The 288,358-nt window shown below is 38.2% G+C and overlaps 2 protein-coding genes and 1 pseudogene across 2 annotated transcripts; 1 reads left to right on the top strand and 2 right to left on the bottom strand.

Annotated features, from left to right (window-relative positions):
- Positions 1–49,995: 49,995 nt before the first annotated feature.
- Luzp2 (leucine zipper protein 2) lies at positions 49,996–256,217 on the top strand. The gene is made up of 11 exons (XM_038313970.1): positions 49,996–50,106; positions 55,279–55,349; positions 60,557–60,638; positions 74,963–75,025; positions 149,118–149,180; positions 154,903–154,965; positions 183,867–183,941; positions 189,301–189,465; positions 243,639–243,731; positions 255,158–255,235; positions 256,113–256,217. Exons 2-11 carry the CDS (start codon positions 55,309–55,311, stop codon positions 256,215–256,217), a joined length of 828 nt encoding a protein of 275 aa, XP_038169898.1. The 5' UTR covers positions 49,996–50,106; positions 55,279–55,308.
- LOC119802826 (60S ribosomal protein L7a-like) lies at positions 186,895–187,740 on the bottom strand. The gene has a single exon (XM_038313971.1). It carries the CDS (start codon positions 187,732–187,734, stop codon positions 186,934–186,936), a length of 801 nt encoding a protein of 266 aa, XP_038169899.1. The 5' UTR covers positions 187,735–187,740; the 3' UTR covers positions 186,895–186,933.
- On the bottom strand, positions 242,316–242,415 carry LOC119803171 (annotated as a pseudogene).
- Positions 256,218–288,358: the final 32,141 nt, after the last annotated feature.

The raw sequence follows: 288,358 nt of genomic DNA, 5'->3' as shown, positions 1-288,358 counted from the left end.
CATTCAGGAAACTCCTGGCCTGGTTGTATTTCTGAATCCCAGATTCTGTGTCTATAAATATGAATTTGGATGCAGCAGCTTCAGTGTGGTGCAGGCCTGATGATATAGCAAATCTCTAAAGCATGTCTGGCTCCTCGTAAGCTGCTAATGAATGCTGCTTCCTGTGTTTATTTTCACAAAACTGAAAGTCACTGCACTGAAGTATGCATACTTTTCAAAAATGCAAATGTTGGGGGCCAGAGTTAAGGCTCAGTGGTGAAAAGAACATATGGTTCTTTCAGGGGACCTGAGTTCTTCTCCCAGAACCCATATCCCTTTGTTCACTACTCTCTGCAACTCCAGCTCCAGTGAAGCCAATGCTTCTGGCTTCCATAAGCAATTGTACTCACATGCATACATATCCACACAGACATGTACATGTAATGAAAAATAAAGATAAAGAGTTATAAGATTTATAGCAATCATATTAATGGTTTTAATATGTAAGCTTTCTTTTAAATATACACAAAAAATTTAAACTGTGATATCTTAACACTTAGGGTTTGAATTAGACAAGAAGTCTGGGTATGTACTGTAGGACCAAAGCAGCTTCCACCTCAGTGCTTGGCCACTTTGAATTCTGACCTTGCCTTCGTAGTTTGCAGTCTCATCATTGCAAGCTGACTTCTTGCTGCTTCTGTGGAACCACCATATCCCAGGCACTTTCAAAGGCTGACTTTGAAGGACCAGTAGCTTTGGTTTTCCTTTGGTCAGCAGAACAAATGACTCCCCCTAAAACCATCAGAGATTTTTTGGGATCTGTCTGGCTATATTTGGATCCAATAGTCCCTAAAAGTCCAGGAGAGGTGGGAAACTACACATTCAGCTGGGAACTAAGCTCTCCAAAACATTATCAAGGCTGTGCAAGCAAGAAAGGAAGATAAATGAGATCATAAGAGCAGCTTTTAGTTCATGTAAGAGCTAATATCATGGAAATAAAATCATGTCTCTAAGACTTAAATATATGCACCTTTGTTTATTTGTTACTTTAGTGGTCAAGAATAATAAGGAAGAAGCACTCTTCCTTTTCATGTGCTGGGACTCAGAAGTTTAATTTCACTTTTCATTAAAGGCGTTGTTGATTCTGAAATCACAATTTGTCTTAGACAGTTGTGCATATATGTATGCTTCTCTTTTACCTTGGAAAATGAAGGCAGATATCTATCTATCATCTATCTATCTATCTATCTATCTATCTATCATCTATCTATCATAATGTGAAATGTATCGATTGATCAATCGATAGATAGATATAGATAGATATATCTATATAGATATAGATAGATAGATGATGGATGACAGATGGATAGATTGATAGAGACAGATATATATAGAGAGATACAGATATATAAATACATAGATATTAAGAACAAGAAAGGAATGGAAGAAGGGTGAGAGTAAAGAAAAAAGCAGGGAAAGGAGACTAGAAAAAGAAGGAAAACTATTAAAATTGCTTTTCCAAGAAGTATGCGCCTAACTAATACATGACAGTCCCAGTGAGGTTTGACTTTTCTCTCTTGGAACATAGAGTCTTTCCATCCTAATGAAATAATGTGAAATGTAATTATACAATGCACATTTCACTAATTAGAAATCTCTCATATAGAGAGACACACATCATTGTTACTTTGGGTGGATGGAAATGCGATTACCTAACCTTCTTACAGTAAATTTTTTGGTTTGTTATAGCTACTCATTCTTATCATAGTTTTCTCCAATAATTGCTAATATACTTGGTTTTTGTTTTGAATTTTTCTTAACTGCTTAAATCTTTTTGTTGGCTTTTATTTTAACAAATGATCTCTTATTGGACTCACATTCCCCTCTTGAATACACTAAATACGTGGTTCTCAACCTGTGGGTCATGGCCCCCTTGGCAAGCCCTTGTCTCCAGAAACGTTCTTATTGCAGTTCATAAGAGAAACAAAATTATAGTTATGAAGTAGCAATGAAAACATTTTATGGTTGAGCGTCACAGCATGTGGAATGTTGAGTTCATTCTCACTGTACTTCATACAATCACCAACAATTATTTTAATGACATGCACAGGAACCTGTCGGTCTCACAAACCCATCTGTGCTTATTCCACTGTTAATCAAGAAGGCTCGCTTCTGAATCTTCTTTCTAACTGGGGGATGCCAACCCCATTTCACTTTGAGAATCTGTTAGTTACCATCAAGTTTCCTCTGCATGAGTGAGGGCTTCACTTAGCTTCCCTCTTCCCCCATTTGCAGTACTCTGGATCAATCCAAAGACCTTGTGCATGCCAGGCAAGTGTTCTGCGACTGTGCTCTGTCCCTCCTCGTTCCTTTGAGGTAGAATCTCACTGTGTAGTTCAGGCTGGCTACTAACTTCCTATGTGGCCTGTCAAGACTACTCTTGGACAGTGGTTCCTCTGCCTCTGTCTCCCAAGTGCTAGGATCACAGGTGTGAGCCAGCATGCTTGATTTAGTACTTATGACTTCAAATCTATAAGGACACTGACATCTTCCTAAGTTTTAGGATTACATGCATTCAAGTGGAAATTCTATTTAACTATATTCTGTCTTTATTCAATATATCCAAAACTATTATCACCTGACTTTATGTGCCTTGGCTAGTGGAGTTCGTAAATAGCTACCTTCGTTATAGATATTTATATGATTACTCATGAGTACAATCTGGTAGTTGTATTTTCTTACACTTTTGACTCCTTGCTAATTAGTTGTTTTTAATTTCTTCCTTTTCTAATCATTGACTATTTAACCCTTCTTTTCCACACTTTCTCAACTTCTACCTTTCTCACTTTCTGCCCTGTTTAAATCACACTGCTTACTTAAGGTATTCATTGTAACTTTTGATGGTGTGGTGGCTATTCTTGTTTGTCAACTTGAATACTTCTGAAATTAACTAAAGCCCCAAAGATTACATATACCTCTGAGGGGTTATTTGAACCTTTCAAGGTGGGAAAGTCCATCTTCAATTTGGGACACCTCCTGGTGGCAGCTCTTTGCCTGCTTGCCCTCACTCTCACTGGCAGGTGCATTCTTTTCTGGTATTGGAGCCTACTTCTTCAGGATTCCAGCATACACTAAAGATCAGCTGAGATGTCCAGCCTCATAGACTGAACAACAACTGGATTCTTGGACTTTCCATCAGGAGACAGACATTGTTGGAATAGACTATAATCTGTAAGCCACTCTAATAAACCCTCTGTGTGTGTGTGTGTGTGTGTGTGTGTGTGTGTGTGTGTGTGTGTATGTGTGTGTGTGTGTGTGTGTTAGCAAGAGAGATGTTAGGTAGATAGATGATAAATCATAGATAGATGTTTGATTGATAGGTAATTGATAAATAGATAGATAGATAGATGATAGATAGATAGATAGATAGATAGATAGATAGATAGATAGATAGATAGATAGATTCAATCTATCAATTCTATTTTCCTAGAGAAACCTGAATAATACAGGCTGAAAGGCCATGTGGAGGTAGTGGTCTCTTTCTGATCCACACAGTAACACAGGGAACATGCCTAACTATCATGTAAAGCTAATGCATAAACTTTTTCATGCAAAACTTTGTTTTTATGAATTTATAAATCAATATGAGGTGGTGCAGAGATTCTAGAAGCTACTTTTAAAGTAGACCTCCATGCTTCTGGGGGTGTGGAGATGTGGCATGACAAAGGGCCAGAGGGTAGTGCCCACAGCAGAGACTATGGGTTAGTGGGGTAGTATGTCTTAGAACTGGGGAGATATTCGAAACACATTCTAGAGAGCATTGAAGTAAATTTTAAATGCCTATGTTATCAAATTCTATCCTGGAAAATTTGCTATTCTAGGAATATCTCAGTTGGTTTCCTATAATAAACTTCACTAAGAATTATTTTTTATCAAATCACTGAGGAATTGATTTTCAATGATAATTGTTTTCTTTCCAAAGAGGACCTCTTTCTGCTTGTGCTTTAAGCCTGTCAAAAATCTTGCCCAATACACTGAAGAATTAAGTCTGAACACTGGCCCTGAGGAAAGGCACATTCATTATGAGAACATTCATAGAATTTTCCATTATTATCCCCTTTGCAAAGAGTCCCTTTCAGCAAAGAAATATGTGTCTGTTCTCTGGACCTGCCCACTAATAAATGATGAACATGACTGGCAAGAACAAGGTTTCCATCAGAATCTGACCCTCAGACATACTAGACCCTGACCAAGTGTGTGATGTTTTCTCAGGAATCCTATGTATTGTGAATCTGAATCTTAGCTTTCATTCCTTACTACCCTGTGTAGGAACAATACTCTTTTAAAGAGTAAGTCCTGCTTGTGCTGGGTCAGTTCCACTTCACCTGGAGTAAATCTAGGTTTTGGCTAGGTCTCCTACATTACTAGTACTGTACATGGAACTTGACTTTTCTAATATGAATGAGCTCTTCATACACATCACACAATTTGAATCTTCAGATGGTAAATTTTCATAAGGTTCTTGATATTGAGGTATGATTTATAAACATCAGTTGACCTCAGAGTCTCCTCTCCTCATGAGTTCCTTGAGTCACTATTTTGATATCAGATCATTTCCACCTGTTCTGTATTTGAACATATGCTATGAGTATTACCTTCTACACAGAATTTCACTTCTACGAGGTCCAGATGGTAGAACTGAGATCTGATAAAAGATGACATTTCTCATAAGTAAAAAGGCTTCACCACAGTCTGGAATCAAGTTGCATGTAGCATTTTTTAAATTTGGGATAACAGGATTCTTACTAATTCCTATGTCATTTCAGAATATAACAAACATAACTTTTAGGATTTACAAAGTAATATGTTCTTTGTCATCACTTACATGCTGTATTATATGTACAGAATAAAAGTATGTAAGCTTAACATATGCATGCATAATATTTCTTTAAAATAATCATCTAGATAGCATTTTGCTGACTTCTTGTTTCTGCTAATCATCTTATACCAATTCTGGACTACTAATACCTTCTGGAGGAAAATTTAAAATTTCATCTTCACACAACCCTTACTGTTCTCTATGTGATAACGGTTTAGATGTGAAGTTGTTTCTGTCTGCAGTTATTAATGTCACACTTATTGTTGACTTCTTCAGACAACCTTTTTAAAAACAAGTTTATATATAATATAATAATTATTATATTTTGTTATTATATTAATAATTATTATAAATAATTATTATTTATATTATAAAATATATAATATTTTTATTGAGCTCTACATTTTTCTCTGTTCCCCTCCCTGCCTCTCTCCTCCCCTCCTCCCCTCCAACCATCTCCCAAGGTCCCCATGTTCCCTATTTATTTGGGAGATCTTCTTCAGACAACCTTTCTATGACCATAACTGTAACTCAAAAGTTTTATTTGTTTCACCTTTAATGTACTTTAATCAATTAAAATCCTATTTTAAAAGAATGTCTCATTATTATGGTATAGGAGATGTCTTACCTGAACCTGACAAAGTTCTTATAAGTTTACAGCATTCAGACAAATTTCATAGATTTGGGATTATCTAAGTACTACATACATACATACATAAAGAGAAAAGTGCATAGATGTGAGCAGAACAAAAGAGATAACTGTTTCACTAAACATTTTGAAGAATATTAGGAAGGCTTCAGAACACTATTGAGAGAGAGAGAGGGGGGGTCTGTAGCTCAAAGTTACCAAAACAACTGGTTCATTTCTATAGTCCTACTGCCCTGGAGACAGAGACATAAGGAATATGAATTCCAGGCAAGTCTGGTCTACATAATGAAAGTCCTCTTCTAAAGAAACAAATAAATATGGCTGGTGAGATGACTTATCAAATAAAAGTGCTTGCATCCTAAACCTGAAGAACTGTGATCTGTCTCTGCATCACATGGTATAAGAGACCTGTTTTCTAAATGTTGTCTTGCTGTCTTGTAACCTCCACAATTGAGCCATGACACATGTGCACTTGTGTTCTCTCTCTCTCTCTCTCTCTCTCTCTCTCTCTCTCTCTCTCTCTCTCCTCTCTCTGTCTCTCTCCCTCCCTCTCTCTCCCTCTCTCACACATACAAAATCACACATAAATAAATAAAAAGTAAGTATAATACAATTTTTTTTAAAAAAATAACAAGCCAAAAGTTTGAGGCTGCAGAGGATATCAGTGACAGAAATTCTACTTAAAAGTTCAGAACTAGCACAGTTCAAATGACCAAAACATATTCACCAAATTATCCCTTAGGAAGGCAAAAGTTAGGACCCACTAGCATTTTGTCTAGAATATATTATAATTCTCATACAACTATATAATCTAAAAAAGTTTCTTTCACCTCTTTCCATGAACATGTGTGCCTCTATACACACACACACACTATATATATATGCAAATTCCACATATAATTATATGTGTGTATAATATATTTCATATATAACACATATGCATATAATATATTTCACATACACATATTATATACGTATATATTATATTTTGCTTATATGTGCATATATGATTATATATAATTGAGTTGTATGAGGGAGCTCATTTGGAATAGAGAACTTCACAGAAGAGTCACCTTCTATAGACATGGGTAGATGTTCAGTGTTACAGATAGTGAAAATATAAACATTCCACTTGCAAGAGGATAGTAAGATAAGATCCTTATGAACTTTGAAGATATTCTCTAGGGACATATGCATGCATATTCTAGCAAAGTGAGCGAAAACCCACACAGTATTCTCAAAATGTTTTAGGAAAGAATACTGAAGAGTTTCATCATGTGATGAGGAGTTGAAGTCATGATCTTTCAGGAACAATGATTTCACAACTAAAAACATCTAAGTTTGTTAATCATCAGGTGTTCATATCGTGTGGATTTATGTTTGGGTCTTCATATCAGGCTTCTCTTTGGGGCCACCAACAAGCTCCCAAATCATGAAATGGAGACTTACTATTAGTTATGAATGCTCAGCCTTAGCTTAGGCTTGTGTCTTGCTAGCTCTTCTAACTTAACCTGTTTCTCTTCTTGTACATTTGCCTTGGGGCTTCTTACATTATTTTTCCTTCTGTATATCTTACTTTCACTGCTTCTCATGTCTGCTGGAGGATGCCTGCCTTCTAGCCCTGTGTGTGCCCTTCTCTCTCCTTCATCATCTTTTTCTCTCTTATCTTTCCAGACTCCTCTTATTTATTCTCTCTGCCAGACCTACCTATTCTTTTTCTGTCTAGCTATTGGCCGTTCACCTTTTTATTAGACCAATCAGGTGCCTTAGACAGGCTAGGTGAAACAAATGCAACACATCTTTGCATAGTTAAACAAGTACAGTACAAACAGATGTAACACATCCTTACATTGTTAAACAAATGCAGCATAGACAAGTGTAACACACCTTTACACAGTCAAAGTAGTATTCTGCTGTATAAACAGATGTTACGCATCTTTGCATAGTTAAGGAAATTTTCCACAACAGGCCTGCAATTCTGTTCCATTGATCCACCTGTCTGATTTGAGGCCAATTCCGTGTGGTTCTTATGATTATATCTCTTCAGTAGATCTTGAAATCAGCAATGGTGATACATCTGACAGCTCTTTTATTGTACAGGATTGTTGTAGGGTTCTTTGTTTTTCCTGAAATGTTGAGTATTCTTTGAAGGTCTATAAAGAATTGTGTTGGAATTTTAATAGGGATTGCATTGAATCTGGAGATTACTTTTGTTAAATTGGTCATTTTTACTATCTTAATCCTACCAATTTGTGAGCATAAATGATCTTTCCATATTCTGATATTTTCTCCAGTTTCTTTCTTTACAGATCTGAAGTTCTTGTCATAAAGGTCTTTCACTCGCTTGGTTAGAGTTATAATAAGATATTTTATATTATTTCAGGATATTGTAAAGAATGTTAATTCCCCAACTTTTTTCTCAGCTGGTTTATCATTTGTATACAAGAAGGCTACTGATGTTTTTGTTTTAATTAGTTTTGTATCCAGCCTCTTGACTAAAGCTGTTTATCAGCTGTATTAGTTCCTTGGTAGAATTTTAGGGGTCACTTATGTATACTATCATACAATCTGCAAATAATGGTATTTTTATTTCTTCCTTTCTGATTTGTATTCCCTTGATATTCTTTAGTTGTCTTATTGCTCTAGCTAGAACTGCCAGTACTATAATAAATAGACATAAAGAGAATGGACAACCTAGTCTTATTCCTGGGTTTAGTGGAATTGCTTTAAGTTTATTTCCATTTAATTTGATGTTGACTGTAGGCTTGCTGCATCTTCCTTTTATTATGTTTGGGTATGTCCTGATCTTGAGGCATTATTGTATTAGTTTTTTTTTTTTTTTTTTTTTTTTTTTTGGTTTTCTGAGACAGGGTTTCTCTGTAGCTTTGGTGCTGGAACTAGCTCTTGTAGACCAGGCTGGTCTCGAACTCACAGAGATCCACCTGCCTCTGCTCCCGAGTGCTGAGGTTAAAGGCGTGCGCCACCACCGCCCGGCTGTATTAGTGTTCTTATTAGAGATGTTTAGAGGCTGCCATCTGAGTAGTCCAATGATGGTTGTCTCCTAACAGAAAGGACAAGGATCTGGTAGTTGTTCAGTACTGGAGACTGAAGTCTCAGCAGTCACAATCTGGTACTGAATTCTTGGGAAGTCCTAGAATGATGCCAACTGTCAGTCTCTGTTGGAATCCCAACGCATTTATGTTCTAATATCAGCAAAAAATGCCTCAGGCTCAGGACTTGCCAGGGCAAGCAGGCAAAACCCAAAAGCTTCCTGCTTCCATGTCCTTTTTGTGAGCTGCCACCAGAGTATGGCTCAGATTTAGGATGGATCTTCACACATCAAATGAGCCTGATTTAGCATGGTTCTTCCACTTCAAGCAATCCAATCAAGATTACAATTAAACCCCTCGCAGCTGTACTCAGCTGTTTAGGATTTAGTTAACCACAGATATAGTCAAGATTAGCTATCAAATTACAATAATGAATTGCTGCACTGGCCTTTTTTTTCTCTTAACTTAAGTCTTTGACCTCATCCTCAGCTATCCTAAAAGTGATATTTCAATGTTTTAACTCAGCACATCTTTCTTAAATCCCTGATTGCCCCTTGAACTAATTTAGCTGAAAGATTTCCAGAAAATTAGAAGCTCAAAAATTGATTTCTAGTTTTGTTTTGGGAGGATAATTAGCTTGTGGTACCTATAATAGACAGGAAACAAGTCACATGGTTATGTAAACAAGTTATTTCTGTATTATTTAATTGTTTGAAAGACCATGTATAAAAATATAAAAATCAAAAACTCAGTCCTTTATTATGATGTGGTAACTTGCTAAAACCAGCATATAAGCTTTCATTTTAACATTTCTCCTCATAATCACATTAGAATAGTTAAGATATTGTATGTTTTGGGACTTGGATGGATTTTGGTAGAGGGTGAGATAAATACCTGTCTTTTGTTAAAGGGAAACAGGGGTATGTATCTCTTGTTTTTCATTTTATTATCTGAAGCATGAAAGACTTATGAAAGACACTTGGGACATGTCTGCCTGCATCTCTCCTAACTTCATAATAGACCTCAGGGCTATTGGAGTATATAGGCAAGGTTTATTTGGATTATAACATAAGGTATGTCCCTGCCTTGTTGAGAGATGATCATGTCATCCTTAACATTCAGGGAATAGATACCTAAAAGACTATAGTTGTGACTTTAATATTTATAAATTATGAGTTGACTATTATACCCAAAATCATTAAGGCCCAAAATCAACTTTGCAGGGTAAAATGATACACTGTTTAAGCTGCGTGGGTGAATGAAAATGTTCCTCTTTCTATATATGGTGGAGGAGAAGGGTTTTTATCAAAGCTATAGGGAAAAGAACAATCAGAGGCATCTGCAAGAGTCCAGACTGAACACAGCCAGCAGAACAGACAGGGCCATGAGAGGACATAGAGAGATAAACCGAGAGAGGAAGAGAGGAGAGAGAGAACTAGGACAGGGAGAAGAACTAAGAGAACACAGGGCCAAAATGGCTGTGTTATATAAGTAAAAAGAAGCTGGGGGAGGGAAGCAAAGCTCAGAAGGTGGAGAGATTTAGGGTATGGGACTGGGGTGGGGAGTAGAGAGGCCAGGACATGATGGAGGACTCTCATTGGTTAATAAAGAAACTGCCTTGGCCCATTTGATAGGCCATCCCTTAGGTGGGTGGAGTAGACAGAACAGAATGCTGGGGAAAAGGGAAGTGAGGCAGATGCCTCAGGCAGATGCCATGCTTCTCCTCTCTGAGTCAGATGCGATGGAGCCAGCCACCAGGTCAGACATGCTGAATCTTTCCTGGTAAGACACCACCCATGGTGTTAAACAGATTATTAAATATGGGTTAAATCAAGATGTGAGAATTAGACAATAAGAGGCTAGAACTAATGGGCCAGGCAGTGTTTAAATGAATACAGTTTGTGTGTTGTTATTTCGGGGCATAAGCTATCCATGCTGCTGGGAGCCAGGCAGGACAAAAAGCAGGCCTGCCCACAGCTTATCACTACAGAATGGCATCCAGATGTGGATAACTGAATCTACAGAAAGCCTGAGAAAGATTGGAAAAGAATAGAGTAAAGCATGTTTTCTTGGTAGCAGCAATTTCTCGGGTGTGCTCTGCTTGCTAGAGGCAAGAGAGTGCTTTCATTTAAAAGAGGCTTTCTGACTCAGCTTTAGCTGTAAAACCCTGTAACTCTTTTAAAAGGTCCTGCACTAAACACTTAAACGGTGTTGATGAAAAGCTGAACGCATGCTTTTCGGTTTTTAGCTGTAGCAGGAAAAAAGTTGTGCTGTTTTAAAATGCTGGCTTTCTGGGCCATCCTGCAGGGCAAACAAACTCTTTCAGGCAGGCTGTCCAAATAAGTGTGGTCTGTGAGCAGAATGCTGCAGCTTGCCTGCCGGCAGGAACCTTAAAACACCATAGAGTTGTAGCAATGAAAATGGCTACACCCGGTACCTCCGCCATGAGGCTGGAAAGCTAAGGAATGGGCTGGATCCAGCTGCCAAAGTCATGGCTTTAGTCCTACCGATATTGTTTCGTAAACTAAAGACTCATGTGGTCAGAAAAGGAGAGATATACAGTAAAGAGAGATTCAACTTTGAAGAAAACCTCTAAATGGTTTACAGTGTGTTAAAAATATATGCAGGCTAAGCAGGGCAGCGGTGGCACACGCCTTTAATCCCAGCACTCGGGAGGCAGAGGCAGGTGGATCTCTGAGTTTGAGGCCAGCCTGGTCTACAAGAGCTAGTTCCAGGACAGGCTCTAGAAACTACAGGGAAACCCTGTCTCGAGAAACCAAATATATATATATATATATATATATATATATATATATATATATATATGCAGGCTAAAGGTTAAAGTTCTTAAAATAAAAAAAAACAAACAAAGAAAAAAGAAAGAGAGAAGTTGGGGGTGGTGGTACACACCTTTAATCCCAACACTTGAGAGGCAGAGGTAGATTGACCTCTATGACTTCAAGGTGTGGCAGAACACACCTTTAATCCCAATGCCTTGGAGGCAGAGACAGATGGATCTCTGAGAGTTCAAGGACAGCCTGGTGTACAGAGTTATTCCAGGACAAAGATATACAGAGAACCTGTCTCAAAAAGTAAAAGTAAAAATAAAGGAAATAGCGGTTAAAACAAAGCTGCTCAAAGATGGAAAATCACTGAGAATCTTGATACTGTATGCTATTATGCTCTCTTTGAATTGTTTGAATGCTGAGGAAGGAGCAACAGCTGTTAAAAGATATTTGTTTACAAATGCTGCTGAACTAATCCAAGATAGATATTTTGAAAATACCTTGACTTCAGAATTTGGATCTATTGATACGATACTTTGGAAAAGAGATTCTTCTTTTGTTTTTACAGAAAATGTAACCCTGTGGATTCCTTCTATACCAATATGATATGATAGACCACACCCTCCTGAAAGGTTGCTGTGAACACCCTCAAGAAATTACTTTGCTCAACTGCCAACTGAGATGAATCTAGCACACAGGTTACACCATGAAAGACCTGATTAACAGCGCCCCCATACAGCAGGAAGCAGATTGGAGAGAAATAACTGAGCCCATATTCCCAAATATTGTTTATAAATGTTCTTTTACATTTAAAGGGGGATATGATATAGATATGAATAATTTGCATTGATATGGATTTTGCTTTGGTGATTTAAATTTGTCAATTTTGTAATATGTATATGTATTTCTGCTCTTGATTAAGGTATTGTGATTGTGTAGTTCATTTAAAAATGTAATATATAATTAGGAAATATAGGCTGTTAATGAATAGTCATTGATAATAGTCAAACTTGTAGTCATGTTAGTTAGATTTTCTAGATATATAGAGATATATTTCAGTTAGATAGGCATTCCTAATATCTTTCAAAGACTACAGAATATGGCATTTAAATGTTTTAATAACTTAGGGCTTTTAATGACAATGAGAAATATCTGCTCCTGGCAGCATCAGCTGCTTCAAGAGGAAGACGGGCATCGAAGAGGCTCCTTATGGAGTTTGATAGCCATTTGGGCAAGAAACTGCTCTTGTCTGGACTATTGCATAAACTGGACACAGAGAACCCTTAGAGAGAGGTCTGCTGAACTTGCTTAAAGGTGAGATGATCTTTTGGGGTTCCTGATTCATGAAAGAGTCTGCGAGACATTCTGCAGGATACAGCAGATACTGACTGAACTGCCTTTGAAATTTCCTGCTTCATTGAAATGTCTGCTGGAAACTATGGGCCTGTAGGCCGAAGATGGATGCCTCAACGGTACAGAGGAAATTTGGGTGACTGTCCAGGCAGCAAGATGTCTCTGTGATTTCTAGAGTTTTGTAAGTTGCTTACTTCTCATTTACTTAGGTAATATTATATCCTTCTGGAGTCTTTGATGGAGTTAAAGAATGGATAGATAGTTATAGTTGTTTTCCTTTGTTATGATAAAAGATAAAATAGTTATAAATATTGTAACTGTAATTCTTACTTGATAACTGTTTTATTATATGTAATTTTACTATGTTAAAGTTAAAGCCTTCCTTTTTGTTTAAACAGAAAAAGGGGAAATGATGGAGGACTCTCATTGGTTAATAAAGAAACTGCCTTGGCCCATTTGATAGGCCATCCCTTAGGTGGGTAGAGTAGACAGAACAGAATACTGGGAAAAGGGAAGTGAGGCAGATGCCTCAGGCAGATGCCATGCTTCTCCTCTCTGAGTCAGATGCGATGGAGCCAGCCGCCAGGTCAGACATGCTGAATCTTTCCTGGTAAGACACCACTCATGGTGTTAAACAGATTATTAAATATGGGTTAAATCAAGATGTGAGAATTAGGCAATAAGAGGCTAGAACTAATGGGCCAGGCAGTGTTTAGATGAATACAGTTTGTGTGTTGTTATTTTGGGGCATAAGCTATCCATGCTGCTGGGAGCCGGGCGGGAGGAAAAGCAGGCCTGCCAGCAGCTCCTCACTACAAGGACACTGTAATCAGTACTTGTGTTGCTCAAAGAGCCTGGCAGCCAGAGGTGGGCTTTGCTATGCTAAATAGGCAGCATGGTTGCCTTTTGTACTGAGTGTCTCTGGTGCCTCACAACCTGAGTGCTCAGGAGAAAAGAACTCAGTATAAAGTGCATTACTGACTAGCACACCCAATCCCCTGGAGTTCGCCATATCTTAAGGAATGCTTCTTACCACACCGTTTCTGGATGCCTTCCAGAGAGGAGAGATGAGCCCATGAAGTTGCTGAGGTCCTTTTGTTTCCTACGAGCATCTCATGGAAGATTATACTTGTTTTCCACATAAGGACTCTGATACTCTAAAGTCTTAAAGGATGCCCACTGCTGCAAAACTGATGAGAACCAAACAGGTTCTACTCAAACCATGGGTCGTCATCATCATCATCATCATCATCTCTTCCTCCTTCTCCTCCTTTTCTTTCTCCTCCTCCTCTTCCTCCTCCTCCTCCTCCTCCTCCTCCTCCTTCTTCCTCTTCTTCTTCTAGACATACTGAAGTACTTGCCATCATAACGTGAAAGTTTCTATTCAAATTGCAAAAAAGGTAAGATATTGAAATTGGGAATTTAAATATGTTAATATCAGATTCCTACTAATGCTCAGTAATATATTAAATTTCTAGGGCAAGCACGTGTTTGCTAACAATAAGATTATAAAAATACCAACTATAGTAATTTTCCTCTTGCTGTGTCATAAGTTATCACACATTTATAGTCTAACATAAGATAAAGACTCCTTACTACCAATGGTGAGGAACTAACAAGTTGGTAATTGCATTAGGAAAAGGAAGGCAGGTAAAGCTACCATATCTGTTAATATTTAGAAAGCCATGGCAGTGGTCAAGTTGAGAGGCACAGGAGGAGAAATCTGGAAAGAATAGCAGAATAATAGGGGTATTTAAATTTGAGGTAAGTTTCAAAGGAGAGCTGACAGGACAAAATAACCAACTGAATATGGAATATGAACAGAAGAAAAGATAAGAGGGCTCTTTTATGGGGCTCAGTGAATCAATGATGAGATGCTTTGGAATTAGAAAATTTAATCATACTTTGCGCTATTCATCCAGTTGGCAGCCTAACCAAACCAGCAGAGTGCTACTCAGAATGTCTTAAATACAGAATAGAAAGCATATAAGACAGACCCAGTTTTTGAAAGGAAGGCATCAAGATACATTTAAATGTGATACTGAAGATTAAGTGCTTTTTATGTTAGTGGTTTTGTAAAATAATAGGAAATCTCCTAAGGTCCCAAGATTCCTACCTTAGCCTATCCAGCCTCTCCCCCATTGTGAGAGCTAAGCCACAAAGGATGCTATTTCTGTGACCAGATGACTCTGTGGTAAAGGTAGGGAGATTGATTAGTTTTGTAATCATTTCAGTTTAATTAATTGAAGGGGTAGATGGCTCGAAGTGTGTTGTCTCTAGCTAGGCAAATCTTTCCAGAGACAAAGTGGCAGGGACACTCCCTTTGATAGCTTCGACAAAACTCCTGCATTTTCAACACAAATGAGACTGACTACAGACTCAGAAGTCACTAATCTCCCTGCCGGTCCTCTAGCCAGCACACTGTAGTTTTCTCTGAGCTCAGCTCATTAGTCAAGTCAAAAGCCTGTGCATTTCTTTCTTTTCTTCCTTCCTTCCTTCCTTCCTTCCTTCTTTCCTTCCTTCCTTCCTTCCCTCCTTCCTTCCTTCCTTCCTTCCTTCCTTTCTTTTTGTTTATTTTTCGATACAGGGTTTCTCTGCAGGTTTGGAGCCTAACTCACTCTGTAGATGAGGCTGGCCTCAAACTCACAGAGATTCCCTTATCTCTGCTTCCTGAGTGCCGGAATTAAAGGCGTGCACAACCACTGCTGGCAAGTCTGGTTTTCAGTAGCTAAGATCCAGTTTTACGTGTCCATAAGATCTGTAATCAGTCACAGCATTTCAAAAAGAGAGATTCTACAAATAAACTAAAGCACCATTATGAAGCCAAGATAGAGTGCATTTATGGATTTTTCCACACTGTTCTTGTGGCACCTGTATGAACTGGAATCGCAGTTGGGCAAGGGTCTGGGGATTAAAGAACATACAGAGACATGTTTCACTCTTGAAGCAATAATGCCAATTTTATTGCGTTCCATAGCAGCTTATATAGTGCTCGCCTTGATTAGTGGTCACTCCCTAACTCTCAGGATTTTCTACTGCAAGCCCATCAGAAACTACTTCCTTGTTATCAGGAACTCATGAGGGCTTTGTGCTCAGAGCAGCTGCAAGCACAGGAAAACAAATTGCTTACTCTGGCACATAATAAGTCATAGAAAGTTCAGGGTCTGAGGGTCTGCAGCCCCCTAACTTTTCTTAGAACTGTGAAATCCAGTCAAAATAATTATCCTTGAAGGTAAGCCAAATCAAGCCCTCCTCAGATACACACCGCAAAGGAGGATGGGGTAGCCTTCCTGATAAGAGATGTCAGTCTCCATAGTCTCTTTGCTGTTCCACAAGCATCTTGAGACTTCTCCTACAATTTCCAAATGAGGTTTATATAACAAGAAAACAATGCCTACAGGCAGTTAAACAGGAAGCTCAAATGCTAAAGTAAACAGAAACTCAACCCTCAGTGAAGGACTTGTGGGCAAACAACAGCAAATGCTGTAGGACAATAGAAAAGACATGACAAAAAATCAATAATTCGGAGCATAAATACTGAGAGGAATTAACAAGGAACTAGGAGTTCTGCATTCAGCTTCAGAGACAAGAAAAGGCCCCACACTCCCATAGTCAACTATGCTATGATAATGTACCCACATGCATTCTCTCCAAAGTTCAACATGTCTATTTAAACACTTGTAAAAGATATATTTAAAAGGCTTATGTTTAACTACCTAGATTTTAAAATAAATATTATAGATTCTGTTTTAAAAGTCCCTAAGGGGCTGAAGTAATTCAGCTTGAATCTAGGCTTACAAAAAGGAGTAAGTGACTGTTCTTTCTCTTAGAAATCAGATACAAAAGGAAATCATGTTTCATAGTGACATGAAACAAGAGCAATAGATTGGGGAATTAAAACATCAGTTATAACTTTTACTGGAGAGAAAACCAAGATAACTGAAGAAATAAAATATACAACTAGATAGTCTTTCAAGAAATCCCAGTAATGAACAAAGAGCCCCTCTTCGCAAAGGAAGAGTTTATATGCGGGGGTTAGTTGTGTGGGCACATAACTGTGATTCTAACACTGGGGAGATCTAGAAAAGCAGATCAGGAGTTCAAAGCTAGCCCAGACTTCATGAAAGCCTGATTCAAAATAGCAATAATAACAAACAACGAATAAAAAACCCAAACAAAACGACACCCTCCACAAAGTACTGTATTAAATCCATTCATCCAAATGTTAAATTCCTTTTACTAAGGCCACATTTAGAGCAGCACAAAAGAAGTACTTAACCTAAAACTATGCACCTACCACAGTATGATAGTATAAAAAATAAATTAAGCATTTGAATAAATGCCAATTTTGTTTGTTGCAATCTTTTTTTCTTTTCTTTTTTTAATTTATTTATTTTATTATTAAAAATTTCCACCTTCTCCCCACCTCCCATTTCCCTCCCCCTCCCTTAACTCCCCTCCCCCTCCCTTGCCAGTCCAAGGAGCAGTCAGGGTTCCCTGCTCTGCTGGAAGTCCAAGGTCCAACCCACTCCATCTAGGTCCAGGAAGGTGCACATCTAAACAGACGAGGCTCCCCAAAATCCAGTACAAGCTGTGGGATCAAAACCCAGTGCCACAGTTCTTGGCTTCTCAGTCAGCCCTCATTTTCTGCCATGTTCAGAGAATCCGGTTTGATCCCATGCTTTTTCAGTCCCAGTGGAGCTGGCCTTGGTGAGCTCCCCTTAGACCAGCCTCACAGTCTCAGTGGGTGGGCTCACTCCTCGAGGTCCTGACTTCCTTGCTCATGTTCTCCCTCCTTCAGCTCCTCATTTGGGCCTTGGGAGCTCAGTCCTGCACTCCAGTGTGGGTCTCTGTCTCTATCTCTATCCATTGCCAAATGAAGCTTCTATGGTGATATGCAATCTTGACGGAATGTTTTATCAAACAATTGTGAAAGAAAAAAATCTCTGGAAGAATTTTAAAAGTTTAAAGGTTCTAATATTATAAACAGAAAGAGTATGTTCGAATTATGGGATTGCAGCTGGATTCAAGAGCGCAAATAGGAATGGTGAGATTGATCAGCCAGTAAGGGCTCTTGCTGCCACGCCTGACAACCTGAGTTGAATCCCCAGTGCTCAGTGAGTAGAATAAGAGAACCAGCTCACAACAATTATAACCCTGACACCTCAGGTTGCGTGCACTCACGCACACACGCACGCACATTTTAATTTAATAAAAATACTTTTTAAAAATTGCTACTCAACTAAGCAAGATTGAATGGATGGTTACAATTTTGGCTGCAACTTCCCAGCTTTCAACATTAGAAAAGAAAAGAAAAGCCCACAATTTTCATTCAAAGGGAAAAGTTTAAGGCAAATATAAGTGACTAAGGAATGCAAATGCAGACTTTATTCAACCTAGATGTTTATCCAGTTGTCTCAAGGATGTTAGGTCACACACAGTAGGGGGCAACAAATGACTATTAAGGGGACTAAGCCAAAGAAAATTTGTCTCATGCTGGCAACAGTCTAGCTGTCCACATTCCTTGAAGTTTAAATCAATCAACTTTTTAGAAATTTTAATTAGATGCTCTTTTTTTTCCCCTTTGAACTTTAGTTTACAAGACAGAGATGGAGATGTCAAGTGTGATAGTCTTCAGCGGAGGGAGCCCAAGGAAGCAGTGTGTACTTGATTATGAGTGAGCCCTTCCTTTCTTGCCTTTTGCCTACCACCCCTGAACACAATATAGAAATCAAATTCAAGTTGGGTTTTTTGTTCCACCTCAATTTCTTCTTCCTCTTTCTTGCCCCACCCACCTTCTACTTATACTTTTAACTTTTCATATAAGACAGAACTAGTATTCTCCAAGATCATAACCCAAAGACAAAATTTTGATTTTAAAATATATGTTTTATAGAGCTTGAGGTAGTCTATTTTTCTTCCCTGTATATCAGGTGAAATATAAAATCATGCTATTCTATTTAACACCTAAACTCCATTTTACCTAGAAATATTGTTCCTCTGTAACACACCTTATGCCCTAAGTAGATTTTAGGCTGATTTCCAGAAAGGTGTCTGAGCTTTTGACCCTTGCCTCTTGCAGCTGGGAAATGTGATGGAGTCCTATCTTTACAGTAGAAACGACCTTAATGTTTGATTTTCTCCTCTGACCATGTTGAGAAAATTGGGCTGTAGCTCAGGTTCAAGATAAATCAATAAACACTTTAAAGTGGAATTGGGTTATCTGAACACTAATTTTATGCCCCGAACTGATGTCTCAGTGAAAAATAGATCCTGTTTTCTCTAGCAGACTTATAGAGTAAAACCCATTTGGCATTTCTGAAATTTGTAATGTCGGGCTACCAACACTGTTTGCTATTCAGAGAATGGAAAATATCTCCAGTTTTCTAATGACTTTAATGGCTGTTTTAAGGACCACAGATGATTTAGGTTATTATTACAAACCCATAAAGCAATCACAGATCAAACCTTCACACAGTTGTTGTAATCCAGAATTTTTCTCTTACATATAGCATGCCTGAAACACTGAGTGTTCAATGGCAGATTAGCTCACATGGAAGATTTTCAAAATAGAACTAATATGTATAAACAGAATGCCACTTCTTTGTCTAACATTCATTATCAGTGCCTTACATTTGAACAAAAATTACCGTGTTTTTTTTTTATAGCTAATTTTACCCATGTAGCTGTCAAAGTAAGGAGAATAGGGAACTGTTTTCAGTCTTTCATAGAGATGCCCCAAAACCATCTGAAGACATTGATGTATAAGTATCCCTCTTGCACAAATATTCTTATTTCCCATTACATATTTATTTTATTTATTAATATTATTTGTATATATGAATTGGGGTATTATGTGTGGGGGTGGCAATCACACCACAGTATTTCTGTAGAGTTGAATGTATCAGTGTGGGATACTGTGTAGTTAGGAGTAGCCATGCCACAGAATGCCAATGGAAGTGAGAGGACAATCAGTGGACTTCCTCCTCTCTGACCTTCTCTATGGGTCCCACTATTGGAACTCAGATGGCAGCATTTTAGCTGCATCCTCTGAATCATCTAATTGGTCTTTATTCTAAACCTTACTGCATACAAAAACCAATAAAGTGTTAGCAAGTTTTAACTTCCTGTATGCTTTATCCCAAATTCCCTAACATAATTGATAGAGATTAACAAAAAAAGTAATACTGATTCATCAAAGAAATTTTAAGAGATGCCGTTTTGTAGTTTTAAGAGATTACAAGGAAAAAAGGAGATTTTTTCCAAAAATGCAAATAGATCACTGCCATACTTAGGAATGTCTCATCAGTAACATATTCATGGTTTGTTGGAGATCTTTTCCTTCAGTCTTAGAGATTTGTTTTCAGATCCCTAAGTATCACCTATAATATAAGAACCTAAATGTTTCTGCTAATAATATGTGGTCCCTAAAATGGGAATTTAACAGCATATTCAAGGCAGTGATCCTAGCATACAGAAAGATGAATAAGGCTTGTTAATGTAATCAGGACCATGCAATTTTACATGAGGCTGTGTAGCTGCTCACTCAATTCTGGAAATAACAAGACCAGCGTAAAGATAAACAATTATATTTTTAATTGCTATAAGGGGGAAACTCACGCCACAAGAATGGGAAGTCTGAGTTTCGCTGTGTCCCGTGGGAATCACCCAGAGAGAGTGCGTAACTGGTTTATCCCAGTTTTTCTTCCTGGGCTCCAGGTAGCCACGCCTTAACTAGGTTCCACATCTTAAAGGTGATTGGGTAACAGAGCTTCCCCTATCACATCCCCTTTTGTCTAAATAAGATCGATCCAAACCCAATACAACTATATACAATAAGAACATATTCCAAATATAAAATTACAAACAATATATGCAATATTAAGCAAGGAACACCTAACAAAAGTTTTACTAAACATTTGATTTCAAGGAGTCTAAATCTTGCATCGGAATTAAGCTTGGCTAAATCATGAAAAAAGTAACTACAACTATCTAATCTTCAACCCCATTGAAGATTTGAGAAGGAAAATAATACTACTTGAGTAAGCAGGAAGTGCAATCAAGCAACTTCCAAAATGTGCAACAAATGACAGAGACAACTGGCTACGTAGGCAATCACACAGTCTTAATTGCAATGTTGAAGCAACCAACTGTCTAAAATCTAAAATGATTGACAGACCATTTTCAAAGGCAAGAAACCTTTTAAAACTATCTTACCCTGTCTTGGCAGGATTTGACAGTCCTGTTTTATTCATTTACGGATACTATGTATCTTTGACGGATACTATGTATCTTTGTCAGTGGTTGAGGTATGGGCGTTTCTTTGTCCAGAGGCCAGTTCTTCCAAGAAGAAAACAAGCTCCAGGTGGAGTGCGTCAGTGCTCAACATTCATTCAGGAAAAGATCGGTGCTTCCAGGAGCAATTATGTCTCACTTTAACAGAACTCTAAGTTATTTAAATGCCATTTTCTACAGTTTTTTGAAGTGGTTAACGATTATCTTTCTATGTAGAATATAATCTTTATGTATCTAAAGAACCTGATTAATCTAACTATAAGTATGACAAACATATATGACTATTGATCTATAATTCTTAATACCTATATAACTTAAAGATTAAGACAATAAACAACTGTGTAATAAATGAGGACAATGACCTCCAAAAGTAAACAATGTATAAGTATCTTGATCAGAGGTAAAAATGTACACTGTAATATTATAAGTATATAATAATATATAAGAATGTTTTAAAAAGAGGTAGAAGCATGCATGCACACAATATTTAATATTATTTTTCTTTGTATCAATATACAAGAATCTATACTAACTATAATAACTCACAAACCAATCTATTATCCCATCATCCAATTTTCCCTCTTTTTCTTTTTTTACTAAAAGATTCCTGAGCTTAGAAAATTTTCCCCCAATCCTCTATAGATGGAGCTGCAGGCCGCTTCCCTCTGCCCAGCTCCTGCAAGGCTAGCTTTGTACCCGAAATAATTACGCAGAAACTGTATTCATTTAAATAATGCTTGGCCCATTAGTTTCAACCTCTTATTAGCTAATTCTCACATCTTGATTAACCCATTTCTATTAATGTGTGTAGCACCACGAGGTGGTGGCTTATAGGGAAGGATCTTAGCCTACATCTGTCTCTGGTCGGAGAATCATGGCGACTGACTCACTTCCCTTCTTCCCAGCATTCTGTTCTGTCTACTCCACCCACCTATTTTCTGACCTGTCAGGCCAAGCGGTTTCTTTATTAATTAACCAATGAAAATAACACATAGACAGATGACCCTCATCTATCAATCCTCAATTGTACACCAATTATAATCATCCCCTAAATGATGTCCCTAATCCTGAGGACAAACTTCTTTGGGAGAGGGGACAGCATCTTCTAGAATTACTTCCAGCTGTCATGGGGGCAATGTTCTGTCTACAGGATCCTGTGAAAGTACAATTATGGTTAAGTTTCAAGATTAATGTCTGATAAGATTGCAAATAGTCTCTGAGTATTTTGTGGAGGTCTGGCCCAAATGCTGTAAAAGATGTGCACCATTTCAGCTAACCAAGTTGGAACCATCTTTTGTAGCTGGTACCCAAAACAGGTCTTGTAGTAGTGCTATCAATATCATGATATCATTTCAATCTTGTAGAGTTGTTGTGGGGCCCCATCTTCTTCCTGGAAACTTCAAAGATTACTGCAGAAAACTTCATTACTCATTGTGGAAAACTTAAGCATTATTTTTATAGATATACAGACATATATAGTCAATGAAATATGATAAAGACAGAAATAGACATGAAAAAAAGTAAAGATTTTTTCTAAATTTTTTTTTTTTTTGCACCATATCACGGCTCCTGACATGAGACAGAAATTCTGGATTTTTCTCTTAACAACAGGCTTGGAATTAGAGAGGGACCAAGCCAGTGTCCAACTCCAAAACCAGCTCTATATATTTATAAATATAAATACATGCATATATATATATATGTGTGTGTGTGTGTGTGTGTGTGTGTGTGTATGTGTGTGTGTGTGTGTGTGTGTGTTCTTGACATCCATACTTATGGAACATTTTTGGTTTTCTTGATGGTCCTTATTGGGTAGTTATTGTTTAACTGTAGTTGTCAAAAATCCAGGGTCCCTTGAATTCTTTGAAGATGAGTGTTTTCCTGCAAAGATAAGAACAGAACTCTGTCCCCATCCTATATGGTTTTCTTACCACCTGTATGTCATCTCAATTTTGATTTCTTCACAAATGGAGGTAAACACATTTTCCTCATGTTTTAACAATTTCTCAAGAAGCACAGGAGTAAAGGTCCTTATGAGTCATTACCACAGCTTTGATCATAGGTTTGTTTTCACCCATAACCATTTTTGTAGCTTATAAGATAATACACAGTCAAGAACTTGAGCTATTAGCCAGGTGGTAATGGTGCACACCTTTAATCCCAGCATTTGGGAGGCAGAGGCAGGCAGATCTCTGAGTTCAAAGGCAGCCTGGTCTACAGCATGAGTTCCAGGATGGTCAAGGCTAAACAGAGAGAGGCTGTCTCAGAAAAAAAAAAGGGAGGAGGAAGAGGAGAAACACGAAGAAAGATTAAAATGGGGCTGGCAAGCACAACGAAGCAGACAGGAAACAGGTCCTCCATTCAGCCCACCTCTGGTCTGCCCTTGTAACCCCTGCAGTCCAACCCTTACCACCTCTTGTCACGTAACAGTGTACTCAGAGGAAAGCTCATTACTTCCAGGTCTGGGCTGGACAACACTGCCTTCACACTGAGGAGGCTAGTCCAGGGCACTGTTCATTCTGCTTTGTGAAATCTCCACCTCGGGGCAATCCTTTAAAGAGATTTAAAACCCTTCTGACACGTTTGCCATTTAAGCAAGCCGAGTGCAGTTAAAGAGTCAGCATGGGACCTGGGAGCGACTTTAGGAAGTGTCAAAATAATGAGTCTTGTTCCTTTTCTGCAAGAAGGGCTTCAGCAAGCCTCTGTTCTTCTTTATGCATACCTGCAGGCAAGGTTTTATTGGACAGGGTTACTCTCTTTGGGTCTTTAAGTTCTTATATTTTCTATTCCCCTCTCCCTCTTTTTTATTTGCTTTTTTTACAATTTCTGTTTTTATTTTGGTTTTTCTTCTCTTCTTGTTGTCCTGTTACTAGTGAGGCAGTATGAACTGATGCCCTACTATTTGTGAATTATAAGAGGCCATATTGTCCCATGCTCTGAAATGCTCAGGGTCGTGTGGCAGGAAGACACTGTGTTCCAGTGCAGTTCTTCATCTCGGCAGGAATGCGCTTGGCACCATGCCTGTAACTGGGGATATGTGACTTCTCTCCTACACACATCATTTTCCCCTCAGTGGTACCCTCTATCCCTTCCCTCTCAGTATTGTTCGCTGTAGTTCCTGTCCTCCACTCTTTCAGTTCACCTCCTTTAAGAGGTGCTGTGTTGTACCAGGCTTTTTCTTATGGGCCACCAAGCAGCACCCAAATCATGACACGGAGACTTATTATTAGTTTTGAATGCTCAGCGTTAGTTTAGCTCTTTTCTGGCCAGCTCTTTTAACTTAAGCTGTTTCTCTACCTTCTGCCTCAGAGCTTATTACCTTTTTTACTTTCTTTCTGTACATCTTACTTTCAGTGCATCTCGTGTCTGGCTAGCAGCTGCCTAGCTTGTGGCCCAGTGTGTCTTTCATTCTCTCCTCCTCCTTCTCTCCTTCCTCCTCTCTGGAGCCTAGATTTCTCATCCTATTTATTCTTTCTACCTGGCAGCCCCACCTATCCTTTGTCTGCCTAGCTATTGGCCATTTGGCTGTTTATTAGATCAAGCATGTGCTTTAGTCAGGCAGGGTGAAACAGATGTGACACACCTTTATACAATTAAGTAATATTCTGCAGCATAAACAAATGTAGTGCATCTTTGCCTAGTTCAAATAGTATTCCACAACACTGTTGGCACAATCTCTCCTTTTCTTTGATGTCTAGAGGGACCACTGGCAAGCAAGGCAAAGCCTCATACAGAGCCAATGTTCTCTTCTTGGTTGTCTTTACTCAGTATGGAAGATCTTGGCCTGAGTTCACGCTCAGGGAGCCAGCCCCAAGAGTTATCATCTCTTGTCTTCCATCCCATATTCAAACATTAACCAAAGATTAGAGTTTATATCTACTATATTTTTCTCAGATTGTTTTTATCTCCTTGCAAAGAAAATTCTCAGAACTTTTTGGAAGATGTTATATGAAAATGTTAGAGTGATTTCACCAGTCTTTTCTCTTTCCTTACATTCCCTCCCTGATCCATAAAATCACCTTTCTGAATTTTATTTTCATCATTTTGCCAATTGCTTCTGTCTGTTGCTCCTAGATACATAAATGATAATATTTAACTATGTTAACACAGACTCCATCTTATTCTTTTCTAATCCTAGTTCATCTGGTCTTTTGACACTCTTCATAGAGTGCTCATAACTATGCTCCATATACTGCCTTTGCTTCTGCTTGACATGTTCTCTGTCCTAGAGAGTTCCCATCTGGTTTCCTTAGGCCATGTCAAATTTATATATTATGGATAATATTTTATTACTCAGCACTTGTAATGCCCTGAACACATACAGCATGATGGAACTATCAGGAAGCTGAGAATATAGGAGCAGCTGTTGCCAGCAAATAAGAGCCATGGTCTCTATATCCTTATAGGAAGACACTCCAATGTGTTCTTTGCTTTATCACAAAGGTCCCTGTATTGGCTAGTTTTATGTCAACTTGACACAATCTACAGTCATTTTGGAGGAAGGTACCTCAGTTGAAAACATAAGCCTACTAGTCTGGCCTGTGGGAAAGTTTGTATGCATTTTCTTGAAAAATGATTAATATAGGAGGGATAAGCTCGCAGTAAATGGTGCCACAGCCTAGCAGGCAATCAATCTGGGGGTGCTGAAAATAGGAAAGATGAATAAGGTTTTGAACCAAACTAGTAAGCAGTGTTCCTCCATGGCTTCTGCATCAGGTCCTGCCTCCAAAGTCTCGCCTTGATTTCCTGCCCTGATTTTCTTGGTAATGGAGTGTGACTTGAGTGTTGTTACATAAAATAAACCCTTCCTTTCCCAAGTTTTGCTCTGTCAGGTTGTTTTACCACAACAGAAACAATTATACACGACTAACCAGGTCTCACAGTGTCCATCTGCTCCTTAATTCAGGTCTAGAACTTCTTTTCCCACCTTCTGACAAACTCCACAGCTTGACTTCAAAGGATCAACATTCATGTGGACTGGTGGACAGACCTTGCTTCCTAAATCACAGAAAGCACAGTCATTCCTGAATATCTCCTTGAAGTGATGTTCACTGATTTTTTTGTAGCTAAAGGAGAGTCTCTTTGTTGGAGGAGGAGGCCACTTGTTAGTTTCTGGCTGCTCAACCCCAAAATAACCACACAGAAACTGCATTAATTGAATCACTGCTTGGCGCATTAGCTCTAGCTTCTTATTGGTTAACTTACATCAAATTTAACCCATTTCTATTAATCTGTGTATCGCCACGTGTCTGTGCCTTGTTGGCTAAGGTTCTGATGAGCATCTGCCTCCGGTGTCTCCATGGCGGCTCTCTCTCTCTGCCTTCTTTCTTCCATCATTCAGGCCAGTTTTCCCCAGGCCAGTTTTGCCCTATCAACAGTCCAAGTCAGTTTCTTTATTCGTTAACCAATAAAAGCAACACATAGACAGAAGAACCTCCCACACCATCCCTTATTTATTTAATCTATCTATCTATCTATCTATCTATCTATCTATCTATCTATCTATCTATCTATGTATCTATCTATCTATCTATCTATCTATCTATCTATCTATCTATCTATCTCTAAAATGTGTCATTCCTGATAAGGTTGTTTATTTTCTATTATATTTTGTTTGTTTGTTTTATTTTGTTTGAGAACTGGTCTGGCTGTGCAGCCCTAGCTGGCTTGACCTGTGGCAATCTTTCTTCCTCAGCTTGCTGGTGCTAGAACTTCAGTATGAACATCACACTTAGCCCAGGGCTGTTTCCTCATGGATGTGATATGCACCATGATCCTGTTTTCTAGTATCCCTCTGCCACACTCACTGTGTCTATAGTTGTCACATTTATTGAGGCTTTACTAGCAGGGTGAGTAATCTGATTTGTAAGTAACTACCTGAGATGTTTATTTTGTAGGTGTGAGATAACATGCCATGCCTGTTGACAATGATTTTGTTGTGAGGGAATTCACAGGAAGGCAGTGGCTTCTCAGATAATGACACTGTAGTCTTGGAGCAGTGTGTTTTTCAGTGCTGTGTTCAAATTGCCCTCATGCTCCAAACAGGTACATGGCCTCTACACTTATTTTTTCCTGTTTCTTTTGATGGGTGGCAGAGACATTCATTCTACTTTTGAAAGGCAAATTCCATATAGGTCTAGAGGAAAATGAACTTTTCAGTGCCTTTAGAATATTGAACACTTCCCCATCCTGGCTCCAGTTTCAACTAACTTTTCGGATTTTCATTTGCCTGCCTGATTTTACAGACACCAGCTTTATTCCATCTCTCTTTACATGAAGTTCTGTACAAGTAGCTCAATCTGCTAGCCTCTTTCAGGTTGAGCAGTTAGCTTGGCTCAGTTTCCCTAGGGGATGACTCCCATCCTGCATAGTTAATGGAGTACACACCCACTGCCCCCATGACTTCTGCTCCCTGGGGTTGCTTTTATCATGGGTGTCTTAATATTTCACTCAGACTAATTTCCATGAATGTAGAGTAGTCCACAGTAATCCCACACCCACACCTATGTTTCTAACAACTCTTGAAAATTATTCTTGCACCTCCTTAATATTGATTTCTACTTATGAAAATTGTATTCCCACTCTGTAATTGTTTATTTTCCTTTTATAACATTATTCCCTTAAAAATATCACTCCAACAAATAATCACACAGTTCAGAATGGAGGATTTTTTTGTGTGTGTGATGAGGACAGGGCAAGTGGTCAAAACAATCCACAATATAAACCCGTGTGACAAAGTGGAAACAACTCTTTTTTTTTTTTTTTTTTTTGTAACACAGGAAGGCCACTTGTTTGTCCCGGCTGCCCAGAACCAAAATAATTACACAGAAACCATATTCATTAAAAGAGTGCTTGGTCCATTACCTCTAACATTTTAATGGCTAACTCTTATATTAATTTAACCCATTTATATTAATCTGTTTATTGCCATGTGGCAGTGGTTTGCTGGCAAATATTTGGCATGTCTGACTCTGGCTCCTCCATGGTGTCTCTCCCTGAGTCTGCCCTTCCTCCTCCCAGCATTCAGTCCAGTACTCCCCACCTACCTAAGTTCTGCTCTATTAACAGGACAATACAGTTTCTTTATTCATTAATCAAAAAAAGCAACACACCAACAGAAGACCCTCTCACATCACTTTTTATTATTTCTTTATATGTTTATTTATTTTTAGCTTGCCATTTCTCTCATAATTTTGGCCTTTTGCCAAGAATATTTTCTAGGCTACATTTATGCCTTAAATTCACATATCTTTATCTTAATCCATTTTTCAAGAGCTATTGACATTGTAGAAAATGAATTTCCCTCACTTTCTTCAGCAAATATTTTGAACACTACTCACTGATGCTCTGGTACTCAAGTAATCCCTAGGGGAATCACACCTTAGCAATTGTTGCCTGTCCTGAAACATTCCATCTTGTAGGGAAGCTCACTGGAACTCAAAATACTAAAAGCTGGCTTGTTGAGACACAAGAGAAGCCATGAGATTTAGAAGGCTCTGAAACTTGCAAAACTCACAGAGTTCCCACTGCCCTAAGATGAATAAGCAGTTAGGACCACTGAGGAAAGGAGGCTCAATGTGCCAACGTCTACCCGTCTTCCAGGCAACTTCAAGGTTCCAGCATCTATGGCCACCAGAGCTGGGATATGCTTTCTGAGAGCTGCCTTTGATTTAACCAAACTCCTTGAATAACTATTTACTAATATTCTTGTTCATAATCTCAGTAAGCTGTCGGTTATTGGTTCCCTATCTGGAATGAGAAGAGTTTGTATGTCTCTCCCCAGTGTCACACAACACATGTCAAATTTGTCACATTGAAGACAAATGCCAAATGCTTGGGTCTTTATGGTCTAACACTCAGCTAATTGTTGCTTCTTTGCAACTTTTGGCTCTCTCTCATACCCTACTCACCTGCATTGGTCTAGCGCTAGGCTACTAGATGTACATCATTTACATCATTTCAGAGCTTTCTACACTATTCCTTGCTTATGAATTAGTAAACACAGTGTTAATTCTTAAGATTGAAGAATTGTTTCTTGTTCTTCTGTTTTAAATATGCACTGAAGGAGAAGAGGATATGTTATAAAATTTTACACTTAAGATTTCAGCAGCATTGAGAGGAAGAAGAGAACTGCAATATGAAATTTTGGCAGAGTTGTCTGCTTTGTCATTTGTGATCTGTGGTGGCTGTTTCTGGAACCAGATGACATTTCATCCCGGTCACATTTAGTTCCTGAGTCAGTTGGGCAACACAGCAGCGCTGAGCCTTCTTGCAGATGCTTCTGTGACAACTATGGAGTCTAATAAGAAAGGGACCTTTGCTGTGTCTTATAAAGATCTCCTTGTTGAAGCGATTCTGTTAAACACCACAGCAAATGTTCTTCTAAAGTATTTCCCCACACTGTTCTTTTTCTAAAGGTCTAAGCCCATTTGTCAAAAGATAAATTTCATGCAGCCCACTGACATTCACAGTATAAAATCCACTGTTTCGGGACCTCTGTCTCATAGGCTTACTTACAGATTTACTGTCAGTTTCCAGTGCTCATTATTTCGAAAATTTACCCATTCTTTAATTTTATTTCTTAAGAATTTGGCTAAGTTTCTGTCTTTTCTCTCACAACCAGAAATCATCAACTATTTATGATGAAGTCTTAAAACTCGTGCTGTTTCCTTGCCACTCCTTAGAGTTTTTAAGTAACTTAATATAAAAAAAATTAGGTTTAGCAACTTCTCCTAATGTCTTTGGGACCCAGTCACCTGTTCTTCATACTGGACCATAGTTAATTCTGCATGATCTGAGATTAGGACAAGAACATACAAGCATTGCACCATAAGATTTTTCATTCATGTGGATTTGGTCCACTTGAAGAACAGTCATTATATAGACAGCAGTTTTTCTTCTTATGTGTTTAGTTTCCTAAACTGTGGAGTGAAGTGTCATTATTTTCTGAAAGTGTGTTGATAAGAATAGCATCATTGGTGATTTACATGCTCAGTCACTGTGTGTGATGCTGTTGCAGTTTGCCCCCAGTACACATCGTAGACTTATGATGGCCTCATGAGGCCCATTTTGCATTGGCACATTGAGTCTAAGAGGTGGCACACTTAATCAGGAACACAAAAAGGCTGAGATACAGAAACTCACTCAGTGCTGATTGAGTTTTCCTCTGGTCTGAGATCATCTTATGTTAAATTTCAACATAAAGGCAGACTCCTTATATACTTCTCCCCTACCTGAGCTTGCTATGCCAGCTCAATCTTCTGATTTTCTATAATATATAACTCCTGGTGTGATGCACTCTTGCTACTGAGGCTCAGACACACTCTTCACTTACATATGTGTCACAAATAGTCTCTGAGACTCAGTGAATTCCAAGTATCTTCCCCAACTGACCTTAGGGCTTTAATGTATTTGACTCACTCAGGTAAATGCTAAATTATTAGAAACAGACATTACTAAATACCAGGGTGTTGGGAGCACAAAGGTCCTTGTACTCACAGATCTATAGGGAAAGCAGGAATGCTAAGTACACATTAGAGTCCACTCAATGGAATGGACACATAACCTGTTCTTCCATCCAGAAGATGGAAAGATTGGAGGTGATTAACAACCTGACAATCTGTGTTATCTGTTGGGGCAGGCTATATCAACCTCTGAAGCCACAACCAGGACCCAAAGTGGCTAGTAATCTAACTGACATTTACATTACCTGTACAGTTGGGGGCTTCCCCAAACTCCCCAAGCAGGCCCAGAAATGACTAATAGCCCAAATGACCCCTACAGAATGTATGACTGAGACCAGGTCAAATCCTTCCCTGGGCCTAGGATAGACAGAATATCTCGAGAACCCAGCTTCTGGGAAGAAATAGCACAAGCCTTGAATTAAGTTTCGATGTAATTATGCTTTCCTGTGCACTGGGGATTGTATTACACCAGGAAACTTCCGGATTGCATTGTGTTTAAACATACTGGCCATAAACTGCCTGGCATCAGACTCAACCTGAACTAAGTTTGCAGTCTCACCTTTTTGGGGTTCTTTCCCTGCCTGACACCTGCAGGAACACTCTCAGCTGGGGAACACTGACACCCTTTTAAAGAAAAGCTTCCTTATCTACACTCTCACCCTAAGCATGATGACTCTTTTCTTTCTCTCTGGAGCTTCAGGCTCATCTCAGAGAAAACATCCTCCTTACTATATGAGTGTCGATTGCATTCACTATTATTTTAAAATTTTAGAAATATTAATTTTGTAAGAACAATATTGATAGCTACAACTATCAACTATGCAACTTGTCACAGTCCCATTTATTTCTCTAAAATACCCATTCTTATTCCCTAGGAGAAATCTGTAAAACACAGATAGAGTTCAACACTCCTTGGATGTAGGTATGGGAAACTGCATTAAGAATTTGCTACTTCAGTATTGACTGTCGAAGAATCAAACCACAGAGAAAGGGTGGCATTTGTGTCCTGTTATTCTGTGCCTGTCCTAACAGTCTAATGATGGGATGTGGGCTGGAGAAGTGAGAATCTTCTGCTGTCCATCTTGACTTAGTAACTAGAGCCTCTCTTTTCTGAAATCCCTTGTCCTTTAAATTCATGCTTTGATTGATCTCTTGAGTTATATCCATTTCCAAGACAGAAATGAGTGCCGAGTGGCTAACAGTTTTCCCACTCCTTGCTTATTACCATTGTAGACCATCAAAGTCAGAAATCAATAAGATCACCTGAAAGTCAACTGCGCTTTGTTCTGGCTTCCATCTCTCATGCACCCTGATTTCTGGGGGCTATGTTCTGTTTGCTGAGCATCACAGCTAAGGTTGGCCATGCCATCTCAGTTCCTAATTTTCTCCATCAACAAGAGTATGCAGTCCAAGTTTCCAGCATTTGCTTACCTGATGTGATTCCACTGCAGTTAACGGTTCCAAGAATATTAACATCCAGATGCACAAATGACTAGAAACTCTGTTGTTCATTAGAACTGGATTGTGCTTCCAACACAAATTTTCTTTTTAGTTTACTTAGCTTTCCTTCTCCAACCCTCTTCCCCATACCATTTCTCTCCCTTTTCCCTTCTCCCCCAATATCCTTCCTCTTCACTTTTCCTCCATATCTTTCCTCTTTCCTTTCCTCCCCTTCCTCTTTCCTCTCCCTTAGCTTTCCTCTGGCCTAAGCTGCCTCCCCTGTCCTTTTCTTTCCCCTTTCTTCCCTCCCCCTTACTGTTCCAGATTTTTTCCTTTAGCTTCTAAACTAGTGTCTGAATGAAATAAATTCTCACAATATCTAAATCATACAATAGTTTTACCTCTGATCTTAGTAACTATAAAGATATGTATAACAAGGAATATTTCTCAACTGTTAGCAGGGATTCTAAGACGCTGGCCTGAAGGGAAAACCATGTGAGAAATCAATTCTTTTAGCTCTAGAATCACAGATTTTCCTCAATAGAATTACAACGCTTGATGTTGCTAAGTCTTCATTTCTATAGTGCTTAGATAACCATTTTGCTATAAATTAATAACTGCATCCCTTGTTAATTATTTATGGATATTAATTAAAATTCTGGTGACTTGCAACTTTCTTGAAAATAGGAGATTTTCATCAAACCTTCATGATCAGAGGACTTTTAGAACAGAGCCTTTGAAAAAATCCTTAAAAAAAAGCCCACTTCCAAAATTCTGGACTCATTTTTAAGCTTGTTTTAGATAAGTTATGAGCTGTTGAGCTTCCTAATTTTGTACAGTTCTAACTGCACAAATTCCTTCCCAAACCACTATAACAGACCTAACAATGTGCTCAAATAGCTTTGGATTTTTGCAACATTAGTGAAAGTTAAAGCTTATACCATTATTAGTCAAAGATTTCAATTTATTTCCTCTCTCATCTCCTTCAAAATTTCTTTCATTGATATCTACTTCTGTGCTATAATAAACTGTTTAGTCTATCACAAAGGAAAAGTAGAATAGGTACCAATATTCAACAAGGGCTTTATGAACTATTCATACGTGACTCTGTTCATTATATCATTCCATCTCGTGCAATGAAATTTCGATTATCAGTCTTCCAGATGTTGTTATATGAGGTACAAGGTTGGTGCAATCAGAAAATTATTGTGTTCTTCAGACCCCTACATCCCCATATAGTTGTAGAAAAGAGGCAAGACTTTAAATGTACAGAAGCATAAACTGGAGAATGGAAACTTCTTTAACTAAGTAGGTGGCAAGGAGAACATTCCAGTCTCACCCATATCCAATAATCCTCACACATACCAAAATGCTTTTCATTGTTTTTATCAGCCTGTGTTGCAGATCATGTCATACAGTTATACATGTCATACTTCTGAAAAGGTGAGGTGCTTCCTGGCCAAATGTCAAGAAAATGACGAGGAAAGACTGTTGCTCCCTCTAAAAGTGCATCAAAAGATTTATCTCTAAACCAATACTAATAACAAACTTGTATAATAAGAGATATTATCATAAAATTTATTTTGAAACTATAGAATAGGGGCAAAGTAACTAAAATCAAAGGAAGATTAGTATTCCACAGAAGTATAGAATTTTCCACTTGATAATATTTGACAGCCATTATTCCCTTCTGTTTTTAAGACTGAACTTTAAGTTTCTACCTGGTATATCTGATGCAAGAATATGTCCTAAAACATGACACATTCATACGTTTGACAACTGTGGTTCCATGTACAAGTGCCCTTATGATCTTTGTGACTTAAGACTACATACGTAATGTCAAGACAGCTTCATTTCATAGTGGTGGTAAGCATGAGGAATAAATCTCAGGGAGAAAGTAAACCGATAGTGAGAGATCAGGGACAGAAAAATAAAACTATGTGTATATAACATACCAGTGAGCAGCTTGAGATAGAGTTACAAAGTAAGGCTGGCTGTTTTCTAAGTAGATGCATATTGATGCTTGCTAACTTGATGTATACTATGTGCACTGATGTCTGCTAATTTAATCTATTTTATGTGGACTGATGTTTTCTGAGTCAATAAATACTATGGGGACTGACTGGGAACTTTTCTCTCCTAGTCTTGTTATTGATACTTTTTAACACTCAGTCATATATCATTTTCATTCATCCTAACCTAGTATTTTTTCAGTACCATAAAAACTGTTTACCTGTGAAGCACAAATTGTTTCTAGAGCTTTTGAAACGTTCAACTTCCTTCCTTACATTCATTCTGACATTATATATACAACCAGAAAGGTCTACGAAACAGAACATCCTTGTGTTTGGGTCAGAAGCACTTAGCGGTATTATTGTACATTTATCTCAGTTTCATCAGTGTAATTTTCTTAGCCTAAAAAACAAATCACAATTCTTTACCCAATTCATAGCATATTATTTGATTGTCTATTGAAAACAAATACATACATGATTTTCATATTTCTGTGGATAATTAAGTAAAATTAACTTTAGGAAGGTATTACTGTTAACTCCTCATTTAAGAGACTATTAGGCCACTTTCACCCGTACAATGAGGAAATACTGTGTATATTAAATATAAATGTGACTTTCCTAGGAAGTGACTAGACATAGAATGTCTACGTGAGTCTATGACAGCCATTCTGTTTTATATGATAATTCTCCACTTTCTAGAGTCAGACTATTTTGTGAAGTATTCTAGATTGTATGTTCTTTATAATAGTAAATAAAACCTGTTTTCCTTATTTAGTATGCCAGTACCTACCAAAGATCTGTACCAAGTCCTCTGCATCTATGTTATGGCTTCTACTCCAGATTTTTGTGGGATTCTGTAGTAGGAACGTTGGGCTGTGTCCCACCACCTGGCTAGCTTTACCCAAAATAATTACACGGAAACTATATTCATTTAAACACTGCTCGGCCCATTAGTTTTAGCCTCTTATTGGCTGACTCTCACATCTCAACTAACCCATATTTAGTAATTTGTGTAGCACCACAAGGTGGTTGCTTATGAGGAGAGATCTTAACCTGCATCCGACTCGGAGAAGAGAGGCATGTCAACTGCCTGAAGCATCTGCCTTCTCTCTCCCAGCATCCTGTTTAGTCTACTCCACCCACCTATGTTCTGACCTATTGGGCCAAGCAGTTTCTTTATTAATTAACCAATGAAAGTCCTCCATCAGGATTCCTAGTGTACAAATGAGTGACTCATGGGTTTCTTTGCCTTCTCTTAGACGAATACCCTCTTGTACCCTTTTGTTGATTTGTCTTGTATGACTTCAGTGTGATAGTTTTTGTTTTTTCTTGTTATATTTTATTTTGTTATATTTCTAGAATGAATAAGTGAACAGATGAATGAAAACCTATACTAGGGTAAAGGTTAATAACTGAACTTTCATTTATATGTGCTGGGAGGAGGAAAATCAGCTTCTTCCAATGGAGTGTCACTAGAGTTAACCATTCCAGGGCTGATTGGCCTCATGTTCAGGCATAATCAACACATAATAGACTCCATAGACTTTTTGTTTCTGTTTCTTTGTGTGTGTGTGTGTGTGTGTGTGCATTTGTGTGTATGTGTGTGTGTGTGTGTGTGTGTGTGTGTGTGTGCTTTTATGTGGTTAAAGTTTAGTATTGTGTTTTTTGTTGTTTTGTTGATTTTTGGTTTTGTTTTGGGTGATGTTTTATTTTGATTTCTTGGTTTGTAGGAGTTTGGTTGTTGTATTATGTTTTTGTTTGTTTCCTTGAGAAAGATCTTAAAGTTGAGTGGAAAAGGAAGGGAGGGGATCTGGAAGGATTTGGGGGAGGAGAATTATTCAAGCACTGCAATTGCATGTACAAAATCACAACAGACAGACAAATAATTAAAAACAATAACAAAAGAACAATATCTAAAAGTTCACATCTATGTCTCTTTATTCTCTCTTACTTGTCCTTTGTTCTAATTCTTCTGTCCTGACTATAATTTCTTAGCTTGAATTCTTTATCTCAATTTTAATTCCAGTTCTCTTCTTCTTCCTCTTCTTCTTCTTCTTCCTCTTCCTCTTCCTCTTCCTCTTCCTCTTCCTCTTCCTCTTCTCCTTCTCCCTCTCCCTCTCCTTCTCCTTCTTCCTCTTCCTCTTTCTCTTCCTCCTCCTATTAGTTGAGAGCCTGCCTCTACTTGGAAGGTTCTGGAAGATGAATTACATGCTACCCCTTGCTGTCTGTTCTGTTCCTTCCTTTTTGCAGTTCTCTTGTAACCGTGCCAGTTGCCATGGTGACCCTGCTGTCTTTGAATGCTTCCCAGAATATCTCTAACACTAGAAACTGGGCCCAGCAATGGAAATGTGTAGGCACAGCCCCAAAGTCCCTTCAAAATCCAACAGGTGTCCAGTAGCCCTGCTAAGCAGAATGAAGCTCTGCCTGCAGATGGTAATTTTTATTCATCTGGCTTGTTTGCTTAGTTCCTGGTTTCCACTGCTTTCTGGGCAGCACCTTTCTCCTCTTAAGCATCTTCCCACATCTCCTGTTCAAACATCCTCGCTTAATTAGAAAGAAATGAATGTCACAGAAGGTGTTCACAGTAAGAATGTAAAGGATCTCATCCTCACCAGTAATGCTTTAACATATCTCACTGGCACTCAGACATTGTTGAATACCTGTCCAGGGTGAGGAATCTTGCCCCCATGACCTGTGCACTTATGTCCTTCCCCACAAGAAAAGAAAGAAGGAAGTGTCTAATGTCTAGACAAACAAATAAATAAAGCATATATTGGATGAATAGAGAAATTTATTTGGCTACCTTGTATCTAAACATCTCTCTCGGAGAATGCAATAACAATGGTGATGGAGGCCATAGGTATGAAGCAGAGGGTGAAGGGATATGGGGAATGGTTTAAAGGGAGAAAGGAAGGAAGAAATGCTATAGTTCTATTATAATCTCAAAAATAAGGGAAGAGTAAGTGAAAATAACAGTGACACAGGGAAAGTAAATAATTCTTAGAGATGAAACAACACCGGAGTCCCATGTATGCCCTAAATCTTCTGTCTCCTTTTTTACAATGTTTAAAATCAGCATACAGTCAACAGAAGACCTAGTTGAGGTTTTGACTTCTGATTTTTAGAGGGCTGGTGAGATGCAGCATTGTGCTTGGAGATGCTGAATGGCTGCTAAGCCAGAAATACTAGGGTGAACCTCGGATGCTCTGCAGGGTACTTAGAGATGCTGAATAGAGAGTAAGCTAGAGATATCAGGATGAACCTGGTATGCTCAGAAGGGTACTTAAAAATGCTGAATAGATGGTGAGCCAGAGATACCAGGGTGAACCTCAGATGCTCTGAAGGGTACTTAAAGAGATGCTGAAGATCTGGTAAACCATAGTGAACCTCAGATGTTCTTCAAGGTATTTAGAGATTCTGAATAGCCTGTGAGCCATAAACACCAGAGAGAACCACAGATGCCCTATAGGCTACTGTGTTGCTAAGTTCCTAAGCCCTAACATTTAATTAGTCATGTAGATTGAAGTAACGAATGCATTCTCTTTGACAGGGTCTTCATGTAGCTCATAAGGCTGGCCTCAAGCTGTCAGTCCTCCTCCCAACATTCCTCAGGGCCTGGATTATAAGCGTTAACCACCAAGACTAGCTCTACATTAATTTTTATCTCGTAATACTTTCAACTTACTATGAGTATTTGGAGGACATAACTCCACAGAATATCAAAAAAGACACTTGTATAGAGACTTTGAAAAAACTGTTAGGGATAGGAAATGGGAGACGTATACATGTTTTGCTAATACACATACAATTCCAATAAAATACATTTTGTACACACAAACAGACACACACACACACATTTTGGTGGTTATGTACATGTTCTGTTCACCACAGATTTATTCATTAAGAGTTCATTTTAATTTTCCCAGGAGCCATTAGAACTCTTTCTAGATAGCCCTTCTTTGAAATAAAGTTTCAATAAATAATGCATAGTTTATAACCCGTTTCCTAAAATTTAGATACAATCATATATGTCTCTTTTGCTATTTTCTTCTCTTTGTCTGTGTCCTAACATTTATTTTAGTGCAACTGAAATGTGTCTAGAAATGATATGAACTGTAGGAGACTTTCACTAAAGAGGACTTCCTAGTCTCAGGATTACATCGTGGAGGGGAGTCTCTGGCTCAAATCCTTCTGGGATGTCTGTCTTCCTCTTTCAGCTGCTGTCTGCTCTCATCCTGAGACAAGAAGGTTTAAGTAAACCTGAGGCAGGCAGGATTCAGTCCTTTTATCCCCTTCTTCTCCTTTAGGAAACAGTTGCCAGTCACAAACCTCTCTGTTGCCATAGGGTTATGCCTTGCTGGAGTCAGACCCCTAATGGGCCACAGTCAAGGTCTTTAGGTGTGAAAATAAACGTGAATGGGTGGAATTTCTGAGCCACTGTGAAGTCTAGAAAAGAAAAACATGGATACAAATGAAAGGTGGTCATTTCATTATTCCAGGCTTGCCTTTGGAGCTGTTGTCTGTGTAGAATCGAATGAGCCACAAAGGCCTTGAAGCTCATTTTACGTCTGGCTTTAGAGTCTCCTCTCTCTCTCTCTCTCTCTCTCTCTCTCTCTCTCTCTCTCTCTCTCTCTCTCTCTCTCTCTCTCCCCCCCTCCCCCTTCCTCTCTCACTCTCTGACTAAACACCATCTTCAGAGGAGCTGAATCTAAAATGAGAAACTGGCTAAATCAATAAAGTTCCCACCCATAGCCAGGCAGAAGATTCATTTCACATATCAGACAGAATTTGAAGCCATGGCTTCTTCTATTTAGTGAGCAAGGTGTTTTAGCACAGATACACAGCATTAATAGAACAACTAGCACATCAATTCTGTGTCAACTGGGTTCTATTTCTCTGTGATGAATAGTCTGGTGATGCCATAAGCAAGTTCTTCTGAAAATATTTATTATTTTTCAAATATAGATAGATATTCTATCTCTTGTGTGGATTCTTTATTTTTTTAATAAAAATAAAGGATTTTAGTGATTTTAGTGGTTGATTTATTCATGAAGACCAATATTACCACAATCTACCCCCTGCCAGCACCTCTGAAGGAAATAGTTACATTTTCTTACAATTATGTATTTTATTTACCATATTTTCAACAAGCACTGAATTTAGGTATGATACATACTTTAGCTATGGCTACATATCAGTCATAGCTATAAAACTGATTTCAAAAGAATAAAGGAAAAGCAAGCATGAAGGGAGAAAAGAAGAGGAGCACATGTTTGCTTAACATACCTTCAAGAGGAAAAAACTCAAAATATTTTTTAAAGTATTGAGCATGTTGGATAGTTCCACAGCTATGGATAGCAAGCCAAAATCCTAGTTGTAGTCAAATATCTAGTGACTTCTCTTAATAGAGTTAGGTATCCGCTAAAGTCCACATTAGTCAGTAAGCAAAATGTCTCTGTGCTGTGATCTTTAGCTCCACCTGGGAAATGCCTCTCTTCACCTCACACCGTTAACGATCCATAAGGTGTCTTCTTCAGTCTGCCACTATAAAATATCTGCAAACATTTCTGGAAGGGATCCCTGAAATAGGCCAACAATAAACAAACAAATAGGCACACATAAATGTATACACACACACACACACACACACACACACACACACACCACTCATGCATACATAGATTCAGGTTCATACACACATATGCATGCATGCATGCACATACATATGCACACACATGTGCACAGATGCAAGCATGAGCACATACACCACACGCACACATACATGTATACAAGCATGTGCAAGCACTACTTAAGATCTCAAAGGACTTTTCCCAGCACAGGCGTTCTTATCAGGAAATAAATAAGTCTGTATTCAAGATATCCATTTCCTACAGTGAATTAAGTGTCCTGTGAAATTATGTAATTTTGTAAATATGAATGCAACTGGAAGTTTTTCTTGGTGTCTTGTATATTTTCACAAGTATCTCAAAGAGACTAAGTATGTCATTAAGTTTAATAAGCATCGTTTTCTTGTGAGCGGCTATAGAAAATAAAAATATTAAAATACCAAAGATAAATAGAAGACAAATTTCCCTCTAAATTTTTCCAAATCTTCCACACAGATGGAATGGCTTCCTCAATTGTTTTTGTAGACAGAGTTTTAATTTTTCTTTTTCTTCATACTTAATTTTTAAAATGTTACTTCTTCCATGTAAAGGCAGATACATTTATAGTCATGAGATTTGAACCAGCTGTTATTGGGCAGGGATATTGGTATAAACACTCTGCCTAGAACAGTTGTATTATAAAAAGACATTGTGAGTCTCATCTCACATTTACTTCTGGTATATGCTCAGTGAACAACATGTATAATTGCTAGCTACTGATGACTTTCTCTAACATGCTGTTTTTGCCATACTTCCAATGGTAACTGATTACATTTAAAATAAATCCTAGTAGCCCAATAGGAACACAAAAGCAAGGGAAAGGGCCATGACCCTGCCTCAAAGTGATGTGCCAGAATTTGTTGACTCCCCATGGGAAGCTTTACCATCTCTGAGGAGTGGATGGGTGGCGGTGGGATGGGGGAAGGTGAGGAAAGCCAGAAGGGGTGGTAGTGGGAACTGAGATTGGAATGCAAAATGAGAAAATATTGTTTTAAAAAAATAAATAAAATTTGAAAACCTATATGACTTGTCAAGATATGACAGTTTTTACATCTTTGTTGTTTTCATACATTATGTTTTATCTGCTCTGAATTGCATTTCTATTTCCTACTTAGTAATTATATGTGTCATTCAAGGTCCAACACATATCCTTAACTTTATTAACTGTCTGTGGTAGTTGCTTTGAAGTGATCTTTCCTCATCCTTTACTCCCATCAGGATTGTCCTGTGTCATCCTTGAGTCATTTCTGTGCATGTTCTGTGTTAGCTACATATTTTGAACAATTTGACCAATAATGATGCAAGTCTGATAAAATTTATTATTATAAAAATGCACACATATAGGGATATGATAGATAGATAGATAGATAGACATAGATAGATACATACATACATATAGATGATAGAGAGATAGAAAGAGAGAGAGATAGAGACAGAGACAGAGAGAGAGAGAAAGAGAGAGAGAGACAGAAAGGAGAGACAAACAACCTAGATAATCCTCTAGTTTACTGGTCACTTTTTACTCTAATCCTGACACAAACTAAAGTCACACAGCAAGAGATAACATCAACTGAAGAATTCCCTCCATCAGAATCACGTCTGGGATTTCTTTGGGGGCATTTTCTTGATTATAAAATAATGTGAGGGGGCCCAGTCACCATGGGTGGTGCCAAGCCTGAGCAGGTGGGGCCTTTCCTTTAAGCAAGGCTGCTAACTGTGAGCCTGAGTGCAAGCCAGCATGGTGTTCTTCCATGGCCTCTGCTGCAGTTCCCACCTCCAGGATCCTCACTTGAGATCCTGTCCTGGCTTCCTTCTATAAGGAACTGCTACAGGGAATGGTGAGCTCTTTCCTTCCCAAAGCCATTTCTGATCACTGTTTTATCAGAACAGCAAAAAGGTAACTAAAACCAATTTCTTTATTGTAGAGGTATTAACAAAAGATACCTACAATTGAAATCTTGTTTATTATCTATTTAAACATGCAATTTTTAAAAAATAATTAGATTTATAATTTATTATTTATAAAATAGCTATAATCCACTTATATTTCTAAGATAATTATAGACCAATGATATCTAACATATACCTGATACATTATATATATATATATATATATATATATATATATATATATATATGACATTTGTGGTTTAGATACAAAACTGATCTAAGTCTATGGTTCCCATGCTAAATGGCTTTTTAAATATAGTGGAAATGTTTCAAATTGAGTGAATAGAATTTTGCACTTCTGTAATTGTTGTCATTATTCTATTTCTCTGAGAAGAACAAAGCATTTTATATCTTATATATCTACCTAGAACTTTGGATTTTATTAATAGTAAATTCAAAGATATGTGACTAATCTTCATATATTTTTATTAGAAAGCAAAACAATCCAAATGAAATAAAATATTTAAAAAATGACCCAAAATTGAAAACATTAAAGAAAATTGGGAATAATTAGGGAGATTATCAATAGAATAAGAGAGCCTGCCTGGGGCAGCTACTGTTTTCCCAAAAAGAGACAATTTAAAACATCGAATTAAATTATCACTTTTAGGGAAAAAAGAAATTCATTGCATAAATTGCTTTCTAGTCATTCTTTCAAAATAGAAAATGTGGCCAGGTGATTGTGGTGCATGCCTTTAATCCCAGCACTTGAGGCAGAGGCAGGAGGCAGGAGGCATGAGGCAGGAGGCAGGATGCAGGAGGCAGGAGGCAGGAGAGGCAGAGGCAGAGGCAAAATCTCTGTGAGTTTGAGGACAGCCTGGTCTATAGAGCAAGTTCCAGTACAGTCAGGGCTAGACAGAAAAATATTGTTTCAGAAAACCAAATACATGTATGTATGTATGTATGTATGTATGTATGTATGTATGTATGTGCATATTCTAACAAATATTCACAAAATGTAGAAAATATATAGTATGCTTGCTTGGAAAAATAATACAGTCCATAAGTTAAAAGATAGAGTTTGTGAATTGACCACCCATATTTCAGGGCTTTAAGATGATGTTTCCATATGGCTTGAGAAACAGGCTGTAAATAAGGCTGCAAGACAGATGTCTGAATTCAAGAAAAGTATAAGTGATAATTCCTTCAGTTAGCCTGAAATTATTAGACATCTCACGATGTGATATCAAGTTGAAATATCTGCATTTTAATTTAAAATATTACCCAGATGCTATCACAGTAAGGAAAGCACTTCATCCTCAAATTTTTAGCATTTCAGAGTGAAGGCATAAAAGGTTTTCTTTATCATAAGAAAAGAACAAGAGCAGGCAAACCTCATGGTAGTGGGTTGGTGGGTTGGCAGGGATTCTAACCGACAGCTGAAGAGGAAATGTCTGTAACATCAACTGTCTGTAGCAAGGAAGGTTAAAGTACATATTCCATTGTTTGATTCAGATTTTGAAGCTGAAACACATAAATAAGTATTCTTTAAAGAATACCTGTAGTATTATAGAGTGCTTAAACATAATGTAAGAAAGCCTTCAGGGCCTCACAGAAAAATATAACCACACATAGTTTAACTATCAGTGTGTTTACCCTATTAGCATGCAGATATGCTTCCTTAATAATATTGTATATGTAATTCAATTGTTGTGAAATAACTTTTTATAATACATGATCAATAGTTCCATGATCCATAATGTACTTCACATACTTCTCAACCAGGATTACAATAAGTTTATCTAGTGAACAGGTAAATTTCTCAGGCAGAGAGGCTGTGAATGGAAAGTTTCAGAAACTCTAAGAGAATTTTTCTCATATGTCCGACAGCCTGTGAGAAATAGTAGAAACAGAGTGATCAAAAAATTGCATTCTAGTGACTCTGTGAACTACCCTTGCCTAGGAGCAGGGTGTGACCAGAGAATGGGGTGAGGCATGTAATCTGCTGTTACAGACAACTCAGCAAAGACAAAGAATGAGAGAATTATAAAGCAATAGCATCTACAAAATGGAAAACACAAACTGATACATCCAAACCCCATTAACAGCTACAACAAAATGATCAAAGAATCTAGGAACACATATTTTGCATTTCAGATAATTCAACCCCCATTAAAGTATAAAATAAAGGAAAAAAAGTTTATCACAAACATCTGTGCAAAGTAATGAAGCTCTCCTTTGCAATCCGGAAACAGCAAGATGATTATACAATAAATTCTATTATTTACTGAAGAATAGAGCATTGAGTTTAGGAATAATTTAAGGTAATAAAGAGAAATTATCATTATTTAAAATGTTATTGTTTCTTATGTAGTAAATTTAAGATACCTTTCAAATAAGTGCTTTAATAAATTTTTCACTAAGAACAAAATCATATATAAACATCTCATTCATATAGAATAGGTGGTTAAAGAGTTAATCTTGCTAACCACACTGGCATATTCTCAATATCTCCCAGCTGAATCTAAGTGGCAAAGAGCCATATCAGTGGTAAGGAACAATGACTTTTTCCCAATAAAATGTAACTGAGGAAACGTATTAAAGTATTTAGTAATACATGGACTACTTACAAAGAGTAAGTAAGCATCAACTAAAAATCTGCAATGAAAAACATTAGTATTGAAAAAAGCTAAAGGCTGTGGAGCATCCTGGAGCAGAAAATATATAAATGCCATTTCTGTAACTTGTTCAAATTATGAACCACATTGTATTGCACACTATGGCTAAAATGAGATGTTATTCAAAGCCACCTAACTTACAGAATTTAAACAATAACCTTGAAAATACCAGTAGAGATAAAAATAGGAAGTGACAAAAATTCTCTACCTTTCCTATAGTTAACTGACCTGTGTGGTTCGTTGGCCACGGTTACTGAACAAATGTATGACAAGGAAAATGTTCTCTGGAACACTTATTCCATTTATAGGCATTGAAATGTTTTCTGTTATGATTATATTCACATCTTAACAATACAAGCCACATGAAATATCCATTATTCATACCAGTCAAAAGTACTATTTATATACACACACATAGTAGAATTTGAAGCAAAGATTGCCAAAATATTATAAAGAATGAATATCAACAACCTGGTCATGATTCTTTGGGGGAAGTGAATGTGTTGGGGGAGTGAATCTGATGAATGGATGACTGTAAATTGATGTTTCTCCCATATTTTCAATTCTTTAAATATATGATGTATGCAGTGTTTAATGGATCGTGAATTCTTTACCTGGGATTATGTCTGTTTGTTTACTTTTCTGTGTGTATCCAGTAACACAAGAATATTCATACTTACAAATCTCTGTAGTCACGAATGAACCCAGCATAATACATATTTTGTAACGGATGAAGAAGGGCTTTTCTCATTTTCTCTTTACAACATCACAGCAAATTACCTCAAAGGGAGGAGTCACTGACTACATAGTGAAACCAATTATGTAAGTGGATAAAGTCACATGGCTCAAAGAAACATGGTTTCCCATGCAAATCAATTGAAAATCAAGATGGCTATAAATGGATGATACAGTGTCTGGAATAAAAGATCAATTTACAAAATTCATGGTTTCAGAAATAGGAGTATCTAATTGGCAATTAAATGGAAAAATATTTATAACAACAATAAGTTCAACAAAATGAGTTGTAATTGCATGTAATAATTCCATTGTGATACTGAAGTGTAAACTCAAGCTGGAATAATGTTTGAGACTATGTGTATTGCTAGGTAGTTATATGTCCAGATGTTGTCTATGTCCGTAATATAACTGAGTGAGTACAGTTTCCATTAAAATACCAGCAGGTGTCTATAGAAAACTAACATTATAATTCTAAAATTCATTGAGAAGAATCAAAAAGCAAAAACTTGCTGGTAAGACAAGAGCAGTTGGAAGGAGCAAACTTTGGAAGAATAAGGATTAAACAAACTTTTAATGATTAAATCATTATATTTCTTTGAAATAGAACTTTTTATAAATAAATCAGGGTATAATACAAAAATACATTTGTCTCCTTTTCTTTTACTGTTCAAGGATTGATAAGTGGTTGATAGCTGATAGGTGATGATTGTGATAGATAAGTAGTAAATACATAAATTGGTAGATAGTAGATAAAATATCAATTGATAAATGGTAGATAAAGAGATGATAGATGTTTGGTTCTTCTATGATCCATAAGAGATAATGAATAGATACATAGGTAGATGATAGATAGATGATAGATAGATAGATAGATAGATAGATAGATAGATATTTTATACATAGAACAAGTATCAAAAACTATATTGAATAATGAGTTCAGAAATAGATTAGAAAGCTGTTGTGATTGGATTATCTTTCTATATATTTATACATTGATACTGTAACCTTTGATATATTAGAAGTAAACTCATTTGCAGATAGAATCTTTAAAAAAACTATAAAGTTAAAATATGTTTGTTATGATAGGGTGTAAATAGGATTAGATTCTTATAAAAAGAAAAAAAAATTGAACACAAAATCACAGAAAAAATGATGTGCACAAAATTGGGAGAAGAGAGTTCTCCACATTGTAAGAATATTCTGTCATAGTCTCTGAAGAAACCAAGCCTGAACCATCTTGAATTTTTAGCTCAAGACTCCTAAATTGTAACTCAAAACCGTATTTTCATCACTACACATTCTGTGTACTTTGTTGTGACTGTATTAACAAATGCGAGATCTAACCCTACTTAAAAGTGAGTAGAACGGATACAGAGAAATGAAAGCAAATTTTTATGAAAATGGAGCCATTATCCCACAGAATACCTGAGAAGTATTTTAGAAAGTAGCTGTAATTTCTGTGCTGACTAGTTTCTGTCAACCCAGCACATGCTAGAGCTATGCAGAAGAGAACGCCACCATTGCAGAGGAAATGCCTCTGTAAGGCTGGCCTGAAGACACACCTTTGGGGCCTTTCCTCAATTAGTGACTGGCATGGGAGGGTCCAGTTCTCAGTAAGCAGTGCTCCCCCAGTGTTAAGTCCTCGGTATCATCAGAAAGCAGCCATGGAGGTCAGGCAGTAACCAACACTCTTCCGTGACTTCTGCATTAGTTTTTGCTTCCTGGTCTCTGCCTTGAGTTTCTGCTGGCTTCCCTGAATGGTAGACTAAAAGCTGTAAGGAGAAAGGAACTCTTTACTCCCCAAATTGTGTTAGGTCACGGTCACTATCACAGAAACAGCAAAGTAACTAATACAGATTTCATTCCTGTGCCATTCACACACATTTTTTGGAAGGGTAAAACAGTGATCTCCTTACCTGAAAGTGTGGGAAAATATCAAATATAAACTAAAATATTTTAGAGAACTCAAGCTGACTAGTACATATTAAAGTAAACTCAATAGTTTTATTGTACTGTCTTTACCAATGAGAATAATGTATATCACAGAAGTAGTCAAAAAAGTATGTGTATGGCCACATATGCTGATTTTACTACTCTGTAAGAAAAAGAAGAGTGGTAAGATTGACTGAACTACACACAGAACAGAGTGCATCATAGCACCTGTCAGCAGGTAGGATCTTCAAGAGACACGCAGCCAATGGTAGAGCATGGGTGAAGGTGAGCCTTTATGGTTATGTCTCTAAAGAAAAGTTGTCGGAAGATAAACACTTCCTTCAAATAGAATAACATACTCTGTCCATCTCCACTCTGTAGAGTTATGATGTTTGAAACTAGAAGATGCTGATTAATTAAGGTTCTGGCTGTATTTCTCTAATTAATTGTATCCTGTTCATGATTACTGTTGTGTTAACTAAGCAATAGATTGTTTGAAGTCCTGAAGTGTGTTTTATCACAAAAGTTGGGAACGCTAAATATAATAATAAAATTAAAAATGATTGCAAACTATATGAAAAATAGCAAAAAATAAATAATATTTATATTTAATTTAATGAAAAATCAATGATGAGCAAAAGCAATAGTGAATATTGTTACATGTAATAAAGAAGGAAGAAGCAATCGATGATAAATTTTATGGAAAACACACTGGACATTTAGCTCCACACTCATAGCCAGGTCAGCGTTCTTGTTCTGATGTCAGTGTATTTTTAGAGCCATGGCTGAGACAGGGATCATGGAACTGACTGATAGACCACTTCTATAATAGCATCTTGCCGTTGGAAGTGATTTATTATCTTATTGACTTAGATATATCTACTGGAAAATAGAGTGACCAGGAGTGCTTACCTCCTGTAGTTCCTGTGAGTACAAAATGAGTTATATGATCTCTCATGCAAAACATGGCCAATGAGGTTTTTTTTCATCATTTTGATTTATAATGTATATGATATTCTGGGGACATGTTTATTATACAAGAGAAACCAAGAAATCACACTGTACTTTTGGGTGAGATAAAGATGAATCCTTATTATTATTATTTGTTATTTGATTTTGTCAGTGTGACCTATGAACTCCTGAGACAGTCTATTGATTATTGATTAATAATTAATAGATTATTGATTAATGATTATTGACTGATGGTTATTGATTAATCCTTGTTGGACTGGGCCTTCTGCTTCAGGGCCATTGTAGAATAGCGTACTTCCCAGTTACATACCATTCCCATTCCCTTCATGTAAGAAGACGCTAACGGGTGGCAAACACCTATACTTAGCAAAGAAATCACAAAATCAAATACAAAAAAAGTCACTGAAGCCTACTCTAAGTGAAATAAATTTATTAACCACTGATAAACTCCACAGTGCAAATTATTCTTCTATATTTCTGCAGAACGCCCATCAATTTCGCTAAGTTTCTCAGGAATAAAGATGCTACTCGTTTTGAAAACCTCATTATTAACATTGAGGTCAAAACTCTCTATAAAGTTACAATTTAACACAACAATGTGACCAAGACCAGTATCTCACATTTTATTTTGTTTTTTGCTTTTAAGAACTTTATTTTAATGTAACTATATGCATAAGAAATACACTCATATTGGTTAATAGAATGCAATTATGTTTAACTTATCCTACACAATCTTGAACAGAAACTTGGTACATGGTTTACAATAAAAAAAATGAAAACGGCAATCTGCTTTATTTCTATCTATTACAAATGTATAAAAGATCCTCCATCAAACGCTACTGAAGACAGCAGAACCTTGAGAAATACACCTTTGGTTTGCCGTAGAAAAGTAAAACATATTGCACTGTAAAGGTTTATAAAATTGGCGCAAAACATTGTTGTAATGGTACAATACCAGTTTTAGGAGTTCAGTAACTAATGGGAGCCTATAGGATACATGCAGAACTGTAAGAGCTATCTCACTTAAGTTTGGTGCCCTTTTCTACAAGCTTACAATGGAATCCAACCACCTTTCACTGTGCTCCGCTCTCTATTTTCTTGGTGAAGAGCTAATTAAAAGTTGCCGAAATCTTAAACATGGCAACATCACTAACCACTGTCTCTATCCAAAGAGCACACAAACACACAAATAATTTACAAAAAAAAAAAAAAAACAAAAAAAAAACGATTTCTTATTCATTTTATTTCTTGTGGTGGAAGAAAATTGATCACTGTGTTTTCCTGTCTCTCTCTCATCTAGAGCATTGTATGTTGGCTTCTGTGCCCATATTCTCCACATCTTCACGCTAAACCTTTAGAAAGGGAAAACATTCCAAACTTTCAATCTGGCCTTGTCTTTGCCCAACTAGAACATTTTCACTTCACTATTATTCTCCAAACAGGGTCCCAAGTCCTAAAAGGTCACTCAGAAGCCTGGCATGTCTCTTCCCCTCTTCCTACATTTTCTTGACAGCTACCAGATCTCCCACTCCTTCACTGGAGCTTCATGGCAGACATTTATTTGCTTAATAACTTTATTGACACTGGCAATTTACAAGTGCTTTCTCCCTTTGTCTAGCTAATTCATATTTACCTTCAAAATGTTTTCTTTCTTGTCCCAGTCCCACATCTCAAGCTCACGTATACACACAGGCAAACACACATTTACTGCAGGCTGAGCTTTTCCTTAAATGTCAACTTCATCTTTCTGTTCAAGTTCGCTGGAATTGTTGTATGCATTGACGGCCTTTCAGAGTGTTTGTCCTTTCTCCCACCTGCTTTTAAAACCAATAGTGGTTCTGCAACATAAGTAAAAGGGGACTGATTTCTCATTGGGTTTTCTTCTCTGTGGACTGAAGATGAAAACACTACCCCTGCTTTTTCTTTGGCTCTACCACAAGTGTATTTTCCAAAAGAAAAGCCTACCTAAGCTTTTGGGATATTTCTCAAAAGCCTGTCTCTTGCAACAGATATTGAAATGCCTAGAAAAATATAGTGCTGTTATAGAAATCATCTACTTTCCCAACTATACTGGGTAGACTACATTCGTATGTAGAAATTGTTCCGTGTTGGGGACTCTCAGTCTGCCTATTTCTCTCTGTAAGGAAAGTATTTCACAAGGCAGAGTGTGTGCGGGGCTCTCATGGCTTTCTTCTGTGTTAGACAGGACTACGAAGAGCTAGAGAAGCAGCTGAAGGAAGTGTTTAAGGAGCGCAGCACAGTCCTGCGGCAGCTGACAAAGACGTCCCGAGAACTGGATGGGATCAAAGTCAACCTTCAGGTGAGCTGGAAACTGATTTTGTCACCCACTGGACGGATATACATTTTTAAACAATTTTCTCTACATCTCTTGGCTTTACCATTCCAGTTAATATTTATTATTGTTCTAGCTTTGAAATAAAATGTCTTTTGATATGCTCTAGAGACCTGCAGTTTTCAAACAACAAAAGGAGTAAACTGTGTACTTGGCAAAGCCATCAGTTGCTCCCAGCTTTCAAAATCAATTTGGTCCCTGTGTTCTTGACAATACAAAATGAAGGAGAGGAATTAAACTGAGAGCCAAAAAATGTAGGAAGGATATTTAGAAGAGAAATTTAGATTTTTTTCCCTAGGCTAGTTCTAAAGATCCTTTAAGCAACTTTTTTTATAGAAATGGATAAATGTTTTATAAAAAAGACTATCATGTTTAAAACATGAGAAAGTAAAAGCAAGATACATTTCAGATAAAAAACTTTCTAAAAAATCTAGTAGTACTTTATTTTTTCTTATGAAAGTACTTTTTATCTTAGTTAAAATAGAAACTCTTTTCATACATTATGTTCTAATTATGATTTCTCCTCCCCTGATTCCTCCAGGTTCTCCCCACCTTCCTTCCCACTAGGATCTACCCCTTTTCTGCCTCCTGTGAGAAAACAAACAGCATCTAACGCATAATAATATAATATAATAGTATAAAACAATCAAAATAGGACAAAACAACAAACAGAAAGAAAAGAGCCAAAGAAAAAGCACAGCAAACACATAAAGACACAGAAACACCATGTTCACCCACAGGAAACCCTTCGAAAACATAAAATCAGAAGACATAACATATACACAAAGTACTGTAAGGTGAAAAACTTTATGGGACACACATTGTGAGACAAAGAATGGTACTTTTTGATGTCTGACTTTGCACATTGCCTTCACTGAGTACCTACTGTGCACTAAAGTCTTTAGTGCCATTGCATGACTTAATTCATTTGAATAAGTAGAGGAAATGGTACTTTGATTGTGATATTTTCTATATGCATAAGTAATATAAAGGCAGTAGTTCTGAAAGTCAGTAAAGACTCCAGAGCTTAAATGTAAGCTAGTTTGCTCCAGAGACTTTTCACATGACACAGAACTGAGGCTGTCTATATGTTGTCTTGGGCCTCAAGGTTGGTAAGTTACTCTGTTGCCATGATGACACTATGGGGTGTGATGGGGAACCTCCTTCAGCTAATGGCCTTTGGGAGGCTGGACTAGGTTGGGGCTTGACCTTTGGGTTCCTGAAAAGCTCCTATCGCACTCAGCTCTTTCTCTGCTTCCTGCACTCCATACCTTTAGGTTGGACCCCTGATTCTGTTCCGTGAGTTTTCCCCTTTAATAAAGAAAGGCATTAAAATACACCACTTTGGAGTCAGTTTTGGATTATTTGACACGTGTTCCTGTTCACTTTTACAGTTCAGCTTCAATGGTGGTGATGCATTGACTTTGGTCCAACTCACATGCCGGGTTATCTTTCCATAACTCTTAATTAATTTCCACATGAAAACTTTATTGTAGTTACTAATCTTCCTTTACAGCTGCAAATACAAAGTTTAGAAAGAGCACACAGGTAAGCAATGAATGGGACTGGCATTTGAATTTATTGTTTGAGCTCTCATGCAAGTTGTGCTATGCATTGAGAGAGTAAAGCGAACCCCCACCCTCCAGGAGTGGGAGGCACGTAGAAGGATTAGGAGGTGCCTGAAGAACAGCGCTGTGCATCTGGGCATCAGATTCTGAAGAGAGAAGAGGAGGATTCATGAGGCTACACATTGATCTGGTTTTATTGGGGAAAGCCTGGGCAGAGATTACTGAGAACATTAGCAGGTAAACAAGCGTGGGAGGAATACTCACGATATCTGCCTGTCCTCACCGGGAAGGGACACCTGGTACAGGAGCATGTCATCAGCAGATGACGAAATGCCCTGGAGCGATCAGTGATTAGTGTGTTTCCACGACACTCTTGTTTCCTTAGTCAAGGTGTCTCCTTATACACCAGAATGTTGTTTTAAGAAAAATGATCATGGAGCTATGATTTTTAAAGGGGAAAATTGTCCCTGAAATATTGTTACAAGTTTGAGAATGGCATTTTGTTTTGTGGCACATAATAGACAAAATGTTTTGTTGTTGTTGTTGTTGTTGTTGTTGTTGTTTTAATCTTAAAAAAATCCTCTTAGCAAATTTTCCACAAAATTAGAATGGCATTATGTTCATTACAAAGTGAAGAGTAGAGACTTTAGCTCACTGGATGTGGGTAAGTCATTCACATTAGAAAAATGTGAGATCAGATTTCTAAATAAAGAAAATACATATATACACATTATGGGACTTTCCCTGACAAAACATGAACAAAATGACCATTCATCCCAAATAGGGAACTAGCGACACCTCACAGGAACTATCCCACCTATGTTCAGCCTGTTGAACTGGTGACTTTACTAGGAGTTTGTTAGGAAGAATGAGGGAGCTGAGGCTTGGGCCCCAAGTAGCTCCCCCTTCTCACCCACCTCCGGCAACCTCTGCTGGGACACGCCGTGCTTCATCTGTTCGCTTCAAGACAGGCCCCGTATCCACACTTGTCTTCAGCTTACTTTGTAGGCAATGATGAACATGCACATCTGGTCTTCTTTCCTCCACTTCTTTAGTATCAGGACTACACACGCCTCCTGCTATGCCCACTTCTTTATATAGTACCGGACTGTGTCCTGGAGCTCTCCACATGCTAGGCAATCACTCTATCTGCTGCTGAGCTGCATTGAAAAACCTATCCCATCTTCAATAAGGTGATAATATTGGGCCCAGTATGGGGAAAATCAGTTAGAAGTAATCAGTCACTCTGATTTCAAAATAACTGGCATGTCCTGACTAGAGGTTTTCTTATCTATTTAGTTCACTATTTTATTTAAAAATACTTCTCTTTCTAATTTTTTAGTTTCTTCCTTATTTCTTAAAATTGTTTATTTATGTATCTGTATTCATTTCATGTGAACAAATGTTTTGCCTGTATGTGTACCATCTGCATGCAGTTTACGTGCAGGCCAGGAGGGTGCTAGATCCCTTGAACCTGGAGTTACAGATAGGCAGTACACATGCAGGCAAGAAGGGTGCTAGATCCCTTGAAACTGGAGTTACAGACATGCAGTGTGGATTCCAGGAGAGTGTTAGATCCCTCAAACCAGGAGTTACAGACATGCAGTACACGTGCAGGCCAGGAGGTTACTAGATCCTTTGAATCTGAAGTTACAGACAAGCAGTAATTGTGGAGGTCAGGAGGGTACTAGATCCCTTGAACCTGGAGTTACAGATAGTTGTGAGCCTCCATGTGGGTGTTTGGAACCAAACCTGTTTTCATTCCTCAAACTGCCCTCTTGTCTGTTACGGGTAGCTATTTTTCCTAAATACACAGAGCACTACTTACTGAATTCTTCCTACAGGGAGTTTCAGTTAACCTTTTTTTTTCCAGTTTATTTATTTTTTATTAAAAATTGCCATCTCCTCCCCTCCTCCTCTCCCTTCCCTCCCCTCCCCTCCACCCACACCCCCGTTCCCTCCCTCTTGAGGCCAAACAGCCATCAGGGTTCTCTACACTATGTTGAGTCCAAGGTCCTCCCAACTTCCCCCAGGTCCAGGAAGGTGAGCAACCAAACTGACAAGGCTCACACAGAGCCTGTCCATGTCGTAGAGACCAAGCCCATCGCCATTGTCCTTGGCTCCTCGGTCAGCCTCCACCATCAGCCACCCTCAGAGAGTCCGATTTGGTCGCATGTTCCATCAGTCCCATTCCAAGTGGACTTGGTGGTGTCCCATTAGTTCTGTCCTGCCGTCTCAGTGGGTGAACGCACCCCTCATGTACTCACTCATAATTGGGTTCTAGCCATAAATAAAGGACATCGAGCCTATAATTCGTAAAAATCCTAGAGAAGCTATATAAGAAGGTGAACCCAAAGAAAAACATATAGTTATCCTCCTGGATACTGGAAGTAGACAAGATTGCCGGACAAAAAATCAGTTAACCTTTGTCAGCCTCTAGGTACCTGTGGTAAAGCTAACAATGTATTATTCTCTGTTGAATACAGGGATGAAACTGTTCCAGCAGCACCATGCTTTACAAGTCATAACTCAGGCTAGGTGTCTGTTAAATAAACATTAAGGAACACTCACGGGTAGACTGCCATCATTCTCTACCTTCACAGCTACTCTGTAGAAACTGTTATTGCTATCTAAACTTTTAATATCAAGTATAAATGTTACTCTATTAAACAGTTTACTGAGTATTAATAAGGATGTTATTAAGAAACGTTTTATATGACAGATCCGTGTAGAAGAACAATTTGGGAGGGGGGCTTCTCTGTTTTAACTGATGGCGTCTGAATCCTGAATTTGCAAGTATATAAGTAATGACTAGAGTGGCATATGTTAATTTCTTAATGCCTGTGTATAGTGACAAGGAATAAAATTACCTGGCCCTCTGTCTTTTTGTATCCTAACACATTACTTTGAAATAACACAAACATGAACGAAGAAGCTTTCAGCTCCTATCAGGTTATTCCCTGAACTCTGCAGGTAAGCTTTCTATGAGCCCTTCCATTCTCTGGAACTACACAAGAGCTAATTCAAAATACCTTCTGTGGACACACTTTAAAGGAATGGGAGAAGGTATTTTTAAATTTATTTGTGAAGAGACTGAGAAGCACATGAGATATCTCAGTGAGTGAAGGTGCTGTCCAGGTGAGCCCGGTAGCTGGAGTTTCATGCTTGGGACACACGTAAATCTGAAATAGAAGGATTAACTCCTCAAAGCTGTCCTTTGACCTGCATATCTGCCTGATGACATGTTTGACAACATATATATCACATGTATATATATACACACAGACACACATACACATACCAAAATAAAAATGTTTAAGATTTTTTTGAAAGAAAATGAGGTACTTGTACGCTCTTTTGGTGAGCCTCCGCCCAAAGCCGTTCTTGTATTAAGAGTTCAGTAGGTCCTATTGTGTATTGTGAACCCTGTGTGTGTCCTTGGCACCATCAGTAGCTAATTTTTATATCTTTGTCCAATAAACCAAGTGCCTTAAAACCTGGCACTAAATATAGATAATAAAGTGAATGACAGGGTTTTATCTAAGACTCCTTTCCCTCATTTCTCTTTCAGTCTTTGAAAAATGATGAACAGTCTTCCAAAATGGATGTTCAGAAGCTTCTGGAGTTAGGCCAGAAGCAAAGGTAAGACTGGAGTTCTATATTCCTTTCTAATCTTTCTTTCAGTTTAAGATTTCCTCCTCACCCCTATTTTTGCAATACTGTTAAAGTACAGCCAAGGAGTTTATCAAAATCCATGTACTATAATGTGTGAACTTATCTTCTTGTGGACACTTGCCTGTATATGAAATTTATCCAGTGCTGTATGTGAAGTTTCTCTCATTCAGGAGCTCTGGATGGGATGTGAGATTTGCATTTCAGGCAGTGACTTGTTAAAGGTTAGTTACACTCAAAGCAATCAAGTGAATTGCTGAGACCTATATCCTTGGTGTTTGAATGTTTTTTTTAAATGGTAAAATTTAAAGTTCATATCATTCCATGTGGACTGTTTGATCCACAGGCAAAATACTGTTAAAGAATATTACACATCTCAGGTAACAGAATGACGTGCTTGTTAATCATGAGTCCTGTTGTCAGCCTGGGTCTCCACTGATGACCTTACAGACTGTCTCTGAAAACTGTCATTGACATGCTTTCACGTGAGGTCACACTGTGGTTAAAACATCTGTGTCATGCATTGCTCTTCCTTGTTTGCAGTGATAAGTATTGTTTATTAGCTATTAGATGTTAATCTTAAAATAATTTTATAGTTCTTTGTTTATTGCCTTTTTCGTGATTTATTTTAGCAACAGCAGTGGGCTACAGGCATGACAGCCCCTTAGCCATCTACGGTCTGGTTAATATTTAAACCCATTTTTTTGCTTTTGTTTAACCTCTGTGTTTTTTGGGTTCCTCATTTGCAAAGTAAAACTAATTATCTTAATGATTATAAAAAGGCACATTTGAAGGAATCTAAAGACTTTGACCTCTTAAAAGTGGGAGTTTCATAGTCTCTCTACTGGGTCACTTGAAGTGTTGGAGTTAATAGAAATTAATAAAAAAGATTTTATTTAAAATGGAAAATTTGGAATATCTATTGAGCAATACAGTAACAATTTAACAAAATATATTTTTCTAAGAAAATATATGAACAAAAAGAATGATTATCAGCCAAAATAAACTAAGATTTGCTGAAATTACTTCTTTAACAAAGGATTTCATATCAATCAAGGCAAATGAATAAAAAAACATAATAGGAAAGAAACACAAAAATAGTATCTGCAAGACTCAAGTCAGTTGTCAGGGATTAAAGAGGCTGGAGGAACTGTGTCTGAGGCCAAACCTTTGAAGGGATGTCCCAGAAGGGAGGGCCTTCAGTGTCCAGCATTGAGACCTCACAGTCTGTAGCTATGCAGAGAATGGAGCAGTTTGTTTTAGGAGAATTGTTATGCTGACTCTGTTTAGGAGGAAAAGGAGAATAGGCAGTTGGGAACCCATGGTTTAAAGAGGAGAGGAATGTCTATGGGAGGAAGACACATTTTTCTTAGAATCATGTGGCTTCAGAAAGTTCAGCCTCCCTTATAAGAAAGCACAGATGTGGGGCTTGGGGTGTGACAAAGACGAAGACAAGTCCATGCCTTTGTTTTTACTATACATTCTCAGGCCCCTGTGTATGTTTTTAACAATGCAGAAAGCATTTAGGCCACTCAGATAAACAGCATGAAGTCTGTAAAATATGTTTAAGTAATCATCTACACCTCTGCTTCATACACAAGTTCTCAGAGGACTGAACAACTGTTCCACCAAGGTGAAAGAAAGCAAATGTGTTGGCCCCAAAATGTCAGACTTTTATACAAAATTCAAAAACTTGTTGAATATAAATAACTCATTTTATGTGTGCCATTAAAATCAGCATAAAAATCTCAGTAAATTGTAGCCATGGATGTAGGTAACTTTTTCAAAACAAAACTGTCTGACCTAGAGGTGTAGAAATAACAGATTATAAATAGCTGATAAGCACCTGATAATCGCATTAATAGATAGATGATAAGTGATCCATGGTGCCTTATTTTGACTATTAAATAGAACATGTTCATAATATATAGCTGCCTGGATAATATTCACAGAAGTTGGTAGAGAGACATTAAACTACATAATGTCAGTATGAAAGAGCTGTAAACAGAGAAATGAGAATGGGAGTGTCCTTGAGTGTCTTAAGAGTAAATGAGAATGCATACTTTGTTCTCTCTGGTGACTTGGTAGAGGACCCAGAGCACTATGAGACTACTGACCACTGACGTGCTTTCTGGGAGCCAGAAGGAAGCTGGGGAGAGTGACAAGCTTTTACTCTGTAAATTACTGATTGACACAGCAGGCATCACCATCTGAAATTCATGCCTTTCTGAGAGGAAAATAGAGATTAAAATCAAGATGAAAAAGCTGCCCAATGCTTGTAATATGAGAATCTATGCTAAGATAAGCAAATGTGTGAGCAATCTCACCCTGTCACTGGAGCTACCCAGTCTAAGAACTAGAGAGTTACTTCAGCATCAAAGAGGCTCCAAGGCAGCCAGGCCTAACTGTCTGGTCAAATCTTCCTGAGGTGGGATGTGATTTTGAAGCACAGAAGCCTAGAATCATCTCACTTAGCATAAAACTTGAGTCTGGGAGTCCGGCTCCAGAAGATGGAGAACAGTGAGCTGGTTAAAAAATATACATTAGATAAAAATATATTAATGAGTTAGACACTAAGATGTAAAGAGATACGAAACATCTGTAACCAGTTAGTTATTCAGTGTATTTTGTTTCTATTGACTGTATCTTAAGTCTTTCAAAGTTGTGATGCAAGAATTAATAAAGGACAGTTTTGATACCAGCCAAAAAAAATATATATATATATACATTAGAAAGGAAGACAGAAGAAAGTGTGCTGAGAGCTGGTTGGTAGATGTAAGGCCAAGCTATCTATCACACAGTAGCTCTGCTTGACATGGAGATGCGCAAAACTCTCTGCTTCCACCATCTAAAAATATTGGATACACTTATATTTATATTTGTGTATTTTATTTTATTGCAACGGGTTTTGCTGATCATATGTATGTGTGCCACATGCCTGCCTGGTTCCCACAGAAGTCAGAACAGGGCAGCTGGTCCCCTGGAACTTGGTTATGGTGCTCAGAATTGAATCTGGGTCCTCCTACAAGAACAAATGCTTTTAACTACTGACTCCCTCCAGGCCCTTTGTCCAATTTTTACTAACATATTACTACTTGTTTTTTTCTTGTTTCTTGTTTTCCTTTATATATCATGATATGGTTTTTTTTATTCCCTTGTATTTTATAAAATAATTTTATTAGATTATTAATCATTGTTTAAAACTAGCAATAGGTAGTCTAAATACAAAATCTAGAATGAGAAGTAGTGGCTACTATAAAATGATCTTGACGTTTTTGTTGACTCTATAACTCATATTCTAACCTGTTCTTGAAGAAGACTGTTTTTCTGTCCTCCCCAGCACTCTTCCTTCCTTTTTCCCTTCAATAGAAACAGTGTAATGCCTGTCTGCAGGCATTACACTGTATGCTACCTGTATGCTGTGCACACCTGCTACTGTCCCTGTGGACCTCAGTTTTCTGTCACTCACAGATATCATATTTTGATGTGATAGGTAACATGTGTACCTATTGCATATGATCATATTTTATATTATATTGCATTTCATATTTGCATATCATACCAATATTTAATTATTATATCACAAAAGTTCTTTTGTTAAAAATCTGACACTTCAGATATAAATCTCCATATATGAAAATCTCTTGTGAAAGCTGAAATTTAGCTTTAAACCATGGATTATGGATTTGCCCTGGACTACAATAATTCCAAAATTTATTCTCCCTCTCCTACCTCCCTTTTTCTGTCTCCCCTAAAAATTAAATTTGGGTGGTGGCAGTACCTAAAGTTGAGATCTAGAAGGCACAGAGTGTTCCTGCTAGAGGAAAGAGCTTGTCATCTTGATCAAAGAGTATACTTACGGCCTCTATGAGGTTGTTTTTTTTTTTTTTAATGATTGTAGAAAGTAATTTCCTTTTCTAAACTCTCTGTTAAACACTCTGTTTATTGTGTCATTTAAACCTTGCCACAAGCCTGCAAAGTATTTTTATTATTGTGCCCAGTTTTAAATGAGGAAATTTACAAGGAGGGAATTTTACCACTTGCCCAAATTACCAGAGCTAGATTCCCAGCAACTGATGGCCAAATTTAAACCAGTTTTGACTCTCATGGAATAGAACAATACTCTGCTTGGTTGTTGTTGCTCTTAGACAACTTTTCTAGGCACAATCACATATCATATATGTGTTCTCTATTACACACGCATGTGCTCATACACACACACCCTAACTTTAAAATCTAATATTTTTGAGGTGATAGTTTGGGTGACAAAAATCAAGTCAAAGCAAGTCAATATCATTAATCCGATATGCACAAATTCTAAATCTTTAAGAGGATAAATTAATAACATAAATTAATGGCTTTCATCATGACAGTCACACACACACAGGCACACACACATGCACATACATACATACATACATACATACATACATACATACATAAACACACACACACACACACAGTCTCCGCATGGTTATTATTTGCTCACTCCCCTAACCCTTACACTGAAAACTTCTCTTGACTTCCGTTTTGTCTGTAAGAGACAATGTGATATTTATCTTTCTCCATTCTGCCATCAAAAGAAAACATAGTCTGTGCATATTAATGATCTTGGGACACAATTTTAATGCATTTATGGTCATATTTTCTTTCCTGTGCCCATTAAGCAATAGTTAGAATTAAATCAATTTTCCTTATGTTTTCATGAAAAATTCTCAGGTCTTATAAATTATAGCTAAACCACAATACTGCAAAATTAAGAACTTAATGAAGATCAGAAGGTTACAATAATTTCTTTCAGAAGTTTATCATGTCTTTTAACCCAACATGTTCATGCTCTACATGTCATCAGTGAAATTAGCTTTCCAAATTGAGTTGGTATATTGAGCTGATTGAACACATTCATTGTTCAAAGTGTTTCACACTGTGGGATTCTTATAAAACATAATAACAAGGCAATTTTACTTAAATATCACCTGCTTTATGTGTGAGCAAGGAAGGAAAGCCCTTTGTATCAGGATATTTAGACGTAGCCTTTTGTTTTGCTGTGGATTTTCATAATCGTAGTTAGCTGTTCCTTAAATGTAGATAGATAGACAAACTTCTTTTTGTAAAGTTCTTGGAAAATAGTGGAATCATGTGGTATCTCTTCTTTGTTCCTTTTTCCACTAACCTAGGGAAGAAATGAAGTCTCTCCAGGAGGCCCTGCAGAATCAGCTTAAAGAGACATCTGAAAAAGCAGAGAAACATCAGGCTACAGTGAGTGTGTTTGTGTCTCTTTGTGTAATAGCTTTGGGGTTGAGAATTTATTTCTTCCTTTTCTCCAATCACAATGGAAAAATACACCGTAAAAAGAAAAAAAATGAAGTCTCCACAACAGAAGCTTCAGTCATTTTGATGACCATAATACTTTGCCACAATTTCCTATAAGAAAAGGGTGAACGTTGTGTTTAATTTGGCAATCTTCTAGCTCCTTACTGAAGAGGCAGACCAGGCAGGGAACTGGCTCAGGCTCCTTTTAGTGGTGCCTGGATGGGGTGGAAGCTGAACTGAAAGCCAGTTAACCTATGCAGATCCTTAAGCTGTCCCAGACAACCATGGCATGGGAATCACTCAGGGACAGGGCCATGCTCTCTACTTGGTCATCCGTCCTACAGATTATTCGTAGGGTAAAACCTACAGTTTCAGGATCCAACTGCCTCCCAGATCTTTGCAAGATGATGTCCTTTTAACACTTGCACTGTGGCTCTTATCAGTGATATTCACCAGAGACAGGAAAATTGGCTCCTGATGCAATGCTGGGATATCAGTCTCAAATTTATTTCTCATACTCATTTTTGTAGCTCGTGCAAAGATAAGACTTCTATATAGTATCTAGTGCCTGAGTCTCCTTTAAAAAATAAAATATATAATACCAAACTCTGTTTGCTAGAGATCAATAGATTTGAATGTATTACTGAGAAGACTAATGGTAGGTTTTACCCAGGGCCCCCAAGGGGAAGGCTAATGCTGTCCAGAGAGAACTGGACAGTAGATCCCATTATGGCCACCAGAGAGAACTGAACAATAGATCCCTTTATGATTTGAGAGATAGTGCAATGCTGAGACAGCTAAAGAGGCTCAGGATGGGCAGTGTGAACAACTGCAGTAACCCTGGGACATAGGAGCTTCCAACACATTGTGGGTATCCGCCGCTAAGGTCACTAGGGCAGGTCTGAAGTGGTTTGGAGGGGCACTAGAGGGTGTTATTCTTCAGCTGATTGATTGTTATTTGAAAGTATGGTCCTGAGAGTACATGACCTATTGTGGCTCCAGGGAAGGAGTCAGAAAGAGAGAGAAGGGGATTTCAAGCACATTATCAGGGTATTGAGAAAGAAGCTGGTCCAGCACATGGTTCTTGAATCAGACTCCTTCTAGAGTGTCAATAAAATACAACCTCAGTTTTATTTATTTTTTTTTAATTTTTTTTCCTTTTTTTTTCTCATGGTTTATTTTTTTTTATATTTAAAAATTTCCATCTCCTTCCCTCCTCCTCCCCCTCCCTCCGCTCCTCCTCCCCCTTCCCGCCCCTCCTTCTCCCCCTTCCCTCCCCTTCCCTCCACCCATACCTCCCCTCCCTCCCTCTCAAGGCCAAGGAGCCATCAGGGTTCCCCACTCTATGCTAAGTCCAAGGTCCTCCCAACTCCCCCCAGGTCCAGGAAGGTGATCGACCAAGCTGAGAAGGCTCCCACAGAGCCCGTCCATGCAGAAGAATCAGAGCCCAGCGCCAATGTCCTTTGCTTCTCAGTCAGCCCCCGCTGTTGGCCACATTCAGAGAGACGGGTTTGGTCGCATGATCCATCAGTCCCATTCCAACTGGAGTTGGTGATCTCCCTTTAGTTCTGTCCCACCGTCTCCATGAGTGAATGCACCCCTCTCGTTCCTGACTTTCTCCCTCATGTTCTCGCTCCTTCTGCTCCTCATCAGGACCTTGGGAGCTCAGTCCAGTGCTCCAATGTGGGGCTCAGTCACCTTCCCCATCTGTCGCCAGCTGGAGGTTCCCTCACGGTCCTGACTTTCTTTCTCATGTTCTCCCTCCTTCTGCTCCTCATCAGGACCTTGGGAGCTCAGTCCGGTGCTCCAATGTGGGGCTCTGTCATTTTCTTCATCTATCGTCAGGTGGAGGTTCTATGGTGATATGCGAGAAATTCATCAGTATGGCTATAGGAACTGGCCTTTTCAGGCTCCCTCTCCTCATCTGCCCAAGGAACTAACTGGGGGCGTCTCCCTGGAAACCTGGGAACCCCTCTAGGGTCAAGTCTCTTGACAACCCTCAGGTAGCTCCTTAAAGGTCAGACTCTGGCCTCCAGGCAGGTCTGAGGATTCCTGCGGAGGGGTGCGGGCTCCTTCAGATTGTGCTGCCAGGTTCGCTGTGTGGTATTCCATCCCGCCCTGCCCCCACCTTGGCCCTTTTGTCTGGGCTGCGACCCTGGGCTGCCTGGAACCCCTGATCCTGTGCCCTGACATTCCATCTGAACTGGTGAGTGAATGCGGACCCTGGGGCAACCTGCCCTGGAAGAGAGCACAGACCCCCTACCCCCACTTCCCTCTGCAGGCTTGTGTCGGTTCTCCGGTCCCTGTGTCTCCCAAGTTTTCCCTAGTGTTCTCAGGTGTCCTGCTCCTGTTCTAAGGCCATCCACCCAAAGGGGTCAGACTCTGGCCTCCAGGCAGGTCTGAGGATTCCTGCAAGGGAGTGCGGGCTTCTTCAGATTGTGACTCAAGGAATAGGTCCTCCTCTGGCACTGGGGAGATCCAACCAGTTTCAGTCACAGCAAAGAGTGGTCTAGGACACCAAACGCCTCCGGGCTCCTTTTGAAGGAAGAGATGGGCAGGCGCCAAGGCAGGAGCTCCTCCAACAACATGAAAGGCAACATGACATCACCACAAGCCAGACATCCCGAAACAACAAGAATTGAACACCCTACCCTAGAAGATATAGAAGAAACCGACCTTAAACAGTACTTTATGAAAATAATAGAGGACCTTAAACAGGAGGTAAAAAACTGCCATAAGGAAATGGAGATGACAAACAAAAAGGTAGACGAAATAAATAAATCGCTCAAAGATACCCAAGGAAAACAAGAAAAACAAGAAAAAGCAATCAAACAGGTAAGGGAAACAGTACAAGACCTGATAAATGAAATGGAGGTATTGAAGAAAACACAATCTGAGGGACGACTGGAAATGGAAACTCTGAGTAAACGAACAGAAACTTCAGAGACAAGTATTTCCAACCGAATACAAGAGATGGAAGAAAGAATCTCGGACTCTGAAGATACTATAGAGGAAATAAACTCACAGATTAAAGAACTAAACAAATCTAACAAATTCTTAACACAAAACATTCAGGAAATCTGGGACACCATGAAAAGACCAAACGTAAGAATAATTGGGGTAGAAGAAGGAGAAGAATTACAACTCAAAGGCCCAGAAAACATATTCAACAAAATTATAGAAGAAAACTTCCCCAACCTAAAGAAGGATGTTCCTATGAAGGTACAAGAAGCCTACAGAACACCAAATAGACTGGATCAAAAGAAAGCATCCCCACGCCATATAATAATCAAAACACAAAACATACAGAATAAAGAACAGATATTAAGAGCTGCAAAGGAAAAAGGTCAAGTAACATACAAAGGAAAACCTATCAGAATTACACCTGATTTCTCAATGGAAACCATGAAAGCCAGAAGAGCTTGGATAGATGTGCTACAGACACTAAGGGAACATGGATACAAGCCTAGACTATTATACCCAGCAAAGCTTGCATTCACCATTGATGGAGAAAACAAGATATTCCAGGACAAGAACAGATTTAAACAATACGCAGCCACAAATCCAGCCTTGCAGAAAGTAATAGAAGGAAAATCACAAACCAAGGAGTCCAACAATGCCCACAATAACGCAGGCATCTAGCGACCCTTCACCAGCACAACTAGAAGAAGGGAAACACACAAACTCTACTACTAAAAATGACTGAAGTTAACAACCACTGGTCATTAATATCACTTAATATCAATGGACTCAATTCACCTATAAAAAGGCACAGGCTAAAAGACTGGATACGAAAACAGAATCCAACATTTTGCTTTTACAAGAAACACAACCTCAGTTTTAGAAACCAAAAACAAGATTAATGCAGGTATCCATCTTGCTCAATTACTGGAAGCCCACGCTCTCTAGAAACTCTGGTGAGCCTTTTATGTGCAAAGCTTCTGTAAACTTTGGTTGGAGTGTGGAGTTTTGATAATGAACCTCAGTTCAGTTTGTCACACAGGACTGCTGAGTCCTAAGGGCTATCTTTCGACCTGCTTTGCAGTCTTAGGAATGTTTCCTGTTAGGGCATGCTTAGACAAAATTAAAACACTAAGTGATTTTATGTAAGATGTCATAGTGCTTGGCTATCTGGGAACCAAACCTTTTGTAAAAGAATGGACAGGTTTTAATGTCTTCCTGGTCAATATTTTCCTCAATATGGACTTAGAATGTTGGATGGCTCTGTCTGTGACCTCATTTGTGCTTTGCCCAATCAGACTTCATTTGAATTTATCTTGGGGAATTTAATCTGATAAAGTGGTGTATTCACTATTTTCTCAGACCCTTGTCATAAAGCCATATCGTTTTATCGACTGATTTCTAAGAAGCTGTAGCTCACAGGAAGTAAACTTGTGACTCACTTTACATTGCTAGTGGGCAGACCAACCAAGGCACACACCACAGCAATAACCACACTATATACAGACGAGGTCCAAGAAGAACACTGTCACTCTTGAAATGGCAGAGGTCCAAGATAGAATATCCAGGTGTGAAAATGCCATAGAGTATGACCCCTGTGTGCCACCCAGCATGCTCTCCGTACCTTTTTTGTGGATTTCCCTCAGAGCTGTGACACACCTATCCCCACTTCCCTCACATTTCTCCTAAGCCTAAACCTGCTTGTGGGGACTGATTTAGCATTCCGTTCTGAGGATAATTCCTAGCAGAACAGGATTCTGTGGACTTGATCAGGTTCTGATAGTTTGGTTTTTTATCAAATTAAGACAGTGTATTACATTAAAGTAATAAAAGCTGTTATTATTATTAAAATAACAATAATATACTATTAAAATATATTATATAGAAATAAAATAATATTATCATAATTGAAGGTGTAATTATATCTGGCTTATAGGCTATAGTAGACAAGAAAGTGATATTCTGTCCTTCTCTGCTCACCATTTTTATTAAAAATTCATATGTGGTCATTTCATTTCCCTCAGGCTCTCCTATTGACTACTTACAAAGCTCTTCATTGGTGATTATGATTCTGTGCACACAAGGTACTAAGCAGAAGGGATGATGAATTGTAACTAACTTCAAAATTGTAGACTATCATTGCCACTACCACCCACTAATGTCACAGTAAGCATTATCAATGATGACATAGGATTAATGTCTGACAAGGGGAGACTCACATAATGTAGTCTGCTCTGAATCATTAGGGATGTTCTAACGTTTCTATGCTAAGTCATTGCTAATCAGAACCATTTAGTTACACAATCAGGACAGTATCATTGGTCTCCAGCAGTTCTTCCTACAGGTTGACAATGAGCTGTGTGAGATTGATCTGAAGTTCAGAATCACTAAGGTTTCTGTCACAGACATGAGCTGTATCACCAATCTGAAAATAATCTCTGACTAAACACCTGAGACGTCATTCTATTTAGTAATTGCAAGACAACTCAATTTTGGTAATGGTTTGTATTTTCTTACCTGCAGATATGCTATCATTGTTATTTAATATAATTGTTTTAAATATTTTTAAAGTCACATGTGTGCCAATATTTAGACATATGTAGGCATAAACAAAAGTGTATGTAGACACATGGTGCTGTTTCAGAATGACTGTGTGTTGGGAAACAAAGAATTATGAAAGTAAACATGAATTATGAATTATGAAATTAAACATATATCCTTTATTCATTATATGTGTTGGAAGATTATAATGAAGAAAAGCAATTTTCAACCTAAGCTATCATCATTTTTTAATATTGCTAGTTGTAAACCAGTGGGAAGATGTGAAGAAGCACCATAAGATTTGCTTCATTCCTGTACTGAAGTTAAAAAACTCATCACATCACACAACATGTCAGCAAAAATCATAAAATGTATGCATTACAAAGAGAGCAGCTCATAGAATAAAGCAAATATTTCAAGTGACCAACTTCAAAGAAAGCCTCTCCTGAGGTGACTCCAGGTGTGGAAAAGGAAGGACTCTTTTCGTTTTCTTTGATTTTCCCTGCAAAGAGCTAAGATGATGATGAAAGCTAAGAAGGAGATGAAAGGAAATGGTGGGGATAACAGCAAGTATAATTCAGTAATGTTCAGTGCAGACATTGGATTTCCATAGTGGGAACTCTTTATGTGACAAAACTTTCACGGGCATGGACGTCTTGGAACATCCAGGGACAGGGCATGATCAAATATCTACGTGAGTTGTGTTAGTCCCACACACACATAACAGCAGAACTAGAAGACTACTAAATACAAGAAGAAAAGCAAGCAAGCTTCCAAAGTAACAAAACTCCTGATGTATTAGAAATCACAGTGAATTCAAATAGTTTAACTATATTAACACAAAATCTTAAAATTGGACATAATAAAACTAAAAATATTGGAAAATATGTATAAAGATGCTAAATTTAAAAATTGAAACTTCTACATCATGAACAACTTAGGAAAACGAACACAAAATAACATTTAAGAAAAACAGCTGCCAAGATACTAATGTTTTCTAAGGAAAAATCTTTACAGAACAAAGGTGTTACTAGCAATGGCTTTGCAAACCCCAGGAAAAACTGAAATTATCACACTGTGCTCTGCCCTAAGCAGTAAAACTTCACACACACAGCTTCAAGCCTATAAGTAAGAGCAAGGCAGAGCAAGTGACCAAATATTGTTAAAACAACATCAATAGTGTAAACTATTACAAATATCTGAGAAATCTCCAATAAGGTTATTTTAAAAAGTAAATAAATCATGACAATGGAATTTTTACAAATGTGCCTGCCAAGGCCACATAATGGCATCAAGAGCAAATGGCAAGCAATTATCTTCACGAACAATATTGCAGTTACATTAAACAAAATGATATCAAACTTGTTAAATCAGTTATAGAAAAGATTATTATGGAGAAGTGAATTCATAACAAAGAATTCAAGGATGGTTCAAATATTCGTATTAATAAGGGAAGCATTCTATATCAATAATATAAAGATAAAGAATACATGATCAACAGATGCATGAAAGACACTTGATAAAATGCAATCACTTCATGAAAAAATGAACGAATTAGGAAACAAAGGTCTATATCTTAATGCACAGATCCTTTACAGACTCAAAAAGCTAATATTATAGTCAATATTGAAAGTTTGAAAGCTTTATCACACTTAGAGCAAGAAAAAAAAGCTAATTTGTCATGACTTTTAGACTTCCAAATTGGGAAAGAGAAATTCATATCATCACTTCTGCAGCTGCTATGATCAAATATATCAAAACCCAAAAAACGTTACCAGAAAGATCTTTTAGATCACAATTGAATTCCTCAGTGCTTAAGGGTACAAAACTCATAAATGTGAATAGTGTTCTCAAGTCCTGATAGTGAAGTAGCTAATATAGATACAGGTTCAATATGCTTTACAATTGCTACAGATTAACAGGAATGCATTTAACAGAATAGAGGAAATACGCCTATCATAAGCAATAAGCATGAACTCTACAGCATGGATGGGCTCACTGTGAGCCTTGTCAGTTTGGTTGCTCACCTTCCTGGACTTAGGGGGAGCTGGGAGGACCTTGGACTTAACATAGTGAAGGGAACACTGATGGCTCTTTGTCTTGGAGAGGGGTGGAGTGGAGGTATGGGTGGAAGGGAGGGGAGGGAAGGGGGAGGATGAGGGGAGGAGATGGAAATTTTTAATAAAAAAATGAGAAAAAAATTATAATAGCATTACTTTGATAATTAAAGAAGCACACACCACACAACCACACATACCACATACACACACACACCACACATGTACATCACATAAACACACACAACACACACATAACACATACAAACAGAACACATATACCACACACATACACTGCATACATACTCCATACACACATGTTGCAAGGAGGAGCTACTTGTCTATCTTGGCTGCCTGGCTAGCTTAGCCACGAAATAGCCACACAGAAACTGTAATAATTAAACCACTGCTTGACCCATTAGTTCTAGTTTCTTATTGGCTAATTCTTACATCTTAATTTAATCCATTTCTATTAATCTGTGTATTGCCATGTGGCAGTGGCTTACCGGGTAAAATTCCCATCATCTGTCTCCAGTGGATGCATGCATTGACTCTGCTTTCTTCCTCCCATAATTCAGTTCTGTCTTCTCTGCCTACCTAAGTTCTGCCTTATCAGGCCAAGGCAGATTCTTTATTCATTAACTAATACAAGCAACACACAGAGAGGACTCCCCCCACACATAACACAAGCACATACCATATACACCATACACACACATACTACATATACATCACACACCACACACACCGCACACAGATACCATATACAAACACTGCACATACACGCAATACACACACACCACACACACCATATACACACTACAAACACACTGCATGCACACATCACACCACATACACACCACACACACATCAAACACACCACACACACACCACACACACCATACATGCACACCACATACACACCACACACACACACTATACACACACGCACACCATGCACACATTATATACATACAAACATACAACATATACACACTGAACGCATATACCACACACACACACAATACACATACTACATATACACACACCAAACACACACCACACACACACCACATACATGCCACACACATACCACATGCGCACACCACATACACATAATACCCATACACCACATACACCACACATACCACATACACACACCAAACACACCACTTACACCACACACACCATGCACCATACACACCACACAGCACACACACACACTACACGCCACACACACCACAACACACACACATACAAACACACACACACACACACACACACACACATTGGAATGTCTCCCATGTTCATGGAGGGAGACTCCAAGGTATGAAAACTTTTCCACTGCCCAATAAGAACTACAGATCCAATGAGATCTCTACCAAAAATCATCTTCAATGATCTACAAAAAAATTACATAAATGACATTGAAAAAGAAAATTCCCTGGCTACACTTATCTAGATTAAAAAACAAAACAACTAGTAATCTTCCTGCTTCTGCCTCCTTCAACAAATCCTACCAGAGGGGAAACCATAATCAGAAAATTTTGTATGAAAACATATCTTCAATAAAATATAAAAGTAGCAATAAAAAACACACCAAACTGGAAGCATTATATCTTTTTTAATTTTATTGATTTTTTATTGAGCTCTACATTTTTCTCTCCTCCCCTCCCCTTCAACCCTCTCTTAAGGTCCCCATGCTCCCTATTTACTCAGGAGATCTTGTCCTTTTCTATTTTCCATGTAGATTAGATCTATGTATTTCTCTCTTAGCATTATATCTTAGTATAGACTATTCTCCAGTGATGTCATGTCAAAGCAGTATGATATTGACATAAATTTGTAATCAAAGACCAATGAAGTGCTTAAACTGGGCCTTGGCTTCTCCAGACAGCTACTCATTTCTTTGTATCATAAAGATAGTTGTGCATTTTTCTGGGAATATGAGTCAGTAGAAATCTTGGAAAGCCTCTTGAAACTTCCTTCCAAGAAAAGAGATATTACATATGTCCACCAGTCCTTACACTGAGAACTTTTCTTGTTGATGTTTCAATATATCTAATTAAAAGCACTTTAAATAAAGAAGACAACCCCAAGAGAGACATACATGGGTCTAATGTGTATGGGAAGTAGAAAAAGACAAGATCTCCTGAGTAAATTGGGAGCATGGGGACCTTGGGAGAGGGTTGAAGGGGAGGGGAGAGGCAATGAGGGGAGCAGAGAAAAATGTAGAGCTCAATATAATAAATAAATAAGAAGGGGATGATGATGAACAGTAGAAAAAGTCCATCCATTATGGCACTTAGAACTGAGGGAACCTTGAGATACGGTAACAGGATCAAGACGAACCTGGTCACAGTGTTATCTGCACTCAGCAAGCACAGAAATGTCTTTCCTGGTTCTTAGTTTGTCTTCTTGGTTTCTTTTTATTTTCACTGAAAATAGATACTTTTTAATACAGTATATTATGGTTCTCCTCTCCCAACTGGTCCCATGTCCTTCCCACTTCCTCACCCACCCAAATCTATATATACCCTTTTCTTTCTCTCTCCCAGTAGAATACAAAGAGGCATCCAGAAACATAATAAAAATAAAACTAGATAAAAAAATGAACAAAGCAGAATAGGACAGAAACACAAACAAAAACAAACAAAAGAACTAAAAAGTTCAAGAAAAATATCAACACAGAGGCAAGCACGTATTTTTCACATGCAAAAATTACATAAAGACACAAAACCAAAACAAAAATAAAATAAAAACAAAAAGTAGAAAAACAAAGTATAATATATGTATGTATGTATGTGTGTATGTGTGTGTATGTATGTATGTATATATGTACTAAAGACACTTATGGTTAAAACCAAGAAAACAACAGAGCCCTGACAAAGCATTATGGGTAATGAGCCTCCAAAAGTGCCACTGAGTTCATTTTGTGTTGGTCATCTACCGGTGGGCATTGGGCCTGGCCTTAAGAGTGGTTTGCATATGCAGTGAGACTCAGTTGGAGGAAACTAATTTTCCCATTTATTAGTGGTTATCATTTGGAGATAGCTCCTGGGCTAACGATGTGGTCTTATGTCCACATCCCCTCTCATCATGGGACCCCCATCTGGCCCAGACCTGTGCATGCTACCACAGTCTCTGTGGCTTCGTATTTGCACCATCCTGCTGTCATTTAGTTCCTTGGTATCCTTCATCCGTTCTGCCTCCTCCATGGGTTTCCCTGAGCCCTGAAAGAGAGGAATTAATGGAGACATCCCATTTAGGATAGTCTTTCCACAGCTTGTCCAGCAGTAGGGTCTCTGTGTTTATTTGCATCTACTGTAGTAAAAACCTTCTCTGTTGATGTCTGAGGATGAGCGTGAACTGAGGAGTCACTGTACTCTCATGTCACTTCAGCAGAACTTCAGTATTTCATTTTCCTTTCGGGTCTCTGGCCTGTTTTGTCTTAGGTACTTGACCGCACCAGCAGCGTCAGGCATAGGTTCCATTTCATGAAGTGGTCCTTAAATTTAATCAGCTATTGGTTGGTGACTCCCAAAAGCTTTGTGCTGCTACTGCGCTAGCACATCTTGCAGGGAGGACACCATTGTTTATCTAAGGTATTGTAGCTGGATTAATGTTTACCTTTCTCATTTGGAAGTGTGCAGAGTAACTTTGAGTATCATGAACACTGTTCAGTAGGAATAAATGGTTTACACAGGCACCAGTTTGACTTCACCATATTTAATGATTGTGTGTAGGCTGTTTCTAATTTCCGGCTATTATGAATAGAGCAGAAATGAACAATGGTAAGCAATTGTCTCAGCAGTAGGATGTAGAGTCCTTTGGGTATAATCCCAAAAGTGATATTGCTCAGCCTTGAGGTAGATCAGTTCCCATCTTCCTGAGGAACCATTGTACTGATTGCCATAATGGGTGTACAAGTTTTCACTCCCCCAGCGATGCATGTCTCTTACTGCATACCTTGCTGTCATTAGCTGTTATTAGCTGTCATTTTTTTTTTTTTTTTTGGTCTTGGCCATTCTGACTGGTGTAAGAAAAAATCTCAGTGTAATTTTGATTTACATTTCCCTGAAGACTAAGGATTTTAATATTTCTTTAAGTACATTTCAGTTATTTGTGTTTTATTTCTTCTTTAGTCATCTAACCCCTGGTGTGGTGCAATCCACCTTCAGGTTGGCTCTTGCCTTCTCAATAAAACCTCTCTGGAAACTCCTTCACAGATAGGTTTATAAGTGTATCCCCTGGATTATTTAAATATAATCAAGCTGGAAATGAACATTAACCAGCCCAGAAAGCATGCTAAGAAAATGAAAACCTTATGTCAAAGAGCTTTCCTCATTCTTGTGTTCCCTGAAGGCCTATCAAAGAAGCCCATGCGAGTATCCTGGTGTTTATAAACAGACCAATAAAGAAAATCTGGGACAAACATGCAATACAAACTTTTAATCTTTTAAGTGAATGAAATTTTACTTTTTACTCATTTGGGAAGACATTGTAAGTGCAGTTGATGAACCTTGAACAGAACAGCTTGGGATTTTTCTTTCTACACCCTATGCTAATCATTTAAAGGAAATTTAAAGGAAAGATACTTTTATGGTGACCTTGATTGAATTTTGAATTGTGACTTTTTTATCCAAATTAAAGATTGTACAATTCTTCTAAAAAAAAGTTACAAAAAGTAAAGTTTTTTTCCAGGTTCAAAATAAAATTCTGTGAAATACAATAACAAACTTGTTTATTAAGTCATAAAATGTGAAAAAAATATATTTTTAAAAATTTGTATTATGTGAACAGTCGATGCTCCTTGAAATGATCATGTTCCAACACACTTTTTAAGAAGACGGAAAGATTTGTTTTTATCTATGCATGGATGTTGCAGTGAGAAATCATTCAGCTTTGGGTCTGCCTTGCCAAAGCCTGGCAGACAGAAGGGATAAAAGGCTAGCAGGTGTGATGATGATAATTAAAGATATTAATGGTGTTTGGATGCATTTCATGACTCCTGTTAACTTTTATAGCTCAACTTGTCCTGGATGAGACATAATTCTAAAGCAAGACTTGCTTCAGAGCTTCTAGCCTCATCAAGCATAAAGAAGTTCTTTTCTTCCATGCTTCACCCACAGCAAATACTTGCTATTCTTGTCTTTGAAAACCGTTATTGAAGTCAATACTAGGAATACTTATTCTGTAGGGAAGTTAAATCCTACTGGGATTCCAAGCAGGTGATCTCAAAATGCTAATATTTTAAAATATTCTGAATACATTTGAGTTTCATATTCTCATATGGCTGTGTGGAGTATTTAAAGAATTACAGGCCTGATACTGAAATCTATTTCAGTATATTCCTAATAAATGTGAATATGAGCAATGCAAGCATACTGAATCTATCAATAAATAAAGGTTTGGCATCAGAATAAATTATGTATGAAACTAAGATTGCTTCAACTATTTCACAATGTAAAGATTTGTTACCAATAAAATACTTATGTATGGAACTAGCTATGAAATTCGTCTATCAGAAAGCATGCCCTGGTTCTGCAGATATATAAATTTTAAATAACATCTTGCCATTACAGGTAATTATTTTGAATTACCAATGGTCTTGAATTCCCCCATGTAATGGGACAGTGATTGTGTTTAGTGGTAGTTCCTTGACATAAGCATACCCATAGTTTAAATTTGCCTCAAGAATTAATGATCGAAACAATAGACCTGGTAGTTCTTAAGCATTTTGTTTTATATATGTCATCACTATCAAATGATTTGGTTTGAGTTTTCAGTGACAGATGAAGCTATTTTGTTCATGGATTCTCTAAGGACAGGGTGCTTACAGGTTACATAAGGCTTCAGCAGCCCTTTATGGAAAGCAAAGATCAGGAGTCAGGTGCTAGAGTCTTCTAGAAAGTAGTACAGCAGTTTCAGCTCTCGAAGACAAACTCCATCTGGAGTCATTCTTATACCTCTCTACCTATATGACTCGGACACCTGCGTATACTGGTTTCATTCCATCTCTCTGCAACCTGCTATTTTCTTCTTGCTAATTATCTGATCATGTCATTTGACTTTCTCCACCCAAAATGGTGTCAACTACACCTTCTACCCATGTGAGCTACAGAACAGCTGGTTCTCTCTGGGTGCCTTAGCTGAAATACCACAGAAGAGACAATAGATGCTTCTATAGTTTAGAGTCAAAATATCGGGTATCTTTTACTGGGTTTCTCATGCATATTACCTGAGAAATAGTCATAATGGAAGCTGCCATAAAAGGATAGATGTAGATGGTGGAACTGAATGCTGGCCTTCTGCTTCTCAGCAAAAGAACCAAAATTATTTAATTCACTATATTTGGAGTTATATCAGTTACTGTGATCTTTACCACCTTGATTAAGTTTTTGATATCAGTAACCCTAATTTAATCAGTTCCATAATTAGTTGAAAACAAATGTAGATTAGCTGGTATTAAAAAGAACATAAATACATTTCACTATTATAAAATTGTGCCTTTGAAAACTTACATAAGCTTTAATGTAATAAAATTGAATAAAGATCTAGGAAATTAAGGTTTTAGTTAATGAAAACTTTGATCCTTTCTTTTTGAATGTTTATATTAAAACTGTAATAATTTCAGGATACCTCAAAATAATATAAAGTAAAAAACATTAATATATTGAGAAAGTATATGCATACTATTCTTTTTTTCAGATTAATTTTTTGAAGACTGAAGTGGAAAGAAAGAGCAAAATGATCCGTGACCTACAGAATGAGGTAATTTTCATGTTACAGGAAAATTGTACACTAATCAAAGAATACACAAAGAAAATGCAGTAAACTTTTAACCAGAAGTTTGGAGAATTTGAGTGCTCAGCTGAGCTGCAGCAACATAACCACGGAGAACAAAAGTATTGCAAAGAATTACTATCTCACAGCTGCAATGGGCTTAGGAAGTAGAAAGGACTTTATTCCATTTATTTTTATTTTTCATGATGATTGAATCAAGGCTGGAAGTGTCTGTTAGAAGAGGCTTTACAGTAAAGCTAAAGTGATTGAAATGGCCAAAGTGAAATACACAGAAAAATAAATATTAAAATGGCCTCTATCGTATATGGCTTTAGCAAAGAACTTTCTATTCAGCAAGGGAATTTTGACTTGGCATTTCAGAGGTAATGCTCGCTCATTGTAGAGATACTCATTCTCTCAGGAGAGTTGATGGCCTGCTTAGACACCCCTTCATTTCAAGTTTTGAGCAACTAATTCTACTATGTAAATTATTATTGAAAATACTGGTGAGCTACTTACATTTGTGGAAGTTTAGAATCAGTCAAATTGGGAGTTCATTCATGTTCACAGCCATATTGGCACCATTTTTTTCTTACCTGATGGAAGATTATGCCTGTAATTCTTCATAAAAAAGTAAATGTGAATATTGGTTTTGTGTCGTTTGTTAAAGTCACTCTACCATTTATCTACTTTGAATTGTTGGCATTTTAGAACATGTAAAAACAATACACATTAGACACTTGAAACTTGTTTAAACCCCAACAATGGTAAGCAATTACAATCATCACCATTATTAAATTTTGAGATGATTAACTCATTAATCTGTATGCTTTGCATAAGTATTTTTTTAGTAATGGCTTAAGCAAACAAAACTTGACAAACAAAAATACCAAAGTATACTTGGCCTCTGTCCTGTACTCACAGACATCATAGATATCCTCATAGTTTCTCTGCAAAGTAAACGAAAGCCCCAACCATTCACTTCACACACATTCCATCATAAGAACAGGGAATAGTGATAATTTTCTTGGCTTGTTTTAACAGAAATTGCCAGAGAAGATTCTAAATTACTGGCATGCTTACAGCAATCATTACAGCCATGGAAACAGGAAGTTTAGTTAGTCATGTCTTCATACTTCTGTCCTTAGGTTGTGTAGGCTTTATTCAATTGAAATCAGATAGATTTCCCTTGAGAAAGGAGGGTTCACTAGAGAAGAAGATAAGATACAAGAGCAATAAAAGAAAATATATCTTGGAACACACTGACATTTCTATTACCTCCTGACTTCCAAACTCTTTCCTATGGTTAGCTCCAAACCATAGAGAGTAAATCACAGTTTAATAATTTGTGAAGCCCAAGGCAAGCCAAATATACTGAAGTACTGTGACTCTCCCAGAGTTGCTCCTTCATCTAGACTTCCTCCTCATTCCAAATATGTTAGGAGTCTACAATCTTCCTGTTGTATGTATCTTTAATGTGTTTATCATCTCCACATCAATGGTGACAGAAAGCATCTTCTCACATAAAAGAGGCAAACAATGTCCTCCACGTCTGTGTCTTGAGAGAAATAGAGAGCTGCTTTCATTTCAGTCTTTCTGGGTTCATTACTCCATGACCCTTGTTTCCCATCTCCCCAGCTCTATGCACCCCAGAAACAGCATCATTGCTGTTCTATGGGCCCACATAGCTTTTGAGTGTCAGCTTGTTATGGTTTCTCCCTCTTAGTAGAACCTTACATAGTCGTCACTCAAACACATGACTGCACACAGGACAGTTAAGAAGTTACAAATTATTAGAAATTTAAGAAAAGGATATTTATGTGAAATTCCATTGCAGAAAACCTAGGAAACTAAGAAGAGTGCTTCTCGCATGAGAGGGCAGATGAATGAACCTCAGTTGTGAAATGTTAGAGGAAGAAGGTAAAAATTCAAAATATAAAAATATTACTTAGAGCAACCAAAGTGGAAACCAGAGTCCCCCAAAGGTCATTATTTCAATGTCATAAAAATAATTCCTCTGTACTATACCTAAATAAAAAGCCATGAACCTCCCTTTTAAGACCATTTGTAGCCTCATAAAATTAATGCATAACGGAAATCTTCACATCTTACTCTTCAACCCTTCCTAGCATTTAATGTTTCTGGATTGGATTACATAGCCACTAATCTACTTCTCATTCTCACTCTGCACTTTCCAGTAGTAAAAGGCATGGTGCATAAAATCTGCCTGTTAATATATAATAAGTGTGTAGTGCAGTTATGTTAACAACAAAAACATTGATTATTTTTTTAATTACAAGAATGAAGACTAACTTTTCAGTATTATATCCTCCATGCATTTTCTTGACCATGTGAGACTTTTGATCAATGCTTGTTAAGTAAAAATAAATAATCCATGAGCAAAGAAGTCAAGACCATAATGGGGTCACCCACTGAAACAGTCTACCCGAGCTAATGGGATCTCATCAACATCAGCCAAACAGGGAAAAAACCAACAGAAGACAAAATTAGTCCCTCTGAATGTAGGTGATAGTTGTATGGCTGGGGCAGACTGTGGGGCCACTGGTAGTGGCACCAGTATTTATCCCTACTGCTTGTACTGGCTTTTGGGGAACTTATTCTCTTTGGATGGATACCTTGCTCAGTATAGATATAGTAGGAAGGGCCTTCGACCTTCCCCAAAGCAATAAGCCTTAACCTCTATGAGGAGTGGATACAGCGTGGGATGGGGGAGGGAATGGGAGGAGGGGAAGGAGTGGAAACTGGGATTAGTATGTAAAATTAAAAAGATAGCTTGTTTTAATAAATAAATATGTCTTAACTAGTCTGTATTTTTCACAATTTGAGTAGAATGGGCAACTTTCAATATCACATAATAATGAAAATATGGAATTATGAGGACTATTTCTTTTCACATTTTTCATATTCATGTATGTTACTTACACATGCACATACAAGTAAATAAATAATAAAATACATTTCATATAGAGAGAGAGTAGCTCAAAATAATGAATATATGGAGTAGCTCAAAATCATGACTGATCAGCAAGATGCATGTTAATCAGTGCTGCTAAAATGTACTTCTGGTTTGTTTTTCTTTAGCAAAGAGAGTCAGATCTTATATCAGTTACTGATTTACTTCGTTGATAAATCAAAAAATAAAAACACTAGAATTAAGGGATGGAAGAGAGGGAAGGAGAAAATAAACAGGGAAAGATAAAAAAGCATGATCTGTTCCCACTCCCATTTTGATTGGGGTAACTCAGACCCAGAAAGACAATTATATGTACTCACACATAAGTGGTTTTTAAACATAAAGCAAAGAAAACCAGTCCACAAATTACAATCCCAGAGAACATAGACAATAATGAGGACCTAAGAGAGACATAAATAGATTTAATCTACATGGGAAGTAGAAAAAGACAAGATCTCCTGAGTAAATTGGGAGCATGGGGAACTTGGGAGAAGGTAGAAGGGGAGGGGAGAGGAAGGGAAGGGAGCAAAGAAAAATGTAGACCTCAATAAAAATGAATAAAAAGAAAAAGGAAAAGAAAGAAAAAAGTAAAAACAAAACAAAAAAACTTGATGTGGGTTGAGATTCAAAAAAAGAGAATTCCTTTAAAGATTTATTTTTATTTGTGTGTGGGAGTGTGTGTGTGGTGTGTATGTGTGTGTATATGTGTCTGGTATGTATGTGTGCATGTGACCATGTGGTATACATGTACGGATGTTTGTATGCATGTGTGAGTGTGTCTGTGTGTGCTGTGTGTGCATGTGTGAGCATGTGTGAGCATCTGATATATATGTATGGGTATATGTGCATGTGTGGGTGGGTGTGCATGTTTGTGTGGGGTGTTTGTGTGTGTCTGTGTGTCGTGTCTGGTGTGTATGTGTGCATGTGAGCATGTGGTATGCTTGTACAGCTGTTTGTGTGCATGTGTGAGTGTGTATATGTGTGTGCTGTGTGTGTATGTGGTATGTGTGTATGGGTATATGTGCATGTGTGTGTGTGTATATGTGTGTGTGTGTGTGTGTGTGTTTGTGTCTGTGTGACATAAATAAAGGTATCCATGGAGGCGAGAAGGTTTCAGATGCCTAGAAGCTGGAGTTACAGGTGGTTGTAAGCCACTCGCTGTGGGTGCTAGGAAAAGAATACATTGTCTGCTAAGGCACATCTCCAAGTCAGGAGAGAATTTTGCTAACATTAGTGATGTAGTTACTTTCACCTGTGAATTTCACTAGTAATATAAGGAATTTGGATTTTAAGATCCTGATGATTATTTAAATTTCAGCTGTCAGAGCCAGTAATTTTAGACATTTTGTTTATAGAAACAAGCATATGTAACTCAGTGGGTGACCCTGAGTGCAAACAATCTCAGTAAGAATCTATTGAAGTGACCGTAGGTGTAACAGCAGTTGCCTGGCTTACTTTAGATTGTGTTTTGATTTACCTGGAACATTTCTGAATATTCAAGAAATGTTTCTGTTTCCTTGTATTTTTATAAAACAACGGTCAAGGTTTCCTGCCATGTCCTTTGTACATATCTTAGAAAGATGGACCATCTTTAGTTATCAAGGTCATTAGGTCATCAACCAAGCTACTTTATTTATTTATTTATTTATTTTCTCTTTTTTTTTTTTTTTTTTTTTTTTTTTTTTGGTTTTTCGAGACAGGGTTTCTCTGCGGCTTTGGAGCCTGTCCTGGAACTAGCTCTTGTAGACCAGGCTGGTCTCGAACTCACAGAGATCCGCCTGCCTCTGCCTCCCGAGTGCTGGGATTAAAGGCGTGCGCCACCACCGCCCGGCTCTCATTTTTTTATTAAAGATTTCCATCTCCTCCCCTCCTCCTCCCCCTTCCCTCCCCTCCCTTCCACCCATAACCCCACTCCACCCCTCTCCAAAGACAAAGAGCCATCAGGGTTTCCTTCACTATGTTAAGTCCAAGGTCCTCCCAGCTCCCCCTAAGTCCAGGAAGGTGAGCAACCAAACTGACAAGGCTCACAGTGAGCCCGTCCATACTGTAGAGTTCATGTGCATTGCCATTGTCCTTCAACCAAGCTACTTTTATAATTCCATCATTGAACATACATTTATGGCACTAAAACATTAATTTTTAAAAATATTCACAGTTTTTTGATTTATCTCCAATTAGTATACAATATTGGAAATGTTTTAAAATAATTACTTAAAATTATAAACTCTATGTTCCTTCTTCAAGATATTGTGAACTATCAGTATTTGGAAGGGGAACCAGGCCTGAACTTATGAATAGGAAGACATAGTAGTTCTATCTACTTATCATTGATCTGTCTGTCCATCTATCTACCTTTCTACATGTATCATCAATCTATGTAACATTTCTCACCATCTGCCATCCTAATTGTTTATACTCTAATATATCTGTTTCGGTTTTAGTAATTAAATGTTGTTTAAACATAGACATTAATGGCAGTCACAAAGTTCTTTTGAGGGTAAAATTGTACAGTTATAAGGACAGCAACTTCCTTTTTCTTTCCTAATTAATGTAAAATGTGATTGCACAGATTTCTACATATTAACAATTATGTTACCAATTACACACTGTTTAATTAAAACTGCCTTAATAATACACAGATTTGCCTGAAACATATACCAAAACCATATGCCACAGTTAGATTTAAACATATTTATTTGTGTGATAATTAAGAATTTTAAGATGATGAGTTATCCTGAATGACAATGAGAATGACTTAAATCACTCACAAATGTCTTTATGATAAAGAAACAAAAGGTCTATAAGATAACTATAAATAAAAGGACCTTCATGCTTGATGATTTGAGTTCTCTCTATGGACCCTCAATGTTGAAAGGGAAGCACCCCACTAAAGAGTTGTTTCCTGAGATACCCAAGTAAGCCATGGCATGTGAGCACCCCTGCACATACACACACACAAAATGAACAGGGCAGGAGAGAGAGATATGACTCATGCACAGGGTAAAGGCAATATGAAGAGGAAGCAAGAGAGACTGGGAGATAGAAAGACAGAAAAACTTCAGCTAGAGCCAAGGAATGCCAACAGTACAAAAGAGGCACCTTGGGAAGCTCTGGAGGAAACTCACCCCTTGGAAGAGGAAAGGGACAGATTCACCCTGGGATCTCTGGGGAGAATCAAAAACTCTATGATTTTGCCCAAATGATTTCTAAATTTTGTCTTGTTTCTTTCTAGGACTACAGAATGCAGTTCTATTGTTAGCCCCACTGTCTAAATTGCTATTTCATTGCTGTAAAAAGACACTATGACCAAAGCAACTCTTATTAGAAAAAAAGAGCATTTAGCTGAGGATTGCTTACAGTTGCAGAGTTTTACACCATTATCATTTTGGTAGGAAGCATGGCAACATTCAGGCAGATATGGTCCTGGAGAAGTAGCTGGGAGTTACACCCAGTTCTATAGGCTACGGAAAGAAAAAGCTAGGCACTGGCCTGGCTGGGGGTTTTGAAACTTCAGTTGGTACTAGGAAGCTGGGTATTCCTGTAATAGTCTGACCATGGTTCTTGTTGCAGAGCGTGGATTTTGGGACTCTGGACTAAGAAAGCAGTTGACTTTGTTTCAGAGAGAGGCTTAATGAGCCATATTAGTGGAAACATGGAAGACAGTAATGCTGGGAGCAATGTAGACATTGATGGCCCCGTTCAAGTTGTTGCAGAGGACAATACTAGTAAGTGGCCTAGAGAGCATCCTTGTAATATTTTGGTTTTCTCCCTTGGTCCTAAAAACTGTCTGAGGCTAAATTGAAGAGTTTTGGATGAATAACTTTGTCAGAAGAGATTGACTGGTATTGACTGTGTCGTACCGTTGTTAGTGGTCACTCTTATACATATCTAGAATGAAAAGGAGCAAGCTGAGCAAGTAAAAATGTAAAATGTACACTTGGAGGAGATAGGGAGTATAAGGAAATGTAATGAGCTAAGTCCAGTGCTCAAGAAGATAAAAAGTTTAAAGAAAAACCTGATGCAAAATAGAGTAAAAGGAGTGGTAACTTCAGGGCAGGACCCCACCCAGTTAAGCTTCCAACTTGTGAAAATAAATTAAAGAAAAGTGAACAGGTATTAAAGAAAGACAAAGACAAAGTAGAGGAAACCATAGAAAAGAGAAAGCTGATGAAAATGTATTTGAAAGAGGGGGCTTCATGGTTCTAGCTTTAGAGTCAAGGATACAAGACTGGGGATATAGAAACTAAAGAAAGCGACAGGCTAGGTATGTGTCAGTGATGACCCTACATACGGGTTCAGAGAGGCCACTTTGTGAAGCTATGAAAGGGAAGCCTGGATTTTGTTAGAAACTCTAAGATATTGGAGATGCCAGAGCCTTGGGAGACTTGCCAAGGAAAGCTGCTAACAGGGAGTAGAACCAGTCCAAGAGAAAGAAGTGTGTTGTATTGTAGTCAAAAGAGCTGAAAGGAGTTGGCAATCTGAAATGCATTTTGCCATCAGACATGGAGATGCAGAGTTTGGAGTTTGGCCAGCTGTTTTGCAGTCTTGTTTTAATCCAGTATTTCCTTGCTATACTCTCTTTCCTCCCTTTTAGAGTGATAATTCACTTTCTGTGCCAGTGTATGTTGAAAATATGTAATGTGAATTTTTATTTTGATTTTACAAGGGGTTACAATTAAGAAAGTCTTAAATCTCAGAAAAGACTTGAAATTTTAGTTTTGTTTGTTCATTTGTTGTTTTGGTTATGTTTTGTTCTTTAACATAATTTCTTAAATGAATCTTTGGGAATTTCACATCATTCACCCCAATTCTACTCACCTCTCAGTCCCTCCATGCTGTAGAAGGTCCTTCTGTCTATGTGCTGATTTTATTGGTTAATGAATAAAGAAAACTGGTTTGGCCTATAGCCTGGGAGGAGGAAGGCATAGTCAGGGAAAAGCCATGGATCCGCTGCCTGAGACTGACATGCTGAAACTTTGCTGTTAGGCCATGACTTCATGGTGATGCACAGCTCAATAGAAATGGGTTAAATTAAGATGTAAGAGTAGCCAATAATAAGCTAGAGTTAATGGGCTAAGCAGTGATTTAATTGATACAGTTTCTGTGAAATTATTTTGGGTCTACCCGAGTGCCTGGGAAGAACAAGCGACCTCCCTCCAACATCGTTGCATCCTCCCCTCACCCCTGCATCATCTACCCAAAAGAAAAATTTGAAAAAAATCAAACAAAATAAGCAAATAAAAAAATTTCAAAAGAAAAACAACAACAACAACAAACAAATCAAAAATCTAAGAGTCTCTTTTCTCTTCCATCTTTCCTGCCTCTCCAACACCTATTCATTTGTACTGGCTCTGGGTAAGGGAGAACTAATCCTGATGGCATGGGCATAGAGGAGCTAGCTCCACTCTTTCCCTGAATAGGGTCTCCCAGTGGCCTGAACTGACCAGCTTAACTACCGTCCATGCCCACAGCCAGGCCTGGGGTTGGTACACACTAACATCTACCCCATCTAGCACCTGCTGTGGATCAAAAAGGGACTGGTCCTATGGAACAATAACCTCCAGATCTTGATGACTCTGGATCTCCATGACTTGCGGTGGCCACAGGATATTTGAAAGGAGTTTCATTGAGGATCCAGTGATGATCGGGTACCAGAAACCAGAGGCCTTGAACCAGACTAACGACTCATTGCAGTGCAATAAACATTTGCAGGTAAAGCTTATTGGATAAAAGGTACACTGTGTGACACAGGCAGCTCCCAATACTGTCAGGACAAACTGGACTTTTGAGCAGTGTGAAGACTAAAGCAGACTATGGAGACTTCTGAAGTTGTACTGACTGTGTTTGTGCATTAAGACATGGCTACTAGCCTGTGGGGTCCATTAAGTAGAAAGTAGTGGTTTGAATAAGAATGCCCTCCATGGACTCATAGAGGAAGTGTTTCACTGGAGATGGGCTTTGGGATTTCAAAAACCAGAGTTAGCCCAGTGTCTCACTCTCTCTCTTCCTGCTGCTTTTGGTTCTGGATGTAGAACTCCCAGCTACTTCTCCAGCACCATGCCTGCCTTCAAGCTACCATGCTCTCTACCGTGATGACAATGAACTAATCCTCTGAAGCTGTAATCAAATTCCAATTAAATACTTTCCTTTATAAGAGTTGCCATGGATTTGGTGTCTCTTCACAACAGTAGAACCCTGACTTTGCCACCAATTTTGTTTATCTCATAAGTAGCAGGAGGAAAATCAGTAGGGAGGGATAGTATTGACATAATAACCAGGCTGTTGTTACTGCAAATAATTTAAGAGTGCTGTATGGTGCTGGAACATCGTGTTTCCAGGGGAATCTTTTCCAATTCACTCCAGTAAGACAGGAGAAGAGCAGGGAAAAGAAATGTTTCTGTTTAAATCCAGCTTGCGGAATCAGTGATTATATCTAGGTTGCTTCCACAACCATATGGGCAGGATTTGTGCATAGGAGAATTTGTAACTCAGGCAGATCAAAAAAGCCCAACCCAGCATGGGTAATGACTCACAACAGCCAGTGTTCCCTCACCAACACTGGGGACACTCCACTGAGTTTTCTTATTCTTCAGGAATTGCTTACTCTCTGTATGTTCATAATACCATGGCATGACACTTTCTTTGGCTTGTGAGTTTTATGAGCTCCCAAGTCTGCTGAGCTTTCTCCTCAGGAGGGACTTTCTTCAGTATAGAACAAAGAGCCACAAAGCAATGGCCAATTTTGTGTATTGTTATTATGAGACTGAGCAGAAATGCTAGCAAGCATTCCATTTTTCAGGATAAAACTTAAACATTTTGGTACAATACACATGTATTTTTCACAGTTTTCCAGGGTTTTGAGCACAAACCTATATAGGGAAGAAATAATATGAAAAGATTCCCCAAGCCCTCTCTGAAATCTTTATCTAGTGTGGGGAAAAAACCTCATAAAACTAGAAAACTAACATAGTAGCAGAATAGTGTGTAATAGGGGTCACATAGTTTATTCCTTGACCACACAAACACACACACACACACACACACACACAAACACACACACACATACACACAAATGCTGGAAAGTAAATTTGCTTATTCAGAACCCAGGACCATAGTCCACAGACCAAAGTGAAACAAAATCAATGTGGTCCCTCTGAGTTTCATCATCACAGATCAGTGACACACAGTCAGGAGGGTGTTCTGAGCTCCATCATCATAGATCAGTATACACAGTCAGGAGGGTGTTCTGAGCTCCATCATCACAGATCAGCGACACACAGTCAGGAGGTTGTTCTGAGCTCCATCATCATAGATCAGTACACACAGTCAGGAGGTTGTTCTGAGCTCCATCATCATAGATCAGTACACACAGTCAGGAGGGTGTTCTGAGCTCCATCATCACAGATCAGCGACACACAGTCAGGAGGTTGTTCTGAGCTCCATCATCATAGATCAGTACACACAGTCAGGAGGGTGTTCTGAGCTTCGTCATCACAGATCAGTGACACACAGTCAGGAGGTTGTTCTGAGCTCCATCATCACAGATCAGTACACACAGTCAGGAGGGTGTTCTGAGCTTCGTCATTACAGATCAGTGACACATAGTCAGGAGGTTATTCTGTGAGCTGGGTGTGTATATGTGCATGTGTGTGCATGTGTTTTGTATGAAAAGATGCAAAAGACACCACGAAAGAAAATAAACATTTCCATTTCCACTCTTGCTTCCCTATTTCCTTCCTAAAAGGTCTCTTATTACATTATGCTTTGTATTAATCATCTAAAATTGATATTAACCATCTTGAATGAGCTCTTTTATAGGAAGGACACTTTGTGCATGAAGAAAGCATTGTCTTTCCTCATGCCATGGGGGATTATACTTATCTCACTGTCTAGTGGGATGGTATAGCATTGCACCGACTTCAGGAAAATAGATGCACAACTTTCTTTGTCCAATAGCATGAAGTATGTTTTAACGTCATATTTCCCAAATGGGTATAAAATCTGACATATTCATTTAATTTTTTCCCTCTTGATTTAGTTCATAACTTTAGAATTCTTATCAATTTCCTTACTACAAACATTTATAATACCTGCTAATTCTTGCTTTATAAAGAGAGTCTTTGAAGCTTTCCTTTCTATCCTCAAGGCAGCGAGTATGAATTTCAGGACACCCCCATGCCTGTTTGCTTAATGCTCTTATACAGCTTAAATTTCTTTAAGCATCATTTTGTCCCATAATTTGTAAGCTTCCATTGACTCTGTCTCTCAAAGGTAAAGTGCTGGTGCTTTCATTTCAAAATCAAAAGGAATATATTATCCAGCAGTGATGAATGAGAATCTCTGTTAGGTTTATCCAATAGCAGAGCCTTTATCTCAAACCACAAAACCCAGTTCATAGTCACTGAAAGAACATTTCTCGCCGGGCGGTGGTGGCGCACGCCTTTAATCCCAGCACTCGGGAGGCAGAGGCAGGCGGATCTCTGTGAGTTCGAGGCCAGCCTGGTCTACAAGAGCTAGTTCCAGGACAGGCTCTAAAAAAAAAAAAGCTGCAGAGAAACCCTGTCTCGAAAAACCAAAAAAAAAAAAAAAAAAAAAAAAAAAAAAAAAAAAAAAAAAAAAGAACATTTCTCTAAAACAGCGACAGTGAACACTCTCATGTGGAGCAAGGCATCTTGCAGCCCATGCTGCTACCTCTAGAAGTGTGCACTCGGCAAAGTCCAGGGGTTTGTCTTTATTACTTATTTATGCAGTATTTCTGAAATATATGTGTGTGCCTGCACATATATTCTATGTACATACTTACATACACATGTGAATCCGATCTCCAGATGTTAGATAGAACTCCCTTGTAATCAGCCCTTGGGGAAACTGTTTAAACTCCCAGTTCTGTGTGAAAATGGAGAATCACCTCTGCTTTTCAGTCCTTCCTGTCTCACACTGACTTCCTCCTTGCTGTTTTCCACCCTTCAATTCTCTCTCCCCTTGAAATGCGTTGTGCTGCTGTCTAGCTCCTCTGGATCTTCCAAATGTCCACTTCAGACAAGGTCCACTCATTCCCTCCATATAAACCACCCATTACTATAGAATCTTTATTTCTTGTGCTACCAGGTAGGCCCTGCACCTCCTGCCCCTATAAGCCTCCTGACCTCACCTTTACAAACTCTTCTGCCTGAGCTGCCACTGGTAGGACAATGAGAAGGGGACAGCCACATCTGAAAGCAACAGAAGAGAAGATCAGCAAGAGGCATGCTAACTCTTGGATGGTGTTTGCTCATGCAGGTAATATAACAACACAAACAACTCAAAAAGAATACGGGCATGGTTCAAGAGAACAAAAGCCAAAAGCTGAATGACATGAGGAAGTTAATCTAAGATGTAAAAATAGAATATGACAAAGAGCATTACTAAAAAAACTCAAATTGAAATGGTGCTGAAAATTAAAAGCCAAATAGGCCAAGTTAAGATCTCAGTGGAAAATGTCACACTTAGAATAAAGCATATGAAAATCTCTCTCCAACTCTGTCTCTGTTTCTGTCTCTGTCTTTGTCTCTGTCTGTCTGTCTCTCCCTCTCCCTCTCTCTCTCTCTCTCTCTCTCTCTCTCTCTCTCTCTCTCTCTCTCTCTCTCTCTCTCTCTCTCTCTCTCTCTCTGTGTGTGTGTGTGTGTGTCTCCTAAGTCTAAGGGAAGGAAAGTTGTCTGCTCAGGCACAGGGAGTCTATAGAACACAAATTACTGGACCAGAAAAGAAACTTGTCATGACATATAATGTTTACCCTTTCCATGGTTTTATGTGTCTCCCTAAGTACAGATGTTGGAGAATTGTTCCCTGGAGCAGCAGTCTAGGGAACTGGGGGCCTGAGAGTATGGTCCATGTTCTGATGCCCTGCTTCATGAACATTGCTTGGCAGTTAGAAAAGAATTGAAGCTGTAATATCTTTTGTACTCTACTGTTTTTTTGGTCCCTCCCTCTCTTTTTTTCCTCCCTCCCTCGTTCCCTCCCTCCCTTCTTCTTTCTCTCTTTTCTCCTCTCTTTCTTCCTTATTTCCACAAGGGGAATTCACAGCATAGAAAATCTGGACAGATGTTATATTCTACCAACAGGCTATTGAAACTCTGACATGTTAGAACTCTGATCTATAAACTTTCTTTCTGATGTGGATGTTTCTTCCAGTGAAATTTTACAGCACCATTAAATGAGTCAAAGTCTCAGTTTCTGCAAAGCATGCATAGAAATTTGAAGATGCGAGTGGGCAAAGCCAGATATGGGTGGCAATTTCCACTCCCCCACTCCAAAAAAAAAAAAATAAGGAAAAGAAAAAGAGAGTCCTTAAGTTCCTACATATGCCAGTCGACCATTGTGTACGGAAACTGGGCCAGAGCTTAGGAGAGGTGACCTTGCCTGCCTAAGAAATGCTTTTATTTTTAATATTTCTTAGAAATAGTATACCAACTCAGAGGTATTGTGGCCTAATTTGAGATAAGAGAAAAAAATAATTGGTTTGCAGTCATTACATTCCCTCTAGAAAAATAGCCAAGTCAGATCCCTGTGGTAGAGAAAATAGAAATCTCCAAGGCATTGCAGAGCTGAACGAGGGCTGTAGGGCAGGCTTTCCACAGAAGGGCCTGTTTAGATGGAAGACCTATTACTCTCTCACATATAGGATGTCTGATTTTAAACTGTTTTCAAATAATGTCTCCAATATGAAAACCATACTGGAATAAACAGCTAAGTGAACACACAGAAATGAATGTGTTCTAGCTCGGGCAGTTTTATTTTATCCTCAGCTTCAAATGTCATGTGAGAAATGGCTGTTGAGCCTTGTAGAACCTCCACGCGAATGAACTGGTGTTTAATGGGGTGTCAGAAATGGCCACCGAGCTAATTTCCGTCTGGAACTGCCAGATGTGTTAGCATTTCATCTCACCTCGCCTAAGCCCTGCCACCAGCGATTCCAAAGACATTAGCTGCAGGGAGAAGTCACATATTTCCTAGGATGGTGAGTACTTCAGAATGTGAGAAAAATGCGGTGCAGCTTTTGAAGTGAGGTTGGAGAAAATGGATAGGGCCAGAGAGGCACCTACAGAATAGCACTGAGTTTTTAGTTTGTTTCCTGTTGTTTGAGACATGGTCTCACTATGTATCACAAGTTGCCCTGCAAATCAAAGCCACTTTCCCCAGCTTCCTTATTGATAGGATTACAAGGCTTGGGTCTTCAGGCCTGACTTCAGAAGTATTTTTGGAGAATGATGCCATTTTAATTATAATCCAAAATATATTTTAAACTAATACCCTTTTCCTAGTATAAAAATGAACTATATTTTTGACAGGTATATACTCATATTTGTGTGTATTATGTGTTTTATATAGAGAGTATATGTGTATATATGTGTGTTATATATGTATATATGGGAGTGGTTTAGTGTGCGTATGTTTGTGGTGCATGTATATTTTGGCATGTGTGTGATGTGTGTGTATAGTGTATATATGTTTATGGTGTTTATACATTTGTGTGCATATATGTTTGTGTCTGTGAGTGCTATGTGTGTTTATATGTGTGAGTATATATATGTGTGTGTATGGTATATATATGCTTTGTATACATTTGTCTGTCAATATGATATGTGTGGCATGTGTATGTGTGTGCAAATATGCTTGTGGCATGTGTGGGGTTGTTTGAGGGGGAATGAGTCTACATATATGTGGTTTTCTCTCTTTCTTTGAGTGAGTTTGTCTCTCTCTCTCTCTCTGTGTGTGTGTGTGTGTGTGTGTGTGTGTGTGTGTACATTTGCTTGTGCAACTCAGTGTGAAAATGATGCTGCTTAGGGAACCACCATGAGTGATTCACTTGGATACAAAATGCAAATAAAATGGCATTTAAAAAAATTGCCCAATGCATTATCTTGAACTTTCTCCTTATAATTTTACAGTGTGGAAACATGGCTTTAAATAACTGTCTTTTCTTTACTCTGCAAGATCACAGAGCAGTGAGGAAACATGCCTTCCCCACATAAGCATGGAGCTCCAGCAACTGACTGCGTGGAAATGCAGAGGGCAGCTGGGTTCACAGGCAGCTGTGTCCTGGATATGGGATGGATGTCCAAAACATAGCAGGTTAACAAAAGTGAGGTGGAAGCCATGAGCAGGTCTTCAGGAAACTGAAAACCGGGGTATGGTGCCCATGCTTCTACAACACAAGGCACAGTACCCATATGCACTGACATTTTCAGTGTTGGTTACAGCCAGATCTGTTGCCCCTGTATTTCCTCTTCCATCAGTTGTGAGCTGAGTTCCATGGCAGTCAGCACCATTCTCCCTACAGGAATAATCACATTGAAGTTAGAAGTGCTCAGACAAAGCTTGGTGACTTGCTCTGTCCACATCTTTTCCAGTTAGTGTTTATCAGCCTCATGTTTTTTTCTGGGGGTTCTACTTTGCCCTCACTAACCTTTGTTCCTTCCAGCTTTGCTTTTTTCCTACAGGCCTACTGTGGTTTTAGAATTAATGTCAGAGTCAAACTGGTCTTCATGACTCCATTCCTAGCTCATAATTCGGAACGTGTGAATCCCCAGAATACATTACATCTCCTGTATCACCTGCTCTGCCTTTCCCTGTTCGTTAATGGCTTGCACACAGATAAGAGGGCTTCATTAATTGCTGTTTGCATATTCCTAAATACAGCAGTATAACCTCCTCAATCCGTACATTACTTCTATGTATATTTCATGGGTGACCACTTGGAACTGAATAACCATTAGTGTGCCCTTCCCTAGGGAAGACTATTTCACATACTCTCAGAACTCCTTAGTTGCTTTTAGTTCTTTGTGTGGAGTTTGATTGAGAAAAAGGAAGAGGGAAACTATATAATCATAATTCAAAAAGTAAACAAAAGAAATTAAAGAGAGGTATTGCAGATGTAACACTTTTACATCTCATCCTGGATGTTTTCCAGCCCAGGCTTGCTATGCTCACATTGCTATGGAACTGTTAAAGACAACACTATCCCCTCTGTTGTTAACACATAATCATGTATTCATCTTAGATGGTTCTGTTTATATACACTGCATTCTGGTGTTCTAGAAACTCTGGTGGCTCAACGTAAGTCAGACACAAGAAAGATGGAAACAAAGAAGAAAGAACAAAGAGTGTAGAAGGACATTCAAGCAGACATGGAATCTAAAAATCTATGTTAACTAAACAAAGAAGACAGAAGGCAGAAAAACAATCTATCTCTATCTACCCAGAAGCTGAAGACTTATTTTACTAGCAAGATGGCTGTTCTAACTCCTCAGGGCACAGAGAAGATTCTGCAGTTGACACTGGCTTACTGGATTTGATGATATAACGTTATGACATATATTTTTTATTAAATTAGTCTGAATCATTTCTGAAGGAAATCTAAAGTTGTACAGTGACAATTCAAAGCATAGTGGGAAATCTTTTCTGTGAATTAAGAGAAAAACTTACTGCCTTGAAAATACCATCTTAAATTTCCTTTCTACTTTGAGCTCATTGTTTTGCTGGTAGACAAATGCATCAACTCTCTGGGCTCTTAAATGTCACAGACAGTTTGCCAGATGCAATTCCACACACAGAGCCAATGGTAGACACTCAGTTTCTATTTCTAGTTCCACAAATCAGCCACTTAGCCTCTCTTTACCCTTTAAACATATGCTTAATTTGTTTATTGGTAAATGCCATGAAAATAATGTTAATATTGGTAAGAAAACATCTGCAAAGCAATTAGAATGACTCACTAAAATGGTAGAATTAGATTCTTCCTGTGGGTCTGTATGAATCACCAGTGAAATCGTTCCTGTGTCTTATTTTGCCTGCCAAGTAACATCCACATTCAGAAAAATTTATATTGAATACATTGAGCTTTTGTCAAGATTAATGAGGTATATACATATGTTTAAACTGTTCACAAAACCAGTCATGATGAACTAACCTGAAACCTCAATACTCCAGAGACTGAAGGAGGAGAATCATGAGGTCAAAACTACATTGAACTATACATGTGACACTGACTCAAACGAATAGAAATAAATATACAGAATAAAGATCGAGTTCTTATTCGCTATAAACCTGAGGATATGGGCAGTGAGATAGCTCAGCAGGAAAAGGTGCTTGCTGTCAAGCCTTGCAATCCAAATTCAATTTCTGAGACCTACATAATGGAAGGAAAGAACCAATACCACAAAGCTTCCTCTGCTCTTTGATACCTAAACAAATACATGTCAAATGTGAGTAATACATTGATAGAGGATGATAGACAGTCAGACAGTCAGACAGACAGATAAATGATAGATAGATAGATAGATAGATAGATAGATAGGATAGGATAGATAGAGAGACAAACAAACTGGCATATGTAATAACAATAAGGCAATCCTGAGGGTGTGGCTTCTTGACAATCACTGCCGTGCTTTTACCCTTGTTCTGATAAGAAATTCCATACCATCACATATGAGCACTGAGCACTCACCACCTGTGGATGCTTTGATTCCACACATATTCCCTCTTTAAATCCTATCCTCCTTCCTTCTGAACATGTGGCAGTAATCCTGTCCTAGAAGCCATCCTCTCCCCTGCTGCCATTGCAGGTCCTTTCCCATCTCCTATCCTAGATTATTGTCTCTGCCACCTCTTTCTTTTCTCTTCCCTGTGGTTCTATTCTGCCTTCTCTGACTGAGACTTTGCCCAGATATGCTGAGTCACTCTGTATTTCAATGGGTCTCTGGGTTTTGAAAGGTTATTGTCTGAGACACTCATTGCTTCTACACTAGAGGCATTTTTGTGACGAGGTCAAGAGCAAAGGCTTTGTGCTGTGCCCAGGTCCTAGTTCAAGCCTTAAAGACATGGAAAGATCTTCTAGGCTTCTCCATTCTTCAGACAGCAGCACCTATATCAGTGCTTACTACGTGAAACAAAAGACAAGGTCAATACTGCAAAGCTCTTACTGTGTCAAGCATAATAAGTCAACTTCTATTCTTGGATAGTCTCATGTTTAGGCCAATTTGAAAGCATTCATTGTATAAATTGAAATTTGCAGACTTATTGCTGTTGAAATTTTCCTATTCTATTTTTCTCTTTATCCTCAGGAAATGAATTGCTTCTCCTTTTGCTATAACTTTAAATATTGCAGGTAGCCATCCTGCCACTTAATTGAAATATTTTTTTTAACTATCTGCCATGTTCACTGGTCAGTGAGGGCTTATTTCTGGACATTTGCTTCTTGGTGTCAATCTTGGAACAAAGGATATTTGTCACAAGCTTGCACAGAAGCAATGGATACCCATTAAGTGATGTTCGCAATTTAAAAACAAAAGAAAACACAAAAACAGCACTCAAGAGCAAAACATACAACACTGCCAAGCATGTTATGTCATTCCTACTCTTGCATGTGGCCAGAGAGGTAAACGGATGACACATGAGTTTGAGGCCAGACTGTTGTAGGTGCTGAAACATTATATTTAAAATATGCCTAGCTATAAGATGTCTCCTCTATCCCTAGAGAGAATATTTATAAACCTCTAACCTTTCATGAAAGAAATGGGATTTTTTTCTGATTCATGCAAATGACCTTCCTTTGCATTCTGAAATGATTTTTTCTGTGCAAAATTGGGATTTTCATTCAGCTCTGCCCCTGCAGAAGCCCTCTTCCAATTACAACTGATTTGTTTACTGACCCAAAAGCCATATTATCTTTTTGTGTTTAAAGTCTTTGATGGTTTATGTTAGGTGCAGCTTGGTATTTTTCAAGAGAGAAACTTAAATCCCAGAAAATTAAGCTTTCTAATAATTATTAAAGAATCTATTGGGAGAGCAAAATAATAAGTAGTTTTCAATTACATTTGGCAATCTTTCTTTGTTATTAAAATTACAGTCTTTAAACTAAAGTGGAAATGTGTTTAACTCTTCATAACTAAGTCCCTAACACATTTTTTTACAGAAAGACAACATATCAATTGCTTTATATCACTGTTTTAATAATTACAAGAACAATAGTACAAGTAGCACTCTGCAGTAGATGTAAAGGAATTCCATATTCATAACTCTTTTAGTACCAAATAAGGAAATTTTAAAAATGTGTTATAGTAACTCTGATGCCCATTAAAATACTCTGTAACATGATTCAGATATTAATGAGAAGTTTTATACACTCAGCCTCTGGATGTCTGGACCTGAGGCTCCTTTATAACACACACACCTGTTCCTTAGGTGGCTGAACCTAAACTTCCTTTAGCAAGCACACTCACCCCCTGGATGGCTAACTTACTTCTTTATCATTGGTTGTCAAGAATAAAAAACTCCATGTATTTCGATTATCAACATGTCCTTAGTGAACAGAGTGGGGAGATGTTAACTGGCATCATTTTTACAGGGCTCAAAAACTGAGAATGACAGGATTCCTCTTGCAAAAGAGCAGAGGTAGAGGTCCCCATTCAAGATGGGTGATTTGCAGTGGTGAATCTCTTTAATCTTTCCTTGTCTACTAATGACATTAGTCACGTTTATAATCCAGGCCATTGACATGCTATCAGGTGTGCATTGGTTTCTACTAATAACATTAGTCACATTTAGGATCCAGGTCATTGACATGCCATTGGCTGTGCATTGGCAGTACCTTAAGCTTCCCCAACTATCTATTTCCTTATATGAGAATATTCTACTTAAGTTTGTTGAGGGATAAAAACAGTTTCCTATCTTATTCCTAGTTTTATTTTACTACCATTACAATAAATTTATCCTAAATTATAGATGAAAATTCACACAAGCAGTATCCTCTTTAGAATCTTCCTTCCTGCACATAAAATAATTTACCATATTAACTCTATAATTTCAAATTCCCTCCTCCCCTGTCCTACACCTCCCTCTTCTCCCTCTTCTTTTCTTTCTCCTTCTCTTTATTCTGCTTCTTCTCTTCTTACTTCTTTTTTCCTCCTACTCTACCTCCTTCTTTTTCTTGCTGTTCACCCCAGCAATGAATTGTAAAACAAAGTAGAAAAGAATTCTTTTAAATCTCTTAGAGCTGATTAGAGAAATGTGAAAATTGATTATAGAAAACATACAGGAGACAAGATGTAAATAAATTGTATTTTCACTTTCAGAATTTTAATTCAAAAATATTTTTATTATTACCATTATATACAAATATATAAATGCTACATAATAGCTCATAAAACACCAAGAACCAAGACAATATCAGAAAACCAGCTTGACCCTGTCAAAGTTAAATTAGTATTTTTTAACCCATGTGTTGAAATTAAATGTCAACCTCAGAATTTGTCTTATCTTTTGGTAATATTTTAAATGGTTTAGAGACATTAATTATCCTATTTCTTAGTACAGGGGTCACTGTGACAGGTTAATTATCAATATTTCTACTTTATAATTAACAAGTAGCACATGCCTGACATTGCCTCACTTCCTGCCTTGAAGTTTGCATACCTGTATTTGTGATTCTTTCTATGTGTCTAAAATCTTTTGTGGTTACTTCCTGTCCAAAATTAAACCAGTATGTAAGAATTAATTTTAAAGAATGCTTTATTTGCTACAGTTCTTTTCACTTGTAAGTCTAGTCTTTGGGAGATAGAAGAAGGACAGTGAGGTATTCAAAGTCATTATATGCTGTTTAGGTATTTCAAGGCCAACCATAGTTGCTTGAAGTCCTGTTGCACACACACGCCAAAACAAAAGATAGTGAAAGAATGAATGAATGGTTGAACAAATAAATAAATAAATAAATAAATAACAGTTTTAAAGCATAAACCTGGGGCTAGAGAGATGGTTTGTGGTGAAAAACGCTTTCTACTCTTGCAAAAGACTTTATTTTTTTTTCAATAAATTCATGGTTTATTTTTTTTTATATTTAAAAATTTCCATCTCCTTCCCTCCTCCCCCCCCCCTCCCTCCCCTCCTCCTCCCCCTTTCCTCCCCTCCCCTCCCCTCCACCCATACCTCCCCTCCCTCCCTCTCAAGGCCAAGGAGCCATCAGGGTTCCCCACTCTATGCTAAGACCAATGTCCTCCCAACTCCCCCCAGGTCCAGGAAGGTGATCGATCAAGCTGAGAAGGCTCCCACAGAGCCCGTCCATGCAGAAGAATCAGAGCCCAGAGCCATTGTCCTTTGCTTCTCAGTCAGCCCCCGCTGTTGGCCACATTCAGAGAGACGGGTTTGGTCGCATGATCCATCAGTCCCATTCCAACTGGAGTTGGTGATCTCCCATTAGTTCTGTCCTACCGTCTCCATGAGTGAACGCACCCCTCTCGTTCCTGACTTTCTCCCTCAAGTTCTCGCTCCTACTGCTCCTCATCAGGACCTTGGGAGCTCAGTCCAGTGCTCCAATGTGGGGCTCAGTCACCTTCCCCATCTGTCGCCAGCTGGAGGTTCCCTCACGGTCCTGACTTTCTTTCTCATGTTCTCTCTCCTTCTGCTCCTCATCAGGACCTTGGGAGCTCAGTCCGGTGTTCCAATCCTCCTGGATATTGGAAGTAGACACGATCGCCAGGCAAAATTGGGAACTTGAGGGTTGGGCAAGACTGGGCCAAGGGAAGATGGGGAGAGAAAAGTGTGAAGGGGAGAACGGGGGGGGGAGCTTGGAGGAATGGGGTGCTTGGGATATAGGAAGGGTGGATATGGGAGCAGGGAAGCATATATCTTAATTTAAGGAGCTACCTGAGGGTTGTCAAGAGACTTGACCCTAGAGGGGTTCCCAGGTTTCCAGGGAGTTGCCCCCAGTTAGTTCCTTGGGCAGCTGAGGAGAGGGAGCCTGAAAAGACCAGTTCCTATAGCCATACTGATGAATTTCTTGCATATCACCATAGAACCTCCACCTGACGATAGATGAAGAAAATGGCAAAAGACTTTCAGTTCCTAGCACCCACGTCTCGAAGCTCACAAACACCTATAACTCCAGTTCTAGGGGATCTGATGTCTTGTTCTGGCCTCTGTAAGCAATCCCACATACTCACATACTTGCACATATGCATAACTGAAAAATAGAACAACCTTATAAAAATTGCATGGACCCCAGAATATGAATAAGAATAAATTTGTATAAAATCTCTTGAGAAAAATTTGTTCAGTGGTCATGGGATTTGAAATGATACATGTGCAAACAGAGTTTCTCTATTGTTCATGTTTTGGAGATTAAGTGTACTTTGGAGAGAACACCACCATTCTCTCTAAAAAGGGACTGATTGTGTGTTATCAATATTACTATAATAGCAATCCTATATGTATAAATTCATCACAGTGTGACATGCCATGTAGCAGTAGGAGGCAGAAATATTCTTGTGAAATGTTCATCTTCACATATGTTTTAAGAGTTTGCAAAGAGTATTATATTACTAATTCCATTGGTACACATATAAAGGTGTGTGATACATATAATTTTAAAATGGGGGACCCAGCTCAGAGAAACGCAACAGTCTAATGAAAACTATATAATTAGTGAAGAATTAGAAATGGAAATCAAAATTTCAAAATATCTTCAAGCACATTTTTTTTTCTAATTAAACCACAGAAACAGTGAATACAAACTTTTAAAGTATAGAAACAATCTCCAGGATTTGATCTGACAAGAAGAGCACCAGGTCCTCCTTATCTCTTCAGTCTAGGGCAGACACCATCCTCACAAAGACAAGTAGGGCAGATGTGTGCAATTTGGGGTGGGTAGTAAGGTATCACAACTCCTTTTACTATCACCTCTTCTGAGTTTTTGCTTGTCATCTATTAGCAAAACTTTCACATATTCTAGATAAATTCCTCAAATCAATTTTGCAATCGTGTGGGCAATGACATTCATTAGTTTGACTTTTTTCCCTCCAGACAGATTACATAAACTCAATGAATTTGCGCTCAGAAAAATGGCAGGCACATATGGCAACATGACCTAATAAAGATATTTAGACATGAGAAAGAAAACTTTTCAATCCCCTTCAGTGCCAGTAACTTAGACTCATAGCTCTCAGGATATTAGCTAAAGAGAGTTAGCAGGAACTGGGAACACTTTCAAAACAACTTGCCAAAGATGTCAAGATTGTCTGTCTTGTAGAAATGATATTGAGCTTTTGGTTTAATGATTTCAGTTGACAAAGATGAGTTCCTCTCAATGAAATTTCAAGGATAACACTTTCTTTGCTTTTAAAGAATTAAATATATTAGCACAGTTGAACACTTCAAGACATGTGTAGCTTCTACACCAGGTCTTAGATGAGATTTTAGTAATTGGCAGAATAATGGAACCTTGACACATCATGTATATTCCTACCATAGTAACTAGCCTAGTAGAGGGAGATGTTTTCTGTGGGTGGAGTCATGGAAACCGCATAATTCTACTCTAAATTAATTGTGGCAGAAGTTTATATTAAATGTTTAATAGAATAACTAGAGTCATCACAAATCCTATTTATTAAAAATATTTAGTCTTGTCTATTACATGGAAAGTTAAGTGTTTATTTTGTCTTTTAACTATTCAGTAAATATTATGCTGCTATTCCTAACATGATAAAATGAGGGGGGGGGTGAGAGACATTCATTCCATGTTTTCTTATGAGTTCAACATGAATTTCACTGTCACAAAATGATGTAGGTGGGTCTTCTGTTTTTTTTTTTTGTTGTTGTTGTTTGTTTGTTTTTAGAGACAGGGTTTCTCTGCAGCTTTAGAGCCTGTCCTGGAGCTAGCTCTTGTAGACCAGGCTGGTCTCGAATAGGTGGGTCTACTGTTTTGTGTTGATTTCATTGGTTAATAAAGAAACTGCCTTGGCACTTAGCTAGGTCAGAACATAGGTAGGCGGGGAAGACAGATTGAATGCTGGGAAGAATGGAAGTGGGTCAGGCTCCATGATTCTCCGAACTGAGACAGACTCCATGGAGCCAGCTGCCAGGTTAGACATTCTGAATCTTTCCCAGTAAGCCACCACCTCATGGTGCTACACAGATTATTAGAAATGGGTTAATCAAGATGTGAGAGTTAGCCAATAAGAGGCTAAAATTAATGGGCCAGGCAGTGTTTAAAAGAATACAGTTTCTGTGTAATTATTTCAGGGCATAAGCTAGCCAGGCATATGGGAGCTAGGTGGGAACACAGCCTGCCACTCCTTCTACAACAAAAATATCCTCCCTAACCCTTGTGCCTGGACTGACTCTCTGCAATGTATTTTTGTATATATTTCCTGATTCTTAACCACAAACTATGTGATTATTGATTATATGATGCCCATTTTCTCCCCGAATCTGTAAGCTTGTAAAACAAATATATAAAAGTGTAAAGAGCTTACCCAGGACTCAGATAAGATGTGTTTCTGGGAAGAAGTGAAGAGAAGAGAGACTGGGCAGTAAAAGGTTGCATCCCACCAAATTAGGATCAAGGAATGGGATTGAGTGGGGTGAAACATACCTAATATTACTTCTGAATATCCATGTTAATTAAAGCATTTTATTTTTAACTATGTTTTATTTTTAGTGTTTTATTGTGCTACATATTTTTTCTGATCCCCTCCCTTCCTCCCCACTCCTCTTCTACCTTCTCTCATGATCCCAATGTTTCCAATTTACTCAGGAGAATTTATCTTTTTCTACTTCCCTTGTAGAGTAGATTCATGTATGTCTCTCTTAGGGTCCTCGTTGTTATCTAGGTTCTCTGGGGTTGTGAGCTGTAGGGTTGTTTTTCTTTGCTTTATGTCTAAAAGCCACTTATGAGTGAGTAGGTGTGATATTAGTCTTTCTGGGTCTGGGTTAGCCCACTCACTATGCTGTTTTTTAGATTCATCCATTTGCCTGCAAATTTCAAGATGGCATTTTTTTCCATTGTGTTGTACTCACCTGTGTAAATGTACCACATCTTCTTTATCCATTCTCAGGCCAAAGGACATTTAGGTTGTTTCTAGGTTCTGGTTATAACAAATAATGCTGCTATAGACATAGTTGAGCATATATCCTTGTATGATTGAGCATCCTTTGGATATATACCCAAAAGTGGTGTTTCTGGGTCTTGAGGAAGGTTGATTCCCAGTTTTCTGAGAAATTGTCATACTGATTTTCAAAGTGGCTATAACAGTTTGAACTCCTACCAGCAATAGAGGAGTGTTCCCTTTATCCCATGTCCTCTCCAGCATCAGCTGCCATTAGAATTTTTGATCTTGGACATTGTAACAGGTGTAAGATGGAATTTCAGAGTTGTTTTAATTTGCATTTCTCTGATATGTCTTAAGTGTCTTTCAGCCATTTCAGATTCTTCTCTTGAGAGTTCTCTGTTTAGGCATACTCCATTTTATTAGATTATTTATTCTTTTGATGGCTAATTTTTTGAGTTCTTTATATATTTTGGAGATCAGAGGAAAAAATCTATAGATTGCCATTTTGCCTTGTTGACTGTGTCCTTTGATTTACAGAAGCTTCTTAGGTTCAGGAGGTCCTGTTTACTAATAGTTTCTCCCAGAGTCTGTGCTACTGGTATTATTTTTAGGAAGTGGTCTCCTGTGCCAATGCATTTAAGTGTACTTCCCACTTTCTCCTCAATGAGGTTCAAAGTGGTTGGTTTTATGTTGAGGTCTTTGATCTATTTGGACTTGAGTTTTGTGCATAGCAATAGATATTTCCCTTCTTCCTCAGATTGATATCCAGTTATACAAGCACCATTTGTTAAATATGCTTTCTTTTTTCATTTTATATATTTTGATTCTTTGTCAAAAATCAGATGTTTGTAGGTGTGTGGATTGAGAACTGGGTCTTCAATTTGGTTCCATTGTTCTGTCTTTATGCCAATAACAGGTTGTTTTTAGTACTGTAGCTCTGTAGTAGAGTTTGAAGTCAGGGATTGTGATGCCTCCAGAAGTTCTCTTATTGTACAGATTGCTCTGGATATTCTGGGTTTTGTGCTTTTTTATATGAAGTTAAGCATTGTTCTTCTGAGGTCTGCAAAAAATTTTGCTGGGATTTTGATGGGCATTGCATTGAATATGTAGAATGCTTTTGATCAGATTGTCAATTTTACTATGTTAATTCTACCTACCCAGGAGCATGGGAGATCTTTCCATTTTCTGATATCTTCATTTTTTTTTTCTTCAAAGATTTAACATTCTTGTAATACATGTCTCCCAATTGTTTGGTTAGAGTTATTCCAAGATATTTTGTTATTTCTGGTTATTGAGAAGGGTGATGTTTCTCCTATTTCTTTCACAGCCCTTTTATCACCTGTGGAAAGGAGGGTTACAAACTCACCAAGGAAAACTAGATGGCAGGAAATAATCAAATTGAGATCTGAAATCAATAAAATAAAAACAAAGAAAACAATGCAGAGAATAGATGATACAAAGAGTTGGTTCTTCGAGAAAATCAGCAAAATAGACAAACCTTTATCCAAACTAACCAAAAGTCAGAGAGAAAATATTCATAGATTTTTCTGAGACATTGAGTAGCTAGAAAAAGGCTTCAACACTCATCACCAGCATCTAGAATGAGAAACAAGGTGTAGATGAAATATTTATTTTTAAATGGCTTGTGGAAAATTTGTCTCCTATGTGAAAATCCTTCATCCTAGATATCCACACTGCTTTCTTTTAGAATAACTGCCTTGGTATTAAGAGCAGAGAGAATTTTGAATTTCAGATCATATGTGATGTTTCTGTTTGCGTGACATGTTTATCTGCATCAAGATATATCTTGTTATTTGTTTGAGGAGGAATAATTTGCACTGTGGGTAATTTTAGCATCTCTAATATTGTGCTCCTAATATTTTTTATTGTTTTCCTCACTATCATACAATAGTTATTCTAAAAGAATAAAATAATAAGAAATAAAATTGTATATCATATCATCTGTGTTATATCCTCATAGGGAACTATGAGTGGCAAAAATAATATTTCCAAATTAATTAAGTCAGCTGTGGTGGTACATGTCTGTTTACCAGCACTCAGGGGGTAGTGACAGGAGGATCAGGAGTTCAAGGGTTACCCTTGTCAACTTAAGGTATCCAGTATCATATTGCTGGTACTAAGTGGGGCCAAGATGGTTCGATCATATCCGTTTGACAGTCATAAACCCCAGTAACATTGTTCGGTACTTGTTTTATTGGGAAAAAATGATATTGCCATGAATACTTTGATAATTGCTCTTTTGTATAGGACTTAATAAGGTATAAATTGCTCATACCGCTGTTCTTACTATATTGCTACACTCTTGTCAGCAAGAAGGAGGTCACTTTACCGGCATGTGAACATTTTAGGGACTTTGTAAAAGTTTGGGACCAGTGAAATTCTGATAATGACAAAGGATTTAGATCTGTCTTCCAACAGTAGATCATGGAAGTTGCAATATTTTAGGAACAATGACATTTTGTAAATGCTGAAGAGCCTCCTCTTGAAGTTTTTAATATGCTAAAATATGAAAGCCTTTTATTCGCTTTCAGGCATTTTGAGTTTTCCACAAAGCGTGTGCTTTTATCCCAAATTAAAAACCACTTTCCTTTTCATGTACCTTTTGTGTTTGTAGTTCAGGACTTTTTTTCTTTATCTAGTATCTGATATTATCTTAATTACAGCCTTATGAAATCATAGAAATTGTAATTTCAGATAAGAGAAAATTATGCTATAGGTTATGTTCCAAGTGCCATTCTTTCTCCTAATTACAGCATCTGAGTTCCCATACAATTTTCTCTTTGTACATATTCTTCAAAATAATCAATTAACGGAATGCTCCAAGCCATGTGCTTGTCATCAAGCACCTGTGAAGTGGAGACAGGATGACCAGGAATTAAGACCACAGTTGGCTACACATACAGTTTGCTGCCACCCTGAGATATATTAATTCCTGCCTTGAGAGAAAGTAGAAACAGCAAAACTAAATTATAAAGTGAAGTTGAAGCAGACTCCAAGTAGTTCAGAATCAAGCCTTTCAGAATCCCATTGCGTGTGTTTCTACAGTAGGAAGAGCATTTCCTTAGTTACAAACACTATTTTCTTTTATTCCATTTTTCATTTACTGTTTATTTTTTTCAAAACGATATATCCATTAGTGACATTTTTGTTCTGCAGAAAGTAATGTTTTCTCAAGCCAATTCTCTTTTGGTCTTTGGATACAGGTCTTCCTGGCTGGCGACAAAACAGGGCTTTCAAGTGGGAGCCACTATGGCCTGCATCAAGCCAGTCCATCAAAAAGCTTGATCTATTACTTTACCTCAAGATTAATTCATTTAGAGTGGTAGTGTCTCTTGCAAGGTCTTATTTATAAGGTTCTCTAAAGGTTTTCAAAGTGCTTTGCTGTTATGTGTTAACCTGTATAATACCTATGAGAGTTGGGGAAATTACATTCTTTTAATAACACTAAGAATGAGTTGTTTTCATTCCTGCTGGGATGAGGGGACAAGCAGCTACAGAAAAAAAAATGATCACTATTTCACTCTTCTATTAGTTTGTTTCATGTTTGTCACGATTGGACTATGAACCTATACGGCAATAGAAGACACATCCTGTGTCAATGTAAATGTCACCTCCTCCGGCTCATCGAGACTGGACTATTTAGGAATCGCTCTAAGCTGGTTTTTGTTTTGTTTTGTTCTTCACTTGTGAACAACGGAATGGGAAATCACCAATTGTTTGCTTTAGAAAAGGCTGGTTTGTATTTACCTTGATATTTTCTCACACTCATTCCTACCACTGCAGTTAAAATCTAAGAAAGAGCCTCCTTGGAAACATGTTTTTCCCATTTTCAACAATGAGTTCCAGAGGCAGTAAGAGCCACAGGGCTTTGGGAGTGTCTCCGGGCAAAAGATAAAGGTTATAGCTAGTGGAAGTGGTAATTAGAGCCAATTACAACGTGACTTATCTGCTTTGTCATTAAAATGCCTGTCAGACCTCTCATTTTTTCTAAAGTAGAGGAAAAGAAAAGGTATAGCTTAGTGGGGGAGAGGGTTAGCTAAAGGGAAAAGGATTTCTAACACTGTTCTCAAACTCACCCTGTAACTTTAGACAAATACATAGCCTTTTTGGCTTCCCAGTGCTTTGCTCAGTTAGACTCTTAACTCTGGAAGCTAAAGGAACTTGGGAATCATTTGGTACAGTCTCTTGCCTTCTCGCAGGTATTATAGCCCAGTCCCCTTCCAAATGAGACATGAAAGACTCAAAAAGACTAACTAGAATCTTTCTTTCTTTTTTAATACACATAATTTTCAATCACTATTTTTGTTCTCTGGACAATATTCCATGCTTTCTTAATAGAAGGCTCCCATCAGTGGCTAAGCCACAATCTATTTTAGCAGCCAGAAATATTTAGTCTGTGCTGTGGATACTATTAAAATGGTTTCAAATAAACAAGTCAGTATATAAATCATTACTGTCCCAGATCACAGGCAATGCTGCTTTGTATGCGATGCCGTCCAATATTGATGATAACAGCAGTCTTAGTCTTCTAATCTCCATGGGTCTTTTGCCACCAATAAATGATCACTGCAAGGCTCCTAAAGGAAGCTTCATGACCTGTCTACTCATTAGCATCTTATCATTACAACAAAACTTCTTTAAAAGAATATGAATTCTTGTGAAAACAGCAAAGAGCATAAGATAGTGAAAACTCTGGGGTGCATTTGTGTGGCAGTCAAACTGTGTCTGTCTCCATCTTTCTGGTCTTTTCTGTTACAGATGAAAAAAACAAACTGAGAGTGAGTCAGAATAAAAATGAAAGGAAGGCTTCCTGCTTCTGCTCCTGATGACACAGTCAATTAATAAAATTAGAATATTTCTGGATGGAATCCATGCTCTGAATTTCTATATATAAACAAATTTCTATATATAAACTGTTGGCTCAAATATCATGCCATATATCCTGCCATATTTTATCACAGAAGGAGGAGAAAGGCAGCTCACTGCCCTACTTTTAAAAAGCCATAAAGAAAATGAAGATGGCAAACACTTCGAAAAGGGATGGCACCTTCAATCATGGTAGGAATAGCAACTGCTCCTTCTGCCAATACTGAAATACAAATTTATTTTTAATCCATCAGAAGCTAATAGCTCAAAATCAAAGACTGTGGGAATGTAATGATGTTTTTGAAACACTATTAATATTCTTTTCTCTTTAATTCTTTCTTCTTGCATCTATGCTGCTGCCTCATATGTTTCAAAAGGTACTTTTTAAAGGAAGAACTGAATTACAGGGCAACAAAAGATTACATACAAATACAGGACAGCATAGAATTACAGAGTTGGCTACATAGCCAGCTTCTACCACTTTGAGATGTATTATATGAAATTTTTCTCATAAAAAATAATCGACACCAAGATGATAAGGAGAAACACAAGTAGATACAAGTAGTTTAGGACAATTAAACAAAAAGTCCAGGTTTTCTTTGAAAGCAGTGGCCCTGTACAACTGTTCTGGAAAAAAAAGTCAATCAGGATATCAGACAATCTGTTTCAATAATTTCATTTTATTTCTGAAATAGCTATAAGTGGTTGGGAAATGTCATATAGTTTAAAATTGTTAATTGATTTATTTTCAAAGTTTGTCGAAGGACCAAATAAATGACATTAAGAAAACCCAAATTCTAGTAGCTTGTTATTTAGGTCAAGTCTTAACCTATATTCATTAAATACATAAATTCTTAACATAATTATATTTTTGAAGAACAATAAATTTACTAACCAAAATGTTAGTTTAAGGCTATCAAAAATTCAATATTCATTCAGACTAATCAGGGGTTTTACAGAACTCAAATTAAATTCAGTCATGAGTTGTTTATTCCAAAACTGTCATCAGATAGAATATGAGGCTCTTTGTATATTTATTTATTTGTTTTTTTTTTTTTTTGAGACAACGTTTCACTGTAGCTTTGGAGCCTGTCCTAGAACTAGCTCTTGTAGTAAAGGCTGGCCTCAAATTCACAGAGATCCACTTGCCTCTGTCTCCCGAGTGGTGGAATTAAAGACGTAAGCAATCACCACCAAGCTGCCACTCTTTATTGTTAATTTTGACTACAGCATGAATCAATTACTCTTAAGTGATACCTTCTGCTGCAGTGCTGTGTCCCAGAAATCACCATGTGTGACCCCAGCTTTAGTGGGATGGCATGGAAAATAAAGTCTTTCTGAAATAATTCAGTCTAACAAGGTCAGGAGTATAGAGATGCTAGACAATATCTGTTTTAATATGGGTTACTGTTGTGACAATGAATCACGAAGACCAAAACAACTTGGGGAGGAAAGAATCTGTTTGGTTTATACTTCTATATCACATTTCATCACTGAAGGAAGTCAGGACAGGAACTCAAACAGGACTAGAACTTGGAGGCAGGAGCTGATGTAGAGGCCATGAAGGGGTTCTTGTTTACTATCTTGCTCCTCATGATTGGTCAGCCTGATTTATTATAGAATCCAGGGCCATCAGCTTGGGGGTGGTATCTTAGGGTTTCTTTTATTGAAAATGGATTATTTTCTCATAAAATATACCGCTACCCTCTACCCCACCAGTCCCTCCCCACAAAACTTCCCCTCTGAATCTACTCCTTTTCTGTCTCTCATTAGAAAAGAACATGCTTCTAAGAGATTATAACCAACTTGATCCCATGCTTTTTCAGTGCCAGTCAAGCTGGTCTTGGTGAGCTCCCATTAGACCAGCCCCACAGTCTCAGTGGGTGGGTGCACTCCTCGGGGTCCTGACTTCCTTGCTCATGTTCTCCCTTCTTCAGCTCCTCATTTGGGCCTTGTGAGCTCAGTCCTGCACTCCAATGTGGGTCTCTGTCTCTATCTCCATCCATCGCCAGATGAAGCTTCTATGGTGACTGAAAAAGCATGTGATCAGACTGGATTCTCTGAACGTGGCGGACAATGAGGGTTGACTGAGAAGCCAAGAACAATGGCGCTGGGTTTTGATCCTACTGCATGTAATGGCTTTGGGGAAGCCTAGTCTGTTTAGATGCGCACCTTCCTGGACCTGGGTGGAGTGGGTTGGACCTTGGACTTCCCACAGGCAGGGAACCCTGACTGCTCCTTGGACTGGCAAGGGAGAGGGAGGGGAGTTAAGGGAAGGGGGAGGGAAATGGGAGGTGGGGAGGAGGCGGAAATTTTTAATAATAATAAATAAAAATTAAAAATAAATAACTAATATTATTAAAAAAGAGATTATAACCAAACATGAAAAAAATATAATATGATAAACTAAACTTTCCCATCATGGTTGGACACGGCAACCCAACAGAAGGAAGAGAAGCCCCAAGATCAGGCACAGGAATCTGAGACCCACTCATTCACACATTCAAGAGTACCATAAGATTACTAATCTGAAAGCTATAATACACACACAGAGGACCTGGTGCAGACCTGTGTAGGCCCTGTGCTTGCTGCTTCATATCTGAGTTCATATTGTCTTTTTTTCAGTTGTTTCAGAGGGACTTCCAGTGTCCTCCATACCCTCTTACCTTTTACACCATTTCTGCCTCCACTTCTGCAGGGCTCCCTGTGGTCAGAGGGCAGGGAATTGATGGAGATACCCCATTTAGAGATGTGTGTTCAAAAGACTCTCCCTCTGCATATTGTCTGGCAGTAGGTCTTTGCATCTCTTCCCATCTACTGCAGGAAGAAGTGTCTCTGAAAACAATTAGATAAGGCACTGATCCCTGAGTATAGCACAATGTCATTAAGAGATATTTTATTGATACTTTTTTTTTGACCTGTAGTATTTGGTTTTACCCTAGATTTCTGGGATATCTAGTGTTTGCTTCTTTGTCAACCAGGAAGTATTAGGGTTCCATCTCATAGAGTGAGCCTTAAGTCAAATCAAATGTTGAATGGTATTTCCACAAATTCCGTGCTACCTTTGCCCTGAATATTTGGCAGGAAGGAAAGATTGTAGGTTAAATGTTAAGTGGCTGGGTTGGTGTTTAAATTTCTCATTTGGTATCCTGCAGAGTACCTTCCTGCACTGAAGAATCTAGAACATCAGGTCAAAGACTCCATGTAGGTTCTAGCTCAACTTCTTCACAGTCCATGAATGGGAGTGTTGTCGTAGGCAATGGGACCCTGCTGTCAGTTTGCAGAGAAGAACCCATTGCCTTAGCAACAACCTGGGTTGTTTGGGAGATATCCATGGTACTACTTAGCCAACAAATCAATTGAATGTAACCCAGCCCTGGTACTGGAAGTCTCTTTTCATTGTTTTTGGTGACTCAAAGCACAAAATCTTTTAACTACTGTGTAAGTTGAATAGTGATAATAATTACTATTCTAAGCTTTTCTGATGATCTTGGCCAGCACATGAACTCTTGGTAAAAAATTAATAATGAGTATTTCTATTTGTGCTGCAGTCAGAAAGGGCATAAATTTGAATTCCACTTAGCGTGATTTTTCCATTTCATGGTCATTTGACTTGCTGGTGGCCATCTCCAGTCCTGGTTCCTCACAATTCATTGTGTCTTGTCTTAATGTTTCTTAAGTTTACATTCATAATACATTTAACATGTTCATGTATTGTTGATTAGATTCAGCAGTTTTGAACATTTAGCTCTATCAAGGTAAACCCTAATTCAAGCCTTTTGAACCCACCATATATGATTCTTTACTGTGGACCAGGTTGGAATCAATGGAGAAAGCAGCTCTCATCCTTGTTTCCAGGGGATAAACCAATGACTAGAAATTCATCCTAAAAATAAAAATTCACAACTCCTCATTAATCCTGTATTCAGATTGGCTTTGTCAACTCCTCTGAGGCTGCTTCTCAGTGATTGTTGTTAAGACTGCTCCTAGAGACTTTAAAAAAACACACACACACCCTTCAGGCTTCCTGAATTGAATGTTGCTATGTAAGCTTTGTCTCCTCCCAGAATAGAAAGACTAATTATATTTATGTCTTTCTTCTTTATCTTGATAAATCATAACAGTTATACTGAGGGATGCTGTCCAGTGTGAAAGATGAAACTGTTGTTTTCAAAGGGCATAATGGTTTCCCAGGTAACCAAATAACTAGAAATACTTATTTATTTTTTTCTCCTGGTTGAAAATCTGTGTAGTTGCCACCATAAAATTTAGAAAAGAACAAAATGTAGAGCAATATCATCTTTTCCTGTAGATGTAACTGAGCAGCAGCATTTGGAAAAATAAAAATGCTGTTGCCAGATATTTAAAAGAAAATCCCTTGAGAGCTAGAAAAGCCTGGCTGTTGGCTTGCCTCCTCAATGTTGACCTGGCTGACAGCAAAGGAGAGCTGATGTGGAAGCAGTCAAGCTACAAAGGAGAAGCCGGAAGACCTTGAAAGACCTGGGAGGGCACAACTAGGAGGAAACAAACACTTAACTCCAAAAACAACATTAGGAAACTTCCTTAACAGCCTTAAGCTGGTTTCTGCTTTTCTAATTTTTGGTAATTCTTTGACCTGTCTAATTCTGTTTACAATGCAAACTTTTATAACAATAGTTCATGTTAACAATTGTAATGACTAGACCTAATCTCTTCTTTGTGGTTTATTATAATGTATAGGGATCTCTGTATGCTAATCAGACAAGGTTGGAAGGATTAATCTTTCGATCACCCAGCACACCTACTTCACTTATGAACCATCTACAGTAAAGGATATTCTAACAGGATACAAAGATACATTAAGTTGCATTGATAGTATCTATATATGAATGAAGCTATGCTGATTTCAATGAATCACTCATTTTATTTAATTTTTAGAACCCTGACCATATACCATATACCCTTATCATTGATCTTAGACTATTTGGTCAGACAAAGCTAATTTTTCTGAATCCCTATCCTGTTCTCCCAGTCTTCCCACACACTGTTCAGCTTTTCATTTTTCCTATTCAATTAGCAAGGGGCCCTGGTACACTGTAGGTATTTCCTTTTTGAAGCTGTATATTGGGTAGATTTTGATTGGGGAAAAAGTGAGACAAGAGACTCACTTGTTTTTGAAAGTTTACAATTAAAATATACCAATTGTATTCTACAACAAAATACTTTAAATAAAATAATTTTATTATAGATTTTGGTGTATCCTAATATTTTAGAATTTGCATAGTCACATTTGAATAGTTGCAAACTATGGCTGTTTTGAGAAGTATAACTTTCAAGAGGTTTGCACAGTACTTACATGGATAGCTCCTTCTTTTGACACATGATGATTCATTATTCAGTAAACTCGAATTACACATCCATCCTCTGTGAGGACAGACATCCCACCTACAGTCTATACCAGTTCTAAAAGTTAAGCAAAATACAGCAGAGCTGTCAATATCAGTGCCAAAACTTGAAATACTTGGGAGAAAATACTGAGGAAACATTTTACAATACAACTAAATTTAAAAAGATAAAATTACCACTGTGAGCAAAACTGGAAAACTGGAGCCTTCATTCAACCACAGCGGAAAATTCAAACAATATATCAGACTGAAGATCACTTTGACCTTTCTTCAAAATGTTAAACTTGGAAACCAGGAGGCCCACTATTCTTCTCCAATATATATGTGCAGCAGTTACTGAAACACATGTATTTTATAGGACTGTACATCAATATTCATGCCAGCATTTAGTCCAAAATGTCAATAAACACAAGAAAGAGAACAAAATGTGGAATGCTTGTTAAATAAAATGATCTACAACAGAAATAAATTAATCACAGCAGGGGTGATCTCTTGGAGAACTTGGAGATTTTATTGCACCTACATTCTTATTGACAATGCATCTTGCGTTGAAAAACAAGTCATAGAATTCTAGAATCTAATAAATGATTAAGACAATACATCTGGTTTTACTTGGGTCTGGACATGCTTATCGGTGTTCTCACTGGAGCTAAGTTCCTCCTTCTCTGTTCCTGATTGTGCCTTTTGTCTGTGGTGACCTGTTTCAAACAGCCAGTGTCCTCACACTCTGGGCAGAGACAGTAGTGGCTACTCATGTCATTCAATGGTTCAATGGTAGTAGAAAAGAGTAAACAGCAACCTGAGAAGTCCCCAGATTCTCCCCAGGAGCTCTTTCTTATTTTTTCAAACCCTTCATTATAACTAGTCAATGTCATTATACTCAGACAACATAAAATAATAACTGGTTTAGACTGGCTTGTAGGTTTCACTCTTTAAGAGAGAGATAACTGAAAGTCATGAAAATGTGCATCTGTTCCAAAATTGGCGGTGTTTGCACAAAGAAAACAGACATGGGCAAAACAAACAAAATGTTCTCATCCTCCATTTCAAATGACCAAACTTCCCTCCAGGAAGAAACCATTCTGGAGTTGTATACCTGTATTAAGATATAATACTGCACCACCCAAAGAGATACAATCAATATGAGAGTTAAAATAAATTTAGAAATAAGAGGTAATATTAAAATAATCATAGATTTATTTAAAACCCCACATGGGGATGTTGACAGTACATTTCATAACTTTCCCTTCTGGCTTCTCTATGTCCCCTCACGTATGCTTACCCTGTAAGGAACAATGTATAGACACTGGAAACAGGATCATATCTTGTGTTAGTATCACTTAATAGTCTGTTTGAAGCAAGGGAGTAACAGCTAAAGTTCTGGGAGTCAGAACGAGCTCAACTACAGTAACTCCTTTGCAAATTCAAAAAGGATCCTACTACCTACCCCCTTTACATTTAAAAATGCTAAAAGATGACAAGCCTAATTTATTTCATTAGAAACCTGCCTTGTTTCTAATAAATATAGTTTGTTTTGTTAATGTTATTTATCATCTCTAAGTATTAGTTATTTTCATGTTATTACTAAATACCTGACTAAAGCAACACAAGGAAGGCGATGCTTATTTTGGCAGCTCACACCTCAAGGGTTCAGTTCAACATAGCAGGGAAGACCTTGTGGTAATACATGAGGCCACTTAGTCATATTGATTCCTCAGTCAAGGGGAGTCAAAGAGCCGTGAGATTGGTGCTCAGCTTGAGTCTCATTTGAGTCTAAGCTCCCAACCCAAAAGATGCTGCTGCCCACATTCAATATGATTCTTCATACCTCAGATAAGCTTCTCTGGATATATTCTCATATACACTTTGTCAACCTGACCATGGCAATCAACTAGGACACTTGGTGTTCACTTTCTGATACATGATTAATAAAAACCCAGAGAGAGAAATTGTGGTTCAACTTGAAGGTTAGAAAATCAAAACAGCCACTGGTTCTTAACTCTGCCTCAGTCCAAAATGGCTGTCTTTCTTCTAGGAATCCTCAGAATAAGACTGAGTCTGAGAGCTGTCTCCTCCAACTTTATATTCCTCTCTAGCTCTGGGATTAAAGGCATTTACCACTATTGCCCTTTTTTATGGCAAACTTTTATGGCTACTGGGATTAAAAGTGTGTGTCACCACTGCCTAGTCGGTAAGGATGACCAGTGGGCCTGTTTTACTCTCTGATCTTCAGGCAAGTTTTATTTATTAAACTACAAATGAAATATCACTACAACTTTCAAAGTAGAATAACTTAACATTACTTAAACATTTGTTTAGGAGTGTAAATAACTGTAAGCAGACAAACACCTGGCCTGGTAAATTTGTTCATGATGAGTACTTAATAAACAATGATTTAGAAGTAGTATATAGAGGAGATCGGGTCACTGCACCTTCTCTTGTAGCTCCAATAACTGTTCCTGATGTGTTCATCCAGAGAGCAGTGTGGAAATTGAAGGGAAAAGAAGGACCATTCTCCATGGTCTTCCAAAGTTAGACACTGTTGTATCAACTATTTCCTGTTTATTTCCTCAATGGCCCTTGACAGGTTTTTTCTGTTCATCTAAATGTCTATTTTCTTCCTCTTCTTCTTCTTCTTCTTCTTCTTCTTCTTCTTCTTCTTCTTCTTCTTCTTCTTCTTCTTCTTCTTCTTCTTCTTCTTCTTCTTCTTTTCTCCCTCCCTCCCTCCCTTTCCCCTCGTGATATATATATATATATATATATATATACATATATATATATATACATACTTAACATTCTAATCTAAAAACCCCAAGTTTCATGTACCCTGAAATCTGACAGACTGTTTGAGATTTAGGGATTTGGGGGATTAGAGACATCTATCCAGTAAATAAAAGTATTCTAAACTCCAAAGTACACAATGTACAGATGAATAAACTTAAATGCAAAATTTGCTCCTTTTTTTGCCTCAGTTAGACTGCCTACCAGTTCTGCATGGCAGCTCATTAAATTTCAGTGTAAGCAGGAACCTTAAGTGATTCTTTCACAACAATCCATCCCTAAGGAGGACAGTGCAGACACCAGATGCCCCTATGTGAATGTGCAACGTCCTCCTTCCCACTAAGCTTGCCTCATGACCCTTTTCCACAGTGCTGTCTTACTGCCCTCCTCCTAGACCTCTGATTCCACCATCACAATCTAAAAAAATAAACAATGTAGATTACAACACTATGCCAGTTGAATCCAGCTGTAGGGAGCCTCCACTGGGGTTTAAGAATAGCAACTTTAGTGCAAACTAGAGAACTGTTCACAAGGGATGTTTTGCTTTAATGTGCTTTGCTGCAGAACCCTTCACGTGCTTAAAAGTCAATGCTTCCAATTCCTGTGTGTGTGGACGAGCCTCTGTTCATTCACAGAGCCCTTCTCAAAGGCAAACTGTCAGCTGTTAGAACCAAGGTGTCTACCTAGTAAATCTTCCTCATATACATAGCCAGGTGTTCAGAAGAACTGCAAAATAGGGGTGGTTATATGAGAACAGTTAGCACACATTCCTTGACTTCCTTCTTGGGAGTGTTTGGAAATTGCTAGCCCTACAAATGGAAGAGATTTTCCTCTTTTCCTATGGGAGTTTCAGAGCTGATTGTCAATTTAGAACAGATATAAGATTAAAAAATTCCCAGCTTTGACATCCACTGACACATACCACTAAAGCAATGAAATGTCACTTCAGCTTGAGCAGGGTGATGTGTAGGGATGCTGGACAGAGGCAAACAACCCAAATTGGTCTAAGCAGAAGATGATATGTCTCTATATGAAATGTTAATGTCCTAACTTACTTCCAAGGAAACAGCCCAGCATGTTCTTTCTGTCTTGTCCAAAGTCGGGACTACACAAGTGATTCCACACCCTCATGTGTGCCACCTTCCTATGTTGGGGATCTATTAAAGACCATTTGTCTTCTAGGGTTGCCTCACAGTAGTTTTTTCTTTCTCTGATTCACTAGTCAAAGGCTGCATTTGCACATGGATCCTGTAGCCAGTCCCACATGCTGTGAAGATATGTCTAAATAGCAGCATTTCCTTGTAATTGGAGTATGCTTCTTCCTACCACTTCTGGGTGTGAGAGAGACAGAGAAAGGCAGCAGAAAGGAAGTCTCTACCTAGTGTGGAATCCTACATCCAACATCCCCACATCACAATATGAGTAGTATGACATTTTCAAATAATTCTCTGAGGAAACAGCATGTGTATCCATCTATACAACTTGCAGTCACAGGAAGTGCAGAGTCCAGTCTCAGTTCATATTCCTAGAAATAGGCACAATTACAGGTAGATTTAGGGATGTGTGGCTGCCCTGTGGCTTTCCCTACATCTGTCGTCTGTAGGAAACTTTTCTTCCTTTATGCGGCTTTTCATAAGGATTGTGGAAAGTTGTGCTGTGGGGAGGAATGGGGTGTCTTAAATAAGCTAAAGTCACCTCTGAAGAGATCTTCATAGGTTAGAGAAGAAGGAGAATGGCTTTGCCTCCTACAGATAATACGCCTTGGACTCAGCAACCTGTATTCCTATTGAGACAGCTAGACAAGGACTAGAACAATAATGCTAACACAAAAGGGTAAAAGTTAAAGAAAACCAGGTTCCATCTAGCATATAATAAAATCCTAAGAGGACCTGTCAGTCTGTTGTTGGAAACACAGGGCATACTTGCCTGATCTTGTTTGGTGTGTGTGTGTGTGTGTGTGTGTGTGTGTGTGTGTGTGTGTGTGTGTATGCACTTTAATCTCTTATATCACCTTTTAACCATCAGGGAGCTCCCTACTCTTTCAGTGATCTCCTTCATTTATTATGTATCATTTCCGGACTGTACACATTTTCTTCTATATAATGGACACTACCCTGCTCCATCCTTTTGTTCAGAGCTATTATATTTATTATATTTCTACATCAGCATAATTATGAGGTGCCACTGTTTCCTGTTCTTACACACAGTTTCTGGGAGCTCACCTGTGTCTCATTACTCATCCAATTCAGTAGTTTCTTTCTGAATGAGGGGTTTTCTCTCTGAACACTCAGTCACTAGCCAATGGGAAGGATATCTTACTGCATTTTCTTGCTCTGTTGCTGCAGCCTTGGCTCTATTCTCAGATCTAAGCACTTTGTTCTCAGCTCCACTTTTAATAACGCAAGAGTGCAACTATTAAACCCTTCAAGTGAATTAAAATGTTTGGAAGATTCAACAAACACACTTAACATGTTAATTGCCCATCACTTTTCAACAGTCCTTTTCTTCGGCCTTCTGTTAGTCCCCCATTTGATTCTCGCCAGAACAAAGAGTGACTAAGTATCTGGGAGAATCAGAAGCACACCAAAAATTTTAAACTCACAAGAGAACTTTGCATGTGAAGAGAAGCCTCATTCTCTGAGTTTTAGTTCCTAGTAGACGTCATTGCTGTATGATTATAGCAATAGGAAACTATGCCACATGGTTATACAACATGTAGGAAACTGCTTGTTCATAACACATTTTCACGGTCATTGTTTAAGAGACAGGCATGACAAAATTAGGAAATGAGGCTTGGGACTATCACAATAAACCAATGTTCTTGGTGATAGCTTGTGAACAGCCAGGCTATACCCAGAATACACCTTTGAGCTCTGTCCCATGGACTCTCCTCCCTTATGCCAACTTTAACTGTTAAGGATGCTATTGGAACAGTTTCTCTTGCTCTTTTTAAATTGATAAGATGTAGGTGCACAAGGCCTTGAAGATGGAAGTGCAATTAAGACAGATGTTGTGATGGACCATTTACAGACTTGTGCTCTCAGGCCCTGTAGTCAGTCTAAGAGCACAGATCTCAATAGGCACGCCTCACAAAAACCCAAAGGTGGGCACACAATGAAGCAGATTGAAAGGCCTCCCAAAATTCAAAAGCAAAATAGTACTTAGTAATTGCAACACTTACCGTCCACACTGAATACCTTACAGAGAAGATAATTTCCTTGTTTTGAAAACAACCGAGAAGCCATAAATATAAATGAAATTCATGGACCATTTAAAGATCATAAGCCTCACTCTCACAGAACACCAGTGCAAATGGAAAAGTAGTTAAGAGCTGGATCACTGAGCCTGTATACCGTTCAGTGGGCTCTCTCAGAGTGAGAGCTCAGCTGTGCCCTCCATCTTTCCTTCTTCCCCCAAAACAACAATTTGAGTACTGAATCGTCTCTCTGATCAGGAGACAAAGGGAGCCACTGAGGAAAGGTATGTTAAGATGAGCACCTACTGGTTCCAAGAAAAAGCTCATAATCCTGGAAATATCATTCATGAACTTATTACTATGTAGATGATTACAAGAAGACAAGAACACAGAGTCTGGAATCAGGTGTGAACTCACACACCATCTCTGCCCTTTATGAGTTTTATGCAAGGCTCTTCCACTTCTCTGAATGTCAGTTTGTCTGCTGTTGAATAGAAGTGCCATGCCTTTCTATACACCTCACTGGCAATAAAGAAGAATAACTCAGAAAATACAGAAAGTCTTGCGGAATCCTGTATCTTTTCTTCCTTTAGCAATTCAAGTCTGCTACCTGACAGACATAAAACTGTCAATATGCAGATATTGTAGAATGGCAGTGACCATGGGAAATAGAGGTAAGACTGAGAAACTCCTTCCAGATATATAGTTATTCTTTTTTTTTCTTTTATTTTTTTATTTTTTTCCAGTTTATTTATATTTTATTAAAAATTGCCATCTCCTCCTCTCCTCCTCCCTCTTCCCTCCCCTCCCCTCCACCCATACCCCCACTCCCTCCCTCTCCAGGCCAAAGAGCCATCAGGGTTCTCTACACTATGTTGAGTCCAAGGTCCTCCCAACTCCCTCCAGGTAAAGGAAGGTGAGCAACCAATCAGACAAGGCTCACACAGAGCCTGTCCATGTCGTAGAGACCAAGCCCATCGCCATTGTCCTTGGCTCCTCGGTCAGCCTCCACCATCAGCCACTTTCAGAGAGTCCGATTTGGTCGCATGTTCCATCAGTTCCATTCCAACTGGACTTGGTGGTCTCCCGTTAGATCTGTCCCACCGTCTCAATGGGTAAACGCACTCCTCACGGTCCTGACTTCCTTGCTCATGATCTACCTCCTTTTGCTCCTCATCGGGACCTTGGGAGCTCAGTCCGGTGCTCCTATGTGGGGCTCTGTCATTTTCTCCATCCAATGCCAGGTGAAGGTTCTATGGTGATATGCAAGATATTCATGAGTATGGCAATAGGATCTGGACATTTCTGGCACCCTCTCCTCAGCTGCCCAAGGACCTAGCTGGGGGCGTCCTCTGGACACCTGGGAAACCCTCTAGAGTCAAGTCTCTGCCAAACCTAGAATGGCTCCCTTAACTAAGATATATAATTCCTTGTTCCCATATCCACCCTTCCTATATCCCAACCATCCTATTTCCCCAAGCTCTTCCCATCCTCCATTTCACACTTTTCTCGCCCCATCCCCCCTCCCCCCCATCCCACCCCACCCCTATGTTCCCATTTTCTGTCCGGCAATCTTGTCTACTTCCAGTATCCAGGAGGATAACTATATGTTTTTCTTTGGGTTCACCTTCTTATATAGCTTCTCTAGGATTTTTACGAATTATAGGCTCGATGTCCTTTATTTATGGCTAGAACACAACTATGAGTGAGTACATCCCATGTTCATCTTTTTGGGCCTGGGTTACCTCACTCAGGATGGTGTTTTCTATTTCCCACCATTTGCATGCAAAATTCAAGATGTCATTGTTTTTTACCGCCGAGTAGTACTCTAATATGTATATATTCCACACTTTCTTCATCCATTCTTCTACTGAAGGGCATCTAGGTTGTTTCCAGGTTCTGGCTATTACAAATAATGCTGCTATAAACATAGTTGAACAGATGATTTTGTAATATGATTGGACATCTCTTGGGTAAATTCCCAAGAGTGGGATTGCTGGGTCCTGGGGTAGGTGGATCCCAAATTTCCCGAGAAACCTCCACACTGCTTTCCAAAGCGGTTGCACAAGTTTGCATTCCCACCAGCAATGGATGAGTGTACCCCTTACTCCACATCCTCTCCAGCAAAGGCTATCATTGGTGTTTTTGATTTTAGCCATTCTGACAGGTGTAAGATGGTATCTTAACGTTGTTTTGATTTGCATTTCCCTGATTGCTAAGGAGGTTGAGCATGCCCTTAAGTGTCTTTTGGCCATTTGTACTTCTTCTGTTGAGAATTCTCTGTTCAGTTCAGTGCCCCATTTTTTAATTGGGTTAGTTAGCATTTTAAAGTCTAGTCTCTTGAGTTCCTTATATATTTTGGAGATCAGACCTTTGTCTGTTGTGGGGTTGGTGAAGATCTTTTCCCAGTCAGTAGCCTGCCTTTTTGTCTTAGTGACAGTGTCCTTTGCTTTACAGAAGCTGCTCAGCTTCAGGAGGTCCCATTTATTCAATGTTGCCCTTAATGTCTGTGCTGCTGGGGTTATACGTAGGAAGCGGTCTCCTGTGCCCAAATGTTGTAGAGTACTTCCCACTTTCTCCTCTAACAGGTTCAGTGTGTTCAGATTGATATTGAGGTCTTTAATCCATTTGGACTTGAGTTTTGTGCATGGTGATAGACACGGATCTACTTTAATTCTTCTACAGGTCGACATGCAGTTATGCCAGCACCATTTGTTGAAGATGCTTTCTTTCTTCCATTGTGTGCTTTTAGCTCCTTTATCAAAAATCAGGTGTTCATAGGTTTGTGAGTTAAGATCTGGGTCTTCTATTCGATTCCATTGGTCGACTTCTCTATTTTTATGCCAATACCAAGCTGTTTTCAATACTGTAGCTCTGTAATAGAGTTTGAAGTCAGGGATGGTAATGCCTCCAGAAGTTCCTTTATTGTATAAGATTGTTTTGGCTATCCTGGGTTTCTTGTTCTTCCATATAAAGTTGATTATTGTCCTCTCAAGATCTGTGAAGAATTTTGATGGGATCTTTAAGGGGATTGCATTAAATCATTAGATTGCCTTTGGTAGTATTGCCATTTTTACTATGTTGATCCTCCCAATCCAAGAGCAAGGGAGATCATTCCATTTTCTGGTATCCTCTTCAATTTCTTTCTTCAAAGACTTAAAGTTCTTGTCAAATAGGTCTTTCACTTCCTTGGTTAGAGTTACCCCAAGATATTTTATGCTATTTGTGGCTATCGTGAAAGGTGAAGCTTCTCTGATTTCTTTCTCTGCTTCCTTATCCTTTGTATATAGGAGGGCGACTGATTTTTTGGAGTTGATCTTGTACCCTGCCACGATACTAAAGGAGTTTATCAGCTGTAGGAGTTCTTTGGTGGAGTTTTTCGGGTCGCTTATCTACACTATCATATCATCTGCAAATAATGAAAGTTTAACTTCTTCCTTTCCAATTCGAATCCCCTTGATCCCCTTGTTTTATCTTATTGCTATTGCTAGAACTTCAAGTACTATATTGAGGAGATAAGGAGAGAGTGGACAGCCTTGTCGCGTTCCTGAATTTAGTGGGATGGCCTTGAGTTTCTCTCCATTTAATTTGATGTTAGCTGTCGGCTTGCTGTAAATAGCCTTTATTATATTTAGGAATGACCCTTTTATCCCTAATCTATCCAAGACCTTTATCATAAAGGGGTGCTGAATTTTGTCAAATGCTTTTTCTGCATCTAATGAGATGATCATATGGTTTTTATCCTTCAGTTTATTTATATGATGGATTACATTGATAGATTTTCGTATGTTGAACCAGCCCTGCATCTCTGGGATGAAGCCTACTTGATCATAGTGGATAATTTTTCTTATGTGTTCTTGGATTCTGTTTGCCAGTATTTTATTGAGAATTTTTGCATCGATGTTCATGAGTGAGATTGGCCTGTAATTCTCTTTCTTGGTTAAGTCTTTGTGTGGTTTAGGTATCAGGGTAATTGTAGCTTCATAAAAGGAATTTGGCAATGACTGTTCTGTTTCTATATTATGAAATACCTTAAGGAGTATAGGTATTAGGTCTTCTTGGAAGTTCTGGTAGAATTCTGCATTGAACCCATCAGGTCCTGGGATCTTTTTGGTAGGGAGGTTTCTGATAACAGTTTCCAATTCTTCGCGACTAACAGGACTATTTAGAGCATTTCCCTGGTCCTGGTTTAACTTTGGTACATGGTACTTATCTAAAAAAGTGTCCATTTCTTTTACATTTTCCAATTTTGTGGCATACAGGCTTTTGTAGTAAGATCTAATGATTCTTTGAATTTCCTCTGTGTCTGTGGTTATGTCCCCTTTTTCATTTCTGATCTTATTAATTTGTGTGTTCTCTCTCTGCCGTTTGATTAGTTTGGCTAGGGGTTTGTCAATCTTGTTGATTTTCTCCAAGAACCAGCTTTTTGTTTCATTGATTCTTTGGATTGTTTTCTGTGTTTCTATTTTGTTGATTTCTGCCCTCAGTTTGATAATTTCCAGTCTTCTACTCCTCCTAGGTGAGTCTGCTTCTTTCTTTTCTAAAGCTTTCAGGTGTGCTGTTAAGTCTCCAATATGTGCTTTCTCCGTTTTTTTTAAGTGGGCACTTAGTGGTATGAATTTTCCTCTTAGCACTGCTTTCATAGTGTCCCATAAGTTTGAGTATGTTGTGTCTTTATTTTCATTAAATTCAAGAAAGACTTTAATTTCTTTCTTTATTTCTTCCTTGACCCAGCTGTGGTTCAGTAGTTGACTGTTCAGTTTCCATGAGTTTGTACGCTTTCTGGGGGTAGCATTGTTGTTGAATTCTAATTTTATTCCATGGTGATCCGATAAGATGCAGGTGGTTACTAATATGTTTTTGTAACTGTGGAAGTTTGCTTTGTTACCGAGTATGTGGTCAATTTTCGAAAAGGTTCCATGAGCCGTAGAGAAGAAGGTATATTCTTTCCTGTTTGGGTGGAATGTTCTATAGATGTCTGTTAAGTCCATTTGGTTCATTACCTCTATTAAGTCTCTTAATTCTCTGTTAGGTTTCTGTCGAATTAACCTGTCCATTGGTGAAAGAGGAGTGTTGAAGTCTCCCACTATCAGTGTGTTTGGTTTGATGGCTGTCTTGAGTTCTATTAATGTTTCTTTTATATAAGTGGGTGCTTTTGTATTAGGGGCATAGATATTCAGGATTGAGACTTCATTCTGATAGATTTTTCCTGTAATGTGTATAAAGTGTCCCTTTCCATCTCTTCTGATTGATTTTAGTTTGAAGTCAACTTTGTTAGAAATTAGTTTGGCCACACTGGCTTGTTTCTTAGGTCCATTTGCTTGATAAAGCTTTTCCCAACCCTTTACTCTGAGTAGATGTCTGCCTTTGTGGTTGAGGTGTGTTTCTTGAAAACAGCAGAATGTTGGATCCTGTTTTCGTATCCAATCTCTTAGCCTGTGCCTTTTTATAGGTGAATTGAGTCCATTGATATTTAGTGTTATTAATGACCAGTGGATGTTAACTCCGGCTGTCATTTTTTATTTGGTAGTAGAGATTGTGTTTCGTTTCTTTGCGATGTGCTGGTGAAGGGTCGCTAGATGTCTGAGTTATTTTGGGCCATGCTGGACTCCTTTGTTTGTGAATTTCCTTCTATTACTTTCTGTAAGGCTGGATTTGTGGCTATGTATTGTTTAAATTTGTTTTTATCCTGGAATATTTTGTTTTCTCCATTTATAGTGAATGAAAGCTTGGCTGGGTATAGTAATCTGGGCTTGCATCCATGGTCTCTTAGTTTCTGCAAAACATCTATCCAGGACCTTCTGGCTTTCATGGTTTCCATAGAGAAGTCAGGTGTTAGTCTGATAGGTTTACCTTTATATGTTACTTGACCTTTTTCCTTTGCAGTTCTTAATATTCTTTCTTTATTCCGTATGTTTTGATTATAATATGGTGAGGGGATGTTTTTTTTTTTTTTTTTTGATCCAGTCTATTTGATGTTCTGTAAGCTTCTTGAACCTTAATAGGTATATCTTTTTTTAGGTTTGGGAAGTTTTCTTCTATAATTTTATTAAATATATTTTCTGAACCATTGAGCTGTATTTCTTCTCCTTCTTCTACGCCTATTATTCTTAGGTTTGGTCTTTTTATTGTGTCCCAGATTTCCTGAATGTTTTGTGATGAGGATTTGTTGGATTTGCTGTTTTCTTTGATCAGTGCATTTATTTTCTCTATGGTATCTTCAGAATCTGAGATTCTTTCTTCCATCTCTTGTGTTCTGTTGGTTATGCTTGTTTCTGTAGTCTCTGTTCATTTACATAGATTTTCCAAATCCAGCTGGCCCTCGGGTTGTGTTTTCTTCCTTGCCTCCATTTCAGTTTTCAAGTCTTGCACTGTTTCTATTATCTGCTTGATTGTTTTTTCTTGGTTTCCTAGGATATCGTTTACGGATTTACTCAATTCTTCAAACTTTTTGTTATTCTTCTTGTCCATTTCCTTAAGGGAGTTTTTCACCTCCTGTTTAAGGGACTCTATTAGTTTCATAAAGTCAATTTTTTCTACTTCTTCTTGATTAGTGTGTTCAAGTCCTCCTGTTATAAGTTCGCTGGGTTCTGGTGCTTTCATGTTGTTTTTCAAATTGTTGGAGGAATTCTTACATTGGCGCCTGCCCATTTGTTCCTCTGAATAATCCCCTTTGGGTCTTCTTTTAGAAGTTCAATTCACCCCAATGAATTCAATTCACTCACCCCAATGAATGATGGATCCTCTGGCAGACTGTCAGGTCTCCTTGCAGGCCAAACAGCTCACTGACAAAGGGCCTACCTTGCTGCAGGCAGTCTAATGAAGGAGGGGACCTCCCACCGGCCTGGGTGCACTCAATTCCAGGTCCCCAGCGCCCAAACAGGCTGAGCTGTGGGATTTTGTGGCCCCAAAGATGGGAGGATGAGGGGGGGATTCTGGGTGCAAGCTGGGAGGGGACAGGAAGAGAGAGGCAGTATCCAGGGAGAATAACCCCTGCAGGAAGAGCAGGAAGTGTGCGGGTGGCGGGGGGAGTTGTGGAATGTTGGTGGTCCCTTTCCGGGCAGCTACTGCGGTTCGGGCACTCGCTCCTCACTCACCCCAAAGAATGATGGATCCTCTGGCAGACTGTCAGGTCCCCTTGCAGGCCAAGCAGCTCTCTGACAAATGCCTACCAGGCTAATGTAGGAGGGGACCTCTCACCGGCCTGGGTTCACTCAATTCCAGGTCCCCAGTGCCCTATAGTTATTCTTAATATTCTAGTGTATAAGAGGCTTTCTTGGGAGCCAAAATGAGATAGAGATCTTGGGACAGATAGAAAGAGTATGATTCAGCTAGTCAGGGCTAAAGTGTGAATTCTGTCTCATGGTTATCCATCCCAGACGACTCTGAGGACCCTTCCACCAGATCTTTCTTCTGTGTCACAGCAGCCTGTTCAGCAGGTGGATGATAAGTGTTTTGGGAAAAATAAAAAATTACTCCTCATAATAAATTTACTCCTGTAGACTTGCAGAGTGTGAGGAATGGTAGGGATGTATTCAGCTGAAGAGGTGCTTCTTATGTTCATTAGCTTAGTTAACTTTAGTACTGGTTACTTCCTACTTTGGGCTTTCTGGTTTCACAGTTAACTCCAGGCTATGAATTAGGATTACGATACAGCAATAGTGCCAAACCACAACAAAGAGCAATAGTTCTTCTCAAAGCCTGTTTTCTTCTCTTAGAAGACAAACTCTATTTTTTGTCTAGGGAAATGATCACTCAGAATTACTTCCTAGAATTCTATGCCTGACTTATGGCCACCAGTGTATCAAGAGAAGAAATGATGGCAACTTTAGTTTGCTTACAAAGAAACAACATTCATCCTTTTATTTTTCACCTTCCTTGGTGGTAAAGAGAACACTTAAAGATGAAACTTCACAGAAGAAGCAGCCAAGAGTCATGTCACAGAAGCAGCCAGGCATACAGGGTGAAGAGGTCAGCTTATGAATTCTACAATGAACATCCAAGGACCTCTAATTTCTATGACAAAATTATATGGTTTTAAGATTTGGGTGTTTGTGTCAAATCACACAATAAAAGTCTCAATTGAAGATGTAGGGTTTTGACTATGTGATACCATACTGTGCCACACAGAACACACTTACTTCACTTGCTAAATTAACTCACAGCAAAATGAGGCTGTGACAAGAGTCTCAGATAGGTGGTTGGTGAGATACCTACCTCCTACTTTGTATGTGAACCATTTTCTTTATGTTTTTTGCTACAAATGAATAATTTACAAAATAGTGTTTATTTCTCTAAGACTATGATAAAAACACCAAAGTAGCATAATTTTGAAGGAAAGGAGTATCCTCCACCTCTAGACTTCATGGGAACTTCTTCCTTAAAGACCTTGAGATAGATAAACATTTGCCAAGACTGTATATGACTTCAAGACCTTGATTTTTGCCTAAGAGCCATGAGAGGAGGACACGGGGACAAAACTATGTTCTAAGGCCCTTAAAAATATCAAGGGAATGTCTGTGCTGTAGACATTAGGAAAGAGAACCAGGCAACAAATTTATTATTCATGAAGAGTGCACAGCCAGCCTCCTGATAAAGGGTCTTTGAGTCATAGTCTCATCATCATGAGAAATAGCCCATCCCCATCACTGTACTGGAGATAGGAAGATTCATGAGTTGTGCGTTCTTGTCCTTGAGAGTCCTGCAGAGGAGTGATACTGGAGTTGAATAGAAAGTGAGTCTCATGGACCAATCAGATAATTTGTTTTATTTAAAAATCAAGCAAGGGAACAGTGAAGGTCTGGGAATTGTTAGTTTAAGAGATTTGCAAGTCATGTGAAGGGTTTACTTTAGCTAGGATCATAAAACCAGGCATGAAATGTTGATTGCATTCTGAAAGTATAGCCAGGGTTAGGTTTTAGTATCTGCTGTGAGCAATATTCCATATACTTAAGTGAAGAGGAGACTGAAAAATTAACCACAGCGCTTATTTTCTGACTCAGTACAGGCAAGTTGCTTTGAGCTCAATATTTTTTATTTGTAATGAATCTCCAGTTGAAATTGATACTACTGATCAAGAGACATTTTCAATCCATGGAATTTACAGGAAGTTCTTAAGTAAATTTGTCTGCTTTTTCATTGTCTTTGAATGTATGGTGTCCTATATTTAGACATTGGATTATATAATGTAGAGTGTAGTCTATGCCTTCTTTGGCCTATCTGTTGTTTTTACTCAGGGCAAGAACTACATAGGTCATTCAAACTTTTCTCTTTTGTCTTTGTAAATAAGTTCTTCTTCTCCTTCTTCTTCTCCTCCTCCTTTTTTTTCTTCCTCTTCCTCCTCCTCCTCCTCCTCTTCCTCGTCCTCCTCCTCCTCTTCCTCCTTTTCTTCTTCCTGGCACATAGTTCTAGATGAGAATGGGTCCTTTTGTATTCATCTGTGATGTAGAAAGTGTATTACAACCATCTGCATGGCAATACTGTGGCAGAGACAAGTACCCCTCCTCAAGAGTATGTTTAAGAACACTGGTGTCCCAGAGCCATGGTGACATGTGGACCCAAGCTGCTTCTGCTGGACATGTCTTACTATGGTCCTGCCTGTAATCCTTATCTGTGTTGATGTCTGTTGACCACGTTAACCACATGGGTTGAATCATGTGTTGAAGTACAAACACTGTGCTGATTTGGCCCTGCCCCTCACTTCCCTGGGGAAATCATCCCACCACACCAGAGAGCTGACCCTGACCTTCACTGGCCCTGAGATAATCGAGTCCAATGGGTTCCAGCAAAGGAGAATTGGCCCTATCACTAGAAGAAGAACTGCCTTTCCTCATCACAAACTTGACACTTGGGATAGCCGGCCCCACCTATTACCACAGGCATGGGAAAGCTGGCTCTGCTGCTCATCAGAAGGTGGTGGTCCCAGCAACCAGGTCGTACCAAGTCATTTACCACTCAGATACACATACAGGGCTTTGAGTTGGCACTCTCCAACATCTACCCTGTCTATGACCTATTAGAGCTCATGAATGAACTGTGGAGGGGTTTCAGTGAGGGTTCAGTATTGATGGTGTACCAGAAACCAGAGGCCTTGAACCTGACCAAGCAACACATTGCATAATGAACATTACAACTAAAACTACTTGGATAAAAGGGTCTACTGAATGATACACAGCAGTTCTCAAAGCAAATACAATGAATAAAAAGGCAATGGAGAGTCGGAAAAGACAGAGGAGTGAAGTGCTTTGCTTTGTGTGCTGTTTTGTTTTGGATTTAGTTGGGTTTTGTTTTGTTTGTTTGTTAATTAATATCTGTATTTTTAATTTTTGTTTTATTTTTATTTGGTGTGCGAGAATTGTCTGCATTCTGTCAATCATGTCTTAAATAAATGCTGATTGGCCAGGCAGGGAGTATAGTCAGGAAAACCAGACAGGAAGTAGAAATGTTGCAATGAGAACAGGAGAATTCTGGGAAGGGGGAAGTTGATTTTTCCCACTCCTGCACGGATCACCAAAGCAGCAGAATGTGGTCTGCCACTGAAAAAGGTAATGAGCCACATGGATAAAATAGATCAGAAAAATTGATTAATCAAGATGTGAGAGTTAGCCAGTAAGAGTCTAGAGCTAATGGGACAATCAGCTTTATAACTTATAGAGATCTCTGTGTTATTTCTTTGGGGCTTGCCAGCTGTGCGGTACCGGGTGGTACAGAAACCCCAACAAGCAGGCCCCGTTCATGTTACATTATTGAGAGGAGACATTACAAGGGTGAATTTGGAGGGATGGGGAAACAAGTAGGGTGGAGGTTTCTGATGTGAAATTCCCAAAGAACTAATAAAAATTATGTTAAAAAAGGAGAATGCCATGGGAGTCAAAGACAAGGATTGAAGGGATTGGATATTTGCCAATACTTGTATCTGAATCATTATTTTGTTTCAATTTTCAAGGTAGACTTGAAAGATTCCTTAATCATTGTATGTGTACTCTCCTTGAAATCTTACGAGCTCCATCACTTGAAGTAATCACAGGTTTTGAGCACACATTAAGCATAAATAGCTAAATAGTATTCTGTTAATCTTTATTGAGTGTTTCTATAGCAAACAACTAAAAGTAGATACATATGAAGCGTCTTTTTGTGATATACAAAGTAAAGACATTTAAATTCTTAGCCTAGTAGAGGTGGCATGATGACCCAATGAAATAATAAATTCTGTAAAACATTTTGTAAAATAGCAGCTACAAATAAATAAAAAGCACTAAACATGTTCATACAGAGACTCACACTCAAAAACCAGCAATCTTTTCCTGTTATTATTTAGTCGTGGCAGTAAAAGCTGATAGAGGACTTCTCTAGCATACTTCATCTCCAGTAATACATAGAGAAAAAGTATACACTGCTCAAACAAATGCCAAGTTTATTTTGTGTGGAGCTATGTATGGGTCTACTATTTTAAAAGCAGACTTAACCTTAAGATCAATTATCAATCATCTAAAACAAAGTGCCAAAATTTTCTATACTTTACCTTTCTTAAGATCAAAAACCTGATGTCCTTTTCATGTTCAGCACTCAGTATAACAATTCCAGGTTTATTATTTCAGGGACTCTCTAGCTTCTCCTCTCAAGTCTTTAACTAGTCCCCTGGACAGCTCCACTGTGTTTGCTTCCCTTTGGCACTTCCTATTGTTTGTCTAACTCCTGAACTCCTCTAAACACAGAGAAGGCTCACTGTCTCCACAGATCCATTTAGGAGGTGCTGACCTCCTAAATGACTTCATGAGCAGTGAAAAAAAAAAGGATTGTCATAACCCTTCCTGCAATATAGAAGTGTTTATGTTTCTTTTTCATTTCTGTTACAAAATATCTTAGAAGGCAAATTAAGGAAGGCAGGGTTTATTTCTGCTTAAAGTCTGTATAAGAAAAGTCCATCATGGAAGAAAGGCAAGGACATTTTGCATTTATAGCAAGGAAGCAGAAAGCAATCAATGTTAGTGCTCGTGTTTTCTCTTTAGTTCCCCGTTTTATTAACTGCCAAGTTTCAGCCCATGGGATAGTCCTGTCCACAATAAATTTGGGTCTTTCTTCTTTACTTAAACATTTCTACAGAAGTCCTCATTGACAAGCCCAGAAGTGTGTCTCGTAGGTGACTCTAAATCCGTTCAAGTTCACAGTAGATATAAACCTTCACATATACAGAAATTACACATATATAGACACAATCCAACACATCAAAACCAGAATTTCTTTGTAATGGAAATGAATTATTAATAACAGAAGCAGAATGTTCTGTCTTCAAAAAGATTTGCCTGGTTCAGAGGTTGAACAAAGGGAATTCATAGAAAATATGATTGAATTCAGTAGAGTTTTATACTAAACAAGTATTTAAACAGCAGAAAAATCCAGCGAGTCTTTGGTTCAAAGTACTCCTGAAATCTCCATAATGATAGCCTGTATAGATTCAGAACTGTCACCCAGAAGCCATTTAAGTTACTGCCCTGTTGATTCACCAAGATGACTCTGCATTTTCACAGATGAAGAACACATTAGTGTCATACAAAATTGAAAATGTATCATATGCTGATGCTGTGTTAGTCACTGAGCATGATTTACCTACTAAATACATTATCTGCAAAGTGGGTCATGCTATTTCCATTGTTTCATGAATTGTAAAAACAGAGAGAGAGAAAGGCAGAAATTTTAAGATTATTCTAAAGTTGTAGGTTATAAAAAGTAAGACTAATACAAATTTTATGACCAAAGAACAGAGCAACTATTTAATATTGCTTTTATAGTGTTACAAAGTGACCATGATGTGGGATGGAACTAATTACTGTAGCAAATATGTAATTCATGTACTCAGTATATTGAAACTTGTTAATAATTTTTCTTTCAGCAAGTCTTTAAGACATAAGCCTTTGTACTCACCCATGCTGAGTTCTGATATGTAGGCACTTCCAGAGATGACCTTGAAATTCCCATTGCTTCACACCTGTATATGCCATGGAATCCAGAGTCAGTTCATCTGTAAGAACTTCCAAAGTTTGTTTGGTACTAAAGCTAAATGCCATCACCTTGAAGCTCTCTTATGATATGGAACAAATCAAACCAAGTTTAGTGCACAACTTTCTTCCTAAAATAGTTTCAAGGAGAGAGCTTCATGTACTTCTAAAGTTTTGATGTATCAGTCAGCAGTTTAGAATTAAAGTTATTGAAGTCTACTTTGAACTGAGACATCTGCCCAGCTCTGGAGTTGGCATGGCCATGTTGTGATAGCCTTAATTTTATATTATTGAATGGAGCTGTTGCCAGATTTACTTAATTCTGAATCAGTCTGCAAAATTATGATCTCTTAAGTTAGCAATTAGTTATACAAAGACAAAACCATACCATTATATTCAAACATAGGAGTGACTATTGATACAATATTAACTGCTATAGTTTGGTTCCAATTAAGAATCCTTCCAAAAACATACTATGTTTTTCATTGAAACAATTTTTTATTCTGTTCTACCAAAGACATTTAAGTGTGTAGAGCTCTGATTCCATATTTCATAGTATTTTTGTGTTATTTTTCTTCATTGTCAACATGGAATAATTCTACAATTCCCTGAAGTCAAGTTTTCTTTTTCATGATCTAGAAATAAAACTTTTAAAAATATTCTGCATATATTTACCTTGGCATACAGGCAGTTGAGAATTCTAGATGTGAGCCAATATACTCCAATTTATTTACCATTTGCTTTAAATTTGCAGGAACTTTACAATGATATTCTTTAATGAAAAGGAACTGGGGTAATTGTTTCCCCTTATTTTGTAACTTTTTTGTGAATAGGAAAACAAAAAGATTAAAAATTCATAATGTAAACTAAATCCTTGTAGTAGGACGCCACTAGTTTGTTTCCCAGCTGCCCAGACTCCAGAAATAACCACACATAACTGTATTAATTAAATCACTGCTAGGCCTATTAGCTCTAACTTCTTATTGGATAGCTTTTACATCTTAATTTAACCCATTATTTTATATTTTTATATTTTATATTATTTCCATTATTTTATATTTTACCACAAGACTCGTGGCCAACCAAAAAGGTTCTAGAATGTCTGTCTCCAGAAGCTGCTCCCTGGCTTCTCTTCCTCTGCCTCCTTTCTCTTAGCATTCAGTTAAGTTTTCCCCACTTGGCTAAGCTCTGCCCTTCTATAGGTCTAAAGCTGTCCTTTATTAACCAATTGTATTCACAACATACAGAGGGGAACCCCACATCACATCCTGACTTCACAAACACTAGTAAATTGCCATACATTAATGGATTTTTGAGATAAACATACCTGGCTTAGATCTAAGCCTGGAATACCAAGGACTGTGTGATATTTGTTCAAGTTGGTAGGGCAGTGGTGTGCATGTTCATAAGGGGACACTTAATCTCTAATGCATCAGTGTTAGGAGATAATGGGTCCCTCAGGATGCTAAGAATGCAAACAGATTGTCAGAGCAGATATATCACCAGTGGTTCCTCATCAAGTGACGAGTAAGCTAAAATTTTGGTCTAAAATGTTCTAAACTCTAGAATCATTAATAAAATTGATTATGCATTGATTGTAAGTTGCCTTGTCTATGACATATCATGACATCATCCTAAGTTGATGCAGACACAGGACTTTTAAAATGTTGTATCTACCAGGGTTTGAGGAGGGAAGTGTTTGTGTTCACTTATTCACCTAAACATTCTGGCTTCTATGATGTGCAAGATTTCCATTTTAATATGACATATTTGAAAGAGCAAACCCATTTTGTAGCCATTAAAAAAAGAAAAAGTTCTAAGCAGAAAAAAAAATATGAGCCTATAGCCATTAAAGTTGCCTATCCATTCCCAGAGTTAAGGAGGCCCTAAAATAGAAGATTCTTTCCCCAGCAAGACACAGCAATGTCTAGGTTTATTTTGGATAAAGCACTGCAGGTGTTTTTCCTTAGTTTAGATTTAATTGTACTCAGTAGAAAATAATGTACAATTCTGCATATTTTCAACATCCTGGCCACAGTTGTATATTTCATTTTAATTGAAAAAGAAATGTGATTAATACATTTACATACATTTTTATTTGATGATATAAAGTTTGCTTAGCATCTAATTTTCATCATGAAAATTCACAGAAGCCCCATCATTCTACCTTGTAATTAATATACAGATTCACTGTCTTTCACTGGTTTCCATTGTTTCTGATTGTGCTTCTCATTTCAAGCCTATTTTTGTTAACTCTCTCTGGATTTCTGTCTATTATAGACTAATCCCTCCCTAAATTTTCACTTGTGAACTGTTTAATCATTATTGGTGGCCTTCATATCTGTTTTACAAGTCAGAGTGTGTACCTCTAAGCTACTCTGTGTGCTGTGCTGAAATCTCACCATCAAAGATGAAACCCAGATTTAATGGATTTTATTTGTTAAAAGTATGTGTGTGCCGGTCTGGAGAGATGCCTCGGTGGTTTCTACACAGTGGTTTCTATGCAGTAATTTGTTATAGAGACCCAAGTTCAGCTTACAGCATTCAGATGGTGACCAACGACCCCCTCTCATGCCAGTTCTTCAGGATCAGATACCGTTTTCCCATCTCTGCAGACACTGAATACAAATGATGCATTGACACATATTCAGACAATACACCCATAGACATGAAAATAGCAAGAACAGCATACACTATAGCATATTTGGACGTAAGCTTTAAAACACAGGTGGTGTGTATTATTAGAGAGCATCTGCAACCTGGATTGCAAAAAACTAGTGTAAGGATGCTTTTGTTCTTAAGCCACTCCACTTCTGAGCACCACCCAGTTGAGAGTCAATATCTAAACAAGCAACTCACAGGGTCTGATTTCTACTTCAGAGTCATACAGTGCAGTGGCTTCAGCCTAAAATCCAGGAACTTCACTTTTCATTTAGAAGAGCTGCAGACCAAGGTCATGATATTTACTAAATTCATTCTTGAGGATCTAGTCTACGCTGGCAAGTAAGGCTGTGGTAGATAACAGCACAAGAATCACAGATTTTGAACTTAAAACAGATGCCAGAAGCTGCTCGTGAGTAAAGTGGAAGTTATCAACTGTCCACATTCCTTGGCAGTAAATGATAATTTGTGAACATTGAATAACACGCTTGTAAATCATGGTCTTCCTGTCTCGCGATAAGAAAACGTTTATGTCCTAACTTATCGGATATTTATGCTATTACTTTTTTTCTATTCCCAAGACTTGTCACAGAAGATCACAGGAATGCTGTTTTGAGGATCTGTGTTTAGGATACTCAGCTGTGGTCCAACAAAGAAATAGGGCAGGCGTGCCACTTTTGATGATGGATATTCAGGGTTACCCTCTGCAATGTCACAGTCCTCACTAGCAAGTCTCCTCCACTCTTCTATCCATTCACATATTATTTTATGTAAAAGAATGCTGGAGGCTACTGTTCCTGGCATTGGAAGCATAAAAATATCAGGCACAGATTCAGTTTCAATTAAGCCTCAGAATACAAAACTGAATATAAACAACAAGGAAATGAAAAGCACAGAAATATAAAATAATGTTCTATCTTATAACAGTCAGAAAACTTTATAACCTTTGTGTCCACACACTTGCATGTGTGCACAGACTGTCCACAGCTCATGTCATGCTACTTTACATACTGAGATTCTTTCACTTGAACTGTATTTGGTTCTGAAAGATCTCAGTGAAATACTAAATACCATTAAAGAAACAATATAGATTCTGGAAACAGCACATAATCACATCATATAATCATATGAAGTATTCATTGCCTTTTAGATTTAAGTTCACACATATAAATTTTATCCAATTTAATTAAAAATTAATAGTTAATATCATTTCTGCATTTTTAGTTAATATTACATTAACAGTCAAAAGCCTTACAGGATTTGTCGTTTCCATGTACTCTTATGCAAGCACATGAAAATATACATATATGTATTCATACACGTGCATGGATTGTTGTCATTTTTTCTAAAATTTAGAGCAGAATTTTATATATTTCCTTTCAAATTTTATTTTCGACATAAGCAATATGAATATACATCACAGGGATGAGTTATGGATCTAAATTATTGTTTGTCAATGCCTATGTAATGAGCATTTGTATTTCATTCGTCTTTTAATCTCTTGTCTTCCCTAATTAGGAAAGTGGATAATTTATAAACATTTAGTATACAATTCATGTTTTCATTTCCAAGATGAAAAACAGAGCCTGAAAGACAAATGTGACTGCATAACTAAGAATGAACTTAACACCCATTAATAAGTGAAAAATTTAATATTAAAAAAACATATCTTTGTATTGATCACCTACTCCTGAGTGTGAGGTCTGTTTGGAAGTGTTCTTAAGATATTAAATGACATTCCATTGAAGAAAACTGCTTTTGCCTTTGACTACAGATGTCAACCGCAAATAGCTTCATGGTAGGGAAGGGACTTTATCAACTTCCCTCTCTCAGTACTGGAACCTATATTTCTGTTTTAATTTTGTTTGGTTTTGAAAGAGAAAGAGGGGGAAACATAAAATTGGTTGGGTAGGGAATCAGGAAGAATCTGGGAAGAGTGGGGGAGGGGAGGATAAAACTTGATCAAAATATATTCTAATAAAAATATTAAGATTTATTTTTCTTTTATTATTAAATTATAACATGATTAGAGCATTTCCTCCCTCTAAACCCTCCCATATACCCTTCCTTGCTCTCTTTCAAACTCATGGCCTCTTTCTTCATTAGTTGTTGTTACATGGGTATATGTATACATATATCCCTAAATAAAACATGCTCAGTCTGTATAGAGCTACTTGGATGTATGTTTTCAGTGCTGACCATTCATTATTGGCCAAGCAGCTGGTGTCCTCTCCCATAGGGAAAACTATTTCTCCTACTCTTAGCACCCCTTAGTCATCCATAGTTCGTTATGTAGGGTTGAGGTCCTGTGGTCTTTCTCCTGTCTACTTGGCAAGTCTATCATTGTTATCCTTGTTCAGCTCATGCTGTAGAAAGTCATGTTAATGAATCTTCATGGGCCTCGTAGATGGTATTAGAAGGCACAGTCTCGTAGCAAATTCTGTAATCCTCTGCTCACAATCCTTCCAGTCCTTCTTCCGTAATGTTCCCTGAGCACTGGGTGTAGGAATTATGAGCTAGCTGTAGCCACTGACACCAAGCTCCACAATTTGCCTTTACATTGGTTGTAGTTTTATGTAATAGTCTCTGTCTTTTGCAAAGAGAAGTTTCCTTGATGTGGAGTGATAACTACACTTATCTCTGGGTATAAGATGAAAATTTAGAAGGTAGTTAAGATCTTGCTGATCTAGCAAAGTCATAGCTGCATGTTCTCCTCCAGTATCTATAACTTCATAAAAGCCTTGGATAGTTGCCTAGGTTTTCAGTATCAGGCATGATGTGCCTCTTACTGACAAGGTCTTAAATCCAATTAGGGAGTTCTTGGTTATGGCCAAGGTATATGCTCCACCTCTGCATTCTTCATATTATTGTATTATGCTTGTTGTTCTTGTTCATAGGTGTCTCTCTCAGTCAATGTTCTGTTGCTTTGAAGAGACACCATGACCTCAGCATGTTTCCTTCTAAAGGAAAACATTTAAAGAGTGTACCTGCCACAGGACGAGCAATCAAAGTGAGAGTTCCGTCTCCTGTCCTGTTTTGTAAATAGCTCCTTGTTTTCCGAAGACAATCTCGTGTTTTATAACTTTTGTTGTGTGGGTCTGAGAATCACAATTGTAATGTGTGATATAATCTTAAGTACAATAATAATTACAACTTAAATTTCCAAATGAAAGAAATATACTGCTTCAGCATCTACAAAAAAAAAAAAAAAAAAAAAAAAAAAAAAAAAAAAAAAAAAAAAAAAAAAAAAAAAAAAAATTGGGACTTGCTTATTTTCAGAGGTTTCATCCATTATCATGATGGCAAAAACCATGGTGGTTCACAGGCAGACATGGTTCTGGAGAAGTAGCTGAGAGTTTTACATCCTGAACCTCGGGCAACAAGAAGAGTTATGAAGGCACTGAGGCCTGGCATGGATTTCTGAAACTTCAAAGCCCACCCCCAGTGACACACTTTCTTCTACAAAGCTACACCTACTCCCAGCAAGACCACACCTCCTAATCCTAAATTAACACTACTCGCTGATCTTCTGAGAGCTATTCTTATTCAAACCACCACAGTGTCCTAGCTGGTAGGACTGTTGGTTGACTCCCTCCATCGCAAGCTTGCATTATATACCCTCTAGTATCGTGAAGACTAGCCCTCATGGAAGAGCTAGTCATGGAAGCCTTCATGTCAGCTTCAGCCTAGAGTCCCCTGAGCCCTGTGTCTGAAGTGTATTTTTGTTTTCCGGAATAGGTACTTCCTTAGATTCTATCTCTCTGGTCAAAGTAAGGGCAATAGCAGTAGTCTTCATGGTTTAGGAATCTTGAACGACCCTGACCAACAACTCAAAAGAGGGAAGGCCATGCCTTGCCAACGTCAACACAGCTATTCAGCAACACAGAATCTGGAAAAGAGGATATTGGTAGGCAGACAACAAGACTTGGGGTTCACTTGAAAAATTTAGTAGTTTTTAATATTTTTTACTGTTTATACTGATTAACTTATATTAAATATATATGTTTATTATACATGCATATACACACATACATATATTTTTATACACACAATGGAAAGTATAGAAATATATTAAATTGAGGATTACATATTTAAATTGAGAAAAAATAATGAATTCTCTGTTAATTCTAAGAAGGTGTACCTTACTATAAGGTTAAGAGTCTAGATTAAAATATCATTTCACTAAATATTAATCCATTCATTTTTTTTCTTTGTTTTTTAACTCAACAAACATTCATTTACAATTTTCTGTATAATATATGTTGGACTAAGCTCTGCCGTTGCATGGAGAAGGAGAGCTCTGCTTCACAGCATCTGCATTCCAGTTCAAGAGCTTTTCTAATTGAAGTGTGGGATATTCTAGCCCTATGAAAGGTCTTTAGGAAAAATTATTCTAAGTTTAGGATGTCCCCATAAATTATTCTAACTTCATCACACCAACATCTGTTTTGTTTCATTATGTTTCCTTTATTGAAAATGTTTTTTTCCCTCACATAATATCCTGCTTACAGTTTCCCCTCTCTCTGCTCTTCCCAGTTTTTTGTGTCTCCCTCCCATCTCCCCTTCCTGTCTCTCTCCAGAAAAGAGGCTTCTAAAGGATAATGATAAAATAAAATAGATAAAACAAAAACTAACACATTGGAGGCAGACAAGAAAAATGAATGGGAGAGAACAAGAAACAAGAAAACAAGAAAAAAGGAACAAGAAACTGAGATCCACTCATTTACACGTTCAATAATCCCATAAAAATACTGAACTGGAAGCCATAATATACTTGCAGAGGATGCTGTAGACCAATGCAGGCACTGTACAGGCTGCCTCAGCCACACACCACTCCTCCCTGTCTGCGTTCGGTGCGCTGGCACCCAGTTCGCAAGATTTGGGCAAGGGCCTGGAGTTTAAAATACACAGACACAGACAGAGAGAGAGAGACAGCGACACTGGTCATCCATGAATTCCCCAAGAATGCCCCCTTTATTGTGTTCAGGCGCAGATTATATAGAGATAGCCATGCCCCAGCCAAACCCACCAGAAACCACTCTGCCATCAGGAACTCCTGAAGGTCTCATGCTCAGAGCAGCTGTAGGCACTCAGATCAGGGGATTACAAGAAATTCAGGATCTGGGGTCTCTCTGCTCCCAACATGCCTCAACTTCCATGTGTTCATATTAGCTTTGGTCATGCTGTTTTAGATGGCCTTATTTTCTTGGTGTCCTCTGTACACTCTAGCTTTTACACCCTTTCCTCTTCTTCTTCCAAGGGATTATCTGAGCCCTGAGGGGAGGAAATTGATAGAAACATCCTATTTAGAGCTGAGTGTTGCAAAGTCTGTCACTCTCTATATAATATCTGTCTGGGGATCTCTGTATTTGTTCCCATTTGATGCAAGAGGAAGCTTCTCTGGTGATGACTAAGGAAGGCATTGATTTATGAGTATAGCCAAGTGTCATTAGGAGTCATTATATATTATAATGGTATAATTTGGTTTTACCCTATGTCCTGGGCTGTCTAGTCTCTGGTTCTTGGTAACCCTACCAGTGTCAGTTATAAGTACCGTATCTTGGAATGAGCCTTAAGTTAAATCAGTTATTGGTTTATTACTCCAATCAGCTTTGTGCCTGTGCTACCATTGCCCTAAAATATCTTGCAGATAGGACACATCAGGGATTGTTTGTGGCTGGCTTGGTGTTTATGTCTGTCTTGTGGTAGATTTAAGGTGTTTTCCTGTACCAATGGCTATAGAACATAGAGATGAAAACTCTATGTAGGCACCAGCTCAACATCTGCATCTTCAGTGGGTGGTGTAGGTGTTACTTTCAGCAATGGGGCCTTGCCATCAGTTTGACCTCTTTAGACAATAACTCAACTATTCGTGACCCAATTGTGGAACTGGAAGCTTCATTTGGTGATAATTCAGGATGGCCAGTCAGAACTCTGTCTTCCCCACTATTTAGCAGTTTCATTTATATCACCTTCAGCCTCCATATACATATATATTTTAGGAAGCTTCTAATATATCAGCTTTTCATAGTCCTCCTCTTTAATTTCATTTGTCTCACACACATTCCTTCCCTTCTCCCACCTCCACTCCCTGTCCCCATTTGATGCCTCCATTCCCATCCCCCTTAATCATTCAATAATTCTTTATTACCCTTTCCTAACAAGTTTTCTCTGTACCTCCTAGTTGTTTGCTCCTCACCAAACCTCTATAATTGGATGAAGTGGAGATTGATTATTACTGGCTTAACTGCTAATATCCACATATAAAGAGATGCACACTATATTTGGCTTTCCAGATCAGAGAAACCTCACTCAGAATGATTTTTCCCAGTTCCATCCATTTATCTGTGAATGTAATGATTTCAGTTTTCTTAGGTGAGTAATACCCCATTGCATAACACATTTTATCTTTTCATTCATTGGCAGAGACCTAGTTTGTTTCCAGAATATGACTATTAGGATTAGAGCAGCAATGAACATTCATTCTGTAGGAGGAGGAACCATCCTTTGGATATATGCCCAAGAATGTTATAGATTCATCTTGGGGTAGATCAATTTCCATCTCTCTGAGGAATTATCACACTAATTTCCATACTGGCTGTATAAGTGTGCACTACCAGCAGCAATGGAAGAGTGCTTCTTTTAGTCCATATCCTTGCAGCATTAAATTTTAGTACCTTTATTGATCATAGCTATTCTGATGGGTGTAAGCAGAAATATCAAAGTAGTTTTGATTTGCATTTTCCTAATGGTTAAAAACATTGAACATTTACATGTCTCTCATCCATTAGAGTTTCCTCTTCTGTAAATTCCCTGCTTATAACTGTAGCCAGCTTTAAATTTGGTTATTTGTTTTCTTAATAACTAGTTTTTAAAGTAATTTATATATTTTGGATATTAGTCTCTTTTGGATGTGTATTTAATAAATTTTTTTTTTGCTTTCTGCAGACTGCAACTTTGTCTGGGTGATAGTATCCTTTGCCTTATAGAAGATATTCAGTTTCATGAAGTATCATTAATTATTTGTTGGTCTTAGTGTATGCATTAACAGTGTTCTGTTCAGGAAGTCATCTCCTATGCCAGTGAATTTAAGGCTATTCCCTTGAATAGCTATTTCTCTTCTATTAGATCCAATGTATCTAATTTTATGTTGAGGTTTAGATTTTGATTCATTGAGACTTTGATTTATTTATGATAAATAAATACTTATGATAATACTTATGATAATAATTATCATAAAATACTTATGATAATAAGTGTGGATATGTTTGGATTCTTCTACATGCATTCATCCAGTTTGACCAGCACCATTATTTGAAGATGCTATGTTTTTCTACTGTGTAGTTCTGACTTCTTTATAAAAAAAATCAGGTGTTCCTTGAACACATTAGCACAGGATATCACTTCCTAAATATAACCCCTGTAGCACAGACACTGAAAGAAACAATTAGTAAATAGGGCCTCCTGAAACCTAGAAACTTCTATAAAACAAAGTCAACAAGACAAAATGGCAAAATGACAAAATGGGAAAAGATCTTCACCAACCCCATATCAGACAGAGGGATGATCTCCAAATGATACAAAAACCTCAAGAAATTAAAAATAAAAAGAACAAATAATCCAATTTAAAAAAATGGAGTACAGACATAAACAGAGAACTCTCAACAGATAAAGGAATCTAAAATGGCTGAAAGACACTTCAGAAAATGCTCAGCATTCTTAGTCATCAGAGAAATACAAATCAAAACAACTCAGATTCCATCTTACACCTGTAAGAATGGCCAAGATCAAAAACACTAATGACAACTTATGCTCGAGAGGATGTGGGGCAAAGGGAACACTCCAGCATTGCTGGTGGGAATGCAAACTGGTACAGCAGCTTTGGTTATCAATTTGGTGATTTCTCAGAAAATTAGGAAACAATCTTCCTTCAAAACCCATTGATACCACTTTTGGGTATACACCCAAAGGATGCTCAATCATACCACAAGGACATATGCTCAGCTATATTCATACAGCATTGTTTGTCATAGCCAGAACCTGGAAACAACCTAAATACCCCTTGACTAAATGGTGGATAAGGAAAATGTGGCACATTTACACAATGGAGTAATACACAGCAGAAAATAAATGGCATCTTGAAATATGAGGGGAAATGTATGGATCTAGAAAATATCATTTTCAGTGAAGTAACCCAGATCCCAAAAGACAAATATATATACTTACTTATAAGTGGTTTTTAGACATAAAGCAAAGAAAACCAGCCCACAAATCACAATCCCAGACAACCTAGACAACAATGAGGACCCTAAGAGACACATACATGGATCTAATATACATGGAAAGTAGAAAAAGACAAAATCTCCTGAGTAAATTGGGAGCATGGGGACCTTGAGAGAGGGGAGAAGGGAAGAAGAGAGGAAGGGAAGGGAGAAGAGAAAAAGTATAGCTCAATAAAATCAATAAAAAATTAAAGTGAAAAAATTAGGTGTTTATAGGTATATTGATTTATGTATATGTCTTCAATTCGATTTCATTGATCAACCTGTCTCTTTTTGTGCCAATACTGTGTACAAAATTTTTGTGTAATACTTGAAATTGGTGATAGTGATACCTCAGTTCTTTTATTATTCAATGTTATTTTTGCTGTCTTAGGTTTTTTCCATGTGAAGCTGAAAATTTTCCTTTTAAGATATGTAATGAAGCAGGTTGGAGTTCTGTGGAGTTTGTATTCAATCTGTGGATTGGTTTCAGTAGAACATATACTTTTAAATTTGTTTTTATCCTGGAATATTTTGTTTTCTCCATTTATAGTGAATGAAAGCTTGGCTGGGTATAGTAATCTGGGCTTGCATCCATGGTCTCTTAGTTTCTGCAAAACATCTATCTAGGACCTTCTGGCTTTCATGGTTTCCATAGAGAAGTCAGGTGTTAGTCTGATAGGTTTACCTTTATATGTTACTTGACCTTTTTCCTTTGCAGTTCTTAATATTCTTTCTTTATTCTGTATGTTTTGTGTTTTGATTATAATATGGCGAGGGGATGATTTTTTTTGATCCAGTCTATTGGGGGTTCTGTAAGCTTCTTGAACCTTAATAGGAATATCTTTTTTTAGGTTTGGGAAGTTTTCTTCTATAATTTTATTAAATATATTTTCTGGACCATTGAGCTGTAATTCTTCTCCTTCTTCTACACATATTATTCTTAGGTTTGGTCTTTTTATTGTGTCCCAGATTTCCTGAATGTTTTGTGATGAGGATTTGTTGGATTTGCTGTTTTCTTTGATCAGTGCATTTATTTTCTCTATGGTATCTTCAGAGTCTGAGATTCTTTCTTCTATCTCTTGTATTCTGTTGGTTATGCTTGTTTCTGTAGTCTCTGTTCATTTACATAGATTTTCCATATCCAGCTGGCCCTCGGGTTGTGTTTTCTTCCTTGCCTCCATTTCAGTTTTCAAGTCTTGCACTGTTTCCATTATCTGTTTGATTGTTTTTTCTTGGTTTCCTAGGATATCATTTACGGATTTACTCAATTCTTCAAACTTTTTGTTATTCTTCTTGTCCATTTCCTTAAGGGAGTTTTTCACCTCCTGTTTAAGGGACTCTATTACTTTCATAAAGTCAATTTTTTCTACTTCTTCTTGATTAGTGTGTTCAAATCCTCCTGTTATAAGTTCGCTGGGTTCTGGTGCTTTCATGTCGTTTTTCAAATTGTTGGAGGAATTCTCGCATTGGCGCCTGCCCATTTGTTCCTCTGAATAATCCCCTTTGGGTCTTCTTTTAGAAGTTCAATTCACCCCAATGAATTCAATTCACTCACCCCAATGAATGATGGATCTTCTAGTAGACAGTCAGGTCTCCTTGCTGGCCAAGCGGCTCACTGACAAAGGGCCTACCTTGCTGCAGGCAGGCTATTGGAGCAGGGGACCTCCCACCGGCCTGGGTGCACTCAATTCCAGGTCCCCAGCGCCCAAACAGGCTGAGCTGTGGGATTTTGTGGCCCCAAAGACGGGAGGATGAAGCGGGCGGGGGGTTCTGGGTGCAAGCTGGGAAGGGACAGGAAGAGAGAGGCAGTATCCGGGGAGAATAACCCCTGCAGGAAGAGCAGGAAGTGTGTGTGGGGGGAGGGGTTTGGGGAATGTTGGTGGTCCCTCTCCGGACAGCTGCCATGGTTCAGGCACTAACTCACCCCAATGAATGACGGATCTTCTGGTAGACAGTCAGGTTTCCTTGCTGGCCAAGCTGCTTGGTGACAAAGGGCCTACCTTGCTGCAGGCAGGCTATTGGAGCAGGGGACCTCCCACTGACCTGGGTACACTCAATTCCCAGTCCAGGAGACCAAACAGGCTGGGCTGTGGGATTTTGTGGCCCCAAAGACGGGAGGATGAAGGGGGAGGGGTTCTGGGTGCAAGCTGGGAAGGGACAGGAAAAGAGAGGCAGTATCGGGGAGAATAACCCCTGCAGGACGAGCAGGAAGTGTGGCAGGGGTGGGGAAAGTCGGTGGTCCCTCTCCAGGCAGTTGCCGCGGTTCAGGCACTAACTCACCCCAATGAATGATGGATCCTCTGGCAGACAGTCAGGTCTCCTTATGGGCCAAGCAGCTCGCTGACCGAACAGATACTTTTAATGTTAATCCTGCTGATCCATGAACATGGGAGATCTTTCATCTTTTGACATCTTTTTCAAATTTTTACTTCAAAACTTGAAGTTTGTCTCGTGCAAATTTTTCTCCTGCTTACATAAAGTTACCTAAAGATTTCTTTTTTTTTTTATTATTTGAAGCCATTGCAAAGGGTGTTGTTTCCTTGACTTCTTTTTCTTTTTGTGTATTAACTTAGTATCCAGCTATTTTACTGAAAGTGTTTATCAGGTTCCCTGGTAAAATTTTTAGGATGACTTTTGGATATTATTGTATGATGTAGGAGTGTTTCTATCTATTTGATGATTTCATTGGTTAATTATTTAAAAAAACTGCTTGGCCTGATAGGTCAGAACATAGGTGGGTGGAGTAGACAGAACAGGATGCGGGGAGTGAGGCAGATGCCTCGGGCAATTGCCCTGCCTCTCCTCTCTGGGTCAGTCGCCATGAAGCCAGCCACCAGGTCAGACATGCTGAATCTTTCCCAGTAAGACATCACTTCGTGGTGCTACACAGATTATTAGAAATGGGTTAGTCAAGATGTGAGAATTAGACAATAAGAGGCTGGAACTAATAGGCCAAGCAGTGTTTAAAAGAATACAATTTGTGTGTTGTTGTTTCAGGGCATAAGCTAGCCAGGTGCATGGGAGCTGGGCTGCAGGAACACAGCCTGCTGCTCCTCACTATAATTGTATTATCTGTAAATAAAGATATTTTGACTTCTTCCTTTCCACTTTTAGCTAATCTCCTTGATCTCCTTTAGTTGTCTTATTGTTCTCACTAAGAATTCAAGTACCATATTTAGTAGATATAGAGAGTGGACAACTTTGTCTTGTTCTTGATTTAGTGGAATTGCTTTGAGTTTCTTTTCATGTAAGGTGATGTTGGCTGTGGACTTGTAAACTGCCTTTATTTATAAGGACATCTCCCTTATGTTCCTTATCTCTCCAAGACTTTTATAATGAAGGTCTGTTGAATTTTGTCAAAGACATTTTTTTCATCTACTAATGTGATTATATTGTTTTTGTCTTTCAGTCTATTATATGTCAGATTACATTTATCACTTTTTTATGTTGAATCATCCCTGCATCTCTGAGATGAAGCCTATTTGATAATAGTGGACAATCTTTTAGATGTGCTCTTAGGTTCAGTTTTAGAGGATTTTTGTGATAATTTTGTATCTATGCTCATAAGGGAAATTGTCTCTCATCATTGACACTTTATGTGGTTTAGGTATCAGGGTGGCTGATGCCTCATAAAATGAGTTGGGCAATGATCCTTCTGTTTCTATTCTCTGGAAATTTAGAGAGTATTGGCATTAACTCTTTTTTGAAAGCCTGGTAGAATTCTGCACTAAAACCATCTGGCCATGGGCATTTTTAGCTGAAAGACTTTTTTATTATTCTTATTGAGCTATACATTTTTCTCCTCTCCCTTCTCTTTCTCTGCCTCCCCTGGAAGACTTTCATTAACTGCTTTTGTTTCACTAGATGTTATAGATCTGTTTAAATTGCATGTCTGACATTGATTTATTACCTTTGGTAAGTGGTATATATGTAGAAAATTATCCATTTCTTTTGGTAGAGTATAGGTTTTAAAAGTATAACCTTATGATTCTCTGGATTTCCTCACTGTTTATTTTTATATTCCCCTCTTCATTTCTAACTTGGATTTTGGATTCTCTCTCTCTCTCTCTCTCTCTCTCTCTCTCTCTCTCTCTCTCTCTCTTTCTCTCTCTGCTGTTTAGTTGGTTTGGATAAGTGTTTGTCAATTTTATTGACTGTACCAAAGGACTAACTCTTTGTTTCATTGATTCTTTATAGTCTTCTCTTTGTTTCTATTTTATTGATTTCATCAATCAATGCTTTTATTTCTTGTTATCTACTCCTTTTGTGTGTGAATTCTTCTTTTTGAACTAGAGCTTTTAGGTGTGGTGTGAAGATCTCCGAACATTTTATGTTGGTACTTAGTGTTATGAACTTGCCTCCTAGAGCCTTCTTTATTGTCACAAATTTGGGTATGGTGTACATTCATTTTTATTCAATTCTAAAAAGTCTTTAATCTCCTTTCCAACTCATTTTCCACTCAGTAGAGAGTTGTTCAGTTCTTAAGAGTTTGTAAGCTTTCTGTTGCTTCTGTTGTTGTTGATCTCCTCATTAATCAACAGTGGTCAGATAGGATACAGTATATTACTCCAATTTTATTGCATCTTTTGAGATTTTCTTTGTGCCTGAGTAGGTGTTCAGCATTGGAGAAAGTTCCATGAAGTGATGAAGAAAGTATGTTCTTTTGTGCTTGGCTGGAATGTCCTGTAGATATCTGTTGCATCTATTTGATTTATAACATCAGTTAATGCCAGCATTTCTCTGTTTAGTTTTTTGCTGGATGACTTGTCTCTGACAAGGGTAGGGTACTAAAGTCTTCCACTAACCATATATGAAGGTCAATACATGACTTAATTTGTAGTAGTGTTTCTTTTACAAACTTAGGTGCACTTGTGTTTGGGGCATAGATGTTACAATTGAAATGTCCTCTTAGATTTTTTTTCTTCCTAATAAGTATGTAGTATCATTCTAATCTTTTGATTAGTTTTGGTTTGAAGTCCATTTTGTGAGATATTAAAGCAGCTATATGAGCTTGCTTCTTAGCTCCATTTGCTAAGACTATCTTCTCCATCCTCTTATCATAGGGTAATGTCTTGATGTTAAGGTGTGGGCTTTTTTTTATGCAGCAGAAGAATTGATCTTTTTTCTTTTTTTAACATTCATTCTGGTAGTCTGTGCCTTTTTATTGGATAATTGAGACCACTGATGTTGAATGATATTAATGAGCATTGTTTGTTGATTCCTGTTATTATTTTGGGGGGTGTTTGTGTGTGTCCCTTTTGATTTATGGGTCTGAGATTATTTATTTTGTGGGTTTTCTTTAAGAACTTTATTTATTTCTTCTTTAAGAACCCGATCATATTCATAAAGACAATTTTAACATCTTTTTTTTTTCCCTTCAGTGATGCTGGGATACTCAGGGTCTACTCTGGTGGGTTTTTGGTCTCTAGTGAACACATTGTCCTGGATAATATTGAGTGTGTTTACACTGGCATTTAGGATTGTGAAGATGTAATTTTAGGTGCTAATATCTTTTTTTGACTTGGTTTCTGTTGACATCTCTGGTTCTTAGTAGAGTGGGGAGTTCCAGGTAAAAGATGTCTTCCTGGGTATTAGGGACTAACACTTAGGAATGGATTCCAGGTGAGGGTAGTTGTTGAAGGGGATCAGTGGGAGAGAGGAAAGCATCAGGATCTGCTTAGTTCCCTGGGAATGGTGACAGATAGTGCAAAGACCACAGTGGAAGGTCTGCTACACAGTTGGGATGAAATTGCTAACTGAACATGGAGAAATGGAGGAAGACATGACTCTGCAGTCAGCCTGCCTGCTTCCCAGTCCAGAATCTCCTGTTTCCAGGGATTGCCTGTCTGAGTTAGAGGATAATGTAAAGCAATGGGTGGGCGGAAGGGTGATCAAAAGGGGAAGATTTGTGTGATCCAATGAAGGTAGGGACTTATTAGGGAGCTCAGCAGGTTTTCTGCTTCAGAGTTGGGGATGAGGCTGGGGATTGGATTTGAAGAAGCACGGGGACAAATGGAATCTGCAGTTAACTGTCATGCTTCCCTGGCCATCAAGAATGAATTATTTTCCTCTTAATGTTTATCTAGCTGCTAGAAATAGCTCTGCAAGGAGAAATTGACCAAACAGGACTTTTTATTCGTCACTTCAACTTTCCTTTCTGCACTTCCCAGCAAACAATATCTTTACCTCTGTTATCTGAGTTCTTTATTCTGCACCCATGCCCTTTGGGCCTTGTTTTGCCCTAGGATTTGTCCCATGCCTGCAGTTTTTCAGGAAGGAGGACACATCTAGTTCAGGGCTTCTGCTTGAGAAAGGAACTACAGACCTTCTGTGTCCTAGCATGTCAATGGTATTGTGGGGTGATTTTTGGTTGTTGGAGAGAACATTGTCAGCTCAGATGAGAACAATTCATTTAAACCATATATGTACATTTCTGCAAGACTTACATCATTGTGTTTTTTTTTTTAGGTAAATAGTTAATAATATGGTTCCTTGCAACTTTTCAGACATCTTTACTGTTATTTTTACTACATTGCCTTCCTCTTTTGGGGTTACCTCCCTCCCCCTAATTAAAGCTCTGCTTTTCCCATTTCCAAGACCATATTAATTGTACCCTGTTATCTCCCTCTCTGTTGCCTTCCTACCCTCTTACCCTGCAATGTTTCCTTTATTCTTCCTGTTTTCTAAAGTTGCTCCAGGACCAAAATAAATTCTATAAAAAAGTTTAATAAAAAAGATTACCTTATAGTCGCACCCACCTCTTCTCTCTGCCTTTCTCTCTTTGCCTTTTGATGCAAAAAACAAAGTTGGAATAAGGGTTGCTTTCACCATGCGCAGAAAATTTCATGGACACTAACAGACATGGAAACAAGTGTAGACATGAGGTGCACAGTGGCGATATACATACTAGGGCAACTGGTCTATGAAGCTGTCTAAATTAGGAACCATAGCAGAAAGCCTCATTAAGAAAGAATAAAAACTAGTGTGGAATTGTCAGATTCTCTCTGTCTTCATAGCTGCTGTGCCTATAGTTTCTGATCTCTCTTTTTCAATAGAAAAGAATAAAACTCTTTCTTATTTTATGGAATTTCTTCTGAGCATGCCAAAGATACAGTGAGAAAGTCGAGAGGGACTGAAACTGGCTCATTGATGAACTGTCAAATGGAGTCTCAAAGCAGAGGCAAAAAGATTAAAATTTAAGGGTGGAGATAAAAATACTTCATTTTCATTTGGATTTCTCTATACTTTTCAAATGAAATGAATATTTGTGAGGCCTGTATTTCAGTAGTGAAGCATACCCCAGCCCCTGTGCTCAGTCTCCATCACAGTCTAAGACACACACACCTCTGATTTTTCTTTTAAGTCAGGAAGACTTAGCGAAACAAATGCCTACCTCCCAGCCCCTGCCAATGTTAGAAGATTTTTTAAATTAACAGGTCACTCGCTTCTGAGGCTTGTATCAGAACTGGCTTTTAAACATGAAAGAACTTTTAAGTATATTACTTATCCGTAAGCTATAAGATTCTGAAATTAGTCTTCAGGGGAAAATCAGAATTTTTTTGAGATGTGGCTGTATTGTAATAGACAATAATGTGCCCTTTGTGTAGGTGCCATGAGAAAGATGCTTGCAGAAGGTCATATGTAGTGCTCATGTGGGGCCAAGGTTAGCTTATAAAACTACTCATGACAGTAAAGAAACATAAGTGAAAAAAATCTACGTAAATTTTTTGTATTTTAATTTTTTTCTTACATTTGTTGTGTGCCCACCATGTGTGTATGTGTATGTTTGTGTGTGTCTGTGCAGTGTGTGTGTGTACTGTGTGGGTATATGTATGTGTGTGTGTATCTGTGTCTGTCTCTGCAGTGTGTGTGTATGTATGGTGTGTGCATATGTGTGTGTTTGTGTGTGTGTCTGTGCAGTGTGTGTCTTGTTGTATGTATGTGTGTGCATGGTGTGTGTATGTGTACTGTATGTGTATGTGTGGTATTTGTGTATGTGTATGGTGTGTGTGTTGTGCCCAGATTACAACCCCCAGAGAGAGATCACCAGAGAGTCCCAGATTGTAATAAGCAAGGTTTATTTAGCATAATATGAACTAGTTCGAAACCCCGGTCTCCAACACCCCATTGCAGCAATGTAGAGAGTAGAGTTACATTTTCTTTGTGGGGTTAGTCTGCTTTGCTATGTATACAAGGTCTTTTGCTCTGCCTCATCTTGCCGTGTCAGTTAATTCTTTGTTCTTAGAGCAAGGCCATCTTTATCAGCCTGTACCAGGTGGCAAGGCATAATTTCTCGGGTAGGAGGGGGGAAGGCCACTATCTACGTGGGAAAACATTCTGCTAGGAAATTTGTTCTCGCCCCTTTGGGAATAAGGGGTAAGGGTCTTACAGTGCGTGTGTATATATGTGTGTGTGTGTTTGTGCCTATGTGTCTGTGCAGTGTGTGTGTTTGTACAGTGTATGTATGTGTGTGTGTGTGTGGTGTTTGTGTATGTGTGTCTGTATGTCTATGCAGTGTGTGTATGTGCATGTGTGTGTCTGTGTGGTGTGTGTATGTGTGTCTGTGAAGTGTGTGTGTATTTGTGTGTATGTGTGTGTGTGGTGTGTGTATGGTGTGTGTATGTGTTGTGTGTGTATGGTATGTCTATGTGTGTGTTTGTGCAGTGTGTGTGTCTGTGCAGTGTGTGTGTGTCTGTGCAGTGTGTGTGTGTACGGTGTGTGTGTATGTATGTGTGTTTGTCTGCATGTGTCATGGCATACATGTGGCAATCATAAGATCACTTTTGGGAGTCCATTCTCTCCTTCTATCATGTGGGTCCTTGGGATCAATCTCAGGTCATCTTGGTAACCTTTACCTACAGAGCCATCCCATTAGCCAAAGTTTTTTTTTTTTGAGTAAATATCTTAATAATAATTAATAATAATTTTAGCTGAAAAATATTTTTAGAATGAGTAATAAATTCTTTAGATAATATGTAACTTTAATCTGTGAGACAAACAGAGTGATATGGCAGAATTAAATGAGAAAGTTCTTAATAACTTACCACCTTTTGTGTAAAATTCTCTTTCCTTCCTCAGAATAAAAGCTTGAAGAACAAATTGTTGTCTGGAAGTAAGCTGTGTGGGATGCATGCAGAAGAGGTGAGTAAATATGACCTTTAACAAGGGCACCTAATTAAAATTATTATTGAATTAAATCTTGTATAATCTAAAGAACTAATGGCTTTTCCCCTAACACAAATGAAATACTGGATGCAAAATAAAATACATTTTAGTTTTAGTTTTGTATGTATCTACTTATTCCAACATTACACAAATGAAAAAATAAAAATGTACCCAATGCCATGTTCATGAAATGAATTTCTAACACCTATCTCATTGTATGAACCAATTCTCCCCAGTAGGAAATTATGATGCCCACTATATTTTTCTTAAGCTTTGTAACATTTATATAATACCTGAAAGGTTCCTGGGATTATATTAGTTTACCAAGTAAACTGACCTGCTTGTTCTATTTTCTGAGCAACTAGATTTTCTCATATATTACTCAAGGAAGAGCAAACATTTAATCACAATAGTCAGTTTTATCTAATTCTGACCTGATGCTGAGTTCAAAATAGAATCGTATCTTGTAGGAACTGTTAAAGAGAGTAGTACAGTAATAGTGAAGTTTACAAGTGAAGTTTAAAGAAAAGAGACAAGAGTCCCTGTGTTCCAGGGATACTTAGAAAGCATACCTGAAAAAAATCACCCACTGAAAATCCCATAAATTATAAGGAATAGACAAAGAAGCATTTCCATTCCAGGAGGACCTGATATCTATGAAAAATGGGAAAGAATGAAGCTTAAAAGAACGATGACTTTACAGTTTGAAAGCTGAGTCCCCCTCAAGAGTTCCAGAAGAGAGACTGAGAGCTGCACAAACAGGTCCATCATTGTCTAACTATGAAATTACTTCACTTCCCTTATATTATAAATGCCTTTCCCACCACTTTTATATAGATGGAGAAGGGGAGTTAGGAAAAACACAATTTCCCTTACTCTCCTGCTTGTAAGAACAAGGTCACATGCTTAGGCAATATGAGAGCTCAAAATATATTCGAAGACAAAGCCATTATCAAGAACTCTATACCTCAAGCTTGCATGTAATATGATCATTTGGAGAATAAGTTTTATATAGAGATATAGATATATTACTTCAAAATATGTATTTGAATGAAATATGCTGTGATTTGGCATATAAATACATATGGATAATATATATGTATATGTATATATATCCATCCATATGCATGTATGTATATATACATGCATACATATATACATACATATGTACACAATGGGTGGAAAGCTTTAAGACATAGAAAGTAAGTGTTGATTCTCTGTAAAAGGAAAATAAAACTGATTCATTTGTAGATCTGACACAAGGAAGGGCTTTATTTCATTGCATTTTGCTCTGTTTGAACAGAATTCAGCATAACCTTGTTCATATTATTGGGATTGTTGAAACAGGATAAATGAACATTGGGATAGTTTTGAATACTGTGATATAGAGTGGAGTTTTGAATAAAAAAATGTTTAAGCCAGATGTGGTACAGGCTCATGTGATACCAGCACCTTGGCTATAGGACAGGAAAATCAAGAGTTCAAGGTCACTCTCGCCTACAACACTGATTCTTGAGGGAGAACTGAGCCACTCAAGAGTCTATCTCAATAATCAAGAACAGAAAAGGGAAAATATCTGGATAACAGTTACATTGAACATGTTATCAGATCCCCACAAAACTCAAGTGCAAAGGAGAAAGGGGCACTAAAAGTATCACTGGTGTTTAGAAAATTAAAGAGTTCCTCCATTTATAGTTTATCCTCTTCATTCAAGAATGTTCCTAATTTCCCTCAGCTCAGTAAAAATTAAATCTCATTTGTTCATAGCTGTGTTCTTTATGTTATTTCCTTAGTGGTTAAAATGCAGTTAAGTTCATATAATTTATTCATTTTGCAGTATCTTGTTAAATATTTATATAATAATACCAGAGCGCAGTATTCTGGATTAATAGGTAATTTTTACACTGTCAAAATAGTATTTTAGAATAATATGCACAAATTTTATTATTTGATTATTGTAATATTTTATTATTCATCATTGTTTCTTAAAACAAAGTAACAATCTTTTGTACTGGAGACTAGCTGAAAGCAGCTCATCATCTTGAACATGGGCTCTCGGCTCTGTGCCCCCACAGGAACAAAACACACTGTGAATTGGCTTAGAAGACCATGTAATGTGGCTTTTCCTAGGGAGATGTGAACAAATATGTATTCACTGCACATAGAGAACTAGAAGCAGAATGAATAGAGGCAGCTGCATCTCTGGAATCCTCACCACAGCATGGGCAACAGCTCATGAAAGCTGCATCTCTCTGGCTTTGCTGCACAACCAAAGACAATTTGGTGTGTTAGAGATTCCCCTCTATGCTGAAATCGCCACTGGTTCTATGACTTTGCTTGAGACTGCCAGGAGGCTTCTAAGTTCCTGGGCTTCCCGGGCATAGCGAACAATAATTAGCTTCCCGAATCTTCAGAGCCTGCCTCCTCCCATAGCTAATCTTTCATTGCAGAGAAAATAGTTATTCTACAAGCATTAAAAACTGCAAACCCAACACCATCTGCTACCAATATTATTTCATAAAGGGAAAGTTATTTGAATATAAATGTATAGGAAGGAATCTCAGATTAGACAGTTGTCTCCTAAATGAGACCAAGGAGCGAAAATGTTCTGTCATGGCTGCCTACATCCTCCTCATTGTTTCTCCTAGCTGCCATTGTCATTATCTCAGCTTTAATTAGTTCATGCACATGTAGACACTCCATGACCTTCATGATATTCATGACCTGATATTTGGAATTGCATTTACAATTAGCAATATAGTAAAAATAAAATAACTGAGATTGCAAATGGTGTATCATTTTTAGAGGCTTATCTCTTTTGATAGTTTTAACTTATCAAAATATTGCTGACAAGTTAAAACAGTTAGCACGTTATATGTTTTCAAATTAGCACACATTTCACAATAGATATATTACTTCAGATGTATTGTTTCTGAAAAATCTTTGTGAAAACCTAAGAAATTATTTTGCTGATCATTAGTCTGGACTGTGAAATATAGATGACCTGAGAGTAGAAAGAATTCATATCTTCATAATAACAAAACCAAGAAATCTACTATGAATCTTCCATGATGTTGTCACCACACACACATACACTACATACACACACGACAATAAAAAATAGGAAATAAAATCTCAATTTAATTCTAATTTTATATACTAAAACCACTACCTATTGTTGCTTTAAATATTTGTTATTATAATGAAAAGTTTAGATCCTAAGGCACACCTTCTATGCAAATAGATTATAAGTAGATATCAGAAATAGTTGACATTAGTCCTTGACCTTTCCTGAGAAACTCCAGCACTAATTATCAGGACTGGAGATGGCATTGGGTGGGTCACACGAATACTTACTATGAGCATCAGTGATCTGCTGCTTCCCACACACATTTGTCAACTCTATTGAGAGAAAGGCTCTCCCTGGGAGACTCTTTGGCTTGGCTAAGAGTCCTGAAGACCAGGTGGAACAGGACTGTTCTTTTTTTTTTTGTTTTTTTTTTTTTTTTTTTTTTTTTTTTTTTTTTTTTTTTTTTTTTTTTTTTTTTTTCGAGACAGGGTTTCCCTGTAGTTTCTAGAGCCTGTCCTGGAACTAGCTCTTGTAGACCAGGCTAGCCTCGAACTCAGAGATCCGCCTGCCTCTGCCTCCCGAGTGCTGGGATTAAAGTTGTGTGCCACCACCGCCCAGCAGGACTGTTCTTTAGTAAAGTGAATGACCTAAGTGATGGTAGCCATGTAAATCAGAATTGCCATAGAGAAAAATTTAGTGTGAGCCAAGGCTCTAAATCAGTTTTCATTAGTTTGGACACGTGGGAGAGTTTGTAGTCAAATAGTTAGAGGAAGCATTAATTCCAGCATAAAAGTGTAAGTACCAGAGGTTGAAGGGTCATGTGTATATAATCTTCATTAATAGCCTCTGTCAAATCCATGTTCTCACTAGTAAGCTTTAGTCTTCTGATCATGAGTTTAGGACATTTAGCTGCCCCTGTTAGAAAAAGAGAATAACTTTTGGTAGACACAGGATACTTTGGAAAATAAAAACAAAACAAAAAAATCAAATAGTTGGTTTTGTTACCAAATCCTTTTTAAAGAAATATTTTTATTTAATTAAAATATAATTATGTCATCCTCCCCTCCTGCCTTTTATTCTTCCCATGCTCCTAATCCCTGCTTTGTCTCAAATTCACAGCCTATTTTGATCCTTACTGTTACATATGCACATAAAATATATAAATATAATCCATTGGGTCTGTTTAGTGTTGCCTGCATGTATATGTTTCTAGGGCTGATCAATTGGTATCTGGGGCTTCATCCCTGAGGAAGACTAATTCTCTCCATCCTGGAATCTGTTCTGGCTTGGTATTGAAAGCCTTGGTAGATGCTATCATAGTTGCTGTGAGTCCATAAGTAGAGCTGTCCTGGACTCCTTCACAAATTCTCATGTAATTTCAGATCATATGGGATGCTGTTCTTCACATTATTCTACTCTGAAGTATGGGCTAAAAAAAGGAGCCCCTACTATTCTTCATTATGTTTTGTATCTTTGCCTTACCATGTGTATATGTGCACATACATGTATGTGAATAGTTCTCCCCAGTGAAGTAAGAGAATCTATTATTTCAAGGGTGGAAATGCATTGAGCTGAGGTACTCCCATTACAGGACTGGGAACCGTGTCTTTTTTTAAAAGGCTCAGAATACACAGTCTCCTCTTCCAACTTACAGATAAATTATAAGGATGCAGGTAAAGGCATGAAAGGCATGTAGCAATATGTCACTGGGAACAACTGAGTTTGTTAAATGTTTTTATATTTATAAAGATCCTGGTATAAAGTATGGTCTTCTATAGCCCTGTTTACCCTTGAATAATGAATTTTTGCTGGCATTTTATCCATTTGTTTGCTAGTGTCTGTTGAAAATACAGTGGATTAAATCTTCCCATGAATTTACACTTACCTATCACATATCTTAAAAAGTAAAAATAACCAAAGATAACAGCATTCATACACATACCTTTGTGTTGTAGGAGGTCGCTTGTTTCCTGGCTGCCCAAACTCCAGAAATAATCATACAGAAACAGTGTTATTTGTAACACTTTTGGCCTATAGCTTAATTGTTTTCTGGCTAACTCATATCCTATATTAACCCATCTCCATAAATCTGTTTATCACCATGAGGATGTGGCTTACCTGGCAAGGTTCTGTCCATCTGCCTCTGACTGGGCTGCATGGCTTCTTTCTGACTCTGTCCTGTTTTCTCCCAGCATTCACTTTAGTTTTTCTCTGCTTAGCCCTATTCTATCCTATCAGACCAAGCCAGTTTCTTTATTAACCAATGTTATTCACAACATACAGAGGGGAATCCCACATCACCTTTGCCACTTAAAATTAGAATTCTTTTATCATGCCTCATTACAGATATTTTGTGTGTTTGTGTGTAGAGTAGAATACAGAAAGTTATTAAATAACACCTTTGTAAACATATGATTTTTTAAACAGATGGAAATCTTGCTTCCTGACACAGATGTCTATGTGTCTGATGTTAAAGCTAAATTAATCTTCTCTGTTGATTGTCCAAATTACAGGCTTTTGCTTGACTAGGCTAAAGCGTTTACTCCTGTGCAGTGTGGAAAAATTTAAATCTTCAAGATTGAAAATAAAAGTTAGCATAGGCACTAATGCATATCTCTGCTTTTGCAGTCGAAAAAAATCCAAGCCCAACTGAAGGAGCTCCGTTATGGGAAGAAAGATTTGTTATTTAAGGTAAGCGTCTTGCCCACTTTTTCTCCCAAATGCCTGCCCAACATCGAACATTCTCAAAAGGGCTTTGACTAATTGAAATTTCTGGACATTCTAATGAAGAATTACTGTTGGCTGAGTCGAGGTTCTCTCCATTTTCCTACCTCTTAATGAAAGCATATTAGTAAATCATTAGGTCCTTTTGTTTCCCAAGGCAGATTTGGTTCTAATGTATTTAAAGCGCGTATAACTCTCCCTACAGTTTAACAGGGTTGCCTTTGATATATGTCCAGAGACTAGAGGATATATTGAGGAAGTTTTTGCACGTAGAGTTGACTGGTTACCTTGCAATCTTCACAGAAGTTTACTGACATTCAGTCAGGGTCAGTCTGATCAAAACCTGAACTTCTGAATTCTGCATCCACTGAGAATGTGAAGAGAAGAATCCTTAGGGATTCATGGTTCTGAATTCCTGGACTTTAGGAGTATTATCTTCTGTCACAGGAGGCTTTGCAGATATGACTAAATTACAGACCTTTGAAGGGAAAGATTAGGTTTATTAGCTCTGAATTAAATATTTGAATCTTTTTTACCAATGAAGCAAGTAAGTCAAGAGAGGGGTGTATGTGGTCATAGAAATTACAGAATAAAGCTTTTTGATTTAACCCTGTATGCAAACTTTTTTATCCCACCAGTCCAATCCCAAATAACCACATGGAGACTTCTTATTAATTATAAAAGCTCAGCCAATAAATTGGAATTGCTCCTAATGAGCTCTTACAACTTATATTAACCCATTTTTAATCAATCTATGTGCTGCCACATGGCTCATATAATTTACCTATCCTCTTGAATACCTTGTTTCCTCTCCATCTGGCTAATGTCTCTGCTCTTCTTCATCCCAATGAGCTCTCTCCCTGTTCAAAAGTGCCACCTAACCTCTTCCTGCCTAGCTATTGGCATTTAGTTCTTTATTAAACCAGTGAGAGCAACACATCATCACAGTATGCAGAACGATTGTTCCACAACATAATCCCATGGCATTCATTTCATATTTGCCATCTTGAAAACTATAGAACATTTTGTGTTGTGTAACTAAGTTCATGAGAATCCCTTACAGCCTGTTCATTCTCACACGGGAACAGAAAGTAAAGACCCTTGTCTTGTATTCTTTTTCAACCTGCTTTTTCTCATGGAGTACTGGAATAATTACTTAGGATTTCCTAACTATACTAATATTCATTAAAATAAGATTAAATTATATGTAATATTTACTTTTCAACACATTTCCATTGTAATGATCACCATAAGTGAAAATGTGGGAGTGAGGTGATTTCTACTGGAAACAGTGAGAGATGACAGAGTGGTGTGCTGTACTTGCTCTTGGCTTTAGAATCAGAGGAAATGTTCTGATTTTTCCAACAGGTATTTGCACATAGCATGTGATTCTGGCACATCTTGACAAATGTTCTTCCTGCCGTTACTTTGGTGACCTTTATCCCAAAGTCTCCAAAGCCCTAAGAAAACTTCTGGAACTGTCTGACATGAAGGCCCAAATATCTGAGGAAAATTGTCATTGATTAGGAGTAATTTCAGTAGAGAATAAACAATGATGTGTAAATTGGATTGAATAAAAAACAAGATAGCATAAGTGACTAAAGAGAAGCTCAGAAGGACTTGTCTGTGCCATCACCTCTCACCATTTCTGGCATTCCTCCCTGCTGAGGGAGACTTGGCCTGCCACCTCTGGAATGTTGTGTTTATGACCTGCAATTAGCCATTGTAGATCAGAGTATGCCGTTACTGCTAGCCTTTCTGAAGAACCACAGAAGAAAAGGGGGTTTTCTTGGTCAGCAGCATGGCTGCATTGAGGAAGAACTAGTTTTTATGACTCACTGTGGGAAAGAGAAGGCTGGGCAAGTTCACATAGCTAATATCTGAGACTCATCCAGCATTGTGCAGTTGAAAGCAGTCAACACTCTGTAAGGTGACCAGTTTATTATTATTTTAAAAGATAAGAAATTGTTGTGTGTAGAAACTTGTCTTCTTCCATTATGAGTACCCTTGCTTGACTAGAGTGTCTTTTATGATGGCAAACATATCAAGTGATAGTAGAACACATCACAATGTGTAGAACACATCACAATGCTGAGCTTCTAAGTATTTTATAAATTTCATTATGTTTGTGTTTTCCCCGATTCCAGGCTATGTCCATTCTGGACATTACTAATAACTCTTTTACCCTTTCCCATTGGCTTCCCATCTAGATTCAAATTCTCATTCTAAATTTTGATACGGTTTTCAAAATTCACTCCTGTCTGGTATTCAAATGTCAAGCTTTATGCCATGGTGTTTCTGCAGAGCCAACCTGTTCAGATAAGATTGGGTCATTTCTGCCTGATCACTGCGGTGATAATTGAAGGCCATTGTAATACACTATAAAAGTTAGATCTGTGAAACCTATAACATTTCTTAATGTTAGAGAATCCAGTCAAAATAAAGACAGTGATGTTGATAGCACATTGCCCTTTGGATCTGAGGGGTGAGTTGAGCCTGGGATTGCTGCTTGCCTTACAGACTCTTGTCCATCCCATCATCTTAAGTTTACGACTTCGCGTCCCAAGCAGCCTTCTCTCTGAAAAGGCCTCTAATTTATAATATATGAAGGTGATTTCATATTTCTATGAGTATAAATAGAGCAGTCAGCTATTATGAACCTCTTAGGGGAAAATCACTTGCTTTTAGGAATTGTCTGGAAGGACTTTCACTGCACAAATGTGATGCTGTGGTGGTAGAGGATGTTCATAAATGTTTACTCATCCTATTTTTCTTAGTACACAGATGATTAAACCCATATTCCTAGTCAGACATGTTCAGTTTAGTTTCTGAAATTTTAAACTAGATATCACAGCACATTTTAGGTACATAGGTGAGCACTTTGAAGTTGCTGTCCAGGAAGAGTCCATTCTTCTCAATTCTTGTAGTTAACCACCCTAAAATTGCTCTCATTTCCAATTAAAATAAGGAAAATATACAGTAACATCTCTATTCCAAATGCATAACTTATAACCATAAAGTGATAGAAAGAGTAATAAACATTCAGGGATCTGACCCTCTATATAATTTTTATTTATTTATTTATTTATTTATTTATTTTTGGTACCTTGTTTACCTATCCTTCATCCTAATGGTGATGAAAATAGATTCAAATGACAGGAGCAAACTGCTGTTCTTTGATGACCCTTTTGGCAGCAACATTAGATGCTTGTCTTGATCTGGATGTGGTGTGTCCCTTTAAACTTAGAACTCTGGATGCAGAGGCAGGCATATCTCTATGACTTCCAAGACAGCCAAGGCCTGTGTACTGAGACTCTGTCTCTGAAAACAAAGAAACCAAGCTGAATCTGCATCTGTGAACATCGTTCGTGCTCTTTGTTCACTTACAAGGGTGTTCGTTAACCTTTGTGTAATGAAAGAGAAGATAGTTGCTGCGCAAGGTAATTGCATGAAACATTGAGCAACAGACACTATTTTTAGCACTTTATAAAAAGGAGAAACTGACCACTATAAATTTCATCCCTCTTAGGAATGGCCAGAACAGAATCTTTAGGAAGTTCGTATTGGGTGTGTTTTACCAGTGATAACACATGCAATAAAATCACTAAACCTGACTTTATTCTATTGAAGAAGTATTTGGTAAATTGGTGATGAAGGAGGGTCATCTGCCTATGTGTTACTTTCATTGGTTGATGAAGAAACTGCCTTGGCCCTTTAATAGGACAGAAAATTAAGTAGGTGAAGTAGACAGAACAAAATTGTGGGAGAAAGAAAGCAGAGTCAGGCAGATGCCTCAGGCAGATGCCATGCCTCTCCTCTCTGAGACGGATGCAGGCTAAGATCCTTCCTGGTAAGCCACTACCTCGTGGTGATATACAGATTACTAAATATGGATTAAGACAAGATATAAAAATTAGCCAATAAGAGGCTAAAACTAATGGGCCAAGCAGTGTTTAAATTAATACAGTTTCCATGTAATTATTTCAGGTAAAGCTAGGCGACAGCCAGTGGCGGGAAGCAGCCCGCCGCTCTTATCACTACAATCCTGGAATTAGAGATGACTACCATGCTCACCCAGATTTTATGTGGGTTTGGGGTTTTGATATCTGGTACTCACATTTGCAAAGAAAACAATTTATCCACTAAGTATTCTCCCAGTCTCTATTTATGTCATTATAATTGATGCATAATAACTGCATATATGTGTAGAGGCATAATGGCTTGCACTAATATAAAGCAAAATGATGAACTTGAGAAATTTCTTCTCAACCATCTTGTAAATACAGTTATTAAAAGATAAAATATTTAAAGCTCTTTGGCCTGGAGAGGGAGGGAGTGGGGGTATGGGTAGAGGGGAAGTGAGGGGAGGGGGAGGAGGAGGGGAGGAGATGGCAATTTTTAATAAAAAAAAAATAAACGGAAAAAAAGAAAAAAAATAAAATAAAATACTTGGAAGAACATAGAGAAAGGGGAACTCTCACACACACATGGTGGGGCATAAATTAGTATAGTTAATGAAGCAAATAATATGGGTCTTCCTCAAAAATCTGAAATATTGGAAGCAAGACTGTCTGTGGGGGAGGAGACTATGGGGGCAAGGGAGTGAGGGAAGGGTAGCACACAGCACAGGGCAATATGCTTAAACTACATTTTATTCTATACAAGCATGAAACTGGCCTTATGGGATTCTGCAAAGTCAGACAAAAGAAAATAAACAGAATCAAAATAAAAACAAATAAAAAATTTTAAACCAGAACTTCATATCCCCAGAAACCCCACTTCTGCATCTGTCCCAGGAAAGTCATTGTTCTGAAGAAGAAAGATTAAATTCTAGAGTTCACAGCATACTAAAATTATAGTATTCCACAATAACACATTATACATTAAAATTACACAGAAGAGAGCATTTTCAGAATAAATAATGCAAAGGAAAGATCAGTAGCCGAGCAGGGTAACTTGCTAACTCAAAAGACTTTGGCATTAGTGTCTGTATAAGACAAACAACAACAGAAAAGACAGCTGATAGTATAGAAACATTGTACCCATATGATAGAATAAATTGTCAACTCATAATCTATTATTTTCCTATTTCTTTCTAATAAAAAATTTAATGAGGATAAAAATTGTATTGCTATTCAATGGAAAATAAAACTTTTCTCATTTAAACTAAATACTTGACTGTTAAAGAAAGAGAAAATAACCTGAGTAATAGGGTTATTATTCAAGGTTGTCTAGAGAAACAGAACATTATGCATTCCAACAATTCCTTGGTATTTCCCAGTAACTCATCTACTTGTGTGTGTGTGTGTGTGTGTGTGTGAATGTATATGTGTGTGTGTGTGTGTGTGTGTGTGTATGGATTTATTACAGTGTCTTGCAGGCTGTGGTCCAGTTAGTCTAACAATGACTTTTTACTAATAATCAAGAATTAGAATTCAAGAATCCACCAGTTTTTCAGTCTACAAGGCTGAAATCTCAGCTGGTCTTCAGTATACATTGGAATCCTTCAGAAGGAGGCTCTAGTATCAATGAAGAAATGAACTTGCTAGCAAGAGTAAGGGCCAGCAGGCAAAGAGAGAGTAAGTTTTCTTCTTCCATTTACTTTATATAGAATTACAAAAGAAACGATGGTCCCAATCTTCATCTTTATTCTTCAATAAAAGTTAAATATACCAATCTTTAGTTTAAATTAGCTGTTCTTCCCACATCAAAAAAGCCCAATTAAAAGTGGGCCTTTCCATTCCCAATGACTGAATTAATAAAAATTCTTCACAGTTGTGCCCATCTGCTTGGATTCTAGTTAATTCCAGATGTAGTCAAGTTGACAACCAAGAATAGCTATCCAGAGATGTTTTTACCTGTCTTAGGTGGCTTCCAAGCTTATATTTCACTTAGAGCTGGACCACTCTCTTTATCATTGATCTTTAAAGGAACCAAGATAGCTCAGTGTTTAGAAATGGATATTACATACCCTTACATATGTAATATACTGCTAGTTATGGTATGAATTTGAACACAGGTGAATTCTCACCTATAAAATGGCATCAAGTAGTTATTTTCAAAATATGATGAATAAATTTAGCTGAACTGTCAACTCATTTTCCTACCTAGCATGTAAAGCAGAGGAAGAATTAGCTTTTGCTATTCATAAAAACTAGAGCTTTTATTTTTTCATAATATCAGCAATCCATTAATATTGAGCTTAGATTGAACCCTGGGTTTTTCTCCTGCTTAGGGAGCTGTGTGGTCTCACTTTGTTTTTTCAGGAATTGTCACCATACTGCAGAAGCATCAAATAAACCTAACAACAGTCGTTCTAAGTGTGAGCTGCCTTCTGTTCTTCCAGTTTACTTTCTCTTTTCTTTTCTTTAATGTCTGTAGATAAAACAGATTTTATCTGTTTTTCCACATTTTCCTTCCATTATTAGGCATGGGGAGATAAAACTTGTGACTCTAGTGTTTTGATGGGAAGGAAAAGCATCTGCTAGACAACAGTAGAGGACATAGGAACCCTCTAACTGCATCATGAAATGTACAGAGCTAATTTTCTTTTCAATGTAATGTACTTTTAGCACTTAACAACTATGTGAGTATGCATGTGTACATGTGTGTGCATCACTAAAGTTGCAAACTTTCTCTAATATCCATAGCTGGACTTAACTATTTTAAAATTAGAATAATTTTCAAAAGCCGATAGTATTATAATGTGCAAGTACATTATACAATCTTTGCTTATGCTTTCGAGCTCAGTCTCTGTTCAAAGAGAAATATATGAATAATAAGCACTAATAAGCACTAATTATTACAAATTATGAAACTAGTCCACAGATGGAAATTTATCAAATGGATAAATATGAAATTGATCTACTCAATATATGTTTATCAAGAACATCCAGGGTTTTAGGCATCGGACTGGATACAGGCCATGGCTAAGGAAATTATTTGAATCTAACTCTTTAACAGAGCATCATCTCTTGCAGAGGACTGGAGGGACTGAAAGCCTGTGTCCCCAACACACACACATATACATGCACAGTGTATACATATATATATATATATATATATATATATATATATATATATATATATATATATATATATAACTTATATAGTAAAATAAGCTTTACTGAGTACAAATTTGCATATAATACTTGTTCTGTTCTGGAAACTTGGTGAGTCAGTTGTTTTAAATGCTGCCTTTCTTTTATGCTCATAGTAATGAGAGTATATTATAATTTGATTTTAAGACTGATAGTGAGAACACCTTTTTGTTCTCAGTTTTGTTTGAGTATCAGCTCTGTGGAAATATGATGAAGTGTTTTATCCCTTTAAACACATATTATTATCACACTAACCTGCTCCTACATATATTTCAGGGACAAGTTCATTGCCAGGCATAGTTGTTCAGATGTTTCCCCCAAGTATTTATTGTTCCTTTTTCTTACATGGGATTTTCAAAGTTAAAATATTGTTTTTGTGAAGTCAATTTTTTAATGTTTCCTAATATTATTGCTCCTCTTGTTACTGGGGTAGACTTTGCTCAGCCATGTGCACAGGTGCTCACCCCTATGTCTTTTTACATAGTTGAGGGGTATAGAAAAGTCATCAGAGCCGGGCGGTGGTGGCGCACGCCTTTAATCCCAGCACTCGGGAGGCAGAGGCAGGAGGATCCCTGTGAGTTCGAGACCAGCCTGGTCTACAAGAGCTAGTTCCAGGACAGGCTCCAAAGCCACAGAGAAACCCTGTCTCGAAAAAAAAAAAAGTCATCAGCAGAGGTTTCAACATTGTATCAAGTGTGAGTGAATCACTCAGATTAATTTTCTTTGTTAGTATCTAGATGTTTCAGAGTAAGATGAGAGCTGACTGAGAAGAACACAGAAGACAATTATCCTGACTAGTACTTCCCCTCCCCCTATGCTGTATAATTCCTGTGTCATGGGATCAAATCTTATGTCATTTTGAGTAGGGTTTGGTGGTGAGGCTTTGTCTCTAAAGCTATTGCAAGACATAAGTACTTTGAATATGAAACATAAAAAGAAAATTGAGATATCTGATTTTGATTCAGATTTCCGACTTTCAAAACTTCTGATTTTACCTGTGACAGAGCAATTTTCATCAAATTATGTAAATTCTTAGTTTTAGCTTCAAAATGAGGGAGGTTTGCACTTTTGTGGGATGCCCAGAAAAGACGCAAATGAATAATAACTATTTGCTCCTTTTCTTGTCTGTTACATCCCATGCTTGATCTTATCTGACTGTGTCTGTTCTCCTAGAGGAAAACACATTACATTCTGCATGCCTCTGTCCTCCCACCTCAGAGTCTCTTTTTGTGTTCCACCATGACCACATAAATGATAGTCTGTTTTCTCTGTTGGATTGTTTAATGAAGTCAAGCTAATACTCATTTATTCCAATTTACTTAGCTGCAGCAGCATGGAATTTTGCGGAGTTCAGAGTGGAGCAGGCAGAAAACTTGCTGTCGCTCTGGGGATGTCAGAGAGGTGGTGTTATGATTGGAACCTTTCCATAACATTTTTAGGAAAAATAAGTTTGCCCTTGACTTCGAGTAAGAAGTCATTATCCAGATAAAGGAATTGGGGAAGGTGATTTTGGAGTGGACAGAGTAGTACCACAGTCTATGGCCCAAGGGCATCAGAGGACATGGACAGCAAAACTGAAAGCTTTTATTGATTAGGTGCTGTGTTTTTGCTTGTTTTGTTGTTGCTGCCATTGTTTATTCTGATTTGGTTTGGTTTGGGGGGTTTGTTTGTTTGTTGTTTTTGTTTTGGATTCAGGGTAGCAGCTTTAACTTCAGTACTTCCTAAACTTTTCCTAAATTTGTGTGAAGGTTAATATGGATAAAATTAGCCTCATGCACATTTCTGACTTCATTTATACAAAATTGATTTTAGCACAGTGCAGTAGAAAACTGAGTGTGTGCCAAGTCTCTTTAAATCTGTGCAGAGAAATCCTCAGTTCTTTGCAAGTTGGAAGCCACATTTCAGCATTAATTGCCAGCTGCCGCTGGCAAGAGCAACATATTCCTCATATAGGCTCCTCTCTGCCAGCTCTAGAGATTAGAACTACAATTGGTTCTCAAGATACATTTTTTTCAGCATCTTTTCCTCTCCGCCCCACTTTTTCCATAATGGGGCAGCGGGAAGGAATAGCGCATAAGAGCATACTTCTTCTGAAACTCAGAATCCTAGGTAAGATCCGTGAGATGCTGCCAACGCAGTGCCCATTCACTGGCTTATAACCTCAGAAATGTTTGAACTCTTTCCCTACAAGCTCCTCTCCAGTTAGCTCCGACCCATCCCATTTCCAAGCACTTACAGGGATCCCAAGTGTCTGCCATTATGAATGGAGCAAATGTTTTTAAAGGTCTCAAACCAGACCACTTTGTACTGTCCGTTTTCCCATTGCCTGGACAGTTCTTCCACAAATGCTGCCCGTCTCTTTGTAGTTTCCAAGGCTGTCCTAGAGCTACCTTCAACCTCTTCATTCCTCTAACATCGGACACTGGAAATAGGGTCTCACTTTTTTGTAGTCTTTGGTTCCCCATCTTAGATCTCCCTGGGGCTTGTTCCCTTGCCATGCAATGTCTTCAAAGTCATCCTTCACTTGACAAATTATGACTTTTGAAACTTATTTTGTAGAGCTAGTGCTTTTTGCTGGTGCTTTTAAAGAGTGCCTCATAGCTAGGGATATCTCCATGGACACTTGGAAACACCAAGTCAAGTCTCTCGCCAACCCTAAAATAGCACCCTTAATTAAGATATATACTTCCCTGCTCCCATAACCACCCTTCTTCCATCCCAATGGTCCCATTCCCCCAAGCTGTCCCCATCCTCCCATTCTCACTTTTTTCTCCCCATCTCCCCTTACTCCCACCCCACCCCCACCCCCAATTTTCCAATTTTTGCCTGGCAATCTTGTTTCCTTCCAATATCCAGGAGGATAACTATATGTTTTTCTTTGGGTTCACCTTCTTGTTTAGCTTCTCTAGGATCATGTATTATAGGCTCAATGTCCTTTATTTATGGCTAGAATCCACTTATGAGTGAGTACATACCATAGGTGTCCATGGAGATGTCCCTAGCTAGATCCTTGGGCAGCTGAGGAGAGGGAGCCTGAAATAGTCCTATCCTATAGCCATACTGATGAATATCTTGCATATCACCATAGAACCTTCATCTGGTGATGGATGGAGATAGAGACAGAGACCCATATTGGAGCACTGGACTGAGCTCCTAAGGTCCAAATGAGAAGGAGGGAGAACATGAGCAAGGAAGTCAGGACAGTGAGGGGTGTGCCCACCACTGAGACAGTGAGGCTGATCTAATGGGATCTCTCCAAGGCCACCTGGACTGGGACTGATGGAGGATGTGATCAAACCAGTCTCTCTGAATGTGGCTGACAAGGAGGACTGATAGGACTGATTGAGAAGCCAGGGACAATGACACTGGGTTTTGATCCTACTGCATGTACTGGCTTTGTGGGATGTTTGGATGCTCACCTTCCTAGACCTGGATGGAGCAGGGAGGACCTTGGACTTCACCAGGGCCAGGAACCCTGACTGCTCTTTGGACTGGAGAGAGAGGGGGAGGGGGAATTGGGGGAGGGGAAAATGGGAGGAGGTGGAAATTTTTTATTAAAAATAACATAAATAATAATAATAAAGAAAATATAGCAGGAAAAAAGAGTGCTTCACATATTCAGATCACACCCAAATTTCCTGCCAGGATTATAGTAGTACTCCTACTATGTCCAACTTGAGATAGCTTTAATAATGTAAAATCTGTCTATTCAATGCACGATGCAATGTTTTCTTTTTTACTGATTCATGTTGACCTCTACATTTTTCTCTGCTCCTTTTCTTGCCTCTCCCCTCCACTTCAAACCTTTCCCAAGGTCCCCATCCTCCAAATTTACTAAGGAGATCTTGTCTTTTTTTATTTCCCATGTAGATTATATCTATATAAGTCTCTCTTACTGTCCTTATTATTGTCTAGGTTCTCTGGGAATATGATTTGTGGGCTGGTTTTCTTTGTTTTATGTTTAAAAACCACTTATGAGTGAGTACATGTGATAATTGTCTTTCTGTGTCTAGGTTTTCACTAGTTTCTTTGGTACAAGCAGCTAACGGTGAATTAAGAGTCACTGAGATGGATATGTATTTGGGCAGCTAAGAGGAAGAATGTGGGATGATAAGGTAGATGGTTTATGAATATAAAGAATCATGGTAAATGACTGTACTATGTAGCAGCTGAATTGATAAATAGAAAGATGGATGGAGGAAGAATAAAAGACATAAAAAGCAATCATTCAAGGTATTTCCCATATTCAGAAAAAAAATAAGATGCATAATTAATGTATTCCTTGTCAGTTCCTTGGATTAGATCTAGATCACCTCATTCTGAGCCCTGACCAACTGGATTAAAGGGAATGCAGCTGCAGGAGAGGGGAGGAAGCACATGGCCCCTCCTGGTCACAGTCTGAGGCCTGGAAGATCCCTGATGAGGAACTAGTGGCACATGAGACAAACGAACAGAAACTAAGTTCTTTTTGCCTTCATAGAAGCAATTGAGGTAATGAACTGAGTTACAAGAAGCCGATTTTGCTAAAACCAAAACAAAATTACAGTGGTAATTTCCAAATAATTATCTCAAAGGAAAAAATGAATACTTTTTAAAAATTATATAGAGAAAATTATGTATATCAGATTATTGCCTTTCTTTTTTTCTTTCAGAATTTTTTTTTGTCACATTTAAGCCCAAGGACAAATATTTCATGCAGCTAAATATTTAATACACTTTTATTAAGAAGGAAATTTCATAAAAGATTAAGTTAATTATCTTCCTAAGTTTCTACAACTGTAAAAAAACTCTGCTAATGAAGACTTCCACTAGAAGCTTTCTGAGGAACTGTGAGCATAGCATTTTCCTAGCATGCTAGAGGTCCTGGGATTGACACTGAGGTTGGGAAAAGAATCTTTATCTTCCTTGTTTTCTGTGGCAATTTCACGAACTCCTTCAAGTGAAGTCTGGCTTGTATTCATGTATCTTCAGTTGGCCCAGGAGGGACAGAGTAAAGATCACATCCCCTGGCACTAGCTTGGGATTCAGGGAAGCAGCATTGGCATCCAACTGGCATAAAACCCATCCAATGCTTCCTGGTTTACTGCCTTTGCACAGGTGTGTCTTAGCTCGGCAAGAGCTTCCAGATGAGGTGCGTGGGCACCAACTGCCACACACTAGTAAGATACTGAGTCTGTGAACTGTCAGGATTTTATCAAGGCTTTCTTTCCTCCTTTCCTAAGTGCTAAAAACAATATGTATCACATTTTAGGATGGCCAAAGTAGTCAGCCCCTCCATGCAGCCCACATTTTGGCATATATGCAGTATTCTACAGATCCCTTGGGTGATTTATTCCAGGTTAAAGAATAAAGGCCAAATCCTTGAAAAATAAGAACCTTTTCATAATTCTTAAGGCAAGTAAATGGGAGGGGGTAGGGGCATGTCAAGTCTTTTACACTAGGTTCCTTTGTTCTTTTTGATAGCTCTAATAATGAGCATTTAATTAAGTCTAAGCCATTAAGTGTGAGTAAATGTTTCAACCAAGGTTGTGATTGTTCTTTGTAGATTACTGCTTTGGCTCCAATTATGTTTTATCTTTTGTTCAAACTTTAGTCATTAACCCAATTAGCTCAAGTAAGACACACTTCAGCTATAAAAATAAAAGTTGTATTATCGGACCTCAGAAAATAATCACACAACCTCTTCAGTCCAGTACCACACTTCGGGAGTTACTTTTTGTAGAAGGAGATTTTTTTCTCAGAACTTGACAGCATCTTTTTCACCACAGCTGCCCCACCCACCGAGGAGCTGCTCTCCTACCACAGGGCAGAAGCTAGGGGATAGGATCTACTTGATTTGCATTTGTGTAACTTGCAATTTGCATATTTACTGGCCCATAGGAAATTATTGGTTGTGTATTTAGAATTGACCTGAAGTGGTTGGAGTGATGCTTCCCACATTCTCAGTAGGTTTTCCTGTTTTTGTAAAGTTCTGTAAACACCATTACAACCAAGGCAATAGCACATCTCCTGTGTGATTTTCTAAATCCTCACAGGTTCACAATTAAGCGTAATCAGCACATAAAGTTTCCATGTGAGCTGGTATTTACCTTTAACTGAATATAATATTCAATAAACACATATCTGTGCAATCAGTCTGAGTGTTTTTTATTTGAATTAGTTCTGCTTATCAATTTTCAATGGATGTATTTATTGGCAAGTGAGTTTAAAAACAAGTCTAAGGCTAATAATATGATGCCCCAACACTAGACAAAGTACATTGAAAGAAAGATATCAACTTACTTAATAATAGATTATCCATGTTATCAGTATTATTTTTTATGATATACTAAGAACCATGTATTCTGATCATGTTTAAAATACTGATTCTAATCTACAATAAGACCTTCTAACTCACATTTTAATGTACAAGGGATGTATTTGGACAGTCATTGTTGGGAAATGGAGTCTTCTAATTCATTAGCATGGGATGTCTTTCCATCTTCTGGTTTTCTATTCAATTTCTTCATTGGGTGACTTAACATTTATGTGGTAGAGTTCTTTCATTCTATCAGTTAGGTTTACTTCCAGTTTATTTATTAAGTGTCTGTTGTGGACTGGAGAAATAGCTCACATGCTGGAGAGATGGCTCAGGGTTTTAGAGCATTGCCTGCTCTTACAAAGGTCCTGAGTTCAATTCCCAGCAAACACATAGTGCCTCAGATCCATCTGTGATGAGATCTGCTGCCCTCTGAGGAAGAGACCTGGCTAGCCATCCTCATCAACTTAGACCATGAAACCCAGTATGGACAAGTTCAACAAATTGCCACATATAGGCTGCCCATTGTCAGGGCATAAATTTTATTTTATTTTTTTCATTTTATTTTGACTGGGACTGTTTCCCTGATTTCTTATCCAGTCTGTTATTGTATGTAGGAAGCCTACTGATTTTGAGGGGTTAACTTTGCATCTTCTTACTTTGCAGGAATTATAAGTTTTTAATTAGAGTCTTTAGGATTTCTTATGTAAATAAGTTGATTTGCATATCGCCTACAAACAGGGTACCTTTATTAGTTTCCTAACCTTTTTATTTCCTTCTCTTGCCCCATTATTCTATGCCCTCAGACACAGTGTTCAATAGAGAGAGTGGATACCATTGCCTTGTTCTTGCTCTTGATAGGGATCTGAGTTTGTCTCTATTTAGCATGGTATTAGAGATAAGCACGTCGTACATGCCTTTATTAGCTTGAGGTATGGTTTTCCTGTCTCTGATGAGAAAATCCTGTGGTTCCTGTCTTTGAGTCTGTGTTATGCCAAGGATAGCATACTGATCTGCATTCATTGAACCTTCCCTTTGTTTCTGGAGTCACACCAGTTGGGATGGGATAATGGTCTTTTTGAAAACAGCTTGATTCAGTTTTCTAGTATGATTTTGAGAACAGTCATCTCTCTGTTTATCAGAAATATCCGTCTGAAATTTTCATTTTATTTTCTTTGTCTTCTCTGCATTTGAAATCAAGGTAAGACTTTATAAAAAGAGTTTGGGAACCTTGTACTTTTCTACTTTGTAGATTAATTGAGTAGTATAAGCATTAATTTTTCCTTGAAAGTATGATGAAATTCTCTGGTAAGTATCTGGTCCTTGGCTTCATTTTTGCTGGGAAACTTAATTTTTGACTGGTTACGGATCTATTTATATCATATTGATTTAATTTTTGTTTGTTATACGCATCTCATAACTTGTCTGTTTCTCTTAGGTTTTTTTTAATTTTATGGAATACAAATTTTTCTAAACATGTCCTTATGATTTTCTGAATTTTGTTGATACCTGTTATAATATTTGCCTTTTTATTTCTAATTTTATCATTTTAGGTATTCTCTCTCATGGATAACTTTCTTCTGCATTTGTCAGTATTGCTTATTGCTTATCTTTTCAAAGAACCAACTCTTCATTCTACTGGTTCACTGTATATTTTGTTTGTTTTTATTCATTAATTTGAGCCCCAATTTCCATCATTTCTTCCCATGTATTATTTAGGGTTTAGTTTTCTCTTGGCTATAAAAGCCTGCAAGTTCATTTGCATTATTAACCTAAGAACTCTTAAATTTTCCATAGATTCCGGGAGACTGACATTCACTTTTTAAGTGTTTATGTGAGTAATCAGTGAACAGACCATGCTAGCTATTTTTCTCACCACTATAAAACATTTAAATAAATAGCCTTAAAGAAAGGAAAGGTTTAGCTGACTCCCAGTTTGACAATAGACCCCAGTATGGTGGGGTAAGGGCAGCATCAAGAGAGTCAGGCTGCTGCTAGCGCTCTGTCTACAATCAAGGGGCAGAGAAACTAGTGCTCACGCCTCACACCCTAATTTATCTTTTCTGTGTGATCTGGGACCCCAGCGATAGGATTTCATTATCAACATTAATATCCTTTCTGGAAATACATCCCCCCGACACACACACACACAAACACCTCCAGAGGTGTGTTCCTAAGTGATTCTGATTCCTACCAAGGTGTCAGTCAAGATTAACTGCCACTCGCAGTCTTGACAGTGTGGCCACCATACCTTCAAGCAGTTGTGATAGACACCATCCGATATCCAGCACTATTTATGCTCATGCTCTAAATGACAGTAGAGAAGAACCTGATATTGAGGATTCCTCGTGGGAAATGAAGTCATAGGTCTCTTAAAACAACTGGCATTTGAGAAAATGACTTAAAACTCTGAGAACTGAAAAGTGAGGCATTCGCAATATGGGCTTTACAATCTTCATTTTCTAAAACTGAGATCTGCCTTTACCTACTATCAATAATTGACATAATATTGTTTTGTTTTCTTTTGTTTTGTTTTCACGGATAGCCATGAGGTAAAAAATTATAGCAGTCATCAAAGCTCTAGATGTCCTTATGTTTAATTACTTTTTACGATTTTTTTAATTAAAAATTTCTATCCCCTTCCCTCCTTTCACTTCCCTCCCCTCCCCTCCACCCACACCCCCACTCCCTCCCTCTCCAGGCCAAAGAGCAGTCAGAGATCCCTCCACTATGGGAAGTCCAAGGTCCTCCCAACTCCCCCCAGGTCCAGGAAGGTGAGCATCCAAACTGACAAGGCTCACACAGAGCCCGTCCATGCAGTAAAATCAAAGCCCAGTGCCATTGTCCTTGGCTTCTCAGTCAGCTTCCACCATCAGCCACATTCAAAGAGCCCGGTTTGATCACATGCTCCATCAGTCCCATTCCAACTGGCCTTGGTGATCTCCCATTAGATCTGTCCCACCGTCTCAGTGGGTGAACGCATCCCTCATGGTCCTGACTTCCTTGCTCATCTTCTCCCTGTCCTTGGGAGCTCAGTCCAGTGCTTCAATGTGGGTCTCTGTCTCTATCTCTATCCATCACCAGATGAAGGTTTTATGGTAATATGCAAGATAATCATCAGTGTGGCTATAGGACAAGGCCACACAATTAGTATTTAATGCATATAAAATTAGAGGTTCTTGAGAAAATTATGTTATATACAACTACATAAAAGATGGTATTTTCATGACAGGAAGACCTCTACTACCCACCTCTTCATCCTCATAGTCTAGGGCTCCCATCCCACGGATGGTCTAGCTGCTGTAAACAATTCAACCACATTTTGCTTCTATTGGTTTTCCTTTGAGACAGTCATGAAGGAATCCAAACCAAAGCAAACTCTGTGGTTTGTTGTTGTTGTTGTTGAGTGTTTGTTCTCTACTAACAACCATAAAATGAATTTTCAAGGAAAATTTTCAAGAAGAGTAGGAATCTGATGCACTGGTGTGTGAGCAGGGGCTTTAGTACATGTTTTTGCCTTCGGAAAATTAATTTGTTAAATAGGAATGCTGAAAGAGTGTTTGGGAAATGCATCCAGAATAACTGCTGCTCTGTGCAGGACTAAAACAATAAACTAAACCCATTCTCCTGGTGGCAGAAAAATATGCACAAATAGAGATGATATTGACATTCAGCAAATAATTCTCATATAAGAAATAAAGTACCTTTTAGAAATAACCCAATTGATTCAGTCCTGAAACTGTAAAACATTGTGGGCTGTGTCTCCTATGCTAATATGCTAGTCATTAACGTGAGCAAGCCATCAATCCTTGTAACCATTACCCCGGACAGAGCTGTTGTCTAACAACTACCAGAGAAAGGAGAGATCTGCTTCTTCAGGACATTTTTGTACAAGTCCATATTGAGTGCTCGTCAGTCTTGTGATTCAGTAGCAAAGAAGGATTAACTGAGTTGTGAGAAGGTGAGAGACATGTTTTATGACTTGGCATCATGTTTGCTCACCTGCTCTCCCATTGATGAAATGTTTACTAAACATGTCCTGGGTATGCAGCACTATTCTGAAAATTATTGACTCAGTGATCAACAAAACAAATGCAAAACCCAGTTGTCAATAATACTCCTTTAGTGATAGAGTCAGACAAAAATATATCAAGTCTAGAAACAGATAAACAATGATTACAGCCAACGGGACAGCATTAAACCATCTGTATTGTGGTAGCCATGGAATTGTTCAAATGGTGGAGCATTTTCATATTTGTTGGTGAATAAATATCAGTTTATTTATTTCCACTCATCCCCCAGAACACTTTATATCTCCTTGGCACTTAGTATCACTTGCCAATAAATGGGAACCCCTTCTATCCCATTGGCTTGGTTACAGTGCTTTGATAATTTGGAAGTGTTTATTTGGAGCAGCTAGGTGATGTTCACTTGTCCTTTATCTCGAGCCTGGATGGAGTGCTGCTTACTCTTCCAAGGAATTTATAAGAATAGGTAGTATTATTAGAAGGCTGCCATATAAAGACTTCTTATATATTACATGAAAGTACTGAACTTTTCCCATTAAACTTTCCCTTTGCCTTTGGGTACAAATATAAGCTATGGCATTATTTGGCAATAGTTTAGAGTTTGATTCACAATGACAGTAAGACCCACTGCTTGTGCTGTCCGTCATGTGGCTCCCTTGGTCCTGGTTTAATGCTAAGAGAGAATGAAAATGGGAGTTGCCAACATCATCCTAATCTTTCTCAGGCTTAAAATGTGAGGTATAAACTGTCTAACTTGAATTGGGCTCATTGTCTTTCTCCTGGCTGAATCTATGGGTTTCAGCAAGTGTGAGGCAAGCCAACTTCTAAGTGAGTGTTCACCAGGATGCTGATTAGAAACTGACTGTTAAAAATCCCCATCTGTTAGGAAACCTTTAGAATTTTCCTGCACCCAGGACAATGTTATATATATATATATATATATATATATAGAGAGAGAGAGAGAGAGAGAGAGATCATGTCTGTTCTTTAGAAAATCATTTTATAGTTTGAATATCATATAATAGTATAAGAAATAGTAAGAAAAATATAAAACATTGCCTTGAAGAATATTATAAAAATGCTAACATGATATTTGTAGTCTAGTAAAGATATCTATGAGAATTACCTTTAAAAAAATCTTTAAATTTCCAAGTGTTTGTGTGTGTGTGTGTGTGTGTGTGTGTGCGCGCATGCGTGCATGTGTGCGTGCATGCATGTGGGTGTGTGTGTGTGTACACATTTAAGTACATGAAACTGTAGCGTTTCCCAAAGTCCAGAAGATTCTGTGGGATTTCCTGATGGTGGAGATTTAGTTGGTTGTATGCCACTTAATATGAGTGCTGAAAACCAAGTTGAGACCTCTACAAGAGCAATGTTTGCTCTTAACTACTGCTCCATCTCTCCAGCCCAGAGCTAGTTTTTCACATGTGAATGAAGGAAATTTAGAAACTAACCAATCATGGATGAATGCAAGGTGTTTCACATGATTTGACACAGAAGGACATGTTCACATGCCCTTTTTATTTTATGTACCCTCAGGTACATAAAAGTTTGCCTCATTCAACGAATTATAAGGTAGGCTAAAAGATTAAGAATGCACCAAAGTAAAAAAACAAAAACAAAAAAAACCCACTCTTTTCTTTCTAGCATAGCAAACCACTGCAATTATACCAGTAAAGACGGAGTTCTGATGCTCAAATTGATTGCCAGTCTAATTATATCATCTCAATATGTAAATAACAAATTGATAGTTCTGTTGATGAATGCAGAACTATTGAGGAAGTGCTTAAGCATTGTTACATGACTATCAGCCCTTTGCATCACAGCTCTTGAGACTCCAGTCAGGAAACGGGCCCAATTAGAAGACAGATACACATCAAGGGTGTTTCTTGTTTCTAGTATCAAAAGCTGGTCATACACAGCTGACTCACAGCTATTTGTGGGAGAACAACTATTCTGGTTCTGCTTACTCTGCCATGCCCAGAAGAATACCATTTGAACAATTTTTTAGTAACATAAATGAACAATGTATACTTTGAGTATAAGGTTTTTAATTTAAGAAACTGTTTTATTCTTGTTAACTTACAATGTAAGAGCTGATTAAAGGCTTTGTTTGAATACAAAGATTTCTAAGTCTCTGGTGAACCCACGCTAAATTAGGTATTTGTTTCTATTCTGCTTTCTTCCCTGAGAGTAATAGTCTCATGCTGTTCCTTTTGTTCAAGAAACAGGGAATATTTAAGTTTTTTAAACTTAAACATAAATACATTCATGCTGCACTACAGAGAGGAAAAATATACTTAATCTTCATTTTGTAATAGGAGAAAGAGAGAGAAGGAATAAAGAGAGAGAAGAGAGGGGGGGCTTTATTGTAGTAATGGCCAGCACCTACAGATGAGTACTTATCTACCAACAGCTCTTCATCATTACCTATCCTCCAGCTCGTTCCCATCAGGACCTATGCATTCACAAGCAACTATCTAGAAATACTTATCCACTCTTACCTGTTCAACTCTCACATTTCATCTGTAACTATTACTACTACTTATGCATCAGCACCTGTCCACCAACACCTATCTATTCATACCTGTCTAGTTGGAACTGTGCTAGAGTATTTATCTATGTGTATTGTTCACCAATATTAATCCATCAGCACTCACTCATTACTCACTATAGATCAGTACCTATTATCATCATCTGCCTACTGTTTATGTGTATCCTTCAACATCTACTTGTCCATACCTATTTAGCACTCTCCATTTAACTCTTCCTATCTCCATGTGTCTACCCAACAGGTCTATTAACTTCTACTCACCCATCTACCTCTTAACTAAATATTTTAGCATAATCACAATAGCTGGTCAGAGGGTTGAGGTTGAGTGATTCTTTTAAGAAATCAAATTCCAAAGCAATTATAATGGCTCTTTATTGTAATACCAATATTTATGAAGGTTGTCATAAATTCCAGGCTAGCCTGGACTACATAGTGAGTTTTGAGGCAGTCTGAATATAGACTGAGACCCTCTCTGATAGAACAAAACAGATAATTTATTATATCCTAATAATTAGAATTGAACTTTTATATCTCATAAGAAATAAGTCACTATAGAGCAGACTTTCTTCCTGAGGGCTGGGAGTTCATAAATTTCAGGACCTTAAAGATATAGTAGCTGATCACATGCTAGTCACTTTTGTATGAGGAAAAGAGATTAAACTCACAAAAATGTGAAGTAAAAAATTGTACGTATAAACATACTTCTTGAAGGAAATTCTTTTTGAATTTTATAAACTGAAGTGTTAAATTTCCTTTAAATAGCTCTTAAACCCAGAGCAATGCTGAAGTATCTCGGTGTGATTTGAGAACTTATTTTGGTTTCATACATGTATTAGGTAAATCTCTCCGAAATGTTCCCAAGTTATTAATGTTGAAAGGGCAGAGTGCATTGAATAATCCAATCATCTCAATTAATAGTGATAATAAAAGTCTTTCTGTTACAGCAGGGTTAAACAGAAGAATGGCATTTGTGATTTTTGTCCTCTGTATAACTGTCAGGTAAATGTGACTTGGAGATAAAGGTAATGAAGCGATGCAGTGTGGTGTGCTGTGTGTCCATAGAATGATCAAGAAATGCTACTTTAAGACTAATGAGCAAGAGATGCTTTCTTATATGCTAATGTATGAAGATATTTTACATAAAACCCATTAGTGTGTTTTCTTCAATCTACTCGGTTTCTAGTTAGCAATTAAAAGTATCTCTCAATGCTGGAGCAATAGTTCAGCAGCTAAAAGCTTTTGTTCCTCTTCCAGAAGACAAAGACTCATTGGTTAAGTTCGGTCCAGTCTAGATTTGTTGGCTCAAAGCTGCCTGCAGTTCATTTCCAGGGTATCCACTACCTACTTCTGGCTTCTTTGGACATCTACTCACTCATGCTGAACAAACCCAAGTGGGCACAAGCACATAAATGAACAGCCAAAATTTTATTTAAAAAGTTTTAAAACCATATCTTTCATGGGCTTATAATTCTCCCTCTGAGAAAAGAAACATTCTCCCAATCATCTATTCTTTCTTGAAACATTTTGAATTATATAGCATACCAATAAATTTTGAGCATGTACCACTGAATATATGCACTCGATTTAGTCATGAATTCTATGTGTGAAAATCTTCAGTGATTATGAGTACAGCTGTAGGTCCAGGATCCACATAATTCAAATTTTAAATCTGCTTGTCTTCAAACTCTACAACTGTGTAATGGTAAACAAGATATTCATTAATCTCTCTCAGCTTTTTTTTTTATTTTTAATAAAATAACATTATATTATAAACTAACATTATATTGTGTTCTTCTGTGAGTTAATTTATGTGATACTACCAACTATGAAGGACTAAAGTTTAGAGAAAAGTGGTGCTAGCTCATAAATCAGATTATAAAATTAATGCCATTGGCTTTATTTTAGTTAATCTTCATCAGAATGTGGTAAGAGAGTTGCTGTTGTTCATGTCCTAAAAAGAAACTTCAGTCTTAGGATCTCTGCACTATTTCTGTGTTGTTGTATAGGTAACAACACACACACACAATGCAAACACATACACACATACAGAAACATACTCCAAACATATGCATGTATACAGAGACACATATACAAAACACAAACACACACAAAACATATGCACTTATATAGAGACACATACACAAAACACAAATACATACATGCATATGTACACAATCATGATGTTTGAACTCACACAATATATATTCTAGATTTTGTTTTTAACTTAAGATTACATATAGACTTAGATTTTATTTTTTTGGCTTCAAAAATCAACCCAACAAAAAAGATTTCCCATGTAGGATTATAACATTTATTAAAAGTTTACCCTAGGATCTATTACTTGGTCACTTTGGAAAGTTTTGTGTCTCCTTTATTAATGAGGATCTTAGTACCAGCAACTGGCTGCCAGAATTACTGAAACAAGTTGCACAGCTCAGACTAGACAAAAGGATAGAAGTGACAACCACTGCATCAGTGGTGCCTCTTTCTGATTTGCCCCCCAAATCTGACCTTTACATACCACACACGCTAGACATATCACCATGCAAATTACCCTAAACCTAAAATGCATAATTTGTGTTTAAGACTTTATAGTCTTCAATGTTAAAATTATTAATCTCTGCAGTGGGAGTAAATCATAACATACATAAATCACTTTACATTGTGAACACTTCAGAGCAGCCTTTTAGAGAAGACAGAGCCAAGACTACTGTTAACCTTGGAGGACAGAGTAGAAATAATCCTACCAACAAGATTTTCAGAACCGTAGATATATGTATTAATGTGTGATGGATTAATCCCTCACCAGACTTAGTCATGTGCAAATACTTCATTAGAACAGTTTCCATGAAAGTTCAGATAACAATGTGTTGTTTGTGCACAGCTGAACCTTAATGCTCTCACAGGAAAAAAACACAGCTTATGCATGGAACACCAAACTGCTGTTCTTCTTATTGTGTAGCTGATGTGAAGGTGAATTCCTTCCCACCCCCCCCGAACGAAGGAGGCGGAGGAGGCAGCCGAAGAAGACGCCAGCAAGCAGACGCGGCGGCGGAGGCCGGAGGGAGGAGCGTAAGGAGGAGGGAGGAAGGAGAGAGGGGCGCGAGGAGGAGGAGGAGGAGGAGGAGGTAGGAGGAGGAGGGAGAGGAGGAGGAGGAGGAGGAGAAGAAGAAGAGAAGAAGAAGAGAAGAAGAAGAAGAACAGAAGAAGAAGAAGAAGACGAAGACGAGCAAGAAGAGAAAAGAAGAAGAAGAAGAAGCAGAAAGAAGAAGAAGAAGAAGAAGAAAACAAAAGGAAGGAAAAAAGAAGCCGCAGCAATGAGAATTAGAATAAAGTTCTTGTTCTCAGTGCTGCTGTCAGCTGGAACTTCAGAGTTCTGGGGGATTTGAAGGGACAGTTTTAGAAAGTGAATTAAGAGGTGATACCAAGTTTCAGTGACCAAATCGTTGCTTCCTTCTCTTTATTTGAGCATATCATACAGAAAAACAGTCTTTACATCATGTGTAATTCTTTTCTCTCACTTCTCTAACTCCTCGCTTGCCCCATCCCAATTTCATGACCACTTCTACAGTTACACACACACACACACACACACACACACACACACACACACACACACTAGTTAGTTTTGCTCTTATTTGCAAGTATTTAGGGCTGACCAAATAGGATTAGGGCATCATCCAGGAAATAAGATCTTTCTCCCGCCATCAGTTTTGAAATTTTAGGGAAGTGTGCCTTTGAGAAAATGGATAGTTGGTTTACACTGCTGTCTAAGTGACTCTCTCAGGCACACTAAGATGTCTTCCCTCTATCAGTTATTGCTAACACTCAACTCTGGTTTAGCTATTTAAATTTTGTAAGGCAGCTTTGATTGTGCATGATTTGTTTTCTTCTGTTTCTCTTCACTCTTCTTTGTTTCAGACTTGGAAAAAATTAATCATGTCCCAAGTATTAGTAAATGACTGTATGAGAATGAAAACTTCTCTGAGTTCAACACTGGGTTTTTTGAGATGGTGTCATATTTTAATTTATAGTACATTATGTTTTCTCAAGTAAACTTTATAAACTTAACTTTATTAACCAGTTTACTCTCTGGATAAGTGCCCTGACTACCATAAGCCTTCTTGTGTTGTAGATATTGTTGGAACTTTCTTGTATGTAGTATAAACACTGCTCTTTTAAAAACCAGGACAACATATCAGTACTCTCTTTGTAAACTTCTCACTTATGAGCTTTCTCATACTCAGAAAGATCTTGTAATGGAAAAAAAAACCAAGCAACCGAACAGAAAACTTTGAGGTGGTAGTCTAGTAGTAATAGTTTCAGAAACAAATGTTCTATGGGAATTCATTTTTCTTGTCGAAAAATGAGCATACTAGATTACATTGACTCCTCCTAATGATGTTACAAATGGAGGTCAACCAAAGTACCTTTTTCATTAAGTATTGGTATGTTACTTTGTGTTGCTTTTATTTCTTTAATTATTTTACAGATATTTTATTGTATATAAAAAAAACCTGAGCTTATAGGGATTTAGCACATTGCTCAATGTGCTAAAACTGATTATCAGACCCTTTTCCCCATTTCCACTGATCAAGAATTTGCCTTCCTCCATCTTGGATCTGTTGTCCCTGGGTCATGAGGAGGACAAGGCTGGACAATGATCTACAAATGCTGGCATTTCCTCTCAGATGGAGAAAAACGGAGTTCTGCATAGAGCTAACTCATTCTTTGAACACAATAGCACTTACTCCAGTGACTGGAAGGCATTGCATTCAAACGCAGTCCTGCAAACCTGGAAGTCAAATTCCTAATGTTTCCTAATGCTCTAAAAGTACATCATCGTGTGACAGATAAAGTACTACTATGTCTGTCCCTCCTACTTTCCTACTTATCTGACTCTTGATTGATATGTGTTCTATGTAAACAGATTTTGTTTTTGTTTTTTGCATTGGAAGTCTTACCTTCCACTTCATGATTTGCTTCTTCCCCAGTTAGGTTTCTGCTCATCAGAAGAGTTGATGAGTCTCCTTTATAACAATAAGCCTTACTGAGACACCACCCGCACCCTTAAGGTAGAACTACCAGCCATTCATGGATAGATTACAAGCACTTGTAGGTTGGAACGGAAGCCAGTGATGTTGGCTGGGTACATATGTATATATTTCCACTGGCATGTTTTTGCCCTCAGCTTTATCCACCCCAACATTTAGTTTGCCATGGCCGTCTCAAGTGCTTTTCTGTATTCCAATGACCATAGAGGATTTAGAACTGCAATATCTCATCAGAATCAAGAATATAACACTCTCTTGATAGGAAGAGCCATAAGACACAGAGACAAAAAGCGTGAATTACTTTCTTTCTCAATTTTATATTTTAAAGGTTTTAATTTTTTTCTTAAATTCTCTGTATGAGTATGTATCTGTACATGAGTATGTGCAAGTAAATGTGGGTTCCCATGTAAGAAAGAAGCAGGTATTGGGGTCCCTGGAGCTAGAGGTATGAGATGTTGTGAACAACCTCACGCAGGTGAAGGGAACTGAACCTCAGTCCTATGAAACAATAGTAAGTCTTCACCACCAAGCTGTCTCTCCAGTCCAGGGACTGAAGCCATGAGAAGAGATTATGCAGATTCCTGCATTCCCTATTTCTCTTTAATCTCATATTTTTAGTAACAGATATCACTAACTCACAATATGCATGTACAGATAGGGAAGCATTTTGACTTTGACTTATTTTTTCTTTGATATATAATAAGTACACAGAATTTCATTTTTCATATATGTTACAAGGTCACTGTGTTTTATTTTAGGACATGTATTGAATTATTTCTGATAAGGAATAAGAGGGCAACATTACTAACACCAACTGAAATAAATACACTTAGTTTTTTTGCTATTAATATAAGCCAACATTACAACTAGAAAGAATACGCTCAAAGAATTATAAACAGCAAGTCATGTAAATATAGTGGTGTATTGGTAATGAACTTCTTTCAGGCATTGTGTTCCTCACTCAGTGATGGTTTATGACAGAAACCTGTTGTCACCTCTTTTGCTTGAAGCATCAACTATTTTGTTCAAGATCACACAGCTAAGGCAAGATTAGAAATGCATTTTTCTTTTTATTGAGATTAGATTCTTCTCCCCTACAATACATAATGACAACAGTTTCTCCCCTCCCTCTTCTCCGCTCTCCCCATCACCACCTCTTCTCTCTTCCAGATCCATCCCCCTCTTTTTCTTTGACCCTTCAGAAGAGATCAGGGTTCCAAGAGACAAACAACCAACCCAAACAAATTAAACAAGATACAATAAGAAAAGGCAAAATCCTCATATTAAGGCTGGACAAGGCAACTCAAAAAGAAGAAGACAGTTCCAAGTGCAGGCAAAAAAAGTCAGCTTGGTGTTTTTGTAGAAAATACATCTTTCCAAATATGAAGATACTGTTACTTTCCCTGAAGAGTCCTGTTATGACATTTGAAGAATGTCATAACAGGGACGCTGTGGTAAAGATCAAGTGTTGTTATTTTTAATTTTGCAGACTGGGAAGCTCATGAAAACCATGTCCATGCACAGCCCTCATGGGCTGACTACCGTTTTCAGGTTCTCCTTTATTCATGTTTGGGGAATACATTTCCTGTCCTGGTGATTTGGTGATGGTCCCTTTACACTGAGTGTTTGATATTTATAATTATAAGGAGAGGAGAGAGAGAGAAATGAGAGAGAGATGAGAGGAGAGAGAGAGGTGAGAGAGAGAGAGAAGAGAGGAGAGAGAGAGAGAGAGGAGGAGAAAGAGAGCAGTTTCAAGCCTTATTATAGTCTCAATTGTTCTATGACCAAATAAAAAGTGAAACCCTAATTGGACAGTCAGACATCGACACGGGAAGTTGTGGAGATAGAGTTCAGTCCCCGAGGATTAGAGGCATCTCTAATAAGAGGACAAACAAATATAACAAAGATTGCATAAGGCTTTACAAGCTGTTTCTAGCTATGAGACTTTAGTCCTCCTTTATTCAGATTTTACCATTCTCTGCACACATATCAATGGCTCTCAACTTTGTGCTTTTCATCTGAATTTTTTTAAATTGATTTTATTGAGCTCTACATTTTTCTCTGCTCACCTCCCTGCTTCTTCCCTTCCCCTTCAACCCTTCCCCAATATTCCCATGCTCCCAATTTACTCAGGAGATCTTGTCTTTTTCTATTTCACATGTAGATTAGATCTATGTATACTCTCTCTTAGGGTCTAGGTTCTCAGGGATTGGTGATTTCGGACACGGTTTTCTTTGCTTTATGTTGAAAAACCACCATGAATGAGTACATGTGATACTTGTCTCTCTGTGTCTGGATTACCTCACTCAAAATAATGCTTTTTAACTTCATCCATTTTCCAGTAAACTTTAAGATGTCATTTTTTCTGTTGTGTAGTACTCCATTGTGTAAATGTACCACATTTTTGTTATCCATTCTTCTGTTGAGAAGCATTTGGGTTGTTTCCAGGTTCTGGCTATGACAAACAAAGCTGCTATGAATATAGTTGAGCACATGTCCTTGTGGTATAACTGAGAATCCTTTGGATATATACCCAAAAGTGGTATTACTAGGCCTTGAGGAAGGTTGTTTCCTAATTTTTTGAGAAATCACACTGACATCCAAAGGGCCTGTACCAGCTTGCATTCCCACCAGCAATGCAGGAGTGTTCCCTTTACCTCACAACCTCTCCAGCATAAGTTGTCATCAGTGTTTTTGATCTTGGCTATTCTTACAGGTGTAAGATGGAATCTCAGAGTTGTTTTGATTTGCATTTCTCTGATGACTAAGGATATTGAACATTTCCTTAAGTGTCTTTCAGCCATTTTAGATTCCTGTGGTGAGAGTTCTCTGTTTAGGTTTGTACTCCATTTTTTAATTGGATTATGTGTTCTTTTAATGACCAATTTCTTGAGTTCTTTGTATATTTTGAGGATCATACGTCTGTCTGATGTGGGGTTAGTAAAGGTATTTTCCCATTCTGTAGGCTGCTGTTCTGTCTTGTTGACTGTGTCCTTTGCTTTACAGAAGCTTTTCAGTTTCAGGAGGTCCCGTTTATTAATTGTTTCTCTCAGTGTCTGTGCTGCTGGGGTTATATTTAGGTAGTCTCCTGTGCCAGTGCATTCAAGTGTACTTCCCACTTTCTCTTCTATAAGAGTGGCTGGCTTTATGTTGAGGTCTTTGATCAATTTGGACTTGAGTTTTGTGCATGGTGATAGATATGGGTCTATTTACATTCTTACACATGTTGATATTCAGTTATACCAGCACCACATGTTAAATATGCTTTCTTTTTTCCATTTGATATTTTTTGCTTCTTTGTCAAAAATCAGGTGTTCAAAGGAGTGTGGATCATTATTCAGGTCTTCTCTTTGGTTCCATTTGTCCTCCTGTTTGTTCTTATGCCAATACCAGGCTATCTTCAGTACTGTAGCTCTATAGTAGAGTTTGAAGTCAGGGGCTTTTTTTATTGTATAGGACTGTTTTGGCTATCCTGAATTTTATTCTTTTTCATATGAAGTTGAGTACTGTTCTTTTGAGGTCTGTGAAGAATTTTGCTGTGATTTTGATGGGCATTGCACTAAATCTGCAGATTGCTTTTGGTAAGATTGCCATTTTTACTATGTTAATTCTGCCTACCCAAGAGCATGGAAGATTTTTGTACTTTCTGGTGTCTTCTTCAATTTCTTTCTTCAAAGAGTTAAAGTTCTTGTCTTCAAAGATTTAAAGTTCTGTTAGTTGAATTTTAAATTCAACTAGCAGGCTATATCCCTTTTCTTTCATTCTTTTTCCGGGAAGAACAAATACATGGAGTTAGTGTTTTCTTAAATGTACTGCTTTTCCTCTCTGTTACAGGCCCAACAGCTCACCGAACTGGAACAGAAGTTAGCTGTCGCCAAAAATGAACTTGAGAAAGCAGCTCTCGACAGGGTAAGTTGCCATCCAGGAGCCATCACGACTTGGCTTTCAGGCACACAGTGTGTGCTTGCTGCTGCTTGCGGCCATCCAGTGCAATTCTAGACACTGCACAAAAGCTGATCATCAAACTCCTGAGTGTGTGATAACTTCCTTGCACTAATTTTTTTTTTTCTGCTACAGTCAGTTGAGGGAACTCTGCGGGTTTGTGACTCCATTTTTCATTTACTTTACTGGCACATTTATTGCATAACACCGTGTATAAACGTACTTAATGTGGAAGTCATACTGTTCTGTGATGACTCTAGAAGTAATGTGGAAGTAACCATGAGCTGTTAAAAATGTGTCTTAAATGCCTGTGCAGCCGGGCGGTGGTGGCGCAAGCCTTTAATCCCAGCACTTGGGAGGCAGAAGCAGGTGGATCTCTGAGTTCGAGGCCAGCCTGGTCTACAAGAGCTAGTTCCAGGACAGGCTCTAGAAACCACAGGGAAACCCTGTCTCGAAAAACCAAGAAAAAAAAGAAAGCCTGTTGCCTTAGGCACTGTTCCTCCTGTTCCAGAGCTTGAAAATTTGCACAAGGATATTACATGTTTCAATAACTGAAAATATAGGACTTCATATATATTGTATAGCCATACTTTGGAATACCATTCCAAATATAAAAATTACAAATAAAATACATTTTGTCTATAAGTAGTAATTGTTTAAACACATGAAATATATTAAGTATTTATGGAGGTAGAATAAGTGAAAGAACAAATATTAAAATTATGGATTTAATTGTTTTCTGAGAAATTTAGTGTAGATGGCTGTGAAGTACACTTGCATGTATGTGTTTTACCGTCCACTCATTGAATGGATGCAAAGCAATAGTCTGTGCTAATACTGAATACATAAATATCACATGTATGTTAAGCATGCAATATATATGTAGACATTGGGTACACACTGCCTCCATATTTATTTGTATTACAAATATTTGTCTGTTTGTAATTTATGCATCATACAGCTGAGTTAAGTAGTTATTCAATTCAGACTGCTGCTAACCTTGTACATAATATTATTTTCTACATAGCCTTGTAATTCTCAAAGTCATCATGGCTAAACTTAAAGTGTTCTGCCTTCTGCCAAGAACTCTCTATACTGGCGATCACAATTTAGTAATAATTTTATAGATAATATTGAACAGGGACACCATAGCATTTGTGAACTTTTTTTTCACTAATTCATTATATGAACTCAGAGAATCTGTAAAGAAAAGAGGCCACCCCTTAATTACTAGAATTGAGCTATGGTCATTTCACTGTGGAACAGATAGGAGAGAGACCATGTGGGATTGGTTCCCTTTGAAGATCTTCAGGTTTTACACTTTAGAAAATCCGATACTGTATGGATACTTTGATACTGTGACATACACTTTGCACTGTATGGTAAGTTTAAGACCAGGCTAAAATTTTACTGCTTAGGAATGTGACTCTGTCTCTCTTAAGCATATATCTTTGTTCTGTTATGATCCAAACATTTTCACAGCTGACAGAGTATATAGACTATGTCACAATGGAGAAATTAAAAAGACCGTATCCTGAATGTTAATGATGTTCCTTTATAAAATTTGGAGCTCTGAGTCAAATTAAATATTCAGAAGTAGATATCTCACTAACCTTAGTCTTTTGGAATTACCATTTATTAATTATCCAAGTTATTAACATTTACTAGTTCAGGGCAGCCTGGCTTCTATTCTTTGGGATAGAACAGGCATAATTTATTTTATCAAAAATTAGTTTTATAAAAAATTTAATTTCAAGGTTTTTCCAGTGATGTTCACCTCATCTCTTCCAACTCCTGGTCTGTCACATTTTACAAAGGACACTGGACTTTTGTAGATTTAGTGGGATCAGAAAACCAAGAGGAACATACAATCTTAAATTTTCCTAGATCACATTTAAAAAAAATATTCTCTGTCTTTGCTGCCACTGTCTCTGAAAAACGTATTAAATCTTAAGAAGACATTGAGTCTTCAAGGTTCTGAGGCAATCTCGCAACTTCTAAGACTATCATTTCTGGTCATTGAATTATTCTTTCTAAAATATTCTTCCTGATCTGATGTGATATAATTATTTAATTGATAATGGTTATTGGATTTTAAGATAGCTATTGTGAGATGTTATTATGTCAGACATTACAGGAATAAATAATTGTATGTGACATTATCTTTGTTCCCATATCAAATTTAATGGATCAATCAGAAAATAATACTTTTTGACCCAAAAGACAATAGAATAATAGAAAATTAATCGTAAATTGCAAGTACTTGTGGATAACACCAAATTCTGGAGCCACAGCACACTGTATTGTTAGAAACAGCCTGTGGACAGAACTCGAGGCTACCATAGAGTTGTTTCTTCACCTTTAGTACCATGTGTTTGTTCCACTGTCCATTTCCTTCATGTGCACTACTGTACAGTGAGCCCATGCCCTGCCACAGCAGGGACGACTCTGGGAGCAGTCTCCAGGGACTCTTCTCTGGTGTTTACGTAATGAATTTTGTTGACCAGACATGTTCAAATCTCCCTTGTGCTACGCTTCATAGCCATACCACTGAAAACTGAGAGGTGATTGAGTTGTTGTATGTCTAACTAGACTGACAGGAATATTTCCTGCCACGCATAAAATACTCGGGAAGCTTACCCGTTAGTATTATCAGTGAGTAAGATAAAATTGCTTTTCTGTGATGGGCAGTTTGTCTTTAACCTTCATAATTCTGTCACCTCTTTTTTTGTACATCTTACTATAAGGACTTTTACATGATTAGAGATCGATTTTAGCAAACATCAAGCAAGATGCATATGAAATTTAAAAACTAGCTCTAAATTCAGGTAAAAAGGTTATCTCGATCCATAATGGAAAAAAGTACAGTTTAAATAAAATGCCCTTTACCTCTCTATTGTTTCTATATGAAACTTTTTTTTTGTAATTATATTTATGTACAGAAAACTCAGCAGTACATTTAACCCAGTTTAGTGGCGAGTTCTTTGGCCTTTGCCTTTTCCAGCTTGGCAATTCGAGCCACAGATTTAGGACCCAGGACGTTGCCTCCCCAGTGGCGGCGGATCTCATCATATCTGTTGTTGTGGTTGGTCCTAATAGCTTCCACCAGCTTGGCCAGAGCACCCTTGTCTTCCGAGTTAATTTGTGTGAAGGCAACAGTGGTGCACGTCTTCCTATGGACCAACCGCCCCAGCCTGGCCTTTCCCTTGATGATGCAGTAGGGGACCCCCATCTTCCGACACAGGGCGGGCAGGAAGACCACCAGCTCAATGGGGTCTATGTCGTGGGCAATCACCACCAGCTGAGCCTTCTTGTTCTCTACCAAAGTGGTGACTGTATTGACGCCCGCTCGAAGGACAGGTGGTCTCTTAGTTGGCACATCCCCTTTGCCAGCAGCTTTCTTCTCAGCACGGGCCAGCAGCCTTTGCTTCTTCTCCTGCTTGGTCTCTGGCCTGTACTTGTGGGCAAGTTTAAGCAACTGGGTAGCTGTTTGCCGGTCCAGGGCCTGGGTGAACTGGTTAATGGCAGGAGGAACTTTGAGCCGCTTATAGAGGATGGCCCTCTGCCGCTGCAGCCTGATGTAGCGGGGCCATTTGATGAAGCGTGTGAGATCTCTCTTGGGCTGGATGTCCTGCCCAATGCCAAAGTTCTTAGGCCTCTTCTCAAACAAAGGATTCACCACCTTCTTCGCCTCCTGCTTTTTCACGACGGCGGGGGCCGGGGCCACCTTCTTCCCCTTGGCCTTCTTTCCCTTGGGCATCTTGCCGGGCTGAAGGAGAGAGCCTATATGAAACTTTTTTATACCCTGTGCATGTTTTCCTTTCAGATATATTTTGTCTCATGTTCAAATAACCTTAACTATCACATAACTACACACCAGATTTGTCCTCTCTGTTGTTCCTAATGAAGGAAGTGTCAGTTTGTTATAACAGAACAACCAAAAGATCTCAAGATCTAGGAATCAACTGCGAACCTCAAAACTGTCGAAAAGGCGCCATGGAAATGCCCTGTGTGGAGCACTCTCTTTTCAAATGGATTCACACTGTTCCCCCTAGAACCTCCCTGGAGTGAGGGTTTACCTTAAATGTTGTCCTATTGTCCTCATGTAGAATATGCAATCACCTTAACTGTACCAATAATTTTATTAGCTATATGCAGTTTATGGGTATCTGTCCCATGCCTCCCACTTTAACTACACTCTACTGTGTTTTCTCCATGAACTCCTTACATGTCACATCCTTCTGCTCCAGTTTCTGCTTTGAAGATCTATTATAAACCTTACTAAGCACAATGAACAACATCCCTCCGGCAGCCTAATTGTTATGATCTCTTCAAATGTTCTCCATCAAACTAATCAGTCCATTGCTTTTTATTCATCACTATGCCCATTTCATTGTCAGAGAATTTGCCAAGATGTAGCATATGTAACCTCTTAACCAATGTCTGATAAAATCATTCTCACCCTCTGAGGCCTTCTGAGCCATGGTTCATGGTCCTCATTTCTGCTGGGATACTGATCCTCCATACCCCCATCAGAATCACCTACCAAATACTGCTTCTAGTTTCTTAGAATAATCTTACATTTCCAACTGTTCCATATCCTCCTGTAAGCCAAAGACTTACAGAGAAGATAATCAGGTCTACAGCAGCAAGATACCCATATCTTGTCATCAGTGTTAGTTATTTTTCTCAACAATGCAACCAAATATGTGGTGAAAAGCCGCTTAAAGATGGAAAGACTTATTCTAGTTCATGATTTGAAGGGTTGCATGGTTATCCAAACTGTTGACAATGTGAAATAACACCATGAATACCAATATATGGGACCACATTCATAGTTCATGACAATGCCTGAAGTATTCCTGGTTCATCCTTGGAGGGAATACATGGTAGTGGGAATGGCTCTTAGATGCAGCGGCAGTAGCTTGGGATGCTTTGTCAAATCTCATCAAATAAGGTAGCTGAAAGAGATGAAGCAAGTGGGAAGAGGAAAAAGGAGGGAAAAGGAGAGAAAGCAAGAGTGGAGAACAGGAGACAAATCAGAGATCGAAAATCAGGTCAGAAGTATGCTCATGCTATTTTCAATTAAGGCCTGTCACCCAGTGTTCCAATTCCTCATCCTAGGTTTCACTGCTTTAACTGTGCCACCCGCTGGGCAGAATGTGTTCAAGTAGAGAAGCTACTGTAGGCATCATATTGAAGCAGAACAAGAAATTTCATTTGAAAACCTGTCTCTATTTGTATGGGGTGAGTGTATTATAAGACCAATGTGGGAAATCGTAACAAGAACCATAGTTAAAAATTTTAATCTTTCCCTTGCTCTCAGGAATCCCAGATAAAAGCAATGAAAGAGACCGTACAACTCTGCTTGACATCAGTTTTCCGTGATCAGCCTCCTCCTTTCAGTCTCATCCCATCAAATCCATCACAGATGTTGCATCTGCCCAGAACAATTGCTTCCAAGATTCCAGATTCGAGGACAAAAAACAAGGTACTTCTTTCCCATGTGTTAACAGTGATGACTACTAACATATAGTCCTTAAACTTCATTGTGTATACTCAAAACACTGGACCCATATAGGACATCTAGTACACTGAAAGGTTATTAGGCAGCTCTCAGTAGACAGTAGCTGAGTCTGCAGTTCCCATGACCACACAGGGAAGGCTGTCAGCAAGCAAGGTTTTATCATCAAAGAGCTTGGTTCATAAGTGGAAACTTTTAATTGTTTTCATTTCAATAACAAAAATAGAAAAACAATGAGTTATTAGTATTTTTAAAACAAGTATTTGCATTACATTCTCATAAACAACACAGATAAGAGCCTTCTTTGGAGGCTTAAGCTACATCATCACAGAATACATGGATTAAAAGTAAGTATATTGCATTCAGTCCATCAGAATCAGTTTACAGTATGTAAAAAACTTGTAACATGAAGGAGCCCATCACATAGCTTGTTAGTTAGATCATTTTGTATTGGCTTCCTTTTTTTTTTTTTTTGGTTTTTCGAGACAGGGTTTCCCTGTAGTTTCTAGAGCCTGTCCTGGAGCTAGCTCTTGTAGACCAGGCTGGCCTCGAACTCAGAGATCCGCCTGCCTCTGCCTCCCGAGTGCTGGGATTAAAGGCGTGCGCCACCACCGCCCGGCTGACTTACTTTTAAAAAAAAAAAAAAAAAAAAACTATATCTTAAGGAATTTTAATGTGCCTCCATGTTTCAAAGCAACTGATTTGAATGCTGTCTTAACAAACTTCCCAGCAGTCGATTACCATCAGAGGGTATTTTATTTTGGTCTGTACAGAAACAGCTTGGTGGGGTCTATATGTAAATAAACTCAGACAACCTGAAAGAGCTTTTGGAGAAAGTTTTCTTTCAGGCTGTGCTCTTGAAGGAGCATGCTCCTTCGTCGATTGCGATTAGGATGTATGTTATGCACAACAGCCTGACTTAGACATGCAAGGCTGTACAGGTAACAGGAATACTGCATGACCACTGTGTTGTACTACAGATGAGCCCAATTCCTGTTTATTTCTTACTCTCCTTCTCCTAGAATTGCTACTTGTGATTGTGGGCATAAAATATTTAGTAGTTTATGTAACCTCGTGATATATTAACATATTGTCCTGTGAAAAATTCATGAAATCGTATTTCCAATGTTTCTTTTTATCACCTTTGCTCTTATTGTGTGTTGAAGAATACTTATAATTTTAAAGTAAATGTTTTCCATTCTTGTTCTACTCATGAAAATTCTAGGTTCAAAACATTGGATTATTTATATCCCAAACAATACAAGCACATGAAACTGTATTGTTCTATGTTCATCAGCAAGTTTCTTAAAATGGCCAAAACCACACGTTCCACACAACGCAATACTGATGAGTAAGCCATGGCCTCTTTCCTCTAGTGTTATGTCTGGAACAGACACAAATGTCATCTAAAACTGATGGCTTCCAGCCAAGTAGCCCTCCATTCTGGAAGCATGTGACTTTTGTCTCCAACTCAAACTATATTGCTTAAATGAATTATTAGAACTAAGTTCCTTATGACCTTGTATATTTTGAGGAAATTTCTAAGGGCTACTTTTACTGATTTTCTAGGACTAAATGTATTTCCTGTCATTGAAATCAATAAATATTTATTGCCTATCATGGTTTATCACAGAATAGAGCAAGGAGGATTTAGCCAAGCAGTATTCAGATTGCTTATTTTTCAAAAACCAATAATAAAAAATTCAATTGTTAAAGATGAGTTTCAATAAATCTAGGGTAATGTAATATGCAGTATTATGTTTTAGAGATTAGCATTAAAGGCTTGTCTAATGTTTATGTTTCATCTGCGTTCTTTGTCTTTTTAATAGTGGCAGAAATTGTGATTTATGTGTTCTCAGGGCATAATCTCTATCCAGGCCCCAGCAGATGATATCTTTCTTAGTCCTGAATCATATAACATGGCGAAGTGTATATAAGAAAATCAAGCCCATCAGTCTTGAATGACTCTATAAAAGTAACATGCTTTGTGTATGAAGGTAGAGATTAAACACAGGGCCGTGCACAGCCTAAGCTAATTTTTTCCCATCGATCAACAGTCTCAGTCCACACATTGTTTGTTTGTTGTTTATTTGTTTGAGGCAAGCCTCAATACCTGGCCCTGTCTGGCTGAAAATCTCCACATAGACCAGGTTGGCCAGTCTTTTCCTCTTGAGTACAAGAAATTACAGGCTTGGGCCACATGTAATTTTTTAAAATTATTATTATTAAAAATTTATGCCTCCTCCCTACCTCCCATTTCCCTTCCCCTCCCTCCACTCCCCTCCTCCTCCCTTTCCAGTCCAAGGAGCAGTCAGGGTTCCCTGCCCTGCGGGAAGTCCAAGGACCTCCCCTCTCCAGCCAGGTCCAGGAAGGTGTGCAACTAAACAGACTAGGCTCCCCCAAAGCCAGTACAAGCTGTAGGATCAAAACCCAGTGCCACTGTTCTTGGCTTCTCAGTCAGCCCTCATTGTCTGCCATGTTCAGAGAGTCTGGTTTAATCCCATGCTTTTTCAGTCCCAGTGGAGCTGGCCTTGGTGAGCTCCCATTAGACCAGCCCCACCGTCTCAGTGGGTGAGCACACTCCTTGTGGTTCTGACTTCCTTGCTCATGTTCTCCCTCCTTCAGCTCCTCATTTGAGCCTTGAGCGCTCAGTCCAGTGCTCCAATGTGGGTCTCTGTCTCTATTTCCATCCATCGCCAGATGAAGCTTCTATGGTAATATGCAAGATATTCATCAGTATAGGAAAGGACCATTTCAGGCTCCCTCTCCTCAGCTGCCCAAGGAACTAGCTGGGGACATCTCCATGGATACCTGGGAACCCCTCTAGAGTGAATTCTCTTGCTAACCCTAAAATGGCTCCCTTAATTAAGATATATACTTCCCTGCTCCCCTATCCACCCTTCCTCCATCCCAACCATCTCATTCCCCTAGGGTCCAGGATCCAGCAATACCACTCTTGGGAATATACCCAAGAGATGCCCTATCATACTATAAAAGCATTTGTTCAACTATGTTCATAACAGCATTATTTGTAATAGCCAGAACCTGGAAACAACCTGGATGCCCTTCAATGGAAGAATAGATAAAGAAAGTATGGAATATATACACATTAGAGTACTATTTAGCAGTAAAAAACAATGACATCTTGAACTTTGCATGCAAATGGATAGAAATAGAAAACACTATTCTGAGTGAAGTAACCCAGACCCAGAAAGATGAATTTGGTATGTACTCACTCATAAGTGGATTCTAGACATAAATAAAGGTCAGTGACCCTATAATTCCTGATCCTAGAGAAGCTAAATAAGAAGGTGAACCCAAAGAAAAACATATAGTTATCCTCTTGGATATTGGAAGTAGACTAGATTGCCAGGCAAAAATTGGGATTTGAGGGTGGGGGTGGGGCAGCGGTAAGGGGTGATGGGAAGATGTGGAGATGTGGAGAGAAGAGTGAGGAGGGGAGGATGGGGAGACCACATGTAATTTTTAACTCAACTGGTTAACTATTAGAGAGAGTTTGTTGTAGCCTAGGTATTATGCCTAACACAGGTGCCTAAGAGTAACTCTGCTCTGTCACTTTGGAATCCTGTCCTCTCAAAGTGTTTGACAGCTATAGCAATATGAACACTTAAAATACGATTCTGTTTTCCATTCTGCTCCATCAATTTTCATTGAAAAACAATGTACAAAAATGATGTCTTTGGTTTTGATGTTTCCAAACATATAAGTCTTTGTACATTGTTAAATAATCACACATTATAGCCCTCCTTTCTCCTTCCCTCCTCCTGGTAGTCATGCTTCTCCATAAGCCCTTTCCCATTTATTTCTATATTTATAACTATGTCTGTATATCTGTATCATTATTTATCTAGCTGTCTGTCATCTATCAACACCAATCTATTTTCTATAAGACATCTATCATCTATATCTATCTGTCTATCTATCTATCTATCTATCTATCTATCTATCTATCTATCTATCATCTATCTATCATCTATCTATCATCTATCTATCATTTATCTATCTATCTATCTATCATCTATCTATCTATCTATCTATCTATCATCTATCTATCTATCTATCTATCTATCTATCTATCTATTATCATATAATCATATATTATCATATAATCTCATCATATATATTATCATATATATGATAATATATCATATTATCATATAATACTCCATCATTATACAATATTTAAGAGGACAATGTGCTATTTTTTCATACTGGGTCTGGCTTTTTTGTTTAACACAATGAGATACACTATTACACATTTTCCTCATGATAATATAAACTTGCTTTTTGTGTCTCAGTGACCCTCATTTTGTTTAGGTACCACATATTCTTTTGATGTTCATCTGTTAATTGGCATTTAAATTACTTTCATATCCTGACTATGGTGATTAGTTCTATAATTAGATGTGATGCTCATGTATCCCTGTAGTATGTAGATATCATGCATGCATCTCTATGGTATTCGGAAACAGAATACTTGGGCGGTAAACCAGGAGAGTTGTGCTGGCTTCAACTTCATGAGGAATTTTTATTCCTATCTTCATACATTGGCTGCATATATTATATTCCCACCAGCAATAAATAAATGCTCTTTCTTTATGTTCTTACCAGTGTTCATTTTTTAATTCCTGGATTATAGCCATTCTGACTGAGATGAACTTTCTATGCAGAACCTTTAAAAATATTTTAAACAAGTGTATCTCTCTCTTTTCTGTTTGATTCATCTGTTTGTTTATCTTTGAAAGTTAATTTTTTGAATTCTTTATATATTCAAATTTTAATCCCGTGTTTAATCGATAACTATCCAGGACTTTCTCTCATTTTGTCAGCTATCTCATTGCCCTGTTAATTGTTTTCTTTGCTGAACATAAACACTTCTATTTCATGAAGTCTCATTTGTCAGTTAATGACTTTATTTGTTGACTGTTTGGAGGTCCTTTTTGGAATGTCTTGTCAAGAATCTGTCTTGAAATGTTTTCCCATGAAAGATTTGAATCATTAGGTCTTACACTAAGCTTATTGTTCCATTTGGATAACTTTGTACAGGGTGAGAAAAGGGACCTAGCCTCATTCTTCATACAAATATCCGTTTTTCTCAGTACCAGGTTTGAAATGGCTAATTTTTTCTAATGTGTGCTTTTTGATATCTTTATTGGAAACAAACTGCTTGTCACTGTACGGATTTATTTTCAGTTCTTCTGTTCTCTTCCACTGTTCCACTCTCCTGTTTTGGTGCCAGTGCTGTGCTGATTTTGTTACTATAGTTCTGCATAACAGTTTGAATAAGGTCTTGTTTTATCTTCAGTATTTTTTTTTACTCAGTATTGTGTGAGCTATTTGGAATTACCTATCCTTGTATGTTAATTGGAGCATTTCCCCCTAGTTTTGACATCAAATTTTCATCAGAATTGCCTTCAACCTGTCAGTCACTTTCACTTTCAGTGACATGGCCGTTTAAACAGTGCTGGTTCTGCTGATCCTGGACGATGGGAGCACTCTGTGTCCTTCAGTGCCCTCCTCCATTCTTTCTTCAGTCTCTCAGTTTCCATTTTAGAGTTCTTCCCTCTTGGCTATGTCTATGCCTTGCTATTTTATTTTTCTCTTGAAATTTTTATGGATGTGATTTTCTTCCCAATTTCCTTCTCAGCCTTTGAAATCTTCCTTGGTAGTGTTTTGTGGGGCTCTCCATAAAATTTGTGAGACATATGTAAAATAACCTTTTAAGTCTATATAGAGAAAAAGACAAAAATAGCTCAAATGGTAACATTTGATATTACTTTAGTCCTCATAGAAGTTTCACGATGCAGGCCTTCTGTTTCTATCCAAGTGCATTAGTATGTGTGTGCTGTATGTGCATACATTGTGTACATGTGTTATAGAAGTATATGTTTACACATTTTAAAGCCAAGTGTTTGTTACACTACTACAGGCTTGCAAGTTTTCTAGAGAAAATTTGTAAAATAGTTCAAATGCTTTCTCCTCATTTTGTATTTATCTCCTTTGCTATTGTAGCATGTCTGCTTTGTGAGCCATCAGTCCCACAGCTCATGCTTGCTCTACAATGTTCTTGTTGCCTTTACTGTAGCAGGCCTGTTCTACCATGATCCTCTCACCTGTGTTTCTCCCAAGTAGATACACTTTTTTGCCCTCTATTACCTCTATTTTTGCATCCTCCATCTTTGTTAATATGATTCTCTCTGATGTGAGAGCGTTGTTTTACCTTCTCAGGAGGATGTTTTTATGGCCTCCCTGCTGTGACAGCAGAGGTCTAGAAGCTCCCACATGTCATGGTCTGTCTTGTTCTCAGGAAGGCGACTAAGCTCATCTTCTTGACTAGCCTGGCATGGTGTTTTCAGAGAATTAACTTGAAATGGAATTTAATGTGTGTCCATTTTCTTACTCAAGAAAATATGCTTCATCCAAATAGATTGCCTTCTACACATATATGATTAGTATGCTAGGCTCTCCAGATAGCATTTGAAGGTGCATGGATCCACATAAGGCAGATGACCAAGTCTTGTACGGTTTTAATTTTTAAATTTAATTTTAGTGTTTAGAATCCCATGATCAAAATGGCTTTCATTAAATAAAAAGATTAAGGATATTATTGGTTTCAAATGTGTCTCGGAGAATGTATTTGATCTCTAACCACTTGTTTTGTACATCATAGTGCAAAACTCTAAACTAGAAAATACAATTTCCATTTCGTACAAAGTAAACAAACTGGAGTGAGAAGAAACAATCCATGGGAGCTGATTTGTTTGTTTTTGTAACAAGTGATGACACCTTGACTAGGGTGTAAAATTGGCAACTGGACTACAGGTTTGCTGCCAAAGAGAACTGGTGTAAGCTCACAGCTCAAAGTGTTGCTGACCTCTTGACTTCAGTCGAAGGTGCGTAGAGGTGAGACCAAAGTGGATTTCAGAGTTTGCGTCCACAGATGGCATAAACCATAAACGAGGATTTTAAATGAAAGCCAACCGGTGCAATTTCCATATGCTACTAAACAGTGAAAATAGGTATGTTTTTTATAATATTAGGCCTTTCAAGTCTGTGTACAAAAACACAAGAAAACGTCATCACCAAGTCTGTAAAGCTGTTGTGAAAATACAGTGAAAATATTCATCATTTAGTAGTATGGATCCCTGGGCACATGGGCAATAGAATCATGGAATTAAAGCATGAACTAAAAAGCCCTGGGAGAGGTCTCTGCCATTAATAGCATGACTGCTCTTGAATTCAATCTGCAGAAGCCATGGCAGATAGCCTACAGGCAATTTTAGCTCCACGGAATCTTACCTTCACACAAGAGAAACACACACAAAAATAAAAATACAATTCCCCAACAATCAAGTTCTTAGAAAGAACTCAGTCATTTTTCAAAATAGCTATTAATGGTCCCAAAAATAGTTCCTTAACTGTCCCACTGTGAGGACACAATGTATTGACTCACAAAAGGGCAACATTACTTTTAGCAGAACAGTGAAGCAAAACTAAGAAAATTTATTTACCACCAGAGGTCATCATAGCAATGCCATAAACAAAGACAAATAAAAGAAACACACCTATACTAGACAGGAAAATGCTGAAATTGCATTAACGGTACCCATGTTTTAATCCACCCCAATATACATAATTTTGTTGATCCTGGCTTTTCTTCATACAGCTCACTATCTTGGTGTCTGCCATATTTACATGGGTGAAAGTCACATCCTGACAGCTTCATAAATGCAAGAGGATGGCATGCTAATTTATAAAACATAATTCTTTATTGATTATTTGGAAATTTCACATCATGTACTCCAATCCCACTCACCTCCCAGTCCATCCAGATCCACCCTTCACCCCTGAAGAATGCCCCCCAAAATAATTTAAAACAAAATAAGCAACAAAAAAACTTGTTCCTCTATATTTCCAACACCCTTCATTTATCTGAGTGGCATCGGGCGGGAGTTGCAGTGTGTCAGGTAGTATATACCCCCTTGTCCAATCAACCCCACCCTCAAAATGCCCATTGCAATGACTTATTTGTCTGGCTCAAGACCTCTGGTTTCTGGTACACCATCTTCACTGGGCCCTCTCTGAAACTCCTTTCAAGTATCCTGTTGTTGCTCTGAGTCATGGAGATCTTGTGGTCATCTGTCCAAAGGACCAGTCCTCTCGTGTACTCCAGCAGGACCTGCCACATCTACATCCAGATGAGGCAGCTGTGAGGGTGGGACATCCTATTGTCCAGAATGTAGGTCTAGGTGGAAGGTCGCTGATCAGGTCAGTTGGGCCACTAAGGCTACCTACCTCAGGCCCAGGGGCATAGCTAGCTCTCCTCCTAGACCCATGCCATCAGGTCAGCTCTCCCATGGCTGTGGTAAGGGATGTGGCCATCTATTCCGAGTAGCAGGGTCAGCTCTCCCATGGGGAATGATGGGAGAGTGTCTCGAGCTCCCCTACTACAATGTCCAGAGAGGGGCAGGGCCAACTGTCTCAGAGCCAGCGAGAGTCAGGGCTGGAACAGCAAGGCCCTTGGATTTCAACATGGACATGCTATTTATTTTTTATTACCAAAGTCATTTATGCTCAAAGGATCTAAGCAGGAGTTTCCTGGAATCTGAATAAAAGCAGCATACTGCTTGGTACCCAGAGTCTTAGTGAGCATGGTTTTTAATTACCTTCCTATCTGCCAAAAGTCTTTGGCAAAGTGGTTCTTAAGAATAATCAGTACGGTGCACCTACAAACATGACAGACCCAATTTTCTCACATTGGATCATATTTTCAAATTACTGGGTGTTTCAAATATGCCCAGTTTGACTACTAACACTCTAGATTCCAATGCAATTCAGGACACACACGAGTTTGGGAGTCACTTGAAATGCCTAACATATGGTCAAGACTGGAAGTAATTAAGACATGGCCTCTGGAATTAAGAAAGGATTCAATGCCAATATAAGCACGTACCTTCTTCTACCCCACCGCTGATAAAAGAGATTTCTTATTTGACCCCATCGAAGTATTATGTCTTAGACATTTTTCTTTGTATGTGATATGTTCAATAGTTAACCACTTAGTTATACCTCACACCTACTGTCTTTGCATGCAGACATATATAATACGTTCACACCTACTGTGGAGATAAAAATGAAGAAACAAATATACATATTTTTATGAAAAACAGCAAAATGATATAGGAGACCTGAGAAAATTTATTATATTTTGAACATGTGAGGTCATAATGCCTTGCTTGATGACTGCTCCCAGATCTGTCCCTTCTCTGACAATTAATATATATTAGTATGTACCACATGTTTCAATCAAAACATGTATATTGGGATTCTGGGCACAGCTCAATGATAGAGAACATGCCTAGAATGTCCAAAGTCATGTGTTTAGTCCACAATGCCACAAAAATGGTTATATAAATGCATGCATTATGTATAAATAAATAAAATATGTGCATACATTAAATTATAGAATATGTATTTGAAGCAGGGGGTGAGACCTCTGGGATACCTTGTTTGCACACAGATGCAGATGTGTACTGCTCAGAGTAGTACATGTTTAAATCTTCATAAATATTTTTTCTTGGTAGAAAAGTTGAGGAAGGTATAGATCATGACCACTTGGGAATCCTGAAATATTTCAGAGAGTTTGTTAATAACCGAAGCCTAGAAACCATTTAATCCTTCTCAAATTAAATTGGGACAAAGCATTATTGGTGAGAATATTGCCTTCAGTGCTTCTCAGAAGTCAGGTAATATTCAGAGAAAAATCTTGTTACCTTGTGCAAAGAAGATAGTGTCTCCTTTAATTCCTATTTCCACTAATATTTTATTCCGTTTCACTTTATTTATTATCTGATAATTTTATCCAGGTGTAAAATGTTTATGATCATATCCACCCTTTGTTCCTTTCAACTCTTCCTGGACAGCACAAAAATGAATGCCTTCCCAATGTCATGCCTTCATCTACATACATTATCTATTGTCTAATTGATGCTGCCAATATGCACATAAATGTGGGCCATTTACAGGGGCATAGACATCTTGCCAGTAGCCAGAATTCAAAAGAAAAATGTGTCCCTTTAATTGCCTAGTGACGGGTGGGACCTTTTGAGCTCACACCCATCATCAGCTTGGTACCATAACAACACTGACAAGGAAACCTGTCAGAATCTGCAGTTAAATGTTAGAAGCTAAGCACCAAGTGTCATGCTCAAAAGATCCACTCTGGAGTTTAGCAGACCAATTAAATACTGTTTTGCTCCAGTTTCTCAATGCACAGGCTTCTTGAGCAATTAGACCCAGATTGTGACCATTCATTGTGGATAAGCTTGTAGCACAAAGTAATGCCCCTGATAAACCTGTGTGCATATGTGCTCATTTATCACAAGGAACCAGATATGTAGTATGGCAGTGTTTAGAAATATTGAATCTACGACTGAGCTTATGAGTCTGAGACAAAGCTACACAATGCTAATTATCTGTGAGAAGTGGGTTTCTAAATTATTTCTCACTGATAACACAAGATTAAATTATTTTGTCTGGAAAGGCTGTTACGAGAATTTATTAAACATTATAGTTTCAGATGCATTTTTAGTTGTTTTGGGGGGATTGTTTAGTGTGCATTGCATGTATGTATGTGTGTGTGTGTATGTGTGTGTGATTCTCTCTGTGTGTCTGTGTGTCAACACGTGTGTGTTTGTGTGTATCTGTGTGTGCTATCAAGTAAGTATGGAAGTCGAAAGACAATATTCAGGAGTCCATTCTCTGCTCTGCCACGGGTCCCAGGGATTGAACTCGGGTTGTGGACTTGCACTTTCACCATCTGAAGCACCTAGCCTGCCTCAGACTTATTTTCTGTAATAAATATTGTTATATGGAAATCTTTGAAGAACTATTCATCAAAGTTCTCTAAACAGAATTTGAAAATAAGAAAGAATTTTAGATGTTCTAAGTGAAGCTCTACAGCTGCTATCTCAGTTACTTGGGAGACTAAGGCAGGAGGATCTCAACTTCTAGACCTGCCTGGATTATATAACAAGTAACCGGCCACTTGTTCAACTTACTGAGAACCTAACTCAAACTGAAATAAAATCAGCAATAATTAAATGGGCTCTGAATCTACCACAGTAGTAAAGTACTTGACTAGCGGACGCAAAGCCTTGAATTCAATCCCCAGTAGAAATGAAGGAAAAGAAAACAAAAAATGCTGAAAATTGTTTATTTTGCTCAAAAATAAATGGATTTTTGAACAAAACATGATTAGGGAATTTTTGTGTTTATTGGCTTTCTTTGTACTGTGATTGGATTAAATTCTGCAGAGATGGTTACTAGTAGAACTTTAGCTTTTCATCAATCTATGGATTGCGTTTCCACCCATAGTGTTGAGGAATCACGGGTAACAGTAATTAGTTCTCTACAGGGCTGTCCCTGGGCTTTCCTGTGACCTGTATGCCTATGTTTCATCTTCCCTTTATGAAGGCAAGATTGATTTCAGAGCTAGCTAATGTTAGAAAACATTTATAGTAGTCATATTCTAAGTGCAAATATTTCTTTCCTGGGATACTGTGGATCATCCTGTTTTAAAGGATAAAATATAAACATATACTTTCAAATTCATGACATTTTATGCATGTAGTGGCAAAAGCTTAAATAAATACAATATATAAATAGAAAGATATCGTAATACACAAATATGATTCTATTCATTGCAGTAGATATAACAAATCAGTCAGAAGAGGAAATTGCAATCTGTTTGCAGTTGCTCAGATATAAATTGAAAGTTTCATATTCCCATTATCTTGCAGCATAAATAAGTAATTTATGATTCTATCATGTAGCTAATCAAATTGCTTATAAAATATGTTGATTAATCTGACTATAGTCCAGTCCATATGTCAAATTTCTAAGAGATTAGTGGAAGCATAGTGGGTCTTAAGAGGAATATTCTAGATATATTCAAATGGTGAGATGAACAAAACATAAACATAACTAAAAATCATTCACCACACTATCCTGTACGTCTTCATCTCATATGTTACTGTAATTCCAAGATATAAAGCAGACCAGGGATCACTGGAGAGTGTAATCAGATAGGTCAAAATGTTCTAGGCTGTCATCTTTGGAAGGGAATGCCTCTTTTCTGGCTTGTGGGAATTATACTTTCTTGTGAACATTCATATTTTATAAATGTTTTTCTTGCAATTGTTCAATAATAGTGATAGATCTTATTTACACAGACTTTATAGATACCCCTAGGAGCCCTTTTATTTTGTTATTACAAAAATAATTTTACTTTAAGCAGTTCTCCACTTACAGGAATTAACCCTGATGCCAATCACCTGATAATGAATACGTCAGCCCAATTACCTTTCATCAAGCCAGAAGATCCCTGCTTCTGCCTTCCCTTGGCTATGTTGTTTGAAGAGGTTTCCTTTTTTTTATAAGCTGCACTAAGATAGACCTTGGGATTTATTTATTTATAATTTTTTCACTCCCCCACCTCAATTCTGCCTCCCTCAACCCAATTTGCAATCAATACCTATGTTGGCCTCCCATGAGTAGCAACAAAACATGGCATTTCCAGTTGAAGTAGAGACTAAGCGCCTGCTTATATTAAGGCTGGGCAAGAAAATTAAGCCTGAGGAATGAGTTCCAAAGAGCCAGTCAAATGTGTATTTTTTACTTGAAGAGGTTTCTTAAGCCACACATTTATACACGAACACTGGTGAAGCATTGCAGTGACTTGGAAAGTTGCATTAATAATCAGTTTTCACTTTGGAGACACATTTGACTCATTTAAATGAATGAAAAGAATTATTAAATTCACTAAAATATTAAATAGGTAAGCCATCTTTCATTCTCAAATTCTGGCATAAATTTTCCTTTTGATACCATAAATGACTCAATAATTACACGTTTCACCTTTAAGCCTCCATGTTTCCATCTTACTTCCCAAAAGTAAGTACCAACACATTTAAGGACTTGCTGGGACTTTTCCTTTATGAAATTCACAGGCTTGAAGACTATTTCTATAATGTTATCTGTAGCCAGAAGCTTTTCTGCATCCCACCTCTTCCTGCAGCCACTTATAAAATAAGCACTCAAGAGACTTAATATTAATCACAAACTCTTTGACTGATGGCTCAGGCTTATTACTAGCTAGCTCTTACATATAAAGTAATCCATTTCTATTAATCTGTGTATTACCACATGGCCCATGGCTTACCAGTAATGCTCTGTATATTACTCCTCCTGCAGCTGCTGGCATCTCCTCCACCCTGCCTTCTTTTTCTGTATATTTAGTTTGACTTTCTCGCCTAGCTATAGCCTGCTTTGCCATAGGCCAAAGCAGTTTTATTCATCCACCAATAAATGCAACACATATTTGTAGCACACAGAAGGACACCCCACAGAGGTTATCAATTTTTAAACACCTCCCAAATAAATTCCCTGGTGTGCTAGGCAATGATACATCATTAAGCATGAGTTTTGGGTGTCCATAGCACTCTTCTCCTAACTTCACATTTCTCTTTATACCTACAGTTGAGTGACTGTACAGAATTCTTCATTGCATTTATATGCACACACAATGCTTTTCCCAATAGTTTTTCATACCACATGGTTCCTTCCCTATCCTGATTAAATCATCTAATGTCTTGACATCTTACAATAGAAAAATGATAGTAGATACTACATAGACAAAGTGTGACATTCTTGATGAAAAGTACTTAGAATTGAATTGTTTCTGTCTCTTTTTTGATGTTTTAAGACTATAATGAAAAGCAATCTACTGTAAATAAATACAAACAAATTCAGTTAAAAGGCAGTAAGAATGATAATAGCATATAAGGATATCAGGATAATGAAAAAGAAGATGGTAAAAGGAGTAAGGAACCTTAAAATACATCACACACAAGAATAAAAATGGGAAAAGAAACTTGTTTTGTAAAAGTAATATATATTAATGAAATGCCTTAGTGCATACATCAGTAGACCAGTATCTCACAGTTGTTTTGGAAACATTGGATTATCTAATAAAATTACAAGGTGCTGGAGAGATGTCCTAGATGCTAAAAGCAATTGTTGTGCAAGCATGAAAATCTGAATCAGAATCCTTAGGTAACGTATAAAAAACTAGGAATGGCCGGGCAGTGGTGTCACACGCCTTTAATCCCAGCACTCGAGAGGCAGAGGCAGGCAGATCTTTGTGAGTTCGAGACCACCCTGGGCTACAAGAGCTAGCTCCAGGGCAGGCTCTAAAGATGCAGAGAAACCGTCTCAAAAAAACCAAAAAAAAAAAAAAAAAAAAAAAAAAGCTAGGAATGGATACCTATGTTTATAACACCATACTCTTGGAGTTGAAATGGGATAACTGATGGTGCTATTTGGTGCCAGCCTTGGTGTGGGAGGTTCTTCTGTATATGTATTGCTTTTATTGGTTAATGAATAAAGAAACTGTTTTGGCCTGTGATAGGGCAGAATAGAGCTGCAGGGGAATAAGCTGAATGCTGGGAGAAAGAAGGCAGAGTCGCGAGACGCCATGTAACCACCAGAGGAGACAGATGCAAGCTGCTAGCTGGAACCTTGGTAGTAGGCCACTAGCCTCATGGTAAAATATACAATAATAGAAATGGGTTAATTGGAGAGGTAACAGTTAGCCAGAAATATGCTTAAGCTATTGGCCATGCAGTGATTAAATAATATAGTTTCTCAGTGATTATTTGGGGAGACAAATGCCAGGAAACAAATAAGTGGCCTTCCGACTACACAGACTACCTCCACCTTCAAGGAGACTGAGTCTCAAATGAGGAATGTTAGAAATGATAGAAAAGAACATCCTGTGTTCTGGTCTGGTCTCCACGTGTGTGCATACATCCCTCCTGCCACATGCACCTATACCACACACATTCTCTACACTCACACATACAGAAAGAAGAAAATTAAATAGAAAGTCCATGAAGACAAAGGGGCAGAAGCAACGACAGAGATTTGTATATGGCCTGTGAACTTGATGGGAACAACTGTATGTGGGACAGACTTCAGGGAATCAGCTCAACTTTATTCTAGACTATATGGAGTATAGAGGATGGGGGTGCTGGAACAAACCCTAATTTGTGTTAAGTGGCATTGTCCTATTATAAGGCTCCTAGTATAAGTCTTAGTTATCATATGTTCAGCGGTGAAATCTTCTAGCAGGAATCGATGCCAAGGGTCAAGCTAAAGATAAAGATAAATTTGGCAGCTGGTTTAGAGACAGTTTTCAGATAAAGGCAATCCTCCAGCCCCAGGTAGAGAGCAGGATGTGTTGCTGGGGAGGGAGGGAGTCTCCATGTCACTGAGCTTTTAGAAACAGCTGCCAGGCCATGATAAACTGCAACCTCTGACCAGCCAGCAAGGCCATCTAACAGAGAGGATAATAAAAAATATAGCTTATAAGATTACTTTGCTAATTGAATAATCATGGATCTTCTGTTATGAGAATACATATTGCAGTGGTGGAAGAATTTAGTCACTGCTTAGAACATCACCACAGCCTCAGGCTTTCCCACAGAATAAAATATCAGATTAGTAGCCAGGTGGCAGTGGCCCATGACTTTAATTATTCCAGCAATGGGGAGGCAGAGGCAGGCAGATATCTGAGTTCGGGGCCAGCATAGGTTACAGACTGAATTCCAGGACAGACTCCAAAGCTACACACAGAAACGCTGTCTCTAAAACAAAACAAACAAATATCAGAATACCTATATTATTTTATGGCTAAACATATAACTAAATAGTTGATATTCAGATAATAAACATGATTCATAACATTCTCTGTAGAATCACATAGTGTTTCTTAAGCCCCGGCAATGTTCAAAGTATTAATAAAACCTACCTGATTCTGAGAAAAGGGCCCTAGACTCTCATTATAGAAAGATTATGAAGCTATGTTTTAAGTCACGGTGCCTCAAAACAACACTAGATAGGGATTGAGTACAATTTCAGTTTACATGCCCAGAGATCATTTAGTGAGAGGAAGCAAGGAACCCTCCTTTTGCTCCTCATCAGGACCTTGGGAGCTCAATCCAGTGCTTCTATGTGGGGCTCTGTCATTTTCTCCATCCAATGCCAGGTGAAGGTTCTATGGTGATATGCAAGATACTCATGAGTATGGCAATAGGATCTGGAAATTTCTGGCACCCTCTCCTCAGCTGCCCAAGGAACTAGCTGGGGGCGTCTTCCTGGACACCTGGGAACCCCTCTAGAGTCAAGTCTCTGCCAACCCTAGTATGGCTCCCTTAATTAAGATATATAATTCCTTGTTCCCATATCCACCCTTCCTATATCCCAACCATCCTATTCCCCCAAGCTCGTCCCATCCTCCACTTCACACTTATCTCTCCCCATCCCCCCATCCCCCCATCCAACCCCACCCCCATATTCCCATTTTTTGTCTGGCAATCTTGTCTACTTCCAATATCCAGGAGGATAACTATATGTTTTTCTTTGGATTCACCTTCTTATATATCTTCTCTAGGATTTTTTTTTTTTTTTTTTTTTTACGAATTATAGGCTCGATGTCCTTTATTTATGGCTAGAAACCAATTATGAGTGAGTACATCCCATGTTCATCTTTTTGGGTCTGGGTTACCTCACTCAGGATGGTGTTTTCTATTTCCATCCATTTGCATGCAAAATTCAAGATGTCATTGTTTTTTACCGCTGTATATATTCCACACTTTCTTCAACCATTCTTCCACTGAAGGGCATCTAGGTTGTTTCCAGGATCTGGCTATTACAAATAATGCTGCTATAAACATAGTTGAACAAATGCTTTTGTAATATGATTGGGCATCTCTTGGGTAAATTCCCAAGAGAGGGATTGCTGGGTCCTGGGGTAGGTTGATCCCAAATTTCCTAAGGAACCTCCACACTGCATTCCAAAGCGGTTGCACAAGTTTGCATTCCCACCAGCAATGGATGAGTGTACCCCTTACTCCACATCCTCTCCAGCAAAGGCTATCATTGGTGTTTTTGATTTTAGCCAATCTGACAGGTGTAAGATGGTATCTCAATGTTGTTTTGATTTGCATTTCCTTGATTGCTAAGGAGGTTGAGCATGACCTTAAATGTCTTTTGGCCATTCGAACTTCTTCTGTTGAGAATTCTCTGTTCAGTTCAGTGCCCCATTTTTTAATTGGGTTAATTAGCATTTTAAAGTCTAGTCTCTGGAGTTCCTTATATATTTTGGAGATCACACCTTTGTCTGTTGCGGGGTTGGTGAAGATCTTTTCCCAGTCAGTAGGCTGCCTTTTTGTCTTAGTGACAGTGTCCTTTGCTTTACAGAAGCTACTCAGCGTCAGGAGGTCCCATTTATTCAATGTTGCCCTTAATGTCTGTGCTGCTGGGGTTATACGTAGGCAGCAGTATCCTGTGCCCAAATGTTGTAGAGTACTTCCCACTTTCTCCTCTAACAGGTTCAGTGTGTTCAGATTGATATTGAGGTCTTTAATCCATTTGGACTTGAGTTTTGTGCATGGTGATAGACACAGATCTACTTTCATTCTTCTACAGGTTGACATCCAGTTATGCCAGAACCATTTGTTGAAGATGCTTTCTTTCTTCCATTGTGTGCTTTTAGCTCCTTTATCAAAAATCAGGTGTTCATAGGTTTGTGGATTAAGATCTGGGTCTTCTATTCAATTCCATTGATCGACTTCTCTATTTTTATGCCAATACCAAGCTGTTTTCAATACTGTAGCTCTGTAATAGAGTTTGAAGTCAGGGATGGTAATGCCTCCAGAAGTTCCTTTGTTGTATAAGATTGTTTTGGCTATCCTGGGTTTCTTGTTCTTCCATATAAAGTTGATTATTGTCCTCTCAAGGTCTGTGAAGAGCCAGGCGGCGGTGGCACATGCCTTTAATCCCAGCACTCGGGAGGCAGAGGCAGGCGGATCTCTGTGAGTTCGAGACCAGCCTGGTCTACAAGAGCTAGTTCCAGGACAGGCTCCAAAGCCACAGAGAAACCCTGTCTTGAAAAACAAAAAAAAAAAAAAAAAAAAAAAAAAAAAAACAAAAAAAAAAAAAAAAAAAAAGAATTTTGATGGGATCTTTAAGGGGATTGCATTAAATCATTAGATTGCCTTTGGTAGTATTGCCATTTTTACTATGTTGGTCCTCCCAATCCAAGAGCAAGGGAGATCCTTCCATTTTCTGGTATCCTCTTCAGTTTCTTTCTTCAAAGACTTAAAGTTCTTGTCAAATAGGTCTTTCACTTCCTTGGTTAGAGGTACCCCAAGATATTTTATGCTATTTGTGGCTATCGTGAAAGGTGACGCTTCTCTGATTTCTTTCTCTGCTTCCTTATCCTTTGTATATAGGAGGGCAACTGATTTTTTGGAGTTGATCTTGTATCCCGCCATGATACTAAAGGAGTTTATCAGTTGTAGGAGTTCTTTGGTGGAGTTTTTCAGGTCGCTTATGTACACTATCATATCATCTGCAAATAATGAAAGTTTAACTTCTTCCATTCCAATTCGAATCCCCTTGATCCCCTTATGTTGTCTTATTGCTATTGCTAGAACTTCAAGCACTATATTGAAGAGATAAGGAGAGAGTGTCGTGTTCCTGAATTTAGTGGGATGGCCTTGAGTTTCTCTCCGTTTAATTTGATGTTAGCTGTTGCCTTGCTGTAAATAGCCTTTATTATATTTAGGAATGACCACTGTATCCCTAATCTCTCCAAGACCTTTATCATAAAGGGGTGTTGAATTTTGTCATATGATTTTCTGCATCTAATGAGATAATCATATGGTTTTTATCCTTCAGTTTATTGATATGATGGATTACACTGATAGATTTTCGTATGTTGAACCAGCCCTGCATCTCTGGGATGAAGCCTACTTGATCATAGTGGATAATTTTTCTAATGTGTTCTTAGATTCTGTTTGCCAGTATTTTATTGAGAATTTTTGCATTGATGTTCATGAGTGAGATTGGCCTGTAATCTTCTTTCTTGTTGAGTCTTTGTGTGGTTTAGGTATCAGGGTAACTGTAGCTTCATAAAAGGAATTTGGCAATGACTGTTCTGTTTCTATATTATGAAATACCTTAAGGAGTATAGGTATTAGGTCTTCTTGGAAGTTCTGGTAGAATTCTGCATTGAAACCATCTGGTCCTGGCCTTTTTTTTTTTGGTAGGGAGGTTTCTGATAAAAGTTTCTAATTCTTTGTGACTAACAGGACTATTTAGATTGTTCACCTCGTCCTGGTTTAACTTTGGTATATGGTACTTATCTAAAAAACTGTCCCTTTCTTTTACATTTTCCAATTTTGTGGCATACAGGCTTTTGTAGTAAGATCTAATGATTCTCTGAATTTCCTCTGTGTCTGTGGTTATGTTCCCCTTAGTGAGGATTTAAACAGTCACTATCCGTGCCCTTTCCATTTCCTAAGAATTGCTTTGTTTAGGATCTGGGAGAACCTGCTTGGAAAATACTTTATGAGAAAGAGCATCAGTCTTTATTTTGTTAGATACTAGTCGCTTCTTTGTTTTGGCATGTCCTAGTTAATATTAGACACATACATTATACATCATAATTATGTATGCATGTATGTATATGTAATCATATATGTACATATATGATAGTGTTTATGTTATGTGTGTGCGCGCATGTATACATTTTCTTAATAAATTCACCCTTTACCCATATGCAAAGCACAACTTTCTTTGCCTCTTGTTCTGACAACTCGAACTGAAGCAGGAGTAGCCCTACTAGCTTGCCCATAAGGAATACATTTTGCAGTTGTTTTATTACTAATCTGTTTCTCTTTCATGAATATTTCTTCCATTTATCAGTAAAATTTAATTTTTTGCATCAATGGAGTTATTGTATCTATTGTCACTTCACACTTCTGTTTTTTCATGACAGCATCATCTTGTCCTTGCAGAGTTGAGCTCCTCATCATGTTGCTGTATGTAAGCAAACAAAATTCTTCATTACCAAACTTTTAATTTTTGATTGCAAATTTTAACCACCTATTATTTATTTTCTACTCTGCTACTCTAAATGCAAACATGCTCCCTTAATAATCCTTTGAACATTAGTATATATTTTTGGGTCCTTGTACATCTCCTTGGTATATGTGATGCAAATAATAGATAACTCTTTCTGATGTCCATTTTTATTTTATTTTATTTTAGTTTAGTTTAGTTTTTTGAGACAGGGTTTCTCTGCAGCTTTTAGAGCCTGTCCTGAAGCTAGCTCTTGTAGACCAGGCTGGTCTCGAACTCACAGAGATCTGCCTGCCTCTGCCTCCCGAGTGCTGGGATTAAAGTCGTGCACCACCACCGCCCGGCCTGATGTCCATTTTTAAAAGTTTGAAAAATAATAAGCTCATTGGCCGACAATGCAGAAAGTACATGAAAGGCTAAGGTAGCATATGTCTGATGGAGTCCCAAGATCTTGAAGGGAATTGGTGTAGACTTCACAGTCACATGAACACATTCATTATGAGTATATGGAGCAGACATAGAGATGCTCCCAGAATCCTGGTGACATCGCTGAATTGCAAAAATGAAAAATCCTAGAAGTCTTCTAAGTTATTATTTCACATCAAATTCTTTTTTTTCATGGTTTATTTTTTTTTATTTAACATTTCCATGTCCTCCCCTCCTCCTCTCCCTTCCCTCCCCTCTGCTCCACCCATACCCCCCTTCCCTCCCTCTCCGGGCCAAGGAGCCATCAGGGTTCCCTACTCTATGTTAAGTCCAAGGTCCTCCCAACTCCCCCCAGGTCCAGGAAGGTGATCAACCAAGCTGAGAAGGCTCCCACAGAGACTGTCCATGCAGAAGAATCAAAGCCCAGTGCCAATGTCCTTGGCTTCTCAGTCAGCCTCCTCCGTCAGCCACATTCAGAGAGTCCAGTTTGGTCATATGTTCCATCAGTCCCATTCCAACTGGAGTTGGTGATCTCCCCTTAGTTCTGTCCCGCCGTCTCCATGGGTGAACGCACCCCTCACGGTCCTGACTTTCTTTCTCATGTTTTCCCTCCTTCTGGTCCTCATCAGGACCTTGGGAGCTCAGTCCAGTGCTCCAATGTGGGGCTCAGTCATTTTCTTCATCAAGCTGGGTGATAGCTCAGCCTGTTAAGTGCCCGGCGCTGATGTGAGCGAGGTCACATCAAATTCTTGAAAGCAAAACTACACTTAATACAGGCTGGTGACTAAAGAACCACGTATTACACTGAGCCTGTGATAAGAAAATATAGTTAAACAATTATCTTAAAAACAAAAATAAAATACATGGAATTCCCAGATGACTCTCCATGTTTAGGGCCTCAGCAGCTGTGGATTCAAGCAATCACAGATCAATCTTAAGTATTGTTAGAATGTTGACTGTTCTGAACATGTACAGACATTTCATATTGTGAATTCCTGAGCAATACAGTAAATATATAATTTACTTTTGCTAGGGATTGCAAGTCAAATAGAGGTAATTAAAGTTTCTGAAGGAGAGCATGCATGGCTCAGTTTATATACACATATGATGATGGTCTACATAAGGACCCTGAAATTCAATGGGATTTGGCATCTGAGAGGTTGTGCTGGAATTGGTTCCCATAGATTTTGAGGAAACATATGGAGGAATACCAAATGGTCAGATCTAAAATCGTGCACATGTAGGCAACTGTATTATTAGGTTTATTTGTTTAGATGAATATTAATAACAATTGTTAAAGTAGAGGAGCCCTTGAATTTAGGAGGAACAAGCAGATCCAGGGAGGGTGAAAGGATTGATAGGAAGTGGAAAGGGAATAAATACATTTTAATTAAATTAAAACAATAATTCTAATAACAGCAGCAACTATAACTATGGAAGACTGAAGCAGGACAAGTGAAGACAGTGTCAGTTACAGGGAGTTCAGTGAGAATGTTTCAGACTTAATAGTACGGGTTACATCGCAAGGACCTTCAAGAATACAAGCTAACTTTTCTGGAATAATGTATTGAAAAAAGTGTAGGATAGTCCTGGAAAGGAGGACTGGTTTAGCAGAATCACTGATGTTTAGCACAGGACTCAGAGACACCCTGCATGCAACTTTCTATGTCTGACAGTGTTTTAAGTGAAGATTTTGGTGTTCCTACTTCAGTTCTGATTACCACATTTTTCTCCTGTCTTTTTTAACAGTCTTATGCATTTGCATTGCTTTTCCAACTTTTGAAATTACTTGGCCCATTCTGGTTTTTTTTTTTTATTTTTTTTGGTTACCATTTTTTTTTTATTAAAGATTTCCATCTCCTTCTCTCCTCCTCCCCCTTCCCTCCCCTCCCTTCCACCCATACCCCCACTCCACCCCTCTCCAAGACAAAGAGCCATCAGGGTTCCCTTCACTATGTTAAGTCCAAGGTCCTCCCAGCTCCCCCTAAGTCCAGGAAGGTGAGCAACCAAACTGACAAGGCTCACAGTGAGCCCGTCCATGCTGTAGAGTTCACATTCATTGCCGTTGTCCTTGGTTTCTCAGTCCTCCTCCACTGACAGCCACATTCAGAGAGTCCGGTTTGGTCCTCTGTTCCATCAGTCCCATTCCAACTGGACTTGGTGGTCTCCCTTAGATCTGTCCCACCGTCTCAATGGGTAAACGCACTCCTCACGGTCCTGACTTCCTTGCTCATGATCTCCCTCCTTTTGCTCCTCATAGGGACCTTGGGAGCTCAGTCCGGTGCTCCTATGTGGGGCTCTGTCATTTTCTCCATCCAATGCTAGGTGAAGGTTTCATTCATTTTTTACAAAGGATGACTCAACATTCCAAATTTGTGAAATACACTTTATTAGAAATCTTATAAGAAAAATTTAAAAGAAATATGCTCTTCCCATGACACATTAGTTCTTCATGAAATATTTTTAAGTAAGAAGCATACTTTGAATTTTTATGCTTCATGGAAAAGGGGAATTTTCAACAGTAAACTCACTGAAACAGGAAGATAAACCTAGATTTTCTCAATGTACCCTAAACAGTGAAAAGGGGCAGAGTCGTGAAAGGGTTCTAGTTACATGCAAGACTCCCAGAGCTTCTGTGTTCTAGAACAATGCTTTAGAAGGTGAGAGTTGTCGCTTGCAGCTTTAAAAGGCTAGGAAGTATAGTCAAGGCTAGTGCCCCCAGAAGATTCAAGAACACTGATTTTTGGAGAAACAAAATCAACAGGGTTCAATGATAACTCCGCAAGGTAAAGCACTGTCACTAGCATAAGAAACTGAGGTTGAAAAAAAAAAAAAAGAAACTGAGGTTGACGCCCAGAACCTACATGGTAGAAGGAAAGAGCCAACTCCTACAAATTGTCCTTTTATCTATAAACATACGTATGCGTGCATGTGTGTGCACACAAGCGCGCACATACAATAAATAAATAAGTAAATATAAATGCAGAAGAAAATTTATGAAAAAGAAATGACTAATTATTGCCTAAATTTGTATACATTTACCCAAAAAGATGAGGTTTCTTATAAATGTCATTCTTCAGATTTTATCATTTTTAATATGAGGATATATTACAATATGGATGCATATTTTACGTTACCATCCTTTCCCATAGAAATGCTGCTAAATATTGTGAGCTCCCCATCCCTAGAATCTCCAAATGACCCTCATGCCTGGAAATGTCTTCATGATGAACCTCATGAGGAATGGGCTGAAGCTCCACATGAGGACAACCAGAACACCCTGCGCTGTCAGTGAAGATGAAAACTGGGCTTGGAAGGCAAACTGAACTGGGGGACAGTGAAGGCTAAGGATGCAGGGAAAGACCAGGAAATACAAAGCCCTGAGAGACTGTAACCTACTAAATATACTCACCCTTCATAATTTGGTAGGACTTCATCACCACTTATGGACTATTATCTGTCTGTATTAACTGAAAATTGAGTAAAAGCAAGAGTTGTGTTGTTTTTGTTATTGTTGTTGTTTTGTTTTGGGATTTGTTTTTAATACTCAAGCAAATAGTCTGGGGAATGGTTTATTTGTTCTTTCTTACTAATAACTACATTATACAAATCCCCCATGAGAATATTTGTATTTCTTTCTCAGTAATTATCTAACTGGCAAGCAATTCAAAGCTGGAATGATAGGAACCAACAAGGTACTAAGATGTTTTGTAATTCTTCAACTTAAATGTATTACTCAAAAACTATCCTGGATTGGAAACTCTAGAGGTTTAGCATATCTTAAAATATGCCAAAGCTAAATTCCTAGTGGGGTAACCCAGTGCAAAAGAGAACAACAGTGCATACATTTTCTGTTGAAATGTTAAGAGAAGGACTCAGGTGTTTTGAGTAATAGGGAAGCAGAAGTTGTAAAGCAGCTTGGCAAATGGTTGGCAGTTTTCTTGGATCACACAGCATTCTCTCATCCGAGTACTGAGCTTCACACCTGCAGCTTCTCAGACATGTCACTATGCTCCTTGAAAATTATTTCTTTGTTTATTTGATTGACTGATTTTATAAATGGAGCCATGCTTTGCTGCTTGAGAAGGGCTTAAACTCATGAGGTCAAGGGCTTTTCTTACCAGGTGTCCCTAGTGGAAATCACTTGGCTATGACTAAGCAAGTCTTTATGATGTTAAAATGATTTCTAGGAAACTTCAATTTGCACAGAGAGGTCTCTAAGGATGACATTTTTCCATTTTATTATCTCACCTCTTACTCTTATTTGTCTCTTCTCATCATTTCCTCCTCTTCTTTCTTCTTTTCCTTTACTATAGCAATAACACAGAGAAGATAAAACCTTAGAGGAATACATTAAACCATTTGAGTTGAAAAGGAGAATGTGTAAAAGATGTTTGAACCACTCAGTTATGTTTAAGATCTGATTTAAGAGCATGAAGAGAATATTGAGAGAACAAATAAGTGGTCTTTTTGTTTTTTGAGAGGAAGGATATTTGTTTTTTATTCTTCTCTTCAACAATACATCCCAACCATAACCTCTCCTCCCTTTTTTCCTCCCAGTTCTCCAGCACTTCCCCTATTTTCTAGATCCACTGTTCCTTTATTTCCCATCAAAAAGGTAGGCCTCCCAGTGATATCAACTGAACAGAGCATAATAAGATGCAATAAAACTAATAATAAGATGCATAAACCTTTATATCAAGACTGGATGAGGCAACCCAGTAAGAGAAAAAGAGTCACATGAGCAGACAAAAAAGTCAGAGACATCCTCATACCTGCAGTTAGGAATCTCACAAAAAAACAAGCTAAACAACCACAGCATGTGTGCAGAGTGCCTAGTACAGACCCATGTAGGCTCCATGATTGCTCCCCCAATCTTTGCAAGTCCCTATGTGCCCTTCTATTGTAAGGAGGCCACTTGTTTCATTCCTAGATCTTCAGCCCCAAAATAATCACACAGAAACTGCTTTAATTAAATCACTCCTTGGCCCATTAGCTCTAACTTCTTTTGTGTAGAAGGAGCGGCGGGGCTGTGCCCCGCCACCCGGCTAGCTTTACCCAAAATAATTACATGGAAACTGTATTCTTTTAAAACACTGCCGGGCCCATAAGTTTCAGCCTCTTACTCACATCTGGATTAACCCATATTTAGTAATCTGTGTAGTACAACGAGGTGTGGCTTACCAGGAGAGATCTTAACCTGCATCCATCTCGGAGAGGAGAAGCATGGTGACTGCATATGGCAACTGCCTGAAGCGTCTCCCCACTGCCTGCTATCCAGCATTCTGTTCTGTCTACTCCACCTACCTAATTTTCTGTTCTCTTAAAGGATCAAGGCAGTATCTTTATTAATAATGAAAGTAACACATAGACACTCCTCCATCACTTTTGGCTACCTCTTACAACATAATTTAACCCATTTCTACTAATCTGTGTATCAGCACATGGCTGTGGCTTACCAGGTAAAGTTCTAGCATCTGTCTCCCACTGATGTACATGGCTTCTCTCTGACTCCACCCTTCTTTCTTCCATCATTCAGTTTAGTTTTCCCTGCCTAACTAAGTTCTGCCCTGCTATGGTCCAAAGCAGTTTTTTTTTTAAAAAATTAATCAATGGTATTCATAGCATACAGACAGGAATCCCACATCACCCTGCTTAGTTTATTCTGTGGGCCATGCTCTGGTGTCATCAACCCCTTTTATTCTTATGATCTTTCTTCTTTCTCTTCCTACAGCTTTTCTTCATGTTTGGCTTTGGGTCTGTACATCTGTTCCCATAAGCTGATAGATGAAGCCTCTCTGATGATGATTGGGCTAGGCACTGATTTATAAATATAGCAAAATATCATTAGAAATCATTTCACTGAGAATATTGCTGTTTAACTTAGTTTTAGTTTTATTTTCCTTTGGTTAGTCTCGTTTGCTTCTAGCCCAGGTCTTTAAGCCATCTTGATTCTGGTTCCTGGTCATGGGCCTTCCCTATGGCTTTGGCCTCAAGTTAGGTCAGTCATTGGTTGGCCACACCCACATGCTTTGAGCCACCGTTGACCCATCTTGCAAGTAGGACAGGTTCAGGGTTCAAGGTTTTATGGCTAGATTGCTGGGCTCTTACAACATGGAATAAATCACATCAGCAGAAATGTCATGTAGTGATGGGAGTGGTGGGCTGTATTCCTGTCCTGCTCCCGTGGTGCCCGACTAGCTTTACCCAAAATAACAGCACACAAACTGTATCCTTTTAAACACTGCCTGGCCCATTAATTCGAGCCTCTTTCTCACATCTTGACTAACCCATATCTAATAATCTTTGTAACACCATGAGTGGTGTCTTACCGGGGAAGATTCAGCATGTCTGACCTGGTGGCTGGCTCCATCGCATCTGTCTCCCTGAGGAGAGGCACGACAGTCTGGCCCAGAGAGGAGAGGCAGGGCAACTGTCTGAGCCATCTACCTCACTTCCTTTTTCCTGTTCTGTCTACTCCACCTATCTAAATTTTGGCCTATCAAAAAGCCAAGGCAGTTTGTTTATTAGCCAATGAGCATCCTCCATCATTTCCCCTTTTTCTGTTTAAACAAAAAAGAAAGGCTTTAACATTAACAGTAAAATTACATATAACAAAACAGTTATCAAGCAAGAATTATAGTTACAATATTTATATCTACTTTATCTTTTATCATAACTAAGGAAAACTATAACTATCTATCCATTCTTCAACTCCATCAAAGACTCCAGAAGAATATAATATTACCTAGGTGAACAAGAAGTAAGCTACTTCCAAAACTCTAGAAATCACAGAGACATCTCGCTTCCTGGACAGTCACCCAAAGTTCCTCTGTACCGTTGGGGCATCCATCTTCGGCCTTCCTGCCCATAGTTTACAGCAGACATTTCCATGATGCAGGAAATTTCAAAGGCAGTTCAGTCAGTATCTGCTGTGTCCTACAGAATGTCTTGCAGACTCATGAATCAGGAATCCCAAAGAATCATCTCACATTTAGGCAAGTTTAGCAGTCCTCTCTCTGTGGGTTCTTTGTGTCCAGTTTCTGCAACAGTCCAGGCAAGAGCAGTTTCTTGTGCAAATTGCTATCAAACTCCATAAGGAGCCTCTTCGATGCCCATCATCTTCTTGAAGTAGATGGTGCTGCCAGGAGCAGACATGTCTCACTGTCATGAAAAGCCCTAAGTTATTAAAACATTTAAGTGCCATATTCTGTAGTCTTTGAAAGATATTAGGAATACCTATCTAACTGAAATATCTGTATATATCTAGAAAATCTAACTAACATGACTATAAGCTTTACTATTGTCGATGATTATTCATTAACAACCTATATTTCTTAATTATATATTACATTTTTAAAATGAACTACACAATCACAATACCTTAATCAGTATCAGAAATACATATACATATTACAAAATTGACCTTAAATTTAAATCACTAAAGCAAAATCCATATCAATGCAAATTATTCATATCTATATCATATCCCCATTTAAATGTAAAAGAACATTTATAAACACTATTTGGGAACATGGGTGCAGTTATTTCTCTCCAAACTGCTTCCTGCTGAATTGGGATGCTGTTAATCAGATCTTTCATGGTGTAACCTGTGTGCCAGGTTCATCTCAGTCATCAGTTGGGTGAAGTAATTTTCTGAAGGTGTTCACAGCAACCTTCAGGAGGGCGTGGTCTATCATACCATAATGGGATAGAGGCAATCCAATGGGTCTCATTTTCTGTAAAAATAAAAGAATCTCTTTTCCAAAATATCATACCCTTAGATCCAAATTCTGAAGTCAAGGTATTTTCAAGATATCTTTCTTGGATTAGTTCAACAGCATTTACAAATATCTTTTAGCAGCTGTTGTTCCTTCCTCAGCATTCAAACAATTCAAAGTGAGCATAATAGTATACAGTATCAAGATTCTCTGTGTATTTTCCATCTTATATGACTTTATTTTAACCTCTTTTTCATTTATTTTTACTTTTATTTTTTATTTTTGACAAGTTCTCATGTATCTTTGACCTGGAATAACTCTGCAGACCAGGCTGTCCTTGAACTCTCAGAGATCCACTTGCCTTTGCTTCCCAAGTGCTGGGATTAAAGGTGTGTGCTACCACACCTTGAACTCACAGAGATCTGTCTGTCTCTGCCTCCCAGGCATTGGGATTAAAGGTGTGTCCTGCCTCAGCTTCAAGTCACAGAGGTCAATCTACCTCTGCCTCTCAAGTGTTGGAATTAAAGGTGTGTACTAACACACCTTGAAGTCACAGAGGTCAATCTACCTCTGCCTCTCAAGTGTTGGGATTAAAGGTGTGTACCACCACACACAACTGTTTTCTTTCTTCCTTTTTTAGCCTAAGAACTTTAACCTTTAGCATGCATATATTTTTAACACATTGTAAACCATTTAGAGTTTTTCTTCATCTTTGAATCTATCTTTACTATATATCTTTTTCTGACCACACGAGCCTTTAATTTACCAAACAATATCGGTAGGACTAAAGCCGTGACTTTGGCAGCTAGATACAGCCCATTCCTTAGCTTTCCAGCCTCATGGCAGAGGTACCAGCTGTAGCCATGTTTATCACACAACTCTGTGGCAGTTCAAGGTCCCTGCCAGCAAGCAAGCTGCAACAGTGTTAAAGAACAATCAAAAGCTCCATAGTCAGGACTGCCTGCTTGAAAGAGTCAGAGTTTGCCCTAGCAGGATGGCCCAGAAAGCTGGCATTTTAAAACAGCACAGCTTTTTTCCTGCTATGGCTGAAAACTGAAAAACACATGTTCAGACCCGAGAAATTGCTGCTACCAAGAAGCCATGCTTTACCCTATTCTTCCCCAAGCTTTCTCAAGCTTTCTGTGGATTCAGTTGTCCACATGGATGCCCTTCTGTAGTGATTAGCTGTGGGCTGGCTTCCCGCTGCCCTATGCCCCAAAATAATTACACGGAAACTGTATTCTTTTAAACACTGCCTGGCCCATTAATTCGAGCCTCTTTCTCACATCTTGACTAACCCATATCTAATAATCTTTGTAACACCATGAGTGGTGTCTTACCGGGGAAGATTCAACATGTCTGACCTGGTGGCTGGCTCCATCGCATCTGTCTCCCTGAGGAGAGGCACGGCAGTCTGGCCCAGAGAGGAGAGGCAGGGCAACTGTCTGAGCCATCTACCTCACTTCCTTTTTCCTGTTCTGTCTACTCCACCTATCTAAATTTTGGCCTATCAAAAAGCCAAGGCAGTTTGTTTATTAGCCAATGAACATCCTCCATCAATGTCAAAACATAATTTGATTTTGCTGAGACAATGAATATTCAGTCCTAGTACCCTATTTAAGAGCGAGGATAAAATCCACCTTCCTCGGGGTCTATTTGCAATAAACCAGCATTTTCCTATATTGCCAAAAAATATCAAACTTTTTATTGTTGTTGGCATTGATGACAGATGTGAGAGATTTAGAGAAAAAAAAGACATTGTCACAGACTTTAGAATATCTCTCTCCAATCTCATTGTTGGTCAAGGTTCACAGGAACTAAATTAAGATACTTAAAGTGATAGATTCTGTCAGAGCAGTCATCTCCACAATCCTTACTCGAATGGAAGAATTTTTCCATAGTGTGATGCTCTGATAATCCATCTCATTGGAGAAATTATCTCCCAAAGCTAGTCTTGACCCAACATTTCTCAATGTCTCAGTTCTTCAATGTTCTCCTCCAATTGCAATGACTCTGTACAACATCTGTCTCCACCTCTCAGGAAGCACTCTTGTTCAATTCCAGTTTTCTAAAAACTAACCTTTCATTCTTTTCCACATTTTTTCATTACCTAAGAATAGGCAGGAATTGTTGAGGGTGAGAATGTGGGTCAAAGAAGACATACAGCAGCTAGCTGGAGCTGTATGGGTTCTGAAAGAGGGTGTACCAGTCCCAAAGCCTCACATTGCGTGCCAAATGTTGAGGGTGAGGAAACAGGTCAAAGAATCTCAGGCTAACTCCAAAATATTTCAGTTATATTTTCTTTATTATAAGGGTTGAACTCATGAAACAGGAATGAAAAAAACAAACTTAGCTGTGTAGCACAGGAACCAGAGAGAGAGAGAGAGAGAGAGAGAGAGAGAGAGAGAGAGAGAGAGAGAGAGAGAAACCCCTGGGGGCAGTTTTTCTGGGTACCCAAAATGTCACTCCCTAAACTGGTCCAACCTTTTAAAGATCATAGGCAGACAGAGGTTCCCCATCAAATAAATATGACTAGTGTTATTTCATCACCTCTTTTGTCATATACTTAATAAAATAGACACAAATTCCAGAAAACATCTGCTGTATCTATAGCTATATTTTTGTGATAAATATTTTGGCTACATAAAACACAAGGTGTATGTTCAATCTTCAGAGGACCCTCATAAAATCAATAATCAATGGAAGAGACAATGAAAAGACAGTCTGTTTAAATTATAAAATGGGCCTGTACCAGAAGATCCATTGGAGGGATGAGTTTGTTCCTGACTGGAGGCAAAAGCCCTGTTCTGTCCCGGAAATGGAGCACAGACATTCCTCAACCCCCTAATCTTTCTGGTCATTCTGCAGGGGCTTCTCTCCACGGCTACTGCCTCTCTCTTCCTATCCCATCCCAGCTTCCACCCAGGCACCCCTTCACTTCTTTGGGGACATAAAACCCCCCAGCTCAGCCTGTATTGGGGCTGGGACCGGGTGGTGAGTGCAACAGGGCAGGAGCTTCTTTGTTTCACTAAGCTTGCAGGCACCAAGCTAGGCCTTTTGTCTGTGAGGTCCCTGGATGGCAAGGGGACCTGATCCTGTACCAGAAGATTCATACAAGAGCATTTGAAGGAAGAGATGGGCAGGCACCAATGCAAGAATTCCTCCAACAATCTGAAAAACAACATGGTAACACTAGAACCCAGCAAACATACTACAGGAAGACTTGAATACCCTTATCCAGAAAAAGTAGAAAAAAATGACATTATGGAAGTGATAGAGTCAATTAAACAGGTTGTGAAAAACTCCCTTGAAGAAATGGATGAGAAGAATAACAAAAAGTTTGAAGAAATGAGTAAAAGATACCCTAGAAAATAAAAAAAAAAATCAAACAGATAATGGAAACAGATCAAGACTTGAAAACTGAAATGGAAACAATGAAGAAAACACAAGCTGAGGGCCGGCTGGATATGGAAAACCTACATAAATGAACAGAGATGACAGAGACAAGCATAACCAACAAAATACAAGAGATAGAAGAAAGAATCTTAGATGCTGAAGACACCATAGAGAAAATAAATGCACTGATCAAAGAAAATAGCAAATCCAACAAATTCTCATCACAAAACATCCAGGAAATCTGGGACACAATAAAAAGTCCAAACCTAAGAATAATAGGGGTAGAAGAAAAAGAAGAATTACAGCTCAAAGGCCCAGAAAATATGTTCAATAAAATTATAGAAGAAAACTTTCCCAACCTAAAGAAGGATATTCTTATAAAGGTTTGAGAAGCATAAAGAACACCGAATAGACTGGATCAAAAGAAATCCCCTCACCATATAATAATCAAAACACAAAACATACAGAATAAAGACAGAATATTAAGAACTGCAAAGGAAAAAGGCAAGTAACTTATAATGGTAAACTGATCAGAATTACACCTGACTTCTCTATGAAGACCATGAAAGCCAGAAGGTCTTAGATAGATGTGCTGCAGAAATTAAGAGATCATGGATGCAAACCCAGACTGCTATACCCAGCCAAGCTTTCATTTACCATCAATGGAGAAAACAAACTATTCCAGGATAAAAACAAATTTAAACAATATGTAGCCACAAATCCAGACTTACAGAAAGTAATACAAGGAAAATCACAAACCAAGGAAGCCAACAACACCTATAATAACTCAGACATCTAGGAACCCTTTATCAGCACAATTCAAAGAAGAGAAACACATAAACTCTACCACCAAAAAAGGAAAAAAATAACCAGAGTTAACATTCTGCTGTTTACAAGAAACACACCTCAACCACAAAGACAGACATATACTCAGAGTAAAGGGTTGGGAAAAGGTTTTTCAATCAAATGGACCTAAGAAACAAGTGGGTGTGGCTATACTAATTTCTAACAAAATTGACTTCAAACTAAAACCAATCAGAAGAGATGGAGATGGACACTTTATACTCATAACAGGAACAATCCATCAGGATGAAGCCTCAATCCTGAATATCTATGCCCCTAATATAAAAGCACCCATTATGTAAAAGAAACATTATTAGAACTCAAGGCAGCCATCAAACACTAATAATAAAACATCAAACTACACACACTAATAGTAGGAGAGAGGAGACTTCCTCTCTCATCAATGGACAGGTCAATCAGACAGAAACCTAACAGAGAAATAAGAGAATTAATGGAGGTAATGAATCAAATGGACTTAACAGACATCTATAGAACATTCCACCCAAAGAGGAAAGAATATAACTTCTTCTCAGCATCTCATTGAACCTTCTCTAAAATTGACCACATATTTGGTAACAAAGTAAACTTCTACAGGTACAAAAAAATTAGTAACCACCTGTGTCTTATCATATCACCATGGAATAAAGTTAGAGTTTAACAATACTTCTACTCCCAGAAAGCCTACAAATTCATGAAAGCTGAACAGTCAATTACTGAACCACCCCTGGGTAAGGAAAGAAATTAAAGTCTTCCTTGAATTAAACGAAAATAAAGACACAACATACTCAAACCTATGAGACACTATGAAAGCTATGCTAAGGGGAAAGTTCATAGCTCTAAGTACCCACATTAAAAAAAAAAAAAAAAAAAACAAAGCTCACATTGGAGACTTAACAGTACAGATGAAAGCTGTAGGAAAAAAAAAGAAGCAGACTCACCCAGGAAAAGCAGAAGACTGGAAATAATCAAACTGAGGGCTGAAATCAAGAAAATAAAAACACAGAAAATATTCAAAGAATCAATGAAACAAAGAGCTGGTTCTTTGAGAAAGTCAACACAATTGACAAACCTTTATCTAAACTAATCAAAAGGCAGAGTGAGATCATGCAAATTAACAAGATCAGAAATGAAAAGGGAGACATTTCCTCAGACACTGAGGAAATACAGAATCATTAGGTTTTACTACAAAAGCTTATATATGGCAAAGTTGGAAAATGTAAAAGAAATGGACTTGTTTTTAGATGAGTACCATTTACCAAAATTCAATGAAGACCAGGTGAACAATTTAAATATACCTATTAGTCATGAGGAAATAGAAGCTGTCATAAAAAAAACTCCCAAAAAAAAAAAAAAAAAAAGCCCAGGACCTGATGGTTTTAATCCAGAATTTTATCAGAACTTCCAAAAAGAGCTGATTCCTATACTCCTTAATGTGTTTCACATAATAGGATCAGAAGAGTCATTGCCAAACTCTTTTTATGAAGCTACAGTTACCCTGATTCCAAAACCACACAAAGAACCAACCAAGGAAGAGAATTACAGACCAATCTTACTCATGAACATTGATACAAAAATTCTCAATAAAAATCTAGCAAACAGAATCCAAGAACACATTAAAAATTATCCATTATGATCAAGTAGGCTTCATCCCAGAGATGCAGGACTGGTTTAACATACAAATATCTATCAATGTAATCCATCACATAAATACACTGAAAGAAAGAAACCATATGACCATTTTATTAGATGCAGAAAAAGCATTTGACAAAATTCAACACCCCTTTATGATAAAGGTTTTGGAGAGGTTAGAGATACAAGGATCATACCTAAATATAATAAAAGCAATACATAGCAAGCCAACAGCTAATATCAAATTAAATGGAGAGAAACTCAAAGTCATTCCACTAAAATCAGGAACAAGACAAGGCTATCCACTCTCACCATATCTCTTCAACATAGATCTTGAAGTTCTAGCAATAGCAATAAGACAATATAGAGAGATCAAGGGGATTCAAATCGGAAAGGAAGAAGTCAAACTTTCATTATTTGCAGATGATATGATAGTGTACATTAGTGACCCCAAAAACTCTACCAAAGAACTTCTACAGCTGATAAATAACTTCAGTGATGTGGCAGGTTACAAGATCAAATCAAAAAAAAAAATCAGTAGCCCCCCTATACACAAAGGATAGAGAAACAGAGAGAGAATTCAGAGAAATTTCACTTTTTTTTGATAGCCACAAATAGCATAAAGTATCTTGGGGTAACTCTAACCAAGGAACTGAAAGATCTATTTGACAAGAACTTTAAGAACATTGTAGAAAGAAATTGAAAAGGACACCAAAAATGGAAGGATCTTCCATGCTCTTATGGGTAGTATCAACATAGTAAAAATGGCAATTCTACCAAAGGCAATCTATAAATTCGATGCAATCCCCATCAAAATCCCTACAAAATTCTTCACAGACCTTGAGAGAACAATAATCAACTTTATATGGAAAAACAAAAAACCCAGAATAGCCAAAACAATCTTATACAATAAAGGAACTTCTGGAAGCATTACCGTCCCTGACTTCAAACTCTATTACAGAGCTACAGTATTGAAAACAGCCTGGTATTGACAGAAAAACAGAGTAGTCGACCAATGGAATCAAATAGAAGACCTGGATATTAACCCACAAACCTATGAACACCTGATTTTTAACAAAGGAGTTAAAAGTATACAAAAGAAGAAAGTAAGCATCTTCAACAAATGGTTCTGTCATAACTGGATGCCAACCTGTACAAGAATGAAAATATATCCATATCTATCACCATGCGCAAAACTCATGTCTAAATGGATTAAAGACCTCAATATTAACTGGAACACACTGAACCTGAAGAAGAGAAAGTCAGCAACACATGGGCACAGGAGGCCACTTCCTATGTAGAACCCCAAGAGCATAGACAATAAGGGCAACATTGAATAAATAGGACCTCCTAAAATTGAGAAGTTTCTGTAAAGCAAAGGACATTGTCATTAAGACAAAAAGGCAACCTACTAACTGGGAGAAGATCTTCACCAACTCTGCAACAGACAAAGGTCTGATCTCCAAAATATATATAAAAAAACTCAAGAAACTAGACTTTAAAATGCTAATTAACCCAATTAAATAGTAGGGCACTGAACTGAACAGAGAATTCACAACAGAAGTTCAAATAGCCAAAAGACACTTAAGGTCATGCTCATCCTCCCTAGTGATCAGGGAAATGCAAAAAAAAAATCCCTTTGAGATACCATCTTATACCTGTTAGAATGGCTAAAATCAAAAACACCAACGATAGCATTTGCTGGAGAGGATGTGGAGTAAGGAGAACACTCATCCATTGCTGGTGGGAATGCAAACTTCTGCAACCACTTTGGAAATCAGTGTGGCGGTTTCTCAGGATTTGAGATCAACCCACCCTATTATCCAGTAATACTACTCTTGGGAATACACCCAAGAGATGCCCTATCATACTACAAAAGCATTTGTTCAACTATGTTCATAGCAGCATTATTTGTAATAGCCAGAACCTGGAAACAACCTAGATGCCCTTCAATGGAAGAATGGATAAAGAAAGTGTAGAATATATACATATTAGAGTACTACTCAGCGGTAAAAAACAATGACATCTTGAATTTTGAATGCAAGTGGATGGAAATAGAAAACACTATCCTGAGTGAGGTAACCCAGACTCATAAAGATGATTATGGTATGCACTCACTCATAATTGGTTTCTAGCCATAAATAAAGGACATTGAGCTTATAGTTTGTGATCCTAGAGAAGCTAAATAAAAAGGTGAACCCTAAAAAAAAAATATAGTTATCCTCCTGGATAATGGAAGTAGACAAGATTGCAGGCAAAAATTGGGAGCCTGGGGGTCAGGGTGAGGTGGGGGTAAGGGGAGATGGGGAGAGAAAAGTAAGAAAGAGAGGATGGGGAAAGCTTGGGGAAATGGGATGGTTGGGATGGAGGAAGGGTGGATACGGGAGCAGGGAAATATATATCTTCATTAAGGAGCCATTTTAGGGTTGGCAAGATACTTTAATCTAGAGGGGTTCCCAGGTGTCCAAGGAGATGTCCCCAGCTATTTCCTTGGGTAGCTGAGGTAAAGGAGCCTGAAATGGCCCTATCCTATAGCCATACTGATGAATATCTTGCATATCACCATAGAACCATCTGGTGATGGATGGAGATAGAAACAGAGACCCACATTGGAGCACTGGATAAGCTCCCAAGGTCCAAATGAGGAGCAGAAGGAGGGAGAACATGAGCAGACAAGTCAGGACTGCAAGGGGTGTGACCATCCACTGAGAAGTTGGGGCTGATCTAATGGGAGCTCATCAAGGCCAGTTGGACTGGAACTGATAGAGCATGTGATCAAACTGGTCTCTCTGAAAGTGGTGGACAATGAGGCCTGACTGAGAAGCCAAGGACAATGGCACTGTTTTTTAATCCTACTGCATGTACCTGCTTTGTGGGAGCCTCGTCAGTTTGGATGCTCACCTTTCTAGACCTGGATGGAGGGCAGAGGACCTTGGACTTCCCACAGGGCAGGGAACCCTGACTGCTCTTTGGACTGGAGAGGTAGGGGAAGGGAAGGTTGGGGGAAGGGGGAAAATGGGAGGAGGGGAGGAGGTTGAAATTTTTAATAAAATTTTTAATAAATAAAATAAATAAATTGTAAAATGGCCACATATATTGTGCATGCTAATAATGCATAGACCCAGCTCAGCAATATACATATTATTCTAGAGATGTTATGTTGTTGTGTCCTAATGGATTCTATGCCTCCATCTTTTATGGAGGTTTTCAAAATATTTGAGTTGGATTTTGATACTTTTTTATATATTTGGGATTTGTCCTTTTTTATTAGAAAAGCAATAGCTTTGGATGACCTGTTAAAAGAGTTTTATATTATTTTTTCCTGAAAAGAATCATGAAACATATTGAAAGCTGAGAAAATCAGTCTCTGGCATGAAACTATTCCATTTGCTTCTAGGGGAAATTCTCACAAATTTAATGACCTAATACCATAGATGAACTCTCATATACCTAAAGACTAGAATTGTGAAACCTGGCAATATGACACTTCCTCTGTGGGAATCTGCTAAGCTTTATTTTGGCCTTTGAAAGTGAGCTGAGCATTCCTGGGCTGGGTCAACATTAACCAAAACTGTCCTCATTCAAGCAAACAATAGTTGTTGAAGCTAAAGCTTTCTAAAGAAGACAGTGTTTTTCTAAATTTGTGTTCTTGCATTCCAACAATAATGAGCACAAGCCAGGCGGTGGTGGCGCACGCCTTTAATCCCAGCACTTGGGAGGCAGAGGCAGGCGGATCTCTGAGTTTGAGGCCAGCCTGGTTTACAAGAGCTAGTTCCAGGAAAGGCTCTAGAAACTACAGGGAAACCCTGTCTCGAAAAACCCAAAAAAAAAAAAAAAAAAAAAAAAAAAATTAATGAGCACAACATCACAATACAGCCAAGGTAGGTTGATGTCATTTGGCAGGACATCATAATTATAAGCCATACAAAGGTAAATAAATTATCTGGCTTTCATCTTATTTACATGCTAATATAGAAGTGCACTCTGGATTTTGTTCAAAAAGTCAGTTCTCATTCTTATGTTCAACAGACTAAGTATAGCTTTTTTTTTTCTCAGTTCTATGTCATAGAGACAAAAGGTAGTTTCTGGATTATATTCCTTAGCTTTCAAAGTAATAATTCTCTTAGTTAAGCATAAGCCTTTATATAATGAAGGATTTTAAACTATTTTTTTTGCATAGATAGTCACAATGATGATGTCATACATTATTCCTTTTTTTTAAAGCGCTGTTATAGTTTGTTTTAATTTTAAATAAAAACAAAGTAAGATTTTTCCTTGACAAATTTATGAGTGAGGACTGTGTTACTGTAATTTTTTATCCTTTGCTTTTTGTAAACTTAATAGAATGAAAACCTCTCATACAATGTAACAAAATCCCATGATAATAAGTTGGAGATGAAGGGGAGGTAATTCATGCATTAATTACATTTCTTATCATGGGAACTGTATACCTGCTGGAAGCAACCTGAACAAGGAAGTAATGATAATGTCCAGTGGATTTAAAGCAGCATCCATCACTTCCTGTAATGTGGGAGTTCACTGTGTCAGGGAAGGTTTGATTGAGTCCATCATGGCAAGGCAGGTTTGACTGATTCAGTCATGTAAATTTAGGCATAGAAGAGTGACAGAAACATGGGACTAGAGCACTTCAGACAATGTCAGATTATGAAGCCAAGTGTAGAATACAAAATATTCTGAATTACAATCTTCAAAGATCTGGCAATGGCGGACTATGGCTGAGCCAGCTCAACTTTGCATCCCATGTCTCAAACCCTGAAATCAGTGTCATTAGCTGGTGATTAATGTCCAACCATGTAAACCTATAGAGGATATTTCACATTTAAAACACAACATCACACACTTTAACACCACAGGTGTTAATCATGGTAATCTCATGGTTAAAATGTGTTTAGTCAAACATGAAGATTATCCACAGTCTTACACTACTCAAAATATCAGTTTCCTTTGAGACTTTCTTGGTAAAGTCAATACAAGTTATACATTCCCAATGTACAATGATATGGTGTGAACACTCCCATTCCAGAAATGAGAAGCAAGAAGAGAGAAAGAATAGTCCTGACCAAACAATAATGAAACCTGACAAAACAAGGATCAGATCTGGAGTGTGGAACTCAAGGCAGCAGTATCAGCACTCAAGTGAACCTAAGACTCCACACCTCCCATCCCTGGTGTTATCATGTGGAAGCACATAGAGTCTCTTGAGCTGTTTCCACATAGTGCCTGCAGCTCTACTTGGTAGACACTCATATATTCTAAGCATCTCTAACATCCTGGAATCCCCATTGGCACTTTGGATTCATGTTCACAGTTGCAAACTGAAGTCCTCTGGGCTTCCCATTGGAAATCCAAACCTGGTCCTTAGTGACAAGCCTTATCTGCTTTTCTCTGGAACTCTGGTGAAAAATCTGATGGCCCCATAACTTTTGTTCTATATCCTGGCAAATGCAAGATCTTGTACATGTTCAAAAAATTCTGAGACCAGCTCAAGACAAACACTAGATCTTCTTTACAAAAATTACAGCAGCCTCTGTGTTCCTGCACAGTGAACTGAGAACATTTCCTTGTGTGATCCCATTTGAAAACAGCACACTGCAGGTTCTATCTTCACAGGCTTTTTCTTTTCTAAAGAAACTCTTTAAAATAAATATGCTGAGTTACACACAGGAACACTTAATGGGAAGAATCTTGTCCTTACAATATCATTTCTGAATGGGTTCTTCTTTTTAAGACATTTTAATTTTAATTACATGTAGATGTATGTGGATATGTGCATGTCAGTGCCGGTGTCTGTAGTCATCAGAAGAAAGTGTCAAATTTCCTGTGACCTACCCAAAGTGGGTGCTGGGAATTGAAACTGAGTCCTGAGGAAAAGCTCTTAAGTGATAAACCATCTCTCCAGTGTAGGGCTGCACTAGATCATCTACATATACATTATGGTTATTAACTTTATGTTTATGTAGGACTCCTGACAGTTGGAGTGGGAAGATATATCTCTGACTCTTTTTCCTGCTCCTGGGCCCCTTTTCCTCCTACTGGGCTGCTTTGCTCAGCCTTGATATAGAGAATTGTTCTGTCATGTTCAATTGATTTCCCTGGGTGGTCTGCTCTTTCCTGAAAGAAAACAGGAGGAGAAGTGGATCTGGGGAAGGTAGGGTTGAAGGGGGAGCCTGAAGGAGTGAAAATCTACAGTCAGGATGTATTGAAAATAAAAAAAATAGAAAAAAGATAATTTCTGTCTGTCTTATCAATTCTTTTTTCATTTTTTTCATATAAAAATTTTACTTTTCATTTTACATACCAACACCAGTTCCCTCTCCCTCTCCTTCTCCCACCTCCCTACCTCCCGCTTCTTCCTACCTTCCATCCACTACTCAGAGTGGGTAAAGACTTCCTTGGGAAGTCAATAAAGTCTGGCATAACAACTTGAGGCAAGACCAAGCCCTTGCCCCACCCCGTCATTCCATATCAAGGCTGAGCAAGGTATTCTATTAAAGTATTTGTATAGGGTGGACTACTCATAGACTTTCCCAATCCCCCTTTAGAATGCCGGTCATTATTGTCTTTGTTTGGCTCATATTTAGGCAATCACATTGGTGAGGCTTTATAGGTTTAGCTTCTGGCTACATTCTTAGGAGACAAAGCCTCACAGCAATTTGCCTGATCCTCTGATTCTTTCCATCTTTCCTCTCCACTCTTCCTCAATGATCTATGAACCCTAAGTGAAAAAGTTGTATTGTAGATCTATGAGTGGAGACTACTTAATGCAAAAAGTGGATGTGAATTTGAAAATGAACAGGGAGAAGAATGTGAGTAGACTTGGAAAAGACTGGGGTAATGATGTTATTACTTTGATGTTATTATCATATATATATATATATATATATATATATATATATATGTATATATGCATGTGTAGGTATATGTATATGTATATATGTATATATAGTCTTAAAAATAAAATAATTGAGAAAAGCAATACACTTAAAAAGATGCCAATTCTGTTGTACTGGTACACAGTTTCACTTTGGGTCCTATTTCATTCCTATCTACAATAAATTTATGAATACCTGTGCTATTATTTAAATTCATTTATACTCTTCTTTTCACTGAAATACACTTTTCAAAAGCTCTTTATATTGTGTTTTTTATTTTGATTTTTACTGTAAGTCTGGCTAAATGTGTTATAAGAGTTTTAAATATTATCTGAATTTTAGTTCTGAATTTTAGAACTGAATTATAGTTCATTGCTTTTAAATTCAGCAGCACTAATTTTTAAGACACTATTTAGCAGATTATATCCAGAGTCTTATAGTCAGAATTTATCACCCAGGAGATAGTCTTTTTCTTTGCCTGTGAAAACTCATTAGCAAAGTCTTTATACCTAAGTTTTATCAGTTGTCTGTCTCTGTCACGCTCACCAACCCACTAAATACTACTTGATTTATTCTGGAGCTTCTCTAGCCTGAAACTCCAAATTCTTCCATATTTTTTGGAAAAATAATTCGAAAGCTCTATGGCCCACATGGTTTTGTTTACCCTGACAACATTCTTATTTTTATAATTTTTTGTATTTTGTATTGTAATTTCTATATTAGTTTATTTTCTCACTAATGATAGAAGGAACTCATTGCAGCAATAATTCATGCTGACTCCAATTGCCATAAAGCATGCAAAGTTCAAGGCAGGAGGGTATAGCTGGTGGCAGATACAATCCCTGGTAGATCAAAAAAATCATTAAACCAGAAGCAAGATTAAGTTATAAATACAAACTCAAAGTCTGATCAAACTGCCTATCTTTGCCTGGCATGCCTTTGCCCAGAAATGTTCTATCTACAACTTTATAAAATATCAGCTGGAGACTAAGTATTGAAACACATACCTCTATACGGGACAGACAGATGTAAGGATGGATGGATAGATAGATAGATAGATAGATAGATAGATAGATAGATAGATAGAGGATAAATAAATAATGAACAGCAGACAGGTAGAAAGATAGATAGATGATAGATAGATAGATAGATAGATAGATAGATAGATAGATAGATAGATGATAGATAGATAGATAGATAGATAGATAGATAGATAGATAGATAGATAGATATAGATAGATGATGAAGGGTAGACAGATAATAGGTACATGATAGATAGACCTAGTTATATTTTAGATAGATATTAGAAGGTAGATAGTATAATATTGATCTATAGTAGACAGATTTATGATAGATATAATCTAGATGGTAGGTAGATGCAGTTCATAGCAGATGACAGATGATACATGATAGAGGCTAGAAAGATGACAGAGATAGATAATAAATCAAAACTTTCATTTAATTCATTTTTTATTTCTCAACTCCACTCCAAATAGCAGAATAATTCTTAAAATATAAAATACTTCAATAAAATATAATTAATCACTCATATTATCATAATTTAGGGATATAATGAATACACTAAAATTAAAGTTTCAGTTTTTTTTCTCATGGTTTATTTTTTTTATATTTAAAAATTTCCATCTCCTTCCCTCCTTCCCCCCTCCCTCCCCTCCTCCTCCCCCTTCCCTCCCCTCCTTCTCCCCCTTCCCTCCCCTCCCCTCCACCCATACCTCCCCTCCCTCCCTCTCAAGGCCAAGGAGTCAAAAGGGTTCCCCACTCTATGCTAAGACCAAGGTCCTCCCAACTCCCCCCAGGTCCAGGAAGGTGATCGACCAAGCTGAGAAGGCTCCCACAGAGCCCGTCCATGCAGAAGAATCAGAGCCCAGCACCATTGTCCTTTGCTTCTCAGTCAGCCCCCGCTGTTGGCCACATTCAGAGAGACGGGTTTGGTCGCATGATCCATCAGTCCCATTCCAACTGGAGTTGGTGATCTCCCATTAGTTCTGTCCCACCGTCTCCATGAGTGAACGCACCCCTCACGTTCCTGACTTTCTCCCTCATGTTCTCGCTCCTTCTGCTCCTCATAAGGACCTTGGGAGCTCAGTCCAGTGCTCCAATGTGGGGCTCAGTCACCTTCCCCATCTGTCGCCAGCTGGAGGTTCCCTCACAGTCCTGACTTTCTTTCTCATGTTCTCTCTCCTTCTGCTCCTCATCAGGACCTTGGGAGCTCAGTCCGGTGCTCCAATGTGGGGCTCTGTCATTTTCTTCATCTATCGTCAGGTGGAGGTTCTATGGTGATAGGCAAGAAGTTCATCAGTATGGCTATAGGAACTGGCCTTTTCAGGCTCCCTCTCCTCAGCTGCCCAAGGAACTAACTGGGGGCGTCTCCCTGGAAACCTGGGAACCCCTCTAGGGTCAAGTCTCTTGACAACCCTCAGGTAGCTCCTTAAATTAAGATATATGCTTCCCTGCTCCCATATCCACCCTTCCTATATCCCAAGCACCCCATTCCTCCGAGCTCCCCCCATTCTCCCCTTCACACTTTTCTCTCCCCATCTTCCCTTGGCCCAGTCTCGCCCAACCCTAAAGTTCCCAATTTTGCCTGGCGATCGTGTCTACTTCCAATATCCAGGAGGATTACTATATCTCCTTTTGGGAGTTCACCTTCTTATTATCTTCTCAAGGATCCCAAATTTATAGGCTTGATGTCCTTTAATTATGGCTAGATACCGATTATGAGTGAGTACATCCCATGTTCATCTTTTTGGGTCTGGGTTACCTCACTCAGAATAGTGTTTTCTATTTCCATCCATTTGCATGCAAAATTCAAGATGTCATTGTTTTTTACCGCTGAGTAGTATTCTAGCATGTATATATTCCACAGTTTCTTCATCCATTCTTCCACTGAAGGGCATCTAGGTTGTTTCCAGGATCTGGCTATTACAAATAATGCTGCTATGAACATAGAAGAGCATATGCTTTTGTTGTATGATTGGGCATCTCTTGGGTAGATTCCCAATAGTGGAATTGCTGGGTCCTGGGGTAGGTTGATCCCAAATTTCCTGAGAAACCGCCACACTGCTTTCCAGAGTGGTTGCACAAGTTTGCATTCCCACCAGCAATGGATGAGTGTACCCCTTACCCCACCACCTCTCCAGCAAAGGTTATTATTGGTGTTTTGGATTTTAGCCAATCTGACAGGTGTAAGATAATATCTCAAAGTTGTTTTGATTTGCATTTCCCTGATAGCTAGGGAGGTTGAGCATGACCTTAAGTGTCTTTTGGCCATTCGAACTTCTTCTGTTGAGAATTCTCTGTTCAGTTCAGCGCCCCATTTTTTAATTGGGTTAATTAGCATTTTACCGTCTAGTCTCTTGAGTTCCTTATATATTTTAGAGATCAGACCTTTGTCAGTTGCAGGGTTGGTGAAGATCTTTTCGCAGTCAGTAGGCTGCCTTTGTGTCTTAGTGACAATGTCCTTTGCTTTACAGAAGCTGCTCAACTTCAGGAGGTCCCATTTATTCAATGTTGCCCTTAAAGTCTGTGCAGCTGGGGTTATGCGTAGGAAATGGTTCCCTGTGCCCATTTGTTGTAGAGAACTTCCCACTTTCTCCTCTATCAAGCTCAATGTGTTCAGATTAATATTGAGGTCTTTAATCCATTTGGACTTGAGTTTTGTGCATGGTGATAGATATGGATCTACTTTCATTCTTCTACAGGTTGACATCCAGTTATGCCAGCACCATTTGTTGAAGATGCCCTCTTTCTTTCATTGTGTACTTTTGGCTCCTTTATCAAAAATCAGGTGTTCGTAGGTTTGTGGTTTAAGATCCGGGTCTCCTATATGATTCCATTGGTCAACTTCTCTGTTTTTATGCCAATACCAAGCTGTTTTCAATACTGTAGCTTTGTAATAGAGTTTGAAGTCAGGGATGGTAATGCCTCCAGAAGAACCTTTATTGTATAAGATTTTTTGGCTATCCTGGGTTTCTTGTTTTTCCATATAAAGTTGATTACTGTCCTCTCAATCTCTGTGAAGAATTTTAATGGGACCTTGATTGGGATTGCATTGAATCTATAGATTGCTTTTGGTAGAATTGCCAGTTTTACTATGTTGATCCTCCCAATCCACGAGCAGCGGAGATCCTTCCATTTTCTGGTATCCTCTTCAATTTCTTTCTTCAAAGACTTAAAGTTCTTGTCAAATAAATCCTTCACTTCCTTGGTTACAGATACTCCCAGATATCTTATGCTATTTGTGGCTATTGTGAAAGGTGATACTTCTCTGATTTCCCTCTCTGCTTTCTTATCCTTTGTGTATAGGAGGGCGACTGATTTTTTGGAGTTGATCTTGTAACCTGCCACGTTACTGAAGGAGTTTATCAGCTGTAGGAGTTTTTTGGTGGAGTTTTTGGGGTCCCTTATGTATACTATCATATCATCTGCAAATAATGAAAGTTTAACTTCTTCCTTTCTAAATCGAATCCCCTTGATTCCCTTATGTTGTCTTATTGCTATTGCTAGAACTTCAAGCACTATATTGAAGAGATAAGGAGAGAGTGGACAGCCTTGTCGTGTTCCTGAATTTAGTGGGATAGCCTTGAGTTTCTCTCCGTTTAATTTGATGTTAGCTGTCGGCTTGCTGTAAATAGCTTTTATTATATTTAGGAATGACCCTTGTATCCCTAATCTCTCCAAGAATTTTATCATAAAAGGGTGCTGAATTTTGTCAAATGCTTTTTCAGCATCTCATGAGATGACCATATGGTTTTTTTCCTTCAGTTTATTTATGTGATGGATTACATTGATAGATTTTCGTATGTTGAACCAGCCCTGCATCTCTGGGATGAAGCCTACTTGATTGTAATGGATAATTTTTCTAATGTGTTCTTGGATTCGGTTTGCCAGTATTTTATTGAGAATTTTTGCGTCAATGTTCATGAGTGAGATTGGCCTGTAATTCTCTTTCTTGGTTTAGTCTTTGTGTGGTTTAGGTATCAGGGTAACTGTAGCTTCATAGAAGGAATTTGGCAGTAACTCTTGTGTTTCTATATTATGAAATACCTTAAGGAGTATAGGTATTAGGTCTTCTTGGAAGTTCTGGTAGAATTCCGCATTGAAACCATCTGGTCCTGGGCTCTTTTTGGTAGGGAGGTTTCTGATAACAGTTTCCAATTCTTCGCGAGTAACAGGACGATTTAGTGCATTTACCTGGTCCTGGTTTAACTTTGGTATATGGTATTTATCTAAAAAACTGTCCATTTCTTTTACATTTTCCAATTTTGTGGCATACAGGCTTTTGCAGTAAGATCTAATGATTCTCTGAATTTCCTCTGTGTCTGTGGTTATGTCCCCTTTTCATTTCTGATCTTATTAATTTGCGTGTTCTCCCTCTGCCGTTTGATTTGTTTGGCTAAGGGTTTGTCAATCTTGTTGATTTTCTCCAAGAACCAGCTTCTTGTTTCATTGATTCTTTGGATTGTTTTCTGTGTTTCTATTTGTTGATTTCAGCCCTCAGTTTGATTATTTCCAGTCTTCTACTTCTCCTAGGTGAGTCTGCTTCTTTTTTTTCCAGAGCTTTCAGGTGTGCTGTTAAGTCACCAATGAGTGCTTTCTCTGTTTTCTTTAAGTGGGCTTTAGTGCTATGAACTTTCCTCTTAGCACTGCTTTCATTGTGTCCCATAGGTTTGAGTATGTTGTGTCTTTGTTTTCATTAAATTCAAGAAAGACTTTAATTTCTTTCTTTATTTCTTCCTTGACCCAGGTGTGGGTCAATAGTTGACTGTTCAGTTTCCATGAGTTTGTGGGCTTTCTGGGGCTAGCATTGTTGTTGAATTCTAATTTTAATCCATGGTGATCCGATAAGACACAGGTGGTTACTAATATTTTTTTGTAACTGTGGAAGTTTGCTTTGTTACCAAGTATATGGTCAATTTTCGAAAAGGTTCCATGAGCCGCAGAGAAGAAGGTATATTCTTTCCTATTTGGGTGGAATCTTCTATAGATGTCTGTTAAGTCCATTTGGTTCATTACCTCCATTAAGTCTTTCAATTCTCTGTTAGATTTCTGTCTGATTGACCTGTCCATTGGTGAGAGAGGAGTGTTGAAGTCTCCAACTATTAGTGTGTGTGGTTTGATGGCTGCCTTGAGATCTAGAAGTGTTTCTTTTATATCAGTGGGAGCTTTTATATTAGGGGCATAGATATTCAGGATTGAGACTTCATTCTGATGGATTTTTCCTGTTATGAGTATAAAGTGTCCCTTTCCATCTCTTCTGATTGATTTTAGTTTGAAGTCAACTTTGTTGGAAATTAGTATGGCCACACCCGCTTGTTTCTTAGGGCCATTTGCTTGATAAACCTTTTCCCAACACTTTACTCTGAATAGGTGTCTGTCTTTGTGGTTGAGGTGTGTTTCTTGTAAACAGCAAAATGTTGGATTCTGTTTTTGTAACCAGTCTCTTAGCCTGTGCCTTTTTATAGGTAAATTGAGTCCATTGATATTAAGTGATATTAATGTTAACTTCAGTCATTTTTAGTAGTAGAGTTTGTGTGTTTCCCTTCTTCTAGTTGTGCTGGTGAAGGGTCGCTAGATGCCTGAGTTATTGTGGGCGTTGTTGGACTCCTTTGTTTGTGATTTTCCTTCTATTACTTTCTGCAAGGCTGGATTTGTGGCTGCGTATTGTTTAAATCTGTTTTTGTCCTGGAATATCTTGTTTTCTCCATCAATGGTGAATGCAAGCTTTGCTGGGTATAATAGTCTAGGCTTGCATCCATGTTCCCTTAGTGTCTGTAGCACATCTATCCAAGCTCTTCTGGCTTTCATGGTTTCCATTGAGAAATCAGGTGTAATTCTGATAGGTTTCCCTTTATATGTTACTTGACCTTTTTCCTTTGCAGCTCTTAATATCTGTTCTTTATTCTGTATGTTTTGTGTTTTGATTATTATATGGCGTGGGGATGCTTTCTTTTGATCCAGTCTATTTGGTGTTCTGTAGGCTTCTTGTATCTTCATAGGAACATCCTTCTTTAGGTTGGGGAAGTTTTCTTCTATAATTTTGTTGAATATGTTTTCTGGGCCTTTGAGTTGTAATTCTTCTCCTTCTTCTACCCCAATTATTCTTAGGATTGGTCTTTTCATGGTGTCCCAGATTTCCTGAATGTTTTGTGTTAAGAATTTGTTAGATTTGTTTAGTTCTTTAATCTGTGAGTTTATTTCCTCTATAGTATCTTCAGAGTCCGAGATTCTTTCTTCCATCTCTTGTATTCGGTTGGAAATACTTGTCTCTGAAGTTTCTGTTCGTTTACTCAGAGTTTCCATTTCCAGTCGTCCCTCAGATTGTGTTTTCTTCAATACCTCCATTTCATTTATCAGGTCTTGTACTGTTTCCCTTACCTGTTTGATTGCTTTTTCTTGTTTTTCTTGGGTATCTTTGAGAGATTTATTTATTTCGTCTACCTTTTTGTTTGTCATCTCCATTTCTTTATGGCAGTTTTTTACCTCCTGTTTAAGGTCCTCTATTATTTTCATAAAGTACTGTTTAAGGTCGGTTTCTTCTATATCTTCTGGGGTAGGGTGTTCAATTCTTGTTGTTTTGGGATGTCTGGCTTGTGGTGATGTCATGTTGCCTTTCATGTTGTTGGAGGAGCTCCTGCATTGGCGCCTGCCCATCTCTTCCTTCAAAAGGAGCCTGGAGGCGTTTGGTGTCCTAGACCAATCTTTGCTGTGACTGAAACTGGTTGGATCTCCCCAGTGCCAGAGGAGGACCTATTCCTTGCATCACAATCTGAAGAAGCCCGCACTCCCTTGCAGGAATCTTCAGACCTGCCTGGAGGCCAGAGTCTGACTCCTCTGGGTGGATGGCCTTAGAACAGGAGCAGGATACCAGTTCAGGTAGAATTGAACTGGTGGAATACCACACAGTGAACCTGGCAGCACAATCTGAAGGAGCCCGCACCCCTCCGCAGGAATCCTCAGACCAGCCTGGAGGCCAGAGTCTGACCCCTTTGGGTGGATGGCCTTAGAACAGGAGCAGGACTCCTGAGGACACTAGGGAAAGCTTGGGAGACACAGAGACGGGAGAAACAGACACAAGCCTGCAGAGGGAAGTGGGGGTAGGGGGTCTGTGCTCTCTTCCAGGGCAGGTTGCCCCAGGGTCCGCATTCACTCACCAGTTCAGATGGAATGTCAGGGCACAGGATCAGGGATTCCAGGCAGCCCAGGGTCACAGCCCAGACAAAAGGGCCAATGTGGGGGCAGGGCGGGATGGAATACCACACAGTGAACCTGGCAGCACAATCTGAAGGAGCCCGCACCCCTCCGCAGGAATCCTCAGACCAGCCTGGAGGCCAGAGTCTGACCCCTTTGGGTGGATGGCCTTAGAACAGGAGCAGGACACCTGAGAACACTAGGGAAAGCTTGGGAGACACAGGGACGGGAGAAGCCGACACAAGCCTGCAGAGGGAAGTGGGGGTAGGAGGTCTGTGCTCTCTTCTAAAGTTTCAGTTTTATACATCAGAAATAGTAACATAAGCCATATTAAAATAATGTGTTGATACAGCTGCAGAAACAAACCTTGGGAAGATAAAAGCCAGTGTTCTAGAAGACATGGCACCTTGACTACGAAAGTGGATTTCTTATGAAAGAGTAGACAAAGCCAGCCAGAGATTACACATAGCTAAGTGATTACAGCCTGTTTCTGCAACTGTTTCATCATGAAGCTACTATGAAATGACCTGGGTGTGTGCCTCTGTCTTAGATCACTCAGGGACCGTGACACTGTAAACCATTACCTACCACAGAATGAGAGGAAGGACACTATTACTGGTACAGTTGAAAAGAAGGACTAATGACTATTTCTTAAGAACCAAATGGTGCTTTTAGGAATAAAATTAAATTAAATTGAGCTGTGCTCTCGTTTAATTTTAATTATATGCGATACATACAGTGTATGTAAACATTTTCACTCAGAGCTGCTAGACATAATTTAAATTGCCTTTGATTTACTTTGATTCATTTTGCTAGAATTTCTTCAGCCTTATGCATGTCTAGTCACTCTATGATATTATACTTTTCTTTAGCTTTATTTTGTTTCTATTTTAAGTATAAGTCATAAAAAGTTGAAAGAAAATGACAAACAATAATTAGGTGATCTCAAAATACCTACTATCTTCCAAAGACTCAATGATAAATATGCTTTCCTTTGGAGACTCTACTCTGATATATAATAGAATATATTATAGATGATTAATAGAGCCACAAGAGAAGGCTGTGGTTCTGATGAAGTCTGATGAGCCTTCAACCACAGAAGACATTCTCCAAATATTTTCTACAGAGTTTTTAAATTTTTATCTTTAGATTTTATTTTACTTTGCATGTATAAAAGCTTTCATTGCATACATCTATGTGTACCACATTTATGACTGTTAAATACCCCACACACAGGGTTATAGATGGTTGTAAGACACCATGCAGGTGCTGTGAATCAAACCTGGGTCCTCTGAAAGAGCAACAAGTACTCTCACCCTCTCCAGCCATTTATATATTTATAACCTGTAAATTTTATTTATGAAGCATATATGTATAAGGCCTATGAATACAATATATGTCCTAGGAGCAACAAATGTAGACATATGGGACTTCTGTGAATGTAGACATTGACAGAGGCTAAAAAGCATTGGCAAGTAACTTTATTATTGCTTTTACAGTTATAACTGCTGTACACTGAAATAAAATTTTTATTCAGTTATCTGTTTGCTCAACTAAAAGATAATATTGGAAACCCGTGGGAAAATTACACATAGTGTAATTTAATGCATTCTTTATGTCTTTCAGCTCTTTTCCTCATTGTGATGGTCAGGGACAGTCACTTTCAGTATTAATATCTGTGATAGCCTCTTCAAATCTGTGTCTTCATTTCATCTGTGAGTTGGAGGTGATGGGAAGAATGTGGTGGGTACACTACTAATTTTTCCTGGAACAAATACATGTTTGGCTCTTGTTAAGGATGTATTTCTTTGACTGGATAGATGGCTCCAAGTTAGGAGTATAACTGAGCTTGGGGACTTGAGATTGATCCTTTACACCCACATGATGGCTCCTAACCATCTGTGACTCAGTTTCCAGGGGACTTAATATTCCTTTCAGACTCTTCAGGTACCAGTTGTGCATGTGATACATGGGCACACGTGTTTTGTATTGAATAAAGTTACCAGATGACTGATTGGATAGATATAATGATAAAAACAGCACGTTTTACTCTTCACATCCCCAAAGGTACTTACCTCAGAGCAGAGATTGGGGCCATTTGTCATCTGCTATCTTCAACGTGTATCAAGGAGATTGATAAGAGTGTAAGAGTATCATTCTTTATTTTATTTTTTATTGCTTTATAAATAATACCTTTCAAATTTTCCACTTCCATCCTCCCACTCCCCCACTCACCCTCTCCAACCCCTTCCAGTCCTAAGAGAGGGAAGGGTACCCTGCCTATCTTAAACAAATAAGATTTTTAATTTGCCCTAAAGTCACTGAATCAAAACACACACACACACACACACACACACACACACACACACACACACACTAAAATATTTCTTTACAGCCCTCAATGAAAAGAAAAAAGAAAAAATATTTATAGGAAAAATGTTTTCATACATGAGATGAAACAATATAAACTCAAAACGTACAGGTAAGAGTTAGCTCTATCACTCATCTTTTAAAAGTTTATATGAATAACTGGTCAAAACCAACAGGTTATCTCTCTCAAAGTGTTATCTATATGGATTCCAAGTAGACCACATGGCTACATACTATAATGGAATGTCCTCACAAGGCTCTGTCACAGAACAGGTAACAGAAAAAACCCCAGAGCCCTTTCTTTCAAACAAAGAGGAAAACAAGTGGGGCTGAAGAAACTGTTCAAACTTCATTTTATTTCCTGGCGACTTGAAGTCTCTCCCTTCTCCTCTACCACCAGTAAATAAATTCTACTCTACTTCCAAAGTCTTATGGCTTGTGCCAGCAAACTTCCCTATTCCTCCTTGACCCCCTACCTCAGCCTCCAAAACCTCCTCTACCTCTACCTAGACAACCAAAGTCACATTCACCCTTATGTCTGGCCCAGTCCCATGTTTGTCTCCATCTTCTGTAGCCTTCTTGGCAGCTTTTGTGTCTACCCCTCTATTGAACTCCACAAAGTCAAACTCTTTGGATAAACCAGTTTCCCAGTCAGTGACTATTCTTGTTTAAACAGAACCCTTAAATGATTCTTTAAAGGTCTCTCCAGTGGCATGCTCTGACAGACTTTTGACAAACAGAGGTTTGGGTGGCTGACTTCTTGCAATAGACAATACCCTGGTTACTTGTAACTCCAATCTGATTCTTTTGCCCTTGATTTCCATTTTTTCCCAAAAGTTTATAGATTCTATAGCATCTTCAAATGAAGAAGATTCTATAAATGTGTGCCCTTTAAATTTGCTCTTTGAGTTAAGGGCACTTTGATAAAAGTTGCTTAATCAAGTACTTCCTGAAGAGTTTCTTTTGTTTCTGATTCACTCCTCCAAGTACTACTCTTTTCAGCTCTCTCTTGCCTTTGTCCTTTCTCCCATCCAAGTACTAAGCAGGCCTGACCTTGCTTAGCTCCTGAGATCAGACAACATCCGGCGTGTTCAGGGTGGTATGGTCATAGAAGCCTTTGTAGTAAAGTGAAACATATTTCCCATCAATTTCTGCGCCCTACTTTTCTTCATAGTTTTCCCTTGCATCAACTTCTGCCTTAAACTTAATATGAACAATCCCTCACTCTTCCCATCCTTGCAGACAAATCTGATCTCCATGGTATCTTCAAACACATCTTATAATTCATTTCCAATGATGGTGAAAGAGAGGTTTTTTTATAAATATGAACATGCTTTGCATGTTGTCCTTATGCAGGGGCCATGCTAATCTCCTCAGTATTATTCCAGTTTGAGTATGTGTGCTGCTGAGATGAGCATAAGTGTGTCACTGATAGCTTTTATCTTTTCTGTTCCTTAGAAAGTGCAAAAGGGAGGTGTAGATTTATGTCTTTTAAACAAAGTTAGGGGAGAAGAAAATACAACTCTCAATTTCTTCTAGACCTCAATGAAGTTAGGCTTAGGTATCAAGGGAAATTACTTAATTACTACTTTCAGTCAAAGATCAGAACCTTGTTAAATTAATGTTGGAACTGTTAAATGAACTAGAGTGCTTTATTTTCTATGAATTTGCTAATATTCCATAAACTGTATTAGTCTCACTTGCAATAAATATTCTACCATGTTTTATAAAAATTTTTTAATAAATTTTAGCACACTATTTTTGTGAAAATGCTTTCTTATGAAGGAGTGCAGTTATTTGTAGACATCTATGGGAGGACCACATAGAATAACTGAAGATCCTGGTTGGGTTTTTTATACTCTGCCCAGATTCTGTTCCACTCTTGGGCTTCTTGGAACCCAGAAGTTAAAATCTTCAAATATTTCTCCTATGTGGTCCATTGCAACCAAAACTTTAAATTCAGGAAATTGCACTTATGATTTCTCTAGATTTATGAGGACAGCATTATATTTAAGTGAGTTTTGCCTAAGAAACTCATGCCCACACTTCTTAGTTGACAACCATGAACCTTCCCATAGTGAGTTACACGTTACCAATACCTGTCTTTCAGCCACGGTATTTTTTCTCTCTTAGTGTTCCTAATGATATGAATTTTATAATGATATTTCAGTTCCCTGAGGTAAACAGCTTGCTCTTTAAAAGAACAAAAACCATGTATCCTTCTAGGTATCTTCTGTAATGTTGCAAGGTATTTTCTGTCCAGTTGAGAAAATGTGTGTTTATTATATCTCAGACAAGATGGGGATTAATATAAAGAAGAAGGGCAAGATTCCTGTCTTTTGAGAAGTGGAAATCAATAAGTAAAAGTTTAGTACTTGAGAAATGTGCATATCCAATGGGAAAATTCCATTAGGCCTCACAAATGTAAAAATTTAACAAATTATTGTTCTTAATTTCAAAGAAAAGAATTGTAAGGCACCCTTTAAAGATGCATTGTATAATAATGTCTATTTTCTTTTTTAGAGTGTGAAGATGATATTGTATTTTATATAATCTCATAAATTCATGTTTATGTGAAAACCTATTTCTCTTATTGTTAATGATATGTATTTTTTCTTTTTTTCTGTGTATCTCTCTCCAGTCACAGAAAAGTTCTCCAGAAAACCATGAGAGCTCCCAAGTTCAGTCAACAAAGGAAAAGACGAGGAGAACCTCTGTGTGTGGTCCTCAAGATGTAAGAATAACCTAAAGTGGTTTAGAAAGGACCCAGCATTTGGTAGTGGTATCACACACCATCATGAAATGTTCTCTGTGGTGGGGTAGTCTTTTTTCTAAGCTCTATAGCTTTCCATGTGATGGCAAAGATGTTGCCTAAATAGCATCAGGTAGATACTTTTCTTGATTTTATAGTCAGATTCTGCTGTGCAACCCATGGTGCGGCACCAACCCCACATCATTCTTACTACAACAAGATAGACAGCAATCACAGGGTTAGAACAGAACAAGGAAGCAAACAAAAAGATTCCATAGTATTCACCACCTAAGAAAAACTAATGTGCTGTTATAGAACAACATATCAGACAAAGAGAGATCCTCCACTTTCATATGATAAACAGATAGGAACCTGAACTGTTGGGGAAGGGTGGAGGGGAGAGGGATCCCTCTTAATAAGTACAATAAAAAAATAAAACATCAACCCTTGAATTCTGTTAAGGTGAAGGTTTTAGATCTGTTGTGATGGCTCTAACAAATGATATTTTTGTTAACCAGATTCAGATACAGGCTTTAATCCAAATAGAAATTATATATTGAGATTACCCATGGGAAGGAAATTAGTCCATATTTAAAGTAAATAAGTAAGAAGGAAAACCAAATAAATTTGTTCTTGTATTTCTCTTCTGCTAGATCACAACATGCATTTTTTTGAAAAAAATCATGTTGGAAATATGACTCAATGGTTAAGAGCACTTACTGCTCTTCCAGTCAACCTGGGTTTAATTTCAGTACCCTCTCGGCAGCTTACAACTGTCTGTGACTCCAGTTCCAGGGGCCCCAAGACCCAAGGTGAAACACTGATGCACGTGATATAAAAAATAAGTAAATTTAAAAAGTTTTTTTCAAAATGTTTGTTACTTTATCTTTGTTTATAGAACCATATATCAAAACCATAGAATTTAGGATATAAAGCTTATCAGTAGTGGAAATCAACAGTCTACAAGTGACTACCCTAGAGAGTCCAGAAGACTATGTGTTGGAAAAGATACCTTTGCAGTGGTATGGAGTAAGGTTAGATCTTAGCCCATCAGAGTGAATTTTCATAAACAGAAAATATGCCAGAGCACTGTAGATGCAGTCTAGACCACAGCAAGTGGTGGGAAACTCACCCATAAGTTAATCAGGAACCACAAAGTAAGGACTTGGATTCCTTCATTGGAGAATTTAGTTTCAATTATACAATGTTTTCAAATGTTTGTCAACTGACACACTAGACAAGTATCATTTGTGGGAAGGTATTTATCTTTTATATGACAAGTTGAAAAGCTCTCTTTGTTCATTGATTTTCTGAGCATCATTTTGGCTTATCTTCTTACAAAAAGTTGGACCTGTCAAAATTGTGTCTGTGTTTGTGTGTGTGTCTCTCTGTGTGTCTTATTATTATCCCCCCCTTCCTACTACTGGATTTCTCCTTCATAAGCTTCTCTCCCTTTGACAGTTCCTATAACCATGTCCTTTTCTGGCACTGTCTTCACTGGTACGAACATGAATACTGTCTCTAACCTTACTTAAGTAGCCTTATGTTGGAGGAGGGCCCACTTGTTTGCCTCCCCCACCCCGTGGCTGCTCAGCTCCAAAATAACCACACTGAAACTGTATTCATTAAATCACTGCTTGGCCAATTAGCTCTACCTTCTTGTTTGCTAACTCTTACATCTTAATTTAACCTATTTCTATTAATCTGTGTATCACCACGTGGCTGTGGCTTACTGGCTAAAGTTTCAGCATATCTTACTCTGACAGAGGCTCCAAGGCATCTCTCTGACTCTGCCTTTCTTTTTTCCAGCATGCAGTCCAGTCCCTTCTCCTACCTAAGTTCTTCCCTATCAATAGGCCAAGGCAGTTTCTTTATTCATTAATGTTAATCACAACACACAGAGGGGACTCCCACATCAGCCGTACTTTAGTACACATTGGTGTTTGGTGTCTCAACCTTCCAGAAGCTGTAATTCCTACTGTCGAGAGTGCTCAGTCAGAGCTACAGACCCAGAGAAAATGTAAACTAGGCAAATGCCTCAGTTGTTAAAAAGGACAGATTAGTGGTACTGAGTGATTATCCATTTTCAGGTTCTAATCTGTGACTTCAGAATGCATCATCTACAGAACACTTAGAAAGATGGTTGCATAGGACTGAGCAGAAATGTTACTTCAGCATTTCCACTGTGGGATCTTCACAACTGATGTGTTCATTTCATATACTCCAGGAATTTTGTGCTAAAGATGCATCTTACAGTGGCTTTGAAATAGAAATAATTACAAAATTATCTGAGGACATTAGTCACATTTTGTACAAATATTTGGAGCATTCTAAATCAATAAAGCTGGGGGATTTTGTAAAAGTTGGACCTGATGACTGCTATGTAGGAAGCTTAGCAATCACTGAGATCAATATAAGCTTATTGGAGTCTCACAGTCCTTAATTACATGCCTTAATTACATGCATCCAGGTATGTATATGTATGCATGCTCATTCATATATGAATGCATATATTAAACTATCATATAGTAAATGTCAAAATCTGGAAATAGATGTCCTGAACCCATTATCAAGTTCATATGAAATGTGTCACCACTACTACAGGAGCTTACATAGGAATTACCGTTTTAGTATCTAACTAGAACAATAGAAAAAAAGATAACTTGTAACTGGATAATATACCATGGAGCTACACTTTTTCTAAACCATTGTTCTTTAAACTGTATTCCATGGGCTACACCTATTTAGTGTCCTCTGTGTTGAGTGTAATCTGATCACCCAAATGCAAAGCCTGGGTACCGTTTACCATAAGCACTGAGGTTTACTCCTTTCCACATGCTCACATTGGGGATGCTACATTTCTGATGTTTTCCCACTAGCCAAAGGAGTATTGGAGGACCATTGCACCCATGGGAGCTATTCTCCAGTACAACTGTCTAAACTCATAGTAACAGCACCCTAGCTGGGTAAGCACTGAGAAATGTTACAGTCATTACAGTCTAGCAATGTGAAAATACTTTCAACATCATTGTACATGCAGATAAAGAGTCAAGCTCCTCTCTTGTTTCTTTCATTGAATATATATAAACTAACAGAAAAGAGAACTTAATTTAAATGATTACTTTAAAAACACAAGAATTACTTTGTTTCCTTGTATTCCAACATTTAGGCTTTCAGTTCCTGATGAGCCTTCTCTTTTATTCTTCATTTGGTTATTCAGCCAAGTATTATAAATGTCACATTTTTATGCAATGGCTACCTTTTATACATCAAATATATATTACCTTTATCAAAAGCTAATTGATGAAAAGTATGAGTTAATTTTTCTGCTTTCCATATTGCTTTGGATTATATATGTCTATCATTTATGTTCCTCCAAAGCATATTTTTATTACTTCATATAACTGTAACTATGATTAATACTCATTATTTTTGAGATTATAATATATTTATAATATAATTATATCTCCTTTCTCCAATCTCACTTCTAAATCCCTCCATGCTCTCTTTCAAATATGCATATATATTCCTACATACATAAATACAATCTGCTCAGTCTGTAATGTTATTTGCATGTAAAGCTTCAGGATTTCCCATTTGGAATTATATAACCAGTTGGTGTGCTCAACCCTAAGGAAGTACTAAATAATCTTAGTACCTATATCTTTACATAAGTTCTGAATAGAAAATTAAAATCCTAAAACTCTGTCATCACATTGTAATGCCAAATGGATTAATCTGAGACCATTGCAAAGTCTTGCAATTTATATGATCAGCCCGATTATTTCAATAATCCTATCTGCTATCATTTTGGTAGGGATTGTATCTATAGACCATATTAAGGGCAAATGTCATCTTCATAACTATTATTTCAACTCACTGATTGTTTCTAAAACTATGTTTAAATTTCCAAATGAAATTATTTATGATTTTAGAATTGTATTAATTCTGCGGTGAGAAAACTTGAAATTTGCCCTTAAAAGACCTCATAGTCTGTAATTTTTAGTAAATGTCTTTATTTGTTATTAATTCACCATAACAGAGATAGGTAGAGTTGGTTAAAATGCCAAAGAAAGAATAAAGTTTCAGTCAAATATGAACAATGAGATTCTTTTTTTTCTCATTTTTTTTATTAAAAATTTCCATCTCCTCCCCTCCTCCTCCCCCTTCCCTCCCCTCCATTCCACCCATACCCCCACTCCGCCCCTCTCCAAGCCAAAGAGCCATCAGGGTTCCCTTCAATATGTTAAGTCTAAGGTCCTCCCAGCTCCCCCTAAGTCCAGGAAGGTGAGCAACCAAACTGACAAGGCTCACAGTGAGCCCGTCCATGCTGTAGAGTTCATGCTCATCACCGTTGTCCTTGGTTTCTCAGTCCTCCTCCTCTGTCAGCCACATTCAGAGAGTCCGGTTTCGTCCCCTGTTCCATCGGTCCCATTCCAACTGGACTTGGTGGTCTCCCGTTAGATCTGTCCCACCGTCTCAATGGGTAAACGCACTCCTACAGTCCTGACTTCCTTGCTCATGATCTCCCTCCTTTTGCTCCTCATCATGACCTTGGGAGCTCAATCCAGTGCTTCTATGTGGGGCTCTGTCATTTTCTCCATCCAATGCCAGGTGAAGTTTCTATGGTGATATGCAAGATATTCATGAGTATGGCAATAGGATCTGGACATTTCTGGCACCCTCTCCTCAGCTGCCCAAGGAACTAGCTGGGGCATCTTCCTGGACACCTGGGAACCCCTCTAGAGTCAAGTCTCTGCCAACCCTAGAATGGCTCCCTTAACTAAGATATATAATTCCTTGTTCCCATATCCACCCTTCCTATATCCCAACCATCCTATTCCCCCAAGCTCTTCCCATCCTCCACTTCACACTTTTCTCTCCCTATCCCCCCATCCCCCCTTCCCACCCCACCCCCAAGTTCCCATTTTTTGTCTGGCAATCTTGTCTACTTCCAATATCCAGGAGGATAACTATATGTTTTTCTTTGGATTCACCTTCTTATATATCTTCTCTAGGATTTTTTTTTACAAATTATAGGCTTGATGTCCTTTATTTATGGCTAGAAACCATGAGTGAATACATCCCATGTTCATCTTTTTGGGCCTGGGTTACCTCACTCAGGATGGTGTTTTCTATTTCCATCCATTTGCATGCAAAATTCAAGATGCCCTTGTTTTTTACCGCTGAGTAGTACTCTAATATGTATATATTCCACACTTTCTTCATCCATTCTTCCACTGAAGGGCATCTAGGTTGTTTCCAGGTTCTGGCTATTACAAACAATGCTGCTATAAACATAGTTGAACAAATGCTTTTGTAATATGATTGGGCATCTCTTGGGTAAATTCCCAACAGTAGGATTGCTGGGTCCTAGGGTAGGTTGAACAATGAGATTCTTATCAAAGGTCTTTGAAACATAATTAGCAGTTAAAGTCGGTAGCTATGTGGGATAGGAAAATGAAAACTCACATTCTGGAGTGAGGGTAGGAGTGATGTATTGAGGGGAGAAATCCTCATGATCTCTTGCACTCTAGAGAGAAGTGGGGGAGACACATGCAATTTCCCAGTACGTGATTAGGGATTGGTTGTGTGAGTCATTGCTGCTAATCACAGCTCACACTGTACAGCACAGGGCAGAATACAGAAATTAAAACCTGCCTCTGAGTATTACCAGTGCTGTTCTTCAGATTAACTTTAGCAGGTGGCTTCTTTTCAATAGAGGATATAGCAATGATTTTCTAGTTTCCATATGGCCAAACATCCCTGGATCAGCAAATAAGGTGCCCAGCATCCAGTTAATCTATAAGAAGATTCCTAAAATGTATTATATTTGAGTAGATCCAGTCAGAATGTCTCTTGTTAATGTTTTGTTCTAAACACTGAGAACCTCTAAATCTGATTTTGGGCATTTTTCTTTACTTTTAAAATAGTTTCAATTAGATGATAATATTAAAAAATTGGATAAAACTAAGGCAGCCAAGCTGGCTTTCTCTCCATCTCATTTTCCCATGGCTATTGTTAAGCAGCATACCAAGGATTACAAACATTTTGCATTTGTTTACATATGTAGATTGGGATAAAGATGGAAACAGAAGGTTACATGTATGATCAAACATACTGAGAGATGGCTGGTATCATTTCTCAAGAAACCAGACTTTAGAACTCTCTCCAGTCTAGCCTCTTCAACTCAGTCCTGTGCTGCCACAGCTCATATGGTCTCAGAGATTAGTGATTTACACATACCTGCTTGGCACTGCTGTGTAAGTATCAATAACATTTCCTCTCATAGTTTCAGTTTACAGATTCTGCAGAGGTAAACAAACATTTCCTTATCATTTTCCTCCTTTTTTCCATTATTTATTAAACTTCCATATGTTCCTACAATTTTGCTTTTTTATGAATTATCAAAAACTTTTCCCCATTTATTCTCACTATTTTGTTTTGATTTTTTGGAAACATGATTTCTCTACATATCCTCTGCTGACTTAGAATTCACCATGTAGCTCAGAATGACATCAAACTCACAATAATCCTCCTGTGGCAGCCCAGGAGTTCTGAGAGTATAGACTCTAGCTACTGTGCATGACTAACTCATACATTTCTATGGTAAACATCATTCAACCTGTTCTTTGTACATTTTACATTGGGAAACTGAGCCATCCTATGACCCCAAATCTACATTCTTTCTCCCAGGAAGTACAATTCAGTACTACATAGTGCCTCCCTTTTTTTACCCCTGTTAATTTCCTTAAGGAAAAAGGAACACGCTATGCGATTATTATTTTCTCACAATGTCAAGATTAATATTAATCTTTAATTTATTATTGGAACTGTGCACCCCACAGAATTTTGTTGACACGTACAAAAATACCAAGCACTAATCTGCCTTTCACATTGACACTACTTTATAATCGGTTTTTAAAACTGAATCTTCTCCCTGGTTAGTTTTTCCTCACTTCTTTGGCAATTAAGAGTTCTTCAGGAAATGTAAATACTTCATAATGGTCTTTAACGTTGAATGATGTCTTTTAAAAAGTAAACCATTCTGCAGTAGCAAGTATAATGTATGACGTATGAAAACTACATTCTCAGGTATACTCAATTCTGTAATCTTCTGTTAACTGCCCTCTAGGCCTTGCTGGGGATGGTTAGGGGTAACAATATGTGGAAAGCTTACTGATAGCTTTACAGAGATATATGCGTATCCTCCTGTTCTGGGATTCTGCTCAAGTTAATGGAGATGGTTTTGATCCTGAATCTCACTTCCTTCTCCTGCAACATGCTCCTTACCCTTCATCCCTTTGTGGTATCCCTTTGAACATTTGGTAGTAGCTCTACTTCTACCCTTTTTGCATTTTGGATAGATTGTTAGTACTTAACACTTAAAGGAGAATCAATTTTACACATAAGTATTTGTAAGAATTATACAAAGCAGTTAATTAAAGCCTTTATCTAAGGAACTTCCAGCATTACAGCAGCAATGAAAGTGATAACCATGAGGGTAAATGTTCTAGGCACACATATACACATGTGCACATACATTTTTTTTTTATTATTTTTTGGTTTTTCGAGACAGGGTTTCTCTGTGGCTTTGGAGCCTGTCCTGGAACTAGCTCTTGTAGACCAGGCTGGTCTCGAACTCACAGAGATCTGCCTGCCTCTGCCTCCCGAGTGCTGGGATTAAAGGCGTGCGCCACCACCGCCCGGCAATGTGCACATACATTTTTGAAGCACATAAATGCACATATGGGACACACATAAACAATTACATATACACATATATACTCACATATATACTAATTGAATGCTGATTGAAAATGAAACATCTTTTTTAAAAAAAAAAAAAAACAGGGTTTATCAGTGTAGCCCTGGCTGCTCTGGAACCTGGAACTAGCTCTTGTAGACCAGGCTGGCCTCAAACTCACAAAGATTTGACTACCTCTGCCTCCCCTGGGCTGGGATTAAAAGCATGCTCCATAACCACCCTATGAAACATCATTTTTAAATTTTGAAGATTTGTAATCCATTCAAGCTAGTCTCATGAAGAATTACAGGAAACATAATATTAGCAATAATTCCAAATAGTGTTGGAATATGATACACAGAGTCTAACACTGTGACAGATATTTGCTGTGCTTCTGTATGTAAACAGTCATGATAAAAAAGAAAATCTATGCATAGACAACAGCAGGAATCATAAAACAATGCAAAAGAAAATAAAAACAAAGCAGCTTCATATACACAATCCCATGTCATGACAAGATGCCTATGGAACTGACATGCATGGCAGACTCCCACTGAAGGAAGAGGATCATAATGACTGTATAATTGAGAACCCATTCCAGGGGATAAGTTTTAAGAAATGCAGTTTATACATCAGACATTTTCCACACAGAGCAGGCTTCTCTCTGTGAGGTGTCATTAGAAACAGAAGCATGGAGTAGCAAAGAGCATAGATTAGAATTTTCTCTTAGTAAGGACCAGATTCCTTATAAACATTACTGTTTGACCTGTGAGTTCCCCCACAACTTACTCTTTTTCCTGTCCTCTTGAGTTCCCATCTTACTGTATCCTCACCAGTTCATTACCCATGGTGCAGCTCCATTATTTTTTCTTCCTTTGTCCTAGAAATTCTTCCCCATACCTACCCTCACCATCACTCAAGGTCAGTTCTTACCTCAATGTTTGAAAAAAAAATGGCAAGTTATCCAAGTAGTCAATAATCAATTTTTCCTTTATTTACAGTATGTCACATTTCTTTCCTTGGGTGCTGTAGGATGTTTCTCTATACAATAATGTAGCTTGTAAATAGAGGTTTCTCTGTCTTCCCTGTCCCACATTCTCTTTTAAATAATCACCTAAAGGCTTAATACTAATTGCAAACTGTTTGGCCTATAGTTCAGGCTAACTAGCTCTTACATTTAAATTTACCCATTTCTATTATTCTATGTATTGCCAAGTAGACGTGGTGTTACACATGTCTGCTAGCATCGTGCTTCTTGGGCAGCTGGTTAGGGTCTCCCTGCAACTGCTTTCATCCTCTTTGTATTTTCAGTTTGGCTTTCCCACCTGACCTTATTCTGCCTCACTATAGGGCAAAGCAGCCTCTTTATTAACCAATGAGAGGAATATATATTCACAATGTACAGAAGGATTATCCTACAACATAGCTAATATTTTGACTATGGTTTTCGCTATTATTTCACTTTTCCATTAGGCCTATATCGATAAAAATATCCAATAAAATAAAAATTGATATGTATTTCATGATCTGTGGTTTTGTACATTTACCCTTTGGTAGGCATTAGATACTACCATCTATTATCTGATTGTGACCTATGTGTGATCAATGTGGATAGCCTTTATTGGAAACGATCACATCAAGTACTGTTGGGCTGGCTGTTCTTATACATATAAAAACAATCTGAAGCACTATAGTTGGTATGCACAGGGATGTAACTGATCCTGGCTGCTGCTAGAATGAGCCAAGGAGGAGGGAGTGACAGTAGATTTCAAAGCACGTGAAAAGGGATCTTTATGGAGGTAGAGGACATAAAGAAATAAGGAAGAGTAAATTAATATGAAGCTGTGTGAAGTTCAAATGTGAATCAGGTAAAAATCACGTAGTTGTAAAGGCTGAACTGCCTGAGTTTCCATCACTGATGTGAAATTCTCCTCTGTATTTTGCGAATGCCATTGGTGAATAAAGAAACTCTTAGGCCTGATCAGGGCAGAATATAGGTAGGTGGGGAAGACTAAAGTGAATTCTAGGAGAAAGAAGGCAGAATCAAGGAGAAGCCATGGAGCCACCACCAGAGACAGACATGCTGAAACTTTGCCGGTAAGCCACAACCATGTGGCAATACATAGATTAATGAGGATGGGTTAGTTTAGGATATAAGAGTTAGCCCGAAACTTGCTTAATCTATTAGCCAAACAGTATTGCAAAGAATATAGTTTCTGAATGGTTATTTTGGGTCTGAGCTGCTGGGAACAAACAAGCAGCCTTCTACTACACATGACTTTCACAGTTTCTGTGGCATCATCTACTCAAGAGTATTTTAAATGACAGAATGAATTTAAATGAATCCCTGACTTATGTTTTTCCCCTAGGGAAGAAACTGCTTTATTGACTATCAAGAGATGTCCATTGTCCATTTATTAAACTCAGTCTCTGTTTTATGCATGGAAAAGACTACAGGAAGTCAACATGTGGAACACTGGCATACTCCACCTTAACATCGGTTTAGAATCTGAGAAAAAGGAGAAGAGGAAAGAGCAAGTGGATAAAGAGAGGAAGAGGGGATAGGAGGGAAGCAGTCAGTGTCTTAGCATTCTTTAAGACAGAATGAAAGCTAACTGGAGCTGTTTCCATTGACAACAGCTTCATTTGCTCACATCTCATAATGCTAAAAATGAATGGCTGGTTTCTTGTTATATAAAATGCAGAAATATTTTAGTTATGGAAATATTGCCTTTTTAAAACATACTGAGGTATTTTGCCAGACATATGTATAATAACATAATTGAAATTCCTTCCTGTATTACAATATTTAAAAATTTTATTTTTATTTGCATGTTCATGTGGGAGTATGGGTGTATTTGTGTATGCATGTTTGTGAGTGTGTGTGCATGTATGTTGAATGCATGCATGTGTTCTTGTATGTATGTGAGTGGGGGGTTGGGTGTGTGAAAGAGTGAAAGGGAGAAAGAGAGAGACTGTGTGTGTGAGAGAGAGGTAGAGAGATAGAGAGATAGAGATAGAGGGACAGAGAGAGAGAGGGACAGAGAGAGAGAGAGGGACACACAGAGAGAGAGAGAGAGAGAGAGAGAGAGAGAGAGAGAGAGAGAGAGAGAGAGAGAGAGAGACTTCTGTGCACACGTTGGCAAAGACTAGGAGAGGTTATTGGATTTCCTGGAGCAAGCATAATAAGTGAGTATCAGTTTCCCTAATGTGGGAACTTGTAATTGAATGCTGGTTTCCTGAAAGAGCAACAAGCGACCTTAACTGCTGAGGAATATCTCCAGCCCCCTGCATGAATACCGATGCCCCTGCTGGCACAATCACCACTGATGAGTAATTTAAGTGTGAAAGTCCAGATGCATCACATATATCACATTTCTTTAATCTTTTTCTTCTTTTGGCTATTGTACAGAGAAGGAATTTTTCCTTAGACCCCAGCTTATTAGTAGCCAGTGGTAGAGAGAAAGGAGCTCCTGTGAGGTACAGATGACTGAACACTTGCCAGCTCTTGGGAACCCACCCGGTTGAGAGGATTTTGCCTTTAGTTTTTAGTATGCATTGAATTGATAGAAACCTTTGAATGGGCGTCAACCACAATGAATTTTCTATCACTTTTCTTTGTTTAATTTAAGTAAGCTGACCTGTTTTAATTGTTCTATAGGAGGGTAGTCCCTGTCTGGTGAAGCATAAGGAGGGTCCCCAAAGAAACCTCACTGCAGAATCAGAGCCTGCAACACAGGTATTACCCTGTTAATCTGCTTGATATTCATTATATCTAGAAAGTTCTAGTACCCTCTGGATTGCAGGGCAGTTCTTCTTTATTTTGTTTAACATTAATTTATTTTGTGTGCATGGAGTGAGGAGGGTGCCATGGCTCTTATGTGGAGGCCAAAGTCTAATTTGAGTGTTTCTCCTTTCTATTTTCATCGTGTGAGTTTCAGGAATTAAACTCTCCTCATCATGTTTGGTAGCAAGCACATTTACCTATGAGCCACTTTAAAAGATATGGAGACCTTATAGATTGTCTAATAGAATATGTCTAGTTCCTTCAACTGGATCCTTGAACTTTGCTTGTTTGCTCTGCTTACCAGTAAATATTTTAGTGTACCTACATGAGGCCCTGCAAAGATAAAGGACAGATTCCTTCCTCCTCCTCTAAATGCCAACCAAGAAAGTAAAGAAAATTAAACAGAGAATTTTTTTTAAGAAGTACCTATAATTCTTGTGAGAAGAAAGCTTTTAAAGGTGATTGGAAACTGGGGTATGTGTAAAAAGTAGTCAAATTCCTCGAAAATAATTAGAAAGTTTACATACAAAGCTTAATTCTGAAAATATAATATCAATGTTCAGAAATATTTTAGAGTTAGCTGTCTTTACATTGGATGGTTCGATCAATTTTCCCATGGTAACTTCTGAAGAACTGTACCAGTTGCAAACCCAGTATTTGCATTTGGTAAAAATCTGAGTATTTGTTTTGTTTTTTGGCTATCCTTGTGGTCTAACTGCTATTTGATTACTTTGTTGAACTTTTGTTGCTGTCCTACTGCAATTCTGAATTTTTGCCTTACACATGCCATTTTGTGTACTCCTAATTGCTTTTCTGTATTGTTTGGCAGAAATTGCAAATGTCTCCTTGTCCTGAATGTGAGGAGAAAACAGACCCAGAGATACAACCAGCTGGTGTTGATGGTACTCCAGCTAGAGAAGAAAAAATACTGTAAAACAGGAGGCACGGAGTCTGGAGCTTCTCTTTCCTGCCATCTAATATTTCTAGAGTACAGGCTTGATGGCAACACCATGTTTCTAAAGCATGCAACGTTTTTCAAAATTTTATGTAACTTTATAAAGTGGACTACACAATTTCCAAAAGTTTCCAGGCCAATTATGAACTTTAGCAATAATCAATGGAAAGGATTTTTTCACTTATACATATCTATTTGTCCTCCCTTAAATTACCCCATCTAAACTGATCCCTTTGTAGCTAAAACATAACCTGAACATTTCTTGGTCTTTGTGTGGTTATGTAGTGCTTCTGAGGTCTGGTTGCTAACATCAGCTATAGGATGCTCAAATTTAAGTCCTCGGTCTTTGTAAATCCAAATTGCACACATATGATGCTTTTTGTCCACAGTGGCTGTCTGCTGTCATTTCTCCAAAGTTGGAATTTGCAGACAAGAATACATTATTTTAAATATTTTTTGCTTGACTAATTACATTGACTTAATAACCACTTGATATAAATTATGCCCAGTTAATTCTGCCAATAATAAGTTAGTTACTAGAATTCATTAGTTAGATTTAATATGATATACATACAGAGTTTTGTTTATTGTTGTTTTTGTAGAATTAGTTATAGATATCTTTAATATTCCATGTGGCTACTTTTTATACTCTTCTGAACTATCATCATTACACTAGACATTGTTTTTTTTGTTGTTGTTGTTGTTTTTTTTTTTTTTTGAGACAGGGTTTCTCTGTAGCTTATGAGCCTGTCCTGGAACTAGCTCTTGTAGACCAGGCTGGTCTCAAACTCACAGAGATCCGCCTGCCTCTGCCTCCCGAGTGCTGGGATTAAAGGCATGCGCCACCACCGCCCGGCTTTAGACATTGTTTTGAATATGACTATTTAAACACTGGCCATTCTCACATGGAAAAAATATTATCCAATATATTGACAATATATGGTGTGATTCTGTTAAATACCTTGCAAGGTTAAGTGAAGAAATACAACTTTAGATTTCACATCTGTACATTAAATCACTGCTGTGGACCCCCCTGTACTTTCTAATGGAATACTATATTTAATATGTCCTTCCACAACTAAGAACAATTTTCTCTATTTTATATTATGATATAATAATTCAAGTTAAAGTGTGAATCAAATATAATGCATTCATTTGTAAATTAGAAAACTTTTTGAATTTTGTCTTTCTTTGTATGTACATAAACCATGTTGATTAAACTAGTGCCTAAGACCTGTGAGTCCTGAATGAGCACTGACCATTTCTGTTGAATAGAACATGCCCAGAAGAGGACGGTGTCAGTCATTCATTTGGATAAAGGTTTTCTTCACAATTTCAAATATCTGAACTCTGAAAATACCAGTGGCTGACTTTGTTTTTGTCTTTGAGCAGCTAATCAGCAAGCACTGCTGCTTTACTCCCCATGCTGTTTCGTAGAACACACCGAATTACAAGCTCAATCCAGTTTTCTTTACTGTTGTTTTGTTTTTCATGGAGCAGATGTTTGCTGCTTTAGACGGACAAGGTGTCTAGCTGGACTGAAATTAAATCTGTGAATTTGCTACAAGGGAATCTTTTATTTTTATAGCTCAGGTAATGTAATTAGCAGTAACTGCACCAGAGGTGAGAATAATAATTGACACACTAGAGTAAGGAGAGCTGGCAGAGTAATGAACATGATGCTTGTTTACAAGGTCTATATCCCCAAGCTATGTATTCATCTGGACTGTGTCACGTAATATTAGTGGTCAAGTACTGAAAAATAAAAAGTGCTGAAAAGTAGCCTATTTTTCTCCAATGAAAATTTGTTACAAAGCTGATAATGTATTTTACCTTGTGCAAACAGAGTGGAAGAGCAAACAGTGGTCGGCCATTGCCGAAAAGAACCCGATGGCTCCTTTGAAATATTATAGTTTTTTTTTTTTAATTTCTTCAATGATTCCCCAGAAATATGTTTTGTTACTTGGTGGATTTAAAAAGTTGTATCCATGATGTTGGGACTTAGACTTTTGAAAACACTATTAATATTTATTATTGTTGTTTACATTTAATTGGCAATTTAATTGGCTACATATGGTAAACAGGGACAATTTGGTGCTCAGTGCAGCCACGAAATGAGGAATGATTACCACAAGCTTAATATATATCACTCATGTGTTTTCTAAGAATCAACTCCAAAGTCTAACATAGTGGTAATGATCAACAGAAAGAATAAGGAGCACATACTGCCATGAAACAATCAAACATAGGCTTTGACTGAGGACAAAAAACACATTTTGTGTTTGGGTTTCTCTTTTCTTTATCCTGCTACTCTCTGCCTATTTAGGAAATAACAATTTGTGACCTGCGTTTGTGGTTTAAGTCAGAGAGGCTGTACAGTAACTTGCAGGTCTATGTGGTAAGCAGAAGATGACACACCATTTAGTGATAGGGATATCTTCTGAGATATAAATTGTCCTGGATAGTTTTATGTCAGTGTCCCCGAAGCTGGAGTCACTGGATAAGAGGGAGCCTCAACTGAGAACATTTCCATAAGCTCGAGCTGTAGGACATTTTCTTAATTTAGTGATTGATGTGATAGGGCCCAGTCCAGTGTGGGTGGTTCTATCCCTGAGATGGTGGTTCTGAGGTCTATAAGAAGGCAGGCTAAACAAGTCATGAGTAGCAGCCAGTAAGCAGCTCCCCTTTCATGGCCTCTGCATTAGTTTCTGCCTCCAGGTCCCTGCCATGTTGAATTCCTGTCCTAAATTCCTTTAGTGATGGACAATGCTGTAAAAACATAACTTGAATAAACCCTTTCCTCCCCCAGTTGCTTTGCTCATGGTGTTTTATCACAACATTAGCAACTTGAAGTAAGACAGAAATTGGTATTTTTGTGACAGTCCTGACCATATTGTTTTGGGAAGGACTGTAGAAGAACTTTGGAACTTCAGGATAGAAAAGCCACTGAGAGTTGAGAGCTCAGTGGGCTATTCTGTATGAACTTGGACTGAAGACAGGTGGGGACAGGGGCAGAAGGGATCAGGTAGGGGTGCAGGGAGAGGATGCAGGAAGAGACAGATGGAATTGGGGGACATTTGGGAGGTAGTGTGGAAATCTAGTGAAGTGGAAACTTCTTGGAATCTATTCAAGTGACCCTAGTGAAGATTCCTAGTAATGGAAGATATGAAGTCTGAGCTGGCCATCTTTTGTAGCCATGTAAGGCTTCCACTGTGGGACTGTGTTGCAGTCAGTTGAGATGTTGGCTGAGGAGGTTCGGTGGAGATCTCTAAGCAACCTTGACTGGTGCTAGGGCAGAATTTTGCTCTCCAAAATCTGACATCAGGACCATGTTGCTGAGAACAACACCCTCCCAACTCATTTGATAGAGAGAGGTCATGCTGGTGCCTGCATAGAGCCTTCAAACATAAGTTCTAGTCTCTTTGGCTTGTGGGAAGTTACTCTGTAGGCTACCAAAAGAGAAACCTGACACCAATCCAGCTACAAAGTTTTTAACCTACAATCTTCCATGTCTACAAGATAGTCTGGGACAAAAGTGGTGAAGAATTTTGGGAGTGACCAACTAATGTCTGGTTTAAGTAGAGGCCAACTCCTCAAAAGGAGACCCATGCTCTGCATTACCAGAATGACCAGGAATGGGAGACTGGGTAGTCCAGAGACCTTGGATAGAAACAACCATGATTGGCAAAATACATACAGGCATACATAAATACATGGATACATACAATTATTTTTAAGATATTCTGCTATATTCATAGATCAAGACCTTGTCCATTTGTCATCAGAGAGGACCTTTCTGACAGCAGGTAGATGAGAGTGGGTCTCTTTTGAGTCCCTCCTCTTCAAGATGAGGTAACCCCACAGAAAAGGGGGAAGAAAAATTGCAGGAGTTAAAAGGGATAGAGGATACCAGGTGAACATGACCCACTAAATCAGCCCACATTAGGGCTCATATCGACTCACAGAGACTGAAGCAACAAGCACAAAGCCTACAGCTTCATGTAGACCAAGTCCTCTGTATATGCTATGCCTGTTAACTTGGTGTTTTTATAGTTCTTTTAACGGTGAGAGTAGGTGTGTCTCTGACTCTTTTGCCTACTCTTGGGACTCTTTTCTTCCCATTCAGTGGCCTTGGCCAACCTCAATAAGACAGCTTTTGCCTTGTCTTACTGCATATTGCTTTGAAATGTTTGATTGCCATCTCTCAGAGGTCTGCTTTTTTCGGAAGAGGAAATGGATGGGAATGGATCTGGGGGAGAGGAGAGGTAGAGGAAACTGTGGCTAAATATTTTGTGTAAGAGAAGAATCCATTTTGAATATTAAGAAATGGCCAGAGCAGTGCAGACAAAGGAGGCCTCGTTTGTGAAGTTTCAAAGGGGAGCAAAGACTCTACCAGAGCATTTACCTGAATAATCTTTGAATCTGGCCAACTTGAGCTAAAGAATCAGCTGTGATTAACAAGAGACCAGAAAAACTTTTGATTTACCAGGAAAATTGATGAGAGAAGTTAAGGCCTTGCACCATAAAGAGAGTCCAAAAGAGGCTATTGGTGAAAATGCAGGCCAGGTGTAGGAAAAGATCCCAGCATTTTGACAATGCCAGTACCGTGGGACAACCACCAAGAACAGAACTTGCAGTTGAGTGGAGCCTGCTCAGGGTTAGAAGACAAACTGTGTCTTCTGTGTGATTTCTGCCTAGCTGGAGTAGGAACTAAGCCTTTTGCAGACTCTCTGAAGATTGTGAGTGGACACCAGAAATAGGACATTGTGATATTTACACAGCTGGGGTTTGGTTTGGATTTGGTTTTATTTGATTTGTTTATGACTGTACCCTGGTTCTTTCCTCTTGAAGTAAGAATGTACTTAATTTATATTTTTATTTTATAAGAGCCCACAGTTGAGAGGCTTTAAACTTTTGAAGAGATTTTGAAGTTTTAGAAACACTTTGTGTTTTTTCCCTGATAATTTTTATTATTTTATAAATAATAAGAATCAAAATTTTCACTTGCTCCCCTCCTCCCACTTCTCTCCCACTCCCCCACTCACCCTCCCACCCCCACTCACACTCCAGTCCTAAGAGAGGGTAGGGTACCCTGCCCTGGAAATTTGGATATGTTGAAAAGACCTTGAACTTTTAAGTATTTGAGATTTTAAAGACTGTTGGACTTTTATATTTTTTAAATATTTTGTATTGTGATTTTTGTATTAATGTAAGATCTTGGAGATGAGTAACAAAGAAAAGGTTGTGGCTTAATAGTAACCTGTCAAGTTGACAAGGGGTAAGTTGGACAGGCTAGTTTTATGTCAACTTGATGCAAACTAGAGTTGAAGGAGAGGTGAGTCTCAGTTGAGGAGATGCTTCCATAAGACAGGGCTATAGGCAAGTCTGTATGGCATTCTCTTAATTACTATTGATAAGGGAGTATGCGGTACACTATGTGAATGTCCACTTCTGAGTACGTTGATCATGGGTTCTATAAGAAAGCAAATTGAGCAAGTCATGGAGAACAAGTCAGTAAGCAGAACTCCTTCATGGCCTCTACATCAGCTCCTGCCTCCAGGTTCCTGCCATGATTGAGTTCCTGTCCTGACTTTCTTTGATAATGAACAATGATGTGGAAGAGTAAGTCACACGAACACTTCCCTCCCCAAGGTGCTTTGGTCATGGTGTTTCATCACAGCAATAAAAACCCTAACTAAGACACACATCACTAGGCATTATCTTTACATGAATAATACAGTATGTGTGCAAACAAGTGGGCAGTAGAGCTTACACATACACACAGGCAATGGCATGCATTCAACACAGGGAACATATGAAAATCAGAGGATAACATGCAGGGATCTGTCCTTTCCTTCTACCAAGAGAGCATTGGGATTAAACTCAAGCTTGGTGGCAAGCACTCTTAGAACTTGAATCATCACTTTGGCCCCTGGCTACATGTATATTTAATGAAGAAAGCCTAAATTCAGAGTGCTCTGGAAATTAGAGAATCACATGACCTCTGAAGCTCACTCTCTGCTCAGTTTCTGTCTCACCTGGGCCCATAGTTGTTCAGTCGCCAAGAAAACACAGTTGTCTACATTAGTTATAAACTGGTGGGCCTATTAGCTCAGGATTCTTATTAACTCTTACATCCAGCATTAACCCATAATTCTTGTCTGTGTCAGCCATGTGGCTTGGTACCTTTTATCAGCAAGGCATTCTCATCTTGCTTCCTCTGTGCCTGGGTGATGAGAGCAGACTCAGCCTTTCCTCTTTTCAGAATTCTCCTGTTCTGGTTGCCTCAACTATACTTCCTGCCTAGCTACTAGCCAATCAGCATTTTATTAAACAATATAAGAGACAACTCTTTACAGGGTAGAAGACCATTGTCCCACAGCAAGACAGTCATGTTTTCATCTGATAAATATTCGTTTTAATTTTGAAGTGTGCTTGTGACTCTAATGATTATAAAAATTTAACAGTAATTCTTATGCAGAAAGTGCAATGAACATATAACTCAGTGTTTATTATTTGTTGTTTGAATACTCTATGGAGTATTTGCAAAAGACAGTGCTGATACTAATATTCAACTTATAAATAAAGTGAAGGAAGGACATATTTAAATTATGCCTTCCAGTTTACACATTAATAATTGGAAGAGATGGAATAGGAACACAGAAAAAAATCCGTGTGCTTAAGTGTCACACCCTAAACCTTTCTAGAAAAACAACACATGAATAAAATATCCTACTGACAGTTTCTTTATGGAAACTACTAGGAGTAATTTAGCTCATGTGATTTTTGACATCCAAAAGACTGAACATAATGAGGACCAGGGAATAAGGAATGTGTTTTAAATCCAATGCTGTAATCCCTGACACACATGCTGCAATAGTTGTATAACCTTAATAAATTATAATCATTTACTGGATTTCCTCTCCAGTTATTTGTTATATGTAAGATGTGTGGATAATGACTATAACTCAACATTAAAAATCTCAAGCGGTATGTGGCAGGTGGTAATTGTTCTTCAGTCATCAACTTGAAGAAATTGACTCTAGTATCTTTAAAAGATGTGACTTTTTTCATTATTTATATTTCTGTTCACAGGTTCTCAACATTTTAACAGAGGATTTCAGCAGCACTGGAGATCACTCTCCCTGTGGAGTGAGCTTTTAGTACTGTTGGCTTGAACCTACTATGTAGGTTCAAGGGATATGACAAAGCAGAATCAAAATTCAGGCATTTGGTACTTAGCAATAACTCAGTTCTAAAGACGCAGACATAGGGCACGAGCTGTTTAATCCCTGCAGGTGCATTTACAGCTAGGCCTTGACTCAGGAGACATATCTGGGGAATGTTAGCTGGATGGACAGGAGCATGGTCTTCTTTCCAAAGGTTCTATGTGTATGAAACCTCAGAACAATTATACAAATTATAGTGTTTATAACAAAATCATTGCATAAAGAAACTGAGGTGATTACCATATATGGTATCCTCTGGGACTAAACAGAAGTCAAAGTGTTCTGAGAGATGGCAGATGTTATCACAATATCCAGAAAGGCGATATTTCATCTTCCCCAAATTATTGTAACCATCCTATGAAAGAAATTTTCTCTGACTTTTCCAGGCATCCACTACTCTGAAATCAATACACTTATACAAATCAACATCTGCCTAAGGAGAAAATATTTTGTCAAGGTCATGTCTTCTTTTGATTTTTTTAAGTCAAAAGATATACTGTTACATTGCCTTTTTACCTGTTTTATTTGGAAGTTGTATAAACACAAGCCATTTGCACCTATAATTTACAGAACAGGATCAGAACCCCAAGCACAGCAGCCAAGGCTGTCTCTTTCTTAAGGAATGGAGCATCTTGGAATTTTTAGACAACCTGAGAAACAATCTATCTGCTCGCTCCCTTTGTGCAGTGGAATCCATAACTCCCCCTGCTAACAGCAATAAGATGGATAAGCAGTGTTGCATAGGTCATTTTTATTGCCCACTTTCCTAAGATATGTGCAATTTGTGTGTAATTCGTGCATCCCCCAATTCTCTTCTGCAAATGGTCTAGCTTCCTTGGGCTCCAACAGTTTGATACTGTGGTGGTAAAAGATTTTTTTTTAATTGGGGAAGGACAGAAGGAGAGAACAAGGAAAGAGATATATTGATCCAGGGAGCTATTATGGGGGTAGCGAGAATCCTTTCACTAAGGATATTTCCAGAAGAACCCACAAGACTGACCGAAGCTAAAACCCTAAGCAATAGTGGAGAGGGTGTTTTAACTGGCCTTCCCCTGTAATCTTTTTATTTATTTATTTATTTATTTTTTCCTCATGGTTTATTTTTTTTATATTTAAAAATTTCCATCTCCTTCCCTCCTCCTCCCCACTCCCTTCCCTCCTCCTCCCCCTTCCCTCCCCTCCTTCTTCCCCTTCCCTCCCCTCCCCTCCACCCATACCTCCCCTCCCTCCCTCTCAAGGCCAAGGAGCCATCAGGGTTCCCCACTCTATGCTAAGACCAAGGTCCTCCCAACTCCCCCCAGGTCCAGGAAGGTGATCGACCAAGCTGAGAAGGCTCCCACAGAGCCCGTCCATGAAGAACAATCAGAGCCCAGAGCCATTGTCCTTTGCTTCTCAGTCAGCCCCCGCTGTTGGCCACATTCAGAGAGACGGGTTTGGTCGCATGATCCATCAGTCCCATTCCAACTGGAGTTGGTGATCTCCCATTAGTTCTGTCCCACCGTCTCCATGAGTGAACGCACCCCTCTCATTCCTGACTTTCTCCCTCATGTTCTCGCTCCTTCTGCTCCTCATCAGGACCTTGGGAGCTCAGTCCAGTGCTCCAATGTGGGGCTCAGTCACCTTCCCCATCTGTCGCCAGCTGGAGGTTCCCTCATGGTCCTGACTTTCTTTCTCATATTCTCTCTCCTTCTGCTCCTCATCAGGACCTTGGGAGCTCAGTCCGGTGCTCCAATGTGGGGCTCTGTCATTTTCTTCATCTATCGTCAGGTGGAGGTTCTATGGTGATATGCAAGAAATTCATCAGTATGGCTATAGGAACTGGCCTTTTCAGGCTCCCTCTCCTCAGCTGCCCAAGGAACTAACTGGGGGCGTCTCCCTGGAAACCTGGGAACCCCTCTAGGGTCAAGTCTCTTGACAACCCTCAGGTAGCTCCTTAAATTAAGATATATGCTTCCCTGCTCCCATATCCACCCTTCCTATATCCCAAGCACCCCATTCCTCCGAGCTCCCCCCAGTTCTCCCCTTCACACTTTTCTCTCCCCATCTTCCCTTGGCCCAGTCTCGCCCAACCCTCAAGTTCCCAATTTTGCCTGGCGATCGTGTCTACTTCCAATATCCAGGAGGATTACTATATCTTTTTTTGGGAGTTCACCTTCTTATTATCTTCTCAAGGATCCCAAATTTATAGGCTCGATGTCCTTTAATTATGGCTAGAAACCAAATATGAGTGAGTACATCCCATGTTCATCTTTATGGGTCTGGGTTACCTCACTCAGAATAGTGTTTTCTATTTCCATCCATTTGCATGCAAAATTCAAGATGTCATTGTTTTTTACCGCTGAGTAGTATTCTAGCATGTATATATTCCACAGTTTCTTCATCCATTCTTCCACTGAAGGGCATCTAGGTTGTTTCCAGGATCTGGCTATTACAAATAATGCTGCTATGAACATAGATGAGCATATGCTTTTGTTGTATGATTGGGCATCTCTTGGGTAGATTCCCAATAGTGGAATTGCTGGGTCCTGGGGTAGGTTGATCCCGAATTTCCTGAGAAACCGCCACACTGCTTTCCAGAGTGGTTGCACAAGTTTGCATTCCCACCAGCAATGGATGAGTGTACCCCTTACCCCACAACCTCTCCAGCAAAGGTTATTATTGGTGTTTTGGATTTTAGCCAATCTGACAGGTGTAAGATGATATCTCAAAGTTGTTTTGATTTGCATTTCCCTGATAGCTAGGGAGGTTGAGCATGACCTTAAGTGTCTTTTGGCCATTCGAACTTCTTCTGTTGAGAATTCTCTGTTCAGTTCAGCGCCCCATTTTTTAATTGGGTTAATTGGCATTTTACCATCTAGTCTCTTGAGTTCCTTATATATTTTAGAGATCAGACCCCTAAATGTCATCATAGAACCTTCATCCAGCAACTGATGGAAGCAGATGCAGAGATCCACAGCAAAACACTGAACTGAGCTTCTGGAGAGCAGTCCAAGAGAGGGAGGAGCAATAATATGAGAAAAGGGGTCATGATCATACTGGGAATGCCCACAGAAACAGCTGACCTGAGCTAATGAAAGCTTGGTGGATCTGGACTGATAGCAGGGGAACATGCATAAGACCAAACTAGGCCCAGTGAATGTGGGTGACAGTCATGTGGCTCTGGCAGTCTGTGGGGCCACTGTCAGTGGGATCAGGATTTGTTCCTAGTGTTTGAACTGGCATTTTAGAACCCATTCTTTTTGGAGAGATACCTTGCTCAGCCGAGGGGGAGGGCCTCAGATCTGTCTCAAAGTGATGTGTCAGACCTTGTTGACTCCACTGGGGAAGTCTTACCCTCTCTGATGAGGGGGCTGGAGTTGCGGGGAAGATAGAGGGAGCAGGAGAAGAGGAGGGAGTGGGAACTGGGATAGGTATGTAAAATGAGGGAAAAGTTTTAAAAGATAAATTTAGTTTAATAAAAGAAATACTGAGCAGCCTTACTGAGCCAGGTTTCAACCTGCCTTAGAATATGTTATTTCTAGGGCAGGTTTTCCAAAAGACTGTGGGATATGCACACCTACCCATAGTGTGTACAGAACGATGGAAATGTCAGAGAGTTTGTAGCAAAGGACCTGCAAGCTGGCTCCAGGTGGTAAACTGTTTATCACTGTGTCATTTGTGTTCTTTTTTTTCTGTCAACTAATACTAAATAAATGATAACTAAATTCCAAAGACTGGGTAGCATATGAAGAAGAAATTTTTTTTATTGATTTTTATTAAGCTCTACATTTTTGTCTGCTCCCCTCCCTGCCTTTCCCCTCCCCTTCAACCCTCCCTCAAGGTCCCCATGCTCCCAATTTACTCAGGAGATCTTGTCTTTTTCCACTTCCCATGTAGATTAGATCTATGTTTCTCTCTCTTAGGGTCCTCATTGTTGTCTAGGTTCTCAGGGATTGTGATTTGTAGGCTGGTTTCTTTTGATTTATCTTAAAAAACTGCTTATGAGTGAGTACATATGATAATTGTCTTTCTGTGTCTGGGTTCCCTCACTCAAAATAATATTACTTAGCTAATGGTTCAGAGGGCTAGGAATTCAATATCTGCTGAGGGCTTTCTATTCGTGCTTGTATGAAAGTCAAGACAAGGCTCAGTTGGGTATCTGTCTTCTCATTTAACTAATGTCCTTGTAGATGCCCAGCTTCATGACCCAAACTAATCCTGGCTACCTCTCAGAAATGTCAACTTTTAAGCACTATTTAGACAGAGTCTAGCTAGTTCATGCTAACTAACCTGAAATTTGCTTTTAGAGCAGGCATTCCTTGGATTCATGGAGATATTCTTGATTCTGCCTCTCTAGCATTGGGATTAAAAATCTGTGTATATCAATACACCTGGGAGAAACCTAATTTTGAAGTAATGTTAACCTATAACTTTGCACAAGTTTCAGGATATTGTATAGAGCACAAACTCCTTCACTGTACCAGATCATGACTTCCAGCTACCACGGATTAGAATTAACAGGAAAGTACACCTCAGGATACATAAGTATTTCCCCTCAGTATTGAATGGGACTACATAAATAAGGAATAGTAGATATTTAATAAATATAAACTGTTTTAAACATATCTATACATACAGACATAATTCAAAAGGAAGCAGGAATACTCCATCCATGTCTGTTTTAAGATTTCCATATATTAAAATGTTCTCTATCTACATTGCCCCCCCCCTCTCTCTTCATTCTTTCTTGGTGAAGTTCGGTGACTGCATTCACTCTGTAGGTCATAGTTTCTCTTGCTTCTAAACAACCAAATTTAATTTTTATTGACTCCTAAAACTTTGGGTTTATGTAGATACCACAAATTTGAACTCAGATTTCAGTTTCCTCTCCTTTTTAGTGGGATAAAAATTTTAATTAAGATTATGGCATTTGTTTGGCAAAAATTTAATAATAATACAAATTATTTCCCTATTCTTTGATGTGAACAATTTTCTAGATTCTTTTTCTCATTTATTTTAATAGATAAATGAAACCATGATTAGGACAGAAATTTATTTATCTAAGCTTTTATCTGTGATAGTTGAAATATTATCTATTACTGGTTGTAAGCCAAAAAGACAGAGAACAGCTATTGAAATAAAAATATTATATTAAAAATGTACCTCCTCAGATGATTTCATTATAGAAAACAAAGCAAATATATGTATTCAAAAATGTTTCTTTTTTATGTTTTAAGTTGAAATAACTTCAGTATTAGTTTTGGAAAAATCTTTATTATTGTTATTAACTAATTAAAACTTCTCATTTATCTTATATCTTCATCACAGTTTCCCTTCCTTCTCTCCTTTCGTTCCTTGTCCTCCTCCTCTCTACTCCCCCCTCCATGAACTCCTCCCTCTAGTTTTGAGGAAGTTTTTTAATTTTTAATCAAATATTGATCTAAACCATTCTTCATGTGATGTGCTATGCTGGGAATGAGTCTACACGCATGCATTGCTGTTTAAATTACGACTATATTCACATTTGAGCAAAGCAGCATCCACTGTCCTTTAAAGTCTTTCTATCTGCATACATCCAAGCTTCAGAGAATGGTGAACATCTGCATTTCGTGAGAAAATGTGTGAATAGACTTCTAATGCCATAAAATGTCATCCAAGAGAGTAAATGAGATTCTCTCCCCAAAGCCAAAAAGTCCCTGAATTATTTGGGATTCATACAATGGAAGCTCTCTTTAATACAAAATTTTTACATTTTGAACTTTTCCCGTAGTCCTGGTTGCATTTGCTGTCACCTGGTCCCCTACTGCCATTTTCCTCAGTATCCAAACTGATTCTTTAAAAAGAACCCCTTATAGGGATGGGAAGAGAAAAGTGTGAAATAGAGGATGGGGAGAGTTTGGGGGAATGGGATGGTTGGGATATAGGAAGGGTGGATGTGGAAACAGGGAAATATATATCTTAATTAAGGGAGCCATTCCAGGGTTGGCAGAGACTTGACTGTAGAGGGGTTCCCAGGCGTCCACGAAGATGCCCCCAGCTAGTTCCTTGGGCAGCTGAGGAGAGGGAGAAAGAAATGGCCAGATCCTATTGCCATGCTCATGAATATCTTGCATATCACCATAGAAGCTTCACCTGGCGATGGATGGAGATAGAGACAGAGCCCCACATTGGAGCACCGGACAGAGCTCCCAAGGTCCTGATAAGGAACAAAAGGAGGGAGATCATGAGCAAGGAAGTCAGGACCATGAGGGGTGAGTTCAACCCATTGAGGTGGTGGGACAGAACTAACGGAAGATCACCAAGTCCAGTTGGAATGGGACTGATGGAACATGTGACCAAACCCGACTCTCTGAATGTGGCTGACAGTGGAGAATGACTGAGAAACCAAGGACAATGGCGATGGGCTTGGACTCTATGACATGGACGGGATCTGTGTGAGCCTTGTCAGTTTGGTTGATCACCTTCCTGGACCTGGGGGGAGTTGGGAGGACCTTGGACTTTACATAGTGAAGGGAACCCTGATGGCTCTCTGGCCTGGAGAGGGAGGGAGTGGGGGTATGGGTGGAAGGGATGGGAGGGAAGGGGAGAAGGAGGGGAGGAGATGGAAATTTTTAATAAAAAAAAGAATAAAAAAAGAACCCCTTATAATTCAGACCCAGAAAGACAATTATCACATGTACCCACTCATAAGTGGTTTTTAAACATAAAGCAAAAAAAAAAAAAAAACCAGCCCACAAATCACAATTCCAGAGAACCTACACAACAATGATGACCCTAAGAGAGACATACATGGATCTAATCTACATGGGAAGTAGAAAAAGACAAGATCTCCTGAGTAAATTGGGAACATGGGGACCTTGGGAGAGGGAAGAGGCAAGGAGGGGAGCACAGAAAAATGTAGAGCTCAATAAAAATCAATAAAAAAACCCTTAAACATGTATGTTGTATTACTCTGGTCTTTTCTTTAAAACTCATCTAACGACTTCCAGCCTAATAAAATTATCATCATCATCAGAGGTCTTACACAGCTGGCCCAAGACTTCTGGCTTCTTTATTCAATGTTCTTGAGGACTTCTCTCTGCTGAGTCGCTATTCTGGTCTATGTTCGCAAAAAAGTTTCTATTTCAGCTTCTTGAGGCTTCTTTATCTCTATCAGTGATGATTTTCTCAAATACTATGCACCTGTTTTTTTTTTTTTTGTTTTTTGTTTTTGTTTTGTTTTTTTTTTTTTTTTTTTTTTTTTCTTGAAACAAGAAGGGCCATCCACAGTGTGTTTTCCTGCAGTGGTACCACAACACAGCCCTCTGCTTCCAACACTTTTCTTATGTCTTAAGTCACAAAGTGCATTGTTAACCTGTAGCATGTTATGGGGACAAGAGCAAACGGCTTCTAGTGTCAGATCTCTAGGTTTGCAGGGCAATTTTTTTCTTTGTTCCTCCAGGCTCCACTCCAAGTGGAAATTTGATGGAAATTATTTCAACAAAAAAAACTGTCTTTTTCAGGTAGCCTTAGCAATTCCTTTACTCTGGAATCTGAAATCAGAAGTTGTTAGTTCAAACTACCCATCAGCTACATCAAGGGCATAAGTTCAGCAGATCATAGTAGGTCACTTGCACAAGGACAGGAACCACTTGGATGTGAGTGTTTGATGGATTCCAGAGCACTGGTGTCCATCCTTTCTACTCAAATCACCACAAACACAGATGAAAACAGAACCAAATTGTTTAAGTGTGAATGTTGCGTAGCTAAAGAGGAGATTATCTTTCCTAAACAGAGGAGGAATTTTCAAGTAAGATACATGCTTCTTAGCTAAAAGATTTTTCTTCACTTAATAATTAGTTTTTCAGGTAATAAAGACAATCAAATTCACTAGGTAGTTTATCCAAGGCACAGGTAACCAGAATTAATATGTCATGAAAAGTCATATTGTATTTTTTTTCTCAGCATTTAACATACCTTCTATATTTGATCTTATTATGGTTAATATCAAACAGAATCCTAGGTCATACAATAATCACTCAAACTTCTGGAAACTGCATTTTTGTTTTCACTACAATTAACTTGGGTAAGTTACAATGATATGGGGGGCAGGAACACGTTACTGAGGCATTGTGTGCAGTTCCAAGGAATTTCCTTTCAAATTCTTTACAACACATTTTTCAACAATCTGTTAAGCACTAAAGGATTTTAGACAGTGGTGAAATAAAAATGACGCCCTGTCCCTATTTCATTTCTAAAGCAAGAATCAGTGCCACACTGTGCCCTCTCCACTTGGTAAGGACGTCGCTGGACTTTGTTTCATGCCTGGATAGATTGAAATACTGAATATGTCAACCAATGGTGGATGACATTTATTATTCGAATGGCAATTTTGACTTCCATGACAAAGGAGTGCAATGGGGTCTCCATGGTAACAGCCCCTTTTGGAAGCTATTAGTCATTTCTGTATATCTGTGTAAATTGCTCTGACCTAAGCATCACTTTCTCTCTTCAGGATAAGGTATTTGAAGAACTTGACCATGAATTGTAGAAGTTCTAGTATCCTTCGGATGTACTTGAGTTAAAAAATATAATAATTGTGTTAACAGTGACCATAGAAGAGGATAAAGTATAGCATCTGACTACAAGAATGAGTAGTTTGACTCCGCCAAAGTCAGAGAAGTCACTGAGAAATAGAAAACTGACTGTTGTCAGTGACAGAGCAAGGGTTTACAAAGTGAGCGATTCTTATCAAGCTGAAAACAGAGTGGGCCATTAAGAAACCTGGGCTTGAATCTCTTCTCAAAAACATTCTTAACCTCATGTGCTGGTATGCCTTCAAAGGAGTGCAGAGAGTGAAGCTGGTCATATAGTCAGTAAGTTACCAAAAACCTCAGTGAGCAAGAACTCAACTGCACTGGTTTTTCCTGTGCACATAAAAACAAAATACTAGCTTAAAACTTTAAGAGAAGGGCTCTCCTGGAGCTTAGAACACAAATGAGGACATTTCATGCCCTTTGTCAAGGTTTCTATATTTAAAGCCTTAATTCCGGGCCAAGAACTTCAAAACTCAGCAAGGTCTGATTTCTGCTGTTTTGCAACTGCCTTTAGCCTTGCCCTTCCTCACTCCCTCATAACTCTATGTCTAAGTATTTACGACACCTCCTGCTAATATTCTGGTAACAGTGCTTGTCATCACAGCTAACAGTGAAGTGCTTACTTGTAGTAGGAGACATTTGACACTGGAGAGAAAGCTAAGTCTTTCTCAGTAACTTAGAATGAAGTTCCATTGTCTTACCTAGTACTGTTCAGCTACTCAGTTATTATAATGTGGTGATGATTACTTTAATGATGCTGCTTTAGTCTGGTTTCTTTTACTGTGATAAGCACCATTACCTAAAACAACTTGGGATAGAAAAGATTTATTTTATGGTTTTCAGTCCATTCTGCAGGCAAGCCAGAGTATGCATCTAAAGTATAGACCTGGAGGTAGAAACTGAAGAACAGAAAGTGGAGGAGTACTGCTTACTGGCTTGCTCTCCAAAGCTTGCTCAGTCTGCTTTCTTACACAACGCAAGACTATCTTCCCTGGGGAGGCACCACCCATTCAGTAGACAATGCCCTCCCACATTAGTTATTAATCAAGAAAATGCCCTAGAGACTTGCCTAAAGTCCCATCTGATGGAGGCATTTTGTCAGTTGTGGCTTCATCTTTGTAGACAAGCCTAGCTTGTATCAAGTTGACTAAATAAATGAACTATCATCACTGTTCCTTGTTTATTAACCTGCTCCCAATCTCAGTCCTCTTGATTGTTAGTGTTCTTTCATAAGAAGTCTATAGGAAGGGTCAGTTGACCTGTCTATGATCTTCTGTGCATCCCAGGTGGTTGTATCGTAATTCTTCCCTAACTGTGTGCTGCCTCCCGATCTCAGGAGGTACTAAAATTTATACACCATGAAATAGTAACTAAATGGAGGGGTTTGTCTTTCAGCTGTGGGGTAATAATCATCCATACTAGAGTGAGTGACACTTTTTGGTAGAATGGCTGCTTTGGGGCCATACACAGTCCTTAAAGTAACCCCTTACCCACGTTCTGAAGGCAAGCTCAAGAATCTCATTGGTTCCCAGAGGCAAAATGTGGTGAAATCACACTTTGGGTTATCATGAGCATTTTTTTCTGTAAGGAAAATGTAGACATTTGTTTCCCCCAGGGGAAGAGTTCCAGTGTCAGTATATTACAAACCCTGACATGTTTGATTAATTAGTCTGTAAGAATTTATTAGCTTCTTGTCTACAGCACACTACAAAGGCATGCTAAGTGACACCAGGTTGGTTGTTTCTAGTGATCAAAAGCTATAATTACAAGAGACATATCTGTAAGATATTTGCAAGTTCAAAAACTAAAACAAGATCAGCAAACACTTAGTGGCCTTTCTTTAAGTAAAATTTCTGGGAAGATCATGTTATACAGGGAATGTTAAAATACCCCTTCCTTGATGATCAGTAAGTGCATAAGCTTGTACACACAGAGACCTACACAAGCACGTATGTCTGCATATAAACATGCCACCTCATCTCTGATGATGGATGAATGCATAAGTTTGTATATACTCATACACACATGCACACACACATGCGTGCATCCATGCACACTGAGCAGCCAAATTTCTTGTGAAATCCAAATGATTTTAAAGACTTCTGAATTCTCTTTTCTTCATGCTAACTCTGGTCAGTTTTCTAGGAACCCTGAAGGTGTCAATTTATAATGACTAAAATAAGAGAACAGGCCTCAAGAGGGCCACTTCTGGATCACACAAGCAGTTCATAGCTGATGTAATGGGGGTTGAAGTGTTCCCAACAGGTAGAGCTATTATTTCACATCTTGAAACACTGCCTGTGAATTACAACATATCAGTGGAAGTTTGTGGTGAAAATGCTCCCTTACTTCTATTTGTCTTTTGAAAAGAAACTACGTAGGCTTTTTTTCTTTATCTGATGAGACCCAGAGCCATGAAGTCAGTTGTGATCAAAGACTCACAGGAAGACATACACTGGGGTTCATGCAGCAGCACTCCATTTTCTAATGAGTGTGGTAAGTACTGAGTGAGACAACTTGTCTCAACAGAGCAAGAACCCTGTGATAAAGTGGACCAATGCTCATTCCCTCACTACTGTCAAACCATTCTCCTTCTCAGTTGTACAACTGTGGTGTGTGGAGAGTTCTTCTCTGGCCAAATACCAGGTTCTTAGATGGTTCCGCCAATATACAAAAAAATGATAGCTGTTGCTATCACCTATTTCTGGAGCAATCACAAAGCATAGTTACAGGCAAATTGTTCCACTAAGAAAAACTCTGAGCCATAATCTTAACATTTGATTTATATGAAAAAATGGCAAAAGATTAATACATGTATATGTATCTTAATGAGTAGTAGTTGTTATAAAACCATTGACAAGGAACTTTGAGAAAGAGATTCATAGACCTTTAACCAGGTTAAAATATTAAAATATATTTACAATAGTAATTCCTTCATAACAGATAATTTTATACTGTACAAAAAGAAACTGCTATATACTATATACAAATACATTAATTAGTAAACTAAACTTCATTATATATAGATATTCACCAGATTTATTCTTTGACATTTCTATACATGAATATGATGTAGTTTAATTACGCTTACCTCAACTCTCTTTTATCTCTGTTCCCACATGTCAATACACCCACCCTGCCTGGCCAATCCCTTTCTCATCTTTTTGCTTTGTTTTATGGCCTATTGAGCTCAACCAGGACTTTCTAAGAAAGCCTTGGTAATGCACTATCCAATGCCATTCAATGGAATTCAGTCAGTGAGTATCTAAAGATAATGACTTCTTCTCACCCAGAACACTTCAGCAGAAGGGCTGGGACCCCATGAGCCCCTGTGCCCTCCACAACTGGCTGACAGGTCCAGGGTTATGTTGATGCAGTGCAGATAATGACATTTCCTGTGACTTTCACAATTGTTATAGCTATGCAATGCCATAAAACATCATTTTGTCACCATTCTCCTTATCTACCTTATCATACAATCTTTATGCCAGTTCCTATTCAATATCCCCTAAGGCTAGAGGGGTTAGTATAAATGTCTTGTCTATGGCTGACCACTCAAATGTTCAGTATTCCTAGTATCTTGCAGCCAGAAAATCCTGCCTTCACTGCTATTCATTGTACAGGGAAGGGCCTAAGCAATCTGAAGGGCAGTGTGCATGAAGATCCTACATGAGAACCTATGACATCACAACCCAAGTAAATATACAATAAAAGGGGTAGTAAAACACATGTGATATGAAAGAGTAGGGGGAGGAGACATAGTGGGAGATGAATGTTTAAGAGGAGCTAAGGGAAGAGGGCATGGGAAATGAGGCACACAAATCAGTTAAAAAACTAAGATATATGAAGAAGCCTTATGAAAGCCAACTAGTTTGTAAGCTAATTAAACTAAAGTAAAATGCTTAAGGAGTCTCAACAGAGGTATCCTGCAAAAACAAACAGTGCTGCTCCTAGAAGGCACAGGTTATTAAAATGAAAAACTCAGCCAGATACAAGTTATTTCTCTATGAATTATTGATCAAGGAGTTCCTGGGGGTACAAAATATCAGAGTTTATTGCAGTCTCTCTTGGTTGCACACGATCATAACTAGATAATCAGCCTCTGCTGCTGGAGTCACTTCTGCTGTAGGTTGAACATCCAAGTGACCTGGAAATCTTTTACTGGCTGGTTTTCATGGTGATAGAAAGCCCTATTCACTCTGCTTGGAGAAATAAATGAATGATCTTATCCTGAGTTAAGTCCTAGTTGCTACCCTATCAACTTTCCAGACATTATTTGTCCACTAATGTAACAATAACAAGAAAGTTTATGTGAAACAAACAACTTCTTCATTATAAATAGAAGTTTCTGTCCAGCCTGGTCCCACAACCGTTCAGTCCCAAAGTAAGACAGAGACACTTATATTAATTTTAAATGGTCTGGCCTATTACTCAGACTTGTTACTAACTACCTCTTACAATGTAAATTAATCCATACTTCATATCTATGTTTAGCCACAAGGCTTGGTACCTTTTATCAGTGCAGCATTCTCATCTTTCTTTCTCTGCATCTGGTTAAAAACTGTGTCTGACCTTTCCTCTTCCCAGAGTTCTCTAAGTCTGGTTACTCTGCTTATACTTTGATGGAGGAGTGTCTATATGTTACTTTCATTGGTTAATAAAGAAACTGCCTTGGCTCTTTAATAGGACAGAAAACTAGGTAGGTGGATTAAACAGAACAGAATTCTGGGAGAGAGAAGGCAGACGCTTCAGGCAGTCGCCATAGGCAGTCGCCATGCTTTTCCTCTCCAAGACAGATGCAGGTTAAGATCTCTCCTGGTAAGCGACCACCTCGTGGTGCTACACAGATTACTAAATATGGGTTAAAGGAAGATGTGAGAATTAACCAATAAGAGGCTGAAACTAATGGGCCAGGCACTGTTTAAAAGAATACAGTTTCCTTGTAATTACTTCGGGTATAAAGCTAGCTGGGTGGCTGGATGCAGCCCAGCCACTCCATCTACAATACTTCCTATCTGGCTACTGGTCAATCAACATTTTAATAAACCAGTACAAATGACAGATACAGGGTATAAGAGCATTATTTCAATGTAATATCCCACAGCCTGGCTAGCTCAGTCAGTAGAACATGGGATATTTAATCTCATGGTTGTGGGATTAAGCCCCACATTGGGTGCCAAATAATGCATGATTAATTTAAAACTCAGAGACTAAAATTAAGGTTCAACCTGAAGATCCAAAAAGCAAAACAGTCAACCACTGACTCTTCCCATGACCTCAGTTCAAAAATGGCAATCCTGCCTTCAAGAATCTCGGAGTAAAATTGAGACTAAGAACTGTCTCCTCCTGTTTTATAATCTCCTCTAGGACTGGGATTAAAGGTGTGCACGACTGGGATTAGAGGCATGCACACCCAGTTTCTATGGCAAACTAATATGGCTACTGGGATTAAAGGTGTGTGTTACCACTTCCTGGTCTGTAAAGCTGACAAGAGGGGCTCTTTTACTCTCTGATCTTCAGACAAGCTTTATTTACTAAAACATAAATGAAATGTCACTGTGCTTGATGATTTCAAGGAACTACTTTTTTGACAATTATATTTGAGGCCTGTCCCACAAATATTCTACACAGTTAAAATCCACACCTAATTATGCCATAGTCCCTAAAGAAAAACCTCTCTGTGGTGACTTGACTAGGAATGGCCTCATAGGCTCATATATTTGAATGTTTGGTCATCAGGGAGTGGCACTACTTGAGAGGGATTACTAGGTGTGGTTTTATGGAAGTAGGTGTAGTCTTTTTGGAGGAATTATATCACTGGATGTGGGCTTTCAGGCTTCAAAAACGCATTCCAGGCCCTGTTGCTCTTTCTTCCTGTTTCTTGCAGTTCTGAATGTAAATCTCCCAGTCATCATTCTCCCTGCCATGCTGGAAAGTTATTAAACTTTTAAACCTGTAAGCAAGTCCCAGTGAAACTGTTTCTTTTTAAAGAGTCTCTGTGGTAAAAATGTTTCTCCATAACAATAGAATACTAAGACACTATGAATGCTATTTAAAAATTGTGCATGCTCTCAAACTCTCTTCTAAATATCTAGGTTTATATACAGAAAATTGTGCTATCAATCTATGCCAGGTAAGCATCTTATTTATAAGAGTAGTGGTTAATTCAGAGGGTCATAACTATGCAAATTTTTGCAAATAAGCAATTATGAATGCCAAGTCATAGATAGGACATTTATATCTCCTGTTTACTCCAGGATTCTGGGGATTTCTGGGAAAATGTAAGATGAAGGTGATGGGGAAGAATTCTGTAAATGCTATTCTCTAGATAAGACAGAGCTGTCTTGAACATGATCTCATAGCATCTGAGGTTACCCGCACAAGACCTCACAAAATCAAGCCAGGTAAAGATCTGAGCAAAGAATAAGAAGGGACTGTTGAGACTCCAGAACTAGTTGGAGAGATAAGTGTCACTTGATTTGTACTAACAGAGAGACATTCTTTTTTCTCTTGAGGGACAGCCGGTTTGTTTGCATCCCTGAAGAGAATGCCATAGACATGTGTATATCAGCAGCACTGATTGGACTCAATAGGTTATAAATAAAATCAGAGTACATGAGGTTGAGAAGGAGATAGGAGATAAGATGTTGAGCACTGTGGAAGAGAGGAGCTGAAGGGGAGACCGATTTACCTTGTTTAAATGCATGAGAATCTTATACATTCTCAAGGTGGTGTAAGGCAATGAGTCCTGTGGGTTACTTGGACCTCACTTGGAAGACTAAAGTTATATTATCCTTAGACACTCTCTTAAAATTTTACTTAATTTTTTTGTATTTGAAGGTACTTTGGTTTTCTTTTTTTCTCTTCACCAAATTCATTTCAGATATTATTGTGTGACATCGCCTGAACCACCTAATTTCTAATTTAAACAACTTATATTATTTGAAAGTATAAGAATTTTATAAATAAAATAGGATAATAATTCATGCTTTGAAATATGAGTATAAATTGCAACATAGCAAATTTATTATGAAAGACTTTCTCTGAGGTCTGATAAATCGAATGAGTATCACACACACCCTCCCATAATTTGAAATACTCTGACATTAGCATGTAGTACATATCGGATCAAAGTTCCAGTAATTGTTCATCAAATACATTCTTCAGTTATTCCCCTGGGTTGCATTCCTGTTTCCAAGACCCAGATTGATTATATGTAGTCTAGAAGAAACCAAAGGAACAGAATTTTCATGGCAAACACTAGAATTCTGGTATCTTGAGGTTTTACAAAAACTTTTTATAATTCAACCTTAATTTATATGTAATTTTTATGTTTATGTCAATGCGATGTAATTTTTTAATTAGGAAACATCATTGCTTATTTTTCCACTAAGCTGCATATATGGTCATCATGTATTTTAGGGAACATGTTAAGTTGTGTAAGTTCTGCTTGGTGATGAGGGATCCAGAGCTTGTTTTTGAGTGAGACACCTCTAATGCTCCATAGAGGAGCATGGGTACCAGTGCCATGCTAAGTAGCCAAGACTGTAGCTTCATTCTCCTTGTAAGCACACAAGCAGTCAGATAAGGATGCACAACCACAGTTTTAAAACTGCATTTAAACTCATCTGCTGCAAACTATAATCTCTCATTCTAAGAGTATTTTTATAGAACTTACTCATTTGGTAGTTGCAGCTGATAAAATGCATTGAATACTGCAGAATGTTATGTTTAAGTGGAAATTTTGAAAATGAATATTATTTGAAAAAAACATAAAGAATGATTCTTGAGAGTAATTTCACCCTACATTTGACAAGCTACTAAAAAGAAGTTTTGCATTTGAAAAATAATACACACAGGGCACACCCTCAGAATCACACTGAAATCAATATTGATAAACCAGTTCCAATTTATTTCTTTTTTAATTGTCAATGATCATTTGCTTGTTTCTTTCTTGAGCCTAGGAAGTCATGTTATCTCATAGTACATTTATGTCTTGAGCTATTGACAGATTCATAGGGAAAAATAAGCATGGATCATTGATCAGACCACAGACTAATAGAAGAGAGCCTTGTTTTCTATTAGACATTGTCACCAACCCACATACTTTGAGTCTACAAGTATTGTAGGTCTCAGAGTTAGAATAAAGGGAATGCTTAGGAATAAGAAACATCCTTTCAGGCTTCTGTGCTGAATGCTGTCTCATCAGATAGGAGCCCTATTTGGGGAGTTTATGGAAACCTTAATATTTCGGACTTTGATGGAATTAGGTCACTAAAATTGTGCCTTTTGTGACTTTCAAAGTCTTCCATCTGTACCCCTTAGTCTTAGTCTTTGTGACCTCACCCACTGTTCTCTTCCCTGTCTGCCTTCAGTTGATTAACCTCTCTCACATGGGCCTACCCTACTTTTAATTTGAACTAAAGTGTGAGGGAACACCATCTGCTTAGGGTTCTCGTACCTCAACATTTCTAACAAATCTAAACTGTTTGCAGCTTACTTTAGACAGGTATTAATGATGTCTGTGCAATTCTGCAGAGACCCCTATCTAACCTTGTTGCAATTCATGTTAAGCTCAGACAAACTTAATGTGAAGAGGTTGTTATTGAACATTTCTTCTCCCCATTCACTATACAGAGTACACCTTCCAAAAATGTGCCTGAGAGGGTTTCTGTTTAACATCATACTACTTTCAGAATAGTTCATTTCTAGAATATCTACTAAATCTGGAGCATGAAGAAAAACCAATGTCTTTTAATTTTCATTTTTGAATGATTCTTTAATTGTGACACAAACAGAACATTTGAGAATTGTGAGGAATTACTAAGTAATTTGATTACTTATCAAAGCTATAATTATCACATGTAGATCACTAAGAATGATTATAACCAATGCTTTCAGCATTTACCTTGAGAAAGCTTGGAAGTATAAATAATGTGAAGTTTAGTAGTACCAGTTTTACTCTGTGTGCAGAATTTCATATAAAATAGGGAAGGTGATATTGCAACTAAGAAACTAAATCAGAATGGAGTGTTCTTTAGACATCATTCAGGGTAGTGTTGAACAATGATGTCTGTGGGTTACTTTCTTTATAGTGACCCCACTTCAGTTGCTGTGAGTTAGTAAAATGAATTGCTGTGGGATAATGTTTTTGTATACTGTAAAGATTTGTCACTCATATTGGTTTAATAAAATGCTGATTGTCCAGTTGATGTGGGAGAGTCTTCTGTTTGTATTGATTTCATTCGTTAATAAAGAAAACTGCCTTGGTCCATTTAATAGGCCGGCCCTTAGGTGGGTGGAGTACACAGAACAGGAAGAAGGAAATGAGGTAGATGGCTCAGACAGATGCCATGTCTCTCCTCTCTGAGTCAGACGCTATGAAGCTCCACCCCAAGATGGACTTACGCTAGAATCTTCCCAGTAAGGTACCACTTCGTGGTGTTGCACAGATTATCAGATAAGGGTTAATCAAGATGTGAGTAAGAGGCTGAAACTAATGGGTCAGGCAGTGTTTAAATGTATACAGTTTGCGCGTTGTTATTTCGGGTAAAGCTAGCAGAGTGGGAGCCAGGCAGGACGAAAAGCAGGCTTGCAGCTCCTCACTACAAAATGGCACCCAGACATGGATAACTGAATCCACAGAAAGCCTAAGAAAGCTTGGGAAAGAATAGAGTAAAGCATGTTTTCTTGGTGGCAGCAATTTCTCGGGTCTGCTCTGCTTGCTAGAGGCCAGAAAGTGCTCTCATCTAAGAGAGGCTTTAGCTTTAGCTGCAAAACCCTGCAGCTGTTTTAATAGGTCCTGGAATGAAACACTTACAAAGTGTTGATGAAAAGCTGACCACATCCTTTTCTGTTTTCAGCTGTAGCAGGAAAAAAGTTGTGCTGTTTTAAAATGTTGGCTTTCTAGACCATCCTGCCAGAGCAAACTCTGGCTCTTACAAGCATGCGGTTCTGACTACAGCTTTTGAGTGTTGTTTAACACTGTTGCAGCTTGCTTGCTGGCAAGTACCTTAAAACACTGTGGAGTTGTGGCAATGAACATGGCTCTGGCTGGTATCTCAGCCACAAAGCTGGAATCACAGAAAGCTAAGGAATGGGCAGGATCTAGCCACCAAAGTTACAGCTTTAGTCCTACCTATATTGTTTGGTAAATTAAAGACTCATGTGGTCACAAAAAGAGAGATATACAGTAAAAGAAAGATTCAAAGTTGAAGAAAATGTCTAAATGGTTTACAATGTGTTAAAAATATATGCAAGCTAAAGGTTAAAGTTCTTAAAGGTAAAAAAGAAAAAAGAAATAAATTAGTTTGGGTGTGGTGGTACACACCTTTAAGACCAACACTTGGGAGGCAGAGGTAGATTGACCTCTGTGTCTTCAAGGTGTGGCAGAACACACCTTTAATCCCAGTTCCTGGGAGGCAGAGACAGACAGATCTCTGTGATTTCAAGGTGTTGTAGTACACACCTTTAATCCCAGCACTGGGGAGGCTGAGGCAAGTAGACCTCTGAGTTCAAGGACAGCCTGATCTACAGGGTTATTCCAGGACAAAGATATACAGAGAACCTGTCTCAAAAAGTAAAAGTTAAAATAAAAGAAATAGAGGTTAAAACAAAGCCTCACAAAGATGAAAAATACACAGAAAACCTTGATACTGTATGCTATTATGCCTTAGCCCATTTAATAGGCTGGCCCTTGGGTGGGTGGAGTAGACAAAACAGGAAGAAGGAAGTGAAGTGTTTGAAAGCTGAGGAAAGAGCAACAGCTGCTAAAAGATATTTGTTTACAAATGCTGATGAACTAATCCAAGATAGATATTTTGAAAATACCTTGACTTCAGAATTTGGATCTAAGGATATGATACTTTGGAAAAGAGATTCTTCTTTTGATTTTACAGTAAATGAGACCCTATGGATTGCATCTATCCCAATATGGTATGATAGACTACGGCCTCCTGAAAGGTCGCTGTGAACAACTTCAGAAAATTACTTCACTCAACTGATGACTGACATGAACCTGGCACACAGGTTACACAATGAAAGATCTGATTAACAGCGTCCCCATTCAGCATGAAGCAGTTTGGAGAGAAATAACTGCGCCCATATTCCCAAATACTGTTTATAATGTTCTTTTACATTTAAGGGGGGGATATGATATAGATATGAATAATTTGCATTGGTATGGATTTTAAGGTCAATTTTGTTATATGTATTTCTAATACTGATTAATGTATTGTGATTGTGTAATTCATTTAAAAATGGAATGTTTAATGAGGAAATATAGGTTGTTAACGGATAATCATTGATAATAGTCAAGCTTGTAGTCATGTTAGTTAGATTTTCTAGATATATAGAAATATATTTCATTTAAATAGGCATACCTAATATCTTGCAAAGACTACAGAATATGGCATTTAAATGTTTTAATAACTTAGGGCTTTTCATGACAATGAGACACATCTGCTTCTGGCAGCACCAGCTACTTCAAGAGGAAGATGGGCATCAAAGACGCTACTTATGGAGTTTGATAGCCATTTGGCAAGAAACTGCTTTTGCCTGAACTGTTGCATAAATGACACAGAACACCCTCACAGAGAGGACTGCTGAACTTGCCTAAAGGTGGGATGATCTTTCAGGGTTCCTAATTCATGAAAGAATCTGCGAGACATTCTGCAGGACACAGCAGATACTGACTGATCTGTCTTTGAAATTTCCTGCTTCATGGAAATAACTTCTGGATACTATGGGCCTGAAGGTCAAAGATGGATGTCCCAACGATACAAAAGAACTTTGAGTGATTCTTCAGGCAGCTAGATGTCTCTATCATTTCTAGAGTTTGGAAGTTGATTATTTTGTGTTTACTTAGGTAGTATTATATCTTTCTGGAGTCTTTGATGGACTTGAAGAATGGATAGATAGTTATAGTTTTCCATTGTTATGATAAAAGATAAAATAGATATAAATATTATAACTGTAATTATTGCTTGATGACTGTTCTGTTATATGTAATTTTGCTATGTTAAAGTTAAAGCCTTCTTTTTTTGTTTAAGCAGAAAAAGGGGAAAAGATGTGGGAGAGTCTTCTGTTTGTGTTGATTTCATTCGTTAATAAAGAAAACTGCCTTGGCCCATTTAATAGGCTGGCCCTTAGGTGGGTGGAGTAGACAGAACAGGAAGAAGGAAGTGAGGTAGATGGCTCAGACAGATGCCATGCCTCTCCTCTCTGAGCCAGATGCGATGAAGCTCCAGCCCTTGATGGATGTACGCTAGAATCTTCCCGGTAAAACACCACTTTGTGGTGCTACACAGATTATTAGATATGGGTTAATCAAGATGTGAGTAAGAGGCTGAAACTAATGGGTCAGGCAGTGTTTAAATGTATACAGTTTGTGTGTTGTTATTTCTGGGCATAAGCTAGCCAGGTGGCCAGGAGCAGGGTGGGATGAAAAGCAGGCCTGCCCCCAGCTCATTACTACAGTCAGTAGCTAGGTCAGAAGTATAGGCAGAGTGACCAGACTAGAAGAATTCTGAGTAGAGGAAAGGAAGCAAAGATGCAGTCTTCATCCAGAAGCCAAGGAACAAGATAAGAATTCCTTACTGAGAAAAGGTACCAAGTCAAATGGCTAAACATAGATATTAATTATGAGTTAAATTAAGTTGTAAGAGCTAGTTAATGATAAACCTGATCAATAGGCCAACCAATTTATAAATAATATAAGCCTCTATGTGTTTCTTTGAGACTGAATGGCTGCAGGACTGGGCAAAACCAAAACTTCTGTCTACAAATGGTGCCTATACATTTGGCTAGAATTTTCCACATAAGTCTGAGAAAGTTTTTTTTTTTTTTAAAAAAAAATTCTAGACAGATAAGAATATATTCAAGCACAGCTTCTTTATAACCATCTTTACTCCTCTAGGCTCTGCTTACTGGTGGCAAGCAGAGATTCAGCTCCTTTAAGATAGAATTCCTGGTGGTCTTAGGGCCAAAAACCACCTGGTTCTTTGAAGAAGCCCTGTCATCAAATACCAGAAGCATGCTTCTTGGTGGTGACAGGAACCTAGAAACTACACAGACTTGTATCAATAAATGTGGCTTCCCCCAGTCCATCTGCCATGAAGCTAGACACTCACAAAGCTAAAGAATGAGGTGAGGCCAGCTGCCAAAGCCACAGCTTTAATATTAGTCATTTTGCTTAGCAAATTAAAGACTCGTGTGGTCAGAAAAAGAGAGAGAGATACATTAAAGACTGATTAAGACAAAAAAAACCTTTAAACAGTTTACAGTATGTTTAAAATTATACATTGGCTTGGAAGAGAAATGAAAAAGGAAAAGAGAAAGTCCTTAAAAAAGAAATAAAATAGTCAGGTGTGTGGCACACACCTCTAATCCTAGCACGTGGGAGGCAGAGACAGGTAGATCTCTGTGAGTCTGAGGTGTAAAGGGACAGTAAAGAAGGCATCTTTAGGATTCAGAACAGTAAAGTGGGAGGTAGCAGGAGGGACATTAGAAAGGAGATTGTATAGGTTGTTAGCCACTGGATGAATTGGAATAACTACCTCATTTATGGTCTTGAACCAAGGAGTGAGCAACAGAATGTTTATGCTCGGGAAGGATGGGGTGAGTCAATAGGAATTAAAAATCCTTGAGATAGGAGGCAGGTGATAATGGGCTTAAGGCCTCCTTGGTGAGTTTCAGAAATAGGCAACCAGACTAGGAGAATTCTGGGAAGAGGAAGGAGACAGAGACACACTCGTAATTTAGAAGCCAGAGGAGCAAGATGAGAATTCCTTACTGACAAAAGGTATCAAGCCACATAGCTAAACATAAATAAAAATTATGGGTTAATTTAAGTTGTAAGAGCTAGTTAATAATAAACCTGAGCAATAGGCCTACAAGTTTATAAATAATATAAACCTTTATGTGTTTCTTTGGGACTGAATGGCTGTAGGACCAGGCAGGACAGAAACTTGTGTCTACAATGAATATTATTTTACTTTTAATTTTATTTGTGTATGTGTCTGCATGTAAATATTCATATGCAGGTGCCAATGAAGGCCAGAGAATTATTTCAGATATCTTAGTTTTTCACCGCTAAGCATAGCTGCTGAGAATTCAACTCAGGTCCTCTGGATTACCATCACATAGCACATACTTTTAACCACTGAGCCATTTCTTCAAACCCCCAAAAGGAATGTTTTTAAGAATGCTATTTAATCCATGGTGAAAATGTAAATACTTTCTGAGAATTTATTTTCTGTATATTGAAGAACTTGAGGACTCTTAATGTAAAATACTATTTCTCAGGACTCAAAGAAAGCACCTAATAAATCAACAGGATTCTTTAAAAGCAAACATATCTCAAGAATCCTTCATTTGTCTAATTATATGGATAGATAGTGTGTGGGAGGATGTACATGTGCTTCTGGGTGTGTGCCTATAGAGGTATCTGTAGGCCAGCAGATATCAGGACCCTCCTCTTTCATTCTCCACTGTGACAAGGATAGCTTCTCTCTACCAAAGTTCTACAGTGGCTGGAAGATGGGAATTATATGTATTATCCTTAAGCAGTCTTCTAAAATTGTATGTTTTTATATTGAATACACTTTGGTTTCATTTTTTTTCTCTTCAACAAGTTCATTGCATATATTATCATGCTATATAGCACAAACAACCTAATTTTTAATATAGCAGAATATGACAAAACACTTTCGTGTAGTTCTAATTTATCCACTTAACTTTACTTTTGATCATTTAAATACACACACACACACACACACACACACATATCTGTTATCTGCTTGAAGAATTGGTAGAACAGCAATGATGAATGAAAATCCACACTGAATTCCTTGTCTTCCTAGAATACACAGTCTTTGGTCAATATAAATAAGTAGAGAAAACAAACAATAATGTATATGAGTGGAGGAGCCAAGTGGTGGATGAGCATGTGTGTGGTCATGTGGATGGAAACTGCATTGGCTAGATCAATGTTGCCTTCGCAGTGTAGGACAGCCTTGACTCTTGAAACTGCAAGAACTAATTTCACTACACATGTGAAAAACAATAAGTTCTTTGGAACATGTTACTCACAGAGAGATTTTTAAATAATCTATTGTTGTGGTTACATCTCTGTGAAGATACACAATCACCATAAATTCAATAGAGGGTTGGTGATGAGGAGTTACATAGTGATGGAGGAGAGTTATCTGTCTATGTTTCTTTCATTGGTTAATTAATAAAGAAAACTGCCTTGGCCCTTTAAGAGACAGAAAATTAGGTAGGTGGAGTAGACAGAACAGAATTGTGGGAACAAGGAAGTAGAGTTGGGGAGACGCTTCAGGCAGTCTCCATAGGGAGTCTCCATGCTGCTCCTCTCCGAGATGGACGCAGGTTAAGATCTCTCCTGGTAAGCAGATTACTAAATATGGGTTAAAGGAAGATGTGAGAATTAGCCAATAAGAGGCTGAAACTATGGGCCAGGCAGTGATTTAAAAGAATACAGTTTCCGTGTAATTATTTCGGGTGTAAAGCTAGCCGGCAGCCCGGTGGCAGGACGCAGCCCCGCCGCTTCCTTCTACAACATAGTATTCTTGTCTCTTAAAAAACAACTTTGAAATGGTTTCCAAAGACCAAATAAATAAACCTGTAAATATGATTTCAGTACATTTGTTGTAAATATAACATGTATCTTTAAAATAACAGTTATTTGTGTTAAAGTTGATTTTAGCATGAGAATATTTACTTTTATTTTTTATTTATAATTGACATTTATTGAGCTCTACATTTTTCTGGGCTCCCCTCCATTGCTCTCCCATGTCCTTCAACCCTCTCCCAAGGTCCCCATGAACCCAATTTACTCAGGAGATCTTGTCTTTTTCTACTTCCCATGTAGATTAGATCTATGTATGTCTCTCTTAGGTTCCTTATTGTTGTCTAGGTTCTCTGGAATTGTGATTTGTGGGCTGGTTTTATTTGCTTTATGTTTAAAAACCACTTCTGAGTATGATAATTGTCTTTCTAATAAAAAAATCTGCATCTCTCTCAGTTTTGACTACAGCTGGATCCTCCAGAGATTTTACTAAAATGCTGTCTAGAGATGGGACCTTTGGAGGATGATTACATCATGAGGGGAATTATCAATAAACATACTTATAAATCTACATATTTATCTGTGACATACATACAGACACAAGTGTATAGACCACATTAATAATTTAAAACATGTATCTGCCTTTTGTGTGCTCACCTCTCCTTGCATCATGTTCTCTTTTCCATACCTGTGTCCCTCCCTATATCTCTCTAATTGAAAACAATCACCATCCCGTAATTTTAGATA

The sequence above is a fragment of the Arvicola amphibius genome, chromosome 12 (genome assembly GCF_903992535.2).
Source record: "Arvicola amphibius chromosome 12, mArvAmp1.2, whole genome shotgun sequence".
NCBI lineage: Eukaryota > Metazoa > Chordata > Mammalia > Rodentia > Cricetidae > Arvicola > Arvicola amphibius.
This window is presented reverse-complemented; position numbering and strand designations above follow the sequence as displayed.

Bases quoted from the DNA above. Each gene is read 5' to 3' on its own strand.
- Luzp2 (XM_038313970.1), top strand. From the start codon at position 55,309: ATGGATGTTCAGAAGCTTCTGGAGTTAGGCCAGAAGCAAAG. The intron at 55,350-60,556 runs GTAAGACTGGAG...CCACTAACCTAG, and splicing joins GAGTTAGGCCAGAAGCAAAG to GGAAGAAATGAAGTCTCTCC. The intron at 243,732-255,157 runs GTAAGAATAACC...ATTGTTCTATAG, and splicing joins CTGTGTGTGGTCCTCAAGAT to GAGGGTAGTCCCTGTCTGGT.
- LOC119802826 (XM_038313971.1), bottom strand. From the start codon at position 187,734: ATGCCCAAGGGAAAGAAGGCCAAGGGGAAGAAGGTGGCCCCGGCCCCC.